General features: G+C 44.6%; 1 protein-coding gene across 2 annotated transcripts; it reads right to left on the minus strand.

Moving 5' to 3' along the window:
- Positions 1-13,704: 13,704 nt before the first annotated feature.
- On the minus strand, positions 13,705-210,649 carry LOC138301015 (uncharacterized). Of its 2 annotated transcripts, XM_069241017.1 has the most exons (9): positions 210,447-210,649; positions 145,393-145,489; positions 112,320-112,473; positions 109,770-109,915; positions 104,209-104,385; positions 103,576-103,695; positions 41,263-41,349; positions 40,418-40,565; positions 13,705-16,269 (listed from the first exon to the last, which is right to left on the minus strand). In XM_069241017.1, the coding sequence occupies exons 1-9, from the start codon at positions 210,464-210,466 to the stop codon at positions 16,238-16,240; spliced, it is 981 nt and encodes a 326-aa protein (XP_069097118.1). In that variant the 5' UTR covers positions 210,467-210,649; the 3' UTR covers positions 13,705-16,237. The 2 variants fall into 2 exon arrangements, with proteins under 2 accessions (XP_069097118.1, XP_069097120.1); XM_069241019.1 differs by lacking the exon at positions 104,209-104,385 and having other exon boundaries at positions 210,447-210,608.
- Positions 210,650-288,358: the final 77,709 nt, after the last annotated feature.

Below are 288,358 nucleotides of genomic sequence, written 5' to 3' on the forward strand. Positions count from 1 at the left end.
GTGTGTACACTTCAATTGGGAGTTAGCAGGGAAGGGTATTTGGACAAGTGACCACTGTTCTGGTGTTTGTAGTCACTGCCACAGTGCTTCCTGAGAGTTGCAGTCATGTCGCTCTCCATACTACACTCACTTGACAGATGATATCCTCCCAGGTGAGTGAACTTCAATTGAGATTTCATGAATTGATGAAATTGGGCAAGTAAACATTGCTTTTGTGTTTGGAGTTAGGGACACAGTGCCTATTGGTATTTGCATTCTGGTCACTCCCTCTACTTCCCCCACCATACATATGTTAAGCTCCCAGATGAGTAAACTTAATCAGAAAGTTAAGACACAGGGTTATTTTGGCATGAGAACAATGTGCTTTTGTTTGGAGTGCGAGAGACAGAGCCTCCTGGCCTTAGCAGTCATGTCCTCCCTCTACTTCATACACTTGTCATCCCCACAGGTGAGTACACTTCATTTGTGAGTTTATAAAGAAGGGTATTTGGAGAAATGAACACTGAGTTGGTGTTTTAGGTTAGTGAAACAGTGCCTCCTCGGAGTTGCAGTGAGATCACTTTCTGTACTACACACACTACACAAATGGTATCCTCCCAGATGGGTACACTTCAATTGAGATTTCACAAACAAGGATATTTGGACATGTCTACACTGGTCTGGTGGGTGGAGTTAGTGAAACAGGGCCTCCTGGGAGTTGCATTCATGTCACTCTCACTACTCTCCAATACTCGACAAATGATATCCCCCAGGTGAGTAAACGTTATTTGGAAGTTGACAGACAGTGGTCTTTGGAAAAGAGAACACTGGGCTGGTGTGTGGAGATACTGAACCAAGGCCTCCTGTGAGTTGCAGTCACGTCAATCCCTGTACAACACACTATACAAATGTTATCCTCCCAGGAGAGTACACTTCAATTGAGAGTTACCAAACAATGGTATTTGGGCAAGAGAACACAGGGCTGATCATTGGTTTTACAGACACACGGCCTTCCTGGCCTTAGAAGACATGCCACTCCCTCTACTTCCCAAATTTGACAACTGGTATCATCCCAGATGAGTCAACTTAAATTGTGAGTTGGCAGACAGTGGTCTTTGGACAAGTGATCACTGTTCTGGTGTTTGGATTTGCTGAAGCATTGACTGCTGTGAGTTGCAGCCATGTCACTCTCTCTAGTACACACACTTGACTAATGTTCTCTCCAGGTAAGTACTTTTCAATTGAGTGCTCACTAACAGATGTATTTGGGCAAGTCACTACTGTACTGGTGTTTGTAGTTACAGATACAGGGCCTGCTGGGAGTTGGAGTCATGTCACTCTCTCTAGTACACACACTGTACAAATGGTATCCTCCCAGATGGGTACACTTCAATTGAGACTTAACAAACAAGGGTATTTGGACAAGTGTACACCGGTCTGGTGGTTAGAGTTAGTGAAACAGTGCCTCCTGGGAGTTGCATTCATGTCACTCTCACTACTCCCCAGTACTTGACAAATGTTACCCCCTCAGGCGAGTAAACTTCATTTTGGAAATTGACAGATAGTGGTCTTTGGAAAAAAAGAGCACTGGGGTGGTGTGTGGAGATACTGAAACAGGGCCTCCTGTGAGTTGCAGTCATGCCAGCCTTTTTGGCACAAAATGCATCAGTTTCCATTGATGGGAGTTTCAGACTACAATGACAATATTACGTACATTGTACACTACTAATATCTACTAATATTTTCCAAAATTACTCTTCTGTTTTGACTGAATAACCTAGTTCAGTTGGCAGTCGTAAAATTATTTTGTATATTTTTAAAATGTCTCACTTCCTATCTGTCTTTGTCTTCTTTTTTCAACTCTTAGAGATATTCTAAGAACCGTCCAGTGAGTCACTGGTAATCCACAAATCCATAGCGATTTACACAAATCAAAACCCATGAAAAAACACAATCCAAATATGATGTACATATGTACATTGAAGCAGCATGATTTCAATGGTCTGCTGTCTACATTTATCTTGTGGTACATTTTGTATGGTTTCAAATAAGTGTGATTAACTTATATATTCATAAATATACACAAGCTACCTATTGTAGTTAATAGTAGCAGGCGTAGACCTCTCTCTATATGCACTTATATGCAAACAGATGCAATAATTTTGCTATGGTCTCATATACACGTCTAGGGGTATCCTATATAGTTTTCACTGTATATAAAATGTATCGATATAATAGGAGGCATAAGTCAAAGTACAATGGCATGTACTTGTATACCAACAGCTCTTTTCCTTTACTGTGAGAAGTACAGTTTGTCATGTCTAAGTATACTGTTGTGGTTTAATCTGGATCTGTCAGTATAGTCATCATATGGGGCCGCTATCTACTAATCTTCTGCAGTGGAGATGGTTCTTATTTTTGTGGGTAGGGATCTCCACAATTTGGCTGCTTGAACAGCGAAAGATATTCCACCAATTTGTTTTTTCTTGTATGTAGACATTATGAGGCGGGAAGCCATTCTTGAGTGTAAATTGCTTTGTTGTATGTATTTGTTGATTGTCTTCCTGATGAAGAGTGGTCCTTTGCCATGAATTTCTTTGTGTGTGATACAAAGCAGTTTGAAGGAGGATGTGTATACAACAGGTAACCAGTGTAGAGCCCTCAAAGCAGGAGAGATGTGTGCTTGTGACTTTACATGTAGGAGGAATCTAGCAGCAGGGTTCTGTATTATTTGTAGTCTTCTCAGAGCTGACAACGTTGAGTCAAGACACAGACTATTGGCATAGTCCAGTTTTGAAAGAACAAGAGAGATGGTAGCTTGAACCTTGTGTGAGAATCATATATTTGGAAAGATGCATCACAGTGTTTTCATTGTTAGAAAGCTTAATTTGGCTACCTTTTTTACTTGTGGATTCTTTGACAGTTTGACGTCCATGGTGATTCCAAGTTTTTTTTTTACCTCCTTAGATATTTTAGGAGGTGGTCCTAAATCACCAGGCCAGGCGCAAAGAGGGTCATAGATTTTCCAATCACTACAGGTGAGTATATCAGTTTTGGGGGCATTAAATGTGAGGTAGCTACATGTCATCCATTGGTCAACAGCCCAGAGGGAGTCACAGAGTTTTGATCCGTTAATGTCCTTTGAGCTTTCTAATTTGAGGAATATCTGTGTGTCCTCTTCGTAGTTCTAGGAGGTGATGTCAAATCATATAATCCGATCTGGGAAAGATTTTAAGTAGATAGTGATAAGCATGGACGCAATAATTGAACAGTGAGGAATTCCTGCTTTATTACTGTATGGTTTAAAAGAGAATGAGGAGTATGCATAATATTTGTTCTATTGGGTATGTAGATGTGCAATAATGAAAGCTGTGCCCTCTATTCTGGCTTCCTTAGGTGTTTGGATGAGTGTAAAATGTTCCACTGTGTCAAAGGGTGCTGAAATGTCAAAGAGAAGAAGGGCAGCAACTCCGTTCTGGTCCACTGTGTTTTTAAGGTCATATAAGGCACATATGTGACAAAAATGTATTTCTGCCAGAAGCACTACTGTTCGCTGCCAAGTCTGCAGTTTATATGTACTATAGTGATACCTGGGAGGCATAACTGCCTCTGCCACGTAGGAAACCCCTACTTTTATATGCTCATAAGTTGCCCCTAAAGTGTGCATTGTGCCTATAAGGCAGGGTGTTAATATGTAAAAATAGGCCAAGGTACATATTGGGTTTAGTGTGTCCTCACAGTGAAACAAAACGTAAAAAGCTATTTTCACTGGTAGGCCTGGCTAGATGTATGCATAATAAGCCCAGGTGGGATTAATTTTTTTTTATTTCCCACCTCCGTTTAGGAAAGGGCCAAAAAAATGTTTCAAAGTTATTTCCTTTATTAGTTTGTAAACTCTGACTTAATGATGGAATAGAGGTTTTGATAACTTTTAAAATGAATTTTAGGGCTGTCTAAGCCAGAGCTGGCTTAAAACCAGTTCTGTCATTCATCATACCTCCAGATCAGAAATACACATCCATGGTTTGGAGAGTTAACCACCCTGGATCAAAGAGCAATGACCTGCCTCTGAGCACAGGAAATGCCAATGGGTGTTAACTGATTACCACTTAAGAAGCAGACAGGAACAGTCTGCAAAATAAAGGGCAATTGTAGCAGCACTACCTCTTTTCACTTGGCGATGCCAGGAAGGGCTGCTCCTGTTCATCCCTAGGAGTCTGCAAGACACTCAGGCCCAAATTTACAAACACTTGGTATTGGGTTTTTGTCACTTTTTTTAAAAAACTCTTTTTTTTATTAAACAGTGCTTAGTATATAGTAGACACAGGCACTCATTACGAACTTGGCGGGAAATTCCATACAACGACCGCCAGCACGTTGAAGACTCCTCCGGCCAAATAAACAACAGTCTGTTGGGACGGTGGGCAGAAACAGTATTTCTGCCAACTGGCCCAGCAGAATGCAGGGCCTGTACATTGCCGACAGCTCCATGTCGCAGCAGTGCGGCGGGTGGAGCAACACCTGTCGCGCATATCACTGCGCGATGGGGCTGTGCGCGGGGGCCCCTGCACTGCCCTTGCCAGGGGGGGGGGGCCCGGGGCACCCATTCTGCCAGCCTTTCCCTGGTGGGCTAAACCGCCAGGGAAAGGCTGGGGGAAAACAGGTTTATTATCCGGCGCGCAGCGCTGCTTGCAGCGCTGCTTGCAGCGCTGCCCTGTCGGATAAGGAACTACGCCATTGCCAGGCTGCCAGGCTGCGGTAGCCTGGCGATGGCAGAGTTCCACCTGTGGCGGTCTCGCCATGTACATTATATGGCGGTCCGGCCTGCCATGCTGGTGGCGGTAATTTCCGCCACCGCCGGCATGGCGGTCCGGACCGCCATGTTCATAATGAGGTTCACAGTGTCTTATTTACAGCTGTCTGTTGGTATACATGTAGATAGGAGCAAATAAAATAAGAGATTTTTGCACATTTTGAATGTAGTCTTTATGACTTTCAACAGCTTGGGTCTACAACCTGGAATACATCGAAAAGCATTGTTTCTCCAGCCTTCCCCAGCACAAACACCCCCTCCCCCCGATTTCTCAGTGTCCTTGCAATGTGCACCAGTTGCCCCATACCTTTTTCCACTTCTTGGGGCATCCCCTGCTATGATAGACCGCCTGCTCCACCAGCTGGCACCAGTCCAAATTTGATTCCTAGTCCTCCACTCACGGAGGACTTGCTGGGCCCTACTTTGTTACTTTTTAACGCAGACCTGCCACAGAGTGTTAGGGTGGTATTTATTGTCCAATGCAAATCCGTATTTGTATTAGATTGTAACCAAAATTAACGCAAAGCTGTGCAGTGCAGGGCCTTGTGTTACTTAGAGTCAAGAGGGCATTCCATTGATAGTGCGTGGGCTTGCCCCTCCAACTATCCATGGGTTTTGTTGCACATCCCAATCTACAAAGAAATGTAGACAGTGATTTGTGCTAAAATCCTTCGCCTAGATAGGCGTAATGAGGAAAGAGGTTTTCATTTCTCCTTGTTTTTCCCACTGCATGTGTGCTGCATTATACAGCTCACACAACATGGGAAATGCCTTAGAGTTTTTGTACTACAAGAGACTCTTTCGAGTATAAAACCTATTATTTTCACACTGTAGACACCCTTGCACTAAGGTACAAGAGGATCTGCATTGGTGCATGACAGCCAAAAGTACGCCAGTGCAGGGTGAGAGCAGAACAGGACCAAATTTTAGTAGATTCAGTGCTGTTCTGCTCTCTCCCGATCATACAACGTAGTACAGCAACTTTACTTGCTGCCTGTGTTGTGTGGATTCTGTTATAAATCTGAGCCTCGGACTTTAGCCACAGTAGGAGGAAAAAACATTTTTGAATGTCAAGTGGGGTAGTGGCCAAGACGTTGAAGACATGCCTTCCTGCCATATTAAAACGAGGTCCCAGGTCATTTTAGATTAGAGCAAAGATGTATTGCTACAAAAGGAGTAGTAGGAACAGTTACTAGCTAGTGCCCAGTATAAATCTGGCACCCCAACCCCAGCCTCCTCAGAGCATTCCAGGACCTGTCTCAAGAAGTAGGCCCTGCTGAAGGAAGAATCCTGACTTCTGCTGGAAGTTGAGAACTCACACAATAATGCAAGCAATTCTGAATCCCTGCTGCCACTCAGGAACGGGATCTACTCTCCAAGGGCCAAGTGGCTGGGCTTCTGTTTATCTGCTTCAGGGACACAAAAAGCAGATGAACCTCTGAGACAGTGCTCAGCTGACTAAAGAAAAGTAGGCACTGTAGGAGACTTGGATGCGGAGAGACCTGGAGCCCATTGTTGTATTCTTGTTTCTGTTTAAACTGTAAGTATGATGATGCACTGACGGATTCTTTCATGGAGTTCTGGATTAGTGGAACTCTGTGGGAGAGTCAGTTGATGGATCGCACTGTGGGGTCTGGATGTACCTTGTGTCCTGTTATCTGAGCATGAATAAATACCTGAAAATATCCCCGTGAAATACTTCGCTTCTTTATTGGCGACGAGCGTGTCTGGACCCTGTTTTCAAGAGATGGATGGTGTGCAATTGCACTAATGAACCCGTGCTTCGTAACGGTTGCTGGCTCAGCGGACTTGGCACTGCAGCGGATTACTGGTTGAACTCTGGCGGTGGTTTTAGATGTGCTGTCGGAGGAGCTTCGACGTGTGCAGCAATTTCTTTCTCTTCTTTCTTTTCGTTTTGCTTTCCAAGGGATTAGTGCATTTGTGCTGTTTCCAGTGTGCTTGAGACGCTTCCTGTGCACGTTTGGAGCGTCTCCCGAGAAGACAACGCCTATGTCATCACATTGTTTTCAGCCAGTCTGCATGCTGCAGAAAGTGAATGTTGTGCGAACATGCTTATCGGTGATACGCCAAGAATGTTAAAGTATTTTCAGTATACATTGCACTGCCCACATGTTTACCGTTGATACGCACAACATTGTCTGAGCATATTTACAGATCCAGCAAAAAATAACTATAAGGTGTTATTTTAATATGTTGATATATGCAATTTCAGATTGAGACTCCCATCATCCTTTGCATTATAGTAAAGACGATGGTGACAACTTTATTTATATTAATTCGTTATTTTATGATACTGGCAAACACTATTTGTTATTTATTATTTAGGGGTTTTAACCTGAACCTCAACATGCAGTCTGTGATAGCTCCACCCATGTTTTTACAACATTTTGGTCAGCCCATAATGCCATGGGATGATTGGAAAGATGCTTTTGATGCATAATTGGAGGAGACATTTTTACTTCCAAGTGAAAGTTAGCTTTATTGAAACATAATTTAGGTATAGGAGGAAGGAGAATTGTACGCACCTTACTTGGCACTCAGGCTGTAGAAGACAATGAAGGCCAAGAACTGTTTGAAAGGGCTATGAATGCTCTTAATGAACATTATAGTAAAAAATGTAATGTTGTGGTAGAAAGACAATTGTTTTTCGAGATATCAATTACAAGGGGAGAACATGGAACAATATGTGGGATGATTACAGGTTCTGGCTACTACATGTAAATTTAGAGATTTGCATGATGTAATTATTAGAGACCAAATGATTTACAAGCTAACTAATTTAAAAATTCAAGAAAAATTGTTGAGTTTGCATGAACCTACATTATATAAAGTGATTGCTACTGCAAAAAAATGAAAGACGCATCTTCATATATGACTATTTTAAAGTCTGAAAACAAAATATCTTCTCATCAAGTGGTTTGTTGTGAAGGGAGTTCACAAGAGATTAATTTGGTTACAGCAAATAATAAATCTAAGTTTAGGCCGAGTAATAATTATTCAGCTAGGAGCAAAACTCAATGTTTTAGATGCTGGAGTTTTAGGTATGTAGCTACGTGTGTGAATTGCCCAACACTTAAAGCTAAGTGTTATTGTTGTGCTCCTATTGGTCATTTGTCTGGAGTTTGCAAAGGTAATTCCAATTAAAGAAAAATAGAAACAAAGTTGAAAAATAGTAATGTAATTCAGATGAGCAATGAGAATTCAGATGATGATGACGAAGTACTTGTGGTGTGTGAGTCTGTTGATCAAAAGGAGGGTGCTCATAATCTCACTACACAAGTTTTGAATGTTGATGATACATACTATCCTCCTAAGTGTTCAACAGCAATATCTGGTACAAAGCTGGACATGTGGGCAGATTCTTGTTCACCGTACACTATAATTGATAAGAACACATTTGACCAGTTATCTGGTGTACAACTTAAGCAAACCAAGGTATCTCCTGTAGGTTATTGTAGTAGTAAATTACCAATTGTAGGTTGTTTTGATTATATGGTGTTGTTCAAGAATAAGAATGTCATGAGCTGTGTGTATGTGGTGGAAAAAGGCAGACTTTTGTTAGGTTGGAAGGAAATTGGAAAACTAGGAATCACATTGGACCCAAATAGAAGTGACCAAGTTATGGTTGTAAAAAGCTCTCACATTGAAAAGTGGAACAAAACATTTCCACAAGTTTTTCAAGAAAAGTTAAGCAAATTGAAAGGTTTTTCTCATCGGATTATATTAAAAGAAGGAACTGTTCCCAAAGTGCATAAACCTAGAGGGATTCCCTTAGCAATGAAGGAAGTGTTATCTGGGGAGGTGAACAGGTTATGTTCTGAAGGGGTAATTGAATCCATAGAGGTGTCTGAATTGTTAAGCCCTACTGTTTTGGTGCAGAAATCTGTTGGAAAGATTTGCGTGTGTGTGGATTTACACAACTTTAATGAGTACTTATGAGTAGACCGTCACCCTCTACCTATAATATATATGTTATGTTGAGCACATTAAAAGAGGGCAAATGTTTTACCACATTGGATATGTCCAAAGTTTATCATCAGATTGTGTTGCATCCTGACAGTAGGCATTTAACATCAATTGTTACACCACAAGGAGCATTTAGGTACCTTAGAATGCCATTTGGCCTGGCTTCTGCCAGTGCGGTATTTCAAAGTATCATGCATAAAATGTTAAAAGACATAGAACGAGTAACTGTGTTTCAAGATGATATTCTAGTATATGGAAGGGATCAACAAGAGCATGATGACATATTGATGCGGGTTCTGAAGAGGTTGCAAAATGCGGGGCTCACCATTGGCACTGGAAAGTGCAAATTTGCTGTACCAGAAGTAGAATATCTTGGACACATCATTGGCCCTTATGGAATTAAACCTAAATTGAAATTACTTCAGGCCATTGAATGTGCCCCTACGCCAACGTATAGGGAACAATCAAAGTCATTTTTGGGATTGGCAGAATATTATGCCAAATTTGTGAATCATTTTGCAACTTTAACCAGGCCTATAAGATTACTGCTCAAGAAGGGCGAGAAGTATGTTTGGTCAAGGGAGTGTGAAGAATCATTTGTAGCTGTGAAAGAAGGTATTTCCAAAGCTCCTATTTTGAAACCATGTAATTTAGAATATATAACTATTCTAATCACTGATGCTAATGCTTATGGTTTGGGTGCTGTACTCATACAAGTGCATCAAGGAAAAGAAAAGTTAATTGTCCCAATTTCGCTTTGAGAAAGATTAATTGCATTATTACATGAGAGCCATGGAGGCATGTCAGCCATGAACTGAAAGGCACATATGGATTTTTGGTGGCCAGGAATGGACAAGGATATAGATAGGTTTGTGAGGAATTGCGAATGTTGTTAAAACAGTGGTAAATCTTTGGTGGTTAAAGAGTCACCTATAAGCCCAATTAAGTGTCCAGAGGGTGTGTGGAGAAAGGTTGGTATGAGCATTTGTGGTCCATTTAATGTTCCAGGGTTAAGAAACATGATGGACTATTTCTCAAAGTGGCCTGCGGTTCGGATGCTGGATGAGGTAAAATCAGATAACATTATTCATTTTTGTAAAGACATATTTACAAGAGAGGGTATTCCTGAAGAAGCTGTTACGGATAATGGTCTTGAAAGTTTTTTTGAGTTACTTGACATACGGCATCATAGAATGGCTCTCTATTATCCTTGAGAAAATTGATTGATTGAGAGATTTATCAGAATGCTAGGGGAGTGTTTGCAGTTGGTTGTTAAAAGTGGGTTGGATTGGGAAGGTGAATTTAGGAGTATGTTGTGGAGTTATAGGTGTACTCCACATTCTGTGACGCAAGAATCTCCTTTTAAATTGTTACGAGGGAGGAGACCAGCGACAATTTAGTCTCCAATTTGGATGAAAAGAGAGGAGAACGTAGATTCTGATTTGTCTGAAATCTCAAGGAAAATTAAAGAGAAGCAAATAAAATTCTGTGACAGACACAATGGAGAATTAACAGAGATCCTTATCAATTGAGGGTAGGTGAATATGTGAGAGTAAAATTAGGTTCTGCAGTTAAAAAAAGGAGAATCTAAGTTTTCAAAGATCAAGACAATTTAAAAGATTTTTGGCAATACTGTGGTGTTGGAGGGAAATGAAATATTAGAAGACTGGTTCCATGTAAAGCGAGATGTCAACATGAAACCCGGAATTCCATTAAGGATAGTTCAGAAGACAAAATGTTATTATGTGAAAGGCCACATAATCCACCGAAATGATTTAAAGACTATGGGCCTGATTACAACTTTGGAGGAGGTGTTAATCCGTCCCAAATGTGACGGATATACCACCAGCCGTATTACGAGTTCCATAGGATATAATGGACTTGTCATACGGCTGGTGGTAAATCCGTCACTTTACAGTCACTTTTGGGACGGATTAACACCTCCTCCAAAGTTGTAATCAGGCCCTATGTAATGTAATTAGTTTTAAAACTGCATTAAGATTTGCATATTTATAAGGAGGGAGATGTGTTGTATTCTTGTTTGTGTTTAAATTGTAAGTGCGATGATGCACTAACAGATACTTTCATGGTGTTCTGGTTCTCTGTGGGAGAGTCAGTTGGTGGATCGCACTGTGGGGTCTGGATGTACCTTGTATCCTGTTATCTGAGCATGAATAAATACCTGAAAATATCCTCATTGTGAAAGACTTCGCTTCTTCACCCATCAGTCTGCTTTGAGGAGCTGGACTGACCAGAAGAAGTTTTCCCGACAGGTGGAGACTAGGTCTGAAGGTAAAACCCTTGACTGTGACAATCCTCTTGGTGTAGTCAACCTCTGCTCCATTGTGGTTGGCCTAATTTTTTTGCATAGATCCAAGTCGACAACAAAATGTTGTTGTTCCATAATACTTTATTTTTTCTAGGCTATTTCTGACATAATATGTTATATATTCATTTCTCTGGTTTCCCTTAACCTTTTTTGATGATCTTGGTGTCTTTTTGTTCTTTAAAGTGTTCTCAATTTCTCTAAATTAGCTTGGGAATTGTATTGTGTTGTGTTCTTTACTTTTGAATTATTGGCACTGCTTAACCTTAACTCACACTTCTCTGGGGATTGTCTTCAACTTGTGCCGTAGATACCAAGGAATAAGCAGAGATTATTTCAGGATTTTTTTTTTTTTAACTTAACCAGAGTGCTATTATTGAGTTGGTAGGATACACACCATCTAAATTATTAGCCCCATTTCTGACAGTAGGGAAAAGAGACTACTGTCAGTAGTATGTACGAGTTGTTCTTCTCAACTATGTGATAGTGAGTAATTGTTCCACTGGAGCCATGCCTCCTTGTGTATGTCAGGACAAAGACAAGAAAGACGGACGAGGAGGTTATAATGTTATTTTCTGCTCACCCACCGTGAAACAGGCATAATTCAGTGGCAATGTACCTTTGTACTTTACAACCCAGAGTTGTGGGCGCATTAGATGGCCTTTGTTTCAAGGTAAATATTCTGAATCTAATGCAGAGTTAAGCAGTTAAAGCGAATAATACTTTGGCAATAGTGCAAAGCGTTTTTCACTTTGTTATAAACAGAAGTATTAATGAAGTCGAGTAAAATTTTACAGTGTGGTGAAACTTTAAAGATCCACGTTCTTTCATTATGAAGCAGCCTAAAAGCAATAAACATAAATATCAAGTGTGTTTTGGGGCTGCTGGCTCCGAATAAATAATATACACCGGTTTACAAAGTTGTTGATTAGGCTACAAAAAAATATAAAAACTATTTTTTGCTATATCCATGCAAATACTGTGTATATGTCCCAAGTCCACGAGAGCCTTTTACTCAGAAATTAAACATGACACCGAAAAAACAAAAAATAGTTCAGTGGCACAGTAAAGGGTGGCCTAGCTTGACATCCACACACTGCCACTGCACTTCCTCCACTCACGCTACCAACGCCTTTTAACTCGGGATTCATCGCACCTCAGAACTGGTTACATCCTTTGAAGATTAGATGACATCGGCACAAAAAAGAGATTCACTCTGGGCATAACTGGCTGGCAGGAGGAAGACGACCTCTTCAACTAGAACAGAATACCTTTTTTACGGACACTCCGTGAAAATTACGGTGACCCTATTCAATGCGTTATCCGGTTTATGCACAATATAAACTCACAAGCAAACTCTGGTGCTTATATCACATGATTATATATAGCTCTTCAGTACAATTCCTGGCTGCCAAGAATTGCACAGTGGGTATTATCCTAGATCCCAGATGATTCAGTTGGGGTGCACAGAAGTCAAAAAGTTAAGAACAGCCAGACTAGTGTATTGTTTAGTGACTGCCCAGCTGCTGGCTGGTTCCTGTAGACATTACGTGCCTTTGGGTGTGTGCCCCCAAGGACATAGTTGTTTGCTTTATTTTGACAGAGGGTACAGTTGATGATGGCTCATGATGGCTGCCATGTCATGAGGTATTACTGCTATTATTTGGTTGTGATTCAGTGTATGCGCACATGCATGTAGTAAATTTACATCAACTTCTCCAGGACAGTTGTTATGCCAATTTGTGAGAGGATATAGATGTGCTGTTGAGATATCAAACACTTACCCAACTATGGTCCCCATGACAGGCTACTTCTTAATTTATATTCTGCTAAAAACCAGCCAAATTGGAACTATGAGTGATGCAATATTATTTTCACCCTCAGACATTTAACCTTGAGGGAAACACTGTGAAAAAACACTGTGAGGGAATTGGTACAAGGTTCATCAATTTCCACATTTTATTCCTCATTTCTCATGAGCAATGTTTTATTATTGGGGAGATACTCCCACATCAGTCATAATCAGGCCTCATGTAGCTTGAAGTCATGTTGTGTGCACAGTGGTGAGATAGGGTAAGCTTTTGTATTAGTGTTTTTTTTTTGTATTCTCCTACCCACAATGAGGCTTAAAACATATGAAGAGTTGCATCTAACATACTGATGGTGTAGTGAGGAGTAAAGGTATAATTTGATATGTCTGTGCCGTTGTTGTGTAAAACACAATGACTAGGAACTGTATTGTGTGCATTGATCATGTTTTTCATGTAACAACCCATTCAATTTCATTTACCTATTAAGAAAAGTGAAATGTTTCAGTCTGAAACTTCCAGTATTATCTCTAACAGGAGAAAACATTTAGGTGGAATCTTGTTACAAGGTGGCAGAGAAGAAATTGTTTGTGTGATAAAAACTTTAAATGTAAGAAACCATGGGTACAGTGCTTTGTTCACGTTCCAGAATTTATTACGTTTATAAGGGAAATTATCTCTCTAAACTTTGCAGGGGTATACTGAATTCAAAATGCAGTCAGATAAATTAAATTACTTGCTTTAGTCGAAAACTTCCCCTTTTCCTATTCCAAGACGAATACTCTATAAAATGAATTCAGAAATGTTTATTTGACAAATTGAAATCCAACTGTTTCTCGCTAGCACTTTGTTATTTCTGCCTTCCAGAGCACACATTGTATTGATATAAATAAGATGAAAAAGAAATACTGCAACATACATGAGTGTTACTGGCCCTGTATAGTACTTGTGGAATTGCATTTAACAGTAAAAAGAAAATACATCTCAGCTGAGCAAATACTGGCTGTTATGGAGGACAGGTAGGAGTTTCTCTCTCAAGGAAGGTCTAATACAATTTTTATTGTTTTTAATAGTAGGGAAAGAATTAAAGTGGTTAACCACACATTGATTATCTTTAGTGCAGTATCCACCAGCTGTAAATGAAAAAAGTCTAACAGAGAAAATAATAAAAATAATACCTCAAAGAAGATAAACATAGAGTGAAATTTTGTACCTCATCAACAGCACACGAACATTGCAATTGTACTTGCAAACACTCTGTTCTTTGGCACATACATAAAGATTATTTAGTTAAACGTTTTTGATTTTTAATTGACATTACATTAAAATTAATACAATCTTGGTTGGAAAAAACACAAACGAAATGTACAAAACGCTTAGAAGTAATTGTCTATTACACCATCAAATACTTTTTAGAAACACTTCTTGACTGGAAAAATAAACATATTTTGAGATTTATACACTGACTGTTTAACGCTTAACGCACAACTCTCATCTTTTGATAAAATGCATGATAGTTATTTATATGTCCTGACATAAAACTGACAGGAAAAAGTAAAACTTGTGCCCCCTTAAGATTACGCCTCCATGAGGAAGTAATTTCTGACTTTAGCAATTTATTAAAAATGCCACAGATACTCATGAGAATCTACAACCCTTGAAGATTCTCAGGACTACTCACGTGTAAACATTCCTGCATAGGAAATGTAATAGGTGTATATTTCCACAGTCTGAAATGTGACTCAAGAATGAATTTTGTTTCGTCAAGAGGGAAAACATTATTCCCCAAAGGAATAAGCCGATTTGACAAGAAGTGCAGCTCCCTACTACTGCCCTAGAATCCACTTTGGCAGTTGTACTTTGTTATATATTCAGGATAGATAACAACCTGCCAAAAGTCTGCAGTACCTACGAACCTGTAAGGCTTGTGCTGCGAACTCTGTTTTGAATGACCACTTTCTGGAACCCCCACATTCCTTACCTCTAAGCAAAGCACCACAGCAACTACAGTGTTATTGCCACATCGGCATGTGCCACTTAGAAAAGCTAAATTCCTGCTTTCCTGTTCCTGTTAAAGGGTTGGAACTTATAACTCTAAAGACCTTGTCTTGCATACCTATATTGCACTTAAGTGGTCACACATATCTGAGAATTGGGCCCCATAGTATGAGTATTCTTTTCCCCTTCTTTTACAAAATGAGCGTGCATAGACCTCATTCTTCACAGCTGAATTAAAACATTTCTCATGCTGTAGCAGGTTCCCCATACCAGGACACTGCTCACAGTGGCCTATGTTGTGTAGAGACTGAATGTGTGCGGAAAGTGAACACTTAAGAGACACTGGTTAGACCTATTACCTCGCAAAAATGACATTTGTTTAGGGAGCGAGTGCATATTCCCAAAATAAAAATAACTCATACAATTTTCAAAGCAGAATAACAAAGAAGATGTAAAAAATAAAAAAGCTTAATAAGTATGCTTGTGCCCGTGATTGGATGTGAAGCTATATTAGTAATTTATCTTAATAAAAATAATTTATTTGAGGATTTTATGCATAATTGAACCTTGGGTATATGCTTCTTCTAGGCACGTCTCATTGTAGATGATAGGCTCTTTGTTAATCATGCCTGTAAGTCTGTTGTCAGGGAGTGGTAGGAAACGTCATGTGATGACAGGCTTTGCCTTCCGAGTAATGCTGTTTCAATAGTATTTTAGAAACTTAAGACAACATTCACACAGCGGTAGGAAAGTGCGAAGAAACAGGTCTGTCCGGCTGAAAATTGTGCTGTAAAAACGATCTTTCCTTCTTGATTACCATCAAGAAAAGGGTAGCAATATTGTTATTATCATTATGCAAGTACACAAGCAGGTTATTGTGCTAGCAAGATTGGCATGACCGGCCCTTGGAGGTTTGCAACACAGCGCATTGTGATCCCGCATACGAACACTCATGTTACTTGCAGTACATTCACAGCTGTCTTACACTGTTTCACAGTCACTACTTGGATCCGGCACCAGTCCTCTTTAAGGGCAGGCAATTCTCGATCATTAAACCACCACTGTAGGCCTGAGAACTACTGATGGTGCACAAACTTAAATGTAGGAAGGCTGAAAACAGTAACAATCTGGTAGCACTCATGAAAAGAACGATTAAAAAAATATATGATGTATTTTGTCCTTTAAAAACAGAACTGTGGGGTCTTCCATTAGGGTCCACCTCAAAGCCTTCCCGCTGGTTGCTTGTGTTCTGACAACACAGGTTTTCCAACATGTGGTTTGACTCTTTGAGAGTACTTCAAATATCACCTCCTTGGCAAATGCCTGTCACGAGTCGATCCTTCCATATGAAGAAAACACTGCAGTAGATTGAGAAACAAATACATTAATCAACCAGCACTACCCTTTCCACAGGTAACAATGAAAAAAGTCACCAGCATTTGCAACTTGGAGTACAAGATGGTAGTTTTTTTTGGTACTGTATTTATTTATTTTATACTTATTTTGTGACAACTGTCAGGAAAGTAAAAAGGTAACTCACCATTGTAAATACTTTCTGCATTCTTTCTCATTTAGACTCTTCAGAATTAACTTGGTCACACGGACGTGATCCGTACGAGCTCCACAGGATTCACCTACATTTTCAGAGTAACAAGCGTCATCCACCAGCTGACTCACCATTTCCAAGTTACTTCAGTCATGAAGAGCGAGGAGAAACAAGATGGAGAAGCCTACATGAAACGGTGCGGCCTACCCCGCATCACCATTGTCCGGGCGGTCTCCCGCCAAACCACCACCTCTAGAGGCAATCATGAATTCACAACGACCCAAGTAAGCAGTGCTCGTCCTGCTAGTGGTCAACCCCACATCCCAATGACTCTGGTGGTGCGCGGTGAGCTGACCGCACTGGAAGAGAATCCAACTGTGCACTGTGAAATAAAGAGAGTGAAGTTCCTGGCTGGGGCTAGCGGCATGGTCCTCGGGGAGCTGCAGAAACTGAGAAAGCCCGAAGTCACCGGATAGCCCATGGCAGCTCACGCTACCCCCTCTAATGATTACTGTTGTATCAACGGACCCGCACCGGAGAGCCGGCGGCTCACGATGCAAGAACGCCAAACGGCACCGACCACGCAACTGGCACGGATTGCAGGGCTCGGCTGAGTTTTGGAGCTAGGCTGATCTACTGCCATGATCTACAAAGTGCATCTAAACACTAGCGGCTTCTACAGTAAGTGCTGTGTTCCTTCCCTCCCCGAGGTGGCCTGGGCCTCTCCGTCCATTATGTCTGCTATTCATGCTCTACAACATGTTCCTACAGGTTAAACACATGGAAACTAAGCTCAGAAAAAAATCTGAGAGTAGAGCGTTACTACTGCCTGTCGATCAGTTATGTATCAAGTCTTTACTCACAAAAAAGTCTGAGTAAATTTACAAGACCGGAGGAGTGGATACTAACTTCCAGTGAGGTTATCACCCATAAACCTTCACGTTTTGGGTTTGATTAACTTGTCTCTGATCCTGTTCTAGTCTGGAAAAGGTCACAGATTTGCTATCAGCAAATGTAGGAGTAATTATGTTTCTATAGTAGGAAAGGGAGGGGAATAGCCCCCAAAATGGTTGCGAAGTAGGGCGAGAGACTTTTCCACGGGGGGAGTGTTTTCCGCATAGCAGGTGAGTGTAAGTATATAATGACTAGTAGCAAGAATGTGGTGACTGTGCAAATAGTGTATAAAAATATGGTGAATACTTAATGTTACAGAGATGACTCTGGGAAGGGGGGCGGACGGCATGTGTGAATCTACAGCACTAAAAGCTATGAACAAATGCTTACAGGGTGAGTAACATAATCCGTTCGCAGCGTGTGTAGATGCAGATGCACATGCTCTGCATGAACTATAAAGCAGCATTCCCCTAAACCAGTGGCTAGTCAATGGATGATGCAGATGTCTGAAACAGAGTTCTTAATGCTGTTTGAACCACTCTAGCCTGTTGACAGGCAATGAACTCCATGCAGTAATGCTTGGTAAACGTGTGTGGAGTTGATCTTGTAACTGCCCTATAAATGTTAGGGAACATTCCCTAGGTATGCGATGGTTGCTCCCTTCTTTGTAGTAATGTTTGGCTTATGGGGATGCTTTATGGTAACATGTTTGGACACTTTTAATGATCCATTTAGCTACGCTAGCTTTTGGTAGACTGTGGCCTTTATGAGGTTTATCAAAAGTGAAAAAAGCATTTGAGTTTTAAGAAAAGGCTTGGTTCTGTTTGTGTAGTACATCAAGGCTCTTTTAATGTCTGGGTATGAAGAGCTCTTCCAGCCACGGACTCTGGGTGAGGGGAAAAACTGGTAGAACAATTGCTTGATTAAGGTAGAAAGGAGAGACCACCCTGGGAAGGAGTTTAGGATCAGTTCTGAGGGCAACCCTATTCGCATAAACTTGTATAAATGGGTTTGTTATAAAGTGAGGGCTTGCAGCTCATTTATGCATCTTAGCAATAGAAAAGGCTGTAAGGAAAGCTATTTTTCAAGCAAGAAATTGTAGAGGACTGGAATGCAGTGGCTTCAATGGAGGACCCTCGAGCCTTGTGAGTACAACACTGAGGTGCCATAGAACAGCAGGTGTCACCCTAGGTGAAATCACTCTTTAAAATTCTTCCATAAAGGCTTTGAATACCGAAAGTCTGAAGAGAGAAGAATGCACTCTATTTTGCATTTATTTGGCAATGGGTGCATGATGTACGCAGTTGGAAATATATGCTTACTTTGACTTCTGTAGTGGAGCAAACAACAAACAATGTCTTGTAGCACAGTTTAAGAGGGTCCATATTCTTGGAGCTCCAGAAGTGGACAAATCTCTTCCAATCTGCTGCGTAAAAAGCACTAGCAGCAGGTCTGCGAGCTTCCTTTTGAATACCGATTCATTGTTGTGGAAGATGTAGATAACCACATTCTAAGACCTCAGGTGCCAAATTTCTAGTTTAAGTTGTTCTGGAAGTTTGATTTTGCCCTGTTCCTGAGTGAGAAGGTCCAGCCTGCTGGGGAGCCTTTCATGTGGGATAACCGACATCTCAAGTAGTGTTGAGAACCACGGTTGTCTGGCCTATGTGGGAGCTCCACGCTCGGGGCAAGGGATGTTTGCCATGGCTTTCTCACCACATTTGGAATGAGTGGGAGAGGAGGAAATGGGTAGGCAAATATCCCTGACCATATCTTCCACAAGGCACTGTCAATGTATTTTGGGTGTAGACATCTGAAGAAGAAGGCAATTTGCGTTTTCATTTTGTTGCCGAATAAGTCTATTTGCGGACAGCCCTATTGCTGGTAGTAATGGAGTAGGGTTCGTGGGTGAAGTTCCCACCAGTGAACTTGGTGATGCATACTGCTCAGCACGTCTGCAAAGTCGTCCACTCCCAGGAGGTACTCCACTTGAAGTGTATCAGATGGTGAAGTACCCAATTCTAAATCTTTTGTGCTAGTGCTGACAGCTGCATCAGGTGACTGCCTCCTGCAGATAATACATGGCGGTCATGTTGTCAATTTTGGTGAGTACCAATTTGCCATGACTGTTCTCAAAGAAGGCTTTGAGGTTTAGGTGGATGGCCAGAAGTTTGAGGTAGTTGATGTGAAACTTCTGCTGCTGGGGTGACCAAAGACCCTGCACTGTCATGGTGAGGAGATATGCACTTCCGTCCCCCCAGCCAGAGGGGGAGGCGTCTGTGGTAATGTTCACTTGCGGAATGGGGCCTGCAAGGGGGCCTGCTTTGCATCAAATTGTTGCTATTTCATTACTGCAGAAAGTGATGAGTACTGTCCCTTATCAACACTAGATCTTGTAGATGACCCTCCACTTGTGACCACCGTATGAAAGGACACTGTTGTAATGGGCACATGTGCATTCTGCCATGGGGAACTCTAGCTATGAAAGAAGAAGTCATCATTCCTAAGAGACGCATCACTGTTTTGACTGGATGAAGGTGATTTGGCTGAAAAACAGGCAGTAGCTGCTGGAAAGATAGCACTCTTTGTGGATTGGGGGTAAGCCTTAAAAGTGACTGTATTTACTTTGATCCTGGGAAGGGATGAACTTGGATAGGCGGGAGGTGGACCTTGGTGACATTTGTTGTAAATCCTAGCTTGTGCAATCGCCAAATAAACAGCTTGACTCACTCTTGACTAGCCAATCATCTAGATAGGGAAACACAAACATGCCTCCCCTTCTAAGGTGGACGGCTAGGCATTTTGTGAACTCCCTTGGAGCCATTGTGACTCTGAAGGATAGTACCTTGAACTGGTATTGTTGTCCATTTACGAGGAAGAGCAGGTAAGGCCAGTGAGCTTGATGGATGGGTAGCAGGCATGAAGCTGACTTGCTGCAACTGCAGGATAACATCTGGTGTATGTAAATGGAAATGTTCTGATAGGATGCATCTGTAAAGGGGCCTGAAATCTGAACTGGTCTTAGGGAGCCGTCCTTCTTGCGGACTAGAAAGTACATGGAGTACAACCCTTTGTCCTGCTCTATGGCCCCTTTGAGGAGGATGGCTTTCACCTTTTCTTGTCGAAGTAGGAGGGGTTCTAGGGTAGCACTCCTGTTCTATTATGCTTAGAACCCCGGGGTCTAATGTCATGGCGTCAGAGTGTGGAAGAAACCACTGTAGTTTCCCCTGACATGTGTAGTGCGACTGGTGGGAATTTGTTGAAAGTCAGTGCTTTGTAGCGGATGCTCACTTATTGGGAGTACCTATGCCTTTACCTCTATTGGTGCTGACCCAGTATAAGCCACATGAGTATCACCTCCCTGCCTTCTGGTGGTAGGATTGCTGCTGGTATTGGTAGGACCGGGCCTGTCAGGGAAGGAGGCCTTTACCTGGCCTCTGTAGTGTTTCCTCCGAAAGGAGCCCCTTGGAAATAATGTTTGCCCATAATATTGGCTATTCCTGTGGGTTTTTTTTCTTCCCAACATTTAGTCGTCCAAAAAGGTATTCCCATCCAAAGGTATATTAACAAGGTGCTGTTGCACGTCTGACATAAAATAGGAGAAAGGTAGCCAACAGTGCCTATGTAAAGTGACAATTGATCACCTCTATGGCTGCTGTATCCACAGCGTCTGGGGTGCACTGTATAGTTGCCTTGGAAATTACCTTCCCCTCTGATACAATTTCCTCCTGCCTCTTCCTGAATTGTTCCAGTAGATGCAGTAGAAGTCTCTACATCTCCCGCTATTAGGCCCTTTTGTATATGGATAGAAGGCCAACAAAAAATAGGGATCCTCCAGCGTGTAGTGGCTCCCACTACAACCATTTTGTCCACATCAATACTTTTGCTCTCCTTATCTGGTGGAGAAGTATCCCCGGTTGCTCTAGGCTAGTCTGGTGTGCGAGTAGGCCCGGAGACTCTACTTCTTCCTGCCCATCCTCCTCAACACCAAGGGGATTGGCCTCATGAAAAATGTCAGGTGTGATGTCGATGAATTGTCACTGCATCAATCTCTACACTGCTTAAGCATCTTCTTACAGTAGAACACCAAGTAAATCCGGGGAAAGCACAGATTGCAGACAGTGTGAGCATCGGCCATGTAATATTTCGAGTCACATTCGAGGCACTTTTTAAAGGACGTACATTCCATCACCCTTTGTAGTTCTCCTTTTCGGAAGCTGATGGAAAGCGTGAAGACAAAGCCCCAAAGGAATGTTAGTACCCTGACTGTGAGGAAAGCAGTGTTCAATGTTCCCCGGTGTTGTTTTGAAATTCTTGTTGGACGTTGCAGCTGAAGACACTTCTCTTGGTGATGGGGATCAAAGTTCTTACAGCAGAAGCCTGCAGTACGAATGTGAAAGCATCCAGTCTGGTGGCGTAAGCGATATGCATCTGAACCTGATGGTGGAGAAAAATAATCTAATAATGGAGTGGTGAACATGTGCATTCTTACTATGAGGGGGGAGTCTTAGGAGATCTTGTGACTTGAAGAGACACCTCAAACAATAACTACTTGCAACATCCAAGGCAAACACTTGATATCTGGAGTATACAGACAATGTGTATGTACAGCCATGTATGCTAGCAAGAGCATTTGCAATTGTACTACAATTTTCTGATCTTAAAATGAACATTTGTACGTGAAAAAAATGGTTGTGAATTCCAAAAACTCAGAAATCTGCACAGCCCTAAGAAATGGAAGATTCCTATGTATTACATGTACATGAAGATGGCTGCATGAGATTCAGTATGCAGTATTGACAAATAGGTTCTTACGCACAGCTTGAACAGAGTGACGCAGGTAAACCTCAATTAAATAACCAAAGCAAAGTGTTTGTAGACAGTGTCAGTAAATGTCATATGGAGTGAAGGTGTCTTGGAGTGTGTAACATTCCATAAGACATTAAGGCCCTCATTACAACCCCGGCGGTCGGTGTTAAAGCGGCGGTAAGACCGCCAACAGGCCAGCGGTAAAAAAAATGGAATTATGACCGTGGCGGAAACTGCTAACATAGACAGCCACTTTAACACTCCGACCGCCACGGCGGTAGAAACAAACAGCATGTACCGCCCACACCAATTTAAGAGGCCAATCCGCCACCTTTTCCGGGGCGGATTCAACACGAACAAAAACACGGCGGAAACAGGACATGGAAGGGAAAACGCTCACCTTTACACACCCCACAAGGAACCAGGACGCCATGGAGCAGAAACTCCAAATTCTACCTGCCATTCTCTTCCTGCTCCTCTACCAGGAACATGACAGAGGGCGGCGACCACCACAGTGAGTACTGCACCTACGACACAGGGGAGGGGGGAGGGAAAAGAGAGTGACACACACACGCAACACCCCCACCCCCACCATCACACACAACATACACAAAAATACATGTTGAAACATTACATTTACACCCCCCAACCCCACCTGGAAGAACGCAAGGACAAAAGGAAATGATTTGAACGATTGTAATGAGTAAAAATCCATTAGTCAAAAAAATATATATACACTATTAACAAATATGTACACCAAGATTTCAAGTCCATGTACTGCACCTACATTGTCCGTGGACCACTGGGCCCAAAATGCATGGGCGAGGCCCACACAAGATACTCGATCCAAACGGAGAGAACACTGCTGGGGCATCAGATTGAAATAAAACAGGCACCTCAGGGGGAAAGGAAGGGGGGCACCTCAGCCGGACGAGTGCATGACGCCAGCTCTACGAGGGGGCTCCATGCCCATTGAGGTATCCTGGGGAGTGCAAAGCCACAGTCTTACAAGTCTCTCAAGTGGGTGGTTTGCCCTCTGCTTTATCCTGGGGAGTGCAAAGTCACAGTCTCTCAAGTGTTTCAAGTGGGTGGTTTGCCCACTGCTTTATCCTGGGGAGTGCAAAGCCACAGTCTCTCAAGTCTCTCCAGTGGGTGGTTTGCCCACTGCTTCATCCTGGGGAGTGCAAAGCCACAGTCTCTCAAGTGGATGGCATTCTCCATTGGTTCTGGAGGGGGCTTTGTGCCCAGAGTGCTTCATCCTGCCAAGGACAGAGGTAGTGGATGTCATTCTCCACTGGTTCTGGAAGAGGCTTTGTGCCCAGAGTGCTTCATCCTGCCAAGGACAGAGGTAGTGGATGTCATTCTCCACGGACGGTGGGCCAACATGGAAGCTGTCCAGGCCCCTGGAACTGACCACCAGCCATGTCTGCGGTGGTGCCACTGGCACAGGATGTGGCGTGGCCGCTGGCTGCAGCCTCAGTGGCGGCGGTGCTTGCGGCGCTCATTGGGCAGGGGTGCTGGTGGCTGGCTCTGTGAGCGTGCTACTGGCGGCGGTGTGCTGGGCAGCGGTGCTGGTGGCTGGCTCTGTGAGCGTGCTGCTGGCGGCGGTGTCCTGGGCGGCGGTGCTGGTGGCTGGCTCTGTGAGCATGCTGCTGGCGGTGGTGTCCTGGGCGGCGGTGCCCGTGGTGGTGCCGGTGGTGGTCTTGTCCGCCGTGCAGGTTGGTGGCGACTTCCCTTTCTTCCTCTGGCCCTTGCCCATCTTGGATGGTGGCACAGCTGTCTTGCCACTAAACTGTAGTCCTGGGAGAGCCCTTGGTGGCAGGTGTTTTGGCCTTCTCCCTCCGGGCTGTGGCCAACTTCTTTACTTTTTGAGGTGGAGGAATGTCCTTGTGCTGGCTTCTTGGCACACTGGCTGCCCTGCTGCTTGGCGCACTCCAGAAGCCGGTTACTGCTGGCACCACTGATCCCGGTGATGTGGTGGCTGAGGTGCTGGGTTGGGACCTGGACAGGCAGGTCCTAGGGGACAGAACGGGTAGGGGAGGTGTAGGGAAGAGGTCAAGGTTTGACAGGAAAAGTTTTTTAGACACACTGGGATGGGTAGATGGAGGGGGTTTGGGAGTGGAGGAAGAGGTAGTGGTTGTAGGAGGTGTATGTTTGCTGACTTTGGGTGAAGATGCATGGGCTAGAGGCTGTCGTGAGGTGGATGGCTGTTGGGTGGGTGTGTGACTGCATTTGTGTACTTTGGGAGGAGGGCTCACAGACACACTGGGAGAGGACACAGGGGATGTGTGAATGGTAGTGGGGTGGTGAGTGCATGTGAGCGGTGTGTGGTGATGGGCATGCTGGTGATGGAGGTAGTGGCTGAAGATGTAGTGCATGCAGGTGTGAGTGGAGACGTGACAGGGAGGGAGACACAGTGGAGACAGTGGATGTTGGCATGTCTGCATGGGTATGATGCTTGTGTGAGTGCCTGTGGGATGAGTGGTGCTTATGTTTGCCAGAGCTACCCTTGTGTGTTGAGGTGTGTGCATGCTGGTCTGATGGTGTGCTTGGGATAGGCTGAGGTACTGGGGATTGGGTCTGGGTGGAGGAAGTTGGAGGGGGGAGGCTGGAAACAGGGACAATGGCTGCCATCAGTGCTGAGGCCAGAGTCTGAAAAGCTCGCTGTTGGGCTGCCTGACCAGAATGAATGCCCTCCAGGTATGCATTGGTGTGTTGCAAATGCCCCTCTACACCCTGGATGGCATTCAGAATGGTAGACTGCCCAACAGTGAGGGATCTAAGGAGGCCAATGGCCTCCTCGCTGAGGGCAGCAGGGGCTGAGGTGCCTGGGGCGAAGGAGATGCCCACCCTCCTGGGTGAGCGGCGCCGGATACACGCTGAGGGGCTGCTGGGAAGGCGGTGCTGGCAGTGGGGGTGGCGGCGCCTGTAGATGCGGTGGGCACAGAGGGGCCCGCCACCGCAAGGGAGCTCCCATCAGAGGAGGAGTCGGTGTCGCTGGTCTCAGCTCCTGTCCCCGCCGTGGAGCTCCCCTCGCCCTCCGTCCCACTGGTGAATTTGGAGTCCGTAGTCTCGCCCTCCAGGGCCATGTGGGATGCAGCTCCCTCCTGCTCCGGTGGCACTGCTCCTCCGCCTGATGATGCTAATGCACACAAGAACAGGGAGACCACAAAAAGGGGAGGGGGGAGAAAGTAGAAAGACATGTTCAGTGTATGCAATACCGCTACCGCTGGCGGACACTACAGACACAGCAGCCATCTGCACTACACCATGCACTAAGAGTTCCCTAATTAATCACAGGGCCATGAAGTACAAGGCCTATGCCCGATTGCTGCACACATGGAAGTCACAGGAGCCTGACTAGGGGTAGATGGCTCTTACCACTGGTGGGGATGGGGTGCCACTGAGCCTGCCTCACAAAGGGTCCTTGCCTGCAAAACTCGCCCTGGCCTAGGGTAACCCACTGCCCACCTCCCCCACCCAGACACCTCCCATGCGCGCTGAATCAGCTGAATGAGAGTGTACTCACCCCCTTGTGGCTGCTGTGATGCCCTCAAGGGCCCATCCAACTCCGGATACGCCACTGTCAGGATCCGGAACATCAGGGGGGTCATGGTGCGACGGGCACCCCTCCCACATTGGGAGGCCATCCCCATCTGGGCCTCCGCCGTCTTCTTGCTCCATCGGCGAATGTCCTCCCATCTTTTACGGCAGTGGGTGCTCCGTCTGTCGTGGACCCCCAGAGTCCGGACTTCCTTGGCGATGGCACGCCAAATATCCTTCTTCTGGTGGGCGCTGACCTAGAGGAATAGTACAGGGGAAAAGGAAAATATATAACCGTCCAGACCGTCACTGTCATAGACCCACGTTCCCACCCTTGCCCTGATGCACATACACTCACCGTCGTTTCATGAACGCCTCATTCCCGCCCCCATTCTCCCATCCACACCACTCCAAACAGGCATTGCCCATACAGCATGCTCACAGTGTACTCACCTGTTTGTCTGGAGGACCGTAGAGTAGCGTGTACTGGGGGAGGACCCCATCCACTGGTTTGTCCAACTCCTCCGAAGTGATGGCAGGGACCCTTTCCCCAGACACTGTAGCCATTGTCGCTTCCAGACTGAGGTCACAGCAGCACTTGCAGTGTAGGTACTCTCCTGTCGAAGATCAGGTATCAAGTGAGTGAACAGAGAGAAAATGGCGGTCACGTCCGCGGCGGTGCGTACCGTCACCACCAGCGTTCATCGGCATTGGCTCCTGGGACCCATAGAGTCCAATGTTAACCAATGCAGGATTGCGCCGCGGTCTTCGACCGCCTACTGGGATGGTGTACAACGCCAGCGCAGTTACCTCGTATCCCATTGTCCCACCTTACAGGTCAGGCAGCCGCCATTTCAGGGGGCCACATGGCATTAATTTCAAATGCGTCACACATATCTAGGCCTTGCATACACAATAAGACAGGCACATAGCGGATTGACAAATGTGTGGAATAAAGTTGTGTTTTCATACCTCAGTGTTGGCTGACCCTCTGCTCGCTGTTCTCATCCATAGAGGACGTCCGCTGGGGCAGGTGAGGAGATGGCGGCATCCTCCGGTGTAAAGACCGCTGGTGGACCTGTCTATAATGGAAGAGTGACATGTAACTGTCACCTACAGACTTGACCGTGCCACAATCCATGAACTGTGTGCCCAGTTGGAGCCAGACCTGATGTCATTTATCTGGCATCCCACAGGTATCCCCCTTCTAGTGCAGGTCCTGTCAGTACTCCATTTCCTGGTAAGTGGGTCTTTTCAAACGACAGTGGCCATAGCATCAGGGACGTCCCAGCCTATGTTCTCCAACGTGTTGTCCAGAGTGTTGTCTGCCCTGCTGAAACACATGCGCAGCTACATCGTTTTCCCTCAGGTGGAGGATTTGCCTACAGTGAAAGGTGACTTCTCTGCTTTGGGACATATCCCCAACATCATAGGTGCCACTGATGGGACACATGTGGCCTTGGTCCCCCCCCGAAGGAGTGAACAGGTGTACAGAAACCGTAAGAGTTACCATTCAATTAATGTGCAGATGGTGTGTTTGGCCGACCAGTACATCTCCCATGTGAACGCCAAGTTTCCTGGCTCAGTGCATGACGCTTACATTCTGAGGAATAGCAGCATCCCTTATGTGATGGGACAGCTCCAGAGGCACTGTGTGTGGCTAATAGGTGAGGACATGGACCCTATACAGTGTGAATATTTGTCTGGGTCTGGGGTTGTCACTAAGGGTTAGTGTGTGCCTAACAGTTGTCCCTCGACATTTGCAGGTGACTCTGACTACCCCAACCTGTCATGGCTACTGACCCCAGTGAGGAATCCCAGGTCAAGGGCAAAGGAACGGTACAATAAGGCACATGGGCGAACTAGGAGGGTTTTAGAGAGGACCTTCGGCCTCCTGAAGGCCAGGTTTAGGTGCCTCGATATGACAGGTGGTTCCCTATTCTACTCACCAAAGAAGGTGTGCCAGATCATCGTGGCCTGCTGTATGCTGCACAACTTGGCTTTGCGACGACAGGTGCCTTTTCTGCAGGAGGATGGTCCTGAAGGAAGTGTTGTGGCAGCTGTGGAGCCTGTGGACAGTGAAGAAGAGGAGGCAGAAGAAGAGGATATCGACAACAGAAACACCGTGATTCATCAATACTTCCAGTGAGACACAGGTAAGAAGACATCACTGCCTCCTACATCTGATACACTTGTTCTACCTCTCATCTGTCTGCCACTTTCACCCAGTGTATGGACCCTGATTTGTCACTTTCCCTTTCGATTTCACAGATGTGGGTCCCACTGTGTGACCTCTGCTATGTTTCCTCATGGACTAGAGCTGTGTGACATAGGTATGTTGACAATACAATGGACATTGCTATTTCCCTCAGTTATTGCAAATACACATTTGTGAATGCACAGACTGACTCCAGATTGTTTTGTGATTTAAGGGTGTTTATTTAAGCGCTAAATAGTGTAGGGGGTTGTAAAATGGTCAGGGGTGATGGTGGAGGAATGTCCATGGCAGAGTCCAGTCTATTAGTCTCACAGGTGCATTGTCCAAAGGGGCATAGGAAGTGGAGCTGGGGCAGTTTAAGGATGGACAGGGTGACAAAGTGGGACAGAAGGATGACAATCAGGGTGGTCTCATTTCTTGGCGGGGGTCTTGGCATTGTTCTCTGTCTTTGTCCTGGATCTCAGGGACCGCTTGCGGGGTGGTTCTCCATCTGCAGGAGGTGGGGTGCTGGTGTCGTGGTCCTGTGGCGGTGCCTCCTGTCCACTAGCGCCGGCGGAGGTGGCGGGCAGTTCATCGTCCAGGCTAGTGTCAGGGGCCCCTTGTTGAGCCACAGTAGCCCTCCTAGTGTTCACGAGTTCCGTTAGCACCCCTACAATGGTGCCCAGGGCTGTATTGATGGATTTGAGTTCCTCCCTGAACCCCAAATACTGTTCCTCCTGCAGCCGCTGGGTCTCCTGAAACCTGGCCAGTACCATTGCCATTGTCTGCTGGGAATGGTGGTAGGCTCCCATGATGTTGGAGAGGGCCTTGTAGAGAGGGGGTTCCCTGGGCCTGTCCTCCCCGTCGCACAGCATCCCTCCCAGTTCCCCTGTGTTCCTAGGCCTCTGTACCCTGAACCGTGTGCCCACTACCACTGCCCCCAGGTCCCTGCTGTTCTTGGGGTGGTGGGTTAGCCTGGGTTCCCTGTAGTGGTGGACACACTGCTGCTTGACGTGTCCTGGAGACAGAGGGATGGGCCCGCTGGGTGGGTGCTGTGCTGGTGTTTCCAGAGGGGGGAGGCTCTGTTGTGGCTTGTGCCAGTGTGAGGGGAACCGACTGTCTCGAGGTCCAGGATGGGCCGGGCTGGTCATCTAGATCCAGTTGGACAGAGCTGCTGTCAACACTGTGGGCCTCTTCTGTGGGTGGAGTGGACATGTCTGGAACCTCCTGTCCGGTGACGTTGGGTAGGGGTCCTGCAGGGGTGTAAAGGCATGATTATTGCATCTGTGTGTGCCATGGTGTGCAATGGGTGGGTGACCCTGTACCCCAGTGCTTGCATTCCTGTGTAGGACCTTGTGTGCAAATTGTTTAGGGGTCTGTGTGGATATGTGTAGTGGCCATGCATTGGTGATGGGTGTCCATGCTTTGTTGTTGCATGCAGGGCTTGGTGTTGGGATGGGTGGTTTGTGACAGTGAGACATATGTGAGGAGTTGGAGTGATGGGGGTGAGGGTGAGGGTGGGGTTATGTGATAGCATGCAGGTAGGGTGGAGGTTGTAATAGTTAAGGTTTGCCTTACCAGAGTCCATTCCTCCTGGTACTCCTGCGAGGCCCTCAGGATGCAGTATGGCCAAGACCTGCTCCTCCCATGTTGTTAGTTGTGAGGGAAGAGCTCGGGGTCCGCCGCCAGTCCTCTGAACCACGATGTGTTGTCTTGAGACCACGGAACGCACCTTCCCCCGTAGGTCGTTCCACCTCTTCCTGATGTCATCCCGTGTTCTTGGGTGCTGTCCCACTGCGTTGACCCTGTCCACGATTCTGCGCCTGAGCTCCATCTTCCTAGCTATGGTGGTGTGCTGCACCTGTGATCCGAATAGCTGTGGCTCTACCCGGATGATTTCCTCCACCATGACCCTGAGCTCCTCCTCAGAAAACTTGGGGTGTCTTTGCGGTACGATGGGGTTGTGTGGGTGATGTGTGAGATGGTGTGTGTTGTGATGTGTGGGGTGATGTTTGGGGGTGTGCGGTGTTTTGTGCGTGGATGTGTATGTGTGATGGTGTTGTGTGCCTCTGTATTCTGGTGTTGTCTTTGCTGTGCTGTCTCTCTGGCCTTTGTCTACATTTTTGGTAGTAAGGGTTTGTGGGTGATGTGGGTGGTTGTTTTGTATTGTATTGGGTGTGTGGGAGTGGTGTGTGTATGTGTATCAGGTGTGTGTATTTGGAATTGTCCAATGTGGTTGTGTTTTGTAAATGTGTGTGTATTTTGAGCGCAGCGGTGTGTACCGCCAATGGTTTACCGCGGTTGAAAGACCGCCGCGTGGATTCGTGGGTCATGATAGTGTGGGCGTATTCCTGTTGGCGTTACAGTGGAGGTTTTGTTATCGCCAGTTTATCACTGACCTTTGGTGTGGCGGACTTGTGTGGGTGTCTAGATTTTGGCAGATTCCGAGCTGTGGGTCGCAATAGATGTGGCGGAATTCCACGGCCGCACCGGTGTGTTGGCGGTCTTCTGCACGGCGGTAAGCAGCATTTACCACCAATGTAGTAATGAGGGCCTAAATGATCCACTGAGTACTCTAGGACTTTGTTGTTTCCTTGCCTGGTTCATTAATGTCAAAACTGAGAAATGCCTCTGAAAACTGACACAACAACTTTTGGAAAAAACATAGAGTTTAATACAACTTTTATCCTTTGTGTTGCTGACACAGCCTGAACTTCTCTACCCTTTGGGCTGACTTAATCACAATGTGAAAAACTGTAACGATGTGCATAAAAATGGCACAGCTTCAAAAGATTTAGGGAGCAGTTCACTGAAAAACAACATTCAGATCTCAGAGAGGGATGTTAAGAATAAAACAGGTTTGGGGTTCTTGTCCTGATAGTTGCCAGTTAATACTGCCCAAATGCACAGTTTGTTAAATGAAGAATTTAATAATAATGTATGTTCAAGAGAGGAAGAGAGTGCATGTATTTACTTGTCCTAACTGCATTAACGGAACCCAAACTGTTTTTTTCTGTATTTCTTTATAGTAGGTTTCTGCCAGCCGACACAAAATATTAGTTATCGTTAAAAAATTAAGATGTTTTTAGGACAGTATTTAAGAATCCTAAACACAGCGATTGTGAGGCAAGGACCAGAATCTAAATACTATCCTTCTCTCTGGAAATTAGGTGGGTACTAGTTACAAGATTGACAATTGGGCTTCTCTGCTCGTCTGACAAAATCTGAACACCAAACTTGACTGGGCCATGTGAAGAGCATACATGCAGCAGTAGTAGCTTAAAAGTATATCCAGGCGGAATCCAACAAGTTGAACAAGAATTCTTTTATTGGCCAAGTCGATACATTAGTAGCCCTATAGCAGCCAGCAAGTCCGTCTGATCTTTTACCTCCCTGTACATTCCAGATATGATCTCATACATTCTCAGAATCCATCGTCACATGGCTACACATTACCAGGCATACAGTACCTATTATAATCAAGGTACTGTTTAGTTACCACAAGCCACAGTGGAACTATGTGACTAAACATACAAGGAGTAATGTAACTCTAAATGTTCATGTAAATTGAAACTGAGATAATAATCATGAGAATACAATGAAAGGAGGTTTGGAATGTGACTTTTTCGATTATGTTGAAGATTTATGGGTGTGTGAACAAGCTATGAGAGATTGTATTTATGTTTTTTACTTACAGGCTTTGAATAGCAGCTAGCATGTAGTAGTGAATTCGGTAGGCTTAGGCAACATTTTATAGGTATAACAGCTGGGTATTAACCTTTGAAAAATTCTCTTAAGATGGCCACCAGAACGGATCAATGTATAAACCTTTTGGCTTAAAATTAGGAAAAATGTGTTAGAAACAGAGTTTGTAAGCTTTGGGCTATTCCAACAATGCAGGTTTCTTGATTGCGTTTCAGGGAAATAACGGACTAAAGAATAGGTCTGTTTATTGCGGAAGATGATTAAATTAAATATAAGAGGAGATACAAGGCATAGTCCTTCTAATATGGCGCTTACCGTTCGTCATTAATGAGAAACAAATGCGGGCTAGTGTACGCCCGGTAACAATCTAAAACGCTGCTGCGTGCAAGACGGCGTTTCCTGAGGCTATGTTAAATCAGTAGAGCAGCCTTGAGCTGTATCGATAGCAACGAATATGCCACGGGTTACACGGACCGTCGAGAAAAAAGTCCAAGTAAGTGAGATAAACTATGTTGAAAACCCAAGTTCGACAGTGGAACATTAACAAAAATAATTAGAATAAACCGATTTAAGGATCGTCGGTAACTTAATCTAAAATTTTGTTATGTTTAATGTACCCCTGCAGGGTTAATACCGAACGGATAGCAAAATCGAGTTTATGACATAGCGTCTGTGGTAAATAGGTGAGAGGAAAACACTTAGCTCGAGCGTACCCTTGAAAAGGACACTTGTGGCTTTATAATAACAATAAAGCAAGTTTCTCTTCTTTCTCTTCTGTTCTTTTCTTGTTTTCTCCTTTTCTTTGCTTAAGAGTAGAATTAATTGGAAACTAATTCTTCAGTTAAAGTATGGATTTCAGACAAAGGTAAGAAAGGCATTGCACACAATGGGACTCACTGAGTGTGCTGCATGTTTGAGTGGCATGGCTAATTAATATATTGAGACACACGGTGTTGCTTTGGTGTTGTGTTTACTTATGGAGGTATCGAGATTAAGTGATTGGGAAGAGAAGGACCTATTTAGGAATTTGAAGGAGTAATTTCACATTCCTAATAGAGGTATAACGGTGTATATATAAAAATAATTTTGGGATTGATGCTCTGCACATTTGTAGCTGCATAGAGAATGAATCTATGTAGACGTCATGATTTTAATTTGTGCGTTAATTGTTGTAGAGGTGCCAGTGCCCCCTGAAAGTCCTGAGGAGGCCAAGAATTGTGAGGCCGAAACGCGTCGACATCGGATAAGTGGGACCAAGGGTTTTGAAACAAAAAATTGATATACATAACTGATGGTGCACTACACAATACCTTGTAAAAAAATAGTTAGGTATTTTACAGCTGGGTGCTAGACCCTTGGTGACCTACAATGGATTGGATCACAGTGTAAATTGTGTTATTGTGACCATAATAGAAAGACATGTTGATGGGCATTACCCTTCTTGTGGGTATTTATGTTTTGTGTTTTTATGAGTTTTGTAATTAATATGTGAGATGTAAATTTGATGTATATATAATTTATTGTTTGTGTTCCAGTAATTTAATAAGCAATATGTGTTGGCATGACGATTTGAATTTTGCAGTTTATTATAAATAAATTTAGTAAGTTTTGGGGTAGTAATTCACCCCTGAAACCAATAGTGAATATTTGGTTGCTTCAAATAACAAGTAAATTTGTCCCTGCCTGCAAGTTTTTTGTGATTACGGTAAACGTACAAGGAGAGCATATCTGAAACTTGGATGATAAACTGGGAAGGGGAAAGAAGTGGGAAAAAATACACCAACTTTGCCTTAGTGGGAGTGCATTTCATATCTAGAATTGGCTCCACCTTCCCTCCCCATGAAGCACAGTTGGCACACAAAGCTCTTCTCTGATCCAAAGAGATCGATGTAAGGCAACCATCACACCTGATTTTCTGTATCCTCAATGAGAATGCCCAGTGGGTTGTAGAAAGACAAGCTTGCTCCTTGTAATACCATGTGCATTCTAATGTGGAGCATTGTTTGTGTGAAAAAGAATACTGCCAAATATTTTATAGTGTACAAGAGAACTAGGGGCTTGAGCACACTGACATGATTTGTTGCCGCTTGTACAATTCATACATTGTGAAATGAGAGGCCTCTAATTTTAGCTTATGCCATGGCTTCTGAAAACCAGATATTACAGACGCCTATGATAATGGAGTGGAGAATGGTGCACAATGGATCTTGGTACAGTTAGAGGACCACCATGGAATGTCTCTCTTGAAGTGTGACTGATTCTACATTGTGGGATCGTTGCTCTTTGACCAATGATTGGTTAGTTGCAACTAGGCTTCCCAAAAATTGAAATCAGAACACGTAGGACTAATAAAGTAACAAGCCTTACAGTCTCTGGACCCATCATTTGGTCGGCTTAATCTCTGAATAGTAGATAGTGAGTGGTTTTGCATGTAGATTTCTTGCTCTTGGCTAGTTGAAATGAGATGGAAAAGAGCTTTGCATAAACGGAAAAAGTACTGAGTTGAGGCCTGTATTGCAGTTATTAATGTAAGACTAAACATAAATCTGCAAGTTTTCGATTAGACTTTGCCTGCTGTTCTTATCTTAGTCAGTAGGCACTACATTCAAACTAAACATGACAACTTGGACTTACCTAATTACAATATCTGAGAAGCCTGCAACACAGTGGCCAATCCATTAAACAAAAATTTGCATCCGGGAGATGGGAGATCAGGATTGTGGGTCCTGCCTAGTTCCCAAACCAGACTATACAATTGAGATTAAATTGGCAACCTGGCTGTTGAAGACCTTTAGGGTAAGGGCTGTGTGTTAACACTTATTTCGCACTGTAGACTAAAGGCATAATAGAGCACCTTTTTTTGTTCTCCGTCCTCACCCTTTTCCAGTGCTTCTGTAGGGACCACTGGATTTCTGCCTCCTTCCCTGTATCTTCTGTACTTTTATGGTCCTAGCAGTTACGGGAACCCCACATAGTAGCATGTCCACTCCTGGCAAAGGCAGAACCTTTGAAACTTGAGGTGAATGGCAGTGACAATACTGGCCTATGCGGCACACTTGGGGCGCGGGCCAGGCTGCATCTGCCATGATGGCAGCTGTTTTTCAGGCTGTTCCAGACTACCAAAGCTGGGTGCTTAGATATTGTAGTAGCCTGGACCTGGAACACCCCCTGCAGACTGTGCCAAGTAGTTGATCAAAGGCCTAATCACAGCAGACAGTGGGGTGTCATTAATTGGATGCAGAGGAGCAGGTTGTCTGCTGGTGCTGAAGCTGGTCTGCTCATGCCCCTCGCTGTTATTTCCAGCTGCAGCGAGTGCTTGGCGGGTGTGGAGTGGCGGGACTCACTTTGCTTAGATATTAACTGTCACTGCAACCCTACTGTTATTTTCCTCCACCTGCCTAATCCCTGAACCTGACACAATATAGTGAAACGTGAATCCTGCAAGATGCAGCCCGAATCTGATCATCAGACTATACACCTGACTCCCACTCTGTGATTGTGTAGCACAGACCCAGCAAGAAGCAGATATTGGCATTGCTGATACACCACATACCCACCTCGCTCTTGCCTTTGCCTTCAGAACAAGTACAATCCATATTAACATGGGCAAACAAAAGCCTATGCAACCAGAATTAGCTTTTGAATACCAAAGTTCTGCTAGTCTTGTAGGTTAGGAGGTAACATCTAGGGGTGCTCATACTTCCTCTAGCCAATATGCACAGGCTGAACAGGATGTTTGCACATTACTCCTTGATAAGATATATAGGGCCTGATTTAGAACTTGGCGGACAGGTTACTCTGTTACAACGGTGACGGATGTCCCGCCGACCAATTCTAAATCCGATTATATCTGATGGGATTTAGATTTCGGTGCATGGGACATCCTTAACCGCTATGACAGAGTAACCTGTCCGCCAAATTCTAAATCAGGCCCATAGTTTGGTGATTACGGCCAGAAAACGGATATGTTTACTGCTAGTCTAGACCAGTGGTTCTCAACATGTGGTCGGGGGACACCTGGGGGTCCGCAAAGCCTCCTCAGGGGGTCCGCAACTGCTTAGGAAATTAAATAATATTAACAGATTTAGTCCACAGTTCTTAGTAATAACTCCGTGATGGGTCCCTGGATGCCAATAATGATTCCGTGGGGGTTCCAGGGTTACAGTTATGATAAAGTGGGGGTCCACAGAAGTCAAAAGGTTGAGAACCACTGGTCTAGACAGAATGAAAGTGCATGGGCAAACAAAAGCCTAATCAACCAATTTTGGCCTTTGAAAACCAAAGGTCCACTAGGCCTGCAGGGCAGGATGTTACATCTGAGTACGCTCATTCTTCGTCTAGCCAATATACACAGGCTGAACTGGAGGTCTGCACACTATTCCTTGGTAAGAAATTGTCTAGTGATGACAGACTCTAAAATTGATACACTTACAGATAGTCTAGATAGAATGAAAATGAGCCTTGATAATTATGACTGCATAGCTCACCAAGGGCAGCAGACTCTGAAGCAGAGGACATTGCTGGTAGCAGAGACAGTAAAATCTCTTGGATGGAGGGAACAATGACGGTATTCTAGAAGAAAAATGAAGACCTAGAAGCCTGGTCACACCAGACTAACCTGCGTATCCTGGGCATCTCGGAATCCACAACCATGAACACCATGGTAGATTATGGGAAGGACATGCTGAAAAGCATATGCCCAGGAAGGGCCTTCACTGCCATGTTCTCAGTGGAGTGTGCATGCCTCCTGGTATATACAGTTGTTTACAGATATACAAGGTACACTTGAGGAGTTTAAAGAGGTTACCACTAGGGAACTCAACCACTTGGGCAAGAAAGTATTAAATCCGGCTATACAGATAAGGTGGTAGGCTGAACAGAACATTTGTGCATGCTCCAAGGCACTCTTGGGCTAATTCAGACATTACCTGGATTATTCGAGCTAATGGTAAGTTCATACATTAGGTGGTCACTATTCTGCGAGAAAGTGGTGAATTCTACTCTCAGTTATATCTATCCAAAACGACTCCCACCAGCGCTGGTCTTAACTCCTTTATTGACACTATTGAACTAGCTTGCCATAACAATACTCGTCGACAGCATCTAGATGTGCCTTTCTCCACCGACAAAATAGCACAGGTTATTTGGAGCATGCCAAGTGGATGGGCCCTGGAGCAGATGGCGTGACAGACCAGTTGTACAAAGAATATACCCAGATACGAGCTCCCCATCTGCTGGCTTTGTATGAGGAGGCCAGATGGGCCCGTTCACTTCCTCATTCTCTTCGTTAAGCCCTGAACATTATGTTCCTTAAACCTGATAAACCACTCTAGTGATCGCCCCTATCAATGATCATCATTGACAATAAAATACTGGGTGACCTGCTTCCAAACAGATTCCTTACCTTGTTCCCTAGTCTGATCAGGCCTGATCGATCAGTGTTTATACCAGGATGGTCCACTTCCTACAAACTTTGCACTATTTTAAATCTGATCCACCAACTAGACTCTGAAATTAATATAGTAGGTGCACTCCTAGTTGCCCCTATGTTCTTAATATTTGAGTGAACTGACTTTAGAGGACACTGTATTAACAGGATCAGGCCATAGTATGCCCATAGCACAGTGTGCATTCAGCAACATGGCCTGCTTTCTGATCACATACAAATATCTAGGAAAACTAGGCAGAAGTGCCAGCTCTCCCATACCATGTATCTGATAATGATAGAGCCGACTTCTGCCAGGCAGAGACTGCACCACTCAACACGTGGCCGCAGCTTCTCTGCCAGCTGCTATACTGTGTTGCCTTATGCTGACAGTAAGTACCGTTTGAAATGGTGAGCTCATCTGCTGAATACCTGGGATCCAAATTAGTGGGGACATTGACACAATTTTTTGAGAAAATTATGGCATGGCTTTCTCTAGACAGAAGAATCAAATTGCCTGATTAATCCAGCTGCCTTTGCCTCCTGCAGGTAGACTGGCTATTGACAAGATGGTTGCTCTCCCGAAATTATCATTTAAAAAAAAAAAAATTAAACCATTCCTATTCTACTAACCAAAGCCATCTTTATATGGCTAGGCTCTTGTGTGATCAAGTTAATTTGGGTCAGCAAACTGCCTCGTAGGAAATGGGAGACTTTGACATTTACATTGACCAGGGCAGACTTTCAGCCTCAGACTTTCTATTACATTACATCCGCACAGATGATTGCTTCACACACTTCTTGTTTTATCCCATACACAACTTCTGCACACAGGATCACGTCACACATTTCTTGTTTTATTCCATACTCAATGTGATGGAAGTTGACAATGCTGATTCCTTTCTTCTCAACACACTCCTCAGATAATGTCTCTAGATCTATGACTAGATGAATACTGCCAGTTGTACTATATGGGCATGGGAGAGACTACAACGTACAGCTCATCTTGATCAGTTGTATGTTCCTGGAAAACCACTTGCAATAATCCTAGCTTATCCCTACGAGTGTACCTAAAGCTACCTGCTTTAACCTGGTAAATAACTTAAACATGTTTTATTGCAAAGCATTGTGGAAGTGTACCTTGCCAATAACTGCTGTCCAGACGGTGTGTGACTATATTCTATTACACATGCTTCGGCTTTGCGATACATGTGGACCACCTTTCCTTCTCTTCCCCACATCTTTACGAACTTGGCAAAGCTAATGCAACCCTCATTGCTTAGGCTTTGTGATACATGTGGACCATCCAACTATTCCTTGCCTTTGCTTCCCCACATCTTTAGGAACTTGGCAATGCAAATGGATCCCTTGTGTCTAAGGAAACTAGAATCCCTTTTACATACCATGATGTAGCAGGAGGCCCCTATATGCACCCATACTGCCTAAGAGACGTGGCTTGCTGTTCTCCACTCGCCATTAATTGACCATGAAAATTCATTTGTTTCCAGATTAGTGTACTCTTCCCTAATTATAGGCTATGATTAATACATATAACATTTTTACACAGAATATGTCAGACTCTGGCAACACTACAGTGACTAGGCTTCAGAGACAATTCAAACTGTGCTGAATATACAGCCCCAAATGCTAAATTCCATCATCTGGCATGATCGTGCCTGACAAATGCTTATTTCAGGGATAAGGTGAGGGTAGCAATGTCTGAAATGATTGGATGTCTTTTAGCCCCCTGCTATCCCTCTTCTGGGCCTTTTTCACAATGTTAAGGACATTTAATCTTTTATCTGGAAGTATTCAACCATTGCACTACTGTTGGCAAAAGGCAGAGTGGTGTTACAATGAGGTTGTGGCTCTCCTCCCACACAGGTTGAGAGATGGAGCATACTGCCGAGAGCAACTGAATCCCTACTGGGAAATAATGCTGGTCCAATCTAGGGATATCTGGGACCCTTCTGGGCATATCTTCTGTCACATTCACTGGTGAACTCTGTGAATACCTTTGGCACTAAGATGTACTAGATAAAACAAAGTACATGGTAGACCTACAACTCCGCTTGAACTCCTTTCAGCTGATGTCATTCTGCAAGAAGTATATGTGATATTTGTTACATATGATGATTATTTGGAGGTTGAATGTTTGATTTATTGGAGATTTTTGGGCTACTTGACTGTTAATTATGTATTTTGCTGGTGTTGTTGAACCAATTTTTATGGCTCTTTGTGTGGAAAGTGGGTTTTCTTTTCTGTTAATTTTGAAATCTTCAAAGATTAAATTATGAAAATCTAAACATTAAGGAGCCAGATACTACAGGGTCGTGATTGTGTGGTTAACAGGCCACTATGTTGCTAGTGCCTCGCCATCCATGACCGTACATTAACCTGAATGCCGACATCACATTGTAACACAGCAGATATCCTTTGAGGGAAAATGCTCAAAGCAATCCGGTCCACCATTTCAAGGCAGCATGTTGGGATGGCCAGCTCATTTCGTCTTTCAAAGACGATGTCTCTACAATGGAAACATGGTTGTTGTAGAAACTTTTTTAAATGAATGTCCCGCGTTGTCTTGGAGTTTTTCTACAGCATGACACTACACAGTCGTTTTTCCTTACCTGGATGTGGTCCTGATTTTGCCTTGACTTGGACCCACAGTATACCAAGATGGGATGCTCTGCACAGATTATCAGGTTACTCAATTTTTGCACTCCTCAAAAAAGAGAAGCTCTTGCCCCATCTCATTTGTCTAACTTAACTGCTGTGCCAAAGTCTGAAAAGAGCATGCTGTCTTTTACTGCTCCTTCTCTATGCCGTAACTATGCTCGCTAGGCCTTCAAGTTTGCCCTCCACAGCCTTTCCCAATGCATGAACCTTATTTTATCATCAGCGTCCTCTTGACACAGGGTCTTGTTTGTGGTCTCTGGGAGTGAGCTTTGAAATTACATAAGAACATTAATTTATATGAAATTGTCTCATTCTCCTCAACTTATTTTAAGATCTTTTTAAAACATTATCAACAGAAGCTTTCTGAAGAAGTAGAAGTTTGTTGGAGAATGCCATTGGCCAAGGGTGAAAATCAAAGAATCGAAGACCAGCACAGATCGTTAGGCTGAAACAGAAAGAGCTAGCAAGTAGGTGGATATGCTACAGAATTAAATGTAATTTCTTTAATGCAGCTATGTTCATGTGCTGAGGAGTCCCAGTATGATAACAGGGAATAATTGAAAGCACAGACACACATGAAATAGCTAATACTTTTGAACCTCTGGCAATGAAGATATACCCATTCTTACAAGTTGAGATCTCAGCCCAGTAAAAAGGCAACAAGAGAACATGTTGATGTGTTACAAAATGAATACAAAAGAAAATACTCACTCCTCTCTCGCAAGCCCTGGCCAAAGCTCCGGTAGACATGATATAGTGACCAAAAAAGCACAGACTTAATGGTGACGGAGATGCAAGAGCCAGTAACGGCAGCTGCTTCCAGTATGTGAGTTTTATCATGACCCCAGTTGCTTATCACCTACGAGAAACAAAACACAAAAATTGGTCAGTCTAAAACAAATCTAAATCTGTGGTTATCTTGACATACAAGTGGTAGTACCCAGGCCATGGCAACTGTTGATCTATTAAATTAAAACTGCATTTCCCAGTGTAAGACTTCTCTTGCACTTTAAAATGTGAGGTTTGGTTACGGTACCCTACATGGATGTAGATTTCATTTAAAAATCAGAACTACACTAACTCTTTCAGCAACAATACCATCCCTCAACTCCCCCAAACACTCCTGCCTTGGCAATGGAGGTGAAAACAGAAATGTTCTTGGACAAACTGTAAACCTGTAATGTGAAAGAAGCACTCGGTTTTAGAATGAGTCCCATAAAGGAAAAGAGCTCAAAGACACATCGTGAAATAATCTGTTTTCACATATATCTATTTCACAGTTGACCACAGTGTGCAGATTACATTTTTACTGTTTTACATTTAAGGTAATACCTGGGATTGTCAGACAGAGCTCAATTTAATTTCCGATGTTTGAGAAAGAGCATGTTTTTTTTACTGTGTACAAGTCAGACTACAAACTTAGCTGTGCCCAGACACAGTGTATATGCCTCTCAAGACCCATGAGTAATCCTCCATGATATTGCGTAAGGTACCTGCTGGAAAAAACAGTGACTTGCTTGTATCTGAGAAAACTGCAATACGACTAATTCACTCACAGTGTATAGAAGATAGACAAGATAGGCAACTTCAGGCAAATTCTGCAGCACAAATATCCAAACTAGGGGCTTCATCTCCTTCAGGATCTGTAAAAAGAAAGCACAGGCATTTGTATTGTGTCCTTAAACTCAGATAATCAAACCTCGTAGAGAAACTTCAAATAAAAAGATGGAAGCTAAATGTAAATTAGATTCTTTCTGGGATACAAGCATAAATCCTTATGAAAATTCTCTAAAGTGTTATCTGCCCTTAAAAGTCAATTAGATGTTTTACTACTACAATACTCAAACATTGACTCGTAAGATGGCTGCAAAATCCAAAGTGCTGCTCAGGTAACCCATATTTTAACTCCTTTCTTTTCAATTTTGTGCACTTCGCACAACTTATCATATGATGTTTGGCTTTTTCCCAATGTCTGATGTGGCAACCGTGTTCACTCTATCACAAACGAGACTGCTTCTTATTTGCCAGGAACATACAAATTACAATGCCTTCCTCATTCTTCTAAACCTAACATATTATCTTTCTTGGAATGCACAAATAATATGCTTTAAAAAATTAGAAGCCCTTTAATGCTTACATTTTATTAAAAATTGTAGTTCTCTTATACTCAAGCTCAGAAACATATTTTTTTTAATTTCACAACTTGACCAGCACTCTGCTTCAGAAAAATAGATATTTACTTTGGCTTTCTGCCACTCTGTTGACAACAAAAGGAAAAATCAACATGCTGTTGACTACATAAATTAATCGACTGGATAGATCAATGAGGTTGAGTGGCAAACACTTCCCCTATCAGAGTCTATCATCTCATGAAATTTCTGATTACACCTATCCTACCTTGACCTAAAACAACGAGATCTTGTTCTAGAAAGGGACCTTATATAAGGTATTTTGGAGGCTGAAGAGTTTTAATTGTTGCAAATGAGGTAATGCCAATGGTTTCATGCCATCAAGACCGAGGAAGAATCACATGAGGGTGTTGTTGTGGAACATCTGACAAAGACCCTTTCATTTTTTCTGAAATGTACCGGTTCTGTATCCAGCTCTTCTGATTGAGATTTATCAAGCCTTGATGATGGGAGTGTGTGTGGAGGAATAGTTTGCCCTCATTTTATTTCAGCCGTAAGCTGAGAGGGATCTTGATAGCAAACAAAGTCTCAATGTCAAACCGTTCACGAGCTAGGCTCTCAAAGTCAAATATCTCAACAACTAACTCCTTAACATTAAAATCCCTAACACTATGACTCAATGTCTGAAGGGGTAGGAGGCAGTGGAAACACACTAGCCCTTTTCCTTTGGTAATTTCTCCGGGTAGAAGGCCCCTTTTTTCCTCAAATGCAAAGCATACGCCTCAGGTGAGCTGCCTTCCTATGCTTAAATTTCCTATGTGATATCTCCTGACAGAGATCACAATTCTCAGCTATAAGTCATTCCGAAAGACGAGCCACCCAAATGATTTGTTCTTTCTTGTCAAAAAGAGGGACAAATAATAAAGAATATGTAACTAAGTATTGTCCTTAACAAAAATAGAAAATAAATACCATATCTCCAGAAAAAAAATTACTCTGTTGGCTTATGTGCCAAAACTAATACACACAGCCAAGGAAACACACTGTAGGGAAAAAAGATAAGCCTAAAAAGCAGAGAGTTGTGATCAAGGGTCCATGCTCCAGTGAGTGGAAAAAATAAATTGCGCTCCGACATGCATACTTCAAGCTTAATGCTTCTTTATTCTTTAGAGTAATTATGTCAATATCCTAATATATGAAATGTAAAGCTAGCAGGTAACATTCTGTGCTTCGTGGTTTTTGGAGAAATGTAAATTGGGTTCTCAATAACATGATTTATAGTGTGTGGTTTTAATTTTAATTGGCTATGAATATAAAATCTAGCAATTGATGCCTCATAGAGACCTTTTTATGAACCCATTTAAAAAAATGAAATGTTATATATTAGATAAAGTCTATGATGGCAATACCACCATGCCTTTAAAGCTGTTAGGAATGTGGGTACAGAAAATGGATTCCAAAAATGGAAAGTTCACAAAGGGCACTAGTAATATCGATAGTGCCCTTCATGTGCAGAGAGTTTTGTGCCATACTTCGGGTACATTTAAAAGGCTTAATCTGTAAAATCGCTAAGATTTACCCGGCTCTTTCGAAAATAAATAGTGCGGAAATGATGTTGGGCGGACCACCATAGATTGGATGACATGCCAAATGAGGCTAAGAAACACAGAGGTGGGTGTGGTGGTTTTGCAGGTAGATCCGTTAGCGTCAGTTTCTAAATCAGGCTTCAGATGTTTTCTGTATGTTGCTGTTTGTGGAGACAATGATCTCATTGCTCATGGTAGACGTGCTGCCACAAATTACTTCTTCTGTCAAGTTGCTGGGACCGTCGATAAAGATAGATTTTGAAAAATGATTTACTGAGTGGAAGAATTCACTAGACATGCCTTCATGTATTATTGTATAACAACTTGTTATCCTTGGATATGTTCTGTATGACAAATATATGAACCTCCTTCATAGGTTTTGACATAATAGATACCGGAACAGTAAAACAGTCATAGTGACCATTAAGACATTGCAGGCCACAAAATTAATGATCTCTGTACTTTTAATGATAGGTGTTGCTATTACCCAACTGAAGACTGGTCAGTTTATCACCATGTGAAAAATTAAAGCGCTGAGGCAGACCTGTGAGACTGAAACCTGTAGCCTACACGTAACAGAAACAGCTGTGATGTGTATTATGATATACAAGAAGTATCTATGTAAATGACATGGACGCAGAAGAAGGCCAATCTAAAAAAAATGTAATATGCGACAAAAGAAACAAGCATTTACAATGCAATAGGTCTCGCATTTGCCTGAGTTAGAGCTATTGGCGATGTAAATTGATAACTGGACTTTTCTTGACACATAAATTGGTCAATCCTGCCTCATAATTTAGTCCTTTTCTGCCACATAATTCCAGTGGCCCTGCATATAACTAAAGCACATCCATTTACCTTCATTCCTCGAGCTGCAGCACAAGAAGAATATGTTGCCATTTAGAATCCTAATTTAATTCTGCCATGCTAATTACAATAGAATATCACTTTCGCCACCTCACCATCAGAATTGCTGGCTGGCTAACACACTTCAAAAAAGAAAAAAAAAAGACACAAGACAGCCACGGAAAAGTTGGCCGGGATTATGGTCATAATTGCAATAAGGAGAGATTAATAAAACATATACAATAATCATGTAAATCCACTAAAAAAAACAACTATCAGAAATAAACGTTTGCCATTAGACTGTAATGCTCAAAAAAGCCCCTAGGGGGAATCACAACAAGAATATCAACTACTAACGAACATAATTATCTGTGCTTAGTGATGTCTTTTCTGACAGTGCTCCCAACATTGAATGTAAGGGTACTATCAATTGTGTTTAATAAATCTGTGCACTATAATTAATGTGTCAATAGCAAACAAAGAATTCCATGAAAACTAAACAAAATAAAACCAGAATGATTTGTTGTCACAACCTCTAAAATGGGCCTGTCAAAGAAAGATAAACCTAAAAGTGAGGCTGGTGGGCAGCCCCTTTAAGGGAAGGGGTCACGAGTACCATTTTCTTTTTCTGAAATTAAAGATAGGACTAAGATGCGGTGTAACAGGAGATTAAATGTTCATAACGAAATTACTAGAACGATAAAATAGACGAGACAAGGAGATAGTGCAGATATTATTTCAGCAATACTTGAGCTACCTAGTGCATTTTAATATGATTCTTTATCATCATCATTTAACTTTATTTCGGTAAGTAAGAAAACATACCATAAAAGTACAATGCAAACATCAAAATGATTCTTTATCATTTACCCTCATACAACAGTACCCTAAAGACATGAGTGCTGCATGAAACCTCTTACAAATAGAGCAGATGACATACATACAGCACCAACGAAAATTGTGGTGTTTCATCAGCCAGTCAGTCTTAATATACTTTCCCAGTGATTGTCTGGTGTTCATTTTTCCCAAATTGCTGAACACTTATACTGTGGTGCTTTATCTGGTCCAAGTCAGCTAGTACGCGTTGGACCAAACCCGCTTTATTCTACTGATACCACAATTATTCTTGTTTCTCCCTCACCCCACACATTTACAGAAGTGCAAGACAATTCCAGTAACAACGTGTGTGCTGTGAGAGGTCAGTACAGACCCAGAACTCCTCGCTGTCATGGCTAGTGAGAGGGAAACAATAGGGAGAAGGGGCCTTGCACAACACAGGACGCGCTTCTTCTAATCTGACGTCACAGTGCACGGTGGGGTTTCATAACAGGTTAACTCAGCACTTAAAGCTGGTAGTGAGCCTGTGAGGGCCGAGTGGAACATCTCTATCCTAAAGGCTAAAAATAACCCATATTCTAACTTCAGATGAAGCAATGCAATCGGTGCCTTGCTTGCGCTTGCACGATTATTGCTTCAATAGTGCCTTCTGTATTGTGCCCTTTCTAAGGATGACAGCGGGCTCTCGGCTGCTAGGACAGCGCAGCTCTCTTCTGAGGGAAGAGAAAGGAGAAGGAAACAAGTTAAGGCACCTGGATCCCTGCAAGCCTGCTACGTACCAGGAGCACAAAGCAGAAGGCAGAGGAAAGCACCCGATCCTGCAGCGCAGCGCATGGCACAGCCAAGCAGTTGAAGAGAATGAAAATAAACTTAAATGCACAGGCAGAACACCACAAGATGTGCTACAAAATAAGAGGGGTAAGGAGCATATTACTGGTCCAGTGTACAGTCTCCTAGTAAATATAAACACTACATAAAGGTACACAGTTCCAAGAACATGGTGTTCCAACTAGGAGCAGTAAGCAGGGCGCAGGTCAGTCTAGGCACTTCTATAAATAGAAGCAAGGGCCCTCACACACTCAGTAGTGAGGCTAGGCTTTCTGTTTTTGGTCCTGACGAAACGCCACTTGATCTGTAGAGACTTCTATAGACATAAACATGTTGACCTACACAGGAATAGAAGAAATCCTCTTTTCAAGTGAGTGCAAGAGCATTATCTCTGGTGGCACTACAACCTTTGCTTTTTAACCTTGACATAGACTCCACAGGTATCAAATAAACACATAGGGTTGGGAGTCCTGTATTCAGTTTTAATGTTCACCTTCAGTCCTTCACTTTTTTCACTCACGGGGCCAGTACATCCCTGCACTCAACCAGATGGCATTGATCAAAAGATCTCTAGCAAAGAGACCCCTTGTGGGGCCCGTCGGACATTGTAGTGCCGGTCCGTCAAGAAGCAGGCCCAAGGATGAATCATGACACCCAATTGGGTGCTTCTATTCAAAGAAGTGCCTAGACTGACCTGTGTCCTACTTAGAGGTCCTAGTTGGAACACCACAAGAAGTGAACAGTGCACCAGCAGAAAGGTACACGTGCACACACAGAAAAGCGCAGGTAATGCCCAATCTGAGAGACAAAAGCGAAATTTAAATGACTCTGATTCGGTAACAGTGTGAACAATGTGACGTAACTGGTAGTCACACAAAGAGCTCCAGTATCTCCGATCAAGTTAGCGCTGTATGAAACTTCAAAACGCCATGGTCTCCATGGAGTGCGAAGGGGAGAGACAAAAGAAAGAGGACTATGTACACAAAGTATATGGGCAATCGTGCAATAATCCATGTAACAAGGTCCGTCTGAAAGGCGTAACAAAACAGCCCCTAGGCGGGACAAACGTAAAGCATTTACCAACCACATCAAGGGATTTTTGAAAGTCAGGCCCAGTAACGAATTAAAGTGACGGGCGTGGACAAAGCCCATATAATAGATCACAACAGGCCAAAAAGCAGTGCTTGTGTGTTACTACACTTAACCTAAAAACAGAAGTGTCCCCGTAAAAGACATCATCATAAATGAAGGCCTACCGCCAAATGTTTTAATGTTGAAAAGGAAATAACAGAAGTATCCCTGCCCAAATGAGGTCTGTCTCGAAATATTTAATATGAAAAATTGGAAATAGCAGAAGTGTCCCTGTAAAGGATATGGCTCCAGAAAAAAAGGCTGCAGCCTAATATTTGAATATGCAGAATAGGACATTACAAAAGTATCCCGGTAAAAAGCGTAGCCCCAAAAGAAGGCCTACCTCCAAATATTTTAATATGTGAAATAGGCAAAAACAGAAACATCCCTTTAAAAGACATGGCTCCATATTAAGGCCAACCTTCAAATATTCTAATATGCCGAAATACGTTTTTCACTTAAGTAAACTTTTCCAAGTCAGATAAGTCCGAGCATGCTGGCACATGATGAGTCTGTCTGGGATTTGTTCTTAAACAGGTGTGCACACTTATCCTCATACCCGAGCATCCATTTGCTAGTATTGCGTAGCAGACGCAGTGTTCCAGACCAGTAGCATTTCTTTGTATTGCTCTAACAATTCAAAGAGTGTTTTTTCTTAAGAGTTATTCTTGGCTGTGAACACCAGAGCACACCCTGGATTCAATGTAGCACTGTTACCTTTAACAAACAACCTGACAAACCCCACATTGTTTATTAAAGGGATTGGTGAGATACAAAGACAAAGTAGAAACAGATGATACAATGCAAACACACCAAACCTGCTTCCGTACTTTGAGTGCATGCATGACTTAGTTGATCGCTGTACAATACGGCATCCTAATACTTGCCATGATCATTACTATTAATTGTCATCTACCCAAAAGTCCTTTTATTGCACATAGCATCAAGAGTCTTTGCGATGATGCAACATATCCAGAAACCTTCCTTCTAATTTGAGATAAGGAATCATAACCAACAGAGTTGTTCCAATTTACCTCTGGACATATTAAACCTGACCATGACCTGGTGCCAATGGCAGTGGGCCACTGCCATTTAAAACTTGCCCTTTATGAGTACTAGTGGTGTACAGCAGATCTGTGCAACAGATAATTGTCCGGTCCAGGATACAGTGGGAGAAGTGGTATGCTACAGCATAGCCCAGTGGGCCACAAGTGAGAGAACCTTGAATGAGAAATAATGCACAGTAGCCAGACAGTGCAAGGTCAAGGCATCAGCGCACCTCAAGCAATACGTTTAGTATCCCCAATTTCCATGCACAATAGTAACACCACTATAAATTAGCATCAGTCAGTCTATCAAAGACCGAAGGCTCCATGGAGCTGATGTCAGCCAGATATATAGTGACACTTCCCACCAACATGGAAAGATATGACTTAGTTGATCCCGCCACTCCCCTTCTTTTCCCGCTTAAGAGCGTGAGAACCATTCCCTAATCCCCTTATCCGGCCATTACACCACCTTATAACCCTGTACTGCTAAGTGCATACAGCTTTAAGCATGAACCATAGTGAACTAATAGGCAAGGCAGTTGTCCTTTAACCCTCATCGTAGCCCTGATTATCCAAGCTCAGCATATTGTATTGAACAAGTACAATAGGTTCTGTACAAATGGCTTTCTGGACACACAACTCAAAAGGGGAGCCGGCAAACCCTTACCCACGCATAAAAGAAGCGAGCTCCGCGCAGAGCTTGACTGTTGTTGCAGCTGAAGACTTAAGTGGAATCGGGTCCAGTGTTCCTGCACTCAGGAAAACCAGATGTGGGAACAATGGGCCTATCATGACCAGGCAGAAGGGCTATCCACAAGTGAATTCCGTTCCATGAGACTCAATCGGTGCCAGTAAATGCACACAACAATTAGATCAAGTACCGAGGGCTCAGTGCAAAGAGAGATCACATGTATGGTGTCCACACTAAAACGCGAGATTATACAGCATAACAGCAGGAACGCGGAGGAGGCTAGCTTTACACTATTCTGAACCAAAAAGGAGAGCAAAAAATTATTACAGGCCTGTTTTGAGGAAGCCTTGACCTGGAAAAAGCTTCCTGGTAAAGGGAAGCCTGTTGATTCCTTCCGAATCCCCCATACGCCATGACCTCTCTTGTCCCTTTGATGAAGCGACTAAAGAAACTGTCCCTTCAATCGTTTTGATGCATTTAAAGGTAAAACATCATATGTTACATGTTTTTTTTTTTTTTATCACTTGGTCCTTTATCGATGTTCTTACAATTTAAATGTGGGGCAGGACCTGAATACACCATGGCCAATATAGCGAGATTAGGGCACAACTTGCTGTACACAAGCAGTCAGCGAATAAGCAGCCATTTTGGAAGAGTGGACTTCGTGCTCAGACATGACATGGCCTACTTAAATCTAACGTGACATTCAGGTGACCTGTTTCTATGCAAGCCGCTACTGTCACATCAGCATTGAAAATAAGGGCTACTTCAGGGAGGAGGAATAAAAAAGTGTTGAGAAATAACATTTTGGGTTACAATCGGTGTGCGTAAAAAAAGTTCTTTCAAGTTTGTTTTCGTGATAGGCCTTAAATAATGGTAAAAAAGGCGATACCCTCAGAAAATATATTTTCGGTGTAGTTCTGCAAATTAAATTATTTCATGAAAACCCTTCAACCAACTGAACAGCTTATCTGTTTCACAGCTACTAGAATTCTTTGCTGAGGTCATTAGCTCCGACAAGAAGACATTTTACAGGTCTGACCCTTTAAAAAGAAAAGTACTGGCCTATGACCAAGTGGTTTCGAGGGTGTTTATAACACCAGATCAACAAATTACAGTCTGCAACCAGGTATAGTCATTGTGGTCTGACAGCTCACACAGAGGTAGTAGAACGTAGCTAAGGATGGCTTCAAGGGATCAGTTTCAAGTCCAGACCTGACAGCTTCTACTCTGCTGCTTCTGTTGAAATTGTGAGTCACTGCAGAGCACGTAGACTGTAGATTCTGAGACCTCATCTGTCAGAGGGGCCAACTGGTGAGTATTTGTCTCTGTGGGCAGGTAGTAGCAACCAGCACTTATTTTTGGAAACCAAGACTTATTTTCCATCTTCAAATTGTGACACAAAGCAATAGAGAAGGGCAGGAAAGGGAGAAAGGGGGAGGAGAAATGTAGAAAACCAAAGACAAAGAAAGTGTCAGAAAGCAGGGATGAAATAGACCCGCAAGAGTGAGATAAGGAGACAAGAAATGTAGGATGGTGGAAGATAGGGGCATGATGTGGATTTAGAATTAGGTAGCCTTGTTATTTGGAATTCCCAACATTCAGTGGCACCACCAACTCATGACATACCTGGAGCAGAACTAGCTACTGGACACCTCCTCATTTGGCTTCGCAGCACCAAACCTGCCCTGACTGCAGCCACCGACAACATCCAAACCCTTTGCGACAGAGGAGAAACAGCAGCTTTGATCCTCCCTGACCTCTTTGCAGCATTCAACACCATATCCCACCACATGCTAACCTAAAGACTCCACTACGTAGGCATCCAAGGGGATGCAATCAGATGGATCACCTACTTCCTTACTGGAAGACCCCAGAGGATCCACTCCCACCTTCCACTCCGAATCCAAGGTGATCACCTGGGGGTGTACCCCAGGGCATATCCCTCAGCCCCACGGTCTTCAACACATATATGACTCTGCTGGCCAACATCGTCTGATCCCAAGTTCTGTACATAATTTCTTACGCAGATGAAACCCAACTCATTCTCTCAATCACTGACGACCCCTCAACCACCAGAACCAGCTTCCACAGATGCATGACAAGTGTCACTGACTGGATGAAGAACAACTGCCTGCAGCTGAACACAGACAAGGCGGAAGTACTGATCTTTGGCAACAGCAACAACACATGGAACAACTCCTGGTGGCCATCAGACCTAGGACCTGCACCCACTCCTTATGACCATGCCAGAAACCTCTGAATCATCATTGACAAGAAGCTCACCATTAAATCACAGATCAACGCCGCCTGCTTCTTCACTTTGTGTATGTTACGTAAGATCTTCAAGTGGCTACCCCCACACATGAGATGCACCGTGACACACGACCTCATCAGCAGCCGACTGGGCTACCACAATGCCCTCTATTTAGGAATTACTGTACACCTTATACAGAGACGTCAAACCATACAGAACGTCAGAGTCAGGTTCATCCTCGGCCTTCCCCGACAAACCCACATCACAACGCACCTCAGGCAACTCCACTGGCTCCTCCTATAGAAGAGATGCCAATTCAAGCTGCTGACCCACGCATACAAGGCTCTACAAAACCAAGGACCTGTTTACATTAACCACTGCCTGAACTTCCACCAACCATCGAGAAGACTGTGCTCTGCCTCCCTTTCACTTGCCCATACTCCCCGCATCTACCAAAGCAGAATACTACTTCTCCCACATCGCAGCAAAAAACTGGAACAGCCTCCCCATGTACCTCCGGACTATCACCTCACTTTCAGAATTCCGAATGGCTTTGAATGGTCAGATAAGCCTCCAGTACCTGTGCGTGCATGGATACCCTATCGGACGATTGGTTGCGCTTTATAAAGCCTGACTGATTGACCAGCGGTGGGCTGCTAAGAAAAACTTTGAGCCACTACGTTTAATCTTTTTTTTTTTTTTTACTGAATAAACAATAGTTCTAGTGCTGTCTTTTGAAGTAGATGCAGATAATTCTCTTCTCTATTTGAAACCTGCAACAATACCATTTCTGTAAGATATATACATAACTGGCTCTCTTTTTCAGTATTCAAATTGCATGCACTTCAGTGTCTTTCACCCAATTCTGTATCTGACCCGGACATACTGATACATCTATCCATGAGGAATTCCCATCACTCCACCACTTCCCCAAATATTTAACCATTTCAATTGCTACAGATGCAGGACTGACTAGTGAATTACAAGTGATTTAACACTTTATCTGATTGGAGCTGCTATGTGAACCTGTCCTCCAAACCCTCTGCCAAAAAAAAGGATTCATCGTGGCTGAAATGCAACAGTCTGACACAGACTACTCCTGTTCTTTCAATAAACACCAGAACACAAACACCAAGTCAGGAGATCAGTGAATCCATGTTTCAACCTGTCTCCATTTTCATGTCCTCAGCTGCAGGTATTGCGCAAGACAAGGGAGTCCAGGGGAATCTTTTGGTTGATTGAGAGATTCTCTACTGCTGTCTTATCAGAACGCTGGCTTCCCAGGGACTCAGCACCCTGGTGAGGTCTTCTCAGGCTATGGACCATCACAAAGAATTTCACCTTGTTTATGTTTGCAGGCAGGGGCGTTGACTACAAGAAGGCGAACAGATCCCTACCCTCTCAGAAACACCAGAGGTTGAGGGGAAGAGCCCCCCTGCGAACAGCTAGCCAGGGGAAAAAAGGTACAGGCATGCAATACAGTGAATGGCACCAGTGCGATGTCTGGTTCCCCTCGAGTCAGAGTCCACTGGTTCATCTATGAGGAGTCTCCCAGAAATAGAAGTGGAGGAAGAGGGGCATGTGAGCACATAGTGACTGCAAGCTAGGCAGCTTGGTTAATAATCAATAATTCTGGGAGACACATTACAGAATTCTCCACAACAGTTTATAAAGGCCAGGAAAAGGTAAGTTATAACTAAAGATTCAAAGACTATATTTGTTTGTCGGAGTGCGTGTCTGCGAGAGACAGAGAGAGAGAGAGAGACAGTGTGTGTGTGACTGAGTGGGTGTATGTGTGTGACTTTTGCTGTTCCAGACATATATGCTGTACTTCTTGATTAATGCTATCCAAAACATTAAGTTGCACACCCTTTTGACAGAATACTGAGCCTTGAATACTGGTGGCATTTCTTGGCTTATCAGGGACATCCAGAGCTTTTTGGTTGCCACTCCTCAAAATTGCTGAGCCTGTATATTGGTGGTACTTCTTGCCCTACAGCAGACAGTGGAGCGGTGTGCTGGGGGACAGGGCCACGTGGTGAAGATTGCGACGGCCCTCGCAGACAACTCGGAGGTCTGGACGTACCCGGGGCTAATACCGGAACCTGCTGAGTGCTGGTAGTGGCACCCCCTGGGCAGAGGGGAGATGTCTGAAAGGGGCGGAGGTCCTCCCCTCATCGACCGTAGAGGCGCGCAGGCCAGCTGCTGAGGCCCGGCGGCCTGATCTTGGATGATAGGCCGTGAGGTGGAAGTGCGGCCTGCGCTCGGCCGATGCAGCAGAAGGTGACGCCTGCCCCGAACGTCAGCAATAAGAGAAGTGACACCTCGTTGGTGGGGGGTGATAGTGGAGGGCAACCTCCCAACCCCCCGCCTCCCTGGTAAACCCTTGCGCTGAAAACCGTGGATGTGCTGCAGTGCTGTGAGGTGCCCGCCGAGAGGGCGATTAGGTACCCGATCAAGTTCCTTTAAGTGGATGACAGGCCGGAGAGGAGAGGACGAAGGCGAGGAAGTAGGTCTGGGTGGGGTTGCGGTTGAAAAGGGGAGGGGTGAACTGGAGAGCCTCCACTCCCCCCAACCCCCTCTGGTAGTACCCCACATGGATGGGCCAGCCCGGACAAGTGGATGTTTAAACATAACTGTTGGAGAAGTCGCGCTCTTCGCATGCCCGCCTGAATCTTCTCCGGGCTGACCTACGTAAGGTGGCCAAGAGGTCAACAGAGACAGGAAATCAGGTGAAGGAACTGCTCGACAAGATGGCATGAAGCTACGGTGACAACTCTTGAAGCCCGCTCAAAGGCACTAGGGGCCTGCATTGAGGACTCCGAGGGTAGATCCTGCAGAAACAATCACATATTCATGGGATTCCCTGAGAGGTCGGAGTGGCAAAGGCCAGAGGCCTTTCTGGAAGACTGGATAACATTGGCCCTCCCAATGCCAAATCTCTAGAAATTTTTTGCAACTGAACGGGCCCACAGGTCCTTGGCTCTGGTGCATCCGCCAGGGGGCACCCCGGGCACTGTTACAGCACGATTGCTCAATCATAAGGACAGAGATGAGATTCTGTGTGTGTTTCGTACGCAAGACAACCTGCAGTATGAGAGCTGTGCTGTCTGGATCTTCCCAGACTATACCAGAGCAGTACAGATGCAGAGACAATCCTACAGTGGGGTGAACCAAAAACTGAAAGCCATGGGACTGAAATATATCCTTCTGTACCCTGCTAAACTAAAGGTACCTAATGAATGCCACACACCCTTCTTTTCGACACCAGAGGATGCCTGGAACTGGTTGGAGGTCCATGAGGGTGACCGCATCCCAGCGTGGAGCACCCGCCGCTCACGTGCCTCTGTCCAGCACTTCAATCCCATAGGAACCTAGACTCACAGGCACAGCCAGAGACGGAGGAAATCAGTCCCCCCTGCAGAGGGGATAGTGGTGTGCCTGGATGGCTACTCTGATCTGGAATTGCGGAGGCTGAGGAAGGAGGAAGCGAGGGCCCTGTTTGAGTCCATCACCCGCGATGGGTCGCTTGATGAGACGGCGGACTAGCAGGACAGTCCCTTGCGGTCGCAGGTGGAGGCGGAGGAGAGGAGTGACGACAAAACTGATAGCAGCGAAATGACTACATGAAGGACAACCACGCAGGGGTTTGCTCCTGGATGGGAAGGCACACTGAATTATGTAGCAGATTATTACTGATTACAATATTGACCCCATGGCCGCATACTGTTGCAACGGACCTTTGTGATGGTTAACGGTTTGGTTCCTTTCTTGATGGCACTGGGGAATAGAGGCATGACTGCCGGCATAGGCTGTGGCAGAGGCGGTTCCGGGGGGCGTCATTAGAGAGGGGGCTGCCAGAGGGAAACAAAATGGGGACCTTGCTCACCCTCTCTGTGAATTTGTTTTCTTACACTTACTGTTCACGCTCTGTTGTTTTCTATTTGCTACAGCTATTGTTATTCAGTCTAACTCTTCCCTATGTCCTTCGCTCTTCCCTAGGGTGTGGGATATGCAGTGGGGACTCTAGGCGTGCAATGGGTTCGAAGGGAGGAGGGATGGTATGCACTAGTGTTGCACCACCTCTTTCTCTTGTAGTTACACAATACAGGGAGCTTACTCCTTGTGGACCATGCTATAACTGGAGAAGTTTTAGTTTTCCTGTTTATTAGAGTTGGGCTCTACTGAAGGTTGGGCAAGCACCAGTTATGTTTCAAAATGTTTACCCTAGGGGGTGGGGCGTGGGTTTGTTATGCTGCTCTTGTTGAAAAAATATTTGCTCAGGAGGAACAAAATGATGCCACATGGATGGAAGTGGGGAGGCAGGCACAGGAGTCCCATGGATGGAGGAACGCATAGTATCACTTGAATTATGGCTAATACAGTTTGAATGCTCGCTTGGAATGTGAGAAGCCTGAATACTTTTATAAAAAGACATCAAACTCACACATACCTTAATAGAGCACATGCTAATATAGTGTTTCTTCAAGAAACACATCTGCTAGAGACTGAGACTTAAAAACTCCAAAAAAGATGGTGGGGACAACTTTACTCCTCTACCTTTTCCTCATATGCCCGGGGAGTGTCTATCTGGGTGGCTCTGGGTACCCCTTTTCAACTGCGGGGACACATGCTTGATATCGCCAGGAGATATGTCCTGCTGTATGGTTTGCTGGATGGTGTGGAAGTATGCCTGATAAATGTTTATGCTACCACTACAGATAATGGGAAATTTTACCCAGCACTTGCAACTGAATTAATACCATACATGTGGTTACCTACAACATGGGCGGGAGATTTCAATTGCATCTTAGATGGTCAGTGAGACAGACACCCACCACGAATGGGCATGAAACCCCGTATGACGGCACCCCATACTTCAGGAATACTCATGCTACTCTCCCATTCATGGAGCGCATGGCCGCTTAGATCGTTTCATACTTATTAATGAGGGAATCATAATTGTGATGACTGCAAACTATCAGGTGCACTTTCTATCTGGTCATGCCCCACTCTCGTTGGAATGCACACTACGGAGCTGTAGACCACGTACCCCATTATGGGAGCTACACCCAGGGGTGCTAGAAGACACTGACTATGATTTAGACATCAGGGAGGCTCTTGGTGGATACTATTCTAGAAACTGGAACACAGCAGGCTCGAGGGGCGCAGAGTGGGGGCATTTAAGGTGGTGGCACGAGGAGTCGGCCTCAGTAAAACATATGGTATCCGAAAGAAACTTGAAGAGGAGCTGAGAACAGCAGAGAGGCGACTCGCAGCAATGCAGGGTGTGCTTAGGGGTACTGAGAGTAGGAACGAAGCACTTGCAGGCCTCCGTAGAAAGGTGGCAGACATTTGGGATAGACTGGATTGCTACGTCCGGAAAGACTACAGACAGAAATTGCATAGAGAGGGATATAGGTTCGGTGGTAGGCTAGCCTGGCTACTTAAAAGGGAGTAACCGCCACCCCTTGTACTTGGCCTAAATGGCCCTAGCGAAGCCTAGGTACTAAGACAAAGGGCTACAGTGAAACTGTTACGTGACCATCTGGCTCAGGTATAAACACCTTCCCGGGAGGTGTCGACACAGCTGAAATGATGAGATTCTTAGCTCAGCAGCAGCTCCCATGCCTAACAGGGGAAAAGAAGGCAGTGCTGGGCGCGGATCCCCCGCTGGAAGAACTACGGGAATCCATCAAGGATATGGCCCCTGGCAAACATCTGGGGACGGACAGTCTCCCTGTAGTGGTATGACCCCCACCTACTCCCTTCCCTGCTCAAGACAATATTGGAGGCAAAAGAAGCGGGCATGCTGCCTCCACATGAGGGAAAATATTATAATCATTATCAATGCTTAATGTGGTGTTGGCTAAGGTGCTGACCCTCCGATTGAACAAGATCATCATGAGATTAGTCCCTACCAATCAATGCGGTTTTATCCCAGGGCAGGGCACACACATGAATTTGAGACGTCGGTCACATGTTTTACACGCAACACGACCCACAGCCCTGAGGGGTACCCTTGTGGCATTAGATACTGAAAAGGCATTTGACACCCTCTCCTGGTCTTATTTGTGGGAGGTCCTCTGGCAGATGGGACTCGGCGAGGGTTTTGTGGCTTGTGCAGCTGCTATATCACAAGCCAATGGCACGGGTGTGAGTGGGAATGGAGGTTTTGGAGATCCTCCATATCGAACGTGGCACACAACAGGGGTGCCCACTCTCTCCACTCCTATTTGTCCTGGCCATTGGTGACATACCTTAGCGACAGAGTGAGGGATATGAGTGGCGGACCAGACTCACATTGTAACTATGTATGCTGACGATACTTTAGTATATATGAGGGGCCCTGAACAATCAGTCCCACAACTGTTACCGGTAATGGAGGTCTGGGCTCATGGTTAACCTCCGCAAAGCAATATTGTTCCCACTGGCTGCATTGGCTAGGACCACTGCTGAGAACCTTCCAGAAGTGGGCCTCCCATGGCAGTAACAGAGCTTTCTCTAACTCGGTCTGCAGATAGCCACACACCACTAATGCAATACGACTTAAATACGGGTAGAGTGGTGGCAGGCTTACATGAATCAATCCGGTTCTGGACAGGGCTGCCATAGTCGGTTATGGTGCAGAGAAGCTCTGAATAAGATGGTCCTGCTACTGCGCTGTCTTTACATTATGCAAAATTTGTTTTGCACTCTGCCTGCATCGGTATTTAGGCAACAAGATGAAATATTGGTGAAATTGGTCTGGGAGGGCAAATGGAGCAGAGTTTGTCTTGAAATCCCAGAACTAGATATGGAAAAGGGCGGCCTCAGACTCCCTGATCTTCAGTTGTATTACTTCACGGGCAGACTGCAATATGCTGCACGTAGTGTGATGACAATCCCAACTGGGAGAAAGTCTTGCTATCTGAGTCCACTTAAGCACAACAGCTACCTCCACTCTTGATGAGTGGGAACAGCTGGGCTGAGCAGTTACCGTTGACAGCTAAACAGGAGACTTAAGTTTGGGAGAGGGTCCTTCACATTGCCCTTCGGCATGTCCCATATGCTAGACTCCTTCCACTCTGCTGGTTACTAACCTTTCGCCGCCTCCGGAAGGACATGGATTTTACCCTGTGGATGTTGGGCGGCTGCCATAATGCAGGTGACCTGCACCTTAATGGTGCCTTCATGTTGCCAGCAGAGGCTGAACTCCATTATCAAGTATGTTATAAACGGCAATTTCTACAGTACTGCAGTATGACCCACACTGTGTGAGAGATATGGAGCTCGTATACAGATGAGCCGAGACAATCCTCGGTACTGCAATTGCTTCTAGACCCCATTTCATCCAGGGGAATCCCCTCCCACCTCAATAAGGCCCAGAACAGCGATAGACAAACTAGTCTCACTCGATACCGTGCGGCCTGATATGACATATTAGTGACCACCCTCACAGATGGAAAATGGGACAGAACCCTTTTGCAGGTTCGAGAAGTGGCCAGTAATGCCCGTGTTAAGCTTGTGCAATTCTACTTTATACATAGGCCTTACCTTACCCTTCAGCGCTTACATAAAGCATACCCATCGTGCCTGGCCTGCTGTGCCAGATCAGCAAAACTCCAGCTGGGTTTGGACATGTGACATGGAAGTGTGCACCAGTCAGACAATTTTGGGAAGAAGTATGACTGGAAATTGGTGTGGCAACGGTATACAGGGTGGACTCATCAATTCGCCACTGCATCTTGAACCTACTACTACTTTTACCCAAAAAGGGGAAAAAACGAGATACAGGTTTGCGCAGCTGGGACTGGTGCTCACAAGGCAACACACAGCTATACATTGGGCCAGCTCTAAGAGGCTGGCATTAGATAGATGGAAGGCGGACTTGCTTGGAGTTGGTTGCAGCTGAGGAAAATACACTGCGTCGGGTGCACAACGGTGCTAATGTGAGAGTGATTTGGAGGAGTGGAAGGATATGCTGGAAAGGCTGGCAAGCAATGCATCAGATTGCACCCACTCCCTCTCCTGCTGTTGATGCAGTGAGCGCCCATAGGGCAACACCTCCCTTTTGATGTGCGACACATATGTCTAAATATAATGACAATCTCGGTGTCTGCATTGGGCATTCCACATGACTAGGCACTACACAGGAACCCCTTTGCTAGCTGATGTTCCAGTTTGATTGGACTCGAGATTTATGGCTGGTGTGTGCTGAAAGAATGGGAAGAGAATGTATGATGGGGCCCTGGCGGGATCTCACTCCCCTCCTCCTTCAGTACTTCATATGTTCTAGATAATCTAATGTGCACCATAATTTGAGATGCCTTCCATGCATAACTGTATTGTGTTTTTTCCTGTATGCTAAAATCTCAATAAAATATACTAAAAACAAATAAATACACGTGAACACTTGATGAAAATGATGAACTGATATTTGGGCACCAAACAGGTATGTACAGGTATGGGGTTTTTTAAGGCAAAAATGTGTTTTTGGGTTGAAAGTTATAAGATTTTGTTTGAGAAAATCACATTTACTTATTTAAAATAAAAAGCAAGCATTTGCCAGCTAGAAGCACACTTTTTCATAAACGTATGAACTATTGTTGTTAGTCAAAACTATTACATTTCCAAATAATTATTTAAAACACATATTTAAGTAATAATCAATACAGCGTCCTGAAAACCTAGCTTGTAAGATTACTGTAATCTGTCACTTGTCAAAGCCAATAAGGCCTCCATTAATTGAGCAATAGCACTGCTGCATAACCCTGTAAATTCGGTCTACCTGTGCTGTATTGCTTGAAATTGTGAGATTTGTATTTTTAATCCCCCCTCTGCTTCATTTAAGAGTACTCTAATTTTCTACAGATGACTGACAATATATTTGGAGAAGGAAGATGGAAAATTAAATGAAGCAAAACGTAGGTATAGATAAGTGATATTAAGAGTATGCAGAATTTAATTTTCTTAACTGCCTGCATCACGTAAAGATTTTTAGGCATTTTTTAAGAGACATTGTGCTCACAGATGAACATTTTGTCAAGTCAGCAGGTTAGGCTTAATAGGCATGCTATAAAAGTACTGGAATATGTCATGTGTGTTCTTTCAGAGTCTTTTTAGCAAAGGTATGTAAAATGTGTGCTGACAGATTCCTTATTTGACAACAGTTTTTCTATAATTTGTTCAGGAGAGAACTCCAGCTGAACCTTACATGAGACAGTGCCACGCACACGCTTCACTATCTGCATTTTAGGACTGATGTCACGCCAACCACTTTCAAAGATTGCTTAACATTTCTGAACTTGCCCTTCACTCCTTTCTTACAGTGCATTTGCCCCTTCAGAGTGTTAGCCTTTCTGACTTTGCCACTTCACCCCTTTCTTATAGTGAACTTCTCCAACCATTCCACTCTGTGCATTGCCTCCTTGAACATCCCTCTGTCTTGCCGCCCTTCTTTCCATGTGCAATCATTTCTGCTCTTATACTACCTGTCAGTCCTATAATGCCAGACAAAGAGATCAAGACCACACCTTAAGCTAAAACCCCCCCACCCCCTGGAGTCCATTCGGGCCCATTCGTGTATCTAAGGTCGATTTTAATTAGATTCAAAGGTGTGCTTTCATCCCTATATAGTAGTGATTGTCTGCATGTTTTCAGGGAGGATGGAAGTTAACCCCTGCACAAGAACAGGTACCATTACAGTGTTAAAGCACATATTTAGGGACTTTATTACATGTTTTGGAATCTAGAGTCACCACTCAAGCATAGAAGAAAACGCGTCATTTCATCCATAATGCTAAACGATTGCTAAACCCTAGGGATAGCTCAGTGTGTCTATTGCGCTTATCACCAAGAGTCAAAGTGGAGCAAAAGAATTGCACCAACAAAATAGGATAACCAAGATTTGTCCTGAGGCCCAATCGTGGTGCCCTGATGCTCAGCCTTTAGGCTTTGGGGTCCATTAGAGCTATACTGACACAGTAATCCAAGCTGATACCCTTCAATAGTGACGGGATGCCCCATGAAGTTGCCCTAAAACCTTCCCATCTCTGCTGCTAAGTTAAACTTACAACCGAATGATGCAGTTTTACAATACAATATTGCAGAAAGCTTATATGCTGACTGTACAGTTTCCATTCTCAAGTTTAAGCTGTGTTACTTGAGTGCTCAACCAAAGCCTTCCATTCCCTCCAGATGAGGGAGTGGTTCTTCATATGCGTTCATAAGAGGAAAATCTTGCTGTCATGGCCCCAGTCAGATCCTACTCATCACCAACACAGCTATTAAAGTGTTCTGGTCTGGCAGTGTTTATCCACTCGTCCCATGCATGCTGCCCCTCTCCGTGACAACTGCCCACTGCTGCCCGCTTTAGGACCTGCATCAAGCCGCATGCCAGGGCCCTCTACTGAATCTATTCTTGTTGCTCCCTTGCCACCTGCCAGTAGATCTGATCTCCAGTGCCCACCTTTTTTGTCTGCTGCTCCACACCAGAGAAATGCCGGTCCCATCACCCCCTCATCATTACCACCTCTGCCTCAGTTGACTAGCTGTCTCCAGGATACTGGCTGGATCCCTTTATGGGTCTGGCCTGCTATTGTAGCTACTGTTCTCAGCCTCCTTCTATTAGTGGGAAATGCTGTGGAATTTGGAGTTATCAAAAAAGTAAGTGTACTGACATTACAGACCAGAAATCACTCATCTTGCCACGTCAGAACATGAGGTGGTATGTGAGCGCCGCAAAGCAGAGAATCGGTGTCCTCGTGAGCCAGAGTGAGTGTAACATTGTTGAAAGGGTTTATGTGCTGTGATCCACCCATTAACGAGTATCGTCTCCCCACTGGTACGGTGTTTCATAAACCTCGACATCAAGAGGGGGATGCTGATTTAATCTGTGAAACAAAAGCCTCTCCCTGGACACCTGAAAAGTGGGCTGGGGTCTATTACTCCGTTTACTATTATCCCATTCTGGTCCCAACCATGGAGTAAGACAGGCCATCCAAGAGACTAGGTACAATGCTGAAATACTGGAAGAAGTAGCAAATGCCACAGCCATATCCCTAGGTTTATAGCCAGAAGACTATGCTTCTCCTACATAGAATGGCTTTAGATTACCCTCTGGCAGCCAAAGTGGGTGTCTGTGCAAAAGTAGGTTCTGAGGGCTATACTCAGCTCCCTAACACCTCTCTCAGAATACACAAAGAGAGGGACAATAAGACTAGAGGGACGAAATTACACAAGAAACAAAATGGCTTTGAGTTCAACATGAGAGGCGTCTGGTGTTGACTGTCTGGCATATTCGAGAACTGGGGATTTTAGAACATTAAAACTGTGATTGCAGTAATGCTGATCATAGAAACTCTATATGTGTTGATTGAATTATTCACCTACGTCATCCAAGGTGCTTGAAGTAATAAAAGCATTGTTCTTTCTCATCCGCTTAGTACTGAAGGAGGATGATGAAGGCAGTAATAATGAAGAAATTAAAACTGAAATCACATGCTTATTTGCTATTGAATATTGTAGAGGTTTTGCCACACAGCGAAAACGGAGACCTGAGAGCGTGCATATATTTAGACATGTGCCTTAATATTTTACACTGCATTAATATTGCCTTAAAATGTGTACGGCATACTTTAGATGCTATTCATAGCAACCATAGTCTCACAAGGAGAGGCCCCTCATTCCCATTAACATGGTCCGAATACACCGCTAGCTCTTAATTTTTAAATACTGCAGGTAGCCAGAATTGTCTTGAACATGGGGGAATGTGAAGTAAGGAAATCTGACTGTTGAATAATCAACCATTAATACTTGATAAGAATTTGGAATCTTGCATCGATGGGGTTTAATAAATGGGTTTCCTCTGCACTGGAATTGATTGCACAGCTTCACATGGTTAACGGAGAAGGACATATCCTAAGAACTCATGGTCCTGTAGCAGCCTTAAAGGCAGCAACAAAAATGCTGGCGAATAGAGGGGACTTGAAGAAAACACTATCTAGAATCTGATAAACGAGTGTGTAAAGCAGTTACACAAATACAAAGCCTCGATTTGTGAAACAAAATCAGAGTATTTCACACACAAAATTGAAAGTTCTAAGAACCTGGTAAAATACCATCTTGCACTGGTAAACAATCTCTGTACCCCTAAGTTCAAACTTCTATTCTGCTGTCCCAAAACAGGTGCAATAAGTTGCACAGCTTCTTTCACAATAAAATTGAAGATATTTATCAAGATTTGGCACACCATCGAGAAAAGGATCGGCTTCAAACTCTTTGTACATACAACAAGACAGCAGACCCAGCTACCTCAACCACAGACCTCTCTACTCGTCTTTGCAGTTGCTTGCAAATGTACCCCACATAAAGAAGTCCTCAGCTGAAGGAAGATCTTTCTCATACCTGGCAGCAAATGGTTGGGACACCTTACCTCCTCACCTCAGACAGTCATCATTGCTGCCTCAGTCAGGAAGGACCTCAAGACCTGGCTCTTCCATTGATCTTTGAGGACATACCCTTCAGCCTTGAGACCCTATGGGTGAGCAGTGCGCTCCAAAAATATATGATTGATTGACTTATATATTCTGATACCTTGAACAAGCTTTATCAGAATTTGTTCTGGATACCCAAACTATGGTTCTCAGCAAATTCTCTAATTTATCAGAGACACTGGTTAAAGAGCTACTCTTGTCTGCTAAATCAGGATCTCCTTCAGATTCCTGTCCTCTTCAGCCTCAAATTGGCCCCACACATTATTGCCAAAAATGTCATGCCCCTATGCAACTTAGTCAGTGAGTCATCCATCTTTTCTCAAGTATAGAAGGAAGCTATAATAATCCCACGAAAAAAAAACTAACGCCGATCTTACTTCCAGCATCGAAAAAACCAAAGACTCATTGCTCTTCTGCCATTGCCAGTGAAGATCTTAGAGAAAGCTGGAACGATCATTAATTATGGAAAACCACACTTTACAAGAGTTGGCAGGGAGTTGGTGTGGATGTCAGTCATTGAAGATTTGAGCAGCATTTTAGATTAGGTTCTGCAGACCTCAAATTACTGGAGGTCTCCACGGCATTTGACACCACCACCTACTAGTACTAATAATAGTAACAATAATAATAATGCAATTTCTAAAGCGCATGGCTACTTTGCACAAAGTGTCCCAGCGCTAGGAGGCTGAATACAGAAAAAAAGTTGCAAACAACAGGGAAAGCTTAGCTGAACCAAAAAGGTTTTCCATTTTCCCTGAAAATCAGCTCAGAAGGGGCTAGCCGAAGTTCCACAGGTAATGAGTTAAGGATTTTAGGAGTAGGGTGACTGAAGGAACAGCAACCAATTATGGCTTTCTTAAATCTAGGAATGGAAGCCCAAATGGCCGAGGCCAATCTCAGATTTCTGGCTGGAGCATAAAGTTTAACCATAGCCTGGAAAGAGATAAGATCTTGATAGGAAAGTGCTTTTTAACAATATAAGAGAGCCTTAAAAAGTGATTTTCTGTTTCATTAGTAACAAGTGCAGTTTCTTCAATGCAGTGATAATAGAGGCTCAACTCGAGAGCCCGAGCAGCATCCAAGCTGCTGCATTCTGCACATGTTAAAAGTCAATTCAAACGCGAGTAAGTAACACACAGAACGTTGCAGGGATCTGGATATAACTAGCGCCTGGACTACTGTTGTTTGGGCGGACTCAGGAAGGAGGTGAATCATTTTTTGGAGGAATCTCAAAATCCCGAAGCACTTTCGTGCAAGGCATTATTCAGGGCATCGAAAGAAAGCTCATCATCAAACCAGATGCCCAGATTCTTAATCTTGGACTTGGGAGAGGGTAATTGGCCAAGGTTCTCTGGCCACCAAGCACTGGACCAGATGTTGAGATGCTTTCCCATTACCAGAACCTCAGTCTTCTCAGCATTCAGTTTCAAACAATAAAGTTTCATCCAACTGGCAACATCCATCAGACACGCACGAAGAGAGGAGGCCATCTGCTTGCTATTGTGGGACAGCGATATGACGAGCTGTGTGTCGTCAGCGTATGGGACAACAGTAAAACAATACTGCTCAATGAACCCTATCAGAGGGCTGACATGAACATTAACGGGCTGGACGGACTCAAAGACGAGCCCTAAGGAACTCCTTGCTGCAGAGAGTGAATTGATTACTGAAATAGTTTTTGTAACAACTGGAAGGTACGTCCCTGCAAGAATGGGGTAAGCCAACGCAGTGCTGTGCCACTGATGCCATTGTTCTAGAGCCGCTTGACCAAAATATTGTGTCAAACGTGGCACTGAGCTCAAGCATAAGAATGGCCACAGTGTTGCCCTCATCCATAATCTGCCTTGCAGATTCGGAAGCCAGCAGCCAGGCTGACTCCGTGCTATAAGAGCAGTGAAAGCCTGATTGAGTTCTGTGTAAGAGTTTATTATCCTCCAAAAAATTGGATAGCTGTATATATACATGCTTTTCTGCAAACTTGCCAAAAAGGGGCAGCAATGGTATGGGCTGATAATTTTTAGGCCTCGACAGATCCAGTAGTGTGTGTTTTTAACAAAGGAACCACTATGGTGTGTTTTCATTGTTGGGGAACACAACCAGAGGACAGGGAAAGATTACCCACTTCACCAACCACAAGATGGATAATCTTGCAGCCCTGCTCAAAGATGGTGAGGGAAACTAGATCTGCCGGAGAACCAGATTTAATGAGGGAGAGGGAGGTCAATAAAAGTGGTGGAGACTGGGCTAGATTGCTGTAGCTTGACACTGGTGGTGGCCAAGTAACCACATCTCCTCAGCCGCAAGTGACCCCTGGCTTCTATAAGGGAGGGAGAATAGTTTTTCTCTACTTTTTCAGCAAAAAAGGATGCTAGTGCATGCAACTATGTTCAGAAGTCAAAGAAGAAGGTGAGACAGAAGCTAACGATGTGAGCGATTTTACAACCTGAAAATTTCACACAAAGAATTATTAGCAGGTGAGATCTTCTGTGAGTTACATGCACGCTTGGAATGAAAAATAAGATGATGGTATAATTTCAGTGCCATCTCATAATTCACCTTACAACAGAGGTCATAATCTTTTCACCAGAGGCACTCAAGCCTACTTCTTTTAAGGAACCAAAAAGTTCATTGTTAAACCATCCAGCTGAGGGTTTTTGTCTCCTTGCAACGTGCTTGACCAGGGGAGCAATTTAGGCAAGAGTGTCTCTTAGTCAGCACGACAGTTGAGTGATGGCTTTAACTAGATTGTCGTCCAGACTCAGATTATTGTTTTTCAGGGCATCATTGACCTGCACTGGAGGTACTGTAGAGCACGTCCGAGTCCAAGAGGGAGTTGAAGAAGCGATCAGTGGAGGCCTATCACAGATTAGATTTCAAGGATTCTTTAAATGATCTGTCCAAACCAGTGGAATAGGCTATAACAATTTTCACCATGTTAGTAAACACGGGGTCCAGAACATGACCCAATCTGTGTGTGGGGGTAGATACTAACTGGCACAGCTGTAAATTCTTTAAGTCACCATTTAAAGTGGTTGCTATCTGACAATCAGTTAGATGATGGTTGATCAACTCTCACAGACGGGCATTAAAAAAAGGGCCCTAGGCTTCTTTCAGGTTTCTCTGAGGAAGAACACAAACTGTGGCATGTAAGCCACTTAGATCGCCCCCTTTTTCTCTTCCCTATGTGTACAACAAGAATCTTCACTCTGTCCAACACTGTTCTATCTTTATATGGTTACCCTGACTGAGTTGGTATGACCTTATGGCTTTACATTACTGTCCTATGCTGATCATATGTAGATAGAAATTAACAATTGACAAGACTGTCAGATTGCACGACAAATTGTCTGTGATCTAATAAAGAGAAAACAGAGGTCCTGATACTTGGCACTTATCTGAACATTTGGTCACACCTATGATGGCCTTCTGAATTGGGAACAACGCCTCAACTGGACGATACCACCCGCAACCTGGGAATTATCTCTGATGAAGATCTGTCTTTTAGAGGAAATATTAACCACGTGACAGCTATATGTTGCTATATTATTAGGCTGTTGAAGAAAATGTTTCCCTTCATTATTCAGCTCTCGCTGCAAAATGGTCATTCAAGCATTGATAGCTTTGTGCCAGGATTTTTGTAACTCCCTACATTTAGAAATTACCCCAGCTTTGTACTCTAGACTGCAGGTAGCACAAACTGCGGCCGTAAGATTGACCCTAGGAATCCTAAGCATCAACCTATCTCAGAGGCACTGGAGGGTTTCCACTTATTGCCAGTCCATAATTTATCCATGTTTAAGGCCTTCTGCATGGTGCCGAGGGCACTCTACGGGAATGGACTGGCTTCAATTAAATCTACGTTCAGCTGGTATGCCCCTTGGAGGCATCTTAGATAAATGGAGAGTAAAGACATTGTGGTACTAGACTAAAGTCTAGAAAATGGCGAGGTAGATCTTTCTCCTTCCTGACAGTTATACTCTGGAACTCTCTCCCTAGAAAAATACGGGGAAAGGATAATTATACACGCTTAAGAAAGCTGAATAAAACTTGTCTTTTCCCCCGTGTGATATGAGAGGGCCTATGTTCTGGTTCGGAACACGTTTTGCTAGCACCAAGATGACTCAGGGTGAAAGAGTGCATTTGAAAAGCAGATCAAAATATATCATATCCCATAAATCAATGCTTATATGTTTACTATGAAAATGTTAATGTTTACGAATGTCCTAACATGTACGGTTACATTTTATTAATCAATAATGATTTAATCAGAAGTGACAGCCCACCACCCGGTAGTGTAATGCTGAAACTTGGCTCGCTTTCAATCAACCTACAGACACATCCCCAGGCACAATCTACCTGTGTACCAAAGCTTCCATAGCCTATGATGATATGTAAAGCAGGAACTTAAGGTAAACTTCAGTCCCTTAGGGTGATGTACTTTGTTGCGCAGAAAGAACCAGATTAAGCAGCAGGACGTGCATTCCTTTATATAACTAAATGATCAATTAAATAAAAAATAGAAAAACGGGTCCATGACTTTAGCAGTGAAAGAATACAACTCAGCCAATCAAAGGCAAGTGTAATGTTGTAACACTCCAGAGGTGGACCAAGCACAATAATAGAAAGCAAGGCCTTTCAATAAAGAGCAGGGAACGAACACAGACTAGAAAGGCATCCAATGATAAGCAAGGGACTGACCCAAAGCTCCTAGTGTAGTGCTGTATGTAATCCTTTCTGTGACAGATAGATGAAGCTGTGTGTTGCAAAACCAAAGTAATATGGCTTCCATGAAAGAAGGGCAGAACGCTTTATCGTGTTCATTTGAGTCCATTTGAGAATTTGGGGTGGGGGTGCACATAATCTGGATTGGGGTGGCCATATAAAAAACAACTTCAGTTTACCGTGGGCAGGCTAAATGGCTCAGTAGCCTAACAAACATTGGTCATTCTTTTGTACTCAGTCGGGGCTTGTGGCTGCATGTAGATTGCAGCCAGAAACTAGATGTGTGAAACTGCTACATGGTCACTTAAGCACCACCCTTATAAATGGTTCGGGAACAAAGAAGCCATAATGACCTGAGCCTGTGGAGAATAATGAAAATGTCACTTACCCAGTGTACATCTGTTCGTGGCATCAGTCGCAGTAGATTCGCATGTTCTGCAATAGCTCGCCATCTGGTGTTGGGCCGGAGTGTTACAAGTTGTTTTTCTTCGAAGAAGTCTTTCGAGTCACGGGACCGAGTGACTCCTCCTTTTGTCTCCATTGCGCATGGGCGTCGACTCCATCTTCGATTGTTTTTCCCCGCAGAGGGTGAGGTAGGAGTTGAATTGTAGTAATAGTGCCCATGCAATGGAGTGACTAAGTATGCACCTATTTAAGGTTGAGATGATACATATATAAATAATTGAAGGTAACTTCCAAACTGCTACAGGCTTCCGGGGAGGCGGGTGGGCACATGCGAATCTACTGCGACTGATGCCACGAACAGATGTACACTGGGTCAGTGACATTTTCAGTTCGATGGCATCTGTCGCTGTAGATACGCATGTTCTGCATAGACTAGTAAGCAGTTATTTCCCCAAAAGCGGTGGATCAGCCTGTAGGAGTGGAAGTAGTCTGAAATAATGTCCTTAATACGGCTTGACCTACTGTGGCTTGTTGTGCGGATAACACGTCTACACAGTAGTGCTTGGTGAATGTGTGAGGCGTAGACCATGTGGCTGCCTTACATATTTCTTGCATTGGGATGTTTCCTAGAAAGGCCATGGTAGCACCTTTCTTTCTGGTTGAGTGTGCCCTTGGTGTAATGGGCAGCTGTCGTTTAGCTTTAAGGTAGCAGATTTGGATGCATTTAACTATCCATCTGGCTATACCTTGTTTTGAAATTGGGTTTCCTGCATGAGGTTTTTGAAATGCAATAAAGAGTTGTTTAGTCTTTCTGATGTTTTTTGTTCTGTCAATGTAATACATCAATGCTCTTTTGACATCTAATGTATGTAGTGCCCTTTCAGCTACGGTATCTGGCTGTGGAAAGAACACTGGAAGTTCCACTGTTTGATTTAGATGGAACGGTGAAATAACCTTTGGCAAAAATGTAGGATTGGTCCTTAGGACGACTTTATTTTTGTGTAGTTGTATAAAAGGTTCCTGTATAGTAAACGCCTGAATCTCGCTTACTCTTCTCAGGGAAGTAATGGCGATGAGAAATGCCACCTTCCAGGTTAGGAACTGTATGTCGCAGGAGTGCATGGGTTCAAAAGGTGGACCCATAAGTCTAGTTAGGACAACATTTAGGTTCCATGAAGGAACAGGTAGTGTTCTTGGTGGTATAATTCTCCTAAGGCCCTCCATGAATGCTTTAATGACTGGTATCCTATATAGGGAAGTTGAATAGGTTGTCTGCAGGTATGCAGATATTGCTGCAAGGTGAATCTTAATGGAAGAGAAAGCTAGGTTAGATTTTTGTAAGTGAAGCAAGTAACCCACTACATGTTCTGGAGTTGTGTGTAATGGTTGTATTTGATTAATATGGCAGTAGCAAACAAACCTCTTCCATTTACTTGCATAGCAGTGCCTGGTGGATGGCCTTCTTGCTTGTTTTATGACTTCCATACATTCTTGGGTAAGTTGTAAGTGCCCGAATTCTAGGATTTCAGGAGCCAGATTGCTAGATTCAGCGATGCTGGATCTGGGTGTCTGATCTTTTGGTTGTGCTGTGTCAACAGATCTGGCCTGTTGGGCAATTTGATGCAGGGTACCACTGATAGGTCTAGTAGTGTTGTGTACCAGGGTTGCCTTGCCCAAGTTGGTGCTATCAATATGAGTTTGAGTTTGCTTTGACTGAGTTTGTTTACCAGGTAAGGAAGGAGAGGGAGAGGAGGAAAAGCGTAAGCAAATATCCCTGACCAGTTCATCCATAGGGCATTGCCTTGGGATTGTTTGTGTGGGTATCTGGATGCGAAGTTTTGGCATTTTGCGTTCTCCCTTGTCGCAAACAAGTCTATCTGAGGTGTTCCCCAGAGTTTGAAATAAGTGTTCAGAATTTGGGGGTGAATTTCCCATTCGTGGACCTGTTGGTGATCTCGAGAGAGATTGTCTGCGAGTTGATTTTGTATCCCTGGTATAAACTGTGCAATTAGGCGAATTTGGTTGTGAATTGCCCAATGCCAAATTTTTTGTGCTAGCAGGCTTAACTGCGTGGAGTGCGTCCCCCCCTGCTTGTTTAGATAATACATTGTTGTCATGTTGTCTGTTTTGACGAGAATGTATTTGTGAACTATTATTGGTTGGAAAGCCTTTAGTGCTTGAAAAACTGCTAGAAGTTCTAGGTGATTGATATGCAGTTTTGTTTGATGTACGTTCCATTGTCCTTGTATGCTGTGTTGATCGAGGTGTGCTCCCCACCCTGTCATGGAAGCATCTGTTGTTATTACGTATTGTGGCACTGGGTCTTGGAAAGGCCGCCCCTTGTTTAAATTTATGTTGTTCCACCACAGAAGCGAGAGGTAAGTTTGGCGGTCTATTAACACCAGATCTAAAAGGTGACCCTGTGCTTGAGACCACTGTGATGCTAGTCATTGTTGTAAGGGCCTCATGTGCAGTCTTGCGTTTGGGACAATGGCTATGCATGATGACATCATGCCTAGGAGTTGTAATACCATCTTTGCCTGTATCTTTTGTGTTGGATACATGCGTTGTATGATGGTGTTGAAATTTTGAATTCTTTGTGGACTTGGAGTGGCTACTCCTTTTGATGTGTTTATTATGGCTCCCAGGTATTGTTGTACCTTGCGTGGCAGAATTTTGGATTTTGTGAAATTGACGGTGAACCCTAGTTTGAAGAGGGTTTGTATGATCTGATTTGTGTGATTTGAGCACTGTTTGAACGAATGGGCCTTGATTAGCCAGTCGTCCAAATATGGGAACACATGTATTTGCTGCCTTCTTATGTGTGCAGCGACTACCGCTAGACATTTGGTAAAGACTCTTGGTGCGGTTGTTAATCCGAAAGGCAGTACCTTGAATTGGTAATGTATTCCTTTGAATACAAACCTTAGGTATTTCCTGTGCGATGGGTGTATTGGTATATGGAAATAAGCATCCTTGAGGTCTAAAGTTGCCATGTAGTCGTGTAGTTTTAGCAATGGCAATACTTCTTGTAGTGTGACCATGTGGAAGTGGTCTGATTTGATGAAAGTGTTCACTACTCTGAGGTCTAGGATTGGTCTCAGTGTTTTGTCCTTCTTTGGTATCAGAAAGTACAGTGAGTAAACTCCTGTGTTTATTTGTGTGTTTGGCACTAATTCGATTGCATTCTTTTGCAATAGTGCCTGCACTTCTATCTCCAGGAGATTGGAATGGTGTGTTGTTAAATTCTGTGCTTTTGGTGGTATGTTTGGAGGGAATTGTAGAAATTCTATGCAATAACCATGTTGGATAATTGCTAGAACCCAAGTGTCTGTAGTGATTTCCTCCCATGCTTTGTAATAATGGCCTATTCTTCCCCCCACTGGTGTTGTGTGGAGGGGGTGAGTGACCTGTGAGTCACTGTTTAGTAGTAGGGGCTTTGGGGCTTTGAAATCTTCCTCTATTTCTAGGGAATTGCCCTCCTCTATATTGTCCCCGAAAACCTCCTCTATACTGTCCCTGGTAACTGGACGGTGTGGCTTGTGAGGTGCTGGCTTGTGTGCTTTGACCTCGAAACCCCCCTCGAAAGGGCGTTTTACGGAATGTGCTGTAATTCCCTCTGCTCTGCGGGGAGTAGAGTGCGCCCATGGCTTTGGCAGTGTCCGTATCTTTTTTGAGTTTCTCAATCGCTGTGTCCACTTCTGGACCGAACAGTTCTTTTTCATTAAAAGGCATATTGAGAACTGCTTGTTGAATCTCTGGTTTAAATCCAGACGTTCGGAGCCATGCATGCCTTCTGATAGTTACAGATGTATTAATTGTCCGTGCAGCTGTATCTGCAGCGTCCATGGAGGAGCGGATCTGGTTGTTGGAAATGGTCTGTCCCTCCTGAACCACTTGTTTTGCCCTATTTTGTAAGTCCTTGGGCAGATGTTCAATGAGATGTTGCATCTCGTCCCAGTGGGCTCTGTCATAGCGCGCAAGTAGTGCCTGGGAGTTCGCGATGCGCCACTGGTTTGCAGCTTGTGCTGCGACTCTTTTACCAGCTGCATCGAACTTGCGGCTTTCTTTATCTGGGGGTGGTGCATCTCCAGATGTGTGAGAGTTGGCCCTTTTCCTAGCTGCTCCTACAACGACAGAGTCTGGTGGCAGCTGTGTAGTGATGAAAGCCGGGTCTGTAGGAGGCGCCTTATACTTTTTTTCCACCCTTGGTGTGATTGCCCTACTTTTGACCGGCTCCTTAAAGATGTCTTTTGCGTGCCGGAGCATACCAGGGAGCATAGGCAGGCTTTGGTAGGAGCTGTGGGTGGAGGAGAGGGTGTTGAATAAGAAATCATCCTCGACCTGTTCTGAGTGGAGGCTTACGTTGTGAAATTGTGCTGCTCTAGCCACCACTTGAGAATACGCGGTGCTGTCTTCTGGTGGAGATGGCTTTGTAGGGTATGCCTCCGGACTGTTATCTGACACTGGGGCGTCGTATAGGTCCCATGCGTCCTGATCTTGGTCACCCTGGCTCATGGTGGTGTGAGCTGGGGAGTGTGATGGAGTTTGTGCTGGTGAGACGTTAATCACAGGCGGAGGAGAGGGTGGTGGGGTAACTCTTTTCACCACTTTTGGTTGTGGTGTCTGTTCCGTCTGGAACTCCAACCTTCTCTTTCTCCTAATGGGGGGAAGGGTGCTTATTTTTCCTGTCCCCTGCTGTATGAAGATACGCTTTTGCGTATGGTCCACATCAGTTGCTTGCAGCTCTTCCTCAAACCTATGCTTCTGCATTTGGGAGGTTAGCGAGTGCTCTTCTGTATAAGAGCCTGAAGCTGGGTCGCTTGCAGTTTGTTTCGGCATCGAAACCCTGTCTGCGTGTTTTTTCGGCTCCGAGGTGACTCTTTTCTTTTTCGGGGCCGAAACCTCTCGGCGTCGATCTGTTTCGGTGCCGCTGTCTCGGCGTCGAGCCGTGTCGGCACCGGCATCTCGGTGTCGAGGCTTGTCTCCAGCACTTTCTCGGTCCCGAGATGGCTGCGTGCCGGTGTCTCGACCGGAGTCGGACGATCTCGGCACTGTTTGGGCCTTTTTCGGTGCCGACGGGCGGTCACCGAATTTATGGGTGGAGCCATGGCCTGGTGGCAGTGGCGTCCCCTGGGCCTTGTAAATGTTCTTCTGAGTGGATTTCGAGGTCTTACTCACGGTTTGTGTATCGTCGAATCCTTCGGAGTCTGAGTCTTGGATCGAGAAGGTACCTTCTTCTTCCTGTTCCTCGAACTCCTGTTGGGCTGTCGGTGCGGACGCCATCTGAAGTCTTCTGGCTCGACGGTCTCGGAGTGTTTTTCGGGACCGGAACGCACGACAGGCCTCGCAGGTGTCTTCGCTGTGCTCAGGTGACAGGCACAGGTTGCAGACCAAGTGTTGGTCTGTGTAAGGGTACTTATTGTGGCATTTGGGGCAGAAACGGAACGGGGTCCGTTCCATCGGCGTTCTTCAGCACGCGGTCGGGCCGACCAGGCCCCGACGGAGGATCGAAAAACTACCCCGAAGGGCACCGGAGCTCTTCGATCTTCGATGCGGTGTGGAATCAAAGTACGCCGATCCCGAACGCAACAATACCGACGAAAATCTTCCGAAATTAGCTAATTTTCCGTTCCGAAACTCGGAGCGACAGGAACACGTCCGAACCCGATGGCGGAAAAAAAACAATCGAAGATGGAGTCGACGCCCATGCGCAATGGAGACAAAAGGAGGAGTCACTCGGTCCCGTGACTCGAAAGACTTCTTCGAAGAAAAACAACTTGTAACACTCCGGCCCAACACCAGATGGCGAGCTATTGCAGAACATGCGTATCTACAGCGACAGATGCCATCGAACCTACCATTTTGGGCTCCCTACAATAGGTGCTCATGGAGGACACTGCCATACTGCCTCTGATCTTGATGCACACCACACGTGAGCCCATGCACACCACATGCAAGCTTGTTACACAGCCCACAGCCCACACATTTCACCCATAAGGCAGTGAAGTCACCCTGGGGTCTGTCAGGCATTTTTCTGGAACTGAGATGAAGTTGCAGGTTTACAATAATAACTATAACTCAATCCAAGTGCTGAAAAGGATGCAGGATAGACAACAAGCAGCTGTTATGATCTCCAAACAGCCCATATTTCACTCGCACACTTTATGGGCTGACTATAATTTATGCAACTGCTACCGCATGACCTCATTCAACAACGCTGAAAAAAACCCAGGCTCCACCGCCTGCCAGATAAAACATAGCTGCTGTGTCTAAGCCAGAGGTCTTTAAACTGTGAGAAGCACCCCAATGGGGGCTGTGGCTGTATTCCTGGGGGTAGGGTTCACAATTGCATCTGCAATTACTTGTAAATGAAGGTGGCCTAGAAAGATGTTTATTATTTAATGGAAAACGAAAACTGAGAAACCACATTGGAGGAGACCAAATCATGGAAAGACAGTTTTAAGCAAATACAAATAAATCAAAAATTAAAGGAAACATTTTAAAGGAAAGATAATATTTAGGAAAATTCACAATTACATTAAACTTGGGTGGAGTTTAGGCTAGTAAGGTTTTTGGGGGGGGGGGCAGAGATAGGTGGTGTTTAGGGGTGGCGAGGGTTTTTTATTCAGGTTCAGGGGTGGTAAGGTGTTTCATGGATTAGTTGGGTTTAGGCACAGGAAGGGCATTTAGGGCTCAGGGATGGGTTGTGTTTATGCTTAGGATGGACTTTTGGAGGTCAGTGATGGGTGGAGGTTAGGGATCAGAGATGGTGTAGTTTAAATGTAGAGAGGGTTTTAAGAGTGAAGGATGGGTATACTTTAGGGGCCAGAGATAGGTGTACTTTAAGCCTGGTGAGGGGCTTTTAGGGGTCAGGAATGGATGGGTGATGAGGGGTCAGCAAATTAAATCATCCAAACTATTTTTCTGACAATGTAAAAGAATATAAATACGAGAAAACATACCTTGAAGTACAGCACTGAAATAAATACCTCATACAAAAATGCTTCTGAAACTAAGACCTGCAACCATTGTATATACACCTTAAAAAAAATAATCAGAAAAGCCATTTTCGAAAAAAGACATTCTATGATTGGTTTCTATTAAATGGTATGAGCCATTTATCCTGTAAGCTTTGTTTAAATAGTTTAGGTTTCTCAGTAATTGTATTCCATGAAATGTTTCCTATAAAATCAAATACAACAGGCCTGGACGCGCAACTGGCAAGTTTCCAGGCTGTCTGTTCATTCACATACAGCAGCTAAAGTGCGTAGGAAAGGTGTGGACTCTACTACTGAGTGCCAAGGGGAAGAATAACTGGGTGTGGAGACAGAGTCAACGAACAAAATATTCAGCATTTTTGTTTTTATCACCTTCAGTTAAGTGCATATAAAATAACACACACACCATACACGAAAAATATATGCAAGTTGAACTAATCAGTGGGAAATTTACTCTGTTACATTACAAAACAACATCAGCTGGCTAATGTGATAATCGCAGATGTCTGCGTATGGGTAACCAGAGTCACAGAAGTAAATCCTGATTGGTGCAGTGAGGAATAGTGACTTGTTCATTTATAGCATGGGTACTCACAAATATTTTCCCAGGTGCCGCACTGTTTGGTCTATGATGTAACTGAGGGCCGCATTGCTGCCAGCATGGTGGGGGTTGGAGGGCTGGGGGTAGGGCGGGTTGGGGGTAGTGGTAAAGTGTGTATAGAGGAAGTGAAGCATATACATCTAGGGTCTGAATTGCCTGCTGTGAATCCAGAAACTTGGGTATAAATCCTGGCTTCTCTACTTAACCATATTGTGTGATCCTAGGCAAATATTTTATTTCACTTTACCTCTTTTTTTCCTTTTTCTTCATCACACATATAAGAACCTTGAAGTGTGTCTTCAGGATGTATGTTGTATAAAACCTTCTGTGTCTTATTTAATAAACTATAATGTTGTTCATGGTTTATAGAAACCTAGCTCTCCCAAAGAGTTCACATAACAACTGACTTGCCTTTTAGTTCACAGTTCACATTGTTGTCAGTGTGTGTAGGATGGAAGGGGATGAAAGTTTCTAAATTCATTTTTGAAAACTATCACTTTAAAAAATACTTCTTAATGCACTGATATAATATGTACTAAGGTGAACTGGTTCTGCAGGTTATTTAAATGCACTGTTTGAATTTAACACAGATCATACTTTTATATTTTTGCTGCAAGATATCTTTAATAATGAAGGTGTTTTTAAAGTTAAGAGTTCCAGAACACCCTAGTTACTCCTTTCTTTAACTTCAATTCGACTCCAAATAAATACTTGTCCATTTATTCAACAATTTTTAGTGCCAGTGCTGAGTCGAACAAACAGCAGCACAGTGCTGCTGTTGACCTGGGGGCCGCATGTAAATGTCAGGAGGGCCGCATGCGGCCCCCGGGCCGTACTTTGAGTATCACTGATTTATAGTGTTATGAGGACCCAGCCTGAGAGAGAAACCACTGTGAATATGGCATTATTTTTAAATTTGATTATGCAGTATAAAAAGGTTGTCACAAAATTATGTAATGTTTAATATACAATTCCTTTAAAAATATACTTTTTAATAATAAAAAAAAAATCAAACTTTATCAAGTGGAACCATTTTTGTAAATGTCCTTTAAAATGACTCACTCCCCAACCACTTTATATTACGTATCAAAAACAATAAATGTTTGTCACCATGAAGCTCCAAGTAACTCAATCAATTAAAGGTTATACTTACTTCAAAGCACCATTTATATTTGGTGATTAACCAATTGCATACATTTACATTTCTTTCAGGTAGCAGGTACCCTGATGACATGGCATGCTGTCTTTTTTAGCCCTCTATCCCTCTTCTCTGCTTCAAAGCACAGAAGCTGTTACTCCTGGAATCCCCCAATCCCCATCCACCCCATTATTGTTCACTTTCAGGCAGGGGCACCAAAAGATCAGCATTACCTGTTCAGAGCCAACACCGTTGCATTCAGATGCAGATCCCTAATCCTCACGAAACCTGGCGACTCACAGTAATGGCCCTGGAGTAAAGTGTAAGGACGGCGATCCATAATAATGGCCTAGAAGAGGGGGGACTATGTGTGGGCTCATTTTATGTTTACAAATGAACAGGAAATGCTTACTCAGAGAGATGCCTGAGGGAACGAGGGCAATATATACAGATTCTTTTTTAAATGGCTAGCATTTAAATTACTGTAGAAGGTGCTGTGCCACAGGTGCCATGGGTGTGAGTGACCACTGGACCAAAGATACTATGAAAAGAGGTGCAGGGGCCATTTTCCCTAAACATAGAGCTGCGGTTCACATTTTATAAATTACAATAAGGAAAACAGCCGATAAGGATCATGTTAATCGTTTTTCACTCAACGCATCAACCAGGTCTCGTAGTACCTCCAGGAATGGTGCACGTCCCCACCCTTTGAAAACAATGGTGGTTATTTACAAGGCCACTGCACTGCTTGTGCGTCACTTTTAATAGTAATAGTACTTGTAAATAAGCCCCAGTGTTGTTCAAAGAAAGAAGAGAAAATGAAAGTAGTGCTTCGCTGGCAAACTCTTTGAAGTGGTGCTAGTGTGTTTGGTTGTGAATAAAACCAATATGCCCACTTTGAGACCACTCTGTCTTGCTTTGTTTAGCTTTCTTTTTTCTGTATTTTGAACCTTTTTTTCTCTCCCTCCTGGAATAGAAAAATTACATAAAAGAAGAAATTTGTGGCCTAAGTGCTTCTTTGGATCCAATCCATTGAGGAACAAATAAAGGAAAGAGAAGGTAAGTGCCGTTTGTTGAAGTCATGGTTTTCTGTAAGTAAGGAGGAGTGAGACAGAAAAAGAAAGTGAGGCAATAAGAGGAAGAGGAAGAAAGGGGGGTAGCTTCCAGCGGCAGAGCAGAAGTGAGGGGACCAAAGATGAGCTGAGGAGCAAACTTAAAAGCCAAATGCTTTTCACTGTATGCATCAACCTTGTATTGCAGTACCTCCAGGAATGGTGCATTCCCCAACCCTGGGAAAACAATGTTGTTCAAAGAAAGACAAGAAAACAAAAGTAGCCCTTCGCCAGCAAACACTGTAAAGTGCCGCTAACATGTGTAGTTGTAAATAAAACCAATTTGCCCTCTTTGCAACCACTCTGTTTTGCTTTATTTATTTTCGTATTTTGAACCTTTTTTTTATCTCTGTCACAAGGGTGCGCTTTGGAGTAGAAAAATGTCAGAAAAAGAAGACATTTGCAAGCCAGTGTTTCTTTTTTTTTTGGATCCGTTTCACAGGGGAACAAATAAAGGAAAGGAGAAAAATACAACATTTGCAGCCAGTATTTCTTTCTTTTTAGGGTCCATTTACAAGGGAACAAATAAAGGAAAGGAGAGGAAAGAGAGGGTAAAAGTCATCTGTTGAAGTCATGGTTTTCAGCAAGTGAGGAAGAATAATGCCATCAGCTAAGCAGGAATTGCGTGCCGTGCTGATATACGAGCCGAGGAGCAAACCTAAAAGAGTGCACAGGAACGAACATACATAAAACAAGCAGTGTTGTGGGAGGGGTTAGGGGGAGACGGCACAGGGAATTTAAGTGACGCCACTGCAAATGAAGCAGTAATTTTATTAAATTAAAAGAAAAAAAGCAGAGTCCTCGGAGGGGTGCTGGGGGAAGGAAAGCAGTGTTGTGGGAGGGATGAAGGGGGTCGGGGGGAGACAGCACATAGAGACTAAGGGACGGCAGTGCAAATGAAGCAGTAATTTATATTAAATTGAAAAAAAAAAAAAAAAAAACCTCGGAGGGGTGCTGAGGGTGGGCAAGCAGTGTTGTGGGAGGGGTAAGGGTGTCGTGGGGATGGCACAGAGAGATAAAGTGACAGCAAATGGCTACACTAGTGATCTGGGAGAGGATGGCCATCAAAACACAAACACGGCTCCTAAAGTAAACAAGCTGCTGGGCATTGCACTGAGCACTGAAGAGCGAAGAGTGAAGCCTGGCCCCTGCACGGTTCCCACCCGCAAGGCACTGCCTCCTCCTGCAGGACGACCAAAAGGATTAATTAATGAAATTGCCATTAGAGGGAAAGAGATACACAAAGGAGCAATAATTACATGCAATATACCAATAAATTTAGAGAGGGCACAGGGGGAGCAGGCTGCCATGAGCAGAAAATGACCTGCAATGGTGAAAATGAAAGCGGGTGTGTCATTAAAAGGCACAAAATCCGCGATGCAAATGCCAACTGAAACATGAGACATGGCACAGGTAAAGTAGGCTGCCAAGAGTAGGAAACAACCCACAATGGTGAAAATTAAAGTGGGCGCGTCAGTAAAAAACGCAAACCCTCAATGCAAATGCTGATCGAAACATGAGACATGGAAAAGGGACAGCAGGCTGCCATGAGCAGGAAACAACCAGCGACGGTGAAAATGAAAGTGGCGCGTCATTTAAAAAAAGCACATGGCCTCCGCAGCAAAACAACAAGTAACCCCTTTGCTGCCAGGCCTTTTCCCCTCCTGTGCCGAGTTTTATTGGCTATTTGGGGCAGTTTGCGCTTAGGCCCTCATAACTTTTTGTCCACATAAGCTATTCACTCCAAATTTGCGTCCTTTTTTCCCCAACATCCTGGGAATTCTAGAGGTACCCAGAGTTTGTGCGTCCCCCTGAAGGAGATCAAGAAATTAGCCAAAATACAGTGAAAATTTCGTTTTTTCCAAAAAATGAGAAAAAAGGGCTGCAGAAGAAGGCTTGTGATATGTTTCTCTGAAAATTGCATCAACAAAGGGTTTGCGGTGCTAAAATCACTATCTTCCCAGCTTTCAGGAACTGGCAGACTTGAATCAGAAAACCACATTTTTCAACACATTTTTGGCATTTTACTGGGACATACCCCATTTTTACTATTTTTTGTACTTTGAGCCTCCTTCCAGTTAGTGACAGAAATGGGTGTGAAACAAATGCTGGAACCCAGAAAGCTATACATTCCTGAAAAGTATACAAACTTCTGAATTCAGCAAGGGGTAATTTGTGCAGATCCTACAAGGGTTTCCTACAGAACATAACAGCTGAAATAAAAATATTGAAATTGAGGTAAAAAACAAAAACTCAACTTTTTCTCCACGTTTTACTCTGTAACTTTTTCCTGCAATGCCATATTTTCAAAAGCAATATACCGTCACGTCTGCTAGACTCTTCTGGTTGCGGGGATATATAGGGCTTGCAGGTTCATCAAGAACTTTAGGTACCCATAGCCAATAAAGGAGCTGCACCTTGCAACGGGTTTTCATTGTATACCGGCCATAAAGCAATTCATTTGGTGAAATATATAGAGTGAAAAATAGGTATCAAGAAAACCTTTGTATTTCCAAAATGGGCACAAGATAAGGCGTTGAGAAGCAGAGGTTATTTGCACACATGCGTTTTTGGCCTTGGGCTCAGCAGCCCTCTAGGGAAACCTCCCAAACCCAGACATTTCTGAAAACTAGACACCTGAGGAAGTCCAAGGAGGTGTGACTTGAGTAGATCACCCGAAGTTTTTTTTATCCAGAATCCACAGCAAACCAAAAATGTAGCTACATTCCCCCCTCCCCCCATCCCCCCCCCCACATTTCTGTGTGGGATCACAGCACCGGGACCAATTTCCTACCACCCAACGTTCCCCTTAGTCTCCCGGTAAAAATGATACCTCACTTGCGTAGGTGGGCCAAGTGTTTGTGACAGGGAAGAGCCAAAAACACGTTTAAATTGAGGGGGAACCAAAGTGGGTCCAAAAGGGCAGTTTGAAACAAAACATTTTTAAGCTGACAAGTGCAGCAGAAATTTTATCGGTATAGAGGAGTGTAATGAAGAGGTAGTCCAAAGATTAGGTTGATGGTTCTTTATTTGAAGTACCTTATCCACAACACCGCAATGTAGCTTCTCATCAACAGCTCTCCTCCAACAGAATCCTCAATGCTTAACATTCCAACCTGACATCAAAGATGACATCAGAGCTACTACTTAGAATTCCTTCCCCAGCTCTATCCTCACAGCTCAACCTACCACACATCTTCCCTCTAAACAATTAAAACAATCAACAAAAGAACCAAAAAAAAAAAAAAATGGAATAAATAAACAAAAGAACAACGAGAAAAGATCAGAATGAAAATTACAATATCACTTTTTCTTAGAAATGGACAATACGATTAAGATTCCATACTCTCCCATCATCGACCTTAACAGCATTCCTAAAAAGCTTTCTTACTTTAAATGGACCAATGAATTTGCTTGCATTTTTACGCAGTAGGAGTTGTTTTACTAAAATTTCATCACCAACTTTCACATCAATCACACATGTGTTCTTTCTGTCGTCAAAATATTCTTTCCTTTTCTGAACACACTTCCTTTCATGTTCTTCCTTCTCCTTCTTGTCACACCACGATACTCCATCATTCTTACCCCAACACACCCATTTTGGTGCTAATAAAGTATTAGCTTTCCTTCCTCTAAACAATTCGAAAGGAACTTTACCTGTAGTGGTATGAGGGGTAACCCTGTATGCTTGCAGAAAACTTTTCAGACCATCCTTCCAATTTCTATTCGCTGCTATCTCTAACTGTATACACTCTTTCACACTCTTGTTAAACCTTTCAACTGTTCCATTCCCTTGAGGATGATATAGGGAACATCTCTTGTGTTTTATACCCCTCTCTTTAAGATACTTTTCCATCTCACATGACACAAATTGGGGACCATTATCCATCACCAAAACATTAGGAAGTCCTTCACGACTAAAGATCTCACTCAAAAAATCCAATATTAGCCGAGTCTCTAAACTACTACTGACACACAATTCAGCCCACCTGGAGAATTAATTTAACACAACGAGAACATAGTTACATCCACCTTTCATATGTATGGGTCCAACTATATCAACTGCATGGTCTCTGCGAAGTTTCACGAATTTCCATAGATGGTACTCTGACTTTATATATCTTATCACTGTTACAACAATCAATACACTCTCTGATTTTTCTCTCAATCATTATGTCCATGTCTGGCCACCAATAATTGAGACGAATTCTCGCTTTTGTTTTACTCATTCTCTGATGCCCTTCATGTCCCAACTCCATAATTTTTTCCGTCAAACTTGAAGGAACCACTTGTCGTGACCCTCGCAAAAGAACATTATCCTCCACCGAGAGTTCCTCTTTAATTTTCCAAAAACTTTCCAATTCCTTTTCACTTTTAGTATTCTTATTCCAACCCTCACTGAGACAAACACACACATTCTGCAGAGTAGGACCTTCTCCTACCGCCTTAATCCATTCATCACGTGCAATTATACCTTCAGTTACACTACAAACACTTACTACATCATTCCTTATCATACCCTCACAACCTTCTGTTTCTGTAGTGAGTCTTGACAAGCAGTCCGCTATCCTGTTAGTTGAACCCGGAACATAATGCACAACAAAAGCAAATTCCTGTAAACCAACTACCCACCTACTAATTCTGCTGGAAATGGTATTGAGACCTTTTTTCGAAAACACTTCTACGAGGGGTTTGTGATCAGTAAAAATCCGAAATGACCTTCCCCATAATTTGTTTTTAAGTTTGTTGATCGCCTAATAAACACACAAAGCTTCCTTCTCTATAGTAGAATAGTTGATCTCTGCACCTCTTAAAGTTCTAGAACAATAAACAATGGGGTCATGTACACCCGCTTTAGTTTCCTGCAACAGGACCGCCCCAAGACCTCTCATGCTGGCATCAGTCATAACCACTCTATCTTTACTGGGATCAAAAGATTTCAAACCCTCTGCATTAGATAACTCTCTCTTGACATTTTCAAATTCTGCTTTACAAGCATCACTCCACACAAAGTCACATCCCTTCTTAAGCAGGTTACGCATGTATACGGTTTTGGATGCTACATTAGGAAGAAATTTTGCATGAAATTCGATCATTCCAAGAAAGGACAGAAGTTCTTCTTTCTTCTCCGGATCTCTCAGTTTAAGAACGTTCTCCACTAGATCTTTCTTAGGATGACCAACACACAAAGAAATAGTGTGGCCTAAATAGTCAATTTCCGTTCTGCCAAAAGAGCATTTGTTAAGTTTTAAAGTTAGACCATGTTCTCTCAATATGGTTATAACTCTCCTGACTCTAATTTCATGTTCTTCCTCTGATTGACCATGTATCAGAATGTCATCCTGAAAGAACTTAACTCCTGGTTCAGACCCAAATAATTTGTGCATGACACGTTGAAATACTGCTGCTGCAGATACAAGACCGAAAGGCATCCTCTTAAATCTGTAAGTACCAAAAGGAGTGATGAAAGTTGTTAAGTCCTTAGAGTCCTCATGTAGTTCAACCTGATGGTATGCAGACGTCAAGTCAAACTTGCTGAAAAACTTCGATCCATGTAACAACGTGACCATTTCTGTTATATTTGGCAAAGGGAACTAGTCTGTGATCACACATTTATTCAAATTTCTCAAGACAACACATAAACGGATGTCCCCCGACTGTTTGCGAGCCATTACAATCGGTGACACCCATTCCGAAGCTTCTACATGCTCAATAATACCATCATTACACAATCTCTTTATTTCCTGCTCGACACCACTTTTCATAGAAATAGGAATTTGTCTCACTTTGGCCACAACGGGACCTGATCCCTTTTTTAGTTTGATACGATGAACATAATATTTTAAACAACCAAGTTTATCACTGAACACTTCACTGTATTCCTTTACAAATTCTGGAAAATTGGGATTATCAGAGGTAACAGTGCAGATGCTTTGAAGATTTTTTCCTAGTTCGTCTTTCAACATGACAGGGGTAGATGAATTAGGATCCAAAATGACTTTTAAGTCTTTTTGATGTGGACAACTCACAACACTATCCCCTTTTACAGGAACATACATTTTTCCAAATATGGTGTTAGTTTTAAATGTTATTTCTGTCTCAAAATACCCTCTTAAGTCAATAGTCATTCCACCATAGGCACCTGGAACTACATCTGGTTCTTTTAGTTGTATTAAATGACTGAATTGTTCGTCAAATATATCACTTGATAACAGAGTTAACCATGCTCCAGAATCAAATAAAATTTCTGTAGATATTCCAAGAATAGAAATTATGTCCTTCGGGTAACTCTTCTTTTGAGACAGAGTAGACACTGACAGAATGCAATCCTCCACCATTTTGATCGAAGTTTGACTTTTAGATGATCTACAACACTTTGCAAAATGGCCTTTCCTGTTACACAGTCTACAAGTCATATGGATGGCCGGACACTTTTTATAGGACGCACAATGACCTAAATTACCACACCGGTAGCATCTTGTGTCCTTGTATTTAGACCATTGTTCTTGTTGACTTTTTTCTTCATGTTTCTCACAATCACCATCTTTTTTAGAAAATTATTTTTTCATCGAAATTTCATTCACTGATAAGTTCCTTCCTTTTTCTAATTCTTCTACACAAGTTAAAGTGTGCTCCAGTCTTTTGGCCAAAGCCACAACCTCATGGAGAGGTGGATCATCCTTACTCCAAAGTTCTTCTCGAATTTTATCACTTGAGCACTTTAACATGAACTGATCTCTGATACGTTCCTCCAATGTTACCCCAAACTTACACGTCGAAGCAAGTTTCCTCAAAGCTGTAATATATTCCTCAATCGTCTCTCCAGATTTTTGCTCTCTCATACCAAAATGGTATTTTTCTAAAATTGTGCCTAATTTGGGAAGAAAATGTAAATCTAATTTCTTTAAGCATAGCTCGAATTCGTTTAAATCAGTATCTTCATCACCAGTATCAGGAAGGGTTTCAAAAATTTCTTGACCTTCACATCCCAAGCAGTGCATAAGAAGTGCTGTCTTCCTTTCGTTAGATAAATTTGATCCACATACCCTTGAATAATGAAGAAATGTTTTCTTCCATTTAGACCACTTGATAAGTAGTTCTCCTGGCACCGTAAAAAAAAAAAAGGTGGTGGTGAAATATTCTGCATTGTACAACTTGTTATTTAAACCAGTATACTTTCGGTGCAGTTGCAGTCTTTAAGCTTCTTCAAAGTATTAGGATAATTATGATAGTACAGTTCCTTGATTAGATAGCCTTCATAATATTACATGAAGCGTTGTTGAAGTATAACTTGGAATGCTGCTAAAATACGTGGAACAACTTGTATATATAGCCATGCATCAAAGATACAATTGTTTAAAAGCGAGGAGCAAAGAGATAAGATAGCTTAGTTACAATATTGTTCAACTTTTGCTAAAACGCGTGCAACAGAAGAAGCGATACGAGAAAAGAACAGCTTGTCCGTTTAAAATAACACAACGCGTTATCAGTCACACGCGCTGTTACACGCGCTCAAAAACACTTTCTTTGTAAGCGCGCTGTAAGAACCGTATTGGTTTCATTTACACGCACGCACTGAACGTTCAGCTAAGCTCGAGCGGCTGCGGTAGCGCGTGCTGGCAAATGAACTGCAGTACGATGTTTAAATATACACAATTGAAAAGTTTCAAGGAAATCTGAAAAATGTTCCCCGTTTTGAAACGATAACTTTGAAGAGGAAGATTAAATATCAGAAGATTTCAACATGTACTTGAATAATTCGGAAGCTTCTTTCCCCGTGATAACCACATTAAAAAAAACGCTTTGTACAAAGCAGAGCCACAAAATTTAACTTGAAAACAGTGCCAGAAAAAATCAAAGTCGGTTGAAATTAGAGAATCACCAAGGGTATAATTTCCAGTTTGGAGTCCAGTTTAAAAGGAAACGAGGAAGCCAAGAGATAGAAATTTCATAAATATAAGTCCTTACATATTGGTGTTAAGGTACTTCAATCCAGGTCACCTTCGTCGCCAAATGTAATGAATAGGTAGTCCAAAGATTAGGTTGATGGTTCTTTATTTGAAGTACCTTATCCACAACACAGCAATGTAGCTTCTCATCAACAGCTCTCCTCCAACAGAATCCTCAATGCTTAACATTCCAACCGGACATCAAAGATGACATCAGAGCTACTACTTAGAATTCCTTCCCCAGCTCTATCCTCACAGCTCAACCTACCACAATGAGACAATGCTGGGTGGTAGGAATTTTGTGGATTCCTGCAGGTTCCGGAAGGTTCCATCATAAAAGTGTGGGAAAAATGTGTGATTTACTGCAAAGTTGCAGGTTTGCAGGTCATTGTGGGTACGGAAATGGTGCGGGGTGCAAGTGAAACACACCACCCTGGAATCACCCAGATGTTTAGTTTTTAGATGTGTCTAGGTCTTGTGGATTTTTCTACATGGCAGCATCCCAAAGCCCATGAAGTGCAACCCTCACCATTCCAAGTGGGACGATTTTGAGATTTAGCCAAGCTCTCATGGCCCAAATTTAAAACCAAAACCCAAAATAATCAAATGTCCTCTTGCTTGCCATGGGATATGATATTTTAGTGTGCGGGGATATTTGATAGACTGTTACCCGCTTCAGCTGGGGTGGGGGCGTTTAGTAGACTTTCTGCCCCCCCCGGAGTGTGGATCGGGGGCAGAACAACTTTGGCCCCATTTATTTGGGGCGGGGTATGGCCATACCCCTACCCTCTTATTTGAAAAAAAATCTTCCCTGGTCTCTGATGGGCTTTCTGTCCCCCTTGGGGCCAGATGGGCCTTCCAAAAATAGGCCAATCTGCCCCAAAGGAGGCAGATATGGCCAACAGTAATGTGCCTCCATGGTGAGTGACCCTTGCCCAAGGGGCAGCCCTCCCAAACAAAACATACACACACACCAATACCTGGTGCCTAAGTGGTTTCTGCCCCCCTGGGGGCAGATTGGCCTAATAGAAATAGGCCGATCTGCCCCGTAGGGGGGCAGAAGTGGCCTAAAATAAATTTGCCCCCCCAGGGGAACGACCCTTGCCTAAGGGGTCACTCCCCTTACATGAAATTGAGGCAAAAAAAAAAGATCCCTGGTGTCTAGTGGTTTCTGCCATTGGCCAAACAAAAAGAGCAGAAGTGGTCTAAATACAATTTGCCCCCCCCCCACCCCCCCGGGGAGCACCCTTGCCTAAGAGGTTGATCCCCATATATAAAAAAACAAAAGTAAACATAAACAAAAATATATCCATTGTGTCTAGGGATCAGACTGATCATAATATGTCGATCTGCCCCACCATGGGGGGGGCAGAAAAGGCCTAAAAATATTTTGGCCCCCTGGGGAGCGGCCCTTGTCCAAGGGGCCGCTCCCCTTATGCGTACGTATATATAAAAAAAAAATCCTGATGTCTAGTGGTTTCTGCCCCCCTTGGGGGAAGATTGTCCTAATAAAAATAGGCCGATCTGCCTCCAAGTGGGGCAGAAATGGCCCAAAATACATTTCCCACCCCCAGGGAGTGACCCTTGCCTAAGGGGTTGCTCCCCTTGCGTGAAATTCACCTTAAAAAAAACTCCCTGGTGTCTAGTGGTTTTTGCCCCCCTTGGGGGCAGATTGGCCTAATAAAAATAGGCTGATCTGCCCCAAGGGAGACAGAAATGGCCTAAATATAATTTTCCCCTAGGGAAACAACCCTTGCCCAAGGGGTCGCTCCCCACCTCTAAAAAACGAAAAAAATAAAAATAAAAAAATGATCCTTGGTCCCTAGAGGTTTCTGCCCCCCCCCCCCCCCGGGGGCAGATCGGCCTAATAACAATAGAACGATCTGCTCCCAGGGGGGCAGAAAAGGCCTTGAAAAAAATTGCCCTCCTGGGGATCAACCCTTGCCCAAAGGGTCGCTCCCTTTATGCCAATTTCCTTTTACAAAATAATCCCTGGTGTCAAGTGGGCATTTCAGTAGCCAGATCGCTTTACGATCTGGCTGCTAAAATGCTCTGAGAGACTTCAAAGGGAAGGAAATTCATTTCCTTCCCTCTGAAGCCTCTCAGGCCCCAAGACACATGATCGGAAGAGAAATGAAAGGCATTTCTCTTCGAGCTTCCAGCGCGATGGGAGGTGGCCTCTGATGAGTTCAGCGGGCGATCATGCGCTGACGTCATCAGACGTCACTTGGGGGGTTGGGGAAGTCTGGGGTGGAAGGGGAAGAGCTTCCCCTTCCATCCCTGCCCTGAGGGGGGCAGGAGCGCTCCCTCCGAGCTCAGGTGCCAGGACGTAATGGTTACGTCCTAGACACAGGAGCACTGTGCCGGCCGCCGTAACCATTACGTCCCAGGCACAGAACTGGTTAAACCTGCAATGTAAACAAACGAGTAAGACAGCATGAAAGAGGGAGGAAAGTCTTGGAACGCACAGCAAATGTGACCAGATAAGATTTACAATCCTGTTTACAGCAGAGCTCTGAAAGTCAAGCACTCCTCTCCAACGCTCCAGATGAAAGATGAAAGTAGTCTGTGAACACATCTTAAAATGGTGAGCAGTGTATTTAGATAGTAGTTGGTCTGATCTCATGGGAGGAGTCAAAACAGAAAAAGCATATATTAAGCAGTAGGTCTCGCATTTGCTTGAGTTAGAGCTATTGGCGTTGTAAATGTATAACTGGACTTTTGTTGCCACATAAATTGGTCAACCCTCTTTATAATTTGGTCCTCTCTGCCACATAATTCCAGTGGCCCCGGATATAACTAAAGCACTTCCATTTACCTTAGTCCTCTATCTGCAGCAAAAAATGAAAATATTGCCATTATTTATTATTTTTTTTATATTATTATTTTGCGGTCACCCCCAACCTAGTGTGGAGACCCAGAGATGACCTAGACAGAAAGAGCAGGTTTTTGCAGTGAGTTATGGTCAAAATGCAGTGAGACAAAAAAGTATATGGCTGAACGTGCAATAATCCATGTAACAGGGTCAGTCTGCAAGGCGTAACATTTACCTATGAAATAAAGGGAATTTTGAAAGGCAGGCCCAGGAACCAATGAAAGTGATGGGCGAGAGATGGGCTTGGTGAAAGCCCACAGAGTAGATTACAACATATTGAAAAGCAGCGGTTCTGCGCTGCTAAGCTCAACCTAAAAAAGATGGGACAAATAGTAAGATTGCCCAGTAGCAAGCAAGGTTCCCGTGTGCCTGGGACGAGACCACCTCGTCCTGCACCGGGCCCATAGGGGAAGCGCTAGCGCTCCCCCGTGGGCCCCCCACCCACACCCCCCATCAGGGATGAAAGGGGAATCGCTTCCCCTTTCATCCCCGACCCCCCCGATCTCCCCCAGTGACGTCTGATGACATCAGCACGCAATTGCGTGCTGACCTCATCAGAGGTCACCTCCCGTTGCGCTGGAAGCTTGCTTCCAGCGCGATGTGGAAGATAAATGCTTAGCATTTGTCTTCCTCTCGGGAGGAGGGGGGCGGGAGAGACATCGGAAGAAAGGAAAGGCTTTTCCTTTCTTTCGATGTCATTCTGAGCATTTCTGCAGCCAGATCGCGATGAGATAGGGCAGCAGAAATGCCCACTAGACACCAGGGAATTTCATTTTTTTTTAAATGTACATGAGGGGAGCGGCCCCTTGGGCAAGGGTCGCTCCCTAAGGGGGCAAATAATGTTTAGGTCATTTCTGCCTAATATAATATAATATATAATATAACCTTTGTTTGGGGGGGGCAGCCCCTTGGGCAAGGGTCGCTCCCCATGGGGCCACATTACTATTGGCCATACCGACCCCGTTGGGGGCAGATTGGCCTATTTTTGGAAGGCCCATCTGCCCAAAGGGGGGCAGGAAGCCCCACCTCATTAGTATTAATGAGGTGGGTCGCAATTTGCGACCCCCTTGCGATTCGCAGCACTCACAGGGATGGTGACCTACTGGAGACAGCAGACCACTATGTCTGTGACTGTCTTTTAATAAAGCAGTTTTTTTTTTTGTATTGCAGCCCGTTTTCCTTAAAGGAAAACGAGTTGTAATACACACGAAAAAATGAAACGTTTTTGTTTCATTTTTTCAGAGCCATTCACATTTGAAATGGGTGCTAATTGCGAATTGCTTTGCGACTGCGTTCGCGGTCACAAAGCAATTCTACATCGCGATGCGAATCGCAAATAGGAAGGGGAACCAGGTTACCGACTCGCAAAATGGGAATGAGCATCGCGATGTGCGTTTTGCATGGCGCAAACAGTGAAATTCACTGTTTGAACCATTCAAAACTCTTGCCTCATCTGGCCCCTTATCCCATGGCAAGCAACAGGACATTTGATTTTTTTGTTTTTTGTTTTACATTTGGGCCATGAGAGCTTGGTAACTCTCAAAATCGTCCCACTTGGAATAGTGAGGGCTGCACTTGTTTTTAACTTTGGGACGCTGCCATGTAGACAAATTCACAAGACCTAGACACATCTGAAAACTAAACATCTAGTTGATCCCAGGGTGGTGTGATTCACATGCACCCGCACCATTTCCTTACCCACAATGCCCTGCAACTTTGCTAGAAAGCCCACATTTTTCCCACATTTTTGTGATGGAACCTTCCGGAATATGCAGGAATCCACAACATTCCTACCACCTAGCATTGTCTCATCTATACCGATAAATTTTCTGCTGCACTTGTCAGCCTAAAAATGTTTTGTTTCAAACTGCCCTTTTGGACCCACTTTGGTTCCCCCTCAATTTTGACATGTTTTTGACTCTTCCCTGTCACAAACACTTGGCCCACCTACACAAGTGAGGTATCATTTTTACCAGGAGACTAAGGGGAACGTTGGGTGGTAGGAAATGTGTCCCGGTGCAGTGATCCCACACAGAAATGTGGGAAAAGTTAGATTTTTTTAGCTAAATTTGAGGTTTGCTGAGGAATCTGGGTAAGAAAACATTGGGGGATCCACGCAAGTCACACCTCCCTTGAATCCCTCGGGTGTCTAGTTTTCAGAAATGTCTGGGTTTGGTAGGTTTCCCTAGATGGCTGCTGAGCCCTGGACCAAAAACGCAGGTGCCCCCGCAAAAACAGGTAGTTTTCTATTTGATCATTTTGATGTGTCCAGATAGTGTTTTGGGGCATTTCCTGTCGCGAGCAGAAGGCCTACCCACACAAATGAGGTACCATTTTTATCGGGAGACTTGGGGGAACACTGGGTGGGAGGATATTTGTGGCTCCTCCCAGATTCCAGAACTTTCTGTTACCGAAATGTGAGGAAAAAGTGTTTTAGCCACATTTTGAGGTTTGCAAAGGATTTTGGGTAACAGAACCTGGTGAGAGCCCTACAAGTCACCCCGTCTTGGATTCCCCTAGGTCTCTAGTTTTCAAAAATGCACAGGTTTGGTCGGTTTCCCTAGGTGCCGGCTGAGCTAGAGGCCAAAAATCAAAGGTAGGCACTTTGCAAAAAACACCTCAGTTTTCTTTGGGAAAATGTGATGTGTCCATGTTGTGTTTTGGGGCACTTCCTGTGGCGGGCGCTAGGCCTACCCACACAAGGGAGGTACCGTTTTATCGGGAGACTTGGGGGAACATAGAATAGCAAAACAAGTGTTATTGCCCCTTGTCTTTCTCTACATTTTTGCCTTCCAAATATAAGACAGTGTGTAAAAAAGACGTCTACTTGAGAAATGCCCTGTAATTCACATGCTAGTATGGGCACCCCAGAATTCAGAGATGTGCAAATAACCACTGCTCCTCAACACCTTATCCTGTGCCCATTTTGGAAATACAAAGGTTTTCTTGATACCTATTTTTCACTCTTTATATTTCAGCAAAAGAATTGCTGTATACCCGGTACAGAATGAAAACCCACTGCAAGGTGCAGCTCATTTATTTGCTCTGGGTACCTAGGGTTCTTGATGAACCTACAAGCCCTATATATCCCCGCAACCAGAAGAGTCCAGCAGACGTAACGGTATATTGCTTTAAAAAATCTGACATCGCAGGAAAATGGTACAGAGTAAAACGTAGAGAATAATGGCTGGTTTTTTTTCACCTCAATTTCAATATTTTTTTATTTCAGTTGTTATTTTCTGTAGGAAACCCTTGTATGATCTACACAAATTACCCATTGATGAATTCAGAATTTTGTCTACTTTTCAGAAATGTTTAGGTTTCTGGGATCCAGCATTGGTTTCACACCCATTTCTGTCACTGACTGGAAGGAGGCTGAAAGCACAAAAAAATCATTAAAATGGGGTATGTCCCAGTAAAATGCCAAAATTGTGTTGAAAAATTGGGTTTTCTGATTCAAGTCTGCCTGTTCCTGAAAGCTGGGAAGCTGGTGATTTTAGCACTGCAAACCCTTTGTTGATGCCAATTTCAGGGGAAAAAACACAAGCCTTCTTCTGCAGCCCTTTTTTCCAATTTAAAATTGTTGGGATCATTTCTTGGTCTCCATCAGGGGGACCCACAAAGTCTGGGTACCTCTAGAATCCCTAGGATGTTCAAAAAAAAGGATACAAATTTGGGGTGGGTAGCTTATGTGGACAAAAAGTTATGAGGGCCTAAGCGCGCCCTGCCCCAAAATAGCCGAAAAAAGGCCTGTCACTTGAGGGGGAAAAGGCCTGGCAGCGAAGGGGTTAAAGGACACTTGCATACACAAATCACAATGACTGGATGGAGCCGAACCTCACAAACCATCTACAAGAGGTCGCTAAGCAACAGCATAAGCGTTACCTAGGCTCGACCTAAAAAATGGTTTGCACTAAGTTCAGTCAACGTACTATTAAAAACATGACTTTTGAAAGCACTGTAAACACTTAACCACTTTCTTATACTGTGTGTAGTACATTTTTTAAAGTAATGTATTACATAATCACAAGGCTCTTTATCATAGCCTTGGACCTTCTAACACTATAAATGCACCTCATTATTTCACCAGTGCACGGACCAGGATTCAAATTAGTGACCATTCAGTTACACCCACAGACATCCAAAGTGATCGCACTAACCAACCTTTCCCACAGGTAAATTTAAGTTACATTTAGTTTCCATTTACATCTGACCCCGCCCCCATACTCACTGACCCCACCCCCATTGAGCTCAGGATTTCAGTTCCCGTATTTTTCCTTATGGCCTTTGACCACTGCTCTTAAGAGCATCTAATTGTCAAAGGACATAAGGAAGAGCCCTAAAGTCACAAGTGGAGCATTATTAACCAACTCCCACGTTTTATGATAATAGTAGCATCCCTAGGGACTGGAAACCACTGACGACTGTCTAGAGTACAAGTTCAATCTATATTAAAACTGAGAAGAGCGGAGGGTCAGTTAGGAACGGTCTATCGCGAAATGGGGTGTACACCGGTTGTGTGCGCTGGCACAGAAAGGCACCGCTTGTTACACAATTGTACTGTCTAAACATTTAGATCAGAATTTCTCAGTCAGTGCATGAGCTGAAGACGGCACTACTGGCAAACAGTGCAGCCCTGCCAAGTACCGTGCATCAGGGGTTAGACTAACGCATTTTAGGTTTGGTGTATAAGTCACGCATTCATGCCTTCTTGTGGGGATCAATGAGGTGCTCTGTTTCCATAAAAGCAGACAATGCGCAGTGCTTTACTGCACTACGCTGCCTTTCTAAGTCGGCTGTGACAACACTTAGATGGCATGCTGGCTGGGCCTGGGGGAGCTCACTCCTTGCTTCTGTGACCTGAATGCAGCTGACTGGTGCAGCCTTAGACTTCCAGTTGGATAAATTGTTTCGGCCTGTGCACGGCAAAAACAAGTTGTCTCTGAGAGTCGCATGATGCGACACGATCACTCGCCACCTTAGAGTTTAAGAAACAGCAAGTGTCTTGGTCCAGGCAGCAGCACTAGTGGTTGCTTTCTGTGTCCCTGCCACAAACGTGTAGACAAGTGGCACCGCAGCCTGAGTTGCCCTGTAAGAACCGGGGTAGTTAGTGCCAGCGTCTGCCAGCAGCAAGAGTGGGGATGAAAGGATGTGAAGGGCATGACAGCCCCGGATGACTGACGACAGCTAACCTAACAGAGGTAATAATGGTCACCTGAATAACATACACAAATGCACCCTCTCTGCTCAGGATAAAGTCTGTACTTGAAGAAAGCGGTGTGTGTAAAGTGCAGGATTGAAATGTGCATGCGTGCAATGAAAAGCAACCTAGGAGTTCTTTGTTAACTACAATGCAGCACAATTATTTCACTGGGCACCTCTCATACGGAGATGTGCTGATGCTACGCGTGGTTCAGATTGCCCTACAAAATCGCCCCTCCGCCTGGTGTAGGGGGCTAAGTTATCTTCCAGGTACGAGACTGAGAGCTCCGAGGCTGTTTCCTCTCATGTACACACACCCGTTGGTTCGCCCCTCCCCCTGGTGCAGGGGGCTAAGTTCGCTTCTAGGTACGAGACTGAGAGCTCCGAGGCTGTTTCCTCTCATGTACACACACCCCTTGGTTCGCCCCTCCCCCTGGTGCAGGGGGCTAAGTTATCTTCCAGGTACGAGACTGAGAGCTCCGAGGCTGTTTCCTCTCATGTACACACACCCCTTGGTTCGCCCCTCCCCCTGGTGCAGGGGGCTAAGTTATCTTCCAGGTACGAGACTGAGAGCTCCGAGGCTGTTTCCTCAGCTCATGTACACACACCCCTTGGTTCGCCCCTCCCCCTGGTGCAGGGGGCTAAGTTATCTTCCAGGTACGAGACTGAGAGCTCCGAGGCTGTTTCCTCAGCTCATGTACACACACCCCTTGGTTCGCCCCTCCCCCTGGTGTAGGGGGCTAAGTTATCTTCCAGGTACGAGACTGAGAGCTCCGAGGCTGTTTCCTCAGCTCATGTACACACACCCCTTGGTTCGCCCCTCCCCCTGGTGCAGGGGGCTAAGTTTTCTTCTAGGTACGAGACTGAGAGCTCCGAGGCTGTTTCCTCTCATGTACACACACTCCTTGGTTCGCCCCTCCCCCTGGTGCAGGGGGCTAAGTTCTCTTCTAGGTACGAGACTGAGAGCTCAGAGGCTGTTTCCTCAGCTCATGTACACACACCCCTTGGTGTCTACAGGGTAGACTGAAACACGCCTCTGCCGCTGATGTGCTTTTTCACACATCTCTGTTTGTTCAGAGCCATCAACCTGCACACAGAAGTACAGATAAGGCATGTTCACAGGGCCTAGCAGCCCTGGCAGGTTATGAACTGGTATGGGGGGAGCTAAGGTTGCTCAGTCATTTTTGCGTCTACACAAAACTGCAGCATACTTTTTATAAATAACCATTAATTACATGTTTAGTTCACCTGCAAGGTTGTGCAGTGTGCATCAGCATGTATGTGTCCGAACACTTTGGCTAATTATTCCTTTACAGTCACTTCCGTGTTGCCAGGGTTCTTACCATCTAAACCCACCTCTGACTTTTGACATTATAATGGGCAAAAGTACCAACATGCAACAGCAATGCTCATGTTATGTATCCTTGCACAAGCACTACACGATCATTGTCACTGCTTCAATGTCTTCTCTAGACCCTAATATTGCAGAAGAGATGGTAGATGTAAATGCATCATATTACGTGAACGTGACCGCTCTGGTCAGCTCTCAAAAAGTGTCCCACAAGAAGCATTAAAATGTGTCACATAACCATACTGAAAAGGTATACATTTCACACATCAGCAAACTGAAAACTTCGACGCTATGCCCTCAGCAGGCACTGAGACGCCCTTCCATTTCTGTGCTCTGCAACAGTTTTAAGATCTTCTTAGAGTTTATTGTTGCTCAAATGGGTGTACTCTCTGATATTTATGTTTTCCTTGTCTTCATTGCTCGATTTTCCTCGCGAGAAAGTGTCACTTATAATTGCACTGAAATTATGAAAATGTCACACATAAGCAATGTGAAACCTTGGCAGCTATGACAGTGGGTAGGGATTAGCTCTCGGCAGTGGCGTAACAAAACGAGAGTGTGGCTCCCCCCCCCCCCCCCCCCCCCCCCCCCCGCAAAAAACAGGGGGGATCTCCGGACTCACTCAGGCCAGGTCAGTACTAAGGGGGGCCCTTGGAGCTCGGGGCCTTTGTTACGCCATTGGCTCTCGGTTTTCAAGTTGTGCTGTCTGCGACTTGTGCACTAATTGGGTTAAATTGTGATTCGCATATGTGCGCTTTACAGAGGGAGAAATGACCGACATACAGCTCGCACCGATACTACCTTACGCCGCACGTACAGCTACCTCACTCTGCTCAATACTGCCCTCAAGTGGTATTTCTCTGCAAGCAAATCCGAGAAATTGAAACTACGTACTGTGTGCAGGCAGCTGCAGTAAAATATTGGTTTCTTTAAAAAAAAAAAATCAGTTTACGTAAGAGGTGCATTCTCCATAAATCTTACCAATGGACAATGTTGGGGCCCTTCTCTGGTAGTTTCCGCTACTGTAGTCAGACATATCAAAACAATCAACCCTAAAATAAGCCTATTGGCGTGGCCAGTGGTTGTTATCAGTGTCAAACGAATGAGTGATATCCATGATTGTGTTGTAAATAATTGGAGTTAAAGTTATGAAAGTGTGATTTGAACATTAACAAAGTCGGCAGAAGGGTAGTGGTCTCAGGTTGCCTCAATCACTGAAGTTTTCCCCCTTAACAACACTTTGCTATGCAGTTTCTCTTTTTGTTAGCCTCTAACGCCCCCTTTTCCCCCACATTGTTCTCAAATTCACCACCTGCATATCTCACACGCCATCTCATTCCCTCCCATTACTGTTTTTTAGTCTGAAAACATCATATTTCCCTCCCTTCCCACCTATAACACAGCATTTTTCCCTTTGGAGCTGTAACTATTTTAAGTGCTGTGCATAAATCCTTCACACACTTTCACATAATATGGTGATTATAATTAGCACATGGGTCATAACTGCACTGTGTGCACTGCAGAGAGGCCAAAGAGTGGATGATCATTTTGTCTGAACTGCATTAGGAAAAGCATAGGGCATCAATTAAAAAACTTCTAAAAAAAAAACACACATCAATGTATTTTTTGGGTACTGTGACAGGTACTGAAAGGGGCGTGTAAGTAGGGGCTCAAACGGAGGGTCCATAAGTTGTATAAAGACAATGTTAAGGTTCCATGAGGGTGCAGGTGGAACCTGTGGTGGAATAACTCTCTAGATCCCCTCCATGAAGGCCTTAATGACTGGTATTTTGAATAAGGAGATGTGTTGCCTATTCTGTAGCTAGGCAGCTATTGCAGCAAGATGTAATCGTATGGATGCGAGACCCAGCCCAGATTTTTGTAAATGAAGCAAGTAGCAGACAATGTCATGTACATTGCTTTGAAAGGGTGAATATGTTTTGAATGACAGTTACAAACAAACCTTCTCCATTTTGCCACGTAGCATGCGTGAGTGGTAGGCTTGCAGACTTCTTTAAGAATGGTCATACATACAAGTGGTAGATTGAGGTAACCAAACTCTATGACCTCAGGAGCCAGATCAGTAAATTGAGAGTTTTGGGATCTGGGTGCCTGATTTCCCCATGGTTCTGAGTGAGAAGGTCCGGCCTATTGGGGAGCTTCTCATGGAGAACTACAGAGAGGTCTAGGTATGCTGTGAACCGTGGCTGACAAGCCGAAGTGGGAACCACTAGTAACAGAGTGAGAGAAGTTTGTTTGAGCTTCCAAACTAGAAGTGGAAGGAGAAAGAGAAAGGGAAAAGCATGGGCAAATATCCCTGACCAAGTCACCCATAGTGCATTGCCCACGGATCGAGGGTGTGGGATTCTGGACATGAAATTTGGGCATTTTGCATTTTCTGTTGTTGCGAAGAGATCTATTTAAGGAAACCCACATCGGTGAAAGTATTAGATGAGGACTTGTGGTGGCCCACTCGCGGACTTGTTGCTGCCACCTGCTGAGGAGGTCTGCAAAATCGTTGTCTGTTCCCGGAAAGTAGTCCACTAATAGGTGAATGTTGTGAGGTAGAGCCCATTTACAGATGGTCTGGGACAGGCAAGATAATTGTGGAGACCATCTCCCCCCACTTTTGTAGATACTACATGGCTGTCATATTGTCTACCCGAACTAGGTCAATCTTGTGAGGTAGGAATGCATTCAGTGCTAGGTGAACAGCTTGTACCTCTAGGTAGTTGATGTGAAGACCTCAGTATTTGGTGTCCCAGAGACACTAGACAGTGAAATCCTTCAAATGTGCACCTCATCTTGTGAGTGATGTGTCCATCATGACAGTAATGTGGGGAACAGGATTGAGAAAAGGTCGTCCTTTTAATAGGTTGTTGGTATTCCACCACTCAAGAGTGATGAGTTTTGTGGTGTCAACCCTAGATCCTGTTCCTGACCCTGTGACTGAGACCACTGCGGAACTAAACATTCCTGTAACATAGGGATGTGTAGTCGGGCATGGGGAACTATGGCAATGCAGGTTAAAGATCATAATTATTTAGTTCAGTCTTATTGTTTGGAAAGCTTACATTTTCAAGGAATATATGTTACTAATTCTATGGTTTGTGTGGCAAAATCATATTGACAAAATGAGATACTAATGTTGTCCGTTAGGATATGTGAAATCGGGTTTGTTACCAGGCACCATAGAGTCTATAAAGGATCATAGTGTTACAACATCAAAAAGCATGTGGTGGCTTCCATTTTGAAGGCTTCGGCAAATATAAAGTAGGCATTTTCAAAGCTTTTTGGCTGGTAGTATACTCCATACTCCTTGTGTAATGCACTTTGCTGCTCACTATTTTGAAATTTATTGAGGAGTAGTTTCATAAGGGAAAATGTTAGAATGATTTTTAATCTTTTGTTTTATTAGTATAACCTCTAAAGGTAACCTTTTGTTTTTATAGGTGTCTACTATATTTTGCTAAAACAGACTTTTAGTTAAAAAAAAATAACAATTAGGATAATAAAATACAACTGGAGGTAAATTTATTATGATGAATTGATCCCCGAGTATTGAACTGTAGTTGAGGTTCTTAATTATGAGTAAGGCTCCCAGTTTTCTGTTTTGACTGATTTTTACAGATAAAAACAGACATAAAACAATTTGTTTTCTGTCTGTATTTATTTTTAAAAGCAGAAAAACACTGAAAATTGTGCTTCTTGTGAGAGACTCTCCACACTGTCTTTAATGAATTCCAGGAAAAAGCTGAGCAGATAAAACTGCATAGGGAGTTACAAACCAGGATGAGATTTCTTTAAATACAGGCGGTGTTAAATATATTTGTCGTTCAACACTAATATGTACCTTTGGGCGTAGAATTTTGTTATATGTATCTGTTTTGTTTGCTAAAATGCGACAGACATCCACACATGAGTGCAAGTCTAAGAGTTAAGCAAATGTGGAAATATACTATTTTACAACTCCATTTATTCTCAGAACACAAAATAAATATAGCTAAATACCAATAAAATGGCCAAAAAATAAAAATGGATAAGTACGGACGGAAATGTTAAAAAAATACCATAAAAATAGGAGCTCTATTTATGAGTTTAGAGAACGTTTTTACTATTAAATATATACGACATTTGATCTACATTATTACGATTTTAAGAGATGATATTGATATTTAGCAGCTTAGCTAATAGATGTGAATGTGACTACATACATTTTTCGAAATTTCTAGATATGATTCATAAGATGTTTAATCATGTTAATGTGTTACAACAGAGATAGATAGGTATGTGCTACTATTCTGACTGAAAATATGCATGGATAAGTTGAGTGTTTTGTTAGTGTCTCAAGAGAAGTCCTCATGGGCCTTGTTTGCATATATGATGAGGAGGTCCAAATAGTATTTACTGACAGTCTTGATTGTGTGGTTTCTGCAAACAGAAGTAGAAGCAAGAGTAGCTAAATTGTATTTAAAATGTACAATAATGAGAAATATTAACAAGAGAGTGTGTATATTCGTTTGGTAATTATTATTTTATTTCGTTTTTTAGTGACATATTGAACCTGTAAAATAGGCCCTGGTGAACCAAACTTTATTGTGAAACACGTTGATAGTGGGACAATAAATTAGACGTAAACATGGTAGTAGCAAACAGATGCATCTAGAGGGAGCAACACTGCCAGTAAATGGGGTGAACCTGCCCATGTTTTGAAGTTTACTGGCAACTGTGCCACTCATGCATAATCCTGGTAGACTGCAGGCTGTGTGTCTGCTTTCAGGACTGATTGGTCTGTTGTGAGCCATAGATATTTATATGAAATTAACCCTGGCCCTGTTGCAAACTACTCAGTAATTCAGGTGCTCTCATTCATTAATTACCACCGAGTTGACTGCAGCTGTCGTGGTTTGCAAATTCTTCCAGTCAGCCCCATAAAGCAGACCCAAGAAAGAAGTCACATGCTGATGGTCGTCTGCTCAGCTTCATAGTTGCTGCACAGTCTGGCAGATGAGCCAAGCCTAGCTGTACATGTGGAGCAACGATGTCCTTCCAATGCTGGAGAGATGAGTGCTGCGAGCAAGCTACATAGAATAAGGCACCCGAGCTCTGGCATGTGATCACAGGCAGCAACTCGGCATCAACACAGATTTCTTATTTATGTCTCTTTCTTGGGTCTCACTCCTTAATTTAGTTTAGCTGTAATTATCCAGTGCCAAATGAATTGGTGCACGACAGCATGTTGGGTAGGCTAAAGACTGCCCTTCACATTCACTGCATTTTGAGAAGATTGGCAACTCAACCCACCAGGTATACTGGCTGGCCACAGGAAAACCATTGATGGCTTGGAGATAAAACTCCATGTGACAGTACAATGAGAAAACAAGCATCGGGGAGATCATCCGCAACAGTTGGCGCCAAGAGTTGCTTCGGTAGATCAGTAATACATTACTTTCAAAACAACACAGAGCATGCTTTCGGCTGAGAAACCTAATATGCGTTTCTGATCAAATACATGATCTGATACCGGGAATCCTTCAGTTTGGGTCAAATCAATACGTGATGCATTGCACTTGGCAGTGCTGCATGTGTAAAAATAAAAAAGGTCACTTTTTGTACCCATGCGATACCTCTAGCTCAAAAGTATTAGATGCAAGCCTGTTATCATGCAACCAAACACCTCAATACTAAAGAAAGGTAGAGGTTAAGGGTAAGAGCATTACTTAGGTCCCCCAACCTGCAGGACATGGTAGAAGATGTTATACTCCTACAAGGACTTTGCACACCTGGGTGTGGTGACCAAACTTTGTGAAATTTTAGGGACCCATATTTTGTAGGGTGCATCATTTTTTTGTGTTAATCACCAAGGCCCTAATTTATAGTTTCTTGCTAAATCTGCAGTAATGCAATGAATCTGTAATTGTGCGATCCAACTTTTACACACCGTGTTACAGAAAATGTACCTTTAAATAGGAATTTACATATGGAGATAGTGTTTAATAGGTTTTCCTGCATTTATTCCGGTGTTGTTTGTGACACATTTTTTTCTGGTGATTGCACAAGGTTTACCAATCACTCATGCAGTAATGCTATATAATTTTGATTCAATAGTACTGCATCAGAGGCAAAAAAAAAAAAAAAAAAGCAATAATCCTTTTACTTTTCCCAATGTTCCAGGAACTTTTCATTTTCCTAAATTACTTTGCTGACTTATCCAAGGTCTCCACCAAGAAGAACAATCAATGTTTAAGCTAAAAGATCCGGTTTAAATGTGCTGTCTGTATTTTTTGTATACTTCAGTGCAGCGCAAAAGGTGCGATGAGTATGACCAGACATGGGTCTCATGCTCATTGTGCCACTCGGACCAAGCTGCACCCGAATGCCTAGCCCCAAACAGGGTGAAACTGGCTGTGGGTTACATGTGTTCTGGTTCTGAGAGGACCTGGTCTAACGCACGTCATTGCCTACCTCCTTTATCGGACACTGCTCAGATGACAACGTGTCTAGAGTGAAAGACACTCGATCTGAGACTGCCTGTTGATTCACTGAGGTTAGATGTTCAATTGGGTGCATTTTACAATTAATCTAGCGTTCCCTTTTGTATAACATCACAATTACCTTGAAATACATTGCTTGTACATCAAGTTTTAGTTGAAATGTGTTTGTAACATAATTTAGGAGTCGGGTGCTTTGTGCTGAACCCCTGCAGCATCATTTTAATCATATGAAGGGAGAGGGTGGGCAACAGGGACAACAGGAGGGATGGTGGAAGGGAACAGGCATGGTGGTGATAAAAAAAGCACTATGATGTAGCCAGCATTGGCCGCTTTATATCACTTATTTTTCTTATGGTGGGAGGCAATACAGACAAAGGAGCAGTGGGAGGGAGTAAGCAACACAGACAGTGGGAAGCTGGGGGTGGGAGGAGAAGAAGCAACACAGACAATGACGGTTGAGAGAGAAAGAAAACACCACAGACAAGGGAGCATAGGAGGGGAGGGAGAAGCAACACGGACAACGGAGGTGGGAGAAGAAGAAATTAATATAGTACATTGCTGAAGAACCCTAGTCAAGATGAAACAATCAGGACTTAGTCCATTTTCCACACGAAAGAAGAGGAAGTGAAGCCGGCACATGCTGGCCAATTAAGAGCCAGCAAATAAGAGTGGCAATGAAGTCAATGAATGCTAAGCAATTGGCAGGGTCCAAGTCTCTTGTCATATACAATATCTCTTGCAAGTGAATGTGCTAGCACAAATGCTGTCTCAGGCGAGACCTAACAACGCCACTGATCATGGGCATTAGACGGTGCAGTATGCTGTGAAAATTATATAAACATGGTTGGTTTACCACATCTGTATAGTTAATGCCAAGACGTTCGATTTGCTACAAAAGAAACCCTTAAGCACATGAGTTCATGCACACCTGGGGTTAAATGTTGAAAATAAATGAAAAGTTGTAAAATACGATTGACAATATTGATGAGATGATTCATCACGGCACAGTGCAGTAGACTAATTGGAAGGTACCACCGAGGTTGCATCACATTAAGGAACCACTTTTAGAAAGGTGGTATAGACGCCTGACCGGATAAATTAAAACACTGGTTGATTACTTTCTCTAGAGTTCCATATAATTGGCATGCAACCCCTTTATAAGTAAATGATCCTGATGGTCAGCACTTACCGCCACAATGCCAATTACTACTTTAAAGAAGGCCCAGACGACCCCGATCCCCAAGATGATGCTGTGAAGTTCAGAGATGTGCTGCAAACCCGATGTCAAAAGTAGTACACAGAGGCAGAGCTGAAGGGAAAGAATAGTGAAGGAGAAACTTTACTCAATTAGCTCAAACACACATTAACAAAGGAAAAGCTTAAAGGTTAGCTGATTACAAGTACTTCATAACTCACAACTACAGTCAATGCATTCAAAATATATCAAATAATAAAATATGTAAATAAATAAAAAAATATAGAAATATAAAAATCCACTAATACCCGCTAATATCAATAACAAATTCACTATCCACTGAGCTCTTATATACATTTTTCGTGAGCCGTTAGGGGTGTTGGAAGTACTTGTACGCTCCCAGCACGCCGCAGTAGGTTCTCTGATGATTCGTGAAAGAAGTGCAGCTTTGATTAATAATTGTTCTATAGGTTTCAGTGTAGATCTCAACTTTGGTCCCACAAGAACAAAGACCATGCGAACAATGAAACAACGTCAGTTGCTGTAGAAACGAAAGCTTTTAGAACTGAATCAGTTTCCTGCCGCTAAAATAGTACTGTGTATTGTATTTAGAAAATGACATACTACCTGTGCCTGAAGGTCGAAGGTCAGCATGGAGAAACAGAGATTCAGCATGAAGTACTGCTCCTGGAGGCTCTCCAATGCACCCCCTACTCTGAAGGCCATCATGTTTGGGCTCTGAATGAGGATCACGGAGCAGACGACATGGAAAAGCCCAACCAGGAGGAGCACAATGAACCCTGGCTGGCAACAGAAGGCAAAATGTCACAAAGCATGAAGGGCCATCAAACCACAACAACATTATTCACAAAACACCCATGCTTGTGCACTTTGTCTGCAAACTATACAACGCACTCCCTGCAGCTTTTCTTGAGGGACCTTTGTTAGTCTTATAGCTGTTCGGAATTACACAGAAATATAAAGAAAACAGAAATTCCATATATATGTCTTGAAGTGTTAGTTGTTTGGAGAAATTATATTTGTACAAAATAAGACGTCTAAACACACTTTGCAGTTGTACAAAATCAAAATACTGCATAGCTTTGATAATGTTTGTGCATCTTGCCTCTCTTTTACTCTGGCACTGCCTCTGAACACCTCCTATTTGTCCACCAAAAGCTACGAATTGCACCTGCTTCACGGTCACTTCAACACAACTCAAATTCCTTCAATTTTTCATGTTGTTGCATAGCTAGAATTTTGTTTGCGTTAACAATCAGGAACATTCCTCTTGGGAATTACCCGGGTTAGAGTAGTCATTCCATGGACCAGATCTTAAATCCCTCGAGACAGTATAACCTATGCACCCCAGACTTGGTTTCCAAACGCAAGGGAGAGTCCGGTCCTAGTCACCATGGTCTTCACCAGGCCTCTGACGCACTTTAATAGCAGCTTGTTATCTTCAGGTTTGGCAGAACTAAAGATATTTGATTTACTGTAAGCCTTCAGTTACCCTAAGAGCTTCACTGAAACACCTTCAGTCACACTGCAGGGTTGTCACCTTTTCCCGGCCAAAAAAATGTCACCATTCTGAGTTTTTCACCTCGGAACAGGAAAAAACCTGCAGTGCAATTTCCCCATTTTCTCCCATTCTGAAGCAGGTAACTTGATTGATGCTGTAACACTTCATCCAGTGAAAACCAAGCCTTAATCGTACTGGTAATTTTACAGGTGTTATCAATGCATGCATTTACTGCTGGATTTCTAAGCAGCCCATTAGGCCCCACCCCCAAACCTTTTTTTAGGTCGGTTGTTGAATGTAGGCAATACCAATAGTTACAGTAGGCTTTGGGCCAGTCCATTGCCTCCCATTGGTTGGCTTTCATGTCAATCTCATGTGCTTGCTTCTTATTCAATAACTTTCCTTCTTCTTTTGTTTTTCCTTCTGATGCAGAATATTTTCTTTGCCGTCTTTGACTGTATGACTTGTATACTTTTGCTGCTTACATTCAGGAACTACTTTGTTCATTTTATTTCAACAACACTGTACGCGAATGCTGGTCTCTTCTTCCCTGGTGTGCTGTGTCCTCTTTAAAATCCTCAAACCTGCCACTACACTTTCCATGTTGCTAACCCCTCATTCCAGCTCATATGTTGCTTTCTCCACCACATCTCCAAAACTTTAACACTACATTTTAAAGCTCCCCACAAAAATAAAAAATCACACACCACAGAAAACATTTTTTAATGTTTTCTTGGAATGGTAAATTTAATAAAAACAAAAACAAAATGGCCACTCCATAACTATGTATGCATGTGTGGTGGACATTGTCACATCAGGGCACATGCATGCACATTTGTGATGATGCAATCATATGTATGCATCATAATTTATTTTGTATTTTATACTGGACCTGTTCAGCATTTGCAAACAACAAGAACAACTTTTTTTTATTTTTACCAATGCTGAACTGTTTCGGCAAAATGCACTGCAAACGCCAAGAGCATAAAGAATTCCATTTTCCAAGCACTGAGCTCAAGTTCCATATTTTGCACCGAGTTATGTGCTGCGTAAACAGTTTATTAGAGTTTGGAAGTTTTGGGGCAATATATTTTCAGACAAATCTGGAGCAAATATTATCAAGTAACCGAAGCATAAAACAGCATCAACTGCCACTACATGTTGCAGTTGATGCCTGCTGGGCAAGATTAAATTCAAGTATCACAAGGCCAATTTTCTGCTTAGCCCTGGAAACTTCAAAACGTGTTAGATGCTTGGATTGAAGCCCAGAACAAATACTATTAGAAGGATGAGTCAGGGACTGATGAATGCATGGACCACCACAGCTCGATTTTTTTTTTACAATAGAAGCAGGATACTTTTTCTTAGCTTGCTGCATCGACAAACTATTTTAACAGCAGCCGATTCCGGAGGGTTGAAAACCCTATCTGACAGAGGACTTGGAGACACCTGAGGGACTCACATCACAACAGTAAGTTGTCTCATGTAACTCAATGAAAGTGTAGCCCAAGAACCTCATCAATCAATTCTTGCATTTGGAAAAGTCTCAAATGCCATGGACTAATTGAGAAAAAACAATATTGCTGCATGCCTCTCATCGACTCTCCACAATAAAGGATCTCACACACAGTGAAAAGCTATCTCAGTTCAAAGCCCTTGTCTAAAAACAAACCGGACTGAAGTCAGATGCAAGGTACCATCCATGGAAAGTGCACTGGAAATCACAAATGACCATTGTGTAACAACAAAGCCATTATCTTTTTGTAATGGTATTTTAGGTCCATCCAACATGTACCTAACCCTATCCCCACCCTAACATTTCAACTATGGTTGCCTCCCTAGACAGGGGTACACTCATCTGCAGGCTACAATTCACATCCACAGTCTGCATGTAAGTGTAAGCAATGAGACTTGGGTAGCAAATTTACAAACACGATAAGCTTGGATAGTCACTACCACCAAAGTCGGTTGCTGCCAATAATGCTTGCTGGGGCAGTGCACGGAGCGGTGGGGTGGAATAATAAAAAAAAAACAAAAAAACACTTACCTGCCGCTGCTGGACGTCGCCTTGGTGTTCCTCTGCTCCCACCTCCTCAGTGCTTCTCTGCTTGCTCCACTCCCCACACAATCCAGATGAATCTCTCATGCTGTTACACAGCATGAGAGATGCACCAGGAGTGGTCTGAGCGGGCTGAAATGCTACTCAGTTAGGGACTGGAAGCCTGCACTGGTTCTCCACCTGGCTGTGCAACACAGCTCGAGTGGGGAGTTCTAAATGCGCATGTCGGTTTGGCCGGCCAAACCCACATGCCCACTTAGAGTGCACCTACCACTCCTCTTTACTCATGCAGAGGATATCCTCGCCCCGCCCTAGACTGGCAGACTGGATTAGTGAAAAATAAAATAATGATAAAATACTTGTATCATAATTTTATTTTTCTGCTGCTGTTTAGCAGTGGGGCGATTATCCTCCGAAATAACAGAGGGACCGCCCATGATTACCATGTCTCCACCCACTCTCCTCTTTGCTGACTATCTGGTATGCTCAACCAATGAAAGGAAGAGGCAGGGACAGAGGGTGGGGGACATAGCAGAATTTTTCACTGAGCACCTACCTGGTGGATGCTACTTCCCCTCGCTCTCTTCCTTGAAGCCCTTAGAAGCTTTCTGGGGGTTCTGAAAACCCTTGGCATTGCTGGGTCTGTCAGAGGAAGCAGAATTTTGTTCTGGGCCAAAAGTTTTTACTTACAGAGTCTGACAAGCGGACACTGTCAAGATAACTCCTGTGATTAATGTTCCTGCTAGAGAAAGAGGGATCAGAGTTTTGTCTAGTGGTAGTTTTGACTTGCCATAAAATAGCGCAGAAGATTAATATGCCTGCTACAAAGAACGGATGTGCATTTTAGGTTGATAACTGGGTGGATTAGTAAAGCCAGCATTAACAAGTGGTTTGAAAAAATTATATGTGTATGAGAGAGGGGCTATGAAGCGATGAGGGGCAGTTTTAATGGCTGGTAGTGGGGCATTTGAGGAGGTGGTCACTGTGAAGGGTAGGCAGGGGCAGCAAAAAGGATTTTCGCACAGGGTGTCACCAGCGCTAAAGCCGGCCCTGCTTCTGTACTAGGTAAAAGATTTTAAGAACTATGTAGTATTTCCTGTTTCCATCCGAAATAGATTCTCAGTGATATTATGCCTAGTTCAGAACAAGTAGTGCAAGCAGTCCTTGGCTTTTTGTTTAACCTTTAAAAAATGACACAAAGCAGAATCAAATTACTAATGGTAAAGCCTGTGCCTTTATTTTCTTCAGGAGGAATCCCCCCTGACCCTCCCCAAACATCTCTGAGGAGGATCAAGCTCGCTCTGCTGATTATAAGGGGCTGTGATATTTCAGGACCACCCCAAGTGAACAGTCTGTAAAATCTATAATCACATGTTTTAATATATAGTGCTTTTTATTTCAGATTTTTACCCAATTTAATTTAACCTAATTTACTGACTTCAGAAGACTAAACTGGCTGTTTCGGGACTGAATTTCGTTTGCTGGACATGTCACCAAAGAACTGTATCAAGCTCCCTCTCTCACATTCTCCAGTGGCTGACTGAATTTAAACCAGTGAAACCAAAATGCAGTGATATACAACTAGGGATGACCAAGAAAGGCTGCAACGATGCAGAGGCAAGAAGAAATGAATTAACTTTGCCTTTGCATGAGGTTCTTTCCCCAACACAACCACATGTTTCCCTTCTTACACTTTTCCACTATAAGGGTCCCCGGGGCACAATTCCCCAAATACTCCCTCAACTTCCATTTTCCCCTTCTGCTGCAAATACAAATTGCTCCAACTAATATTTGTACCTTTTGTATGTAAAGGTGTAAATAATTGAATTCAAAATAAAGATAGCATCAAGCACCTGGATCAGGAAACCAGCACAATGATTTATGTATGAATGATTTTTTTAAGGATCCTTCACTGATCTTCATAGGCATTTTTTTAAGGAACACTGTGCTGTACAACGCAAAACTTTGCCCTAAGTATTTTAAACATTTATTATATGGGACTGGAGATATCAGCTTTTCTAAAATGCTCTGTGCAATTCAGACATAATTTAGGCCAGAAAACTTAACAGCCAGAGCTGCTTGTGGTTTTGTTACATAGTGTTGTGCAGCTATGCCACATATTCTGGCGTTAGCTGGATGTCAGGATCATTGTGAAGTACCTTTTCTCCTGGGACAGTGGCAGACATGACAATGATTCTGCATTAACGTGGGAATATGGTGGCTTCTGTTACCTAAGATGATGTCAGGGCCTACTCAAAATGGAGTCGGACCTTAGAGGCTTTACTTCAACATAACTTATCTCTCTCAATCTCTCCCCCCATTTTACTACTTCACAAACCAGAATGCAACCATGCAGTAGGTCACTAATATTAACCCCGCTGGAATTTAGAGGAAAAACAGTTGCAGTGGCTATTGTGTTAATATTTGACAACAGGACAGGACAATGTCAAAAGACAGAAAGAATGAAAAGCATAAAACATGCATTTGTGAACGCACAACACAGCACATATGGCAGACACTACTTTTTGGATAATCTTTCCCGTGCAATGTACAATAATCTCCACAGTCCAATCACATTGCTCAGCCACGGCCTCCCTCTTCACTAACCAGTAGTTGGGTCTTGTCCTTATCAGTGATCACAGTGAAATTCACAATGGACCGAACCATCAGCAGAAGCACGGACAGAACAAACACGATCAGCTCCTGACGGTTCTCCTGCAAGATCCCACGGGTCACGTAGTAAATGCAGAACACTGCGGAGTAAAAGAAACACTGCTTACCAAAACACAATATAGCAAGAGCTTGCAATCTTATCCCACAGCCCTCTTAAAAGTTAAGACTTTCAATGGCTGCCTGTACAGTCGTGGATAGAAAGTAAGCTGAAGGATGAGGAGATCCTGTCATTACCGTAAAATAATGGTTTCTTTCAGAAATTGTACATTATTAATACATTACTCAAGAGAAGATGCCATGCCTAATAGCATCCAATTAAATCTTACTTATTTTATTCACCCACACAAATAATTAAAAGCAAACCTACTATTCAATATCATTGTACTTTGAGTTTGGGTGATGCAAAACATTTCCAAATTCCCAACCAGTGCTGGAAGAAGTGGTGTAAAGAGTTTACCTACATTTCCTAATGAAAGTTTAAGAAGATGCGTCTGAATGGTACAAGGAAGGTATGATGATTTAATTAGCGAAGGAACAAACAGAGCCGAGACAAGGTAGAGAGGATAACCATGCTGAGTGGCTATGTGGTTTTAGAAAATAAAGATAAAGGAGGTAAGACTTGCCAGTTGGAGAGTTGATCAAATCTCCGGTATAATGGGAAGTGCATCATTCAAAAGTTCCGCTCCACAGAAAAAGTGAAGGAAGCATGAAATCTAGCAACTGCAGAAGCACTGTGGTGAAACGTAACGTGCAAGCTTCAATGAGTTACACTACAACGGCAGCAGCAGTGGAAGATCTCACACATAGAAGAGGTACATAAATAACGTCGGCCATACAACTTACACAGTGCAAAGAAACAACACATGAGTACTATCCAGAATGTGAAGCGGCAGTGCATGCCCCATTCATAAAAAGGGCTAAATAAGACAACTTATTAGGTTACTACTGCAGGAACTAGTTGGCTTCTGTTCCAACATGGCTGAAGTACCTACGTGTGCTGGCGCATGAAAGAACAGCGCTCAGCGACAAAGATGTGAAGGAGGAAAACATTTGGGTGGAAATCAAGGCTGGAAACCACATCAGCCCCACACTTCCGTGAATAGAATTGAGCCAGGAAGGTCCTCCCGGTTGGTTGGAGCCCACACATCTCTGAGAGCAGCCCCTAGCCTGCAGGCCACCAGGGAAATGGCAGAGTGGCAGAATGGCCAGTCTGGCAATGGTATCATTACCTCTGCAGCATGGGGGATAGAATTGATTTACTGGAATGTATTCATTTGGTCTTTGTTGTAATCTGTCCTTAAGACTGTTCAGGGAAAGGCCAGTGTGGCGACCACGCCCCGCATCAGTGCCTTATATACATTTATCAGCGATTATGTGTTATGGAGAAAAGATGGATTACTCGTGCTCAGTTTATACTTGCTATACAAACGCCCCTTTACAGAAGTATATGAAAGCTACCGAACCTAACTCGACTTTTCCTTATTTGTTGAACAACAGATTTCTGCAGGGCCATCGAACCTTTCAACAAATGTAATAACGCGCATCAGAGAACTGGGAAGGTTTTCTTATTTGTCCTGTTAGTTTTAATAGTAGCAGTAAACATGGATTTCTAAACAGAAACCATGGTTATCAAGAACACATATGTTAGCATTACCAGTCACAAAATTAGTCTACTTTTCTAGGCCATACGCCTATTACGCACATCCTCTAATTTGACTGCAGTCACGTTTACATATAATCAGGACAGACTTGTATGTAACATGCATCATTATCACACAACAGTCCGACCATACACAACATACCTTTACTGCTCGCCAGTTGGGACAACGCAGATCATAATTTTATTTTTGACATTTGTAGTAGGTCTCCCGTTCCATGATGACAAAGCACTGATTTGTATAAAAGAGGCTCTCTCCAATCTGCGTACACTGATGGCCTCTTATCATGAGAGCACAGCAAAAGAAGTACTATTTTGCAGAGAATGGATATGTGACACGTCCTCTGCCTTCTTGACTTTCAGTCCATTTTCTTTCTAACACCATTGCAATATGTTCCCTCAGTGGCGCATATTTCTAGTTCATTTCTAGCTCATGGCTCCTCAGTACTGTGTGCTGGTGTCCGAAAGCATCCCTAAGAAATATGTAACAATGACTGCTCTGTATCACAAATGCCTGGGAGAGACATAGAGGAGTAAGAAGACTGAGAGAAAGGGGAGATGTTCCCTCCCAGTGGAGCCAACACTGTTATAGCCGGCAGGGTAATGGACTGACTAGCTGAGCCTGATGAGTGTTCAGCTCTATTTATAATTGCTTATTCCCTAATCTGAAAGTCAAATGGTAGGAAAAATGCAATTGCCGTTTTTTCTTACATGTATGTATGACATAGAGCGAGAGTTTGGAGAAAGAAACACATCTAGAGGGTTCTAAAGCTTTCACTATAGCCATTTTGGAGGTCATGATCTTATAAAATGTGATCACTCCTTACCCACGCCAATGAGCTGTATCAGGGACACGGTGAATCCTTCCCTTTTCTGGAGGACGATGCTGTATATTGTTAGCGCCAGCACGCAGAACAAGGATAGGATGGCCAAACAGAAGTACACTTTGATGAACTTCGGTAGTTCTGACCAAGGCTTAATCTAGAACAAGAGAGATATTTGTTTAAATACCAACAAAGAAAACAGTTCTGGTTAGCACCTGATGAATAAACAGACATATGCTTGGAGTTTGCCAGGCTACCTTCAAATTACAGACCTACTCCTCACAAATCATGTTAATGTTTATGACAGACCACTAACAAGCAATGAATCTCACACAGTATCGGGTCTCCCTGCCCTAACGAGCACTGGAAGGGTACATTAAGGTTCATGTGCCCTACTGAGTGTGTGAGTGGAGTCTACAATGCTGCCTCTGCTTAACCTGTTCTTTCTGGAGGTGAAACTTGCGTTGTTGCGGTCTGTCCTGGGTGTTTGAAGGAGAACTTTGGCCTCTGCTGCCTGTCCTGTCCCCAGTGTCTGGGTGTCAGAGAAGTGAACTGCTTCTGCAGCACCTACTGTTACTGAACAGGGAAAGCATTCAGAGCTACTGGCTGGGCTGTGCTGGTACCCTGATGCTTTGTGTACTGTCCCTGTGGTGAGAGACTATTGTGCTGCCTTCAATGTATTTGTCCTTTGTGTGTTAGGGACCCTTAGAAGCGGCAGACTGTGCTACCTTTGTGTGCAGGTGTATGAGAGAGCTAGAGAAAGGAGAGAGTCTGCACTGTTTTAGTCTGTCCCATCCCTCTAAAGTGCAAGAATATTGCTCTTCTACTTTATGTGAATGTGCATGTTCATTTATATGCACCTGGCTATTGTTTGTAAATAAAGATGCACTGTTGCATTCCAAGGTTGTGTCAATGTTTTTATCTAATAAATGAAAAGAGTTCGTGCGCATGATCGGGGCTATGTGAGCCCATCGGATGGGGGCACGTGCAAATAAAGAAAATTGCAGGGCAGAATTCAAAGTCAAAACCATAAAGGCGTATTCAAAATGTAAGAATTTTACAGAAGCAAACAGTTGTTAGTCATATTCAAATTAGCATCAATAATAAATCAAAATGTAAACTGCAAGAGGGCATAACATAATGTCTACTGAAATGGTAAGTCGAAGAAAGACTAAATATAAATCACTAAGAGGGCAGACATGAAATCTGCCTTTGGGGGAAGAGCAACGAGGCCAAAGTATAAATCAGCAGACAGTGTAACGTTTAGACTCCCTTCGACAGTGAGAGCAAAAAAAATAAGTATAGCATCAGATAACAGTCTGACAGAGACTCATCAGTTCGTAAAGCAAGGACAAGTCTGCCACACATCACAGAAAGAGCACATTCTGTAGGTCTCAGACAGTGAAAAACAACACACTTGACATAGTATGATTATTCTAATACATTACAATAAAAACAACTACATTATCGATCATTATTTAGGACATGTTATCCTACAAACATGGGAAATGACATTGTACTATTGAAGCAAACAAAACAATAAGCTTTTAAAGTAATGATAAAGCACAGGTGTGGTCTGGGCAGCAGGCCTTGAAAACGTCACTTGTGTGGCACATCTCCTGGAACATGGCTTCCTTCTCGAGGAACAAATGGATATGTTTAATACATTGTATTTGCAACTTCTTCAGCACCATGAAAATAAAATCTATTTCATTTATTCTCTGAAAAGGGAAAACAGAAGCTAGAAGTGTGAACATGAAAGCTCGTTCGTGAAAAATAAGTGCAACATTTTTTTCTCTTCAGAAGCATTAAAATGGATGTCAGAGCAAGCAGGCTGAGGCCAGGTAATGTCACTTTGTGACCTAGTTATGATCACCTAAAAACTGCTAAATAAAAATTACTTCTGATTGATAATAACACTTTCTCACTGGTCATACACTAATGCGAGGGGAGAGAGAGGAGGGTAGGGGATAGAACATGTTGCTTTGCATTTCTTTTACCAGGGTTGTACCTGTTCAGCAGTAGTGACGAACGCTTTCACGACACTTTCTTTGCTGCCTGTTCGGTGTATGGGGGAAGCTTGTACAGTCAGTGCCTGCTAGGTGTGTTCTGTGTATAAGGGAGGTGGGCACTGGGGCTAGCTGTATAGTGGGTTTATAGCTCCTTGTTGCACAGCTTGTGTGGGGCTGTGACTTCCTCCCACCGGAAGACGGCTAGTTTGAGGGAGAGACAGTACGTATGTGTTTTCTGCAATGAGTTGGGGCTTTCCATACAAATAAGAAGAAGATGAAATATATCGGGATAGTTTCTGACGAGTGTGTATTACAGTGGGGATGCAGGTCTTCTGAAGCGGACCTTAAGGGAGCTGTGGAAGTCTGTCCTGTCACTATGTGTAACGGAAGCTGTCATTAACACTGAGGTGCTGGGACAGAAGTGTGTGTGAAGAGATAATGCACTGTTGTGCGTGGGTGAAGCTTGTGTCGGCTGCCTGCTTGTGCTGCTACCTGCGATGTCACGCTCTGTGAGAGAGATGCTGTCACTGCGGCTTCCATTCCTGGGCGAGTTCTGAGCTTGCTCTGCGGCTTCCTGTTGTGTGCGGGAGTGAATCACGCACTGTTACGGCTTGCAATATTATTCATGTTCTGTGTGTGATGCCTCAGCTGCGGCAGGAGAGAAGCAAGGCAACCACGGCTTCCGGTGTAGATAGTGCTAAAACCTCCATCGTCCACCCTCGCTGACCATCAGTGCTCTTTCCCCCTTGCTATTATTCTCCCACTCTTTCTCTCACTTTTTATCTTATTTAGCACTTTCCTGTTCTCCCAAGCACCCATTACAACTCTTTCTACTTCTTGCACCTTGTTAGTCTTACTTTTTCCATTTCTCTCACTTTATTTTTTTAAGTCTAGTCTGCTTCTTCCTGATATCCATACCTTCGATTATATTCATTTTCTATATATTCATCAGGTACTATTTATTGCTCATGTCTGTAGGTTTCAGATTAACCTCTAGAATTGGACCTATAAATAACATTGCACTGAACCCCTCACTGCAGAGCTTGGCAACACATGCCTCCCCTTGTGTTGCTGCGCGCAGTCTTACCAGCTGATCATTTTCCATTTAACTGCAATGTGACCAAATAGCTAGAGATGGATGGATTAGTGTGGTTTGCTCTACTAGAATGTGGCACCGACCTTACATTCAATAGAATGTAAACAGCACAAGGCAGGATAAAGAGGCAATTGAAAAGAAGAATTCACAAAGACAATAGGTCTGGCTTAGTTTAGATGAATGTGATGAAAATATGTATATTCTGATGAAATATGATGTTGTTTGATAGGTTTCACACACACACACACACAGTCACACAACAGACACGTGCACATGCAGGGACAAGTGGATGTTAGATGGATACATAAATAGATGGACGCCTGTGTGGGTGTACACAAGGATAACTGGTGTGTGATTGGGTAAATGGAAGGGTGTGGAAGCCCAGCTGAATGAGCTGAAGCTTGGGTATAGGTGGATGGATATATGCATGGGTCTATTTGTGTGGATGGTGTACAGGAGTGCCTGGGTGTGGGTAGGTGGTGGTTGAAAGGATAAGTAGATTACTATGTCTGGAAACGTGTGAGTAGAAGGGTGAAGAGACATTTGACTAAGTGGGTGAAGGGATGTGCTTTAGTGTGGGCAGATGGCTGCATGCATGAATTAATGAATGCACGATGGCGAATGCAGATAAATGCATTATGGTGGATGGAAAGACAGGTGCATGTGTCTGGTGGGTGCGTGAAAGGATAGAAGGCTAAATTAATTTGCATAGTTGGATAAGTGTTGGTAGATGAGCTAATAGACAGGTAACTGTGGGCCAGTAGGTGGGTAGACGCATGGGTTTGAATGTATGTCCAGATGGATGAACGCACAAGGGTGGGTGGATAAACACATTTTAAACTGAATGCCCAGATAGGTATAACTATATCCACTCCAATTCAGCCCATCATTCACCCTCACTCATGCATGCTTCATTCATCCTTATCCAGCATATACCCATCCACCCACACAACTTTCAATAGTGCAGCAGGTGCAGTGGCACAACAGCCCAGGGGTGTCAACAGCCACTGTGCCCGGGTTACAGCTATGTTTTACCACCAAACCATGGTACTGGGGACAGTTTTCATTTCTTGCATTATGGAGCAATGCAATCTTGCCCCTCCACTGTCTTCAAACGCATTGAAAAAGGAGTGCTTCAGATGTATTAAGTGTCATCAATAAAAATGTAGAGGGACTGGGATAAAGCACTGAAAGAAGAAGGAATTGGGATTTGCCCCACAGGAATATGTAAGCATACATGGAAAAATAAAAAGACTTTGTATTAATGTAATTACAAGAACTGATGCCAGAGTGTAGTCTTGTGAATGACTTTACTGGCGTGGACAACAGGAAAGAATGGGTCTCTAAATTTATTCTGAATATAAGATACGCAACCTTTATGGGAAAAAGCAGAATTCATGTATAGAAAAGTTCAAAATATGCTATATCTTCCTGCAAATTCAGTAGAATTCATGTATTAAGGTATGCTGGGCCCAAATCAGGATTTGACAAGCAAAAGCTAGATCCATGAATAGACCATGATAATGCCATATATATTTTAGACGTACTTTAATTCTCAATTTTTGTTTGTGACTTGTTGGAGGTGTTTGGATCAGCCAGAACCATTCTCCCCAATCTGGGTAGCATGAAATGACCCATCATTTTATATGCGTTCAATTTGGAAATAATATACTTTATTCCAGTATGTTTCAAAAGAGGTACCGGTACCAATAAAAATACTCGATTGAATGCTCTAACCATTAATTTAAAGAAAGCAGAGGTAATGTTCCCAAGAACGACTTCAGACAGTGATATTTCATGGCATAGCCAGAGAGTGTGTTCCCCATTTTGCCACTTAAAAGTCCTGCTGAACCAAAACCTGATGGGTTGTCTCATATCCCTACCATGGCGAATGAGGTCTTATCATGCGATACAGCATGAACTGACTATTTTTAAATGCTGGCAAAAGAGAAAATAATCCTTTGAAGTCTGTCTATGAGGCAACAATGATTTCTTTATGAATCTGTGGGACTGCGAGCTAGCAGTTGTGAAACGATACAATTCGATCAAAAAACATTTTAGTCAGTATATTAAGGATGTTTTATAACACAAACACAACAATTGTAGTAGTTCAGAACTTTCACAGGTGTATGTCTAACAAATTCTCAAAAGTACTCACTAATTTAATAGTGAATTTTAAAAAACAGGCCAAACTTAGCATCCAAAAGTCTGCGACCAGGTTTCACGAAAATACATTATTTACTTCTCAATGGTGTGTCTTCAGCACATTCGAATACTATTTTATATCCATTCTATAGTAAATAAATATGTGCTTTGGTAGTATCTAAAATGTGAAAAACATTAGGAAATCTTACAATGGATAGAATTATTTTTCTGTTTTTACTTTGAGTAAAAGGTTTCTCAGAAGCAGATGCAGACTTAAATTATATGCATTGACCACTTTATCAAACTTTGTCTTAGAAGGGAACATTTAGAATTACAGCATCAAATTGTCTAATATTATTCCCTTCAGTGTCCTACAGAAGAATTCATGAATGCGTACATATTTTGTTCCATTAAAATTTATGAAGCAGGTTACTTATGTTTTTTGGATTTGCAGACAATCCTGGCCAGTTCAGGCACTGCACCTACACAGTATGTGGGTTGCAGTAGGAAGCCTTCCACATTGCAGATTGTAGCGCCTCGGGGTGAGGGGATGAGAATTTGTTGAGGAAACTAGAGGATTCACCCTCTGCACCTCAGGCAGCATGTCTACCCTAGCAGAAACCTTTGCTGCTCCACACTTATGTTGTAGTAACTTTGCTAGAAACAGTGGGAGTCAAGGGTGTTTGTTGTCAATAGTTAGATGTATTGTAGGTTTGTCGATGGATACTGCAGATAGATGGATACGACCAGTAGTCCAAATAGATACAAATACGTGCTCTCCAATCTGCCGCCTCCATGTCTGCTCTCTTTTGCAACACTTTGAATTAGCCAAGTTGCACCTATCATAGCAGTTAAGAGGTCATTGTCCTTCAGCCCTTCAAAATTATTGGACCTTGTCCTGTAGCTGAGTGGAATGATCCAAACTGTAGATCAACCTCCCCCAACTTTGGTCAACTGATGTTCTAAGAGTCAGAGAGAGATCAGTGAAACATTTAACCTTTTCACTATCTCCACTGTCAAGATCCCATGTGACCCACTGCGATTTGTACAGGCCGTTCTTGCTTATAAATATGGACAATAAGATATTAGCGAAGTTAATAGCGACACGTCTGCAGCCCCTTCTCCCGTCTCTGGTGCTCCCAGATCAATCTGGCTTTGTGCCGGGTCGTACAACCTCCGCACCTTCTTTGCGGTGTCCCGAATGATGAACCCTGGACACGATTGTGCGTTTCGGTTAGATTTCTGGGTTTACAATTGACTGGACCATGTCTGAGGTCCTGCCTCTGACGGCTGCCGCGGTACAGTGCCACTCAGGGTTCCCCATGCGATGGGCCGAGGGCCCGTTGCACTATTTGGGCCTAAGGGTTTGCAGGGAGCCAGATGAATTATGGGCGGCCAACTACAGCAGGGCCATTGCTTGGCTAGAAGATAGGGTGACGGTTTGGCGCTCTCTACCGCTCTTGCTGACTGGCCGCATAGCAATTGCCAAGATGGTACTACCCAAATTTCTTTATCTGTTCATTAACATTCCTCTCACGCTCACATCTAGCTACCTGAAACGGCTTCGGTCTTTACTCATATCTCTGGTCTGGGCCGGCAAACAGCCCAGAATCACATGGGAAATGCTCACACAGCTGTTCGAACTGGGCAGCCTGGCTGGTCCGGATCTGGAACTTTATTATAATTCCGCACAAGCACACTTTGCACATTTTTGGACGCACCCTATAAAATATTTACCACATCTGGCTCTGGAGCATGATTCTGTTTGGCATGATCGACTCTGGGGGGTGCTGTACGGGCGGCACAGGTCTGGGACGCGGGGCGTTGATACAGTGGTGTGCACGGCACGAGCCTGGCGGGCACTCCTTACGCGTACTTGGACTGAGGAGCCCTTTGCGCCCTCAGCACCGGTGCTGGATATTGTGAACCCCCGAACATTGGTCGAGCATCTGTGTGATTTGAAGCTGACGACCTTGGGGTCTTGGTATCCTGAGAACTAATTTGTCTCTCCAGAGGCTGCACTCTGTGCGCCGTGCGATACCACGCTGTATCGGTTCACTTATTTACAATCAGAGAGCTTCTGCGGTCCAGATACCCTGGCTTCCCTGCGGCACCCCTGACGAGCAGCACCTTGGAGCTAATGTACAGGTCTCCATCTCCCCGCGGCCTCGTCCCAGGCCTGTATGTATGCATGCAGACGTTCGCACCTGCAGTCGCACCCAAGGCAAGAGCGCAGTGGGAGATGGATATAGGGGAGACCCTGTCGGATGATGTGTGGCATTACTGCCTTGCGCGCATGCATGAGCTTTCTCCCAACTATAGACTGTGGTTATTTTAAATTTTATGCACCGCTTGTACTATATGCTGAGACGCCTGAAGAGGATGGGTGCCCGGTCGGACGATCGATGCGATAGGTGCGCGGTGCCGGAGGCAGACTTCATGCATTTGGCATGGGACAGTGGGGCATTACAGGGATATTGGATGACTGTGGTGAGTGCCCTGGAAAAAAGGGTCGAGCTTTAACTGCCGTGGTCCCCTAAATTTTCTCTTCTGGGATATGTCAAGGAGATTCCCCCTGAAAACAGGACATTGGTAGCGTTGCTGTTGGTGCTGGCAAGGTGCAGACTAGCCATGTGCTGGGGTAGGAAACAGACAACCCATTGTCAGGATTGGTTGCGTGATGCAGTGTACTGCCAGGAACAACTAGTGGCCTATTGGGAATTAATGCCTCCTAACTCTTGGCCACGGGATGTATGGACTCACCTGCGGACCTTCCGTGAATCTAGGCCAAAGAGTTGTACGATGGCTGCAGGTGTATAAAAGTAAATGTTACTGCGTTGTCCCCCTCCCCCTTAGTGACCCGAGTCAACGCTTCACCCTGTCAGGCTGACTGCGACCCCTTATGACTCCTCTTGGTTCGTGGTGGATCCTTACCCTATATACTGCCCAATGCAGTTGAGAGCACCATAAAGAACATGAAGATCCTCAGGTCACATTCAGAACTTTGCCTTGCTCAGATGCATCATAGTTGTGCAAATCTTTACTCCATCCATTTTAATTAGGATCTCTCTTTGTGAACACCTTGCTTCCATGCACCTAAATTGTTTTGTTTGGGGTTCCTCCATTAAGGACAAAAACTTGGAAACTTCATATTGTGGCACATGACCACTTAACAGATGAGACTCTAGGTGTTTGCTTTTTTGTCACTAAGTTTAACTGAACTGTCCGGCTGCAGATAGATCTAGAGCTTGGTTTTATTTTGAGATCAAACAAAAGTAGGCAGGTAGCTGACTATGCATTTCCATTTATCTTCTGAATCGATGTGGCTCTGGCCACCTGGGGCTTCTGCACCTATAGGCTGCCTTTGGAACTATCCATATTTACATCCTTTGATCATTTGAAGCCAGTGGCAAATTATTTTATAAAGTGATGTCATGATTTATATTCAGACAGAAATTCTATGCCTACAAAACGTCATTCTGGTTCCCAGTTGGAATGGCATTTATGATCGAGTATCTCATAAGGTTACAGCAGTCCACGCTGTTATTTTATATTCATAAACATCCTCCTATCTCTGTAGGGCCTTGGTCTGGGTCACTACATAAAAGGGGATCTTTTGTCATGAACTAGAGTATGGGGTATATATTAATTGGGTAGATTTAATAAAAGAAATGCATTACACAGTATGTAAAAACACAGTGTCAGAACCTTCAATCACAGACAAAGCAGCTGGGCCATGACGCCAGGTGACTATGCCGACAATTCCATCAGGGCTGAAATTATATCTGATTGGTGGTAAATTCGCCTAACATTCAAGTGATTTTTCTGAGGATGTTTTGTAACTAAATGGTTACTTACCAGTAGGAGTAGTTTTTCAGACTAAAGAGTTTTCTGGATTCACAGGTTCTGCATTATTCCGCCATTTAGTGGTTGGGTCCGAATAGTCTGTTTTTCCATTTTCCTTTTTCTTTTCTTTTTCCTTTTTGGGTGTCGTCGACCACCATTTGGCGCTCGGTCTGTTCCCTGTATGACGTTAGACAGCGCCACTGAATTTCCACTGCGTAGTAACCATCTTCAAATTATTTTTTCCGTTCTTGTTTCTTAAACAGTTTAACTTTATATATGACCTCTTTCCCACCTGTTTGTCTTATCATTTTCGGGGAGTTGAGTGGTTCGCATGTGAATCCAGAAAACTCTTCAGACTACAAAACTACTCCTACTGGTAAGTAACCATTTCGTTTGGCAGCGTGCACCTTTTACTGGATTCATATGCGATGCATTAGAATATGTAGTGGTTTCCCCTTCCTTGGTTTAGTTGGCAAGAAATTATGAGCTCACAAACAGGTGCTGCAGTACCTTCTGTCCAACTTGAGCTTCCTTATGCATTCGTATGTCCACACAATAATGCTCTGTGAATGATGTGTTGGGATGCCCATGTCACTGTTGCACAGACAGTGTCTATTTGCAAATTTGCCATGAATGATAGTGTTGCACCCTTCTTTCAAGTTGAGTGTGCTTTAGGGCGATGAGGTAGACATTTGCCAGGTGAGATGTAGCATGTTTGTATTGTCTCCACGATTCATCATGCAATAGTTCACTTTGCGACGGGTGTCCCTTTGCTGGATTTGACATATGAAACATACAGTTGGTTTCCCTTGCAAAACTGTTTGGTTTCCTCTAGGTAGTATATCAGTGCTCTTCTTACATCAAGGAGTATGTAATGTATTTTTCAGGTGTGTTTGTGGGTTCTTAAAGAATACTGGCAACTGGATGCTTTGGTTAATGTGGAATTTGCTCACCACCTTCGGTAGGAGTTCTGGAGAACTACCTTGTGAATTTGCATGTGTAGTTTCTATACTGTTAGCGCTTGAAGCTTGCTTACTCTTCATAGCAATGTGACTGCTATCAGAAAAGCAGTTTTTAAAGTGGTAAACCCAAGCTCTGCCTTATGCATCGATTCAAATGGTTTTGTCATCAACTGTGTTAATACTGTGTTCAAGCTCCACATTGGGGCTGGTGCTTTCCTTCGGGGGGAGGGGAATCCGCTGGGATCCCTCCAGGAACCTTTTTATAATAGGTGCCATGAAAAAACTTTTACACAAAGCACCCCTGATGTAGGCCACAATTGCTGCTAAGTGTACTTTGAGAGATGAGTAGCTGATTCCGCTGTCCATCAGGTGTGTGAGACAAGTTATTAATGTTTCCTGTCTAGATGTTGTCTCCAACATATTGTTCTTTGTGCACCATAGGAAGAAACTCTTCCATTTTGCTGCATAGGATTGTCTTGTTGTTGACTTTCTAGCCTCTTTCAGAATTTCCATGGTCCTAGTTGGTAGGGTTTAGTGCCCAAATTCTATGTATTTAGGGACCATGCTGTTAGATTGAGTGCTCCTGGTTCCGGGCAAAACACTCACCCCTTTTGCATTGTCACCAGGTCTCACCCCACCTTGATCTTGATCATTTGTCCTTTGGACAGCTCGAGTAGATTTGAATACCACGATTCTCTGGCCCACTGAGGGGCTATCAAGATGAGATTTGTCACTGGTTGCCTGTCTTTCCCCTGTAATTTTGGTACTAGGAGAATAGGAGGAAAGGCGTAGGTACATCTCCCTGCCCAGTTTAGTGACAGGGCATTCCCTTCTGACTGGTGGTGTTAGAACCTGGAGGCAAAGAGTTGGCATTTTCAGTTTTTTGCTTTTGCAAACAGGTCGATTGTTGGTGTGCCCCAAATCGTGAAGATTTTTCCTAGGCTTTCTTGTTTTATCTCCCATTCCTGTGAGCTGCTTTCCTGTCTTCTCTCTCTGTCTGTCTGTTTGTTGTACTTCCCCGGTGGGTGGACTATTTGTAAGTTGATCCCTTGTGCTAACCCCATTTCCATATCTCTTGGGCTAGTTTGTTTAGGGTAAAAGACCTTGTGCCTCCTTGTTTGTTCATGTAGAATACTGTTGCTGTATTGTCTGTTTGAATTAGTACGTTTGTGCCTGCTACTTATGTTTGAAAGGCTTTCAGGTCTAGTCGCACTGTCTTCATCTCTAGGAAGTTGATGTGTCTTATTGCATCTGTGTTGTTCCACTCGCCTCGAATTCTCAAGTTTCCTGTATGCGCTCTCCATCCATTGTGAGACGCATTTGTTATAATGGTCACTGATGGAGTTGTTGTCTTAAAAGCTCTCCTCTTGGTTTTGTCTTTGGATGCCCACCATTGTATCCCCCTCTGTATTCTCTCTGTAACAATCACTAGAACCTCCCAGCTCCTGGTGGCTTGTGACCAACTGATGACTAGCCATTCCTGGATTGGGCGCATGTAGAGTCGCAAATGGATTATGAGGGGGATGCATGATGCTGTCATGTCCATTAGTCTCAAGACTGTCCTCACTGTCAGAAATTGCCCCTCCGGTAAAGGCGAGTTTGCTTTGTGATTGCCTGTACTCTCTTCTGAGTAGGGTTGCGTGTGCTTTTCTTCCATCCAGTCTTGCTCCTAGGAAAATCTTCTCAATTTGTGGCTCTGGGGATGATTTCTTGTGGTTTATGTAGAACCCCAGTTTTTGTAGGGTTGTGATCACTGTTTCAATATCCCTTTGACCTTCTCCTTTGTATTTGCTCTTATCAGCCAGTCATCCGGGTAGAGATATATGCGAATCCCCTTCCTTTTTAGGACTGCTGCCAGGCATTTTGCAAAAAACCCTTGGTGCTGACTTTATTCCGAAAGGTAAGACCTTGAATTGATAGTGAACCTTCTTGAGTATGAACCTGAGGAACTTTTTGTGTGCTTGAATCATGGGTATGCGCAGGTAGGCATCTTATAAATCTATAGTTACCATGGAGTCCCCCTTCTGTAGAAGTGGGATTACCTCTTGTAGTGTTGTCATTTTGAAATGTGTGCAGGTGAATTTGTTGATGATGCTGAGGTCCACGATTAGTCTTAGTGTGAGGTCTTGTTTTAGCACCAGAAAGTAAAAGAAGTAGTTTCTCTTGTTTAACCCCCTTTTTGGTGCTTTTTATTATTGAATTTTTGTGTAGGAGTTATTTTACCTACTCTCTTATTTGTACCAGTTATTTTTCCTGATACTTCTTCCCCTTTGGTGGTCTTGGTATTGAGGTCTTGTTAGTTCTATATAGTAATCACATTTAAATCCTACCTGTCTGTTGTTATCTTTGTCCATTCTTGTGTTTAATAAGCTTTTCTGCCTCCCACTGGAATTGTGTGTGGGTCTGAGGTTAAATCTGAGTGACTTTGAGGTTCCTTCATCTCCTCTGGCCCTCCCTTTGCTACAAAAGGGCTGCCTTACAGGGTGTTGCCACTGCTGGTATCCACATTGCTAGCCAGCCTGTTGTGTGGAGCCTTGGACTTGTTGGTGTTGTTGTTGTCCGGTTGGGAAAGGTCCTTTTCCTGAGGGTCTTCTCTCCTGAAAGTATCCCTGTATTGTAGAGCTCCTATTGTCTTTGCTCTCTCGTAGCCCTTCTTGATTTGTTGCAAGAACTCAGTTACTTCCTGTCTGAATAAGGCCTCTCTTGTGAAGCTCTTATAAAAAATGGAGGCCTGGATTTTGAGTTCAAAGCCTGAGATCCTGAGGCAGGCATGTCTTCTGAGGGTTGTGCCCATACACATTTGTCTGCTAGCAGTATCTGCTGCGTCCAGTGCTGATTTTATACAGATGTTGGCGATATGTTTTCCTTCCTGAATAATCGCTTTGAATCTTCCCCTGGTCCTCTTCTGGGAGTTTTTTTAATTAGCTCCTTTATCTCGTCCCATTGTTGGTGACCATATCTGCTGAGGAGGGCATTAGAATTGGCTATACGCCATTGTATTGCTGCTTCTCTTTCCATTTTCCTTCCTCCCTGCCCAGTCTTTTGCTTCCCATCATCGTGTGAAGGTATGGGCATTACTCCTCCTTCTGGCCGTAGTGACAATGGAGTCTGCCACAGTGTTTCCTTGCACATATCTGGGATCCTTTGAAGGAGGTTTGTACTTCTTCTCTATTCTTGGGGTTACATCTTTAATGGACGCTGGTTCCCTGGATGCTTCCTTGGTTTGCTCCACTATGCTAGGTAGCATAGGAAGATACAGGTTTCCCTTGCTTTTTGGCATAAGGGTTTCTAGGAGGAATCATGAGTCTCCTTTCTCCTCCTCCAGGGGTACTCCAAAGTTTCAGCAGCCTGTTTGATGAGGCCTTTGTAGAAGGTGATGTTGTCTGGGGGTGAAGGTCTCGATGGGTAGTTGTCGACATCCTCCTCAGGGCTTTCTCTGTCAAGGTCCTTTCATTCTTCTTCGAAAACTCCATTGCTCCCTCCCCTTTGGGGTCATGGAAGTCTTCCTCAGTCTCTTACCCATGTGGTTCTGATATTGCAGGGACTTCTAAGGCGGCCTCTTCCTCTTCAACGTCTGCGGTTGTAGAAGGCTTGCCTGGTTTCTGAATTCCTTCAGTGCATCGTTGAGTTCCTTTAAGAAGTGATGCCATTTTGGCTTCCAGCCTTCGCATTTATTTCTCCACCTCCAAGGCCATTTTGATGTCCTGCCTCGGGGATGTCCTCTTTTTCGAAGCAGTCTGTCCCGTCTCTCAAGATCTCGGGCCTTTCGAGGGTTCTCACTCCGTGGTGGGTTTCGCCTGTTTTGATGTTCTGCCTTTGTCTTTCTCCCTGTGCTGGGATCCGTGAGCCTCTTTGCTCAACTGCTGGCTCTCAATCACTATTTTCTTGGGCGTCGGGCTCCATTGTGCAACTTCTTTTCAGGTCTCCGAGGATTTCGGCAGTCTTCTTACCTTCTCGGGTCTTTTACACGTCGTCCTTCACAGATTGTTTCACTAGGTGTTTCTTCTTGGCACCCACCTCAAGGATTTCTATGTCTGGTCCCAGTGAGTTGATTCCGCGCCTCCGGCCTGTTCCTCATCATTGCTAGAGAGACCTAGGTCCTTCAGGGGCAGGTGTGGTCTTTGGTTGAACACTGCTGCCTAATGCTCTTCCTTCTGCTGTCAGTGAGCTTTAAGAGTCTTTTGTACAAACGTGGCGCAGACCTCACAGTCCTTGTTGCCGTGGTCTCTCCACAGGCAAAGGTTGCAGACTTTGTGCGGATCATGCTGTGCAAATTTGGGGTGGCAGTCCGGGAAAAACTTAAAAGGGTGTCCTCCATGACCTCTAACTAGCTTCATTCTCTGGTCACATGGCAAAAACCACTGGGGTCTCCTGCCAGGGAGTGGGGGGGGGGGTTATATTTCTCTCTCGCTCTCTCTCTCCTCCATCTGTCTTTCAATAATTTTCTTTGAAAACTCCTATTTTATTTTGGATTCTTCAGCGTAATCGGTAAAAACTTCAGAGCTTCTCCTTATGCTTTCAGACTCAACGGTACACAGGAACTTCCGGGGCGGCACCTGATGTCAAACAGGGAACGGACCAAGCACCAAATGGAGGACGATGACCCCCAAAAAGAAACAGACTATTCCTGACCCAAACACTACATGGTGTAATACTGCACAACATGTGTATCCAGATAAGGATTCATGCTGCAAAACCTTCTTTCAGTGATATACCTAACGACTGGAGTATGCAGTGATGGCAGGCCTCCTCAATGGCTCTCTTATTGCACTCAAGGCAGTGCGGCATGCCACACCAAGGTTGACTGTCAGGGCTTGTAATTTTGATAACATTACATACATAATTGGTTCCCAATAAAGGATACACTGAAGATCAAGATAGACTTTCTGGTCTTCAAAGAGGTTGTTTTGGGACACCATAACTGTATGAAAAGATGGAAGGAGGAACAATGTGCACCAGAAATCATAATGCTTTGAAGCATCAGGATACAAGATTTACCTCATGAAATGCTCCCTTGTTTTTTTTACTAGGACCGCTCTATAGCTCCATACAGCAACCAAAATGATGTGCAGCTCCCGTTGGTTCTTTGAGATTAGGTTGTTCTTCTCAAATATTTAGAAAACCATGAAAACACAGTTCTTATCTCAGCAAGATGCTTAGCAAAGTTAGTGCTGAGGTTACTACGTTTTGGAAAATACCTAGACTTCTGAAGCATTCCAGGTATAAGACCCCTCATATTTTAGGTTTTAGATTAGATAAAAAATGGCAGGAATACAAGGTATCATGGATCCATCAACCCTTACGTTTACAAAATGCTTCTCAGATAGGTCTACTGTTAGATAATTTCGTAATTTCTAGGTGGAAAGAGGATGGATGCCCTTTTGTTGGCTAATTTTGCCCATGCAAGATCCATCATACCTTGGGACCATCTTGTCTTGAATTATCCTAGTATCACTTCCAACCTATGGTTTACTTATGTTCAAATCAGGAGCTTTAATAGTGAGAGCCTTCAGGATTAATTTCAATTAGCACAAGATACAAGTAAGGCATTTTTCACATCCTATCTTAAGGGTATAGTTAATTGGTATCACTTGCTACACTCAAAATTGGCAGAGGAGGCTATACCACCCTTCCTAAGTTCTATCATTAGCATAACTAACCAGCAGATAGACCTAGATTGCTGGGGTTTCTATAATAACATCTGTGGTACTGAAATCCATGCTGCAAACTTTAGAAGAATGCCCTTTTTTTAGTAAGTGGATTCTCTACTATACGCCTGAGCATATTCATAAGATGTACCGGTGATCTCTGCTAGTTGCTTCGGATGTGCTTATTCTATAGGCGACTGGCTTCATACATGCTTCACTTTTCTGTATCGTCATCATTTCTGGGGTAGGTTTTGGGGTTTTTAAACCAACAGTTGAAGATTAACTTGCACCCTGATTCTCATGGTGCTATATTTGGAATCGTTCTGCAAGATTTTTATATTACTGTCAGGTCGCAACAGTTTGTATTTTTTTGCCCAGTTGATGACTAGGTCATTAGTAGTACAAAACTGGACATCCAGGGTTGTACTGTCTGTTGCTTAGTGGTTCGTCACGTTACAATGGGTGAAACTATTCAAGAGGTAATATGTGGCCAGAATTGACTCTTTACGAACGTTTGTTTTTAGAACTGGCATATATATTTCTGATGTTGTGGTAATTTGAAGGTTGTGGTTTGACGTGCTGTCTTCTCCTAATCATGTCTGTTTTGATATTAGAATGAATTTTTATCTATATGATTGATGGGGGAAAGATCTGTATATTCTGTCCAGCTTTTGGCATCTGTATTTTTATTACCTACTTTTGTATTTACAATGAATTTAAACCAAACTTTGGTATGTATAAATGGGTAATCAATTGTATTTAGTTGTAATGTCTCTTCTACTTAATTAAAAAAAAAACACAGTTTTTCTCTTAATATTTAGGATGAGGCTGATTTTTTAGTTTTTAGGTTGAGCCTCCTAGAGAGCATGTGCACTGTCTGCTGGGAGGCATAATGCAGCTTACCAAGAACACAGGGGAGTTGAAGGCTGCACACTGCTTAACACTGGTTGGCTTTCCTGTCACTCTCATTTGTCTGCTTCTTATCTGTGTCCCAGTTTGTCAATCTTGTGTTTGTCCCTCCTGTGAAATATTGCCTCTTTACCATTTCTTTGTTTGGCATATATCTCTGCTTCCATTGCTTATTTTTCCAGCATTACTTTAATTACTTTTCCTTTTGAGCTAAGCACTCCATAAGACTGCATGTGTTTTCGAGCTGTCTCCTTCATATAGTTCTCTCCCGCAGCACTGGCGTTGCTCACTGTCCCCGAGTGCTTCTCCCCACCTCCTCCCTATTGTGCTCGCCTGTGTGCTTCTCCATATACCTCCATGTTGCTTTCGCCAAACTTGTCCCCTTCCCTCCTCCTGTTGTTTCTACCCCTCACATGAGCTCTCCTTTGCTTTACCCCAACCCACATGTTGCTTCCCTGTTCCTCGCCTTAGCCATGTTCCTTTTGCCTTCCTCCACCCTCCCCTGTATTGCACACAACTACAAAATGCGGGGTGCCTGTGTCAGTGTTTTTTCTGCCACTCTGCACAGCCCCAGGGACGCTGTACACAGTGGCTAAAAACTATCGGCAAAGCCAATAGGTCCCAAAGGCAAGACCTATTTACCTTGCAACAGGCTGTTAACTATTGGCTCTTCTTACTGTCTTTTCTTTAGTGATGTTTTTTAGCTCATTTTTCAGCAATTACCAAGTGTTATTGCTAGGCCACACTGGTGGTTGTTTTTTCTTGTTTTCTCTTTTGCACAACATTGCAGTGATAGGGCCTGCAAGGCACTTTAAAAACTTTAACAGATAATGGAAATAGGCACATATGAAGCAATTAGTGGGACAGTGCTTTGTGGTTTGCAAGACAGACAAGACAGTGAATACAAAAGACGTACGTTATAGGTCACAAGGATTGTAAGGTGAGGACAAGAAGATTGTGGGTGAAGAGGAAAAGGGTGATTACGTTGAATGCAAGGCATATAAGCATCGCTGAGAAAACAAGCATTTTCAATGCAACAGGTTTCGCATTTGCTCGGGTTAGAGCTATTAGCTTTGTAAAGAAAAAAAACAGCGCGATCTAGCTATGTAAATTGCAGCGCAATCGCGCTGCGTGGAAAATAAACAGATAAAGTAGTCCGGACTCCAGGCTGAAAACTTCGAGCCTCGTATGTTTTCGGCACTTTACCCCTGCTGTGTAGGTGGGCTGAACACCGGGAAAGGCATGACGTATGCATGACTTTCACAAATGAAAGCAAGCGAATTTTAAAAGGCAAGCCCACAAACCAATATAAGTGACCGACGTGACCTGGGCGTGGTTTGAAGCCCAAAGAGAGATTACAGAATGGACAGAGCGCTTTGCGCTCGCCCATAAAAATGAGTTGAGAGACTGGACGGTAATTACAGCCAAAGGGTTCAGCACTTGGTTTTTACTATAACTGTTGAATGATTTGAACTTTTTGTGTAGGTGCCAGATAAAAGGGAGAGAACGAACAATGTGATGATAAAGGATGAAATAATGGAGGCCAGAGCAAGATACTTTCTATTTAGAGCAGTGCTTTAAATGGGCCGGTACTCTCCGGTACTGAGTACCGGCACTTTTTTATTTTGACAGGGAGAGTACCGGCGTATCTCAAGAAAATCGTAATACTTTTAATTGGAGAGTACCGGCACTTCTCAGAAACAAGCAGGTACTCTATTACAGAGTACCTGCACTTCTATTTTCCATTTAAAGCACTGATTTAGAGGTTTAAATTCGAAACAGAAAGGGTTTGTTGACTGTGATAAAGGCATGAATTCGGGGTTTAATGGTTGAAATAGAAACAGAAAGGGTTTGCTGACTGTACTAAAGGCATGGATTCTAGAGTAGTAGACAAACGGAGTTGTATGCATATGAATACAAGAGAAAATGATTATGAAGCGGAGCAAAAGTGAGGGAGGCAGGACGGTTCCAACATTAGCCTTTTTAGAGAAGAAAAAACACAATTTAAAGTCAGAGAATACTGGAATGGGTTGTGGCTGCCTTTGGGTGGAAGGAGAGCAGGCTAGTCATTTCCTAACCAGTGGTGGCTGGTGACATTTGAAACTGGTGAGGTATAAAAGTTTTGGATGAGCGGCCTGTCCTGAGCAAATGTCATAAGAGGGTTCAGGGTGTTCTCCACCCATGAACGTTTTGGGAAATAAAGTGGGCAAATGCCAGCACAAAGTGTTGAGTTCCCTCCCTCCATGGCAATTTGGCTCAACAGCTTCTAAATAGGCTAGCACACTGATCAAATCATGCCCCGACAAATCACAAATGGATTGCTTGCAGTTGGGAAGGGGCTGAAAAGTCTGCTTTCCCCAAACCAGCAGCAAGCCATTTGTCAGGCCATAAACCAAGAATCAGGGGAGGATGGACTGTAAGCTACTGTGAAGGAAGGAAATCCCACTCCCAGATGCCTTGACTACTAGTTCTTCTTAGGACGTGCCACAGCCAGAGGCAGCCTTCTTTTGCAAGGAACTTGTCAACTTTTCTTCATAACCAAACAAACCCTCTGATAATTACCAAGACCTTGTTTGGTCTGCAAAGCAGCTAGGGAGACGGATGCACGCCCCCCCCCCCCCCCCACACACACACACAAATGCGCTCATGCATAAAACATACACAGCACTCACAGCCACATTCACACGTGTTTTTCTTGTTTCAGTCATCTGAAAACCACCGGAAAGTAAGCGTCGTGATTCGGAGGAACAAGAAGAAATCAAATTCTTCCCACAGAGTGACATTCTCCAAGCAGATCTTGTTGTTCTTGAACAGGGAGGCTGCTCTGGACATGTGTTGTGCACCAAGGATTAAAGATCCCAGACGCTCAGCAGCAAACATTTCTGGGCGTCCTTACTTCATGTGCTAAGTACCACCCCTGTCTTACAATGAGCCCTTTAGGTCAATGTATTAGTGCAGCCAGTGCTTAATTTGTGCTTGTCGTTTCCGGTGCATAGCACCGGCACTTATTTTTGAGGGCCAGCACTTATTTTTCTGCCTCAAGCATTTACTGCGAGCAAAAGACACCTATGGGAAAGATAAAGGAAGAGAAAAACGAAACAGCGTTACAAAGGGAGAAAGCAGAAAGGTGCAAGAGTGAGCTGAAGGGGCAGGGAGTGGCTGCAATGGATCGAAGAGGCCCAAGATGGCTTCAGGATTACGCTGCCTCAGTATTCAGTGTTTGCACGTTTAATTGCAGCAGCCGCGTGTTTAAGAGGAGGACTTTGGGCACCGGCACATATTTTTTTTTTTTTTTTTTAACAAATTCAGCACTGTGTGTAGCCTAATGAAAGATTGCTACCGCAGGTTGTATGGCTAAATGTTAACACAGCTATATTTTAACAACCACACTTTCGTGCTTCACAAAACTCATAAATGCTTTATTATGCTTAAATATTCATCATATCACTAATTTCCTAGGCCCTCAAATTGCGCTCCTAATTTTACCTGAAAGCATAGATCGGTGGCGTCATCCTTTCAAGAACAGGGAATAGAGACCAAGAGAGCTGACAAGGCCTTTTTCCAGGTAACGTCAACAATCTTGCTAGGCATATAATTAAAAGGGGAGTCAAGCTATCAAAGGAACATTTTGAGTTGTTTTCACCACAGGGCGTCATTACATACAAGCTTAAACAAGTCCTCATGTACCACTGCTGCATGATCGGAGCTATGAGAGTGTCGAGTTCCCTCCATCCCTCCACGGCAATTTGGCTCGACGGCTTCTGAATAGGCTAGCACGCTGATTAAATCACCCGCAATCCGTGTGAGCCACTAACAAAGTTATTTTGCTGGTTCACACACTTGAACCAAACAGTGCTCAATAATAATTCAATGCAGTGAGTGAAAATAAGTCAGACTGCCAAACTGTGCCGAATAAGTGAGGCTCAGGCCGCAATTGCGAACCGTTACCCAAACCGAGGCAAACACACTACAGAACTATTCTTCAACCAGTCACCCTTAGTAGTACAAAAAGCGCTTAACTCATTGACTCACTGACTGAATCACCCCATTTTCACTTTTTTTAACCTCGTATGTATTATTTTTACATAGCGTCTCCACTCCGACCAAGTGCAGGAATTGTGTTCTTCTGCCTTTCTTTAGCAGGCCTGGCAGGAACATGCGAGAGTGTGAGAGAACCTAAATTGAGGACAAGGTCAGCAGACAGATCAATTGGAGCAAAATAGATATATCGTCCTCACTTCTCTTGTCTCCACCAGGCTGGTCTCCCCGCGCTTCCTAGTGTGCAATGCAGCCGTACCGGTAGCAAAGGTGTATGAAGAAGCAACGATGAGGCAGCAAGGGCACGAAAGGGCCAATCATTGCATGGCTTCATAATAAAGCCATAAAGGGACTGTTCATTCGCTTCGACCATCGACCTGAACCTCCCACCCCGCACTGAGAGCGGGATCGTCAGGCCAGGCCTAGCAACCGCATCTGTCGAGCCAATCCTGACACTGATCTCTTGCTGCTATGTTGCCAACATAGCATGACAGCAGTGCTAGGACTGACTTGGGCAGGCGAGGTTAGCGCTCAGAAGGCGATCAGGGGATAGCAGGGGCTACAGCTGTTATTCCACCTCGTCTCACTAACTAAGCAGGCTGTGAGCAGCAACAGGCCTCTAGTGCGCAAGTCGAGCTGGTCGCAGGAAAGCAGCCATCCAACCCGACATGCGCACTTTCAAGAGCGAGTTGGAGTGACTGGTGAACCTGAGCATGGACCATGGTTAGTGAAGAGCCCCACCCACCCTCCTCAGGTACTTGAACTGGTGTGCAGCTAAAACAGACTGTCTGCCTCAGCCAAGAAATAAAATTGAATAAATATTTTCATTTCACAAATAGGGCCTGGGCCGGTCACAAATATAGGGGGGCAATCTGTCAATGCTCTAATAGAGGAACCACCCCTGGTCCTGTGTCGGATCCACTGCATAGGAAAATTTGTGGGATCCTGACATATCTCTGGATATATTAATAGGATCCTCACCCACAAAAACCACCGTAGTGTAGAGTGGGTGGGTTCAACGCAATTTGTAAGCGGAGCTCTTACTCTAAGAAGGAGGGATTCAAGTGTGAATTAAAATCGCCTTCCGGATCTTAACTCTGTTTTATTATTAGATTCCTCTGGTAGGATTAAAAACAATAAAATGTATTCGGAAGTAATGGCACATGACATCAATGGGTGGACATGTTTCAGCTTTCTAATTGCCGCTCAGGGTCAGTAGGCTTTCTGCCGCTCAGGGTCAGTAGGCTTTCTGCCGCTCAGGGTCAGTAGGCTTTCTTCAGGACCAAGACTTGCTTTTCCTAATCCCTACACGTTGTGGTTGGAATTACTAACGTCATAACATTTATAGAGAACGTACAAACACGAAGCATGCATGTAACATACAGACCATAATGGACCTTTTCCACTTTTTATTCTATAAATGGGTAAAAAGACAAAGTAGTTTAATGTGCTATTAGGGGTACAGTTCTCACCACTTTCACATACAAGCTTGTTAGCACACAATGCCTTAGTGTGTGCTCAGGCATGCATTTCAGTGAGGTTGTCCCCTTCTCATGACAATGGGGCTTCCCCTATAATATATATTGTGAATAGTGTTTAAAATATATTAAAAAAATGTAGGAAGCTGGCTCTGTACACACTGTACCAAAATGAGGTATGGTGTGGACAGAGTCCAGGGGTTCCCCAGAGACTTAACAGAGGCTTAAAGTAAATAATACTAATGCTCTCTTTTGTGGTAGTGTGGTTGAGCAGTTAGGCTTATCAGTGGGCAGTGCAAGGCATTTGTTGTACACACACACACACAGTCAAGAAATGAGGTACACATTCAATGACTAACTCCAGGCCAATTGTTTTTATATAGCAAAAATATATTTTGTTACTTTATTACTAGAACCAGAAGAACTTTGTTGAAGGTAAGTACAGTTGTCAGTAGGCATCAAGCGTATGTATCAGATGTATATATTTTTTTTTTTTGTATATAATGCATTTTACAAGTAAGTCACACTTTTCTATTTCAAAAGTTGACTGAAATTTTTCATAGGAGTCAATAGACTCCTGGGAGGGGGGTGCTAAGTGTCAGCACAGAAAACAGGTAACTAAATGACTTACAATTACAGTCTTCAGGGGGTTAAGATGTCCACAGATCAAAATGTAGGCTTACCCCAAAGGTGCACCACCAGCAACACGGGGCCAAGCTGGGTGCAGAGGTCAAATTTGGCGTTGGGTTTACAATAGAATCCTTTGAGGGGTGCTCGGTAGAAAGCAGATTGCAGGTAATTACCTGTGTTTCCAGGACACAGGCCTGGTGGCGTTTAGGTCAGCATTGGGGGTCACAGGATCACACCAAACACACACCCTCGGTGGCACAGGGGTAGCCGAGTGCAGGGTGCAAACACAGAACTGGGGGGCTGGGAAACCATCGGGGTCACAAAAAATGCTGCTGGCTGGGTCCAGGTGGTCGGTTCTGGGAAAACAAAGCCCAGATAGACGGGGGTGGCGCCTGCTGGATGTTGCTGGACCATCGGTCAGATTACCCAAGGCCAGGGGGATTCGGGTGCAGGGGTCTCCTTGGGCATCCGTTATCTGTGTCGGATACGCTCGCGGTCAGGGGGGGTCCTCTGGATTCAGGCTGCAGGCGTTGTGTTGGCCAGGAGGGGTCAACCCAGGATGGAATCAAAGTCAGAATTGCCTGGGGACCTTCTCTGGACCGGTGGCACCCTTGGACTCAGGCTGTGTGCGCCAGGTGTAGAGTGAACAGGGCTCGCGGATTTGGGGTGGTTCTGGAGCCCTTTTGGAGATTTCTTCTGGACAGGGCCACTGTCTTTGGGGGTTTTTGGTCCTCTGCTGGGCAGGCAGTCCTCTGGGGATTTGCAGAGGTCACTGGTTCTGCAGGAAGCTTTGTCTTCTTGGAGCAGGTGTCTTTTAAGCTGCAGGCTGGCTGGCAGGGATGGGGCCAAGTCGTTGTCGTCTGGAGTCTTCATTGATGGGGTCAGCATAGCAATCCTTCTTTTTTCTTCTTCTTCTTTTTCTTGAGTTTGACAGGAATCTGGTGAGCTAGGTTCAGGGGAGCCTCTAGATACTAGACTTTAGGGCGTTACATGGGTCACAGGGCAGTAGCCTATGGCTACTATTTCTGAGGGTGGCTACACCCCTCCAGTGCCCACTCCCTTTGGGGAAAGGGGCACATTCCTAACCCTATCATTCCCTACCCTCCAAAACAAGATAGAGGATTCTGCAGGGAGAGGGCCACTTCACATCTGGACACCTTAGGGGTGGTCCTAGCTGCAGCAGTTCACTCCTACCTGTTTTTCTTAATTTTCCAGTTTGACCTGCCACCAAAAGTGGAGCTTGGTGCGGAGGTAAGAAGCAACTCCACCCAGAGCAGGCATTGTTTCTGACCCCAGAGAGTACAAAGGCTCTCACCCCATGGGTCAGAAACTTGTCTGTTAGTGGCAAGCTGACACAGACTGGTCAGTCCTGCACTAGAGGGTTGGGTAAACTAAAGGTGGGTATCTCTACGATGCCCCCTGGGTGCATTGTGGGGTAGATGGTGGAGTGAAAGGGATTCTGTGCATGGGACTGATGTCATATCTGATGTCAGATTAGAGGGTTGGTTGGGGAAAATTCGGGTATTCTTTTGGAGAGCTGTTGATGAGAGGCTGCTTTTCTGTGTTGTGGCTAAGGTACTTCAAATAAAGAACCTGCTTTTCTTATATCCGGATTCATCTCTTCTTTAAACATTGTACAATAAACCCAATACTGGCATCAGGGTGGGTTTATTGTGCTGAGACGTTTGATACCAAACTTCCTAGCCTTCAATGAAGCCATCATGGAGCTGTGAAGTTTGTAATTATAAACTCCCAGCGCATATACTTAATATGGCCACACTGCACTTACAATGTCTAAGAATGGACTTAAACACTGTAGGGCATATTGGTGATGCAACTATGCCCTCACCTGTGGTATAGTGCACCCTGCCTTGGGGCTGTAAGGCCTGCAGGAGGGGTGACTATGCCACAGGCAGTGCTTTGTGGGCATGACACCCTGGTAGGGGTGCCATGTCGACTTTACCTTTTTCACCCCACCAGCACACACAATCTGCAATGGCAGTGTACATGTGCTTTGTTGAGGGTGGCACAATACATCCTGCAGCCCTTAGGGACCCTCCCCGGTCACAGAGCCCTTGGTACCACTGGTTCCTTTTACAAGGGACTTAGCTGTGTGCCAGGGGTGTGCCAATTGTGGAAACAATAGTACAGTTTAAGGAAAGGTGCTGAGGCCTGGTTAGCAGGTCCCCAGCACACACTCAGGTAAGTCAGCATCAATACCAGGCAAAAAGTGGAGGGGGTAACTATTCCAAAAAAGGCACTTTCCTACAAAAAACATTTAAAAACACACTAAATCAGGTTAAAGTGAGTAAACATGCACACACAAGTGACAAAAGGAAGTAGTCTATCCTTTAACCTACATGTAACATACAGTCAGTAGGCTTCATAAGGCGGAAGGGGAGGGCGATCCCTGTAGTCACACACAGGGAAAGGATCAGAAAGGTAAGTAAGTAAAATGCCTAGTTCCTCCAGTTTCTGTAAATTCCAGAGAATAACAGCCCCATACTTACTTCATCAAGAGACGTCGCCTGTCATCCATACCTACTTTGTGCCAGACACGCCATGAATGTTAGCATCCTAGGGGCAGGCGGCTCTTAAATGGAGCACAAGCAGCCTGTTAGAGTGCCTACTGTCACATGACCCGCGACCTGGTTACATGTCATCATGTCAGGTTCGCTACACTTCTCACAAGCAGAATTATGGTATTTTCCAATTCCTACCTTAGAACCCCTCAAACCTCTCAATGTAACTAGAGGCACAAGTTCCAAGTGGGAAAAGGGATGGCGATGAAAAAGAAGAATCTGCCTCGTCCAAACCTTCTTCACTTGCTCCCGGTTTGACAATTGTACTGCGTGGTTGAGGAACTTTAACAACTATACATATTTACACACAGACACATATATATGGGTTTATTAACTTTTCTGACTATCAAATCCATATATGTCTAAACAGTGTGGTCACTTTAACAAATAACATATCCATTTGGACTAAGGCTTTAACTTCTCTTCTGTATTTTCTTGTTGTACAATAAACATTTCTTAACATTCCTTAATCTTGTTAAATATTTATATTCTTGTAATGTTCTATTTTTGTGGCAATAACAACATTTCTGTACTTCTGTACTTCTCTTTTAGGGATACTTGCGTTACTGGAAACACTGCTGGCAATGGACAGGCTTCTTGACTACTGGATGCTGAAAAAAATACATTAAGTGTTGCTGCATTTCGTTCTTTGCTATTGCCAGATGGATCTGTACGTGACTGCTGAATAAGTACAGTAAAATCTTTTCAAGCCGCTAAGTTATGGAGATAGGAACCTGAGGGGGAAATCCTTGCCTCAGGAATGAAGCATGCGAATGCTCTGTGACTCGGAATTAGAGTTAGTAATGGGTTGCGGCGTCACTAATCCATTCTGCTTGGAAACACGCGGAAATCTCCCTGTAAATGAAAAGCTGTGACCCTAGCATCTGCACATGGGCAAGAAAGGTGGAACACTGATCCTTTGATTCTTTTGCCTGAGCCCACCTGAGAATTCTTCAGCATTAAAAAACAACTAGACTGCTTACTAGAGATTATCAGTGGCCGCCATTTTGAACTTTCTTTTGCGGAGCACAGAGGCCCAATTGAAGATGTGCAGGCTACTTGAAATTATTTTTGGCCACCAGATCTGTGGATCCTGACACATCAGAGTAAAAGGCTGCTAGAAACTGTATTTTTTTCGGCCTAGTAGGCTTCGTAAGTCAGGTTATGGCCAGTCCAGTTTGCCCCCAGAACTCCTTAAGTCCTTTTGAAGAGTGGGAGCAAAATGGAAAGAGAGCAGGCCGAACAGTTCAGCTTTCCAACCTCCACCCGTAAGGGGCATGAGGTCTACTCATCATTACATGCAGCTAAGTGTGGGGAGGCTAGGAATTGTAGCCCCACTCCAGATCACTCATCTTTCCAGGTTAGAGGTGTGTTGTATTACACTCCAAACCCAAAGAGTGTCTCCCTGAGAATAATTTAACAATGAAAGGTGTTGTTAACAAAGGGGGAATAGAAAGCAGAAGAAAGAGAAGTCTTTAAAAAAAAAAAATAGGGCTTCTCTCCCACACCCCTTTTTTAGTGAAGGCACTACTAAAAAATGTGTGCCCGTCATATATCTATGATGATATTATTACCCACACATTCTATGGAAACTGAAATGAAGGGGAGAGTGTTCCTTGGTGAAGGCCCAGCGGAGTAGTAATAACAGTCAGCCAGAAACCCAGGGGCTAAATAGATGCCTGGTCATATCATAGGAGTGATCTTATTCCTAATTAATTGTGTTAGTGTGTAGGGTAGGCAAACATCCCATAATAGAAATAATTATTGCATGTAAATGGGTTCTGTATTACAAATAACTTCTATGGTGTGATCACTCGTCATTCCAGTGTACAAGCACTCAGAATCTGAGTCTAATAAGTCAGGGATAGGAGGTAACCTGAAAGAACTGCTCAGGGCTACACATGTAGGTGGTATTATTAGATGCTCCACCGTGGTATGCCATCACTCAGTCCTTGTATAGGAGTAGGAACTTTGTAAATCCAGAGTTGCTCTTTCTCAAACAGGATTTTTGGAAATATATTTTAGGTATGTTGTACATTTCCAATAGTATTTGTATTTTTTCACTGGCACCGTGATGGCACTACAACCACAATAAATGTTTCTAATTTATGTACACACAATGATTTCATAGCACTATATTGGTGTCTTCTATGACCTTTTCCTTCTTCCTGGCCTCCACCATACACCTAAGCCACTCATCGTCAACCACTCTCAATAGATATAATAATCAGTCCACTAGACGGCGTGATCACTGCAAAAGTTTTTCTTTCTTTCTACCACTCACACTATATGATAAGAATCCTCTGTTACCATCTACAATGTTCTTACTGTCAACCTTTTTTCTGCCTATTTGATCTGCAGCTTTGAGAAAGCCAATATGACGAAACACGTGTCGGCTGTTTTTGGATGCACCCTTGTCTAACAGGAATGGCTGTTTTTGGATGTACTATTCTCTAACAGAAATAAACATCTATCAACTACATTAATGTGTTTTTTGGACTTTGAATTCACCTCTCCACTTGGATGAATACTTCTGGACTACATTGGTGTGCCGTGGTATACATTGACAATTTGCAATTCTGATTGGCCTTCCAATCCGCATTTGGACACCCATGGTGGTTGGGTGTTACACCAGGCTGGCACCCTTGTTATTCGTTTCTGAAAAAAACAAGAATTTCTCTCGAACTGTATACATTATTTAAATTGGATGTGCGAACTTTATAGCATTAACCAGCCTGTCTATTGTATTGTATACTCGTCATTCCAGTGTACAAGCACTCAGAATCTGAGTTTAATACACCTGGATAGGAGTTAACCTGAAAGAACTGCTCAGGGCTACACATGTAGGTGGTATTTTAAGATATTCCACCATGGTATGTCATCACTCAGTCCTTATATAGGTGAAGGAACTTTGTAAACAGGATTTTTGGAAAAAATCTACTATCAGATGTCACAAGTTCCAGGATTACCCTTCTAAGGTCTTTTACTAAGTGTTTCATGTTTAGATGTTGCTCCTGTGCTTGCAGATTCTTGTACTGATTTTTCCGGTTGTCATTCCTATCTATTTTCAAGATTACACAGACAGGTTATCATGTAAATTACTTGTTTTGTGTTACAGTTTGTATGTTTCCTCTATTGCCATAGAGAATGCAACCCTAGATTTACTCCCTTTTATGGAGATGTCTGGTGGCAAACACTACAATGGCCACATGGGTAATGGCTTACTACCCCTGGAAGGCCCAAGCTATTGTACATAGTGTTGACCGTTCTCACGGTCTCTTTTGGTCTAGTGTGTCTCTGAGAGTCCTATTTGCGATTCGCATCGCGATGTAGGATTGCTTGGTGACCGCGAACGCGGACGCAAAGCAATTCACAGTTAGCACCCATTTCAAATGGATGCTAACCCATTCGCAAAAGGGAAAGGTTCCCCATGGGACCCCTTCCCCTTTGTGAATGGCTCCAAAAAAATGAAACAAAAACGTTTCATTTTTTTGTGTGTTTTGCAACTCGTTTTCCTTTAAGGAAAACGGGCTGCAATACAAAAAAAAAACTGCTTTATTAACAAGCAGTCACAGACATGGTGGTCTGCTGTCTCCAGCAGGCCACCATCCCTGTGAGTGCTGCGATTCGGAAGAGGGTCGCAAATTGCGACCCACCTCATTAATATTAATGTGGTGGGTCTTTGCGACCCCCTTCCGATTCGCAGATGGTGTCAGGGACACCATCCAACATCCGGGTTTGCGACTCGCAATTTACGAGTCACAAACCCTTTTTTTCGTACATCTAGCCCTTGGTTCTTTTGTGTGAAAACAAGGGGTAATCCCAATGTCTATTTCCTGTATTCAGGATTCGCTGGTTATGCCTGTTCATTTTATTTACATTTTCAGTGGCATTGTTGTATGTTGTTGCGCACACTAACACTGTATTCTCACTCACTGGTGTGTTGAGTAGTGTCTCACGACTTTGATTTCTGGCCCTTTTCTTCATTTTCTGTATGATTTTCTCAGAGTATTTCCAGTCTCTTACTTTACCTGCCAGGTTCTCAGCCTGTCTGTAGTGCTGGCTGATGTGGCTGCAATTTCGTCATAGATGGAGAAATTGCCCATACGGGAGATTCTCTTATAATGGGCATGGATGAAAACTGTCAAATCTGAGTAAACTATTCTTAGTAGTAGGTTTATAAATGGTGTCAGTGTGCAATACTCGCCCTTCAGAGAAAATTTCTATGTCCAGAAAAGTAAATGTTTTGTTGCTAATGTCTGAATCTCACATTTCTGTCCTGGCCGTTGAGACGTGATAAAATTCTGAACAGTGTGACTGTTTCCCCTCCGTATCACCAAGATGTTGCCAATATAATGTTTCCATGTGGAGATCTGTTGGTGGTACGGATTGTTTGTATGTAGAATGCACTTTTTCTGCTAATTATTAACATATAGTCCAGCCACACTCTGGGCAAAGGTAATGCCTATGGATGTGTCGTGAATCTGGAGCATGAGGGTTCCCTCAAAATCAAAGTAATTTTTAGTCAGGACTAGTCAAGCACATCCCGTAATGAAATGAATTGGGGTCGCATGCGTCCATTCTGTACTCTCTAGTGTTTCTTTTATGACGTCTAGGGTATGCTCTGGTGGCAGACTAGTATATAGACTTTCCACATCCAGACTTATCAGAAATTATTGTTGTTCATCAAATGCAATGTCTTAAGTTGACTAACAAGTCTTTGCTTTCCCTGATAAAAGTTTAGTGTTTTGTAAAATAGCTTTGAGCAAGAAATCCCACAATTGAGACAAAGATTCCAAAAGGGAGCCTGTGCCTGACACAGTAGGCCTTCCAGGGGAGTGGAGCCCGATTTTTATGGATTTTTGGGAGCATATAAAGGTATGGTATAGTCGGGTTTGGATTTCTCAAAAAAATCCCTTTCTTGTTTGCTGATCCACCCCTTGCATTCTGCTACTTCTACTAAGGAGTTGATCTGTAACCTGAGAGAGGGAGTGGGATCAGTGTCCAACACCCTGTAGTTTTGCTCATGTTCCAGTAATCTTAACATTCTGTTCTGCAGGCCTCAGTGGATTGTAGTACAAACCTCCTGCCTTTCACTGCCGGTTTGATAACAATGTTACACCCTGACTGTAGGTCCTTAAGGGCCTCCATTTCTAACTTACATACTTACTTGACACTTTCTCAAGCTGCTAATGTTGAGGATTTCTCATCTCCGTTTACACAGTTTGTTCAAATGTTTACAACTCCACAGGAGCAGTGTTTTTAAGTGGGCAGAATGGTGACTTCTGGTCTTGGTTACCAAAACATTTTTGACCGTAATTTACAGAAAAAAACAGCAAGCATTACAAGTAAGTTCACAGAGTAGTTGAAACTTGTCAAAGGTTGGAGTGGGTATGAACCCTATTCCTTTCTATGTACCTGCAATTGTGGTAAGTAATCCATTATCCATTAAGTTGGTCACAAGATTGTTGCTGAGCTGGGGCCTGGTTGTGTGTTGGACATACTCTTGGTGTGTACTTGTGTGACCCACTCTTCCCACTGTACTCATTTTTTTCTTTTCCTTCTGCCCCTGTGTCCTTGGCCTCTGGATAAAAAAGATGGACGTTGGTTCTTGGGGAAAACAGGAGGGATCATTGGGTTGAATGGCAGTCCCCACAAAATCAATTGTTGGTTTTATTGAGGGAAAGCTGGTTGAAAATATTGTGGTAGTAGTAAGAAGTTGTTAAGATCCTGCCAGGACTGGTCCCAAGGCATTCTTCTATTTCTCATCTTGATCCTCAATTTATTTCTGATCAGTGTCACTGCCGCATGTTTCTGAATCTGTGGACCCATCGTCCGATGAATTTATGTCTAATTGGTCTGGGTTAATGTCAATTGGTGCTTTGTACTTAGAAACGGAGTAATGATACACTTTGCTAAATGCAAAGTTAACATCTTTTTGCAGTTTCTAATTTTTTGACTGGGTCAGATACTTTCTGTACCCATTCATCTCTTTGTTAATTTCATCAAGTCCTTTCTTGAAAGGCTGTGACTGTGACTCTCAGTGGTTTGTATCTCTACTAAGATGGCCTCTGCTAATCTCTTTGTTGTTTTAATGATTAGGATCAGCCAGTCCCTGGTACAGTGCCAGACAACCTGGGCCCATTCTTTCCTAAAGGAGGAATCTTCTAAAAAGATTCTCAAGACATTAGAAGCCAGTAGCCCTCTGGTGGCTTCAGGAATCAACAGTTTCCTTGGCTGAATCAATGTTGGCTTCATTCAGTTTTTTTTTGTAAACTACATTTTATTATAATAAAAATAAAATAGATGCAATAGTGGCCACCTGGCTTCCCTAGTCCCAGACCCACCACCTTTAAAACAAGCTGTAGCAAAGCCAATAGGTCTTGCCTATACAAGAGCTATTGGCTTTGCCAGTGTGTTTTAGCCATTGTGGCCGCCATTCAGCATGACTAAAAGTTTGTGGCATAGAGAAGAGTGTCATGGAGTACCGTTGAGTAGCACAGAGTGGCATACAATGACATAGAGTGGAGTGTTGTAGAGTGCTGCTGTGTTGAGAAATGTAGTGGCAGAGATTAGAGTGGTGCAGAGCACACAAGTGGTCTTGAGTGCAGGGACGTAGAGTGTAGTGGCATATAGTGGCATACAGTGCAATGGAGTAGATTGCAGTGGTGCATAGTGGAGTGCAGTGGCATAGGGTGGTGCAGAATAGAGTTGTATAGAGTGCAGTGGGCATAGAGTGGTTCAGAGTAAAGTGCAGTGGAATAGAGCACAGTCATACAGAGTAGAGGGTCCAGTGGTAGAGAGTGAAGCATTGCAGATAGAATGTCATAGAGTGTAGTGGTGTAGAGTAGAGTTGCCTAGAGTGCAGTGACAGGGCGAACAGTACTGTAGAGTAGAGTGGCACAGAGTACAGTGGTGTAGAGTAAAATGCAGTGCCAGAGTGCAATGGTGTAGAGTAGAATGGCGTAAAATGCAGTGGAATAGAGTAGAGTGTTGTAGGTAAGAGTATAGTGGCATTGAGTGCAATGAGGCAGAGCAAATTGGCGCAGAGTGCAGTGGCAAAGAGTGCATTGGTTTTGAGTAGAGTTGTGCAGAGTGCTTTGGCATAGACTGCAGTGGTTCACATTAGAGTAGTGTAGAGTGCAGTGGTATAGAGTGGCACAGAGTGCAGTGGCATAGAGTGGACTGTTTCAAAATAGAGTGAAGTGACGTAGAGTGGAGTGGTGCAGGGTAGGGTGGAGTGGAGCAGGGTAGAGTGCAGTGGTGTAGAGTAGAGTGGCCTAGACTAGAGTGGAGTGCAGTGGTGCAGAGCAGTTTAGAGTGGCATAGAGTGCAGTGGTGTAAAGTGAAGTAAGTGATACAGAAAGTGTGCACTGGCGTAATTAAGCAACAGGCCAGACTCATGGCATATAACAGTATATGGCTGTTGGCCTTGTTAGCACCATAACACTGACACTCATTAGTAAATCACTAAATCAAATAGCACACAAAAAAAACCTACACAAAATGGGAACATACGCAAGAACATGAAAAGTTATCTAGTCCATGTTGGTTTTAGTTATCAAGAAGGAAAGACGAGATAACATGAAGGAACTGTTATAGTGAACTAGTAACTCTGGTACCACAATGAAAAGTATAATTGATACCAAACCAAGAGGCGTCCGTGTTTTTAACTACAAAAAAACTGAGCATTTAACTTTCAATGGTTTTTGAATCTTAGAAGTACTTACAGGCCCCAAAGGTGTGGGAATAAGATCACGATGCCTAGGAGTTAAATTTGGCACGGGGAGGTCTCCAGTTTCGTTTTGCTGTGGGTCGAAAAGCACCCTATGCAAAATTAATAAAACAATACATTACAATAGGGGACATATGAATGACTGACTCGTTTACATATTTGCCTAGCTATCACAAAGGAACTTTATAATATCATCAGACGGAGTGTTGAGTATTATTTATTGGTTTTCAACAAAATCAATTATGTACAGAGAGCATTCAGATCACTGTTACAGATATAGCATATGTTTAAAAACATATTGCATAACAGTGCACCCATTATTAAAGCGAGTCATTATTTCTCATTTTCCTTTGTTAGCAGCTATGAGTAAACCAGAAAAACTGAAGAGTAAAGCCGAGAAAAATGTGGCTTTCAAAATAGAACAAAGGAAGTGAGAATGCATAAAGAAACAAGCACATGAGATAGCAGAACAAACACCAACACGTTAACCTTTGCTCTTTTTTGTTGACTCCCGGTAAACCAATATTCTTCCTACTTGAATGAAAGTGTCAAAATAGTAAAATGTTTCAGAAAGCACTGGGTCATGAAGTCAACACTTAGACCTCGTGAAAGACCAAAGATTCAAGCAAAACAGACATAGAACTACTGTCACCAGAGAGGCGGTATTTGGAAGACGATACGTCTAGGGAAAAACGTTTCGCTTAAACAGTACTGCAAAACGTCCTTTGAAAGCTCTGTCATGAACCTGGACTTTCCACACACCCACCAGTTGGTGTGTTAAGCTCATTGCGCCATATTGTCCACACTGGGAAGGATGTAACAGTTCCTGTTATCTCTGGCTAAACCCTGAATTGCAAAACATCCTCCACAATCTTAGGCCACATTTGTTCCTTTCTTGCATCTTCTGCCAAAGGCCTGGCGTTTCAACAGCTGAATGTCCTGTCTGAGGCAGAGCCTCGAGTCTTTTTTTCAGTGCCTGCAATGAAGAAGCTCTGAGAAAATTCCTTGAATGGAAGCTGAAAACATAATGAAGCAAACATTGTATTTGTGAAGTAACATCTAAACGACTAGAAGCTAATTTGAAACACACAGGCCACTGCCACAATGAATCTTTGACAAATCATTACAAAACAAATGTTTTAACAAGTGAACTCCACATGATCTCTCTGTGCTGGCTTGGAACCTTACAAACCCGAAACCTTGTAAAAACTGACATCACCTTGAAGTGATGAACAGTCATGGAAACAAGTGATTAATTATTTGTACATCGTTTGTATTGTACTGGCGGCAACATTGTTTTACACCGGTGACCGTGAGTAAGACAAAATGCCAGGCTCTTAATTTCCATTGAAACATAAGCTAATTGCTGTGCCATGGGACAAAGTGACCATATAGGATAGCCGGCCTTCAAATCTAATAATTATGGAGAAACTTGTCATTAAGATGTAAACCCTAAAAACTGAGATGTCTTTACAGAACCCAGAGGTTAAGATGATTTAAGGTTGATTGTTAGCCATAACAACAAAGCCTTCTTTTCCACAAGAACAATGTCTCTGAGATGTCAGCTACCTTTAGAGGAGGTCGTTACATGGCACCTCCCTTCAAAAATACTTAAACCTACACATCTAAAACCTCTGCTCTTTGTGAAAAAACATTTATGTGACAGGTACGCATGAAACTAAAAGAATATAGACCTTGAAATTTTTACCTTCTACAGTCTAGAAAATCTACCAACCTGATAACTTCTTTTTTCCAAATTGTGTAACTGCCCAAACTGGTAATACAAGATAAGCCTGTCTTACTGTGCCATTGATATTTTGGTTTTGATAATCGAGGTGCACACTGTGTGATTCTATGTGAAGGAATATGCAAATGTTTTTAAAGTATATTGTGAAGCAAACTCATTCAACTTTTCAAAATCCAACTTCAAATCCTATCAATTAGATGAAATTTAATATAGTGAGATGTAAAGTTGTAATGTTGGCTGACTGGCAACTTTCTGTATTGAGAAATGCAAAGCTTATTACGTTTTTTTAAAGCCCCCACCCCCACACACCTCTTATCTGAGGTGGTGGATATCCAGCCTCCAGCACTGATATTTTTTTTGCTGGAGGATGACCTACCTGGGGCATTCTGCATTAGGAAAGTATCACACCTGGAAAGCCGGAAGGGATAAACCTTCCATCAAGTAAAGTTAAGAAACTTCATCTGCTTTGTGCGGGGTTTCCTAATTCTGCTCAGCTTTGAAAGTGGAGTTTTAATTTTACTTACAACTAGTACCATTATAGATATCTTGAAACATTTAACATTCTAGAGCTTCAACAATGCTGAAAATTGAACAGAAATTAAATGTAATTTCACAGGTGACATTGGGAAGGTCCATAAATGAAACTCACTATAAGGCTGAGACAAAAGATGGATAGTTCAAAGACATTTCATCAAAAGCACCAGTAAAAACTGCATTACCTTGAAGCAGGCTTCAACATTGACATACACCCCCTCATAGTTACTGGCTTGGTGTGCGAAAAGTGCCTTCCTCAGATACTGACCAGCCAGATGGGTAGGCATGGTAAGGGACAGGTGATTTTGTGAGCCTGGATTGGGTCCCTCTGAAGCCTGTGCCTGGCAGAGGACACTAGTTCCATCTCCAGTTAGAGGAGCCAAAGACGAGCAGGCAGCAGGACTGCATTTTAGGCTCTGAATGGTGGTTTCACGTTTTCTATCTACGATTCTGTTCTGTGATAACCTCTCTCTTTGATGCTGCTAAGATGGTACCTCCCATTTGCATGCTACTGAGCCCCTCACTTCCAGAAATACTGATATCCCCTCTCTTTCACATGGAGTGAAACAGTTATGAGGCTGTCTTACTTAAATTTACACTAGAAAGCCACGCCACCTCCGTAACAGAACTTGGACTTCTCAGCAGATTGGTTCTACTTTCCAGGGACTATACCAGCATATATGCATTAAAAGAGAATAGGTCAGCACTTTTACCAAAGAGCATGTAGTAACATAAAACAAGGGGTGCCATTGTTAAGCACTTTGTAAAAAGCAATGTAGATCAAGAAACAATGGTTATAACTTAATAGGACTTCCAGGACTCCCCTGCAGGGTGATTTTTGGATCTTACACGAAGATCCTTTTTTGAAAACGAGTGCAAAATTGTGCACTGAAATGACATTGGACTAAGTCTAATGGCCAAAACATGATATGCTATAAATTCCACTTCAAATCTTCAATCACCTTACCTCTGTGTTTACCTAGCTCTCAGTTTTCTCCCTGGGGCTCTATTTTTCATTCTCTCTTAATCTCCCTATCTCTGTCTGTCCCCATTGCCTCTCTCACCCTTTTCCCAACTACCACTTTCTGTTTGCCACTGTGAGTGAGTACATTTGTCTTCATGTCTTTCTCCTGCCCTTGCTTTATATATTCACTCTCATAACTTTCTATCCTTCTCCTCTCCTTTTCTGGAACCTCTTTCTCTGTACTTTTCAATATTTTTTTATTTTCATGTTTGCCCTCTTCTTCATTGACTATGTGGCAGCTAAACTTTCTCTTGACTGTTAATGACCATAAGCTGCCGCTGCCACCTTTCTTCAGCCACTGTACTTTTCGCTGTTCCTCAATTCTGGAAGCCTACCATCCTGGGGGTTTCTGGAACTTGAGAGGTCCACTATGATCATGGAACAAAGAAGTTAGTGCAACGTGGTCCCTGTATCCCTGCAGCTTGTTGTCTATTCTTGTTGAACAGGGTATCAGGCTGCTTAGAGTATGTGGGTTTTAACCACTTTAGGGCAGAGGACGACCTGCTGACATCCTTCATAGTGAGGTGGGCTTTAACTGTCTTTTCTCAAGACCGCCGAGGGACCGCCGTGCGGAAGAAAGCCAGTGGTGGCGGTTTGCCGCTCGGCGTATTATGACTGTTGGCAGCTCTCTGTCCTTTTTCGGACGGAGAGCCGCCAACAGCCATACTGGCAGGCAGCGGGGAAGTGGAGGTTGCTCCACCTCCACCGCCACGCCAACAGAACAACGCACACCGAATCACGTCCTGTGATTCGGCGTGGCGGTGTTCTGTTGACGGTGTGGTGTCGGCGGAGCAGCCCCCATGGCTCCCGTCCCCTCCCGGAGGATCGTCGGACCAGGTAAGTCGATCGTCCGTGAGGGCAGGGGTGGGGGGAGTGTTGTGTGTTGTATGCGTGCATGGGGGTGTGCGTGTGTGTATGTAGTGGGGATGTCTGAGTGCCTGTATGCTTGCTTGGGTGTCGTGAGTATGGGAATGAGTGCGTGTATGTCTGTAGATATGTCTGCATGGTTGTGTGCGTGTATGTTTGAATGTGGGTGTGCGTGTCTGACTGTGTGTGTGGATGTTTGCATGTATGTCGGTGTGTGTGTATGTGTGTTGGTGGTGCGTGCGTGCGTGCCGTGTGTGTATGAGTGCTGTGATGTTGGGGGTCGGGTGGGGAGGAGGGCCCTGCCACCTTTGAGGGGTGGCAGGGGTGGTGGGGGGTGTAGGGGAGGGAGTCGGGGTGGGGGTGGGGGAGACCCCTATCAGTGCCAGGGAAGGAATTCCCTGGCACTGATAGTGCTTACCGCCATGGATTTCATGGCGGTTTCAAACCGCATGAAATCCATGGTGGTCAGCCGGGTCCAAATACCGCCGGCGGTATAGTGACGGCCGCCGGGCTGGAAACCCAGGTCTCCAGCCCGGCGGGCGGAACGGAGAACCGGCGGATGACCATGGCGGTACCGCCATGGTCATAATTCCACAAAGTAAGACCACCAGCCTGTTGGCGGTCTTACCGCCGCTTCTCCGCCTTCCGCCAGGGTCATAATTACCCTCTATGTGTTTCGAATAAAACACTTGAAACATTTTATTTTCCAAAATCAATGTGGGTTGTGAGGGAAATGATTCCCTCGAGCCCAGAGTTTGATTTTTGTTTTGTTTTGCTGTACTGTGTAGCATGGTGTGTAAGCACACAACGTCACAGCAAAACAGAAGTGAAAGCAGACAGAGGTAATGGAATGTAAGGGGCTGCACAAATGTCCTATCACACAGCGTTCCTACTCTTCTCCAGATAATAATACTACCCCACTTGTATGGCTTGGCTGTCACCCGCAAAAGGAAAGTCCCCAAAATGCAACAGGGGAACATCAAGTTTTTGCCTTGCAAATTGACATTCTGGCAAAGTGACTAGCTGTGGTATTTAGGCCTGGGTTTAGTCCTCAGCCAGGAAGATCTGCCAGGCCCAGATATTTCTGAAAACAAAGACATCTACGGTAGTCTGGGGGTGATGTGGCTTGCATCAATCCCACTATCTTTTCGTACCCAGAATGCCATGCAAACACCAATCTGTGATTGGCTAAATCACAGATTTTCCTCATATTTCTGTGAAGGAAAATTCTAGAGTCTCTGAGGATCAAACAATTTCCTAACATCCAGCATTCCAACACTTCTCTCAATAAAAACGCTACCCCAGATGTTCAGCAGGAATTATGCACTTTATACATTCATTACATAGGACCTCTAAACAGCAGCCTATTTGCGATGGCCATAAATTAGATAAAGGAGAATTTCCCCATTGCCTCTCTTACCCAAAATGCAGAGACGTACTACACACATCTCAGATTACAAGACATAAAAAGCTAAACAAATGTTAGTCGCTGTTCTGTGGAAATGTCTAAAGAGGTCAATTACAATACAAATGCTTTCAGCCTCAGATGCCTTGATTATGGTTTCTACAATATTTGGTTCAAGGAGATGAATCCTCAGTGTGTTGGCCCTGGCAGGGTTATCTACATAGTAAACCATTTTTGAAGGACAGATAAGACATTATTGCAGCCCTTTGTAACATGGAAGGCTATATTGGGTCATTTCTGATTCACACTACAGCTAGTAAAGTTAATTGCGCCCTCCGCTGCAGGCACATTAACCCTACAAACTATTTGACTCTTTAAAACAAAATAAAGATCTCTAGAGCAATTTGTTTTTTTTTACCAAGCTACACTTCACAATAACAATAGGCCAGTACTCCTAGAAAGGCCGTAGACTGGAGCAATGTCAGTCAAATGTCAGTTGTACCTAACGTGTCATGGCTCTTCTCCAGGCCAATAGGCTAAACAGAGTACTATGTCATATTGGAATCTGGAGATTTACTGAATGGACATTGCTTATGAATGGCTTGTAGGTTTAGGTAGTGACAACCACTTATGTATCAGGAATAAAAAAGGTCATACAAGTTGATGGCTTAAGAACAACCTGCTCAATATCTTGCACAGTTGTGCAATCTTTTGACACAGCAAATTCTTGTTTGGTATACCATATGTGGAAGTTGAGAAGGAGTTCCTCTAATGTCCACTGAATTATTGGCCTCTCAGCTTTGACTGCAAACTAGTGTTTGTACCACCTTTCACATCAGCACCTCACACACAACACTATCACATACCGTAGGGGTCCATAATATCCCTTCAGTTATTCAACATCTACCAGACCTGCTGAAATCATTCAACCTTGCCTATTAGAAATGTGCAGATGACCCCCAAATCAATTTTGAAATGGAAGCCATTGAACTCCTCTACAATTTAAAAGTGGATGACTGTGTTGGGGCCGTTAGTACATGGATCATGAATAACCATCCTAAGCCAAGTGCCACGAAGACAGAGATTATGACTTGCGAACAATGGCAAAAATATCAGCCTACTGCTTAATGGCCTAAGAAAAATGAGACCCCTCCAACAATATTGAGAGAAGTCAGAAACCCAGGGTGATAATCGATTCAGACCTATACTTGATACCACATCTTAAGAAAATCACATTGACTGCCTTCTACACAATGAAGACACTATGGGCCTGATTAAGATCTTAGTGGATGGAATACTCTGTCACATATGTGATGGATACTCCATCCCCCATATTATGAGTTCCGTAGGATACAATGGAATTGTAATTAGGCGGATGTGATATCTGTCACGTTTGTGACAGAGTAACCCCGTTTGCGAAGAATGTAGACCGGCCCTATGTCTCACCATACTGTACGCTGGATACTAAAAGAAACTGTAAGCCATCCACACACTCATTATCTCCACACTTGACTGTGCTAGCAGCCTATCCCTTGGTGCACCCGCATTCATCATATGCAAAATACAACTTGTAAGGAAATGCCTCCTCGGCATGGTTACCCCCTGACTTTTTGCCTTTGCTGCCAAGTTATGATTTGAAAGTGTGCTGAGGACTGCTAATCAGGCCCCAGCACCAGTGTTCTTTCCCTAACCTGTACTTTTGTTTCCACAATTGGCACACCTTGGCATCCAGGTAAGTCCCTTGTAACTGGTACTCCTGGTACCAAGGGCCCTGATGCTAGGGAAGGTCTCTAAGGGCTGCAGCATGTCTTATGCCACCCTGGGGACCCCTCACTCAGCACAGACACACTGCTTGCCAGCTTGTGTGTGCTAGTGGGGATAAAACAACTAAGTCGACATGGCACTCCCCTCAGGGTGCCATGCCAACCTCACACTGCCTATAAGTATAGATAAGTCACCCCTCTAGCAGGCCTTACAGCCCTAAGGCAGGGTGCACTATACCATAGGTGAGGGCATAAGTGCATGAGCACTATGCCCCTACAGTGTCTAAGCAAAACCTTAGACATTGTAAGTGCAGGGTAGCCATAAGAGTATATGGTCTGGGAGTCTGTCATGCACGAACTCCACAGCACCATAATGGCTACACTGAAAACTGTGAAGTTTGGAATCAAACTTCTCAGCACAATAAATGCACACTGATGCCAGTGTACATTTTATTGTAACATACACCCCAGAGGGCACCTTAGAGGTGCCCCCTGAAACGTTAACCGACTATCCGTGTAGGCTGACTAGTTTTAGCAACCTGCCACACACCAGACATGTTGCTGGCCACATGGGGAGAGTGCCTTTGTCACTCTGTGGCTAGTAACAAAGCCTGTACTGGGTGGAGATGCTTCTCACCTCCCCCTGCAGGAACTGTAACACCTGGCGCCCCCTCCGCCCACGGCCCCACTTTTGGCGGCAAGGCCGGAGGAGATAATGAGAAAAACAAGGAGGAGTCACTGGCCAGTCAGGACAGCCCCTAAGGTGTCCTGAGCTGAGGTGACTCTGACTTTTAGAAATCCTCCATCTTGCAGATGGAGGATTCCCCCAATAGGGATAGGAATGTGCCCCCCTCCCCTCAGGGAGGAGGCACAAAGAGGGTGTAGCCACCCTCAGGGCTAGTAGCCATTGGCTACTAAACCCCCAGACCTAAACCAGGGATGTGGAATTCCTATCGCCCGACGCCCGGGACATCTTGTTTGGGGTCAAGGGCAACAAGTTTTTATGTTTACTTTGTCCTTGGGACAAGTAGGCCCAACCCCCTGCAGCACAAACCCTTTGGCTTCCTGTTTACAGAGAGTGGAACTCTCTGCAGTTGAGGTAATGTGTTTCCAAAAGATAATGCTGTTCGAACTTGTATTTATGGTTCATTATTTGAAAGCCTTCATTATTAGGGTGAGTGCTGTAAATAAATGTTTTAAGGTCACACTTCACTAATGACGTTGGTTCCAGTACAAAAAAATTAATAACTGTATACACATGTTTGAAAAGTTTAGGCTATGAGGCTAAATATAATGCTCCCAGAATGCTCTCTGATTAGATGCAAATGAAGTGTCATTTAGTAAAATGTGTTGATGCATGCTAGTATTTCCCAAAAATATTTCTAATGGAAAATCAGTGTAACCATTTTCAACACAATTATGGGAAGCATGAAAATAAACAAACAAAGACAAAGCCAACTAATCTGACATATTTTTATAAGTTTTTTAGTTTCATCAATGCGTGTCTTGTGGTAGCTTTTTGCATGTCGCAAACAGCGACTTTCGCTGTTTGCGACGTGCAAAAAGCACATTGCGATGCACAAACCCAGTTTTGCGATTCGGTAACCTGGTTACCGAATCGCAAAACGGGTTTGCGACTCGCAATTAATAAGGGGTGTTCCCTTCCTAATTGCGACTCGCATTGCAATGTAGGATTGTTTTGTGACCGCGAACGTGGGCGCAAACCAATCGCAGTTTGCACCCATTTCAAATGGGTGCTAACACTTTCGCAAAAGGGAAGGGATCCCCATGGGACCCCTTCCCCATTGTGAATGTCACTGTAAACATTTTTTCAGAGCAGGCAGTGGTCCTGCGGACCACTGCCTGCTCTGAAAAATAGAAACGAAAACGTTTCATTTTTCGTTTTTGTTATGCATCTCGTTTTCCTTTAAGGAAAACGTGCTGCATTTAAAAAAAAAAAAAAAAAAACCTGCTTTATTGAAAAGCAGTCACAGACATGGTGGTCTGCTGTGTCCAGCAGGCCGCCATTCGCGAGGGGGTCGCAAATTGCGACCCTCCTCATGATTATTCATGAGGTGGGCATTTGCGAAGCCCTTGCGAATCACAGATGGTGTCAGGGACACCATCCTACATTCGGATTTGCGACTCGCAATTTGCAGGTCGCAAATCTGAACCTACCTACATGTGGCCCCAAATTCTTAAAGAAAGTCACAAAAGTGCACCCATGGTATATGTCGTACCCCTATAAAATATTTGTGAACTGTATTTTAGCATGGGTAAATACGATGTGTAGATTTGCTCATGTAAAAATCTATTGAGCATTTGCAAGTTCATTTTCCCTCCAGCCACTTTCTTCCCAACCCTGGAAGAAGTTCTAATTCTGCCATTGTCAGGAGTAAATGTCCAACCTTTCTTATTATGGGAAAATATTAGAGAGAAGCTGGTAAAAATCTTTAAAACATGCAGGTTAGTAGGTTTGCAGACTCAAAGGCATTCCAGCCCTGGAACTATTGCTTACTGCTTCCTCCAGCCCCACTATGCAGATCTGCAGAAAGGTGGCAAAATAAGGAAATTGCTACAGTAGGGATTGAAACTGCAAGTATTCAAGCCATACTATGGTAGTAGCCCTGGCATAATCAGAGAGGCTATTATCAGAGCACTTACATAATGAGATTGCTGCCATAATTTGTCGCCACACTACATGGCACCAAAGGGACAAGTAGATCTTTTTACAGGACAAGTAGATTTGAGAAGCAACCTGTCCCCTGGACAAGTAGATATTTTAATAAATTCCACACCCCTGCTAAACACACCCCTAAATTCAGTATTTAGGGGCTCCCCAGAACCTAGGAACTCAGATTCCTGCAACCTAAGAAGAAGAGGACTGCTGAACTGAAAAACCTGCAGAGAAGACAGAGACACCAACTGCTTTGGCCCCAGCTCTACCGGCCTGTCTCCCCACTGCTAAAGACACTGCTCCAGCGACGCGTTCCCAGGGTCCAGCAACCTCTGAAGCCTCAGAGGACTACCCTGCATCTAGAAGGACCAAGAACTCCTGAGGACAGCGGCTCTGTTCCCCAAAGACTGCAACTTTGCAACAAAGAAGCAACTTTGAAACAACACATGTTTCCCGCCGGAAGCGTGAGACTTTGCACACTGCACCCGACGCCCCCGGCTCGACTTGTGGACAACAAACACCACAGGGAGGACTCCCCGGCGACTACGAGACCGTGAGTAGCCAGAGTTGACCCCACTGAGCCCCCGCAGCGACGCCTGCAGAGGGAATCCCGAGGCTCCCCCTGACCGCGACTGCCTGCTTCAAAGACCCGACGCCTGGTAAAGACTCTGCATCCGCAGCCCCCAGGACCTGAAGGATCTGACCTCCAGTGCAGGAGCGACCCCCAGGTGGCCCTCTCCCTTGCCCAGGTGTGGCTACCCCGAGGAGCCCCCCCCTTGCCTGCCTGCATCGCTGAAGAGACCCCTTGGTCTCCCATTGAATCCTATTGCGAACCCGACGCTGTTTGCACACTGCACCCGGCCGCCCCCGTGCCGCTGAGGGTGTACTTTTTGTGCTGACTTGTGTCCCCCCCGGTGCCCTGCAAAACCCCCCTGGTCTGCCCTCCGAAGACGCGGGTACTCACCTGCTGGCAGACTGGAACCGGGGCACCCCTTCTCCATTGAAGCCTATGCATTTTGGGCCCCTCTTTGACCTCTGCACCTGACCGGCCCTGAGCTGCTGGTGTGGTAACTTTGGGGTTGCTCTGAACCCCCAACGGTGGGCTACCTTGGACCCAAACCTGAACCCCGTAGGTGGTTTACTTACCTGCAAAAACTAACAAACACTTACCTCCCCCAGGAACTGTTGAAAATTGCACTGTCTAGTTTTAAAATAGCTATATGTCATTTATGTGAAAACTGTATATGCTATTTTGCTAATTCAAAGTTCCTACATGAAATACCTTTCATTTGAAGTATTACTTGTAAATCTTGAACCTGTGGTTCTTAAATAAAACTAAGAAAATATATTTTTCTATACAAAAACCTATTGGCCTGGAATTGTCTCTGAGTGTGTGTTCCTCATTTATTGCCTGTGTGTGTACAACAAATGCTTAACACTACCCTCTGATAAGCCTACTGCTCGACCACACTACCACAAAATAGAGCATTAGAATTATCTCTTTTTGCCACTATCTTACCTCTAAGGGGAACCCTTGGACTCTGTGCATGCTATTTCTTACTTTGAAGTAGTACATACAGAGCCAACTTCCTACATTGGTGGATCAGCGGTGGGGTACGAGACTTTGCATTTGCTGGACTACTCAGCCAATACCTGATCACACGACAAATTCCAAAAATTGTCATTAGAAACGGATTTTTGAAATTTGAGCTATTTTTCTAAATTTTTTAAAGTCCTGCTAGGGCCTTGTGTTAGTCCCTGTTAGCATTTCTTTTAGAGTTTAAAAGTTTTGTAAAAGTTTGAATTAAGTTCTAGAGATAGTTTTAGATTCTTAAAAAGTATTCCAACTTTTAGAAACATAGGGCCTCATTATGACCCTGGCGGGCGGCGGAGGCCGCCCGCCAGGATGCCGCCCTCCAAAATACCGCGCCGCGGTCAAAAGACCGCGGCGGGTATTACAAGTTTTCCCCTGGGCTGGCGGGCGGTTGCTGAAAAACCGCCCGCCAGCCCAGGGGAAAACGACCTTCCCACGAGGATGCCGGCTCGTAATCGAGCCGGCGGAGTGGGAAGGTGCGACGGGTGCAGTGGCACCCGTCGCGTATTTCAGTGTCTGCAAGGCAGACACTGAAATACTTTGCGGGGCCCTCTTACGGGGGCCCCTGCCGTGCCCATGCCATTGGCATGGGCACGGCAGGGGCCCCCAGGGGCCCCGCGACCCCCCCTACCGCCATCCTGTTCATGGCGGCTTTCCCGCCATGAACAGGATGGCGGTAGGGGGGGTCAGAATCCTCATGGCTGCGGAGCGTGCTCCGCAGCCATGGAGGATTCACACGAGCAGCGGAAAGTCAGCGGGAGACCGCTGACTTTCCGCTTCTGACTGCGGCTGAACCGCCGCGGTCAGAATGCTCGTTGGAGCACCGCCAGCCTGTTGGCGGTGCTCCCGTGGTCGGTGGCCCTGGCGGCCACCGGCCGCCAGGGTCAGAATGACCCTCATAATGTCTAATGCAGATGAGAATGTGATGGAACTCGACATCACCCCTTACCTGAATCTTAGGATGAAAGAGTTATGGTCTCTCTGCAAAATAAAAAAGATTAGAACTGGTTCAAACCCTACCAAATTACAGCTCCAGGAGCTTTTGGCAGAGTTTGCCAAGAACAACCCCTCTGAGGATGACCTCACAGAGGAGGAAACTAGTGATGTGGAGGAAGTCCCACCTCCAGTCCTAGTTAGGGAGACCAGGGCTCCTCAAGCCCTAGTTCCAAATGTGATAGTCAGAGATACTGGTTCTCTCACAGGAGAGTCCAGCAACTCTGGAATCACTGAGGACAGCCTCAGTGAAGATGACCTACTGTTAGCCAGGATGGTCAAAAGATTGGCTTTAGAGAGACAGCTCCTAGCCATAGAAAGGGAAAGACAAGAGATGGGTTTTGGTCCCATCCATGGTGGCAGCAACATAAATAGGGTCAGAGATTTTCCTGACATGTTGAAAATCCCTAAAGGGATTGTAACTAAATATGAAGATGGTGATGACATCACCAAATGGTTCACAGCTTTTGAGAGGGCTTGTGCAACCAGAAAAGTAAACAGATCTCACTGGGGTGCTCTCCTTTGGGAAATGTTCACTGGAAAGTGTAGGGATAGACTCCTCACACTCTCTAGAAAAGATGCAGAATCCTATGACCTCATGAAGGCTACCCTGATTGAGGGCTTTGGATTCTCCACTGAGGAGTATAGAATTAGGTTCAGGGGGGTTCACAAATCCTCGAGCCAGACCTGGGTTGATTTTGTTGACTACTCAGTGAAAACACTGGATGGTTGGATTCAAGGCAGTGGTGTAAATGATTATGATGGGCTGTACAATTTATTTGTGAAAGAACACCTGTTAAGTAATTGTTTCAATGATAAACTGCATCAGCATCTGGTAGACCTAGGACCAATTTCTCCCCAAGAATTGGGAAAGAAGGCGGACCATTGGGTCAAGACTAGGGTGACCAAGACTTCCACAGGGGGTGACCAAAAGAACGGGGTCACAAAGCCTCCCAGGGGAAGAGTGTTGAGACAACCATAGGAAAAAAAAGTAAAGAGTCTTCTACAGGGCCCCAAAAACCTGCTCAGGAGGGTGGGCCCAGAGCCTCTTCACAATCCAATTTTGGGTACAAGGGTAAAAACTTTGATCCCAAAAAGGCCTGGTGTCGTAGCTGTAATCAGCCTGGACACCAAACTGGAGACAAGGCCTGTCCCAAGAAAGGTTCCACTTCTAACTCTACTCCAGCTAACACTGGAATGGCCAGTCTCCAAGAGGGATCAACAGTGTGCCCAGAGCAAATCAGGGTTCACACTGAAGCTACATTAGTCTCTGAGGGTGGGGTGGATTTAGCCACACTGGCTGCCTGGGCCCCTAATATGCAAAAATACAGGCAGCAACTCTTAATTAATGGGCAAAGTGTAGAAGGCCTGAGGGATACAGGTGCCAGTGTCACCATGGTGACAGAGAAACTGGTTTCCCCTGGTCAATACCTGGCTGAACAAACTTATCCAGTCACCAACGCTGACAATCCGACTAAAGTACATCCCATGGCTATGGTAACTTTAGAGTGGGTAGGGGTCAATGGCCTGAAACAGGTGGTGGTCTCCTCAAATATCCCTGTAGACTGTTTGCTTGGAAATGACCTGGAGTCCTCAGCATGGGCTGAGGTAGAACTCAAAACCCATGCAGCCATGCTGGGTATCCCTGAACTGGTGTGTGTCAAGACAAGGGCACAGTGCAAGGCTCAGGTTGAAAAAGTGGTGTTGGAGCCTGAAAAAAGGGCCCAACCCTCCAAGAGAAAAGGAAAGAAGACTGGGGAACCAGCTTCAACACAACAAGAGAAAGAGAACCTCTCTTCCCAGGAAGAAGTTCTGCCCTCTGAGGGAACTGAGCCTCTGGAGTTAGAACCTTATCAGGTAAAGCTCCTAGGCCCAGGGGGACCCTCAAGGGAACAGTTGTGTAAGGGGCAAGAAACCTGTCCCTCTCTTGAAGGCCTTAGCCAGCAAGCTGCTGAAGAGTCCAAAGGAAAAATAACAGGAACCCATAGAGTCTATTGGGAAGATGGACTCCTTTACACTGAGGCAAGAGAACCCAAACCTGGTGCCACTAGGAGAGTGGTAGTGCCTCAGGAGTTTAGGGAGTTCATTCTAACCTTAGCTCATGACATTCCTCTTGCTGGGCATTTGGGACAGGCCAAGACGTGGGAAAGATTAGTCAACCACTTCTATTGGCCCAACATGTCCCAGAAGGTCAAGGAGTTTTGTGTCTCCTGTGCCACCTGTCAAGCCAGTGGTAAGACAGGTGGACACCCAAATACCCCCCTCATTCCACTTCCAATGGTGGGGGACCCCTTTGAAAGAGTGGGTGTGGACATAGTGGGTCCACTTGAACCTCCCACAGCCTCAGGGAACCAATACATACTAGTAGTAGTGGATCATGCTACTAGATACCCTGAAGCAATTCCCCTTAGGTCGACTACTGCCCCTGCAGTAGCCAAAGCACTCATTGGTATTTTTACCAGAGTGGGATTTCCTAAGGAGGTGGTGTCTGACAGAGGTACCAACTTTATGTCAGCATACCTGAAACATATGTGGAATGAGTGTGGGGTGACTTACAAATTCACCACACCATACCATCCACAAACCAATGGTCTTGTTGAAAGATTTAACAAGACATTGAAAGGCATGATCATGGGGCTCCCTGAAAAACTCAAAAGGAGATGGGATGTCCTCTTGCCATGTCTGCTTTTCGCCTACAGAGAGGTGCCTCAGAAGGGAGTAGGGTTTTCCCCCTTTGAACTTCTGTTTGGCCATCCTGTAAGGGGACCACTAGCTCTTGTGAAAGACTGGGAGAGACCTCTTCATGAGCATAAGCAAGATATAGTGGACTATGTACTAGGCCTACGTTCAAGGATGGCAGAGTATATGGAAAAGGCAAGTAAAAACCTTGAGGCCAGCCAACAGCTCCAGATGTTTTAGTATGACCAAAAGGCTGCCATGGTTGAATTTCAGCCAGGGCAGAAAGTCTGGGTTCTGGAGCCTGTGGCTCCCAGGGCACTTCAGGACAGATGGAGTGGCCCTTACCCAGTGCTAGAAAAGAAGAGTCAGGTCACCTACCTGGTAGACCTAGGCACTAGCAGGACCCCCAAAAGGGTGATCCATGTGAACCGCCTCAAGCTCTTCCATGACAGGGCAGATGTGAATCTGTTGATGGTAACAGATGAGGACCAGGAAACTGAGAGTGAACCTCTCCCTGATCTCCTCTCCACAGACCCTAAAGATGGCTCAGTTGATGGAGTGATCTACTCAGACACCCTCTCTGGCCAACAGCAATCTGACTGTAGGAAGGTCCTGCAACAGTTTGCTGAGCTCTTTTCCCTAACCCCTGGTCAGACACACCTGTGTACCCATAATGTGGACACAGGAGACAGCATGCCTGTCAAAAACAAAATATTCAGACAGTCGGACCAAGTTAAGGAAAGCATCAAGGTGGAAGTCCACAAGATGCTGGAATTGGGAGTCATTGAGCACTCTGACAGCCCCTGGGCTAGCCCAGTGGTCTTAGTCCCCAAACCTCACACCAAAGATGGAAAGAGAGAGATGAGGTTTTATGTGGAATACAGAGGACTTAATTCTGTCACCAAGACGGATGCCCATCCCATTCCAAGAGCAGATGAATTGATTGATAAATTAGGTGCTGCCAAATACTTAAGTACCTGTGACTTGACAGCAGGGTACTGGCAAATCAAAATGGCACCAGGAGCAAAAGAAAAGACAGCATTCTCCACACCTGAGGGGCATTATCAGTTTACTGTTATGCCCTTTGGTTTAAAGAATGCCCCTGCCACCTTCCAAAGGTTGGTGAATCAAGTCCTTGCTGGCTTGGAGTCCTTTAGTGCAGCCTAGCTTGGCAATATTGCTGTCTTTAGATCCAACTGGCAGGATCACCTGGTCCACCTGAAGAAGGTTTTGAAGGCTCTGCAAGCAGCAGGCCTCTCTATCAAGTCATCCAAATGCCAGATAGGGCAGGGAACTGTGGTTTACTTGGGTCACCTTGTAGGTGGAGGCCAAGTTCAGCCACTCCAGCCCAAGATCCAGACTATTCTGGACTGGGCAGCTCCAAAAATCCAGACTCAAGTCAGGGCATTCCTTGGCTTGACTGGGTACTACAGGAGGTTTGTGAAGGGATATGGATCCATAGTGACAGCCCTCACAGGACTTAGCTCCAAGAAAATGCCCAAGAAGGTAAACTGGACTGTAGAATGCCAACAGGCCTTTGAAACCCTGAAACAAGCAATGTGCACAGCACCAGTTCTCAAAGCTCCAGATTACTCCAAGCAGTTCATTGTGCAGACTGATGCCTCTGAACATGGGATAGGGGCAGTTTTGTCCCAAACAAATGATGATGGCCTTGACCAGCCTGTTGCTTTCATTAGCAGGAGGTTACTCCCCAGGGAGCAGCGTTGGAGTGCCATTGAGAGGGAGGCCTTTGCTGTGGTTTGGTCCCTGAAGAAGCTGAGACCATACCTCTTTGGTACTCACTTTGTAGTTCAGACTGACCACAGACCTCTCAGATGACTAATGCAAATGAAAGGTGAAAATCCAAAACTGTTGAGGTGGTCCATCTCCCTACAGGGAATGGACTTTATAATGGAACACAGACCTGGGACTGCCCATGCCAATGCAGATGGCCTTTCCAGGTTCTTCCACTTAGAAAATGAAGACTCTCTTGGGAAAGGTTAGTCTCATCCTCTTTCATTTGGGGTTGTGGTTGTGTAAGGAAATGCCTCCTCGGCATGGTTACCCCCTGACACTTTGCCTTTGCTGATGCCAAGTTATGATTTGAAAGTGTGCTGAGGCCTGCTAATCAGGCCCCAGCACCAGTGTTCTTTCCCTAACCTGTACTTTTGTTTCCACAATTGGCACACCCTGGCATCCAGGTAAGTCCCTTGTAACTGGTGCCCCTGGTACCAAGGGCCCTGATGCTAGGGAAGGTCTCTAAGGGCTGCAGCATGTCTTATGCCACCCTGGGGACCCCTCACTCAGCACAGACACACTGCTTGCCAGCTTGTGTGTGCTAGTGGGGATAAAACAACTAAGTCGACATGGCACTCCCCTCAGGGTGCCATGCCAACCTCACACTGCCTATAAGTATAGATAAGTCACCCCTCTAGCAGGCCTTACAGCCCTAAGGCAGGGTGCACTATACCATAGGTGAGGGCATAAGTGCATGAGCACTATGCCCCTACAGTGTCTAAGCAAAACCTTAGACATTGTAAGTGCAGGGTAGCCATAAGAGTATATGGTCTGGGAGTCTGTCATGCACGAACTCCACAGCACCATAATGGCTACACTGAAAACTGTGAAGTTTGGTATCAAACTTCTCAGCACAATAAATGCACACTGATGCCAGTGTACATTTTATTGTAACCTACACCACAGAGGGCACCTTAGAGGTGCCCCCTGAAACCTTAACCGACTATCCGTGTAGGCTGGGTTTTAGCTGGCTAGTTTTAGCAGCCTGCCACACACCAGACATGTTGCTGGCCACATGGGGAGAGTGCCTTTGTCACTCTGTGACTAGTAACAAAGCCTGTACTGGGTGGAGATGCTTCTCACCTCCCCCTGCAGGAACTGTAACACCTGGCGGTGAGCCTCAAAGGCTCACCCCCTTTGTTACAGCACCCCAGGGCACTCCAGCTAGTGGAGTTGCCCGCCCCCTCCGGCCACGGCCCCACTTTTGGCAGCAAGGCCGGAGGAGATAATGAGAAAAACAAGGAGGAGTCACTGGCCAGTCAGGACAGCCCCTAAGGTGTCCTGAGCTGAGGTGACTCTGACTTTTAGAAATCCTCCATCTTGCAGATGGAGGATTCCCCCAATAGGGATAGGAATGTGCCCCCTCCCCTCAGGGAGGAGGCACAAAGAGGGTGTAGCCACCCTCAGGGCTAGTAGCCATTGGCTACTAACCCCCCAGACCTAAACACACCCCTAAATTCAGTATTTAGGGGCTCCCCAGAACCTAGGAACTCAGATTCCTGCAACCTAAGAAGAAGAGGACTGCTGAACTGAAAAACCTGCAGAGAAGACAGAGACACCAACTGCTTTGGCCCCAGCTCTGCCGGCCTGTCTCCCCACTGCTAAAGACACTGCTCCAGCGACGCGTTCCCAGGGTCCAGCAACCTCTGAAGCCTCAGAGGACTACCCTGCATCTAGAACTCCAGAGGACAGCGGCTCTGTTCCCCAAAGACTGCAACTTTGCAACAAAAAAGCAACTTTGAAACAACACACGTTTCCCGCCAGAAGCGTGAGCCTTTGCACTCTGCATCCGACGCCCCCGGCTCGACTTGTGGAGAACAAACACCACAGGGAGGACTCCCCGGCGACTACGAGACCGTGAGTAGCCAAAGTTGACCCCCCTGAGCCCCCACAGCGACACCTGCAGAGGGAATCCCGAGGCACCCCCTGACCGCGACTGCCTACTTTAAAGACCCGACGCCTGGTAAAGACTCTGTATCCGCAGCCCCCAGGACCTGAAGGATCCGACCTCCAGTGAAGGAGCGACCCCCAGGTGGCCGTCTCCCTTGCCCAGGTGGTGGCTACCCCGAGGAGCCTTGCCTGCATCGCTGAAGAGACCCCTTGGTCTCCCATTGAATCCTATTGCGAACCCGACGCTGTGTGCACACTGCACCCGGCCGCCCCCGTGCCGCTGAGGGTGTACTTTTTGTGCTGACTTGTGTCCCCCTTGGTGCCCTACAAAACCCCCCTGGTCTGTCCTCCGAAGACGCGGGTACTCACCTGCTGGCAGACTGGAACCGGGGCACCCCCTTCTACATTGAAGCCTATGCGTTTTGGGCACCTCTTTGACCTCTGAACCTGACCGGCCCTGAGCTGCTGGTGTGGTAACTTTGGGGTTGCCCTGAACCCCCAACGGTGGGCTAACTTGGACCCAAACTTGAACCCCGTAGGTGGTTTACTTACCTGCAAAAACTAACAAACACTTACCTCCCCCAGGAACTGTTGAAAATTGCACTGTCTAGTTTTAAAATAGCTATATGTCATTTATGTGAAAACTGTATATGCTATTTTGCTAATTCAAAGTTCCTAAAGTTCCTACATGAAATACCTTTCATTTGAAGTATTACTTGTAAATCATGAACCTGTGGTTCTTAAAATAAACTAAGAAAATATATTTTTCTATACAAAAACCTATTGGCCTGGAATTGTCTCTGAGTGTGTGTTCCTCATTTATTGCCTGTGTGTGTACAACAAATGCTTAACACTACCCTCTGATAAGCCTACTGCTCGACCACACTACCACAAAATAGAGCATTAGAATTATCTCTTTTTGCCACTATCTTACCTCTAAAGGGGACCCTTGGACTCTGTGCATGCTATTTCTTACTTTGAAATAATACATACAGAGCCAACTTCCTACACAACTCCTCTAAAATGCTACTGCAAGACTTCTTCTCCTTCGCCCAAAGGAACACAACTGAAGCCTTCACTGCACTGGCTACATATAGCTAGAAGGGCAATATTCAAGGCACTTGGCATTTTCCACACAGCCTTCCAAGGAAAAGGAGCTATACCTGCATGTTAAACTGAAGAAATACACACAAAATAGGACACTGTGCTCCGGGCTTGAACCACTTATTGTACCACCTTACCCTAAGAAATCCAAAGGAGGCACTGCTTTCCCACTACAAGCTGCCAAGCTCTGGAATTCACCACCAACCAGCATTTGAAGCATTCAGTAGCATATATACTTCAGAAGACCGTTGAATACATGACTATTTCCAAGTCAATTACACCATTCCATATCCCGACAAAAGAACCTGGAAAGACAGTTGCACCCTCAAGTTCAAGCTACAGCTTACAATCCACAGATTTTGAAACTACCAAACCAGCAAATTACTTTTGATATGCAGGTAAGTTAAGGAGGTTTGAGCTATAGTTCAGTGGGTTATTATATAGTTATATCATTTCATATATAATGTTTCTGGCTCACACTAATACCATAATACTCAGCGGTCGGCAGCCAACTGTAACTTACACCTCTTGTATTCCATATGATATATCTGCTATGAGAGTTGACAATCAACAGTAGGGTGCAGCTAATACACCAGCCATCACCAAATGAACAGGCATGGAATAAATAAAGAAATCTGTTGCACACTACTGGTCAATCAGAGGACTTTAATCAAGTCCACCATTGCAGGTCCCAAATATCTATAAAACCATGGCTGCTTCTTCACATCTAACAATGAAATTCAGATATGGGATAACCATTCCAGCTGACTTCTCCCATTCTCTCTCCCCCTTTAACCATCCCAGCTGAGGCTCAAATATACACACATTTTCTGACTGGACAACCCAGTGCAGTAACCAGCTAGGCAGACTATATTTATAAGAAAAAACAAAAGGGGACCCTGCAGTGCTGTTCAGAGCTGCCAGAATACTTACAAACCATGAATTGTGCCTCTGTGTCTCTCACACTTCATCATCCACCACACTGCTAAGCTTTGCACCCTTAACCCGATAACTGCACCTCGTGGTCATCACACATGACATCAAAACATTTGCCTCATAGGACCACATAACAAAAACAACATCCTTCCAATTACTGCACCCTATCTGGTGTAGCTTGTTGCCCATGTAAGTAAACTCCAAAGTGCCCCACATAGATGTAGCAGGCAATCTACAAATGCAGAAATACAACACAATATTTCTGATTTGTGCATAACCAATATTTGTTTTGATCTTATTAAGATCTTTATTTCCATCACACTTCATAATTACAAAACAAAATGTGCTTCATTTGTGCATTCATACATGCTGATTTATATTGAAATGTTTGTAAAGTTAATTTAATGGTATTTACATTTTGTGTATTAGAAAAGGACTACACCCTACAGTCCTTCTTTTCACTCTCCTTGTACTCCAGTGAGACTGTCACATAGTTCACTTTAAAAAAATCGCTGACTTTGCACTCATGGAAAGAAAAGTAAACACATATCCGTGTTAAAAAAATAACCAGTAATGTGTCAGAAGGTATAGCTTGACACTTGACCTCTATCTTTGAATGCATAGCTAATTTGACAAGATAAAAACAAGATTTAAAAGCATTGTAGTGCTCATTAACCTTCTGACCCACCCCCGCACCTCTAAACCAAGTTGGAGATAAATACTGTGCCAGCTGCCGGAGTCAATTGGAGGAGGGAGGGGAGCGGGCAGTTTCTAAAATAGCCAGGCCTCTCAACGTCAAATACATCCCTATTAGATCGGCTCTACTCGTTGCCAAATTTAGGCTACATAGGAGCCATACACTATAATAAACAATGGTAAAAAAACAGAACAATACATAAGGCTGAATGGTCAAATATAGTACTTTATTCTGACAAAACTGTAAAGATGAAAAGTCCCTGTAGTGTGACTAAACTCTTTAGCTTCCTTCGACCTATCTATCCCAGAAATATCCAGCTATGGTCATCAGTTTGGGAATATGCTAACTCCAGGACGTCGTGTCAAAAACATTTTCCCTTCATGTATTTGGTGCCAATGCTCCAGAAAAATCTTTGGCTTCTATTAATCGTGATGGAGGGGTCCATTCAGCTACATACTTCAGCTGTGCTTCTATATTATAATTAAGGCTCCTAGTTTACAATTTTTACTGATTTTTACAGATAAATACAGACTGAAAACAACATGTGTCCTGTCTGTATTTATTTTTAAAAGAGGAAATATACTGAAAATTGTGCTTTTTGTGAAAGACTCTCCATTCTGGCATTCATGCATTCAAAGCAAAACCGGAGCAGATAGGGAGATTTCTTTAAATGTATGCATAAGTTAACATATATGTGTAGTATAAAGTTAATATGCACCTATGGGTGTAGCGTTTTATAATGTGTGGATGCTTAATTTGCTAAAACGCGACAGGCTTTATGCATGAGTGTACTTCTAAGAGTTAAATAAATGCGGAGACATACCATTTTACAACATTTATTCTCAAAACACAAAATAACTATGGATAAATACCAATAAGATGGGCAAAAAATAACTATGGAAAAATATAGAGGGAAATGTTAAAAAATATAAATACAATAAAACCGAAAGCCGTAAGTATAATATTCATAATTCGGGGGCCTCAGGCCTCCTTTAAAGAATAGGAGTCACAGTTTATCCAGTGCTATGCTGTGCCTTCCAAACTGGTATCAACAGTACCAAATCTAATTCTTTGAATAGGGACTGGGGAAACCATGGGCAAGTTGTCCATAAAGTATAAAAATCTAAGTAATAAATTAATCTTAGACAATGCCACGCCACCTATTAACGATAGTAGAACTGTCATCCAAAAATGAACCAAGCTCCTAACAGGTCTTATCGATTTATGTATATTCCGCTCTATCAAGTCTATGTCTGAGTGATGGGTATGGGCTCCACAGTATTTGAAACAGGTGTGGTGGGGAAGTGGGGAATGGCTGCATAAAGTTTGGGTTCATGCAGTGGAGATGAAAGGATTTTTATGGCATGACTTCTCCCAATTCACTCACAAGTGTGACAGCGTACCAAAGGATTCAGTATTTGCTTTATCTTCTGTAGGTTTGTGTCTGGTCATTCGTACCAAAAGGCTGCCTTAATATTTTCAAGAGTTGAAAACCTCAACGATATAAGATACAATGTTAATAGATGTGGGGTGACTGGTGTCGGACAGCTTTGCTCTGCTGCGTGCCATTACTGCATAGGATTCAAAGACAATAGATCTCCTTGTGTACTATCATTAAGACCCACAAGAAGTATTCTATCAACACAGACACTTTCTCCTTGTTTGTTAGTATTCACTGCTAGACTGTGTGTACTTTCAGCACCACCTTATATGATAATCATAGAATCAGAGATAATGAGATTGACCATCCGCCCCTTCTGTGTCCTCTGAATGTAAGCCACCAGAATATCCCCCTGCTAGGGGTCATGGCCTTTAGAGGTGCTTTATTTCACTTAGCATTCAGAGTCACGTAATGCCTCTGCACCTGTCACTGCTGCCGCCCACTTCGCCAAAATCCTGTTCGCTGAGATGTATCCCTTCCTCATCTTCCTCCTGAAGAGAAACCAAAATTTGTTGATCCCTAGTTCTTTCCTGTTCCCATCAAGTCTTGCATGGTTGCCCTGATGTTCCAGACATTCCCAGGCAGCAAAAACCTCTGTGAGCAAGGCCATCGTGGATCACTCTGAATTTGGCTAGAAATAAAGGCATGTGAGAAATTTGTAATTTTACTTCCAAAAAAGTTCCCCACTGATATTGCACTGCTGAATACAGTCTGGGAACAGCAAGACACTGGCATGGTCTACTTCGATGGAGTCATCCGTGTGGGCTTTCTGCAGTACAATGTCTCGTACTGCAGTAGTTTTGCAATCACTTGGCAGGAGTGCCCAGCCAGGAGAACTGGCACTGGGGTCTCTCTTAATTGCAAAAAATGTGGGGAGAAGTTGAGGGGCAACACTCATGGCCAAGCAGTTCTCCAGGTATGACACACCTCCTGTCCTTCAGTGAGCTCATGTAGACCTACAATGTGTATATGGCTCCTACACACCTTGCCTTCCACATCTTCTGCTTTAAATTCCAGGCAGCCCACTCTTCCAAGTAACCGTCATGCCCTTAGGGTTCCGTCACTTCAGTTTTTTTGTATTACAAGATCCCCTTCCATCACTCCGATTATATGCAATAGCTTACGTTGGTCTGCCAGAAACAACTGAACATCAAGTGTTAGTGCATCAATCTTGGACTCTAGAGCTACTCTCAACTCTTGCACAGCATTAAGAATATGATCTGCTGCATGATCTGCTGTATCCAGGCCAATCTCAGCCTTTTTTTCAAGTCAGTTTGGTCGGCTTTGCAGCCATGCCTGCTTCTGGTACTGCTGCCACAGTTGTCGGTTTATATGCTTTCAGCTTCACCAATGTCTCCAGAGTTCAGTGTACTGGATGGGAGAGGATTTCAGGAGTACACAAAGCTCAGTCTCACCTGCATGGTCCATCAATATTGAGGGGTTCATCATACTTCGGGTTCTCTTGACTCCTGTTATATGTTACTTCTTTATTGGTGCTTCCGTTTGCTATTTTTTTTCCGCTACTTTCAGGACATCCACATGTGGCTGCTGAGGGTACTGGGCTTACCATCCTTCGCTGCTGTTCAGGATGACATCTGAACATCCTTTGCATCACAATTGAGCTCCTACGTCTTGGGTGGGCCATTATGTTCAAAGTAGGTAACAGTATGTCAAAGAATATCACAAGTTACCACTAGTAGAAGACAACATAGCGCAGTGAATCCCCCCCCCCCCACTCAAAACCTCCCCAACAGCTTCCAATCACTTTATGAGGCAGAAACAAGAAAAAGTAGAATTCCTTTTGCAGATGGTTACCGGCTCATATTCTGATGGCTGACGTCAGCCTAGGGATTTGATGGATTTTGGAGTGGAGCAAATTTAAGCTTACCTCTTACCATCCAAGCAGCAGGCTATGTCACCCTACATCTAACCAATAGTTATGTACAATTAACAAGACATAGCCCTGGCCTCATGCTCATTAACATGTTCTGCACAGCACTTTATGTTCCCTACATCATGGTTCTCATTACATAACCTTGGTGTACTCTTCAACACAGGAATATGGCTCACCCCTATCAACACGTTTTCCAAAATTAGCCCAAACCTACTTCAACAACATGAAGCTCCAATTATCAACCAAAGGCAGGTTACCTGAAGTCACACCCAAAAAAGCACTGTCCTTCATGAAACACTCTCCCTCTTGAAAAAAATGAACCTATTCTTTCCTTAATGCAAGTTCAGAACTGCCCTCCAAAACCCTGTAACTCTTGCACTACATCCTCCAATATATCAAACTGTCCTCGCTGATAGGGTTTTCAACTACATCATCCCTAACCAAATGGAATTCCACTAGCTTTTCTAGCATGCCCTATTATTTTCAAGATCAGTTGTATCATCTCCAGGGCCACCATAAATGGCTCTCCTGCCTATTTGGCTGTCAAAATATGCATCTCCTGCAGATAAAGGCACAACCACAGTTAGACACCGCCAAATTAGAGATAAAGAAATGTAAGAAAGAGAAGGCTAAGAAACAGGTCTTCTTTATCTACGTATCTGGAATAACAACATCAACATAACTATCAGAACTGACACACCATATTTCAGTTCAGAAAGAACTTAAAGGTCACCTCTTGAAAGACCATCATATCTTGACAGTGCCGAACTCTTTACTTACCTCAGACGGGTCCCTCTGCTAAACTCTGTGAATGTGACCGAGATAGTTGTCTTCAGGAGGAATGTCTTGCCGTAAGTGTCCACGTGGTGGCCTACAGATCTTGGACCCAAACCCTGCTGGCAAGCGGGAAACCTCAGAATCTTAGTGAACAACAAACTGGATATGAATGCCCACGACTACACAGTGGTCTCATCCTGTTTCAACACACTAAGGATTCTGAAGAAAATCTTCAAGTGGCTATCAGACAACACCAGGAACGATCACACAAGCTCTCATCAACAGCAGACTAGAATATGAAAAAACCCTGTGTGCAGGAATTAACAACCAGCTAATAAGACTTCAGACCGTCCAAAACACAGCATCCAGACTAGCCCTCAACCTCCCACGCCAAGCCCACATCACAGCACACCACACATTAGAGAACTCCACGGACTCTTTATACGTAAGTGTGTACACTTTAAAGCTTCTCAACCACACCTAAAAAGCTCTCCACAACACTGGGCCTGCCTACCTAAACAGCAGCATTCACTACCAACAACCTTCTAGACATCTCAAATCTGATGGTCTACCATTAGCACACACCCCAAGCATATACAAGAACAGAGCAAGGGCCTTTTAGTACCTTGTTTAAAAAATCTGAGATGACCTCCCACACACATTAGAGCCTTTTCCTCTCGATTTTAGCAAGAAGCTGAAGCCATGGCTGTTCGAGTAAGGCCCCAGGCCTGGCTTCACACAACCACTTCACAGCACCTGGATAACCTCACATGTGATCAGAAAAATATTTAAAAAACTGATAATATAACATACTGGATCGTAATCTTGGCCACTGGCCCTGTGGAGAAGTCTGCTGCTCCTTGCTTGTTTCATGCATTTTAATATCCATAAGCATACACACACATAAACCTAGGTCGATTGACACCATTGGTAAACAACAGTAGCCACCACACATACTTTTCAGCAACTAGTAACAGCAGTAGAACATGGACAAAAGGCTTCACATTACCCTAGAGATGTATCACCTAAGAACTACCAATCCCTCCATCTTCTTTGGAACACCCAATGAACCTCTTCTTTAAAAAGTGCTAAGACCCCTCTACATTTATTGGCAACATGACTTTCCAGCAGTCATAATTGAAAGTCAGGATGCCCTCCTCCACCCAGAATGCTGTAAGGTGTACTCTCATGACATCCAAAGGCAAAAGTGGAAGATCATGGTAAAGTGGTCCTCTGTAGCGTTGGCCTTTTCTTAATAGATGCACGTAACTGTAACTCATCTGCTGCCATCCTATCTCATAAATGACACTAAGAAGCATGGAAAGAGGTATACTGGCCTCATGTCTTGTGGGGGAGGGCAAACATTTTCGTGATCCTGTGACCAACTGAAAATAATGGTGCACATTTTGGCCTTCCAACTAATTTCCTATATGATGCTTTTTTTCTGTGCTCCACTTTGGTTGTCAACTGCCGGTTATAGGCCACCTCTGCCATTCTGCAGGAAAAGTGAGCTTATTATCAATTCGTTTTCATTGTCTTCCAAACAAGCATCTTTGGTGTGTCCTTTATTTAACCACAATATATTCTAAGGAAACAATGCTAACTTATTTCTCCCTCAATCAGGAGACAGTGGAACCTCTGTTCTAGGAATTGCAATGCTTCCTTTGGCACGCAATGAAAGCTTATGAATATAGGAAGCTGCAAAGATTACAAAGAGTAAACAGTAAAGACGACGGATAATACACACCTTTGTGCGTTTAATAAACTCAAAATGTTTCTCTGCACTAGTAAAGAAAAATCTGCATTATGCATTCAAAAATAAATTAGAGGTGAAGTCAATTTTTGGAAATAACATTTTTGTAAATCGCCCATGATTAGAAAAGCTACACAGAGCATGGTTGTCTTTAGAGAAAGGATCCAAACAGAATAAATTCTGCCTACTCTATGACCCACCTCATCAATGGGCCAGCCTAGCAGACGTCACTGGAGTTATGCTTTCTAACTGAAATCATAATTTGGAGCTTTGAGGAAGTTCTCAAAATGGTATGATCCTGCAATTGCTCAACATTTAATTCTATGTAGCACTTAGTTACATGGGAAATACTAGCTATAGGACTTTTTTAAGTATAAGGTACTCACTTTGCTGCCTAAGTAATTAACTGAGTGCGTATCTTAACTTGTGAGGAAGGGCTAGATCTTCATTAGATTTCTGAATTTTTACATAACTGGGGACCAGCAGGATGGGAAAGTAATGTTGTGGAGGTGGACCTTGTGCAAAGCAATGTTTCTTTTTCACTGCACCAGTAAGCCTACAGAGACAGCCACAAACTGATGAAGTGATTCAATACATATTTTTTTTGTTGTGAAATAATAAGGTATTAGCGTTAACTGAAATACTGCTTTATAGAGACTAAGGGCCAGATGTACGAAAGGATTTTACCCATTCTGTGTCTATGGGAAAAAGCTTTCGTACATATGGCCTTAAGACCCTCATTACCTGTGGGTCAGTAACCCGACAGAGGAGGTGGAGCATACGTGAAATAACGGACAAAAACATAGGGGGTAATAAAATCAGTGCTGAAACAGGTTTCTGTGTGTTATTCCGCAAACAATTTGTATTGGAGAGTAATTCTGTCCCCATCGGAGTCAACTGATACTTGTTTATTGGTAACTGCAGGTGAAAGGGGATTACCGGCCGATTTTGTTGGCCCAGTCATAGCACCCTATACTCTACAACTGGCCTGTAACTAAGGTAACAAGTAAATGCCGGGAAACAAAAAGACCACTGAGTTTCCCCCGAGGCCTCCAACTTTTGGTGAGAATGTGAGAGTCGCAATTCTGAATGTTGGATGGTGTCCCTGACAGCATCTGCGATTCGCAAGGGGGTCGCAAATGCCCACCTCATGAACAATCATGAGGTAGGTTGCAATTTGCATAGAGTGGGTTAGAGTGTCATAGAGCGGAGTGGAGTTGGACAGAGTAAAGTCTCATAGACTGGAGTGGTGTAGAGTGGAATGGCATAGGGTGGAGTGGAATAGAGTGAACTGAAGTGGAGTAGACTGGCGTAGCATGGAGTAAAGTGGCCTAGAGAGGAGTAGGGTGGCATAGAGTGTCAGGGCAGTGCAGAGTGGAGAGGCATAGAGTGTCGTAGAGTGGAGGGGGGTAGAGTGGCAGAAAGTGAAGTAGAGTGCCATAGAGTGGAGTGGCCTAGTGTGGAGTATGCATGGTATGACAGCACACTGCCATTACAGACAACACATTTTCAATTGAAATGACCATTACTTTTGCGGAGACATACAATTTTATAGATAAAAGTAGATAGCACACAAACAATGATTCGTGGAAATGTCATCACCTAGTGTATTTGTTTTGATCGTATTAAAATATTTGTTACCACCACATTTCAGAATTACAAAGAAATGTGCTTCATTTGTGCTTTCCTATTTCTGATATATTCTGAGATATCTGCACAGTTCATTTACAGACATTTACATTTTGTTGTGTGTTTTTAAATAAAAAGTCTTTCCTTGCACAGCAAGATTGTCACGTAAATCATTTCACTGTGGAGTCACAGTAAACATCAAGCTCCCACTGAAAACACAGCCTGACATTTGACCTCTGTCTTTGAATGCTAAGCAAATGTGACACAATAAGAACAAGATTTAAAGGCTTGTTTACAGAAAGTGAGCACTTGTAGAAAAATACAGTAAATAGGCTATGCATAACAAGGAGCATAAACTCAAGCTGGACAGCCTAGAACAAATAAAGCCAGCAAATAGAAAACAAGCAAGTATGAATTACAAAAAAACAGAGCCAATGGTAAGCAATGGGTGAAATGCATTCCAAGGAGAGCTTTCAGAATGTCTCCAAGATATTGTTAGCAAACCAGAAAGCTGGGATGTCCATTAGGCTTTTACCTAAAAATCACTCTTTAATTCCAGGCATTGATCTGCCCTAGACACCACTGTAGGTTCTTCTACTAAAAACGTAATCATTTCTGAGTAGGATAAAGTCTCTTCCATGCTCCGTAATGGATGCATCAAGAAAATTCCAGTAAACACATTTTTGTCACCTCAGAGCCTTGCACTCCACCTCGCAAATCAGTTAATGTTTCTGCTGTGTTTCTTTTAAAGCTGCTTTGAAGTTGGCAACACGTAACACATTGTCTTGTTGTGTCTAGTTGTGCTTATCTATGAAAGTAATAATATCAGTCAGTCAAATATAATACATGTCCAATTAACCAGCAGATCTACTGGGATGTTGTGCTACCCAAGTACACAGAGGAAAAACTGAATGTTGGGTAGGTATATTTCCCGGACCTTCTCATCCAAAGAAATGGAACAGCTAAACTGCTGCCAATATGTGCACATCTTTTAAAACTCCATGGTAGCCAGTTTTGCACCTGCAAAATATCTCTTCCCCAAGAGGAGGAGGATTACCTTAATCTCTTAACACTTTTTTAGTAAACAATACTGTATATCACACTACCATAGATGTATTTCTGGTTACTCTCCTTTGTTTTTTCTCCTGACGCATCAGGCGAATTCTCAAAATATCCAGGAATATGACATATTATTAAGGATTACAAAAAGGTTATGACAAAAGTAGGCTCAAAAGCGAGGAAGAGAAACAAAGGTGTAGCATGCTAATCAGGAAAGACTGATAGCATGTTGTTTCTAGTTCCAATTGATCTTTTTACAGTTATCTCAATTAAAATAGTTCCAATGTGCTCATTCCAAAGAATCTTCATTTGGGAAAGCAGCTCTAGAGAAGTGCAGTGTGTAAATGTATTTTCAATGTCGCCCTGTCCCTAGACTAATACATTAGCCTTCCTTGGCAGATCACAGGGCCTCTCTTCTGCTCAAATCATTATTGACTCTCCCTTCCCTAGTATAGGCCTAAAACAAATTCTTCCCAATACGGCTCTACTTTTTGTCTAACAAGCAGGCGGCATTAGCTTCAGACACAGAATTCCAAAAATCAGATTAGAACCCAGAACCCTCAGCATGGATCCTCTCGCCTCCTCTTGTTACTCCTTTTACAATTCCCATGAAGTGTTGCTCTCGATTTGCATCACAGCTCTTTTGCACCCCATATCACCAGTAAACTTTGTCCCAACTACACGTACACTGCAAAAACAAAATTAATGGTTACCACAAATTGTCCTCCGACAAAGGGCATTGAGAAGTGAAAGTTCCATAGCAACATCAGATGAGCTTTCCAGTCTCTAAGATAACATGTAAATTCTATGTCAGGACCGGAGGCTTGCTTCGTATTATGCTTTCTCTTTCTTTACTGAGGAAATACAGCAGCCAATCAACACAGGTAACACAAAAAACTACATATCACAGCAACCCTGGTAATCCATATTATCCAATCCCAGACCTGTACACCATATAAATGTCTCTGGCTCTATAGTCCTTCCTCTTTCTTTGCTGCTTGCAGCCATGAGCTAAGTACCAGTAACATGTGTATGACGTTATATAACTGTTTATGGGGCCGTGGAGCAGGAGCAGGGGCTGAATGTCGCTCGTGACTGGTGCTTCCAGTCTTTGAAGTACAGCGCTCTGCGCTCGCTCGCCACTTGGTTGGTTCCCTCGGTAATGGGTCCGAGCGGCAGGTGCGGAATACTCCTTCGAGCATCGGAGACTTCCTGAGGGATTTCCCCGTTGTTTGGGCGGGCCATTTACAGCTTATTAAAGCCGTGCGAGAGCTGGAATAGAGAGGTTAGTCCTCTCTCGATTTCCTCACTACGCGCATGTCCTAGATGGCCTAATCGGTCCTTAGGGACCACGAATATGACCAAGATATTACTGAAACCTCTAAAGGGTTGTCTTCACAGGGACTACTGCGTCCTGAGGATTCTCAATCTTCCACTTCTCAGTCTTCTGACTCAAAGAAAACGTGTGACAAACACAAAAGTTTGGGTAAACGGAAACGCAAAACCCATCATTCAACAGAAGAGTCAACAGTTCAGAGCAACCTTCTTTTTGATCCAGAGAGTACTGTCCACCTGAGATCCACCAAATGGGTTCCCTCAGTTGAGGTTGCTCACTATGTTCAGGACAGGTTGCGCAAGAGCTTTTATAAAGACGTGGGCAGCACTTTGCGCTCAGAGTGCCCTCGCCCTTCCCTAGTTGGCAAGGTGGCAGGTACCCTGGAGTTAGATACTAGTATGGTCACTTTTCTAAAAAAAAAAAATCAAAGGATCCTAAAAAGGTACTGGACCGAGCCTGGAGAGGCTGCCGGGATAAACTTTTGGATATTTCAGGTCCAATTACAAAATTCCTTGAGTTGGCGCTGCAGGCCAAAGAAGATAATTCCCCCTCGGACCCGGAGGCAGTCTTGGAATGGGCACAAAGAGCCAATTTCCTCCTTGGAAATGCCAATTGCGCCATGTCTACGGAGTGGCGCAAGTCATTTTTGATGAGAACTGATTCTAAGTTAGTTGACTTGGCCTCTTCTGATCCCGGTTTGATGGCTAATGGCCTCTTATTTGGTGAGAAATTCGTGAAGGATCTGAGTAAATATGTCTCCACTTTCTCCACCCTTGATAAAGCTCAGCTCTCCATGAAAAAGATGTTTAATAGCGGCCTTTTTCTCAGGGCCGGACGCTATAGAGGCCAAGCGCCCAGCCGTGGATCCTATCAGGCTTCCTCCAATTACTCACATTAGGGACTCTGACTAATTGGCTACTTGGCTACTTGCCGATCCTAGTTTATTTGGAAGTAGGATTAAATGCAGGCTGAAATCTTTGACAGGATATACAATGTAATGCTGCAATTGTGGTCATCTATATTTTGGATTAGAACATTGAAATGTTAAGAGCTCCACCAAAGACAATGGAGTAGCTCCAGGCTTATGATGGCTGTTATAAGCCCAGATCTCCAACATTCCAATGTTTCTCTTCATGTTTCTCCCTATTAAAATTAGAAAGTTCCACCCTTAGTGGGTGGACTGCTCTACTAGGCTTATAGCAGTTCTGCCAAGGGCTTTACCAGTTGTTAAAGGCCCTCTTTTTTTGCAGTTTATGTTTTAACGTGCAATCACAGCTACAATAGAGCATGTGTGTGGGAGTCCTGGATAGTAAGAACATACACTTGCACAGCTGAAAGTGATTCCTGAAGAGAGGCAGAAGGCTAGATATGTTGTATCCTCTGCTAGGTTAACAAATAGTGGACCATTTTGGAAAAAAGAGCAGACACTGCTGGTTCCCACAATTCTTAAGAAACCTGAAGTTCTCAGACCTTGAAAAAGCATGTTGAAGGACTGTCTTTTTACATACCACATAGTTTGCCATTAGCACAACATTGCGTAGCTTTCAACGGCCCTGGGGAAACATTCAAAATGTTTTTGGGAAATCCATTGCAGTTAGAGGGCCTGATTACGAGTTTGGCAGTCCGTGCACTGCCATGGCGGCGGTGGTGGTGGTCCGTCTGACATCGGATTGGCGGTTGGACCACTGCATTACTATCCTGGCGGGCTTAGGGAGCAAAGACCGCTACGGTCCCGCCCGCAACACCAGGCTGCGCAGACCACTGCTGACAAGGCAGGACAAACAGACAGACAGAGCCAATTTTTCCACTGGACTAATTAGATGTTGCACACTGCCAATGTGACTGTGGTGGACCAACCATCATGTATCAGCAGGCGGAATGAAGAGTATACAGGAAGCAACTCAGCTGCAGCCAGCATTACATGTCCTGTGCCACCATGGAGCCCATGTTCTGCTGCTGCTCATCAATGAGAGTCAAAAATCCACGCCACCATGGACTCAACCAAAGTAAACATGCCTACCTTTGCCATTAACCTTAACAACAGATCACTGCGCCGTCGTCCACATGATAGGGGTCACACTACGTGCACTTGTCACTGTGTTCCAGGTCGGAGTCATTCACATAGAAGGGCACATTAACAGTCATTAAACGCCCCCTTTGGGCAGGTCACTCACACTGCACTGCCACACTACACAAAAGCATACGTCTGCACATCTTAGGCACAGGGACAGTGAAGTGTACACAACATTGTGTCACACAACACCAACAGTGCGGCAACATCACATCTACCAATACAATTGACACCCTCAGATTGCACACATAACTTGGACTGTTGTAAGATTAAACACACACATATGTATGGATGTATCATGGAACACAAACACCCCTCCCATGAAACATCCTTGCAATAGAGCCATACATCACCCATATAGCAAACAAATGGAAGGACACTGGATGCACAATAGTTTGAGAGACAAATATCCAAAGCTCACTAAGCAAACATTACCGGGACAATAGGGATGGGGCATCAGGGACACTCATTGAAAGATGCAGCACTGGGAAACATTATACTTTGCATATGCCCCTAAAACAACATTTGCAAAGGAGCTGGCCCTTCAGGTATCTCAGGGGCAAATGATGCTAGAGCCAAGTGACATGTCCATCTGCATAAAGTGGAAGTGCAAGTCAAGAAAGCACATACAACTGCAGCAGCATGGGCCATGCATCTAGATGAAGTAGTTGCAAGGTACACACAGCAACATGGACAAATGCACAGTCAAATGCAAAGGAAGCTAGCACATCTGAACACCCTCAATGTCTGGACAAACAAAACTCAAGCTGCCAAACAAGTCGAATCTACAATCCATATCTGGGGGACACGTCCCATACATGCTGACATTGGACCACACAAAATGAAATACTTACCATACCAAACATAACACAATGACACCCCATTTGGAGTAACACCCACATATCAATACGGTCAACATCTGCCTTTGTCTTGGGTGACAACAGCACTGCCCACAAAGTCAGATTTTGCAAACAATAGCAAATGGATCAGCAGTCAGGATGAAACACACACAACTATAGGCATGCAACACAAGTTACTCAGGAACAACATAAAGGTAAAAGGAATTGCAGGACAAATGTGTACCAAAAAAAAACCCAACTAGTTGGGTTTATTGAATTGAAATGAAGAAGATCAAAGGCCATTGGCCAGTCCAATTAATGTCAATGCACAAGGATGTGCCCACGCGTAACTCCAATCACCGCCAGGGAACTTCCACATGAAGGGGCATCACGTGGGCAGGCAGGCACCTCAGAGGTCATCCTGGGGTGGGGTCAGATTTGGGATGGCTGGTTTTGGGAGGGGTGGGCTGTATTTTTGACTAGATTGGCTTCTTCTTGGGGGGGATGGATATGGGTGCTTGCAGGGGTGGCAGGTGTGACAGGGGAGGACTTGGATGTGGAGGAGTTGGGTTGGGATGTGGGTGGGGGCCTCTTGGGGTTGGGAGAGGGTTTGGAAGGAACAGGAGAAAGGCAAGGGCGAAAAGGAAAATTTTCTTCGGGGACGGTCATCAGAATTATTTGTCTGGTGTGTCAGTGTAGATGTCTTGGGTGTGCATGTGTGTGAGATATGCTTTTGTTTTGGGTGGTGACTGTTGCACATGTGAGTATGGGCATGTGTGTGTGTTGGGGTTCTGGAAAGTGGAAGTGCTGGGTGATGTGGGAGTGGTGTATGTTGGGGTAGTGTCTGTGGGTATGCTGGATGTTGTGGATATTTGTGTGTCTGGTGGGGTGGTGTCTGCTGGTATAGTGAGTGTGATGGATGTGTCTGTGTGTGTTGTGCTGGTGTCTGCAGGTTTGCCGAGTGTGGTGGATGTGTCACTGGCTGTTGTTGTGGTGCCTGTGGTATGCTGGATGTGGTGTGTGTGTCCATGGAGGTGTCTGGTGAAATGGTGGTTGATGTTGTGGCTGTATGTTGAGCGCCTCCATGCTGGTGTGTCTTGTGGTGTTTGTGTCGATGTGTGCTGCTTGTGTGTGTTGAGATATGTGCATGTGGATGTGTCTTTGTGCTCTGGATAGGTAGGGGAATGAGGAGTTTGGATTGGGAAGAGGGAGGTGGGGGGGCAATTTCGGGGGTTACTGACTGCCGTCAGTGAGGAGGCCAGAGCCTGAAAAGATCTCAGTAGGCCAGACATGACACTATGAATGCCTTCCAGGAAAACACTGGTCAGCTGAAGCTGGCTGGCCAATGCTTGGATGGCATTCACAATCACAGTCTTATAGTGTAGCCATTTTTAATATAGCTTCATGCACGTTAGGTTAACATATTAGGCCTTTGTGCACTTTGACCTAGATACATTTTATTCAGCCTCGCACTGTTATTTTACAATAACCAGTTTTACGGTCTTGTTTTATTTATTTCTATCACACTGTTTAGCTTAGTTCAGCACTGTGTTCTCAAACAATGCATTCTTGCTCACCCTGTGCTTCAGTCAAGGCTACAGTCTGGTACATTGCCGGTAAACGTGGTAGAAGTTTAGTCTCTAGTGTTCGTAGAAAATACGCATCCTTACGTAGGGACATTTTCTTAGAACATCTGCATGTTAGTTATAAAACCACTTTCGAGTCCTAGTATAGGTCAGAGGGAGATTCCGACCAGGAACCTACAACTAGATGCTGACTGCCCGTTGCAGATGCTGATGCAGATTACAGGGCTTTGCTCAGGTATGAGGGATGATGTCCTCCCGGGGGAACCTGAAAGGCAGGCTTAGAGCTTTACATGCTGTGCTCAGAATATAACTTAGAGAGAACCTAATCTAGTTGCACTATGATAGCCTTATTCTTGTGCTTCACTCTCATTGTTACTATTTTAATCCTACTGTGTTGTGTAGTTCTGGTTATTGCAGCTCACGCTTTACTATCTAAAATGCAGTCTTTTATTAAACCAATCTTTAAAACTCGAACTGCCTTTGTCATTTATATATAAGACCGCACTGTGTATGAGAGAACCGGTTGGGACCTGAGTGACCACGACTTCCCTGGGAAGTACTACGATGTCATGTGCTCGGCTGCCCAATTGTCTTTTCCCTTTGGGAGAGATGAGGCACTGCTAGTTAGCCGAAGCAAAAAACAGATTTAGAGTGACAAGGGTCCTTCACCGTGGGTCAGACTTAGTCCCCCACACTGTGAACGATCTTGCCGCTCAAAATCCAGTAGTCTCATTAGGATAATGAGAGCCTACGCGACAGTCTGACCCACAGAAATGCTCCTCAGGAGGTCATTAGCCTCCTCACTCAGGGTAGCAGAGGTAACAGGTTCTGAGTTGGAGGTGCCTGCAGAAAAGGAGACATCTACCCTCTTGGATGGGCGGGCACGGCCAACTGGGTGGGGAGCAACAGGGAGGGTGGTTATAGAACTAGGGATGGTCGACAAAGTTGACACAAGAGTAGGTCCCCATGGGTCTGCCACCACTAAGGAGTGGCCACTGGAGGTAGAAACCAATGATGAAGATGTAGATCTGGTCTGATCAGTGGCACACCCCTCACCCTCCAGGCCAATGGGCCCCTCCGTGTCTGTGGTGTCTTGACCGGAGGTACCATGGCCAGATGCTTCCCCACTTGGTTGTGCCCTGTCTCCTTCATTTGCCTGGGATGATGCTGCAAATACATAGAGGAAGAGGGTCACACATGTTCCTGAGCACAACTGAACAACAGTTGTGATTAGCAAACAATTACCACAACATCAAGTAGGCCCCAGCAACAAACTACATCGAAAGTAGCTCCTACTTGTACCACACCATATGCATGCAATCAGAATCTCAGACAAATGCAATTGCAATGGTGAAGTTGTACAAACACAGTAAATATTGTACAAATAGGAGACCACATCACTTTCATTGCTTTGCCTCTTGGAGCCATACCTCAGTTAACTGCTGTCATACAATTGTAGCCCTATGCCAAGTTCCTTCCCACAGATCTCACACAAGGTCACATACACATTAACACAACAAGAAGAAATCAGCTGCTATCGTAGGTCCCTGAGAATTTGCTGGGGGGCCGATCCCGTTTGCGCCAGCGCTGGCATTGTTGGGCACTCCCCGTGGCTCTATAGTCACGTTGGGGTCCGAGCTGCGAGCGTGGCATGCAGCGGAGTTGTATACGCTAGGTGCCCTGTATGACTATGGTAAACCAATATCGTTTCCTGTGCTGGTACACGAGTCAGGCCTTCCTGCGGGGCAGTTTCTGCTGTATAATTCATTGCTGAGGTTTCTTACGTCTAAGTGGGGTGACTTGTCCTCCCACACATTTATTGTTACAGTATATACAGGTGATGGGGCAGGGACGGCACATAATTTGATGGTTCACTGAGGCGTTGCGCCTACACACAGCTCTTGAATGCGATTCACTGCGTGCGGCCTGGGATGGGGATACGACTACTCCATTCATGGACACAGAATGGAAATCAGTTCTCTCCGGCCATGTTAACATACCGCGTAGCTCCAGATTCCGCCTGATTCAATTCTACATCATACATAGGCCATACCTCACTCAAGCCCGAATAAATAGATACTTTGCTCACTGCGACGAGGCTTGTCCCCGTTGCTCCCAGAATGACACGGACATGATGCATATGCTCTGGTCCTGTCCATCTTTGGGCCGCTTTTGGGGGGCGGTGGTAGGTTGCTTATCGGAGTGCGCGTCGCGACCAGTACCATTCACTTGGGAGTCTTGTATATAGGGCCTTTTTCCCCAGAGACGCGTGGAATAGAGCTGCAGCACGATTTATGGACCTAGGCCTGATAACGACCAAGAGATTGATAACGCACTGGTGGAAGTCGTCTGACCCACCAGTTGAGCGGGCCTGGCAAATCTTCATTTGAAGTGTGGGTTGGCGTGGAGGGAGTGGCGTTGGCGAGGGAAGATGCGCTGGGGCTGCGCAAGTATCCATTATCAGTCAGCTGGGAGGCGATGTTGGCATGCTTGCGAGGTTTGGGGCAGACCTCGGACGTGGAAGTGGCGGTCTGACTGCCGCAGTGTGCATGTATCTACTCCTGGTGCGGGAGCGTGATGGGTTGGGTGCTGAAGATTGAGCAGTAGACCTGTCCTCGGCCTTGAGTTGAGAGTGTGGTTTATGAGGGAGGCAGGGGTCTGTGATGTGCGCACGTATCTGCCCTCTGCTGATGCGAATGGATAAAACTGGGGGTGTATCTGTGCCCCTCACAATGTGCTCTGGCTCATGCCTGCTGCTCGTAGAGACAGTCCTCCAAAGTTTGTTTATGTTCTTATCGTTAATTGTGATTTATCTGAAGATCTGCGCTTGAACGCATACTGTTGTATACACACAATGATCTTCCCAAATGGTTTAAAGTGACACTGTGGTACCTGCAGCATCCCCAATTATCTATGTGACTCATGACTCTGGTAGCGCTAATGCATTAATTAATCCTGTTATATGCGAGCTCTATGGTGTGTGGTGGAACCATCTGCATTAAGTCTTCACAGCTAATCATACCGCTGTCTGCCTTGGGCAGTTGTGCTAATTTAGTTTACCAATAATTGCACATAATTATTATCCTGCGCTTGATGTACAAATGAATGTTATAATATGTTGAAAACATTAATAAACAGATTTTCCAAAAAAAACACAATAAGAAATTAAGTTCCAAAATCCTGCCAAGTTGCCAGTAAACTAAAGACGATGACAAGGAAATAATCATGTTACACTGGAAACAAATCAACAATGCACACTTCACCATGTAAAATTAGTCCCAATGGAGTCATGGAGATAGTACTAATGTTACTCAGATATGCTAGACATTTTGCATGGGAATGGACAATGTAGACAAAATGTGCTAAATGTCAGAGGGATAAGCTCCTAAAATCGACAACACAATGAATCAGTAAGCTCCTGGGAAATCTCCACTAATGTGTGGCACCCCATACAATGGCATACTCTGATTGCATCAGTATACAGCATTATTCCTTTGTATATTGGAGAGGCACTGACATTTGTAAGTACAAGTAGAAGGCCCTCAACATGTTGCCCCATAGTAAGCTACATCACTATACCTATTTTGGTCCTACAAACCCAGGTGTCTGTTGATGATTGGGTGTACTCAAAAACATATGATACCGACATAACTGCAAGTCACTCCATGATGCATGCCAACAGTCAAGTAACATGCCTTCCCCATTACACATGTGCAGTGCACTTTACCCATATGAGGCCTGATCAATGGCATGGAAATGCACATTGTAGCTAAATATTCTCGTCATACACGTCATGTCCCTCATTGTTACTGCAGCTGCACATCCCTAATGACATGCAGTAACGGGTGAGGGTATGTGTCAGCCAATAATCAATGATGACACACTCCTGTCTGTGGAATCACATGAAATATAGCTCCATTGCAAATGTCCTATTCCAAACACAATTTGGCATGCACATATATATGAGGGAATACAGAAATCATTCCATAAACATACGTAGACCATGCATGAAACAGCAGTGTACACATTTTGTCAAAGGTGAATGAAAGACATGCTAGCATGTAGGCACAAGGAATGCTGGCAACAGTCATGGCACACATATTTCAATGGACAGTCCCCACTTACCAAAGGAATGTATTAATCTGTTGCTGCATTAAAAAAACAATGTATGCTCTGGCACATGTATGATTGCCATCTTCACATTACAGACAGTAGTGAGACACCAGCACTCATGTCACAATGACAGACACTGGGTGGCAGATGCCAATATACCCATTTGACCAGACACATGGCTGAGGACGGTGATCCATCACTTTCTTACTTGTGGCCTGTAACACTGAGGAGTAGTGGTCTGTAGCGTACAATTAACACCCATTCCAACAAACATTACTTGATTGATCAATGTACACAGCCACGTGTTGTCCATAGAGAGCAACCTGTTTGTGGATTGTACCCAGTTGTGCCGTAAGTCCCTGGGCCAACAGGCAAGGCACATCAGTATGCACATGACCTATCTACAGAGTCATTCATCTACTGTATCACACATAGCTCATCCCTAATCGTCAGGGGGAGATGTCAGAACCTAACACATTAACTTGGCAAAGGGACAGACAGGAATATTCCCCGTACTCACCCCCTTGTGGCTACTGTGGTCCCCTCAAACGCCTATCAAGTTCTAGGTATGCCACCGCCAGGATGCAGGACATTAGTGAGATCATGTCGGAAAATACAGTCACATTTCAAGGGGCAAGTAGCAGATAGTTGATTTTCATCCAAATCTATACATGGACACATGTTGACAACCATGGTGGCCACATGTGGCCCTGGTGTCGTTTCCAGCTGGGATGTATACTGTGTGCCATGTCTATCAAGTCAGAAATGCTTTGTCACACTATATTGCCATACATCATGTATGTTGCTGTGAACACACTGAATAATGTTACCGATCATGTCTTGTCACAAGTAGGTACCCTGGGACAGGACTTTCATGCCATGGAGAAATGGCACATTATTCAAATATACCGCCTGAATAGGCCAAAAGTAGTGGACTTACTCCATCAGTTGGAGCCAGATATGATGCTATCTCGTAATAATTAACCTGCATACCACCCATTGTACAAGTGATGTCAATATTGCACTTCCAGGCCTCAGGACCCTTTCAACATACCATGGCCCTATCTGCTGGTATGTCTCAACCTATGTTCAGTGTGGTGTTGAATGATTTCCTTTCAACAATGATGAAACATATTGACAGCTATATCAAGTTACCCTGACATAAGGATTTACCCAATGTGAAGGCTGACTTTTATGGTTTTGCCCATCTCCCACATGTGAGCGCCACTGATGGCACACATGATGGCTTTGGGCCACTGCAGGTCACTGAACAAGTCTATCACAACTGAAAGAATTTCCATTCCATCAATGTACAAGTTGTCTGTTTGATGGATCTCTACATCTCAGATGTGTGCGCCCGTTATCCAGGATCAGCCCATGATTCCTTCTCAATGCAGAAGACTACCATACCCCAGTTGATGTCACAACTGCACCCAGAGAGAGCCTGGCTGGTTGGTAAGTTACATCTGTCCTGACTATGTGTTAACAAACAATGTCAGGTGCTACAATCATGAAGTGAGGGACTCATTGGTTAACTTATGTATAATTCCTCAACAGGAGACTCAGCTTATCCAAACTGCCCTTGGTTGTTGGCGCTGCTAAGGAATCCAGCTACGCCAGCTCACTACAGTTAGGCCCATGGAAGAACAAGGCTGGCAGTGAAGTGGGCTTTTTGGCTCTTGAGGGTGTCTGTACAGGTGAGAAACCATCTCTACTCACCTGGGAAACTGTCATATCGCTGTGGCATGCTGCATGCTCCACAACATCGCCCTGTGGAGGAATATCCCATACATCCCAGAGGAGGGGGAGCCTGCAGTGCCACCGGGTGAGAATCCTGAAATGCCAACTGAAGACGACAGAAGTGAAGAGGAAAGAGCTGACTTGCGAGAAGATCTCATCCACAGCTACTTCTCATGAGTTTAATTATGTCTTGTGATGTCATGACTGTGATTGTGCAATGAACTGTAGTTGTGAGAATGTTTTAAGTTGAGTGTTTTGGATACACCTAGGGAGCTAATGCTCTGAAAATAATGGGCCGAAGGCTGCTTGATGAGACAGGTTTTTAAACATCCCTACCTTGATGGTATTGCTTTGTTTGTGTCGGTTTCCTTGCAATGTACTTTGTTTTCCAGATGCTTGCTATGTGGCTTGTGTCATACATATGGTTTCGAGCCTATACTCCTTGTTTTGTTCACTGTACAGGTACCTTACCCGTGCCATCTTTATGTGGGTATTTCAGAGTTGTACCATTGGCAGGTATGTGATTCTGGTCTGACATACAAAGTGGACATAGATTGATACAGGTAATGTAGGTCAGAGTTTGTGTGTAGGAGACCTGTGCCAAGACAGCTTTCACAGGGTTTGGGTGGAAGGTCAGAAGTGCTCACTGAACTTGTTTTGTGTGCTATAGTGGGCCTGGTAATCATGTGGGCCTGAAATATGTAGTGCTAGCTTACAACCAAGTCATTGTTCCTTCATATTAGCTAAACTCTCTTTTTGTATGCCTTGTATGTAGCTGTAGATGTGTTTCATCATTGTAGGCCACAGTGCCTGCGTCACAACACTGGCATATGTTTGTCTCATACCACCAGATGCATGGGCATTGAATTATGATGGCCCTGTGATCAGGGACTGTTGTACTGTCATCTGTGTGTATCTTAGATTATGTGATGTTGACTTACTTTGGTGTGGTATGTGATAAGGCACAAGCTGCTGACATATACCACATCAATGTCTTCCTATTCTAGAGGATAATGTCTGACATATTCCTTCCTTCCGTTGTCTCGAGGTCTGTGTGTCAACATGTTCATTTACTCAGTATGAGTCAATCATTTTTGCTTTCCAGTAGTCCTGACAGATTGACAGCATATGTGCTGAATACTGTAATAAATGTTTTTGTTTGAGCAGACACTTGTATGTATGTGAAAGAAAATTGAGAGCACATAGGAAGCAAGTCATAGGATTTGGGCGCTCACAGTGAGTCAACATAATAGCATTAACATTCCAATCTTAACATGGTGCTCCTGGCAAGAGGATCTTCCCAACTCCTCTAATGTTTCCAGGGAAACTCACAATGACAAAACAACAGCTGTCAGGGCACCCATGAATATGTAATTCAAAGTGAGTAATGTATCCATATGTAATGTATAATGGCATTAACACCATGGAGAGTTTCAAGCTCAATTTATTCTTCAACAGAAAAGTTCATCATGGTAACCACAGAATTGTCCTTTGACATCAGTGTTCATGTAGTAAACACAGTATTGAAGTCAGTATCCATGTAGCACATACAGCCAACACGTGTTTCGTCCTATGAGAACAGTACTCTCACGGACTTCATCAGGGCTTAACTCAAATTACATCTACGTGTATAACCAGTATCATTAAGAATCGTCCAGAGTCTGAGTAAAATATATATAATATCCAACATTAGGATGCAAATGAAGTATTCAAGAACCGTTTCCTATCGTGTACGTAAGTATCAATCATCAAGAAAGGCAACGACCGCGGTTGAAATCCCCCCGCAGCGTCCTCTGTATCGGTAATTAATCTCGAACGTCGAACCAACGGAGGAGGATTGAAAAATCTTGATGATTGATACTTACGTACACGATAGGAAACGGTTCTTGAATACTTCATTTGCATCCTAATGTTGGATATTATATATATTTTACTCAGACTCTGGACGATTCTTAATGATACTGGTTATACACGTAGATGTAATTTGAGTTAAGCCCTGATGAAGTCCGTGAGAGTACTGTTCTCATAGGACGAAACACGTGTTGGCTGTATGTGCTACATGGATACTGACTTCAATACTGTGTTTACTACATGAACACTGATGTCAAAGGACAATTCTGTGGTTACCATGATGAACTTTTCTGTTGAAGAATAAATTGAGCTTGAAACTCTCCATGGTGTTAATGCCATTATACATTACATATGGATACATTACTCACTTTGAATTACATATTCATGGGTGCCCTGACAGCTGTTTTTTTTACTTGTATGTATGTGTTTGTGTGGGAGGGTTTTAAACCTGAGCTGGACAGTGTACGTACAACATATCCCATCTTGAGCAAGTAGCTTGGCTCATCATTGTATGGTTCACATGGTCTGACATATCTACATGGCTAAATAGGAAATCAAAATCAGCAGCCAAAGAGTCAGTTAATGGTTATTTTATTGTGCAGCTATGACTAACAGAAAATATATGTGACAATATGCAACAACAAATCATATGTGAAGGGATCAGTCATGGTAAATGAAATCATTGTAGTAAATGCCACACCACTGGGAGTCCAAAGTCCAGAGTACGCCTCCAATTGCAAATCATAGGTGGTTCAAGATCAATCCAGAGTGAATGTGCAACACACAATCACACAACATAGGTCCGTAAAGAAGAGGGTTATTAGTAGCAGTGGTGGGTGTCTTGCCATCCGCAACTCCTGGGTTCTTTACTGAACGTTCTCAATTGCGTGGGTGGGGAGTATCTGGACTACAGAGGCAGGGGTGTCTTAGTGTACCTCTGGCAGGGCCTCCCTTCCAGTGGTTGGCACCGATGTTGGTGGGCCTGCTGTTGATTGGCTAAAGGAAGGGGTAGACTGGTGGGAGGCCATGTTGCTATTGTAGGCCTCCATCTGTTCCCGCATGTCCCGATGTATGTCCCTCTGTAGCTTCTTGATTTACCAGAGTTTGGTCAGCACTTGGCCTATCACGCCTTGGGACTCCTGACAGACTCTCAAGACGTGGCTGATGTCCTGGCAAAGAGCAGCTCCAGTACCCTCTCCCCACTGGCCAACAGCATCAGTCCTTAGCACCCTACTCCCATGGGTCTGTGCCTTTGCCCTCCAACTTGTTCCTGGACCCTCAGTGTCTGCAGTGTGGAACTGCACCTCAGGGTCCAGGACTGGGGGCGCGAGATGGTAGGCACTATGCTCGGGACAGAGGTTGGTGGGGCGAAAGGTTTCCTGTGAGGTGAAGCAAAAGGGCTGGGAGGTGAAGTTGTGGGCACAGTGAGACTCACTGTTGCCGTCTGACCAGGATGCCCAGATGGGCCAGACCTGTCCAGGAGAGTAGTCTTCACTGAGGGCTTCATCCAGGAGGATAGTGGCAGTGTGTTCCGTGGCCTCTTTGTGTGCCCAGTGGCAGATCAACCTGTTGATGGAATACATACAATGTTACTGGTTGTATTGTGACATCTATCTCCAATGGTTTAGTGTTACACTAAGCAGAGACCCAAGTAACCATGGTATAGGGTGATTTGACATGACATGTACAAAGCATGCCAACTCTATTTGATTTAAGCGGCTGCTGAGATGTGCAGGTCAGTTGCACTTGGGAGGATGGCCTCAAACTTACATCTTGCCGACAGTGCAGCCAACGGAGTGGCTAGGAAAGATATGGTTTTGACAATTCTGCAGACTAGTTGGCTGTGATGCAACCAGACCCAGGACTTTGTTGTATATGTGACTGGAGTCATCATATGCACAGTGCTGGGTCAATGTGTCTGCTTTCAATACCAATCTGTTGATGCAACTTGAGGTCTTGTTGCACACACTCGGTAGGGTGTCATTCCTGTCCTCAATAATTTCATCTTAATTTAGCAAGTCAAGATTGAGCTACGTAGACAGATAAATCTCTGATATGTCAAGATTTATGCTTGATCACTCCTAGGTGAGTATACTTCATTTGGGATTTAACAAACGGGTCTTTGGACAAGTGGACACTGTGCTGGTGTTTGGAGTTACAGACACAAGGCCTGCTGGGGGCTGCAGTCAGGTCAATCCCTATACTGCACACACTAAACAACTATTAGCACCCCAGGTGAGCATACTTCATTTGGAAGTTGACAAACAGAGGTATCTGGACAAGAAAGTACTGTGCTGTTAGAGAAATAGTACCTCCTAGGAGTTGCAGTCAGGTCAATCCCTGCACTACAAACACTATAAAAATATTATCTGCGCCGGTGAGTAAACTCAATTTCGGAGTTGATAAACAGGATTACTGGGGCAAGTGAACACTATGCTGGTGTTTGGAGTTACTGAAACGGCATTCTATGAGTTGCAGTCAGGTCACTCTCTACTACAAACAACTGACACATGTTATCCCCCTCAGGAGAGTAAACTTTGTTTCTGCGTTGACAACCAGGAGTATTTGGACAAGTGACACCTGCGCTGGTGTTTGGAGTTAGAGAAACAGTGCCGCCAGGGAGCTGCAGTCAAGTAAATCCGCAAACTACACACACTATACAAATGTTATCCCCCCCAGGTGAGCAAACTTAATTTGCAAGTTGAAAAACATGGGTCTTTGGACAAGTGGACACTGGGCTGGTGTTTGCAGTTGTAGAAACAGTGCCTCCTGGGAGTTGCATTCAGGTCACTCCTTGTACTATACACATTTTATACATATATTGGGTATCACATATCTGTATGCAGACTGCATTTAGGTTTGGGCATATATTTACAAGTTGAGACATGCCATGAGTCCTGGGTTGATCTTTTGATATTGAAAGACCCCATTTGGACATATAGAATGATGGGCCTTGGTTACCGTGCTGTCTGTTGGGTCCAACAATACACATTGACAGTGTTAACACTCAGAAACTCTGGGTACTGAATGTTGGTGGGGTACCTGAACAAGACATTGGGTAAAGGTGAGCTGTGAGCATGCACGAAAATACATTTTGGTGACATTTCTTGTGTTGCGACTAACCAGACTCCACTGCCCCAGGTACTCCTGTCAAGCCCTCGGGATGCAGAATGACCAACACCTTCTCCTTGCAGGGAAAGGGTCTTAACGAGGTACTGAGAGGGCCACTGTCAGTCTTCTTGGCCTCCTGATGGTGCCTGGAGACTAGGGAACAAACCTTGCCCCTGAGGTCATTCCACCTCTTCTTTATGTCCTCCTTTGTGTGCAGGGTGGTGCCTATAGCATTCATTCTGTCGGCAATCCTGTCCCACATTTTCATGATCCTGCGGAGAGGAGTATGCTAGACTTGTTCTCCAAACAATTGTGGCTCTACTCTTATGATTTCATCCACCATGACTTTGAACTCATCTTCGAAAACAGGATTTATTTATGTGACGTTGTAGGAGTAAACTACGGGAGACATGGACTTACAACACAGGGGAAGTGCAGTAGGGTATGAATGGACAAAAGTGTGTGCAGGGTGTTTAATGGGAGGATAAAAAAAGGGGTGCCTATTCTATGAAGTCTACGGAAAATAAGGTGCTCAGGATTCTGTGCTTTGCAGTGGAAATGCAAAGGATTGTGGTCTGTGAAGAGGTGTGTTTTATAGTGTCCCTTGCAGGTGTGTCTACTGTCCCAATATGTGTCAGCTGTGTTGTTTTTAAATTCATGCAATGTGCAGCTGTTATTTTGGTGACCGTGAACTGCCGTGGTCCGGACCTCCATTGGCTGCCCGCTTGAGAGGACCACCACGGCATTTGTGTGATTGTAATATGCTTGGTGGCCATGCTATTGGCCCTGGAGGTCGGACTGCCTGTTTCCAGGGCACCGCTGGCAGTCTGCCTTTTTGTTTGGCAGACAGCGGACCTGTCTGTGTAACTCGTAACAGGGCAGTCTCGAAGACCGCCAGCGTGGCGGTCTTTTCAGTACCACCAACATGCTGGTCCAACCGCCAAAGTCGTAATCAGGCCCAGAGTCTAATTTGGCTAGTAAAGATGTACAACTGGCATTACTAATGGTTATGTTCCTCTTTTGGGTGAATGTGTCAATTATAATGAGTTGCTGGTGAATATTATTGGTGATCGAGTGGGAAACGATAGGGCTGCACTGAATCGGTGATGTACCTCCTGGTATGAAGGCAGTGCTTAATTTGAACCAGTAGTTGCAGGTAAGGACCACTGGCAGTCATTTTGGGAGACCGGCTCTCATTCCTGCTCATCAGACTTTGATCCAGAGCAAGGAGAGAGAAAACCAAAAAAGAAGGAACGAAGAAAGTAGAGTAAAACAGTGACACAGACTGAAGGCAAGGATGTAAAAGAACTTTAAAAAGTGAAATAAAGGGGCAAGGGACCAATGATGGTGGATGAAACAATCATGAGATGAAATCAAGACTACATAGCCTTGGTATTCAGCACCCTGACATTCGACAGTGCTCGGAGCAAGCTTCTTGGCAATACTATGGGATCATCAACCTCCCTGTGAAACTGGATATCATGACTTAGGCAACAAGTTCAACTCCCATTTAATGCCAAAGCCTACTGTGCAGCACTGCTGTCTGGTAGCTAGAGATTTCTTGAGGGCTTTCCACGAGAATGCATTTTGCCCATTGCTTACTATTGGTTTCGCACTTTGAAACTCACATTTGTTTGTTTTCTATTTGCTGACTTATTTGTTTTAAGCTGTCCAGTTTGTGTTTGTCCCTCCTGTGGAGCATGGCCTGTTTACTGTATTCTACCAGGAGTGCTCGTTTTCTGTAAACAGGTCTTTAAATTGTGTTCTTATCTTGTCACATTTGTGCATTCAAAGACAGCTGTCAAATGTCAGGTTCTCTCTTTCTCAGAAGGTTGGTGTTTACTTCTCTTTCTCTGACTTCAAAGTGAAAGGATTTATGTAGGTTTCTTCCCAACACACAACAAAATTTACATACCTGTAAACACACTATGCAAATATTCCAAAATATGTCAGAATTAGGAAAGTAAAAATGAAACACACTTTTTTGTAATTCTGAAGTGTGGCAGGAACAAATATTTTAATACGATCAAAACAAATCAGTACACGAGGTAATGCTGATGTCCACACATCATTTGTGTGCTGTATAGTCTTATCAGTAAAACTGTATGTCTATACAAATATAATGATCATTTCTATTGAAACTGTGTTGGCTGTAATAGCAGTGCACTGCACCATGTATACTCCACTCTGTTCCACTCCACTCTACATCACTCTATGTTGCTCTGATACTTTATTTCACTTTATGCCACGCTTATTTCACTACGATACTTCAAACAATGGCACTTGACTCCACACTATGGGCCTCAGCCGGGGACGGAGGAAGCACCGCCAACAGGCTGGCGGTGCTTCTGGGGCAATTCTGACCGTGGCGGTAAAGCCACGGTCAGAAAAGGGAAACCGGCGGTTTCCCGCCGGTTTTCCCCTGCCCCAGGGAATCCTCCACGGCGGCGCTGCAAGCAGCGCCGCCATGGGGATTCCGACCCCCTTCCCGCCAGCCTGTTGCTCGCGGTTTACACCGCCAGGAAGAGGCTGGCGGGAACGGGTGTCGTGGGGCCCCCTAACAGGGCCCCATTAAGATTTTCAGTGTCTGCAAAGCAGACACTGAAAATTGCGACGGGTGCCACTGCACCCGTCGCACACCAGCAACTCCGCCGGCTCCATTCGGAGCCGGCTTAATCGTTGCTGGGGCTTTCCCGCTGGGCGGGCGGGCGGCCTTTTGGCGGTCGCCCGCCTGCCCAGCGGGAAAGTCAAAATGACCGCGGTACGGTCTTTTGGCGGGCGGTGCCCGCCGGGGTCGGAATGACCCCCTCTGCGCCACTCCACCGTATGACTGTCGACTCTGCCCCACTCTATGCCACTCCACTCTATGACACTTTACTCCACTCAACGCTACACCAGTCCACTCTATGACCCTCTGCTCTACATCACTTTATTCCACTCTACACTTAACTCCACTCTCCAACATTCTACTCTAATCTACTCCCCTCGACAACACTTTACTCAACTCTATGCCCCTCCCCTCTACTCCATGCCACTCTACGCCACCCCACTCTATGTCACTACACAACACTTCACCACTCTATGCACCTCCCTCTACGCCACTATACTCCAGTCTATGCCACTCCACAACACACTATTCCACTCTTTGCCACCCATCTCTATGACTCTCTATGCCACTCCAGTCTACGACACTCTACAACACTATGAATCACTTTCCTCTACACCACTAACTTTTAGCCCTGCTGAACAGCAGCGGTGTACAACTTGGCTAAAACACATTGGCAAAGCCAATAGCTCTTGCATAGCCAATACCTACTGGTTTTGCCAATGCTTGTTTACCTTGGGTAGTATATCAATGTCCATTCCAGGTAGTTTTAATGGATCACTTTTAGGACTATTTTTTCAGAGTCTTGGCAACCCAGACTTAAAACCATATTATTGCCTCTCCTAGCACCCAAAGCTGCAGAGAAAATATAGAAAGCACAATACATTTTTGCATTTTCGATAGCAGTCTTATCTCGTTACCTAAAATGTATCAGTCACTAACAGTAAAAAACTTGAGTTCTGAGTCTTCCTCAAAATCCAAGGACACTCAAACTGGATAGCAAAGAATAATATCTGGCTATAGGGCAACAGTCCATTCTTAGGCTGCCCCACCATCCCCCCACGTCAGGGTTAGAAGGGGAATCGCTTCCCCTTCCACCCCACCCCACCCCACCCCAACCCTGTGACATCAGTGCGCAATCGCGCGCTGACATCATCAAAGGGTGCCAGACGCTCTGGAAGCCATTTGCTTCCAGCGCGTCTTCAGAGAAGGAGGTGAATTTCTCCTCTGGCCAGGGGGGATTGCTGCAAAAGAGGCATCGGGGGAAAGGAAAGGGTTTTCCCTTTCCTTGATGTCTCTTTCAGCATTCCTGCAGGAATGACCACTAGACACCAGGGATTTGTTTATGTGTGTGTATGTGTTTACGGTGTAGGGGAGCGACCCCTTGGGCAAGTGTTGCTCCCTTAGGGGGGCAATGTATTTATCGCCATTTCTGCCCCCCCTTGGGGGCAGATCGGCCGCAGAAGCCACTAGAAACCAGGGATTGTTTTTGTGTTTTTTTTGTGGGGGGGGGGAAGAATCCACTTAGCGCCAGGTATCATGTGTGTGTGTTGGGTGGGTGGCCCCTTAGGCAAGGGTCGCCCCCCAAAGGGGGCAATATATTCTATGCCATTTCTGCCCACCTTGGGGGCAAGATTGGCCTATTTTTTTAGACCCTGGGCAGAAGCCACCAAAATGCCAGGGACTATTTTTTTCTTTCCTTTGTTTTTTTGTGTTGGGGGGTGCCCCCTTTTGCAAGGGTCCCCCCACCAAAGGGGGTAAAGCACTGTTGGGTAGTTCTGCCCCCCCTTGGGGGCAGATCAGCCTATTTTTTTAGGCCCATCTGTCCCCAAGGGGGGACAGAATCCACTTTGCGCCAGGAATCATGTGTGTGTGCGTTATGTGGGGGGTGGCCACTTGGGCAAGGGTCACCCCCCAAAGGGGGCAATATATTCTATCCCATCTGCCCCCCAGGAGGGACAGAAGCCATAAAGATGCCAGGGATCACTTTTTTCTATTCTATGTTTTTTTTGTGCTGGGGGGCGCCCCCTTTGGCAAAGGTCACCCCCCAAAGGGGGCAAAGCACTGTTGCGTAGTTCAACCTATTTTTTTTAGGGCCCATCTGCCCACATAGGGGGCAGAATCCACTTAGCGCCAGGGATCATATGTGTGTGTGTGTGTTTGTGCGCATTGTGTGGGAGGGTCGCCCCTTGGGCAAGGGTCACCACTCCAATGGGGGCAATATATTCTATGCCATTTCAGCCCCCTTGTGGGCAGATGGGCCTAAAAAAAAATAGGCCTATCTGCCCAGGGGGGACAGAAGCCACCAAGATTTTTTTTTTTTTTCCTTTTTTGTGTTGGGTGGGTGACCCCTTTGGCAAGGGTCACCCTCCGCAGGGGGCAATGCACTGTTGGGTAGTTCTGCCCCCCTTGGGGGCAGATCGGCCTATTTTGTTATGCCCATTTGCACCCAATGGGGACAGAGAACACTAGACACCAGAGAAAATGTATAAATGTTTGGTGGTGGGGTGTTTGTCAGCTGGCGAAGAATTTGCATTTGTGATTATAACAGTTTATTTCTCCTTTTTGTTCTATTTCAATGCTTTTGCTTCCTTTGCTGTGGCTTGATGCGGTTTTGGCAGTGGTTGCCTGCAGTTTGAGTAGTTACATGTTTTAGGTAAGTAAATAAATTTACTCCAAAGGTGTTTTGTTGCCATGCATGAATGACATGTTTGTAGGTGGTGTACTAAATGTAGGTGGTGTACTAAATGCAGGATTGTGTGTGAAATTGTCCTTAGATTTTATGTACAATGATATTTGTGTTGTCTTATGTCTAATTTACTTTTCTTTTTTCTTTTTAGGGGGATATCATTGGTGATTGCTGTGGCTGTGCAGAGTAGTTGCTAGTGAGTCTAGCTTTTTCAGGCGAGTGGTATAGTTTTTGAGTTTATAACTTTTAGTGATAAAGCCACACTTTGTTTTTGTTACTTATCTTACACAGTGCTGGTTGTTGGTGGTGCATTTGTCCATTTACTTTTTATAGGAAGGATCATGGCTAGCCGTAGGATGACCGCTCAGCAGATTGTTGGTGTGCTTTTTGAGTCGTCATCTGACCATGATTATGAGACTGACTCTGCATCTGAGGCAGGGGAGGAAGTTCATTTTCTGTCGGAGAGGAATCATCTGATGATGAAGCAACTCTCAGTGCGGATGAAGTGCCTGTTTTAGAGGAGCACACTGATGTGCCAATGGTGCAGCAGCCAACAGCTGAAAGGCTTCCCATTGGAAGACCTGACACCTGGGTTGCACCAAACATGGAGCAGCCACAGTTGCCTGCCTTTACTGGTCGCCCGAGGTGTATAGTATATACGGAAAACTTTTTGCCTGTCAATTTCTTTGAGTTGTATATGGACGATGTATTTTCGGAAGAGATTGTTGAGCAGACTAATTTGTATGAAGAGCAGTATTTGAGGGACAACGCTGCCAGACTTAGGCCACACTCTAGAGCTAGCTGGTGGAGTTCCACAAATCTGGAAGAGTTGAAAAATTCTTGCGTTTAACTTTTTTGATGGGGCTTCATATTGGTCTACTAGTCCCTTGATGGCAACTGCTATATTTCATGCAATCATGAGTTGTAACCGGCATGAGCTTCTTCTTTGGATGTTGCATTTTGTTGATAATGCTTTAGCCTTTCCACGAGATCGCCCTGATTCTGACCGTCTTTTTAAGATCAGACCTGTCCTTGATCATTTTGTAGATTGGTTTTTAGACATCTATGTTCCTGGCAAAGAAATATCTGTAGATGGGTCATTGGTCCTGTTCAAGGGTCGTTTGGTTTTTAGGCAGTACATTCCTGGCAAGAGGGCACAATATGGAATTAAATTGTATATGCTGTCTGAAAGTAGTATAGGATATGTTTATAATTTCTGGTTCTACACTGGTAGGGATTCCAGTATTGACCCCCCTGATTGTCTGCCCACTTTTGGAGTTAGTGAAAAGATTCTGTGGGAACTTGGGAGACGACTGTTTAACAAAGGTCACCATTTGAATGTAGATAACTTCTACACTGCAGCTCACTTATTCAAGGAATTGTTCAGAGTGGACACTGTTGCTTGTGGCACAATCCGCTCTAATCGGAAAGGCTGTCCAAGTAAGCTTGTCTGTAAAAAAACTTGAGAGGGGACAGTGCAGTGCCTTGCGGAATGATGAGCTGCTAGCTCTGCAATTTGTAGACAGGAGGGATTTGTACATGCTAACTACCATCCATGATGAGAGTACTTCACCTTTGGCTGTTTGGGGTCAAGTTGCTGAAGTGCACAAACCTGTGTGCATTTTAGACTACAATAGGAACATGGGTGGTGTTGATGGAGTAGATCAGAGGTTGGGACCTTACACTGCTGCTAGTAAGTCTTACATTCTGTATAGGAAATTAGCGGTTCACCTGTTCCACTTGGCAACAATTAATGCTTTTGTTGTATTCAAGAATAGTTCTCCAGAGTCAAGGATGACATTTGTGAAATTTCAGGAGTCTGTCAGAGCGAGCCTTGTTGTGCTGGAACAGGCAGAGTTCCTAGAGAAGTAGTGGTGGAGGATGTGGCTAGACTGAAAGATCGTCACTTTGCTGAGCACATTCCTCCCACGGCCAAACATGACTTTTCTGCTAAAAGATGTAGAGTCTATGCTCGAAGAGGTATCAGGAAGGAGACTAGGATGTACTGCCCTGATTGTCCTTCAAAGCATGGGCTGTGTGTGGCTGGCTGTTTCAGGAGGTACCACCAACAGAAGAATTATTGGGAAATACCGTGAGCGTAAACTGCTGTTTTATATTTTCATATGATCAGTTTCACGGTTGGCATTACTGTCATGTATTCAGTTAGAGCCCTTGTGTTTGTAGTTTTGTACTTCTTTATAATTAGTGGTTTGTTGTTTAAAAACAAAAAAAAGTGATGGTGGTGTGCATGGACTGGTGCTTGGCTGGCAGTGTGTGTGGAGTGGCACTTGGCTGCCGGTATGTGTGTGTGGAGTGGCGCTTGGCTGGCGGTATGTGTGTGTGGAGTGGCGCTTGGCTGATGATCTGTGTGTGTGTGTGGAGCGGCGCTTGGCTGGTGGTGTGTGTGGGGTGGCCCTGGGCTTGCGGTGCCACCCAAATGCCAGTCCACACATTCACATCAGCTGGTGTGATTGCCGTATCAGGCATGTGGGCGTATGAAAGTGATGGGCCTTTGAATGGCACTGTCTGTTGATGCAAGTTTTGTAATGTGCGGGGCTCACGGCTGGCGGCGTGAATGGTCGTGTGCATGTCATGTATGAAAGGTGTGTGAATAGACTGTAAAGCGGTTGGTGCCTTGACTCAGCTTTACAGCTCACGAGCTGTGAGTCATTATTTCAGTTTTTGGGCCTTTCAGTTATTAACAGTGCATTCCACTTTTGTGAAATCTCTTGTTAATAAAATTTGATCTACTGAACCATAACTCACCCTTGTGCCAAATCCAACCAGGATGTGTGGTAAAAATGACAAAACCTGCTCCGCTGTAATCAGGCGTTGCAGCACACCTGTGACACGTTAGGTGTCTCGAGTGGGACCCCGATGATGAAGCATGTGTTTTTGGTCCTGGGTGCGGCCTTCATATAGGGAAACCTACCAAACCCAGACATTTTTTTAAACTAGACACCCCAAGGAGTCCAGGGAGGTGTAGCTTGCGTGGATCCCCCAACATTTTCTTACCCATTCTCCTCTGCAAACCTCAAGATGTGCTTAAACAAACATATTTTCCTCACTTTTCTTTGTAGGATCACCGCTCCGGCACAAATTTCCTACCACCCAGCATTCCCCTCAGTCTCCCAAGTAAAATGATACCTCATTTGTGTGGGTCCCCAAATCAGTGTCAGCCTAAAGATGTATAAAAGAAAAATATGTGCTTATCAACTCGCTGTGCTATTCCCTCAATCTCTACATGTTTTTGGCCGTTGTCTGTGGCAGGCACCTGGGCCACCCACACAAGTGAGGTACAATTTTTAGCAGAGACTTGGGTGAACACTGGGTGGAAGGAAATTTGTGGCTCCTCTCAGATTCCAGAACTTACCGTCACCGAAATGTAAGGAAAAAGTGTTTTTTTTTGCCACATTTTGAGGTTTACACAGAATTCTGGGTAACAGCACAAAAAAAAATTAGTAAAAATGGGGTCTGTCCGAGTAAAACGCCAAAATTGTGTTGAAAAATTGGGTTTTCTGATTCAAGTCTGCCTGTTACTGAAAGCTGGTAGTTTTAGCACCTCAAACCCTTTGTTGATGCCATTTTCAGTGAAAAAAACACAAGTCTTCTTCTGCAGCCCTATTTTCCCTTTTTTTTAAACCAACTTTTCGCTGTATTTTGGCTAATTTCTTGGTCTCCTTCAGGGGAATCCACAAAGTCTGGGTACCTCTAGAATCCATAGGATGTTGGAAAAAAAGGACGCAAATTTGTCGTGGGTAGCTTATGTGGACAAAACGTTATGAGGGCCTAAGCGCGATCTGCCTCAAATAGCCAAAAAAAGGCTTGGCACCTGTGGGGGAAAAGGCCTGGCTGTGAAGGGGTTAAAGCCATTTCATTTGTTTGTTTCAATGTCATTTACAAACCCTTGCTTTCTAGTAGTTGGTCATGCCTCTTTGTCCCTCTTTTTTCTTTTTGGGAGCAGGGACTAACTAGTGCATAATTACGCTTTGTCATAATAATCTGTTCTTTGAGGACTTTTCTTCTTGGCTTCCTGCTCCTGTGAGTCAATTGTAATTTTAATAGTATTTATATAGCGCTTACTACCCCTGACAAGGCATTGAAGCGCTTGCGGCGAGTAGCACGCTACTCCTGAACCCAAGAGGAGTTAGTGGTTGATTAGTATAGGGAAGTAGGAGTTCAGTTTTAGTATTTTTATGAGTTAATTTGAGCAGAGGATATGTGAGTTTATTTGTTGGATGGACTAGAATAATGGAGGGATAGAGGAGGTAAGAATCCAGAAGCGTTAATTGGGAGCTTATAGTAATAGGACGAGGCTTGGGATGAGTAAAGGAGAGATGGAGGAGGGAAGAGTCTATGGAAAGGGTAAGGGAGATCATAGTAGCAGAAGGGGTTTTGGATGAGTCACAGTGAGATAAATAAGGGAGAATTAATTAGGGTTTCTTGGGAGATCGTAGTAGTTATTTATATATATTTACTTTTTTAATCATGATTTTATTTTTCTTTAATTTATTTTCTCATTATTATTATTATTTTATTACTTATCTATAATTTGAGTTTTATTTATAGATTTTATTTATTTTTATTTATATACACACATATATATATGTATATATATATATATATACACACACACATTCGCATACATGTACATATTTAATCGTGAGTAAATATACATTTGTTAAACAGGTTTAAAGAGTATGTGTGTAAATTATTGTTATGACATAGTAGCAATACATACTTCCTAAAGAACTATACATATCTAGAACTATAATATACACATATTCAGATGAAAAATATTTATCAACACAGACATACGCAATCCATTGCTGTTTGAATATGATGGTTATGAAGGAAAGAGCCAACTCTTGAGTAGTCTTCTGAAGACAAGATAGTTATCCGTGGATCTTATATTTGGTGGTAATAAATTCCATAGTTTGGCTGCTTGAACGGAGAAGGATATACCACCTATAGTCTTTTTCTTGTATGATGGTGTTCTAAGGCGGGGTGCCAATTTTGAGTGGAGGTTTTGTTGTTGAATGTATTTCGTTACTTTGTTTCGGATAAAAAGCGGTCCTGTTTCATGTATAACTTTGTGGGTGATACAAAGCAGCTTGAAGGTGGATCTTCTGGCAACATGTAACCAGTGTAGTGCTCTCAAGGCAGGGGAGATGTGGGCTTTTGGCTTTACATGTAATAATAGCCTGGCAGCGGAGTTTTGAATGTGTTTTAATTTTTTTTTCATGATAGCTAGAGATGATCCATGGTAGAGGCCATTGGCATAATCCAGTTTGGATAGTACAAGAGACAATAGCCTGCACCTTGTGTGGAAATCTGAGGTGGGGGAAGATGTGCTGCAGAGTCTTCAAGGTGATGAAGCTTGTTTGTGCTAATTTGTCCACTTGGGCATTCATAGTTAACTTGGAGTCCATGGTATTGGTTTTAACTTCCTTGGATAATTGTGGAGGTGGTCCGAGATCGTCAGGCCAGGCACACAGTGGGTCACAATTTTTCCTGTCACTACATATGAGTATTTCTGTTTTGGAGGCATTTAGTTTGAGATGGCTCCAAGTCATACACTGATCAACAGCTCTGAGGCAACTAAAGATTTGTGAGTTTTCAATGTCTTTGGGGTATTCCAATTTAATTAGTATTTTTGTGTCATCTGCATAGTTGTAGCATGTGAGCTGAAAATCAATGATCAGTTCTGGTAATGATATCATGTAGATGTAGAAAACCAAGGGTGAGATGATTGATCCTTGGGGGACCCCTACTTTTATGAGATAGGGTTTGGATGAGAAGTGGGGAGAATAGATAATATTAGTTGTGTTTTGAAGGTAGGATATAATCCAGTCGAGAGCAGTCCTTCTATGCCGGCTTCATGGAGTCCTTGAAATAGGGTGTCATGGTCTACCGTATCAACGGCAGCCGAGAGGTCCAAGAGATGTAGTGCAGAAACTCTATTGCAGTCGTATGTGTTTTTAAGATCATCCCAGACCGCTATAGTGCCGATTCAGTGGCTCTCCCTGGGCAGAATCCAGTTTGGTAGTCTGAAAGTATGGAATTGTCTTCAATGAATTGTGACATCTGGGGGACTGCTGCTCTTTCTATCAGTTTGCCCAGGAAAGGTCCTTTTGTGATTGGTCTGTAGTTGTTGGGGTCCAGTAGGTCTAGGTTTGTTTTCTTTAATAGCGGACGTATGTATGCCTTTTTCAGCTCTTCAGGAAACGTTCCTGTAGTTAAAGAGTTGTTGATGATTATTGTTACAGGTGTGGCAGCAGAAGTAGATAAAATAATGTTCTTGAAGATGTGTGGTAGGCAAGGGTCAGAAGGCAAACCGGATGCCCTGCTTGCTTTGACCAAATCCATAAATTCACCTTGTGATATTTGTTTGATGGACTGTAGAGGCTGGGTTGGTTTATTCTTAGAGTGGATTTTAGGAAAGGGGTTGGCACTGATGGTTTTCTTCTGCTTTAAATAGGAGTCCAATGTGCCTGCCTTCATTGTGTAATGAATTGCCAGTTTGTTTGTGAAATCTTGAGTAGTGGGATGACTTCCTTCCAAGAGTTAAGGTTTTTGCAATTCATTGAGAATTTTATAAAGTTCTTTGGTTGCAGATTTAGCACTTTGTATTCTGTCTGAGTATGACCTTTTTTTTAGCTTTTTTGATTGATGAGTTGTATATTCTGTTACGTTTGTGTAGCTGCAGTTTGTCTCGAATGTTGTTTATTTTGACCCAGGTCCGCTGCAACCTTCTGTCTCATACAGCCACTAGATCATCCCCCCAGAAGCCTTCACCTCCTAGCAAATGTCACCACAAAAGATTACTAGCCTGGCTCTGTGCATATATTCTTTATCCATGCCCATACATGAAGTTCAGCAGCTGCCCACACAGAGGCCAGACCATGTGCATGCCTGCCAAACTATGGTAGCCCTTCTAATAAGTCTGTGGACATTGCACCCAAAAGGACTCTTAGTCTGCAAATAATTTGTAGCTCTCACACCTGCAAAGAGCCCCTCAAAATCTTCAAAAAATTTCCATCCAAAGTGGTCACACACAAAGCTCTCACCTCTTGTGCACTTCATCTAGTCCCAGCAGGCAGACCATGCTTTACGTACAAGTACTAGCTTTCACTTGCACAGAGAAGCTGAACAACATGCAGTGAGAAGAGACTTTCCATCCCTGGCACAACCCTAAAGTGAAGAGTTACCTTCTTGTAGCCATTTAAACAGGTAAAATTGCAGAAGCGTTTTTGCTGTCCTTCGTGGAAGAGGTACTCCAGCGGCAGGCCTCTGTTGTAAATGTAGATGTCACAATTGTCACGCAGTTGGTTTTCAGGCCTTTGGTCGCTTGGAATTTGATGAAACAGGAGTCACTGCAGAACTGATGCACCCCATTTCCATTGCTGACCTCGTGCTGTGTCTCCCTTGGTTTGTGTGCTTACAATGTTGAGCTCGGGGCACTGTACACTAATCCTACTTGTAAGGAAATGCCTTCCTTGACATGGTTACCCCCTGACTTTTTTCCTTTTGTTGATGCCAGTAATGATTGAAACTGTGCTGGGACCCTGCTAACCAGGCCCCAGCACCAGTGTCCTTTCCCTAAACTGTACCTTTGTTCACACAATTCGCACAACCCTGGAACACAGATAAGTCCCTTGTAAATGGTGCCCCTGGTACCAAGGGCCCTGTTGCCAGGGAAGATCTCTAAGGGCTGCAGCATGTCTTATTACACCCTGGGGACCCCTCAATCAGTACATGCACACTGCCTCACAGCTTGTGTATGCTGTTGGGGAGAAAATGACTAAGTCAACATGGCACTCCCCTCAGAGTGCCATGTCCACCTCTCACTGCCTGTGGCATAGGTAAGTCACCCCTCTATCAGGCCTTACAGCCCTGAGGCAGGGTGCACTATACCACAGGTGAGGGCATATGTGCATGAGCACTATGCCCCTACAGTGTCTAAGCAAAATCTTAGACATTGTAAGTGCAGGGTAGCCATAAAGAGTATATGGTCTGGGAGTTTGTCAAACAAGAACTCCACAGTTGCATAATGGCTACACTGAAATCTGGGAAGTTTGGTATCAAACTTCTCAGTACAATAATGCACACTGATGCCAGTGTGGAATTTATTGTAAAATACACCCAGGGGGATCTTAGAGATGCCCTCTCAATACCAGTCCGACTCCTAATGCTAGGCTGACCAGTTTCTGCCAGCCTGCTAAAACCAGACGAGTTTCTCGCCACATGGGGTGAGTGACTTTGTCACTCTGTGGCCAGGAACAAAGCCTAAACTGGGTGGAGGTGATTCTCACCTCCCCCTGCAGGAACTGTAACACCTGGTGGTGAGCCTCAAAGGCTCATGCCTTTTGTTACAGCACCCCAGGGCATCCCAGCTAGTGGAGATGCCCGCCCCTCTGGCCACTGCCCCTACTTTTGGTGGCAAGGCTGGAGGAGATAATGAGGAAAACAAGGAGGAGCCATCCACCAGTCAGGACAGCCCCTAAGGTGCCCTGAGCTGAGGTGACTCTTGCCTTTAGAAATCCTCCATCTTGAGATTGGAGGATTCCCCCAATAGGAATAGGGATGTGCCCCACTGCCCTCAGGGAGGAGGCACAAAGAGGGTGTAGCCACCCTACAGGACAGTAGCCATTGGCTACTGCCCCCAGACCTAAACACACTCCCTACATTTAGTATTTAGGGGTGACCCTGAACCCAGGAAATCAGATTCCTGCTACCTGAAGAAAGAAGGAGGACTGCTGACCTGAAAGCCCTGCAGAGACGACAGAGACACCTGCTCAGTGACGCATCCGACAGGGACCAGCGACCTCTGATGACTCAGAGGACTGCCCTGAGCCCGAAGGACCAAGAAACTCCCGAGAACAGTGGCACTGTTCAAAAACAGCAAAAACTTTGCAACTTTCTAACAACTTCCAAAGAACTCTCTCTTCCCGACGGAAGCGTGAGACTTCACACTCTGCACCAAACGCCCTCGGCTCGAGCTCCAGAGAACTAACACCTCAAAGAGGACTCCCAGGTGACTATGACGACGTTTGTAACCTGAGTCGACCCCCCTGCATTCCCACAGCGACGCCTGCAGAGTGGATCCAGAGGCTCCCCTGACCGCTACTGCCTGGTAACAAGGAACCCAATGCCTGGACAAAGCACTGCACCCGCAACCCCCAGAACCGAGGGGAACCACCTTCCAGTGCAGGAGTGACCAGGAGGCGGCCCTCTTCCTAGCCCAGTCGGAGGCTGGCCCGAGATGCCCCCTGAGTCCTGCCTGCATTGCCTAAGTGACCCCCGGGTCCCTCCATTGCAAACCCGATGCCTACTTAGCACACTGCACACGGCCGCCCCTGTGCCGCTGAGGGTGTGTTTTGTGTGCCTGTTTGTTTCCCCCCCAATGCTCTACAAAACCCCCCTGATCTGCTCTCTGAGGACGCAGGTGCTTACCTGCCAGTAGACCGGAGTTTTATATAGCCCAAACTCAATACAAAGGTTTTACAGCACATTACATGTGCACCGGTTACATAACACAAGAACACATTCATTTTTTAAAGCAAGGGGAGATTAAGTGATTTGCCCAGAATCACAGGATGTTGGGATGCTGCTGACACTCGAATCATGTAAAGTCGGCAGCTCTGGCTCTTACGCCACATCCTCCCCCCCTAGGGTCTTTGTCTAGTGCATGTTGAGCAGTCTGGGAAAAACTTGTTTTATACATATATGTACATACACACACCAAAAAGAGTTGTCCTCAAACGAAAGCACACTCACAACAGGTCATTACGGAATGTAACAAAGTCAGCAACTTACAGAAAATTTGTTGGCATTTTCATTATTTCAGGCCTTATATTTTCAAGCATCTATGGACACGTGTTTCTGGGTTCATCCCTTTATCAGCAGGAATAAACATGTCCTTCCTTTTTCGAAGGCCAAATGCCTGGCTTCTCAGCAGATTTCATTGCAGGCACCTGATCATTCAGTTGAATACCAGTTCTGTCCCAGTGGACCTCAAGTGAGCTGCTGCAAAGTGCATCCTGGTAAAGGTAGTCCTACACATTTTAAAATTATATCTCAAGTGGGTTGCGAAAGCCAAACAAAATATTAAAACACAGTTCATTACCCCAGTGGGCAAATTCAACGTAAGAAAATCGGTTTTGCTGCCAATGTTCCAACCTGCTGCTCTGAAAGTGACCATCCATTAAGTCACACACAGACCTGCTCCTCCATGCAGTAGTGCCGCCTTCACGGCTGGACAGACATTTAAATTTGTACCAAAAAAAAGTTGTCCTGAACGGAAGAGCACTCACAACAGGTCATTATGAAATGGAGCAAAGTCAGCAACTAACAGAGAATTCTTTGGCATTTTCATTATTTCAAGCCCTATATTTTCAAGCATCTCTGAACACGTGTTTCTGGGTTCATCCCTTCATCAGTAGGGAACAAACAATTCTTTCCTTTTTCAACGGTCAACTGCCTGGCTGCTCAGCCGATTTAATTGCAGGCACCTGACATTCAGTTGAATACCAATTCTGTCGCAGTGGACCTCAAGTGAGCTGCAAAGTGCATATATAGAGCGCTTGGTAACACAGGTTCTGCCATTTCATAGTGCTGCAAAGCAGGTGGCATTCTTAACAAAATCGCTATAACTCATTTGCATCAACCTTGCAGAGATGAAGAGGTGAAAAAGATATGTCAGGATTGTAATCTGTGACATTATCATTCTGTCAAGACCTCTGCAGTGGGTGCATTAACCAACTGACTTGAGTAGAGCGTAACAGCATGTGCTCTTGTTAAACCCCAGAGTCACCAGCCCAAGCACATAGATTAATACAAGACAAGAAGATGACAAAAGCAAAGAAGCTAACACAAGGCTGCCACAGTGAGATGAGCAGCATATCATAGGGCACAAAAGTGGAGCAAACTCCATCACCTCCACCTCTCAGAATTCACTGGTGTCATGGCTCTGACAGTCCCCTCACAAATACTGCAACCTTGCAGATGCCACTTCCTGAACGCTGACTAAAACAGGGCTTGAATAGCACTGCTTCGCTTGGAGAGGCACCACATTGAATATCCACCACAGTTGCTGTCACTGGCACAGTGTGCTTCCCCTTCACCCTCAGGTGGGATGATGGAAGAGAAGTAGGGATGAGAAGCAGGGATGAGGAGTAGGGGTGATGGAAGAGAAGCAGGGATGATGGATGAGAAGTAGGGATGATGGATGAAAAGTAGGGATGATGGATAATGGATGAGAAGTAGGGATGATGGATGAGAAGTGAGAAGTAGGGATGATGGATGAGAAGCAGGGATGAGGAGTAGGGATGAGGAGTAGGGATGATGGAAGAGAAGCAGGGATGATGGATGAGAAGTAGTGAGGATGTATGATGGATGAGAAGCAGGGATGATGGATGAAAAGTAGGGATGATGGATGATGGATGAGAAGCAGGGATGATGGATGAAAAGTAGGGATGATGTATGAAAAGTAGGGATGATGGATGAGAAGTGAGAAGTAGGGATGATGTATGATGGATGAGAAGCAGGGATGAGGGATGAGGAGTAGGGATGATGGATGAGAAGCAGGGATGATGGATGAGAAGCAGGGATGATGGATGAGAAGCAGGGATGATGGATGAGAAGCAGGGATGATGGATGAGAAGTAGGGATGATGGATGAGAAGCAGGGATGAGACACAGGGATGAGAAGTAGGGATGATGGAAGAGAAGTAGGGATGATGGATAAGAAGCAGGGATGAGACACAGGGATGAGAGGTAGGGATGATGGAAGAGAAGTAGGGATGATGGATGAGAAGTAGGGATAATATATGATGGATGAGAAGTAGGGATGATGGATGAGAAGTAGGGATGATGGATGAGAAGCAGGGATGATGGATGAGAAGCAGGGATGAGGAGTGAGGAATGAGGATGTCCTAAAATGGATGCTGTAAAGGGGTCTCACTTCAGCAGTATCACCGAATTTCACAAGTACTCCGTTTTTGCTTAACAACACTTGACAGACTTGGAGTGCTGATAAACTTGTAAATTCCTAATTTTGAGGGTATCCCCCTTTTTTAATCACATACGCACTCTGAAAAACAATAGGCATCCATTGACTTCAACATGGTCATCTTCTTTGCAAACCTGAATTACTTTTCTACATCTTTAATGGGACCACCTTCTAAAATCTCAGACCTCATCCAAATTTAAGAGCCAGCAATGTGACGGGGACGCGTTAAACCCCTGCCTAAAAAGAGTAAGGAACGCGAAACTGCAAGCCCCATAATGCAATTTGATGTTGGTGAAAAAGCCTGGGCATGCGGATGTCTCACGTGACATGAAAGCCGGGGCTGTCGTAAACAGAAGCAGTGTAGCTGTAGGGAGAAAACTGGGAAGAAAAGCAAAGGCGTGGTTGAAGAGAACGGGAGTTGATCGGAGAAGCCGAACAAGGAGCGAAGATGAGCGCAGGGCGGCAGGTGGACTCGCTGTTGGACCCCGGAGCAGAGCCTGGTCTAACCAGACGCCGCAGAAGGCTGAGCAGAGACGGCGCAGTGTCTTTTGGCTTCAGAGTGTGGCGCAGCTGAGGGATTTATGATAATAATGCATGAGACGGAAGCTAGTGCGAGAGAGAGCCAGTAAAAAAGAATGATGCCAGCAAATGCCCGCTTCGGAACAGCTCGGGGCTGGAAGCTTCTCTTAGAAGCCGGGGCGGAGCCAGAGACGTCTCCAAGCCTCGGAAAAGTGAAGGACCTTTGGGGCAGGGATTGAAGGACAGGCGGGCTGAGTTTTCGAGGATGGGTTCGGATTAGGGGATTAGGGGAGAGGCCCTCATTAAGGTAAACAAACCTGCTGCCGCTGTCCGACATGTCTGCGGGAGTCCAGGAATCTCCGAGCCACGTCCAGTCGCACAGGCCTCAGCTACGGAACAGCGCCAACGCGGTCACGCACGGGAAAAACGGCTGCCAGTGTTAGAGGCCGCCGGGAGGCCCACTCTCCGGGCGTGGTCTGGCTTCCTCGTAACTCCGTCGGCACGGAAAATACCCTCGGGTGAATACAGGAAGGAAGGAGAACTTCGCGTTTTCTCCTTTGCCCCCCACAATTGCATAATAACTTGTTCATGGCTGTCAATGCTGTTTTGAGAACAGTATCTATTGCGACGAAATAAAGTATTTATTTTTTAACGAAACAGACTTTTCTAATCTTGTAGAAATGACAGTCAGAAATGCAGTTTTGATAAATGCATTAAGTATTTTGGGGCTGGGCGTTTCTAAAACCTATTTTCACTTTTCCATGTTCTGTGATTCCTATGTCCATGGTTTTTCGTTTTGTAGGATCTGACTACTGAAGTTATCTCACATTTTCATTTGGAAATAAACTTTGCTGCTTTTAGAGAATGGTTAGTGTTAGAAATGGGGTCTCTAGTTGGCAGGCGATTTGCACCCTGTCCATGTAGGGACCCTCGCTCTAGTCAGGATAAGGGAGATACACGCTCAGATGACCCCTGCTTGCCCCCTTGGTAGCTTGGCACGAGGAGTAAAGCTTATCTCAGAAGCAATGTTTAAAGCATTTGCGCATACCACACAGTAGTAAATGAAGACACTGCAAAAGGACACCATACCAGTTTTAGAAAACTGGCCAATATTTATCTTTGTAAAAAAAGACCACAATTATATAAATCCAACATACAGTGCTAAAAATATGAATTTTGTACCATTTATCTTAAAAATACAGTTCCTTGAAGTCAATAGCTCCACCTGTGGCTATCACGGCGTTGTGAGCAACAAAAAACCAACAGTTCAGGCCGGCCGGGGGCCAGCTACTGTGTCAGGAAGATCTGCAAACAGTACCTTGGATTTGCAGGGTGTCGTGATCCTCGCGGTGAGCTTCGGAGAGCAGTGTCACTGGCGTCGCGGTGTCGGTTCCTGAGTCAGTGCGGCAGTCATCGGGCCCTTGAAATCACACACCTCGGGGATCGAACTCCAGGCTCATGAAATCAGGTGCACTGGCATAGATGGCGTCAGGGCTGCGGTGCGAAGCAGGACGATTCGACATGCAGTGCCCACAGATCAAAGTGCAGGCAGCGGCTCAGTGATGGCATCCAGTGGCGTTGGTGAGACCAGGGCTGCAGTGTGAAGCGGGGCGGTGCGACTTGCGGTGTCACCAGGTCACTGTGCAGGCAGCGACGTCAGTGCTGAAGCGTTGTCGTCAGTAGGCCCAAACCAGCAGTGCGTGATGGGACGGTACTTCGTGACCCTCACGAGCGGTGTCCACAGGCCACGGTGCAGGCAGGATGCCTGGTGACGACAAGGGAGTCAATCATGCTGGCATCGGTGGCCCGGGCTGTTGTGCGTGACAGGACGGTGCTTTGTGCACGTCCCGAGCAGTGTCCACAGGCCATGGTGCAGGCAGTGGCGCCAGTGTCAGCAGGAGCGTCGGGGATGCCCAGGCTGCGGTGTGAGCAGGCAAAGCTGGAGTGCGAGGCCCGCAGATTGCGGTGCAAGCAACGGCTCAGTGAAGTCGTCCGATGACAGGATCGGTGAGACCAGGGTCTCGGAGCAATGCAGGGCAATGCAACTCCGTGCGGCGTCGGCAGGTCACGGTGCAAGCCAGCGGCGTCGCGTTGGTTTCTCTTCTTGAACAGCACAAAACACACAGTTTCCAGTGCTGCAGGTCGCGGAAACTGAAGTCTTTAATGTCCCTGAGACTTCCAAAAAGAGGCAACTTCTACTCCAAGTCTTTGGAGAACTTTCTCAAGCAGGACACACAGCAAAGTTTGCCCTTTGCACTCCTTTCAGGCAGAAGCAGCAACTGCAGGCCAGTCCAGTAAAGCAAAGGGACAGTAGTCCTCCTCCAGCTCTTCTCCTTGGCAGAGGTCCCTTTTGATTCCAGAAAGATTCTAAAAGTTTGGGGTTTTGGGTCTTCCTCTTATACCCCTTTCTGCCTTTGAAGTTGGCAAACTTTAAAGCAAAGTCTCATGTGTTTACCAGGTCCTTCCTTGGCCAGGCCAGGCCCTAGACACACACCAGTGGGTTGGAGACTGCATTGTGTGAGGGCAGGCACAGTCCTTTCAGGTGTGAATGACCACTCCTCCCTCCCCTCTAGCTCAGATGGCTCATATGGCTATGCAGGCTACACCCCACCCCCTTTGTGTCACTGTTTAGAAACAGGTGCAAAACAGCCCAACTATCGAACTGACCCAGACAGACAATCCACAAACAGGCAGTCACAGAATGGTTTAAGCAAGAAAATGCCTACTTTCTAAAAGTGGCATTTTCAAACGGACCATTTAAAAAATCAACTTCGCCAAAAGATGTATTTTTAAATTGTGAGTTCAGAGACCGTAAACTCAATATTTATATCTGCTCTCAAAGGGAATCTGCACTTTAAAGATATTTAAAGGCAGCCCCTATGTTAACCTATGAGAGAGATGGGCCTTGCACAGTGAAAACCAAATTTGGCAGTATTTCTCTGCTAGGACATATACAGCACCCTAGTATATGTCCTACCTTAAATATACACTGCACCCTGCCCATGGGGTTACCTAGAGCCTACCTTGGGGGTGTCTGATACAGTAAAAGGGACGGTTTAGGCCTGGCAAGTGGGTACACTTGCCAAGTTGAATTGGCAGTTTAAAACTGCACACACAGACACTGCAAGTTTTGAGTCATGTTTACAGGGCTACTAATGTAGGTGGCACAACCACTGCTGCAGGCCCACTAGTAGCGTTTGATGTACAGGCCCTGGGCACCTCTAGTGCACTTTACTAGGGACTTACCAGTAAATGAAATATGCCAAATGTGGATAAACCAATCAACAGTACAATTTACACAGAGAGCATATGCACTTTAGCACTGCTTTAGCAGTGGTAAAGTGCCCAGAGTCCTAAAGCCAACAAAAACTGGTCAGAAAAATTAGGAGGAAGGAGGCAAAAAGACTGGGGATGATCCTGCAAAAAGAGCCAGGTGCAACAGTTAGGTATACTCTTTAGTAATAAATGTATGTTAACCCCCCTTTGTGCTTCATTGTCCTTAAGAGTACTGGACACACTTGTAAACCAATGTCTAATTTGCAGAGTTCTACAGTTTCCCAACTCCATGCCTTAGTAGCTCAATAAGTCTTTTTTATTTTTATTTTACTTTGTGAGATTTTTAGCACCTTTGCACCCAAAAATCAGGACTCGTTAAGTCTGGGGATGCACATTTAAAGTTTGAATTTGTAAATTAATCATGCATGGACCTGGTAAACAGGATTGCTGATTTTGGATCAGCTAGATTGCCGAATGAATGGGTGAGAACCAACGCTCAATAATTTCTTGAACCCCCAATATTGCGTAACCTTAATATTTACCTTGGGCAGTTCAGTTTGAAGACCATTGGTTAGATCACATTGGCCAATCAATAACAATTTTGTAAATTTGAAAAGGTCCTTAACGCTTACCCTTTTCTTAAGGTAAGAGAAATCTTCTGCTTGCTTCATAGGCAACTGCACTCTGGAGATGTACAATCAAATATAAAACTTTTATTAAACAATAGCCCATAGAACCCTATTCTTGTGCTCACTTACATCTGAACTTCCAACTAAAATCCGTCAAAATGGTACCTAGGTACACAATGAAAGGTTTCATTTGCTGTACATACTTCTATTACAACAGTCTATTTGTCATTGCCATGTCCCATTGAACCTGAGAAGAGAGAAGCAGCGGTGCGGGCCACTGATTGGGAGTGGGGAAGGAGCAGGAGCAAGATGGACAAAACTCCAGAAACTACATCCGATTTAATTAAACAGTGTCTCTCATTAAAATTGTAGCATATCTATATTCACAATTTTTTCACACTCAAAAAATAATCATTTCAAATACCAAATCATGAATTTATCAGTTTACCAACATATGCATCATTAAAAATTACTAATTTGCACAACTACCATGTCACCCAAAATTTGCACATCTGAAAAATCTTTAACCTGTGTCAATAATTTTTTAATAGTCAATACAAACCCTATTATATGGTATAAGAAATGCCTCTTTTTTTTTTTTTTTTTGCATGATCCCGTTATTTTTTTAATAATCAATAACACCATATTATAAGATATAAGAAATGCTTCTTTTTGCATGATCACAAAGATTTGGACGGATATTCCTGTTTTTTGATTCCTGAGAGTGCAACGAGGCGTGCTTACCAGACCTCAGTGCTAGTGTTCTAACCCCTTATAAAATGTATGTTAGATTGGCTACCCCACTTGGCATAAACTGTCTTGCTTACAAGTCCCTAATATACGGTAACAAGGGTACCCAGGGCATGTAAGATAGTTTAAACTGATAGTTTGACTTTGCCATTTAAATCAATGGCAAAGCCACCACTTACCTTAATAATATGTCTCCCCTAAGGAAGGCCTATCAAGGCCTAAGGCAGCAAGCAATATACTGTTAAGAGGGGCGTACTTTAATATATCACAACGGTAAAACTTCCAAATTGTCACTTTTACTGTGGAAAAGCTCGTAGCCCCATAGAATTAAGGCTACTAGTGGCTGAAACGGACTATTGAAAATGGTACTTCAAGGTATCCAATTGATCGTGGCTATAAACCTGACTTGATGCCTAGGTCAAATTTATTGTCACTTAAGGAAAGGTAGCTTTTAGAAAGTTGCCATTCTGTTGCACAGCCAAGCCAGAGGATTTTCATGGCTGCTGGCCTCCAGACAGCCTTCTGCTCTCCTGGGGAGTAGTGTGAATGACTCGCAGGCTCCGGAACAATGGTCCCTGCGACACAGGGATGAGTTTTCTCCCCCTTGCAGGAAGCCACACAAAGCATTCACTCGCAAGGTGAACTTCGAAGGAGAAGCTGTCTTTGATGGGCAAATGGTGATCATGTTCCAGGTGTGCTGCCCCTTGGCTCTGGTAGAAGGGCTGGCTGTGTCAACAGAGAGGGGAAACCAGTAGCCAAACCGTTTTTTCTGTGGGCATGTTACCCCCAGGTAGCCACATCTCTAGGGTGGGCTGTCAAGATCCTCACAACTGAGAAAGGGTTCAGATGTCTTGAGAGTGGGCAGAATAGTGCACTCTGGGATTGCTATATGGCTAGTGACCCCTTCATTCTGTTAGGTAACTTTCTGGGCATAAATATGGCACCTCTCGCCCCCTTTTACCCACCTACTGAATACAGCAGTGGTTCCCAACCTTTTGACTCTTGAGGAGCCCCTCTGAATCACTACTGAAAGCTGGGGATCCCCAAGCAATTTGTACAATATAAATTTCAAATATTAAAATAGTAATTCACAAAAAATACACAGACAAGTATACACAAAACAAATACTCAAATTACTAAAGATGTAATTATTTTATATTGAAAAACACTTTGATGGGAGGTTGGCGCTGCATCTCGGTGACTAACTTTCAATGTTTGGTTTTATTTAGGAAAGCTGAATCCTCGGGTTAGATTCTACATTTCCCAAGCAATATCTGTTTTCATTTTTTAGGTACATAAGTTGAGAAAGCGTTTGCACATAAATATGTGGTGGGGAAAGGAAGTAAAACCATAAGGTCCTCTCATCTCTCCATAGTCCTTGTCACATGTAATTCATTTGGTTTATAGCCCCTCTCATACCAGTGTAGGGTGTTGGAGCACTTTATGGGGCACTACAAGATGTAGGCTTCAAATGTCATCCATACTGGTAGGCATTTTCTAAGAGTGCTTGGTCAGAAGAAGCACAAACTCAGGATTCAGAACATAACACAGTGGTTGACGTTGACTTTAATAATAAGAATGTATTTCTATGCAAGCAAACCTTTTTTAGCAGCATAAGGATAATGAAAGACTGGGAAGAAAAACAGAACTTTCTAATTTGTCCAATGCAGTTTGCTTGCAGCTCTTTGATGATAGTTCATAGTTTACTGTGCTAGATTACGATTGTAATTTATGAACTGCACAGCAACAAAAGAATCTGCAAGAAAAGCAGTAACCTACTGTATTATACACTTAAAATACTGTTCTTTGCATGATACACATTCTTTGCAACAGGCATATTAACCATCTGCGCTACTTTAAATGAGTCAAAACTGCCACTAGACTAAACTCCTCTCCTCCAGCAGGTAAATAAATCATCAGAGTTATCGTCCCCGAAAGCTGCTGAATGCACATGGAACTTTGCAGTGCATTTCAAATTGCTGCACAAATGAAGTAATAAATATAAAAATACACAGCGAGAGGCCCCAGCTGAAGAAGTGCCTTCCTGCCAGCCCAGGCCTGCGGACCCCTGGGAATGTGTCGTCCGTGGATTACAGGTTGGGAGCCGCTGGAATGCAGGATTACCCTGGACATTGGATAAGGTGAAATCTTTTGGTATCTATATTATACACAATCAAACGCAGTTCTATAATTACAACATGGATTGAGTTATGGGTATTCTGCGACGATCCGATTTTAATACACGGCGGGCAGTGTTCGGGGAGCTCGACAAATTATTAATGGAACTCCTGTGGCAGGACAGGCGTTGCAAAGTTGGTCTGTCCACCCTTAAACGGGAATGGGGCAAAGAGGGCATGGAACTCCCAGACCTTGAGTTATAATACTATGCTAATAGAAAACAAGATCGACCCAAATGTTCACGTGAACTTGGGTATATACATCTCAGCAAGAACAAACATTCATGTGCAACTCACTTATGAGTAATATATAATCAAGCAGGACTTCCTGCTACTGAATTAATCAGAACACTCCATCAATGATATACAATACAACCAGTATGTACACCTAAATATATCTGATTTTATTATTGTTAATTAATCTCATAAAGTTAAAAGACTAATCATGACAAGAAAGGTAACAGAGAAGGTGATTATTAAGAAAGTGCACCCCAAGTGAGAAAACACCACAGACAGCACAATTAGAAAATCGTTGTTTCTTTAATGATCAGTGTTTGAATGAAATGACACAAAACAGCCTCTCTCATATTCCAAACAAATGCAACGCACCTTATGCATAATAAAGTAATAGGGCCTCTCTCTTGTTTACTGCTGGCGACGTTTCAACCCTTCAAGGGAATACCAGGGTCTCATCAGGACAAAGAATAACCTGAGGAACTAATATGAAAAATAATATTAGGAGAGTGAGAGAAATATACATTAACCGTAAAGCACATGGAAAAGTGGAAACTACATACTAGCAACCTCCCACTCAGGCTGCATTTAAAGGCAAATCCTGGGGCAGAGGCCGCTTTTAGGCATGGTAAAGGATATATAGAATAAAAATAAAGTATACCTAGGTACCGAAAACTGGTTATTGTAAAACCATGCGTAGTATCCCCCAAGGCAATGCTTACCAAATGTGTGGTTAATCATGAGCCTCAGGAATGATGGGGTACTTTTAGCAGCTGCGGTTTCTTCTTAAGGGCAGGGGAGTGTCACCCCGCCTGCTGCGAGCAATGCAGGAAAAAATAGAATGGCAATGAAAAGATGCATCAGCCTAGAGACATGCTGGGCCTGTCCTTCGCTGCCAACAGCAGAGGACTAGAGCAGCCTGGACTGAATGCTGACAGCTGGGTGGAGACCAGGCACAGGCCTCGAGGGCCTGAATGAGCGTCCAGCGAGGACGGTCCAGCCAATCCAGGCGCTTCTCATGCTGTTTAACAGTATGAGAGCAGCGTCTAGATTGGTGGGGAGAACTCTTTCTGTATTGCTGAGCAGAACACAGAGGAGGACCCATAGCCCGTAGATAGGTGCCTTTTTTGTTGTTTTAAATGTGTGTACTGCCATTTGATGGAGTTTGTTTGACCAATGACTTTGTGTTTCACCACTGCGCATATTAGTTGCTCAATGTTCACCAGTAGCACATTGTATGTTTTGTTCAGTTTAGCCGCCTATGGGCTTTGACATTGCATTAGCCATTACTTTCTGTATTCAGTTGAGCCGCCTATGGGCTTTGACATTGCATTAGTCATTACATTCTGTATTCTGCCTATTGGCTTTGACATGCTGTATCCAGTCTAGCCGCCTATTGGCTTTGACATTGCATTCCTATTGGCTTTGACATGATGTATTCAATTTAGCTGCCTATTGACTTTGACATGCTATTAGATATTCTGCCTATTGGCTTTGACATGATATCATATATTATTCAGCTCCGCTGCCTATTGGCTTTGACATGATATCATATGTTACACTTTGTATTCAGCTCCGCTGCCTATTGGCTTTGACATGATATTATATATTGCATTTTGTATTCAGCTCAGCTGCCTATTGGCTTTGACATGATATTATACATTGCATTTTGTATTCAGCTCAGCTGCCTATGGGCTTTGACATGATATAAGACATTGCATTTTGTATTCAGCTTAGATGCTTATTGGCTTTGATATGACACTAGACATTGCATTTGATATTTAGGTTAGCTGCCTATTGCCTTTAACATGACATTGCATTTGATACTTAGGTTAGCTGCCTATTGCCTTTAACGTGGAGTTAGACATTGCAGTTGAGAATCCAAGCTGTATTTTTCCAAGCTGTGTTTTTGCACCAGAGAACCAAGATGTTTTTCTCACAGTAGACTAGACATGATAAGAGAGAGTACATGGGTGTTGTTTTTTCTTCGCTTGAGCTTGGGAACAGGAGTAGTCTTGGAGACCTGGCCAGTCTCCAAAAGGCTTGCTCAGTTTCCCAGGTCTGAGAGGAGGGGGCACACCTTTGTAACAAATGACACAGGCTGCAGAGAGTCAGATTCGAATCTGCCGGACCTCGTGCTGGAGCTTGGCGCCAGCTGCCAGCAATCCCGTGTGGGTAGATGAATCTCTTTCTCGCGGCTGACAGGGGTCATCAGCTTGAAGACCTTAGAAAGATGAAGCTGTAGATAGTTCCCACACGGTGAAGTATTTGTTTTGCTTTGCATTCAATATCTTATAAATATAACCTGCTGTGTATATTGCAAACTGATATATTTTGTTTGATTAACGCGGACTTGAAAGCTACTAATTCGTCATACATAAATATTGTGGTTGGGGAAGAATTAACAACAATAAAAGTCTTCTTTGACCTCAGAAGTGCATTTCTGTTGTGTTATGTTAGTGCTTAGAAACTAGATAAGAGGAAAGCACTACAATGTGTAATGTATGTGTGTGCAATGCATGTGTGTAATGTATGTAAGTGTGTATTGCATGTATGTAGGAGGCTGGACTGGCTTGTAGTGAGTACCAAGGGGTACTTACACCTTGCACCAGGCCCAGTTATCCCTTATTAGTGTATAGGGTGTCTAGCAGCATAGGCTGATAGATAATGGTAGCTTAGCAGAGCAGCTTAGGCTGAACTAGGAGACGAGTGAAGCTCCTACAGTACCACTAGTGTCATATGCGCAATATCATAAGAAAACACAATACACAGATATACTAAAAATAAAGGTACTTTATTTTTATGACAATATGCCAAAAGTATCTCAGTGAGTACCCTCAGTATGAGGATAGCAAATATACACAAGATATATGTACACAATACCAAAATATGCAGTAATAGTATTAGAAAATAGTGCAAACAATGTATAGTTTCAATAGGATGCAATGGGGACACATAGGGATAGGGGCAACACAAACCATATACTCCAAAAGTAGAATGCGAACCACGAATGGACCCCAAACCTATGTGACCTTGTAGAGGGTCGCTGGGACTATTAGAAAATAGTAAGGGTTAGAAAAATAGCCCACCCCAAGACCCTGAAAAGTGAGTGCAAAGTGCACTAAAGTTCCCCAAAGGACATAGAAGTCGTGATAGGGGAATTCTGCAGGAAAGACACAAATCAGCAATGCAACAACAATGGATTTCCAGTCGAGGGTACCTGTGGAACAAGGGGACCAAGTCCAAAAGTCACAAGCAAGTCGGAGATGGGCAGATGCCCAGGAAATGCCAGCTGTGGGTGCAAAGAAGCTGCTACTGGACAGTAGAAGCTGGAGATTCTGCAGGAACGACAAGGGCTAGGAACTTCCCCTTTGGAGGACGGATCCCCCACGCCGTGGAGAGTCGTGCAGAAGTTTTCCTGAAGAAAGACCGCCAACAAGCCTTGCTAGCTGCAAATAGTGCGGTTAGGGTTTTTGGATGCTGCTGTGGCCCAGGAGGGACCAGGATGTCGCCAATTGCGTCTGGGGACAGAGGGGGCGTCGAGCAAGGCAAGGAGCCCTCTCAGAAGCAGGCTGCTCCCGCAGAAGTGCTGGAACAGGCACTACGAAGTGGAGAGAAACGGTGCTCACCCGAAGTCGCACAAAGGAGTCCCACGTCGCCGGAGGACAACTTAGGAGGTCGTGCAATGCAGGTTAGAGTGCAGTGGACCCAGGCTGGACTGTGCACAAAGGATTTCCGCCGGAAGTGCACGGAGGCCGGAGTAGCTGCAAAAGTCGTGGTTCCCAGCAATGCAGTCTGGCGTGGGGAGGCAAGGACTTACCTCCACCAAACTCCACCAAACTTGGACTGAAGAGTCACTGGACTGTGGGAGTCACTTGGACAGAGTTGCTGGATTCAAGGGACCTCGCTCGTCGTGCTGAGAAGAGACCCAGGGTACCGGTGATGCAGTTCTTTGGTGCCTGCGGTTGAAGGGGGACGATTCCGTCGACCCACAGGAGATTTCTTCGGAGCTTCTAGTGCAGAGAGGAGGCAGACTACCCCCACAGCATGCACCACCAGGAAAACAGTCGAGAAGGCGGCAGGATCAGCGTTACAGAGTTGCAGTAGTCGTCTTCGCTACTTTGTTGCAGTTTTGCAGGCTTCCAGCGCGGTCAGCAGTCGATTCCTTGGCTGAAGGTGAAGAGAGAGATGCAGAGGAACTCGGATGAGCTCTTGCATTCGTTATCTAAGGAATCCCCAGAGACAGAGACCCTAAATAGCCAGAAAAGAGGGTTTGGCTACCTAGGAGAGAGGATAGGCTAGCAACACCTGAAGGAGCCTATCAGAAGGAGTCTCTGATGTCACCTGCTGGCACTGGCCACTCAGAGCAGTCCAGTGTGCCAGCAGCACCTCTGTTTCCAAGATGGCAGAGGTCTGGAGCACACTGGAGGAGCTCTGGGCACCTCCCGGGGGAGGTACAGGTCAGGGAGTGGTCACTCCCCTTTTCTTTGTCCAGTTTCGCGCCAGAGCAGGGCTGAGGGGTCCCTGAACCGGTGTAGACTGGCTTATCCTGGAGCGTGCAGAAGGCCCCAATCCGGAACTGTTCTTAGAGCAATGGCTTGCCGGGACAGTCCTGCAGGACAAAGTACCGAAATCCTTCTCGGTGGAACAGGCACACCGGGTGCCGGGCAGACCCCCGCCGTGGGGGGCTCACCCCGTCCACTGATCGCTCCCCTGCTCAATTACCGTGACAGGGATCTGGTGCTCCAACTCTTTCGTAAAGATGGGCCGTGGAAATTTGAAGAAGCACTCATCACTGCCTACCCAGACTTCACTGCTGAAGTACAAAAGAAACGTAGTTCCTTCTATCTTGTGAAGCAACGCCTTCGGGAACACAACATCAAGTATGCCCTGTTGTTTCCTGCAAAGCTGCGTGTATAGGATGGCTCCAAAACTCACATATTCGTGTCGCCTGAGGACGCCTGGACCTGGCTCCATGCCAAAGGCCTGGCCCAGCCTATACATCCAGAAGAAGCGGAAGGGCAGTAGTAGACTCCAAAGGGGAAGTGTAAACGTCGCACAGGAATGAGGGCCAAGCCCATAACGGCCCAGGTTGTTGAGGAGCAGTCCCGTGCACTGCTCGAGGCTACGTAGTTCGCGAACAATCCGTTCTCTGCCCTGCGGGAGTCCCAAGACTCTGACTTTGAGCGGGGAGACCGCTCCGACTCGGAGGACTCTCCTCATGGCCCGCTGCTCACTCCCCCGTCGGCAGATGATATCTGAGCTCAGCTCCCTTCGTTGAAGGGGCCCATGCTTCCTTGGATCCCTTTGTTAAATCCTTGGGGAGAAACAGACCCACCACATGGTCCCTAAGAGGAGCAACGTCAAGACATTGCACAGGACTCCTGGTTTCCCAGTGGTCGTGTGAGGTTGTGGGACCCAGGTCACCATCCGGATGGCCGGGCTATCAGGTCCTCTTGCCTGGCTTTCATCCCGTGCATTATCCCGTATGGACCAGTTGTTCCCCATGCCTGATCTCAGGCTCTTTTTTTTTGGCTTCGTGTTGTTTGTGAAGCACAGTTTTGGTCTCCTGTTAGACCCACATTTGTTTCTCCCTCAGTATTTTCTTTGGATTGTTTTATTATTGCCACTACTCAGTATCAGAGAGAAGGGAACTGGGTGCGATTGCAGACTCAAGCGCAGTACTATATCATCAGGGAGGGCACAGGCGGGACCCACTAGTATGAACGTGGGGTGGGCTCCTGGGGTCTAGTGCAGACACGGACTCTTACACAGACATGGCTACACAGACACAAGCTCATACACCACGCTATAATGTGATCACATGGAACGTAAGGGGCATGGCCACACCACACAAGAGACATTGTATCCACACATACTTGAAGCGCCACCTAGTGCATATATCCATGCTCCAGGAAACACATTTGTCGGAGACCACTCTCGGGAGGCTGCGCTCTAGCTGGAAGGGTGAAATCTTTAGAACCATTTCCTCATCATTCGACAGTGGTGTGGCGATATGGATTGCACCTGGAGTGCCCTATGAAGCTGACCATACACAAGTGAACCCTAACCAGCGGTATGTAGTGACCGAGGACTATCTTGATGGTGCGCCATTGTCCCTGGTAGCACTATACGCACCCAATACTAACCAAGGATACTTCTTGAATACAACGACTACCAGTCTGCTCCGAGACCCTGCTAGGGAGAGTCTATGGGGGGATGACTTTAATTGCTCTCCTGATGTTAATTTGGATCGCTCCTTCCCACCACTACCGAATGCACCAAGTAGGCACATCTCCCTTGAGTTTGAGGCTTGGAGAGCGGGAAATGGATTGTGCGATTTGTGGTGACAGGTACATCCAGCAGAGCGTGAATACTCCTTCTACTCCCCCGTTCATGACCTGCACACTAGAAAAGCTCTGATTCTGGCACTGTCAGCAATGGTTCAGCGGGTGCATAGTTCTGGATACCTGGCACGCACTGCGTCAGACCATTGCCCATTAAGGGTGGTCTTGGGATGGGGCCGTCCAAACACAAGGATACCTATGTGGCGCCTGCGAGTTGAGGCAATATTTGACCCCCCCTTCCACGAAGAGCTCTCCACGTGCCTATCCACCTCCATCTTGCAAAATAATAACACAACAGCACACCGTGCAACTGAAAGGGATGCACATAAAGTAGTGGTGTGTGGCCATTGCATTGCTGCCTCTTTGGGGGTCCTTCGGGTACTGCTCCAGGAGTTGGCTACATTGTCCAAAATGCGTATAGCGGAGGTCGCTGTGGCCAGAGGTGAGCTACGCTCTGAGGAGCTTCGCTCCTTGCGGGTCAACCATAATGAGACTGACACCAGACTGGGCAAACACGATTACAGACACTACATGACGAGACAATACGTGGAGGGCGACAGGTTGGGACATTTACTGGCTTGGCTGGTCCGGGACACTCCGCTGCACTCGCCCATTGGGGCAATTAGACTGGAATCAAGCGTAACAGTTAACATTCAGGTGGCTATCAATGAGGCTTTCTACTCATACTACCAAATGCTGTACGTGGCACCCCCCACCCCCGCTCCTTCCACCTGGGCGTGTGTCCACTTTCATGGATACTCTTCCCCTTCAGCGACTGCAGCCGGAGCAATCGGCTGCACTGGACGGTCCCATCTGTGTGGAGGAGATACGTCTTGCAATCTACCAAATGGCCCGCAATAAGGCGCCGGGCACGGGCGGTCTACCAATAGAAAACTACGCGACACAGACGAGCCACCTCTTGCAGCCCATGCTCACCATGTTCAATGAGGCGCCCAACAGAGGGCAGCTGCCGGGATCTCTATGTGCGGCCCTCATAGCTGTGCTTCCGAAGGCCGGACGGAATCCCTTAGATGTCAGATCATACCGTCCGCTCTCTCTGCTAAACACAACCTGTAAGGTCCTAGGGAAAGTACTGGCGAACAGACTCTTCCCATTCATTCCACAGTTGATCCATGAGGATCAGTCTGGATTTATCCCGGGCAGGAACACCTTCTTGAATATCAGGTGACTACTTCGCGTTCTGCACAGTAACACAAGGATGTACCACTGTGGAGTGGCCATATCTTTAGACAACGAGAAGGTGTTTGATACTCTTAACTAGGGCCTCCTCATTAAAACATTAGATGCAATGGGCTTTGGAAATGGATATATAACATGGATCACTACACTATATTCTAACCCGTCGGCTCGAGTTAGGTCTGGGCAAATCATTTCAGACACATTCACCATACATAGGGACACTAGACGGGGATGCCCGCTCTCTCCACTGTTGTTTGCCATGGCTATAGAGTCCCTAGCCACCAAATTGCGCACACATGCACATCAATGGGGCAATCCGGATCTCCACACGCATCACATTATGGAGGTCATTTCAACCGGGACCGCTGTGCTGAAGACCACTAGTGCTGGCGGTTTTCCACTTGGCGAATTATGACTGCTGGCAGCCATCGGTCCTTTTCCAGACGGAGAGCCGCCAGCAGCCATACTGGCGGTCGGCGGGGAAGTGGAGGTTGCTCCACCTCCACCACCCCGTCAACAGAACACCGCCCACCGAATCACGTTACATGATTCGGCGTGGCGGTGTTCTGTTGACGGGGTGCTGTCGGCGGAGCAGCCCCCATGGATCCCGTCCCCTCCCAGAAGATCAACAGACAAGGTAAGTTGATCGTCCGTTAGGGGAGGGGGGTTGGGGGGGGTGTTGTGTGTTGTGTGCTTGCATGGGGGTGTGCGTGTGAGTATGTAGAGGGGGTGTTTGAGTGCATGTATGCATGCAGAGGGTGTCGCGTGATTGGAAATGTGTGCATGTCTGCCTGTATGGATGTGTGCGTGTATGTCTGAATGTGGGTGTACGTGTATGACTGTGTGTGTGTCTGTTGGCATGTTCGTGTTTGTGCGGGTATGTGTGTTGGTGGTGTCTGCATGCGTGTCGGGTGTGTGTCTGTGTTGTGATGTCGGGGGTAGGGGTGGGTAGGGGGTTCTGCCTCCTTTGGGGGTGGGGGGTGTCGGGACGGACTCGGGGTGGGGGTGAGGGGTGGGGGAGACCCCTATCAGTGCCAGGGAAGGAATTCCCTGGCACTGATGGTGCTTACCGCCATGGATTTCATGGCGGTTCCCAACCCCATGAAATCCATGGCGGTGAGCCGGGTCATGATACCGCCAGCAGTCGTCTCCGCCCTGGCAGTCGGTTCAGAGAAGTGGCGGATTACCATAATTCCACATTTTTTACCGCCAGCCTGTTGGCAGTAAGACCACCACTTCTCCACCAACCGCCAGGTTCGTAATGAGGGCCTATATCTTTATACGCAGACGACGCCTTGATCTGCTTATGAGATCACGTTGTCTCAATGCCTGGGGTAATGGCCATACTGGATTCCTTCGCCGAAATATCAGGGCTGCGAGGTAACTGGTCTAACTCCTACATATTCCCCTTAACACCAGTTCCCGTGGATCCCCATCCGGACCTACCGTTATATTACTTCCCATGGTGCCATAGCACCTTTAAGTATTTGGGAATACAAGGGTATCACTTGGTTGAGGACCTTAGAGAGGGCTACATCGATAGGACCATTCGCTCCATACAGGGATCGCTCCCCTTCTAGGGCTCTCTCCCACTGTCGCCCATGGGCAGACTAGCCATAGCTAAAATGCTCATTCTTCCTCGACTATTATACTACTTTGCAGCGCTGACAGTCGCTCTCCCCGCTCATTCTTTAAGTCCCTACAGAGTCTGCTAACTGATCAACTATGGGGGAAGGACAGATGTCACGTGGCATTGAAACGACACAATGCCCGCAGGACAGTGGGGGCCTAGGTATGCCCAATTTCGAATTGTATTATGCTGCCGCCCAGCTGCAGTGGCCCATCAGCTGGATAGGGGAACACTGCACCAAAGAGCAAAATGTAATGATAGACACACTTGCTCCGACATCACCATATACCTGGTTATCGGTCAGAACATGCCCCACACAACGTGGTATTGTCATACTGGATACTGCTAAAACATGTTGGCTAAGATATGTCTACAGCAAGGGTCCTAACATACCATACTCACCACTGATTCCACTTTTGCACTTGCCCAGGGCCCGCAACATGCTTGCACATCACAATATGACTCTGTGGTGGGAAGCGGTCTTGAGAGGGTGGGTGATTTCTATTTGGAAGCTATGTTGTTAACGTTTAACAAACTGGTGGACAATGCGGGGGTACACATGGGTGCCTTCCTGACATACTGCACAATACGACATCTACTACGAACCACATGGGACACAGGAGATGACGAACCCCAGACATCGCAGATACTTATGCAGACGCTATCCACAAATTACACCAAAAAAGTGATATCACAGCTTTACACTACATTGCTGACGGAGGCCTGCCCGAGTCCGGAGGCTGCACGATCTCGATGGGATACAGCACTCCCCACCCCCTTGTCACATAAGGCCTGGACAGCAGCGCTTTCCTCCGTTAAAAGTGTCTCACGTAACCCTAGGGTTCGCTACACCCAATTTAATTACCTACACTACTCCTACCTATCCCCGTCCCGCATAAAATGCATGTTCCCTAAGTCGGACCCTGTGTACCCCGCTGTGCGACACCAGAAGCCCACTTCTACCATATGGTTTTGGACTGGACACCGTTAGCGGCAGCCTGGCGGCACATTATTGAAGCAACTTCAGAAATAACCAACCACGCCCTGACATTGAGCCCAGAGTCCTGTTTATTGGGTCTGCGCCAGCGGGCTAAAGGAGCTAAACAGCTCCTTAGATTTATCGATTTGGCCTTCATAACTTTAAAACGCTTAATAGCCACACACTGGAAGGCCTCTCACGCCCCTAATTATACTAAGTGGCTACAAGGCCTGCTTCAGTGGTCCCGCACACAGGCCCAAACCCTACACCTCCTGCAATCTAAGGGGTTGAGGGGTGGTGGCTACGAGATGTGGGATGCTTTTATTGTGAACGTTGAAGCCAAAAATGACACACGCCCACCCTGAACACTCAGGAACTCCCATTCCACCTCCCGGGCAGTTATGCTGCTTTTAAGGTCTAAGGGTTGGCCCACACTGTTCTGGTGTCTCCACTTGCTCTTCGGTTGGGTGACCTACCGTTGCTGATACCCACACATACATGATGTCACTTGATACCCTCATTTGGTATTTTTACATATGCGGTGTTCCCCCCTGCTATACCTGCTCTGCTGTGCGGCACCACTGAGGACACCTAGATGCGGTTGAAATATACTCTAAACTACTGTGGTGCATTTGACTCTATAACCAAATGATGGTTCCCCACCTCTGTAAATTCTACTGGAGTAACACCTCTCGCTAAGTGGCATTGTTAGATGTTTTATTTTTTTTTCGTTATGAATATTTCTTATTTCTCTTTCTTTTCTTTCTTTCCATTGTTGTATATTGCTGCCTCACAATGTTTGGTTGTGTTAAACCCAATAAAGAGATATATGAAAGTACTAAGATGGAGTCTGAATGCAGCGTGGAGGTGAATGTTGTCTTTTTTCTCAAGTCTGAGCAGACCTCCTGTCGTAGTTTGGACTCTTGCTCTAAGCAAGACTGCTGGTTTAAGGATGGCAGTACTTTTGTTTGTAGGCGACTGCGTCTTTCCTTCAACAAGTCGCAACTGTCATCCCAACCTTACCGGCTCACTAGCAGCACCTCACCAAAAACACAATAGTAAAAGGTGATTTATGGCAGCCGTTTACGCATGGACTCACAAATAAGATATCTCAGGGATTGTCGTGGTTAAACGGAAATGACCCTTTTCTCACAGATATATTATGTCTCATACAAACACAGGCAATGACACAGATGCAGTATAGTTATAATAGCTTTTTATTTAACATAACTGCAATTTGCGGTAAGTTGCATGGACTGCAATGATTAGGATAATGAATATAGCAAGTAACAGTATTGTGAAGAAGAGAGTCATTGTTATGAAGATCCCCACCATTTTGCAATACATGAAAGAGATATATAAGATGGAATATGCCCTATTACCCTAATGTGAATAGGCCTAACCTCCTACCTAAAGGAGAGCTGGGTTTGCTAAACCTAATCTGCCAAAGTCGTGTCCATGAGAGGAGCCCCCAACCCTCGTTACCTTGGAATGAGGTCTCTATCTCAGACTCCGTAGGGACACGAAGACTGGGTCAGCGTCAAGACGACTGCAGCATCGGTATCAGCGATGGTGGCGATGCCCTCTGGTCGGAATCCCTCTGATTATCTGCCTAAAGTGTGATGTATTTATACAGATCTACAAGGTCCCCTGACATAGGTGTATTCCAAAACAATAGATAACAGGCATGCTTGGGACGGCAATTAATATCAACAATCCCTCGAAAGTATAGAGAGGGAAAATCCCTAAGTGTGAACACCTACTGTTTGTTTGTCTTTCGTGTTTAAACTTGACGCCTTGGCGCAGTGACACTGATAATAAAACTCATAACAAGTGGCCTAACTATAAACAAGGCAGCCATCTTAGAGGAAATAAATAATTAAATGGGCTAAGATAGAGCAAGCTAAGTAGGTTAAAAGTCACTAGGTGACGGGGGCACGAGTTTACAAGCCTACGACTAAGCTAACTCCTGCTATCCTGTTAAAACAAACTAGGATTCACTACACCCTCCCCATTGCCGTAACAGGTATGATGAAGGTACAGGAACCCAAACGCTAAAAAACCTGCTTCTGAACTAAAAGGCCAAAGGCAAAAAACAAGCTAATAAAAAAGCTAATAATAAAAATCGCTGTGTGTGAAAAACACGTTAAAAAACTGTCTAAAAATACATATAGAGATGTTAATATCAACCATGACAAGTTCAGCAAATTATAATTGCATAATTTGGAATCGGGAATGGTAAGCAAATTCATCAAATTATGTGTTATACGCAGGATCTTGAAGAATGTCATCGAAGTCACCAGTCAAGGACCTAAAAAATGAGTCAACATCGTCCGAAGTGAAGTCTAGTGCTGGGCGGACAAACGGATTCACAGAACAGAAGTGAGCCACATACACCGGTGCATCAATACTTGCTGCAGTGTCCTCATCCATGTTAGATCTTATAACTGAAGGCTCATAGGTGGCCTCGCGGAGCAACCTCAGTCTCAAGGGGCATGACCGTGTATGAACCCTCATCGGGGGCATCAGCAGTTCGTGGTCCACAGGAGATGTTGGTGCAACAGCAAGACAGACCATAGGCAGATGTTCAAAGAAACACCATATGCAGCGGAAGACCGGTTGTACACACCAGAGAAGTGACCGGAATGACAACGACCAGTCAAGCTCCAGTTCCACCAGCAAAGGTGTACCGAAGATCCGAACCATGCGCTCACGGCACAGTGGAGTTGACAGGAGCGTCTCCATTGCTCTGTGTTGCTGGAAAGAAACAACCACCGTGAATCAGAAGAAATAGCAGTAGTAGTCCGCCAATTAAAGCCAAAATAATCGGAAAGCCACCAAACACACTGAAAAAAAAGAGAGAATGGATGGCTGATGGGATGACTCCGAAGACAGTCTGGAAGGTGGACACGAAACCAGACCCGACAGCCTTAAAGAAATGCACAATCCCAGTGGTGCTTGAAGCATTGAATATTCTGGACACCAGCTCTCCAAAGTGTTTGGGGAAATCGGTATTTAAAAGGGATTGTATCTCGGCTGATGATCTCGCAATCTGGAGAGCATACGTCTCTTTTGCGGAAGTCAAGGCGACCTGTTTCTGAAACAATAGCGCCTTTAGTCTACTCAACTTGTCATAGTTCATATTAATAGTATCTATGTGGGGCCACATGTCAGATACTTTTATCTCTCGTGTGGGGGGAAACAAAATATGTCCACAACACGGAACGACCTTCGTGACTGAGATTGCGTAGGCAATTTCAGGTCGCAAGCCGCAACAGCTTTGATCGTTCAGTAGAACATAACTTCCATTGGAAAGTACATGAAACACTGGACGAATCAAGGGGACGGGAGTACCCTTCAGAAAACAGGCCAAATTTGCGACCCCCGCATTGCAAAGACCGTGAAGAGACACCTGTTTGCATATCATGGAATGACGAACAGCAGTCTCACATTCACTTCCGCTAAGAAAGACCTCCTGTTCACCGTTCAGACATTTATAGTCAAAGGGCAACTCCCACTCTTCCTTAATAAAGCTATCACCTAGCCGCTCATATCGTCCCACGGCAAGATGTTTCAGGCAGCTCGAGAAACAAAACGTTGAAATTGGTAAATTAATAATGCCATGCAAGAGCCAGATAGTTGAAGGACTCTCTGCTACTGTGAAGGGCAATTTATCTAACTTTTCTACTTGAAGCAGGGTGAAACTAGCCTCCCTTTTAGCCATTGTCTCTTGTTCCCTGGAAAAATTAAAAGCAGTGAATAGTTCACTCCCATTAATGTACTTCCATGGAATGTGGCCACTTTTCAGTGTCTGTAATGTCCAACCCAGCTGCATGATGGAACGTAGCTGCGTTTGCCCATGATATAATCGGGACAAGTCTGTCTGAGTGATATCAATAGCAGACAACACTATATTTGATAGTGTATAAATCCTGTTGGACAGCGTGTTCATGCCATTGTCGACAACAGCTAATGTTTTTTCCAAATTTTCTTTATCGAGTTGCCTTAAACGTGCAGCAGCCTCAATCTGGGAAAGTTTCCAAATTTCATTGTACATAGCATATAAAAAACGTTTTGAGCGTTGTTTTCTAGGACCTAACAGGAAATCCTGCAAGTCTATACTGTCAGAAAGAGTGTTCAGGTGTTTCTTAACCGCTGTTAACGTGTTTGTCTGCACCCATTGCTGGCACAGCTTACCCACACTGTATGGCGTAATTATACCTGTATGTTGTCCTGATAGAAAGCGGGGGTCAGGCCTGTGAATGGAAAAACCCCTTGAAGAGTTCAAGAAACGCTTTTGACACTCATCAGTGTCGGTGGGCCATACCAACCACCCGCCGGGACGAGAAAGTGAAGAATTATAGGTACCAGCCTTAACCATTGCATCTAGCCTGTCTTCTGAGACATTAAGAAAGTGTTGCCAATCTCAAAATTTTGTCGGAGCAGGGATACTGGGTGTGTTCATGTCTTTAATTTTTGCTAACCCTAGACAGGATGTCTGCTCTATAGTGTCATTTAAGAAAATCATTTGCACAGGAATCAGGCATGCCCGAAACAAAGCCTTTGTACCCTGTATCTGCCAATCTTGTGTTCCCCATACACTTTTCAAATCAATAGTGTTTTTCCAATATTCGTAACCCTCTAGCTAGAGCCGGGAAACGAAGGGATCTGAATAAATCAGTTTTGTATCTGTTAGCAAAAGTTTACCAATATGTGCCGGAGGTATTTTAAAATAATACGACTCTGCTTTCCTTGTATCATGCCCAGAAAAGTATGTAAATTTATCGCTGTAATACTTTGGACTCCCCACCCCTGGTGTGGAACAGTGTTCCCACTGTGTGTAGTTCAAGAGAGGTCTATATCTAGTTGCACGGTGTAGGTAGTGATGTCCCCAATTGTTATAGCAGAACATTTCCCATAATTCATTGTATAATCATATACATCATCACTTCCAAAAGCGGAATAGTCCTTCATTTCAGCTAGCATGGAATTAACTGTTTGGACATCCCAATCATCAGAGACAACATTAGGTGTAATAACATCAGACATTGAAATTTTGAACACGTATGGTATTTGAATTATCTCCGTAGGCCCGTATATATCGAATGGAACTTTGTCCCACACAATCCCATCAGTAATTGGTATAGCTGTAATATTTACAGGGGACAAACCTCGTCGGACCTTATGTGAAGAATGATGTGGTGTTAAAATTTCATCAACAGGCTCCACAGAGAAGCGATCAGGAATATAGTGACCATTAATCAGCAAAAAGAAAACAGTCACAAAACCAACCCATAAAAATAATGCAATAAATGTCAAACAGAACCATAGATACTTCCATGGGTATATCAAATAGTTCTTTTTAAGCCATCGATACAGCTTACTACTTTTTGAAAGTTTGTCAGACACAGTTGAGGAGGAATCCGAAGAAAAATCATCAATGTCAATGAAATAGCCAGAGGAAGTCTCTGCAAACACAGGACCTGCTGAATTCTGATCCGCCGCTCGTGGAGGATCTTGATAGACAACGTCATCAGTCGTGGAAGTGTTCGTATAAAATACAGCCAAATCTTGAAGCGGGGTAGCCACCGAAGATGTGACTGGAACCAACAAAAGTTCATTTTCCGCCCTCCCCATGGTCGAGGAAGTGTCTGGAACAGCAGTTGACATAGTTGCAAAGTCAGTAGTAGCGATGTTCATCCTACTATGTAGATGGATGTCCTGTTGGGTAGTACGAGGGGATAGGGAACCAACCAAGGGACCTCCTGGTCTACTGTGAAGAATCGGCCACATGGTGTAATTTGATGTCATCAATGGAGATGAATCTGTTCGATTTAGAACCAGACAGTGGTGGCAAAATGACAGTCCTGGTGCCTTTTATTCCCAAGACTGGCACAGGTGCTCTGTATGATGGACCGAACTCCTTTTTCACAGCGATCTTCTCACGAACCAGATCCCCAATGTTAGGAATCCAGCCAGTCGAAGTTTTCGCCAATTCCCTTATTCCTAAGGTGGCAGCACTTGCAGATGATTTATCATCACAAAATTGCTGAAGCTCCTGTAAAACAGTGAGACGTTTTTTTATGTCAAATGGTGTGTCTGCTGCCACCATACCAGGGGCATCAAGATCTGGGACATACATAGGTATCCCAAAGAGAACCTCATATGGAGACTTCCCTCCCAAGAACCGTCTTGGCAGACTATTCAGTGCTCTCTGGACCCCATATAGGTGGTGTAACCAACTGCGGCCTGAACCTAATACTCGAGCTGTTAAGGACTGCTTTAGATCACGATTCCGCCTCTCCACGACCGAATTTCCCTCGGGATGGTATGGTGAGGAGTAATGGAGTTCAACACCCATCGTCCCCATGGTGTCCCTAAATGCCTTAGAGGCAAATGCAGGGCCCCGGTCCGAATGGAATGCTGCAACCGCATATGTACCGATAAAGATCAGCAAATCTTTTATAACAGTCCGAGCGTCAGCCGACCGCTGTGGCCATACCCACAGGAATCTAGAACAGGAATCCACAGCCACTAAAATGTATTTGTATGCACCATCAGGGTGTAAGGGACCACAATGGTCTAGGTACACACACTGGAGTGGCTTGTCGGACACTAAGAGGGATGTCTGCGGAGGGCGTTTGATATTAGAACCCTTAATCTGCTGACAAATGTCACAACAAAGGACATACTGTTTAGTCCGTCTGCATAGACCAGGCCACCAGTATCGCTGCTGTAAAATTGTTATTGTGGCCTGTATACCAGCATGTGCAGAAGCGAAACCCTCATGTGCGGCCGTAATCAGCTCTAGTCTCTGGTCTTCATTGGGGATCACTCGATCTCCAACCCCAGGAATTGTTGTATAAGCAACATTCTGTGCACTGATATGGAAAGTATAGTTTGTAGGGTATCCTTTCGGAAGGGTCTTGCCTGCAGCCGAAGCTTTAACGGCAATCAGTATTTCATTATCCAATCTCGTCCGAGAATGAGTCACTGCAGCCACAGAAGCCGTAGCTACTGATGCTTTGGCTGCTTCATCAGCCAAATTATTGCCGGCAACGTGTACCCCTACACGTTGGTGTCCTAATGTATGAACTACATGGACACATGGCAGCTTATCCTTAAGATCAGCCACCCTTCCCCACAACATTTTGTGTTTAATGGTGTTCCCTTTAGAATCTCTAAACCTGTTCAGTCTCCAATGATTGAGATATTCATTGTATGACTGGATGCAGTAATATGAATCACAGACTATCAAAGTCTGGCTTCCTGCCTCAGTATGTTCGAGTGCTAGAATAAGAGCCTTAAGCTCAGCCAACTGGGCTGTGCAGTCCCCTAAGGTCTGCGTGTAGGTATTGTGAGGGTGGAAAACTCTGTCCTCCAGTACCCCACACACGGCTGCGCAAGCTGCCGAGTATTGATGTTTAGTACCTACAGCCGGTTGTGCTGATCCGTCAGTATAAATGATAGTATCATAACTGTCTAGTGGCAAAATATTTAGAGGAGCGGGGTACTCCTGTTCATACTGGAGAAACTCTTGTGTCTGAAGTCTGGGATCGAATACATAATCGACATCAGTGGCGGACAGAGACATTGCCCATTGAATCCAGCGTGGATGTAATGCCTTAGCGTTTGGAACGCTCGCTTTAGTGACCGCCTCTAAGGCCAGCACCGGGGAGACAACAATAATGCGTTTCCCCTGGGCAAGTGGCCTCTCCTTTATGACGGCCATCTGAACCGCTGTCAGAATCTTTTCTGTAGGTGCAAAACGCTTTTCAGCATTGGAATATAAATGTGATTTATATGCTATCGGCACTGTGTCATCCTCATTAAAGGTGACATAAGTAAATCCAAGTGCTCCAGCAATTATTCTGATGACCAAATTTGTTTTATTGTCACTTGTGTGTAAGTGTTTAGCATCGAGCATATCCCGTTGCATATCCCTAAGGATATGTGTGTGTTCAATCGTCCATCGCCTGCTAGAAAAATTGGGCTGTATTAAGTCATAAAGTGGCTTGATGCGTTCTGCATAATCTAGAATGTATGTTCTGCCAGAATTGAAGAAACCCAGTAATGACTGTAATTTCTTAAGTGTGTTGGGAGGCTGTAGTTGAGCACACTTTCTAGAAAGTGCGGGGTCAGGTTCTTCCCTTCGTTTGATAGCTCATATCCCAGGAACAACACACTAAGAAAGGCTATCTTGCTTTTCTTAAAGTTGAATTTATACCCCAGGTCTGCAAACCCCAAAATGAGCCGATCGACCCTCGCAAGAGGAATGTCGAGGGCGTCGTCAGTGAGATAGATATCATCCACATAGGACAATGCATCAGAATCAATTTCGTTCAAAATTGATGTTACACGGGCTGAAAACAGGCCTGGGCTATTTTTATAGCCTTGAGGTAAACGACAAAAGCGTTTCTGGGAGCCAAATGAAAATGCACTTAGGTCCCTACTCTCATGCGCTAAATTCTGGCAGAAAAATCCATTAGATATATCCAATGTTGTTTTATATTTTTTACGCACTATATTATTTATCAGTGCTGTGCTGTGGGAGTTTTGTATAGCATATGTGCGTGTATGACTATTCAAATGTCTATAATCAACCACTATTCTATATGAATGATCTGGCTTCGCAACAGGGAATAGTGGATTATTCATAGCTGATGTACAGGGCTCAATCACTCCCTGGTACTCCAGTTGTGACAGTATCTCCGTCACCGGAGCTTTCGCCTCATGTTTAACAGGGTATTGTGGCTGTGATTGGGGTGTAGACCTAACGGGAATAACATGACAAGGAGAATCCTTGTCCCAACCTACATGATTACGGTATAGTGCAGGTGCCTGCGCTAAAGCCCATTCAGCAGCATAGGCTTCTTTTGCTGCTTCCGGAACAAGTTCGGAGAAAGAAGGCAAAATTACATCTTCCCCATGCGGGAGCTTGCGGACGTGTTGAGGTGGCCAATCTCTCTCGCCCAACAGGATATCACTAGTTAGTTCATCCCAAAATATTACACTAATAACCCGTTCAACGTCTCCCTCTATCTGAATTGTTAAATCATAAACCCGATCGGGTGGGAGAACGCGGCCATCCGCTGTCTCACCGCGATGTAATCGCTAGTTGCTGTCGCATCCAGATGATCTTTCAGACTCTGGCGACATATCGTGACCTCTGCCGCGCTGTCCAACAGAGTTACGGCCCACTTCTTGTTCCTCAACAGTGTTCTCAATACTACTGCCATTTTTAACTGTCAGTGCTGCCACTTTCTTATTTTTAAACTGCGGCTTTTGCTGAGGAGTTTTTTCTTCTTTTTTAATGGCAGACTGTGGTGAGTCTTTCTTTTCTTTCACGTATTCCGGACGTCGATCTTGACGGCCCCCTCTCTCGCTACGTTTATCCGGTGCGTCCTGAAAGGAACGAGAGGGACGTGAATCAGTATATCTGTCTGGAGTCCTAATGTTCTCCCTATTTCTAAGATTATACCTCCTTTCGGAGTACTCCGGATGAGGAGAATCAGCTCTCCTATTTCTTTTGTCTTTGAAATCTTTTTGTTTGTCCCAGCGCTTTTTAGTGCCCTCTTGTGCCTGCTTCGTACCTTCCTCATGGGTGGTACTCGGTAATTCCATTTTTATAGGTTTGGCTCCCAAACTATCCCGTCCTATACTAGTATAGGTATCGGAAATTATTTTCGGTAGCTGTCTCTCTTGTTCCAGATTTGGAGTTTCCCGGAGACGCTGGCGTATTGCCAGTGCCACCGCTTCCCCTTTAATATTACTCAGTATTATCGAGGAGACGGCGTCAAAGTTACACATCAATTTCATCCCCAGATCCAGGGCCGGTGCAGCCCCATGTTCATTTTGTATTTGTTTTAACACTTCCGGTAAATTGGCAAGTGTCGGGGTACCATGTGTGGTAGTATAAACGGCAGCGAAGACTGTGCCCCATGTGGCGCAGTCATCCACCGAGGGAACCATCCCAAACGGCAAGCACATAGTGAGCAGCCTATGTTTTTCCTGTGGTCCCGTATGGGGAAACACAGCTTCCAGCTGATTAGTTTTCTGGGCAATCCAGAACGGTATTTTTTCCCGTTCCGTGGGCACTTTACCCATAATAGTATGCACTGTTTGTGGATTAATCCCAGTAGCCAATTGATAACCACCAGCTACTAGCGGTGCTGGACGCGCTGGTGTTGTGTTCAATGTTCGCATTACGAACTGAACCAATCGTCTATATAATGCCACTAATTCATTATATAATACTCGTAAATCTGCGATCGGCATATTCTGTATGCCTGGGTGAGGTGTATATGTGGCAAACATAGGCCACGTAGGGACCTCATTACTTAAAGGACCTAGCCTCACTCTTCGTAGTACATGTGGTAGGGCGCCTTCAAACCAGTTTTGATGCTCTTGATATGTGAGCGATATTTCATGATACTGGTATGCTTCGTACCGTACAGGCACGTTCGCAATTTCATATGTGTGAAATGTGTGCGTTCTTTGGTCAGCCTCAGGAAAGGTGACCCAACAGTAAAACGTTTCTGTTTGGTATGCTTCAGTTGCTTCTATTATCAGAGTAACATCCCCGCCCTCGTCTGTAAGGCCATGCGCTAATAAATGTTGTGTAAGTGCATGTCTAGCATTTGCAGGAATATCTATGGCATTAGCCATAGTTCTTTAGAGAAACGGAACACCAAATAGGGGAAGTTTTTTTTCCTTTTTATGAGTTCGAGCTCGAACAACCTACAGCTTAATTAGCTATTACCTGTTCAGCTGAGAAGGATTCTCCCAAAGACCACGGACGTCTCCGTATAATGGTACTTAGGGTACCTGTTGACTGTGAGACAGTGATAGTCAGGGTATCCGTAAATTAGTGCCTAAACACCATCGTTGGTGGCGCCATGTCGTAGTTTGGACTCTGATTCTGAGCAAGACTGCTGGTTTAAGGATGGCAGTACTTTTGTTTGCAGGCGACTGCGTCTTTCCTACAACAAGTCGCAACTGTCATCCCAACCTTACCGGCTCACTAGCAGCACCTCACCAAAAACACAATAGTAAAAGGTGATTTATGGCAGCCGTTTACGCATGGCTCACAAAAAAGATATCTCAGGGATTGTCGTGGTTAAACGGAAATTATCCTTTTCTCACAGATATATTATGTCTCATACAAACACAGGCAATGACACAGATGCAGTATAGTTATAATAGCTTTTTATTTAACATAACTGCAATTTGCAGTAAGTTGCATGGACTGCAATGATTAGGATAATGAATATAGCAAGTAACAGTATTGTGAAGAAGAGAGTCATTGTTATGAAGACCCCCACCATTTTGCAATACATGAAAGAGATATATAAGATGGAATATGCCCTATTACCCTAATGTGAATAGGCCTAACCTCCTACCTAAAGGAGAGCTGGGTTTGCTAAACCTAATTTGCCAAAGTCGTGTCCATGAGAGGAGCCCCCAACCCTCGTTACCTTGGAATGAGGTCTCTATCTCAGACTCCGTAGGGACACGAAGACTGGGTCAGCGTCAAGACGACTGCAGCATCGGTATCAGCGATGGTGGCGATGCCCTCTGGTCGGAATCCCTCTGATTATCTGCCTAAAGTGTGATGTATTTATACAGATCTACAAGGTCCCCTGACGTAGGTGTATTCCAAAACAATAGATAACAGGCATGCTTGGGACGGCAAATAATATCAACAATCCCTCGAAATTATAGAGAGGGAAAATCCCTAAGTGTGAACACCTACTGTTTGTTTGTCTTTCGTGTTTAAACTTGACGCCTTGGCGCAGTGACACTGATAATAAAACTCATAACAAGTGGCCTAACTATAAACAAGGCAGCCATCTTAGAGGAAATAAATAATTAAATGGGCTAAGATAGAGCAAGCTAAGTAGGTTAAAAGTCACTAGGTGATGGGGGCACGAGTTTACAAGCCTACGGCTAAGCTAACTCCTGCTATCCTGTTAAAACAAACTAGGATTCACTACACTCCCTATTATATTAACTCTAAAATGGTGCAAAAACAGAGCAAACCCATTTTGTATCATTTGTGGTGGTTGTGCAGCATGAAATAGCACTCTGTGGCAGCCGGAAGCTTTAGGAGAGAGGTGGGCGGGCGGGAAGCACACACACACTCATTCTTTCACACACACACATACGCACTCACGCATGCATTAACAACACTCATAACATTCAAACATGCACGCAAGCACCAAACATTCATTTTAAAAGATCACACACACACACTCATTCTTTCACACACACACGCACGCACATCCATTAACAACACTCATAACATTCAAACATGCACGCATGCACCAAACATTCATTTTAAAAGATCACACACACACTTAACTTCAGCCTCTGAGGCCCCAGAAGTGTTGGGACTGCTGCCTTCCCTCACTGGCTGAATTTAGGTCAGCCAATGAGGGAAGGCAGCAGTCCCAGCCTCGTCACAGAGTGGGATGGGGTCAGTGAGACTGGTGACCCCACCCGCTCTGTGACGAATTGTCACTGATTGACACTCGCCCTGGGTGCTTCAGGGCTTAAACCTGAAGCACCCAGGTCAAAGTCAATGGGTGACGCTTCCATCATCACCCGGGGGAGGGCCTCGAGGCACCTTCGCTGAGCCGAGGAGGTCACGCCCACAGGAGCTATGACCTCCTCAGCCCAGCAAAGTTCAGCTCATGCAGCCAGGAGTCTGCGCAAATCGCGCACGTCTGCTCCTGGTTGCCTGACCTGAACATGAAGAGTGTCTGTCAGGCTGACCTTTGTTCAGCCTGACAGACACTCTTCATGAGGGGCAAAAGGTGGGGGGGCGTGGCCCCTCCGCCCTTAAGGATGAGCCGTGCCTGGTAGCACTAATGTTACATAAAGATCCAAAGGACAGAAAACAAGGTGAAAGCATTGCAATAAACATGACACATGTATTGATTATTTTACTTGTGTATTTTTGGAATCAGAGCCAATTAAATTCAGCATAGAGCGACTACAGACAGGGTGTATAATATTTTTTTTACTTAATTAGATATAAACTTGGGAAGGGGGATTTTAGGGGTCTAGCAACCATAAACTGGAATCGCCATAATGTTTGAGGTTGAAAAATCTTGCATAGCTTCAAAATTCACTTAACTGTGTTCAGTTAGTTTTGTTTAAAAAAAAACACTGCTTCATTAATAAATGGATAAAACATTTAAAAAAATGACATTGCACTTGATTTCCTGTTTGTAATAAGAAATTGAACAGACTCATTTACTTCAACGTTAGTTCTCTCTTTTTTCCATTTGAAAGGTGGGGAAATGGTTTATGCTCAATTTCTTAGCATATTAAAAACTAATTTTATGCAGTTCGTATTCCGCATTTTAGATTTCATCAATTCCGAATTGCTCTTCTCTTATTAAGCAAGCAGTAGTGCAAAAACTATTTTGCAATGATACAAAACTTTAAAACGGTGTATATTTACTAACATTTGCACTGGCACTAGTGTGGTGCAATATAAATTTATGCTGCACTTGTGGAGGTTTTAAGCTATATAGTAGACAGCACGTGTGCACAAGACGTTAGTAAATATGTCCCATAATGTTCTGTCACTTGTCACAATTTCAAATCCTGAGAGGGCCCTCTCAGATATTCATCATTCAGAAGTCGGTTAAATTAGCTCTATTGAGTGATTAAATTGGTGCATTTGAGTTGGATTAGGAAGAACAATGTTTTGATTGAGATATCAATTAGAAATTAGAGTTATATTTTTTGGCTCAATCAATATACCCATACGATGCGCAAAAGAATATCTTCATATAAAATTCATAGTTATGAAGGATAAAGTGCTTATCGCCAACAAAGTGAACACACTGTATTTAAATTGGAGGCGATCTGAAAAACGTGCACGAGACAAATGCACGGCTAAAGATAATTACACAATTTTGCAGGAGCATGTACAATTACACATCAGAAAAAATGCAAACCCACAATTTGAACAGATATGTCTTTTGCTGTAAATTTCAATGGCATTTCGACCCGAAGTCATTCATGGGTCATCATCAGGACAAGACAATGAATATGGCGAGAACTTCAATTCTTCAGTGGTAATACTGCAGAAGGAAGGGAACCCAAAAGTGGGCAAGACAAGAGTAGTTAGACCTTCAGGAAAACTCCAGGGTTCGTTTGAGGTAGATCGATTTGGAGCGACAAGCTCGAAACTGGTCAAACACTTAAATCACATGGTGTCAGGAGTTAGCTGAAATTGTAGGATGCTGAATCAGACCCTTGAGTCATTTAGTGAAGATAGAAAGGCCATTACCAATTGGGTTTGTAGGCTCAGAGTGAATTTGACATTGTTTTTTTTTTCCGATAAATATGTTTTTATTATATTTACGTGTCATTTAAGCAGTTAACCTAGCTGACAACCAATACACCGAAAACCAGGGTTCATGATTCAACCAATCAGTCGAGCATTATATTGTACAGCAGTGCCTGAAATGGAAAAATAGAAGTGCAGGTACTCTGTATCAGAGTACCTTCTTGTTTCTGAGAAGTGCTGGTACTCTCCAATGAAAAGTATTATGTTTTTCTTGAAAAGTGCAGGTACTCTCCTTCTCAAAATAAAAATGTGCTGGTACTCAGTACCGGACAGTACCGGCCCATTTAAAGCACTATTGTTCCGACAAGTTCCGCACTATTGTCTAACAGCAGTCACTGAGAACATCTAAAGGTATATATTAGGCTGGGCACTTAGGGCCATATGTACGAACACTTTTTCCCATAGACACAGAATGGGTAAAAACCTTTGCTACATCTGGCCCTTAGTCACTGAGAAAGCACTTTGGACCTCACAAGCAGTAAGGAAGGCCTTGCATGGGGCAGATACCAGTACAATATCAATCAATCAATTAATCAGGAATTTGTAAAGTGCACTACTCCCCCGTGAGGGTCTCAAGTCGCTGAGGAGAGGGTGGAGAGGTGCTGCTACTGCTCGAACTGGCAGGTCTTGAGAAGTTTCCTGAAGGTAAGGAGGTCTTTGGTCTGGCACAGGTGGGTAGGAAGAGTGTTCCACGTTTTGGCGGCGAGGTGCGAGAATGATATACCGCCGGTTGTAGTTCTGAGGACCCATGGGACGGTTGCAAGGGCGAAGTTTGCGGAGCGGAGATGCCGGGTCGGGTTGTAGAAGGAGAGCCGTCTGTTGAGGTATTCTGGTCCGGTGTTGTGCAGTGCTTTGTGAGCAAGAGTGAGGAGTTTGAAGGTGATTTTGTAGTTGACTGGGAGCCAGTGCATATATATGTATGTTTATTTACTAACGGTTGTGCGGGCAGTCGTGTGGAGCTTCACAGTTTTGTGCAGACTTTTTCACAGTTAGTCAATCCGCAATGCTTTGCAGCTCTTTGTGCCTTACAAACACCTGCCCAATAGCCGCCTTAGGCCCTCAATCTGAGAGGCCTGTTCTTTCCAATCCCTGCTCAAACTACTTGTTGCACAGGAATCAGAATTACAAGTTTTGTGGTAGGTACCACACGCCTTGCATTTTTCCTCAGGTAAATTTCGGCAGGTTTCACCTGCCAGATTTTACTGTGGGTGAAATGCCCGTCAAATATCGGTACATGTGCACCAAAATCTGCCTGTTATGCCCCATTTTAAAAGGCACAACTTGTAATAAGCTATAATTAAAACACCTTTTACATTCCAAAAAGCTGCAATAATAATTGCCTTCCCAACTCTGGCCACTCGTAAAAGGTCCCAAGGGTCGTGTCCCCTGGTGAGTCGGGATTTGAATGTTAGAGGCTGCTTCAACCACAAGGCTTTATGGATTACATATTAGCAAAATGGTGCAGGCAATAAATATTTCCAAAAAGTTCCTAACAATAAATACAGTGATATATATAACGCACACTACAAACGAAACATTAGTTTGGCGCTTGAATAATATATTCTCCAATTCAACAGTACTCATTTTCTCTCAAATGGGAAAGACTTGTACCTGTAGGTTACTCGCAGATTCGCACAGCCCTGTCCTCTGAGCGATCACACTGACTTGTAAACAATATTTGAAACACGGGATCCGAGCATTTCTAGAGAGGCAGAAACATAGGCCTTGTCCAAACATTCCCTCAAGGGCCTAGGGGGTTTGCCACCAGCCCTCTCCTGAAAGAGAACGTGTTTTGCTGCAGCGGGAAGAAAGCTGTTACCCGCAGAAAAATTAGATTCCATTTAATTGCTTAAATTTACAAATTGAAGGTCTGCCCTTTAAAGGTGAGTACAAGACAGTGAAGAAGGAAAGGGGGGGGGGGCGAGTAATCTAACCTTTAATCGAAATTCTTGGCAGGACTCCACTTTTTTTCTTTGGCTTTTGCTTGAAATTGTATTACTCACAAAGGCTGTTTGTCACTTAGTCGTGGCCGGGGGCAGGTGTAGCATTTTTAGTTGGCGCTTTCCCTTGGGGCCTGTCATCGCTCTTAGGTCTGTTACTCGACAGGAAAAATATGTGCACTGCCTCACTCCAGCTGGCGTGGAACTAAATATGGTGGCTGAGAGAGACTGAATGCAAAAGAGTTTTTTGAATGGACCTAGTCAAAAAAGCTGTCCTTGTCCCGGGATACCCAACCTTTCCTTGTATACTGGTACGATTCACTTATAATTTTATGAAGAGTGAAAAACAGGTATTGAAAATGCCACTATGTCTGGCTTTGTTGTACCAACACATGTAAATACAGGCATTAAAAATGCTGCTTACGTGTGCTGCATGCACACATGCTCCTCATTACATTAAAGCCTGTCATGATTTCTTTGTAGTGCTTTGGGGAAAAGTAACAAAAAGATTAGCTTTCTGTATAGCTTGGATATAGAAGATAGTGTGATGACTGAGTAGCTTTCAGGTATGAAATAATCCCTCATTAATTGCAATGGAAGCCCTTTTTGAGGTCTGAATGGTGCATCAAACAGCCCATACCATGAGTTGAGAGAGTAATACTCCTCTGGGTGGACCAAAGGCCACTCTATATATTTTCGAACATCAGTAACAATATTTATTGCAGACACATGTGTTGTCAAGCCAGACCTAAATAGGGAGAGGACATATCTACTGTAAGTTATAGTAAAAGTGACCACACACCACCATATACCCTACTGCATAAGTTGAAGTGTTTTGTGTAAGAATAAAATCTTAAGAAGACTATTTGGTTATGCAGATTCTCAGAGTGGAATATTTGCCTTTATGACTGAATGATTAGAGGCAAACCTGACCATAAGGAACTCTGCTTTGTTCAGTAATAGGCGGTTGAAGGCCCCCGTTTCTGATCATCTGATCATGGCAGGAATCTATGAGCGTTGAGGCTTCTTCCAGAAAAGGGCTGTCTAATGCTAGTGCATGAAGGCAGAATCATGCCAGACAGTCAATAAAGTTGCAAAGGATACATTTCCAAATTCTAAATGTGAATCATTTACATAGTCATTGGTGTCCTGGAAAGCTGGCATTCATCCAGTTATCATAAACCAAGATTGAACACCCCTATTGTAAGAAATACCACTTTGGTTGATTATGTTTGAGAACTTCACCCCAGTTTGTCCCTGATTACCAATGGGTCATTAAGATTACAGGATTTAGGGCATCCAGTTTCGGGAGAATCCTGGGGGCCATACCTCTTCCCAAGTATAGGTGGAGCATGATTGGAATAATATTGTGTTAATTAATGTGTCTGCCAAGTTGTGTCTTTAAAGGCATGACTCAGCATGGTCAATTGTGGTTGTGATGATGTGTTGGTTCTTATGGGTTTGATGTTCCACCTATGATCGACAGATTACTATTTCCGAGTATTTTCAATGTCAGGTTACCAAATCTCCTTGTCTTGAAAAATGTTGGTGTGTTGCAACACTGGCCTGTGTAGTTCTGGATTGTGATAATCAGAAAAGTTCCTGGAGTAGGGATCCGCCCACAATAGATTGATGTTGAGTAAAAGTTGAGGTCTGGATACAATATCCTGGGCTGCCATGGATGACTTTTCTGTGACTTGAAGGGTCTTGTATGTTGTGTGTATAGTTGAAATCTGGTTTCTACAACTCCAGCGTACCATGAAGAACTTGAGTTCACTGAGGTAATTTGACATTGAAGCTCAACTGTGGCCACATGAGTCTATGTGCTGTCAGGCTCCTTCCAGTAACTGACGCTTGGTGAGTACATGCAAGGTGTCATTAAAACACCAAGGGATTAAAAAGATTGTTTTGTGAGATAACTGGAACACGGTAACCCTGTTGTGATAATGGGATTGGTCCTTCCCTCCTGACCTGAAGTACTGTTAAGGTATGGTCACTGGATCTCAATTGTAGCATTATTGAAGACACATGTTTTGTGGTTATTGTAACATAAACGTCTCCTTTGTGATCATTTAGCAAGTCTGTAGTAGCAGAGAATCCTAATATGATAGACCCCTGTCGAGGTTGTGTGGATTTGAGATCTGGTTATCACACCGCTATCATGTCAGGAAGACTGCTAGTTCATTGGTGTTTCTGGTGTGTGCTGTTCAATGCCATGTGTGATCATATGGACCTTGTGATACAAGGCGTCTACTAAGATATGCCACTTGTTGAATGTGTGTACATTTGAAGCCTTCTTACTACATTTATTTCGCTCCATGAACAATACTGCTTTGTTGAGGTTACTAAAGCATTGGTAGGAACCATGTAGCAAACCCATGGTAGCTTTATATTTGATGACAAGAAAAATCAAACGTGGGCTAAGACTCTGCCTAGGACCCTGCAATTGTTGACAGTGATCATTTCACAGGGCTTCACTCATCTCTCGCTCATCCTCCTCTTTCTTTCTCAACTAGTGCCCATCCCCTTGAAGCACAACAGCAGCTCCATCTCAACTATGCACCTGAACAAAGACAGTCTGATCGGAGGAGTGACCAATCCCAACGAGGTCTTCTGCTCTGTGCCCGGACGCCCCTCACTGCTCAGCTCTACCTCTAAGTACAAGTTCCTGCTTGGAAGAGTGCTTCGACGGTGAGAGTCCTTTCATAAATATACCTGAATATCGGTGAACAAAAGTAGAGCTTGGTGAAGTGCATCAAACCCTTATCCGTTCCCTGATAGAAAGCAGGGCAAAATGTACAGTTTCCTGACAGTAAGGGCTGTTAACATACAAAGCTATTTATAATAACAAAATAATTAGCAATATATATAAAGATATTCTTCGGCCAGCTTTGGCAACTCAAATGTGGGTAAACGATGAGCCAAGAGTGCCAACGTGGTACTACTGACCACATGGGTAGTAGGTAAGGCTTTTCTTTCCCACTCTCCCACTGCCAACCCTTCATTGAACACCAAAAAGCACCAGGAACAGGTGCATAAATGGGGAAGTCAAAAGGCGAGCCTGCCCACATGACTGTTTGGTCTCATTGGCAGTAGGAAGAGTCTTCTCCCACACCAACCCTGAGCATAATCCAGAAAAAACCCAGAAACCAGTGGGTGAATCGGTAATGCAGAATGCCAACCTAAACCTAAAACCTCACTCATGATAGCTAACGGTCTTTCGTCATTCCTCTTCCCACCCAACCATGGCAATAGGCCTAGAGCTCAAAAGCTGTCTAGGTACCATGGTACCCAACTTTTCCTGCTCAAAATTCACAGTTGAAGAGAGGTCTTCAGTCTTAATACAGCGGTGGCTACATGAAGTCAGACGTTCCGTTGTGTGGCTACCATAACGTAGTATGAAGAATAACTACAAGCTTCTGGTGGGAAGCTCTGTTCATTGGCTGATCCTCGACACAAGGCCGCTGGAACCAGGTCATGTTCGCTGACCTGAGTGCTATTGTAGAGCTGCCTTACTTTTCCTCTTGTGAGTGTGCAGGGGCTGTAGTCTGTGGAAGCAGTGCTCCATGAAATCAGATTAGGATTTTGGATTAGGAGTTTTGTGTCAACTGTAAATGTTGAGAGCAAGATTAAGTGCTGGCGTAAATAGTGGAGGTTGTTTCTTTCCCAGATAGTGGTCCGCCTCTTGCAGTAGGTTTCAGGATATGTTTAAAGGCTTCGGAGAGTAAGATTTGTCACTGGTTGGTATTAACAGTGGTATGAGGAAATCTATACTGCGGTTTTGCAGAATTAAACTCCTGTAAACACAGTAGTAAGCTTTTGGCTTAGATCTTTCTCAAAGTCAGGCTGAGTGCTTTACAATGTCAGGCATAGCAGTTAGAGTAGGCGCGCTTCCAGCTTCCAGGAGTGTCCACTGTGTGTCTTCAGGTCATTACCTCCACTTGGACTCTAGTTAGACCATTCAGGCTTCTTGGCACTTGTGGTTCATTAGATGTCCACCATGTCTGGCTCATTGGTATTTATATGTGCAGTACTGCTCATCACAATATCATTGTGATAAGGCACATACATCAGGCGTGCTGCAGCTCTCCAAATGAATGCATAAACGAAAGAGCGCTGTTTAAGCCATCTAGATGGCCCACTAAGTTAGGCACCTGCTGCTGACATCCGTGTGCAGCCAGCTGGTGAGGAGCTAGAAAACAGTCATGTCTAGCTCAGCCTTTCACCCTGCAATGGCCACCAGTGGGTCAACTGATCAGTTTGCACAACGCCTGCTATTGACAGGGCTTCAAAATTTCCACACTGAAGTGTTAGCCAATATGGAACAAATTAATATTGTATACTGTACTACCAAAACATTCAGTGGTGCTTTTGGTCTGCCTTCAAGAATTATAGTAGAAAGTGCTGCAGATATAAGTATAATACGGTAGTGACATTTGCCAAAGCCTTAGGGTATATTTGAATATCTATTTTGATGGAGATGTATGGATTCTCATCCAAAGAATCTATTAGCTAATTAGTGGTAAATAGTGCATTTTATGCACATTCAGCCATTAGCATTACTCGAAATCTTAGGCTATTCAGCACTGCTTTACAAGGGACTCTGGTTTTTCTTTTTCATTGAAGTTTCTGTATTGCAGCATTCTTTGATTATCCCTTGCATTTGTCACGCTACTGTGCAGTAGTAACCTAAATAGGTTTCCAGAAGAAACTGTACTTGAGTGTGATGAATGCACTTGCGACACAGAAGTACTCTACCGCATTGTACCAAACTCTGAATGATTCTGTTAGTTTACCACTACCATTTTTAATTGTTATTCCTGTCATTCGAATTTTTAAACACTATCATTTAGTGATGCTGAATTGTCAATAATTTTGCATAATATATATTTTTTTGAATGATACACTTTTTCCTTTAGCCATAGTGGTTTCACCTCCGGTAGGCCCAGGCCTGCTCCCCACGTGCACCATTCTGCTCGTGCCTTTCCACAGCTCTTCCCAATGGAGCACCATGCCCTGAGGCATACGCGGTTACACAGGTGGCGCCTGCTAAGTTTATTTAAAGAGCAACAGTGCTCTTCTTCCATTATCTTCCCGACCTGGGGGACGCGCTGATCCAGGTGCCCGAGCCTTCCTCATTGCAGAAAGGGCTAATTGAGCACATTAGCGCCCTGTGCTGCAGCCTTTTGAACAGGGTGAACTACTTACATCTATATCGATGTTCTTTTCAATTAAGGACAAGTTAAACTTTGTTAGTGAGTGTATGGATCGCTTTCTCCCTTTCTATGATATTTTCTGAACCTGCAGATATACTGAGAGTACCCCATCATTCCCGAGGCTCATGATTAACCACGCACTTAGTAAGCTGTGCCTTGGGGGACACTACGCATGGTATTACAATACCCAGTTTTCGGTACTAATTACACTTAATTTTAACTAAAGATATCTTTTACCATGCCTAAAAGCGGCCTCTGCCCAGGACTTGTCTTTAAATGCAGCCCCACTGTGAGTTACCAGAATGTACTTTCTACTTTTCTATGTGCTTTACGGTTAATATAGATTCCTCTAACCCTTCTAACATTATTTTTTACATTAGTCCCTCAGGTTATTCTTTGTCCTGGTGAGACCCTGGTATCACCTTGAAGGGTCAAAACGTTGTTGACAATAAACAAGACAGACCCTTCAACTTTATTATCCCATACAGGTAATCGCATATGTTTGGAATATGAGACAGCTGTTTTGTGTAATTTCATTCAAACATCAATCATGATAGAGACAACAGTGATTTTCTAAATGTGTGTTTCTGTGGTGTTTTCTCACTCGGGTGCACTTTCTTTGCTACCACTTTCTTTATTACCTTTCTTGTCATGATTACAGTCTTTTCACTTTATGAGAGTAATATACAATACTAAAAGCAGATATATTTAAGTGTACGTACTGCTTGCATTATATTACTAAGTGGCCCAGTTGCAGCATGCCATTCATTGTCTCGACGGGCAACCCAACTGGGAGAGATCCCTCTTGCTGGGCACACACGGTGACCATCAGCACTGCTCTCTCAAGATGAGGGGGAAGGAATATGCCGGGGGACTCCTCACACTTGATTTGCCTGATGGGTGGGATCTGGGGAAGGACGGTGATAGAGGTTATAAAGAGAGCACTGTATGCCCCTGGCCTAGACCTCTGGCTGATCTACCCATTTGAGCACATAGCCAGAGTGATGTCCGTTTCCAGATGTCAGGAGGAGGATAGATTATGTTGTCAGCTATATACCCCGAAGGCCTCTTTATTACCTTCAGGATGCTATGAACATGTTTAATTTAGGCCAAGGGCAGTTCCTCCAGTACGCTAAGATAGCAGCAATAGCTCGGCAATTGTGGACCACATTTCTAGACGCTCCTGAGCCTACATGGACCCTGGTAACGCTCTTGTCCATGGCGAGAGGTCACACGTTTAGTAAAAACAAATCATTTCGCTCTGACAGGTAACTTCAGCCACTGAGGACAGAAGTAACTTGGCAGCAGTTCACTGAGGGACCTCCTTACCCTGAATGAGTGGACTAAAGTATATGGGGGGGTTTGTAAGGTAGCGTTTAGCACAAAGTTTAAACTAATAAAATATGACATAGTCCATATGACATATTTATCCCCAAAGAGGCTTCATTCTATTTACCCCTCCAGAGGACAGGGAGTCCCTAAGTGTGTGGCGGAAGAGGCAGATTTCTTACACATGTTGTAGTACTGTCCCCACCTGGCTTCCTTCTGGGTCCACGTTGTAGCTCAGCTAAAAAGAGTGAGGGGTTGGGAAATTTCCTGTAAAGTTGATAAATATGTACTTGGGCTCCTCCCAGAGAATCCTAAATGAAGTCTTAGTAGGCGCTATGCTATGCTGGTTCTCCTAGCTGAAAAATGGCGTATTGCCATACATTGGATGGGCCTGCTTTCTCCAACACCTGGGAGTTGGATATTGTGAAATTGTGGGAGGAAGCCCACCTGAAAAATATGCGGCGTGTTGAGAAAGCACAAGATGGTCTGATGGCCTGGGCTGCAATGACACATACCCTGCTAGAGTCAACAGACTCCAGCCCCCATATGGATGCTGTGGTGCAGGAGAGGGAAAGGGGCCTGGATCACGCCCAGCGCCAGAGCCCCTGGCCCGCACACTCCATTCGCCACCCGACGCCGCTACAGTGCCAACGAACTCCATGCCCTCAACCCAGGCCGCTCCACCGCCTGCGTCCAAGCCACCCAGAGGCACACCCACGGACCCTTCTCCTGTCGGATCTGCAACTTCCCCTGCCCCCAAGCCAACAAGCACCACGCCAGAACCACACACAACCACCGCAGCTGCATCCTCCTCAACACCTGCTCCGTCCACAAGCACGCCGTCAAACTCTGGGACCTACTCACCTCATCGTCCCCAGACGTCGCCTCCCTCACCGAAACCTGGATAAACCCCTCCACGGATCCAGACATCGCCATAGCCATCCCCGAAGGTTATAAGATCACCCGCAGAGACCGCACCAACAGGCCAGGAGGAGGGATCACAAGAACACCATCAGAATCTCAACTAACACCAATAACACCCTCAATACCGCCGAACACCTACACTTCCAGATTCACGTCAATGCCAACACCACCCTCAGAGGAACCCTCGTCTACAGGTCCCCTGGCCCCCGTCCACAGTTCAGTGACTCCATCTCCGACATAATCAGCACCCAGGCCCTTACCTCCACAGGCTACATACTCCTCGGCTACTTGAAGTTTCACCTTGAGGATGCCAACAACAGCAACTCCACCTCCCTGATCGACAACCTCGCCAATCTTGGTCTCAAACAACTGGTCTCGACGCCCACCCTCTCTGCTGGCCACACGCTCGACCCCGTCTTCTCCGCCAGCAGCCACGTCACCTTCAGCCATACCACGAACTCCACTGGACCGACCACTGCTGCGTCCATTTCACCTTTCAGAAACCCACCTCTCACCACTGCCCACAACAGATCCCCTGCCGCAGCTGGAACAAGATCTCGGAGGACCAACTGATCTCCACCCTCGGCCCGCCACCTAGCACCACCGAGCCCAACATAGCCACCCTCAACCTCAGACATTGGCTAGATGACTGCGCCAACACCTTGGCTCCACTCAGGATATCCCCAAATAACCGCACCAGCACCAAGGCCACCTGGTTCACCGCCGACCTTCAGGCCTCCAAGCGAGAGTGCTGGAAAATCGAGAAGAAGCGGTGCCACGAACCAACAGAGAGCAACCACGCCGCCCTCAAGACAGCCATTCGCTAGCACCACCAGCTCATCCGGACCACCACAAGATCCTTCTACAAAGACCGCATCGACAACAACACCCACGACAGCAAAGAGCTCTACAGCATTGTCAAAGAACTCACCTACCCCAGGTCATGCTCCATCAACCCCCCTCCATCGCAAGACCTTTGTGACTCCCTCGCCACCTTTTTCCATTGCAAGATCACGGAAATCCACAACAGCGTCATCTCCTCACCCCCCCATTACCACCACAGCCACTACCAACCCCGACGCACCCAGCCACACCAACCTCTTGCTCTCCTGGACCCACATCAACACAAGAACACCATCAAAACCATGAGCACCATCCACTCCGGATCTCCCTCCGACCCCTGCCCCCACCATGTCTTCAACAAAGTGAACCACATCATCGACCCCCAACTCCGTATGATCATCAATAGCTCCTTCGAGACCGCCACCTTCCTGGAGAGCTGGAAGCACGCCAAAGTCATCGCCCTGCTGAAGAAACCCAAGGCTGACCCCAAAGACCTCAAGAATGACCAACCCATCTCCCTCCTCCCCTTCCTGGCGAAGGTAATCGAGAAGATCGTCAACGGCCAACTGACACGCTTCCTAGAGGACAACAACACACTGGACATTTCCCAATCAGGATTCCGTAGGAACCACAGCACCGAGACCGCCCTCATCGCCGCAAACCAACGACATCAGGACCATGCTTGACAAAGGCAAAACCGCGGCCCTCATCTTCCTGGACCTCTCGGCTGCTTTTGACACTGTCTGCCACCACATACCTCTGCACTCTCCTCTATTACGCCGGGATCCGCCACAAAGCTCTGGACTGGATCACTTCCTTCCTCTCCGGCAGAACTCAGAGTCCGCCTCCCTTCCTTCCTGTCGGGAGCCACCAAAACCATCTGCGGTGTTCCCCAAGGATCTTCTCTCAGCCCAACTCTTTTTAACATCTACATAGCACCGCTCACCAACATCGTCCGATCCCACAACCTCAACATTCTCTCCTACGCCGATGATACCCAGCTGATCCTCTCACTCACCAAGGACCCCGCCACCACCAAAACCAACCTCCACGAAGGACTGCATGCCATTGCCGACTGGATGGAGAAGAGCCGCCTCAAACTTAACTCGGACAAGACAGAGATCCTCATCCTCGGCTCCTACTGCTCTGCATTGGACGTCTCCTGGTGGCCAGCCACCGTAGGAACCACATCAACACCCACCACCCACGCACGCAACCTAAGCTTCATCCTAGACTCATCACTCACTATGATCCAGCAAGTCAACGCCGTCTCATCTTCCTGCTTCAACACACTTCGCATGCTTCGCAAGATCTTCAGATGGATCCCCACCGAAACAAGAAGGATTTCTAAATGGGGGATCTGCGAGGGAAATAACAGTGGTCATATTCTTCTTTAGACTAATAAAGAAAATTGTAGAAGAAACAACGGAAGAGTTAGCCTTGAAAGGTATAAAACGTATATCCCACCAAAAGAAAATGTCAAACAAGTAGAGTCTACTAAATTATCAAACAGGTCTAGGTTTCAGACAGGTAAACCTGATTCTTGAAGGTCGTAAGATCAATGGATCAAATAGAACAACAGAATATAATAGAGATAATCTTTGCATGATTACATTGACAAATAGCTATAATAGATTTGACCCAATCAATCTGGATGATGTAACTCGGCTGGAATTTTCTATGTTAAGTGATAAAGATTAGGATAAAATGTCTTTCAACAGCCTTTTGCTATTAGTATGGAATGTGTATGGGCTAAGGTGTACCATAGGATTTGACCAAATGAAAATAATGTTTTCAGAATATAAGATTCTGTGTTTCCAGGAGATTTGGCTATCAGGGAGGACAATTGCCTTTCCTGGGTGTCACTCAGGTCTACTCTGACGCTTCACTGAGTGGCTCTGGATGCAACTCAGGAGGATTAATTATCTTAATCTCAACATGTATTTCTAAGGTGGGATAACAGGTGCCACTGAAAAGTGAGTGACTCCATGCTGCTAAAATCTGCTCAATCCTGGTGAAGTGGTAGGTAGTGTGGTTATAGTAAATGTCTACATCAATCAGAGGGAACACAAGTATCATGTATTCCAATTTAGATTACTGGAGAAAGATATAGGTCAAATTGTAGAGTTATATCCTTCAAGTCTGATACTAGTTCTGGAAGATTTTGACTTGAGCTTGCAACCAGATCAGGTTGAGGCTAGTTCTGAGGAGTCATTGTAGGTCTTTAAGATACCTTTGGCTACCTTGCCACAGGAAACCAATACAGAAGTTTTTTTCCATGGACTGATTAAAATGCAGTCCTTTGCTATGTGGATGCTTAATTTTCGATCTAAGAACAACAGATATAACTTTTATATCCACCAAGGCCGTAATCAGGCCCTATATTTCTTCACTATTTTCACTCCTCTTTCATTATATTCCCTAATGTATTCTTGCTCCTCGTTACTCAATTAAAATAAATAATATTTTTTTCAAAATAGTATTATGTCTGTTTTGTGCAATCACCCTTAAATACTCAAATAGCAAATTTATTTCTTTTGTCATTCTCACCAATAAACTCTCAATACATTTTCAACAAATTCCCTAAAGACACATTAAAGTCACTCAAATAAGGAGAAAGGAACTTCTCATGATTACAAATAGCCACAACAATGTCACATGACAGTTTATTGACAATTGTAATTGTTCATACATCGATTCTTTCCCAGCTGAAGCGGGACGGTAGGTGAACAGATTTCCATGATATCCACATACTCCCTAATCATGTAGTATACACCTTATCCTTAAAACTACCAGCTAAATGCTTTTCATGTATTAGCAGGAGTGGCTCGGGGGTTGCGGAAGGGGCGTGGGGGTGGGCTAGGGAGGGCAAAAAACATTACATTTATTAAATAAAAAAAAACACTTACCTTCTCTGCTCTCACACCGCTTCTCTGCTCCTCTGCTCCAGGCAGGCACAGGCTCCCAGCCTGCCCTGTGGCCAATTCTGATGCTGCTCAGAGCAGCGCCAGGATTGGCTGGGAGTGCCCAGCCAGAGAGAGCCCACTGCACATGTATGTTTGGTCGGCCCGAGACGGACGGCCAAACATACATGTGAACTGAGGGGGAGTGCTGTGCACTCCTCTCACTGCTCGTCACTCCCCTGGCCCTGCCCCTTTAAAAAAATATATATTAATAAACAACGTTTATTACCGTTTTTTTTAAAAAGCTTTTGCCACTGCCGCTGTTAGCAGGGGGGCGACGCTCCTCCGCACTAATGGAGGAGCTGCCCCTGTGTGTTAGTATCATTTCTCTGACCTGTTCATAATTATGTTTAATTTCAGCATTATTATTCATAAGCCTTGAATCATTTCCAATAGGAATCAATAAGCTCACCAACAGGCCAACTAATACAAATAAAGTTATGATTAGCAGTGCCATCCCTACATTTCTGCATCAAATGCTGTTCCCCATCTTTTCAACTGAGATCAAAAACAAAATCCTTCCATGAAAAAAAATCATGGAAAAAAACTGTGTTTAAAACAACATTCTCCTTCTTAATTATTTATAATAATAATAAAACAAAGGAAAATAATAATCAGCTTTATTCTGCTGTTACTTCTTTTTTTGTCTTTTCCAAAAGTTCATATTCTCAGTTTTTATAAAAGTTTGGAAGCAGTCTGACATAAGTTTCTAAACCAGTTTTTGCAAAAATCACATTCAATTTATGTAGAGGTATTTTTCATACTCTGTGTCTGAATCACTCTCAAAACAATATTGACCTGCTCATTAGAAAGTAATCCCCCTCAATCTAATCTGCTTCACCTGATACTGTAACAAAATACACCCACTCAAGGTGGGGTGTATTTCAGATTTGGAACTCTCCTTATTGGTCTATTGGCAACTGGTAATTTGCTCTCACTAATTTCTGGATTCAGTGTCTCTCAAAGGCTCTCAAACCTCTTTCTGTGCTTCTGTTTACAGGTTTTCTTTCTTGAAGCGCCTTTAGCTTTTTCTTTTACTACTTTAGTTTTGTGGTTTTCATCTTTTTTAACTTTAGCGTGTTCTTTGATCAAAGTTGTTTTTGTCTGCTTTCTCCACAGTGAATCTCTTTCTTCGGAAATAGGTCTTTTTCACTTTAATTTTCAACTGCAACGCATCACTGCTTTGTTCGGAGACTGCTTCTTGCTGCCACTCATGGTTTGCTTTTTTGCATGGTAGTAGCTCTTCACTCCAATCTCTTTGCAACTCGACTTCAAGAATTTCAGGTTCTTCACCGGAACATTTGCTCACCTGAAATTTTTGTTTATTTTTGCTTTTCACTTTGTTTTCACCAATTTCAGAGAAATCTCCACCCCCATTGGAATCATGCTGTGAACCAGAACTTGGCTCTGAACTGTTGAGAAGACTGCATACTTTGATTATTCACTTCATCCACTACTTCAGCTACTCTCACTCTCCTCCTGTGAACTGTGTGGATCCACAAAAGTACACCTGCACACTTGATAGTGCTATTTATCGGTAGGATAATCTGGAAAGGACCTTACCATCTTTCGTCCAGAAAGCCTTTAAGAATGTGCTTCCAGGTAATCACACAGTCTCCTACATTCAGATTTTAGAAGGATGTATCCTTGTAGTCTTCAGTTGACACATTCACCAGATGAGAAACAGAGTTCAGGATATCACATAGATCTTTGTAATAATAAAAAAAAAAATCATCAGTTATTAAAACTAATCCTGCTGAAGGTACAAAGCAAGTCACATTGCCCTGCCCATCAGCTTCTCATGAGCAGCCAACCTGTCTTTCTGTCTGGAGGACTTTGTGTATTTATCAAAACAAGAGGAAAAGCATCAGGCCATTTCAAGCCAATTGAGCTACCAACTTTTGCCAGTTTATCCTTCAAAGTGCCATTAGTATGTTCCACCAAACCTGAAGATTGTGGTCAATAACTGCAATGAAATTTCAGTTTGATCTCAAAAGCTACACAACTTATTTGCAACACTTCATTTTTAAAATGTGTGCCACAGTTGGTCTCAATTGAAGTTGGGAGGCCAAAGGTCAGAATCAATTCCCTCAAATACAATTTGGGAACTGTAAGGCTATTAGCTTCTCTTCTGGGAAACGCTTCCACCCGTTTGGAGAACAGGGACCCTGTTACCAACACATGCTTCAAGACATTACAATGTGGCATCTCAATAAAGTATGCCTGCAATCTTGTAAATTGGACTTCTGGTTTGCCAATGTGATTCATAACTGTAACAGTTTTCAAACCCTGATTGTTTACATGACATGTTAGACAGCGACTACACACATTCTCAGCAATATGTCGAAATAGTTTATTTTCCCAGGATTTTCGGAATGTTCTAAACATACTATCTCTTCATACATAATTCTGATTATTCAAATACTTGCACATGAGTTGTAACACTGAGTCTGGCCAAACATATTTCTGGTCTGAATTTACATACACATCCTGATGATGCTTTTTATAACTTAACCTTTCCCAGTTCCCTTTCTCTTTCCCAGGAGCATCTTCCTACAGATCTCTCAGTTCACTTTGTTCACTTTGAGATGTCTTCACTGAATCAATAAAGACGCAGCTCACATTGTTTGACCTCTGTATACTATTTGCAAAATCCCCAAATATCATTTTGTTGAAAAATTATATCTTCTTGAGGGCACAATATTTGGCTATCTGATCTACATAGTTATTTCCCAAAATTACCATGTCTTTGCCAGCCTAATGGGCTATTCACTTAACAACAGCTACTTCTTTTGGTTTCTGTATGTCATTTAACAAATTGAAAATATACATTGCATTTTTGATTGGAGCTCCCGAAGAGGTCATGAATGCCCTTCATGACAATAGCTGTCCATAATCATGAACAACACCAAAACCATACTGGCTATCTGTATAGACTGCCACACTCACATTTTTTGACAAACAGCAAGCTTTTGTTAAAGCAATTAGTTCTGTCAGTTGCACTGATGTCACATTTGTTGAGGAGGATGCCTCAGGTGTCTCTGTGATAGAGCATACTGCACGCACAGCTCTTAATCCTCCATATTGGTTTCATAATCAAAAAAACATGAACAAATAAAGTCATATTTGCCAGTTCCTTCTTTTGTGCCTGTCCTTGGTTATGTGCATAATTCAGTCACCTCTATACAGTCATCTTCCAACTCACAGCCATTTTCAACTTTCCTATCTTCCAAAAAATTATCTGAAATTGAAAGCAATGTTGCTGGATTAGAACATTACATCTCCAAATTGAAATGTTCTCTGCTGCAAGATTAGTTTGCTCACTACTTGTCAATTTACTGTTCGTTATGTGCAGTGTTCTGGTTCTTGTCAAAAGAATTTCAACTGAATGTGGGACATAGACAATTAACGTATAACCCATCATGATTCATTCATTCTGCTCAATTGCACAAACAAACTGCTGCACCCTATTTCAAACAACCTTGAAGATTTAAAGCTGTTGAATCCAATATACTTGAAAGATATGCCACTGGGTGGCCATTTTTCTTTGAGAGAATTGACATGCACATCTATCGTTCACATGACAAAATAGAAAAAACATAATATTATAATTAGGCATCCGAAGTGGGGGCACAGGATATAACCTCTCTTTCATTTACCTAAATACAACAAGGCATTCATCATCAAATGTCTCTGGGTCTTGTACATCGTTACATGTTAACCCTATTAAAGTTTTCCAATCAATGACAATTTTGACTCCACTGACGACAGCAGCCAAAATTCACAGAAACATCCAAACTTCCCTCTAAGTGGTGAGCAGGCTCAATTTCAGATTTGCAAAAACACGTTCTTTAGAACCTGTCCTCACACCCATCTTAATAGGGTGTCTGAGATAAATGACTTCCTTTTCCACAGTACTGCATCCTAATTAGGAAGACTTTATGCCTGTTTTCAGCTACATGATTTAACAAGGCAATGGTATCCAACATGCAGTCCTCCTTTGTTTTAGATACATTAACAAGTCATTTCTGACTGCTTGGCATAAGTCACTGACTCTTTACCAATCCACTTCTGATGGAATCTGAAACAATGTTACTGCTGGATTCGGTACCACTGGACAGCAAGGAACAACAATTATATTTATCTTTGGAGGTTTTGCACTATCCTTCATTTACAATTCAGCTTTTTGATTCCTATCACTGGAGATTTGCAAGTACTACCAAGCACTTCTCCAAGAGTTTTCTATGCAATCATTTTTTTGATTGCTGGCTTTATTCCTTCTTCAGCCTCTTCCATAAGTTTGTACTGCCTATTTCTGGGAAATATTCACCTGATGTAATCTTTATTTCCACTGGTTCTGCTCTCTTAATCAGTCCAATTTATTTGTCAGTGTAATCCCATACCTTTTCCTTGACAGAGTGTCTTAAATTCTGGTGTCTTCGGAATTAATTTTGAAAACTGAATCTTCATCTTGCATATCGATTGCAACACCATCTAGCATGCAATATATTACGCAATTCATCTTGCAAAGAAGATCCGTTCGAAGCAAGTTCACAGAACTTGAATCGCATAATATAAACAAATGTTTATTCCCTAGTGGTCCTGTTTTAAGTGGAACATCTTCTGTAACCTGATTCACAATTATTTATTGCTGATACCTACAACTTATCCTTCTCTTCCAGAGAGGGTAGGTTTGGGACTTTGACAGAGTTAACTGTAGAACTGGTAGCTCCAGTATCAGTCAGAAATTAAACAGGGTGGCTATTGACTTCTCTATCAATATATGTACCACTCAGATTTTCTTCTAGGACTGCACCAAGCGTGCAATCATCCTCCCCCTTCAGGCACCATAATTGTGAACTCCTTGTTATCTCATCTTTCAAAATCATAGTATTTTCTGATACTTTGGATTACATGGCATTTTTTCATAATCTGCTGCATTACCAGGGCTGTTGGGGTAGAAATTTTAAATTATTTTTGATTCTGCAAATTCTGCTCTGTATTTTATTTGACATAATATTATACTTTCCGATTTAGCTGAAAGTGTTCTGAATTTACCTGAATCCTACTAAGATTCTGTCTAGAGTGTCTTTTCCAGTGTCCAATCCTACCCCAACAATGACATGCACTATTCTTCTTTTACATTTCAGCATTTGCAATCATTCCATCGCCTCTACTTTGCATTCCTTGATTCAACCCATTTGTAGTGTCTTTGATTTCATGCACGCTAGGGACCTTGCAGTCCTGGGCAGACTCCAGACACGAATTACATAATTTGGATGGGAGGTGTTAAGTTGTGGTTATAAAAGTTACGACGTAATGCGAGCAGAGTGCGATAGTATGTTAAATAATAAAAACATATGTTACAGAGCTCCGTGTGTGGAGTATTCATTTACATGTTCCTGGGTTGGGGAGGACGCTACAACTTGCGATGAGTAGGGGATATGTGCCCCGAAGAAACAAAGCTGCTCTCCCTGAGAGTTTGCAAAAGTGCAGCAAACTGCTCATGCTTGCCCTGTGTGCCCCAAATTAATGCAGAGCGGCCTGAGATTGGTGTATGTGGAGTCAAAGCCCTACACCAGCCCATACACAGCCATCAAAGCAGCTGAAGGCCCTCCAGAGGAACACATTTGAAATGCCCACCAAAACCCAATGCTGAGGCTTAAAGAAGAGAAACTGCACTACGCCATAATACAGAGCCATTATCAATACGAAGCAAATACCAAAGGCAGTGATAGCCAGGTACAAAAAGAGAAACTTACTTTTTTGGCACAAGCGAGTAAAGCGCCACACGACCTCAAATCGGACGTGATGACCCAGGCTCAGGCAAAAGGTCGATGTGTGCAGCAGTTGTGGGTCCTGTGCGATGAACGCCATCCAAACAGCTTACACTCTCAATGGGAGTAGAAGGGAGGACGAAATATACTGCGGTTACATTCCTGAAACCACCACCTTCATTTGATACTGCAAAGAAAGAGAACATTGGTGCCAGGTGGACTGCATGGATCGAGACGTTTGATGACTTCATAAATGCACTTGGAGAAGAAAATTATAAGAAAATCATTAAATATTTGAAAAACCTTGCCAATCATGAAGTGAAAAAAGTGCTACAGAAAGTCACATAGGCTAATGCAAGATCATACCAAAAGATAGCAGAAGCATTGGATGACAAGTTCAATCTGATGCTGAATGTAGTCTAAAAGAGATACATCTTCAACCAAGCTTGATAACAAGCTGGTGAAATGATGGATAACTTTGTTGAGCGACTTGATGCACTTCTCAAACACTGAAAATGCTGTGACTTAAATGACAAAGAAGGCATGTGCTCCAGATTCATTTATGGCTGCCTTTCAGATTCCTTCAGATTTCGCATGTTGAGAGAGTCACTCAGTGTAGAGAAAATGCTAATGGCTGCAAGAATAGAGGAGATCAACAAGCTGCCTATTTGTAAGCAGGGACAGCACATAATGAAACAGCAATGATTATGAAAAGCAAGCAAAAGCACAAAATAGATGCATACAAGTCGACGTCTCTGAAGAAGAAAAAGTTATGCTTCCAATGTGAGTTTTCATTTCCCCATAAAGGTAAATGTCCAGCCGTTGAACAGAGATGCAAAGGCTGCATGAAGGAAAACCACTTCATAATGGTCTGCAAAGTGAAAGAGAAACCAAATGTGTCACAGCAAGAAGAGAAAATGCACGTGAGAGAGTCACACCCACAAGTCCAAAAGGCAACATCAGTTACGACAAGTAGAAACCAGGCACAGCCAATAATCATCAAATTCATCATATAACATCATTATCAAGCACTAGCGAAGAAGATAGATGTGCGTTGATGATACTGACTAAGGAAAAGCATGCAAATGTGTGTTTAGCTGCTTGCAAAGTAGATCGCAAGTCAAAAGAGAATCACCAAATGAAGCAACAAAATTAATTTGGACATTGTCCTAAAATCACATTAAAGGTGAACAATTGCCCAATAACTTTCATTGTAGACAGTGATGCATTGATTAACATCATGCCAGCAGAAAGGTTTAGCAGCCTTTCTCTTGTGCCATGGCCTTCTCCGTCAAACTCGAAGGTATACATGTGGGCTGCTTCTCAAACGTTATAGAGTCAAGGGTCACTTAAGGCAACTTTGCGACACAAAAGGATGTCAGTGGAAGAGCCAATGCATGTCCTTCAAGGAACATCATGTAGTGCGTGCTTACTTAGCTTTTGCACTGCTTCTGATTTGGGACTGATATCTTTCAACTACCAAATCCATGCTCAGACATAATTTGTGAGTTAGTTCCCATTGTTGTTTCATGGCTTAGGAAGAACATCGCCTGCCACAGCCACATCTCTGGTCACCTGAGAGACCTTCACTGGCTCCCAGTCAACAAAAGAATCACTTTCAAGCTTCTCATGCATGCCTACAAGGCCCTCCACAACATCGGACATGCATACCTCAACCACTGCTTCTCCTTCTACACACCCACCAGACATCTCTGCTCCGCCCACTTGTCCCTGGCCACTATCCCAAGGATACGCAAGACCTTGGCTGGAGGAAGATCCTTCTCCTACCTCGCTGCGCTGACCTGGAACACTCTACTGCTACCTCTCAGGCAATCACCTTCACTGCCTCAATTCAGGAAGGACTTCAAGACCTGGCGCTTCAACTGAACTGCACCCCCACCGCCTTGAGACCCTAACGGGTGGTTAGCCACGCTCTACAAGAAGCATTGATTGATTGATTTGAAGACTTAAATAGATGAAAGTGCAACTTCATATTAATGAGGACATTCACACTGCTGCCCAATGGCACTGCAGAGATGCTTTTCACTTACAAGCAGCCATTGAGAAAGAAGTAGAAACAGTTTTGAAAAATGACATAATTGAACGCTCCACCGGTCCTACACTGTGGGTTTCGCCCATAGTGGTGGTGATTTTTTTTTTACAGTGGAGGTAAAGTTTGCAATTGTGTTGATATGCACCAGGACAACAAAGCGATCGAGAGAGAAAGACATCCTCGTACCCATATAGCGGAGATGATCATGCAGTTGAACAGAACTAAAATCTTCTCCTGTGTTGACCTGAGCAAACGGTGTCATCAACTCGAGCTGGAGGAGAACTATACGTACATTTTTTCTACTCATGTTGGTTGGTTCAGATACAAAAGATTAGTTTTATAGTATCTTCGGCTACGTAGTTAAATCAGGATGTTATTTGCTTATTTATTCAACCTGCTACACAAGCTTTCAATTACAGTGATGGCATACCAGTATTTGGGGCAACACAATTGGAGCATGACAAGGCTCTTACACAAATGTGTCAATTACTTGCTGATTCAGGTCTCAGTGTGAATGCAGCAAAGTGTGAGTTTCACAAATCCAAACTTACATTCTTTAAACACATATTTTCAGATGGGGGAATGACTCCTGAACCATATAAGGTGCAAGCACTATCATCTACCTGCCTCCCCCCCAAGATATAAACATGCTACGAACCTTCTAAGGCATGGTCAGTTATTGATGAAGGTATGTTTGTGACTTTGCTACAGTGAGTGCTCCAGTGAGAGACTTAACAAAACAGAATGTCCCATTCCAGTGGTCTCCTGAATGAGATCACAGTTTCAAAGAAATAAAACGTGATTCAGAATGCAACGGAAATGTCCTATTTTGAGCCCCAAGTTATATACTGAGATCACAGTAGATGCGAGCCCGGTGGGGCTGGGGGCAATCCAGCTAAACACAATGGCCATCCAAATGTCCAGAGACACATGCCAGTAGAAGCCTGTCTGAAATAGAACAACCTACTCTCAGCAGGAGAAGAATAGTCTGGCTGTAGTGTGGGCCTGCTAAGATTTTCATGTATATATGTGAAGGGCTTCACTATCACCACAGATCACATGCACTGCTCACTATCTTTGGAAACCCCAAAGCTAAGATGCTCTCTCGCATCGAGAGGTGGAGGTTGCGCCTGCAAGAGTATGACTACGTTTTTTTACACAAGCCGGAGAAATAACAAAAACCCCACAGATTACTTCTCACAAGTGCCACTATATCAGCACAGTTTGATGTCCGAAGCGGCTCAAGACCATCTCCAGTTCATTGTGAGGTCCAACATGCCAGCAGTTCTACCCATTCAACAGATTATTGCTGTTATCGAAGACAATAAAGACATGCCCACCCTCATAACAACACAACCTTGGAAGACACTTGTTTAATCTTTTGCTGATAATGTTGAATTCCAAAAATTCAAAATGTACAGGATGAGCTATCTGTCACCCAAGAGGATATAATATTGAGAGGCTTGTGAATTGTTGTATCTGAGAGCCTGAGACCACAAGTCTTTGAGCTAGCCCATGAAGGACATTGTGGCATTGTAGCCCCTTAAAGAGCCCTAAGAGGCAGAGTGTGGGTCCCTCACCTAGATGAACGAGTTGAGAGAGAGCTAAATGCATGCCATCTTTGTAACTGTTTATTCCCCCTGGTGATGCAGCATCCATTAATAATGTCTGACATTCCTGCACATGCCTGGGAGAGAGTTGTTGTTCATTTCTTTGGGCCTCTAGAAAATGGACATCATCTTGTGGTAGTCATTGAGGAATCCTTGCGTTCTCCGGTGGTGGAAGACATCATCAACAACCCATGATAAAGTCATCAAGGGGCTTGATGATATCTTTGCAGAGTGAGGCATCCCCACTGTTCTCAAATCTGATAATGGCCGGCCTTTAAATAGCAAAGAATTCAAGGAGTTTCTTGGACGACTCAATGTTAAGCACCAAAAAAAATATACCACTCTGGCCCCAAGCCAATGCTGTCATTCAGTGATTTATCTGAATCAAGTCCTGTGCCCAGCCCTTTCTGCCTATGGATCAACTCCTCACTCCACAACTGGTGAGAGCCCTGCCACCTTGCTATTTGGGAGAGCCAGCAGAACCAAGCTATCACAGTGGACATTGGACCGATCGATGGATGCTGATAAGGTTTGTGTCACAAATACTTCTCAAAAGCCCAAAGTGAAAGCATATGCCCATCAACGCTGACATGCCCAGGAAACAGCCTTTGAAAAAGGGGACGTTGTACAGTGAAACAGAAACAAAAGCGGGAAAAAGACACTCTGTTTGATGTCGACCCCTTGGGGGTCATGATGTGGAAAGGACATATGGTGACTAAGCATCGTCCTGGAAAATTCATCACAGGGGACTCGTAACACTTGAAACATTTAGGTCTGTTAGCTCCTGAGACAACATGCGAGGCGACCCCGGCTGAGCAGCCAGATTGCACTTCTGAGCCTATGTTAGCGATGCATGATGATGGTGTATCTCAACTATCCATACCACTCAATCTGGCAGACCAGTGCAAATTCCCCAGCGGCTCATTGAGTTAATATGATGCTGATGTTGTTTGTACTTTTTATTTAGCAAAGGGGGAGATGTAGTGTCTTTGATATCATGCGGGCTAGGGCCCTTGCGTTCCTGGACAGACTCCAGACATGAACTATATATTTGGGTGTGAGGTGTTAAGGTGCGGTTATAAAAGTTATGATGCAGTGTGAACAGAGAGTGATAGTATGTTGAAGAATAAATATGTCTCAAAATAGCCACTACTATTTTTCATCTCTTTAATGCTCTTGATCTGCCGATGCAAATTTGTCCTTGTATTTTTCTGCTACCTCAGTTGCTGGTGCATTATTAGGACCAGGCTTGGCAGGTTTCTGTATCGGCCATCCAGTAACAACCTTGCATTCTAACCACAGATCTTCAGCGACTACAATCTCAAACAACATGTTTAAATTAGCCCATAACATGGAAGAAATGTGTGTCAGCTGGTGTATCCCTTCATACCACTTTGCTGGGACTTTTCTCAATTTTGGAAAATGAGTCATAAAAGCATACAAATCAGCCCTTGTTCATGGAACAAGATTGTACAGGTTTCCTCCATGTACGTCCCTTAAAGGGAACTCCATCACTGACGTTGTTCCTACTTCTGAATCACTTGCAATAGCCTTTGTCTTTCCCGCAGTCCCTTTCATTTTCTGTTTCTTCGCTGTTCCTTTCTTCAATTTATTGTGATATTTCTTCAAATCATTCCAATCCCTTGTCTTCTCAATTCAATCTTTAATGTGATCTCATAAAGTAATCAAACCGATCGCCTTCATTTCATCATGGGTGAAATCCATTTTATAATTTCATTTTACAATTTTTATTTTGCTAATGTCAACTTCCAGTTCATCTGATAATTCTTCCAATTTGACATGAGCCTTACTGGCACATTGGCTGCTTATTGTATTGAATATCTCCTTTCATTAGCATTGTAATTCAGTAATCTACTTAAATCCACATTCCCAAGCAACATTTCACCAAGTAAAATTTTCAGAATTGCTATACAAATTTCTTTAGGCAGTGGCTCTACCACCAATGCTCACACAGGAGAAACTTGTGTTTGATTCTCTGGTAACTCTACCTATGTTTGATTCTCTGGTACCAGGCACTCCCATTATGGCTGTCACGTCTGTTGGAGCATTCAGTACAATGTCAGTAGGGGCTTGTGCCATCCCAGTATCTCCCGCAGCAAATTTTAGACATGAAAAATCAGAAATACAGAATCATTAATCCTAGCAGAACCCTAGTCAGTTGATAAAAGTCCCTCTAAAATTCTAAGAGTCAAACTCATGAACAGTACTGATAATATCTTAGTGGGAAAGCAAATCTTAGAATTTTGAGACAGTCTCAGAAGGAAAATGAAAAGTCACACAAATCTTTGAAGACTAGGGGTTTTATACACCTTTTAGCCATATTAATTAATACAACTGCAAATTAATCATAATATAATCATGGTTAGAGCACAATACTGCATATTCAGCATAATTTAGTAATGGTTAGATCACATTGACAAATCAAAAACAATTTTGAAATTTCAAGAGGTCTTTAACCCATTTCTTCAACTAATAAAAATATTCTGCTTGCTTCCTCAGTGTCGAGAGGGGGCCACTTACCTGAAAAGCAGGATGTCTGCAGGGGCGATGGTATGCCCCCGACCTCCTGGAACACCTCTTGGCACTTCCTGGTGGACACAGAAACCCCGGCAGGTGTTCCCAAAGGAAAGGGGGAGTGGAAGAGAAAGGGACAAAACACTGCCACGTCTTGCTGGTCCAGCCAGGCACCCTGTATCTTCAGGGGGCAGGTCGTTGTTGACAGAGTGATAGTAGAGTTAGTGCACTCAACTTCCTTGAAACTGAATCTCTCTTTCTGATATTGGCACGGGAGCGGTAGAAGAACACCGGGATGCTCCAGCACTTTTTGGGATAATAATAACTGTTGGCACAATTACTAGCACTGCATTACCAAAAACCCAAACTGAGTACCATAACAATAAGTACTGCGACACAAGGGCTATAGGTGATTACGAAGTCAAACTCGTTAAAGAATAGATGCCAGCATAATTGACAAGGTGTCAGGGCCTTGGTTGCTTGAAAAAACTGTGAATTACGGTGATCTGTGTAAATAGTTACGGTGTGTCTAGCTCCTAGTAGGTGGTGACGCCATTCCTGGAAGGCAAGTTTGATGGCCAGAAGTTCCCGCTCCGCCACCGTGTAATTTTGCTCTGCGGGTAGCAATTTCTTTGAGAAATAAGCTACTGGATGGAAATGCCCAGACTCAGGATCTCGTTGGGACAAGACACCACCCACTGTCATTTGGGAGGCGTCTGCTTCCACGAAAAATGGCTTCGCTGGGTCGGGATGATGGAGAATGGGTGCTTCAGTGAATGTGTTTTGAAGATGTTGAAAGGCTTTCTCAGCTTCTCCATCCCAGAGGAACCTAACCCCCTATCGTAGGAGACGACTTATGGGAGATACCACGGTAGAAAAGTGGGGTATAAATCTCCGATAAAAATTTGCAAAGCCCAAAAACTGTTGCACTTCGTTGATGGATCCTGGGGCTACCTAATCCAGGATGGCCTGTACCTTGGACCTATCCATGGAAATTCCATCAGGAGTGATCACATATCCCAGGAATTCTACAGTTGTAGCGTGAAAAACACATTTTTCCAGCTTGGCGAAGAGATGATGCTCACGAAGCTGTTGTAAAACCACTCTTACATGCCCTATATGTTCCTCGGTGAAAGACGAATAGATCAAAATGTCATCTTTGTATACCACTACACAGATATCCAGAAACTCCTGCAGCAATTCATTGATGAAAAATTGAAACGCTGCAGGAGCGTTACACAACCCAAAAGGCATTAATGTGTAATTGAAGAATCCGAATTTAGCTCGGAACGCCGTCTTCCACTCATCCCCCTTCATCACTCGGGTCAAGTGGTAGGCGCCCCGGAGGTCGAGTTTAGTGTAAATGGTCGACTGACGTACCTGATCTCAAAGTATCGGGATCAACGGAAGTGGATACCAATTTTTTATGGTCACTTTGTTCACTGCGCGATAATCTATACAGGTGTGCAACTCGCGATTCTTCTTGGGCACGAAGAACAAAGACGATGATACTAGTGACGTTGAATGACGAATGAAACCCTTAGCCAATAGATCATCCAGGTAGTCTCACAGCTATCGATTCTGAGGCTCAGAAAGAGCATATACCCTACTACATGGTAACGTTGATCCTGAAATCAAGTCTATACGACAATCGTATGACCTATGTGGTGGCGGCTGAGTGGCCTTCTGTTCATTAAAGACATCATGGAAGTCTTTATACGGTGCAGGAATGGCCAGTGTGTTGTCCGGCTTGATAGCCGTACTATATGTGGACTCCTAATGCAAGGGTGTCACCAGTAGTGGTTTGTCTTGGTAACAGGAGTGCCAGCAATGTTTAGAGACTAATGTCACTGACTTTGCTGCCCAGTCAATTTTGGGATTGTGTAACTGAAGCCAGGGAATCCCTAAAATGGCTCCAAATACTGGGATATCTATGAGGTCAAACTGAATTTGTTCTGTATGGTTGTTTGCACAAAGCATGGACAAGGGTGTTGTTTGATAAATGATGAGACCGGAGGACAATTTTGAGCCATCCACGGCTCTGGCTGGTTCAGGGACGTCTTTTCTGACAGTTGTAATATTTAGGGTTTTAGCCAAACCCAAGTCTAAAAAGTTTCCGGTAGCCCTAGAGTCAAGCAATATGGGAATGACCTTAAGAACCTGAGGGGACAACACTAACGTCACAATAACAGTTAGATGTCGAGGTACTCGACTGGTGGTAATAGCCAGAAGATGTGAGACCATATTGAAAGAAGCGCTCAATAAAATGGTCTCAGAAGTTATCGAACCAGGTAGTTTTCCGCCTGGTCAGGAAGAGATAATTCAGGCCCTGTTACCACTCCGATGGCTTTCTTTGGAGCAGTAGGCTTGTTAGGACATTCCTGAGCAAAATGCCCTGCCTTACCGCAGTATAAACACAGTTTCAATTTTTTCCTACGTTCTTTCTCTTTCTTAGATAGTGGGCCCGCACACTGCCAATTTGCATGGGCTCAGGTGTATCATGAGTGGGAATGGTGGACTCCTTTTTCTCAGTTTTGAGCACCACTAAGCGTGTGTCACCCAATTTTTTTTATCCCTTAAGTTCACTCAAGTGGTGATCCAATCGTACCACCAGGTCAATGAACTCGAAGCTCTCCATAGGAGGTTCCACAATTTGGGCTAGAACATCCTTGAGATCGTCCAGAAGGCCACGATAGAAGAGGGAGGTCCTCTTCTCTTCGGGCCACTCAGTCTCAGTCACCAACTGATTGAAAGAGGAGATATCGGACAGTAGATCCTTGTTTCCCTGGCGCAAATTCAGCAAGGCTTCCTTGAACTGGTTGAAATCATACAGTATGGGGTCATTGGGCTCCACCAGCGGAATAGACCAATTAGCTGTATTGCCTCCCAAATAAGAGATAATTAAAGCTACCTTTGCAGCATCGTTGGGGAATGCAGCTGCCCAACACAAAAACTGTAGCTGGCACTGGTTAAGAAAAATGTTGAACTTGGCACTATCTCCAAAAAACCTTTCTGGAGGAGCTAAGGGCACAGGGGTTGGTTTTGTGACCATTACCTGCATGGGTTGTGTGGTGGAAGTCGTTGGGCCTGAATCGGGTCTAGGAACATGATTAGACTGGTCTAATCGAGGGGCCTGTAGTACTGGAGATCTTTGTTTTAGTTTGACTCCTCCCCAGGGGGTGTCTTGTGGTTTATACCACTGTAGTTCAGTGTGCAACTCCAGGTTCTCTTGCTCCAAGGAAGAAAACTTCCTTCTGTAATCCCACCAGGGCCCTAGTTAAATCTAATAAAGATGGAGCATCCTGATCAGCTGGTAAAGCCTGTGCTAAACCTTTGAAAGTACCCATTGAGGAATCCATCGCCCAGGCAGCCCTGTATGTTGTAGTTTGGCTTTATGTCGAGACTGGGCCACTCACCTGAAAAGCAGGATGTCTGCAAGGGCGATGGTATGCCCCAACCTCCTGGAACACCTCTTGGCACTTCCTGGTGGACACAGAAACCCCGGCAGGTGTCCCAAAAGGAAAGGGGGAGTGGAAGAGAAAGAGACAAAACACAGCCACGTCTTTCCGGTCCAGCCAGGCACCCTGTATCTTCGGGGGCAGGTCGTTGTTGACAGAGTGATAGTAGGGTTAGTGCACTCAACTTACTTGAAACTAAATCTCTCTTTCTGATATGGGCACGGGAGCGGTAGAAGAACACCGGGATGCTCCAGCACTTTTTTGGATAATAATAACTGTTGGCACAATTACTAACACTGCATTACCAAAAACCCAAACTGAGTACCATAACAATAAGTACTGCAACAATAGGGCTGGCTTCACAGAGATTCACTGTTGCACACTACAATTAGAACTGTGGTTGCACTTATCATGCACAAGAAAGACAAACAAGGGCAGTAATTGTATCACTTATAACTTTCTGCATGCATAGGGTTAAACTAAAAGGAACACAAACAATCCAAGAAATACAAATGTCCACTCTGGGTTTAAACAGGGTGGCACAGTTTGGTTTGGTTTCACTGTGTGTGTGAAAAACCCTTCAAAAGCAAATTCCTCAAACCTGAAACACAGGCATGAATGACACAATTTAAATCCAAGACTTATGCTATTAGAGAAAGAAAAGTAATGTAAATGCTCTTTTAAAATTGCACTGTCACTTTTTGTAGTACTTGAGCTCAAGCAGATTTCATGAAGCACATTTAGGCATTTAGGCAAGTAACTACAAAAATAATGTAGAAAGTTCAGAAATGCATTTGTCTCTTCAAGAGAAGCACTCTGCCAAAATACGAGGTCTGAAATACACCAGCTGTTCTAGGAAAGCGCAGCGCTCAAAGAACCAACTCCCTGGAGAATACTAGTCACTTAGCTGCAGTCTTTTCCAGAGTGCTGGAGGAATGCCTGGTGTCAGCTGGTACAGGAACGAAGAAAAGAATTGCCTCAAAAGTCCTGAATACAAGGATGACAGCAGGGGCTGGACTGCCAAAACAGATGCTGAGATCAGGAAGCAAAACAAAGCCTAGCAGGGAGGCATGCTTCACTCTGCTATTTATAGCCAATCAGGAAAGCAGTTGAGTTTCCACATGTGGATGAGTCACCACACCCAATTGGAAGCACATGTCTACACCACACCCAATTAGAAGCACATGTCTACACCTGCTCACGTTAGCAAACAAGCATTGGTAAAACAAGCATTGATAAAACCAACTGTGTAACACAGCACAATATGGTTACTTAGAAACATGAAGGTTCGACCAAGAATAGAGATATGATTTAACCCTAATCCCTGGGGATGCTGACAGATACCGCAGGAGGCACCTTGGGCATTCCTGACACCCAGCAACTGCACTCTGGAAATGTACAATCCTATATGAAACATTTATTAAGCAAAAGTCCATAGAATCCTGTTCATTTGCACACTTACTTCAGAACTTCTAGTTGAACTCCTTCAAAATACTTTAGATACACAATAAACAGTTTCATTCACAATACATGCTTTCTATTCTTTCTATTACTGCAATCTATTTACGTCTTTGCCATGTTCTGCGGAAATTGTGAGGAGAAAAACTGTGCAGTGGGACACTAATTGGGAGGCGGAATAAACAGGAGTAAGATGAACAGAACCATAGAAACTGCATCCAATTTAAATAAACGGTTTCTTGCATTGAAAATGTGGCATAAATATATGACATTATTTTTCACACTACTAATAAAATAATAATCTCATTTCAAATGTAAAATCATTAATTTGTTTCGTAAAATCATATGCATCATTAAAATGACTAATTGTCACACAAAATTTGTGCATCTGAAAAATCTTTAACAAATGTGTTGCTGCTTTAAGACCAAAGACCATTTAGTTCAGGAATGCAATACAAACAAATTACAATATGTTATGCCACTGCCCTCCAATATATATATGGTAGGTGACGATGTTATGTTATCAAACTCTGTGTAATGACTTGACACAGTCTGTGACCAGGAAGAAGCTAGAATTTTTCAGTGTTCATATCTACTAAATTGCTTAGTTAGATCGCTGGAAGTGACTTTTGACCTGATAATAATGTCATAGGGCAATATATGATGTTACCCAGAGCTCTTTCATTGTTCCATATAAAGACGGTGTTACTTACTCATTCCTTATTTTATTTTTTTGCATTGTGGGACTACTTGCTTTGCCTTTAACAATATGAATGCAAAGAAAACATTACCGGATAGCATACTTGCACTGAAGTAATATAATAAGATCTATGCTTGGTGGAAACAATGAGAGAAAATGATGCATAGCTTCATTATATTTTAGGCACTGAGTAAGTTTGTTCCATGACATTTACAACTGCCATAATTGTAATTGAGCTTATTCTAGCAAAGACAACATTTTAAATATATAGGCCCTCATTACAACCCTGGCGGTAAATGCCACCTACCGCCGTGCTGTCGGCCGCCAACATACCGTGGCCGCGGCGGTAATCCGCCACGGGTCTGATGACCCATACATAGAATACCGCCACAATGCAGACACCCACACAAGTCCGCCACCCAAAGGTCGGTGATAAACTGGCGATAGCAAAACCCACACCGTTACACCAACAGGAATACACCCACAGTATCACGACCCACGAATCAACGCGGCGGGCTTTCAACCGCGGTAAACCATTGGCGGTACACACCGCCGCGCTCAAAATACACACACTCAAACAAAACTACACCACATTGGACTATTCAAAATACACACACCTGACACACATACACACACCACACCCACACACTCACACCACTATAAAACGCCCACCCACATTACCCACAACCCCTTACAATGAAAAAAAAAAGATAGCCAACTGAGAGAGACAAGCCAGGAGCACCCACTCAATCAGAGGCACAGAACACCATTACCAATACACCATTCACACACATCACAGCATACACCACAACACATCACCCCACACATCACCCCACACATCCTCACACATATCACTCACACCACACCCATGGCACCCCAAAGACACCCCAGGTTTTCAGAGGAGGAGCTAAGGGTCATGGTGGAGGAAATCATCTGGGTAGAGCCACAGCTATTCGGATCACATGTGCAGCAGACGTCCATTACAAGGAAGATGGAGCTATGGTGGAGAATTGTGGACAGGGTCAATGCCATGGGAGAGCACCCAAGGACAAGGGATGACTTCAGGAAGAGGTGGAACGACCTACGGGGGAAGGTGCGTTCCGTGGTTTCAAGACACCAGGTTGCTGTACTTAGGACTGGCGGTGGACCCCCACCTCCTACCCCACAACTAACAACATGGGAGGAGCAAGTCTTGGCGATCATGAATCCTGAGGGGCTCGCAGGAGTAGCAGGAGGATTAGACTCTGGTAAGTCAAATCTTAGCTACTTTATCCCCCCACCCTACCTGCATGCCATCACAAACTCCTACCCTCACCCCCATCACTCAACCACCTCACATATACCCCACTATCACAACCCACCCATCCCAATACCAAGCCCTGCATGCAACAACAATGCATGGACACCCATCACAGACCTGCATGGGCACCTATCGCCCCAGCGTGCCCAATAGAGAGAATCACCCAGCCCACAAAATCACCACTCACACAAGGCCAAGCCAACAGGGAAAGCACAATCGTAGAGGGAAACACACCCATGCACAAGATGGCACATGCAGATACATTAACAATGCATTTGCATCCCAACAGCTACATCCAGCCCCCCCGAAGAGGCCCACAGTGATGACAGCAGCTCTGCACGCCTGGATCTGGATGACCAACCTGGCCCATCAGGGACCTCTGGACAGTCGGTTCCCTTGCCACAATTCCAACCCACCACAGACCCTCCCCCCTCAGGAAACACCAGCATAGCACCCACCCAGCGGGCCCATACCTCTGTCCCCAGGACACGTCAATCAGCAGTGTGTCCACCACTACAGAGACCCCAGGCAATCCTGCAAACACAGGACGATCAGGGACCTGGGGGCAGTGGCAGTGGGCACACAGTTCAGGGGACAGAGGAACAGGACTACAGGGAAGCTGGAAGGACTGCTGTGTGACAGGGGGAGGACAGGCCAAGGGAAGCGACCCTCCACGAGGCACTCACAGACATCATGACATCATGGGAGCATTCCACCATTCCCAGGAGACCATGGGCCAGGTACTGGCCAAGTTACAGGAGACCCAGCAGCGGCAGGAGGGACAGTACCTGGGGATCAGGGAGGACCTAACAAAAATTTACACCATCCTGGTCACAATTTCAGGGGTGCTGGCTGACATGGGCAAGACCATGAGGGAGACAGTGGCACAACAAAGGGCGCCTGACACTAGCCAAACGGAGGAACAGCCTTCCACCTCCGCCGGAACTAGTGGACAGGAGGCACCGCCACAGGACCAACAGGCCACCAGCACCACACCCCCTGCAAAGGAGAACCACCCCGCAAATGGTCCCTGCGATCCTGGCAGAAGACAGAGAACATTGCCAAGACCCCCGCCAGGAAATAAGACGCTCCTGATTGTCACCCTTCTGTCCCACTCTGCCATCCTGTCCAACTTGAACTGCCATTATTCCCCTTCCTATGCACCATTGAACAATGCACCTGTGATACCAAGAGACTGGACTCTAACTGGACATTCCTCCACCATCACCCCAGCCCTTTGCACATACCCCCATACTTACTGGCACAAAAATAAACACCCTTGAAACAAATACCATACTGGAGTCAGTGTAATGATTTGAAAAATGTATTAGTACAACATTATCAAAGCATTGCAACGTATATGTTCAGTGAAATATACTAGAGGATGACCTTTGGTGGGCAGCAGTACATTTAGCAGGAGCCAGAATGGGGAATCCAAAGGGTACAGTCAGTGTCCATAGACAGAGGGTAAGAGACTGCCATGTACAATGTCCAAAAGATTACTGAAAAGTAAAGTTGAGTTACAGTCTCTTATCTGAGTGTCACTGGAAGTACTGCTGTATAATGTTTGTTCTGTTGTCCACATCTTCTTTATCTGCCTCGTCTTCCTCACTGTCCACAGGCTCCACCGCTGCCACAAGACCATCTCCAGGCTCATCCTCCTGCAGAAAAGGCACCTGACGTCTCAAGGCCAGGTTGTGCAAAATACAGTATGCCACGATGATCTGGCACACCTTCTTGGGTGAGTAGTACAGGGATCCACCTGTCAGATGGAGGCACCAGAACCTGGCCTTCAGGAGACCGAAGGTCCTTTCAATAATCCTCCTTGTACGCCCATGTGCCTCATTGTAACGTTCCTCTGCCCTTTTCCTGGGATTCCTCACTGGGGTCAGTAGCCATAAGAGGTTGGGGCAACCAGAGTCACCTGTAAATATCGAGGGACAACTGTTAGACACACACTAACCCTTAGAAACAACCCCATACCCAGACACCTACTTATACTGGGTGGGGACCTTGGGCTCACCTATTAGCCACACCGGTGCCTCTGGAGTTGACCCATCACATAAGGGATGCTGCTATTCCTCAAGATATATGCGTCATGCACAGAGCCAGGATATTTGGCATTCACATGGGAGATGTACTGGTCCGCCAAACACACCATCTGCACATTCATCGAGTGATAGCTTTTTCTATTCCTGTAAACCTGTTCATTTCTCCGGGGGGGGTACAAATGCTACATGTGTACCATCAATGGCACCAATGATGTTGGGGATATGTACCAAGGCATAAAAGTCAGCTTTCCCTGTAGCCAAATCATCCACCTAGGGGAACACGATGTAGCTGCGCATGTGCTTAGCAGGGCAGAGAACACTCTGGACAACACATTGGAGAACATTGGCTGAGACATTCCTGATGCCATGGCCACTGTAGTTAGAAAGGAACCACTTGCCAGGAAATGCAGCACTGACTGTGGGCTAGCAGATATCTGACATCAGGTCTGGCTCCAATTGGGCACACAGTTCTTGGATTGTGGCACTATCAACTCTGTATGTGATGATAATGTGTCTGTCCTCCATTTTCGACAGGTCCACCAGGGGTCTGTACACCGGAGGATGCCGCCATCTCATCATCTGCCTCAGCGGTTGTAGCCTAGGGAGGAGAACGGTGAGCAGAAGGTCATATTTCCACATAGAATGCACAGCTGATGCTGAAATTAGGTCACAGAAGCAGTATGTAAAGTCGAGAGTCAGTTGATGGGCCAATGTCTGCTGTGACACAGTTAGGTGCCATGCCATGTGCCCCCCTGAAATGGCGGCTGCCTGACCTGTGAGGAGGGACAAGTGGAAATGAGGTAAGTGCGCTGGTGTTGCGCTCTGTTGTGGTAGGTGGTCGATGACCGCCGCGCAACTTTGCATTGGTTATCATTGGGCTCTATGGGCTCCAGGAGCCAATGGCGATGTACGCCAGCGGTGACGGTAAGCACCGCCGCGGACGCCACCACCATTTTCTAACTATTCACTCACTTGCTACCTGACCGTCAACAGGAGAGGAGCTACACTGCAAGTGCTGCTGTGACCTGAGTCTGAAAGCGACAATGGCTAGAGTGTCTGGGGAAAGGGCTCCTGCCTTCACTGCAGAAGGAGAAACTGGTGGATGGGGTCCTACGCCAGTACACATTACTTTAAGGGCCTCCAGACAGACAAACAGGTGAGTACACTGTGAGCATGATGTGTGGGCAATGCATGTTTGGAGTGGTGTGGATGTAAGTCACATGTTGGGGGGTGCTGAGGCGTCCTGGCCTGAGTGCTGCATGAGAGGTGGTCAGTGTATGTGCGTCAGGGCATGGGTGGGAACTGGGGGGCAATGAGTATGCCGGTCCGGACGGGTGAGTAATTTCCTTTTCTGCTGTCTTTTCCCTCTTGGTCAGTGCCCACCAGAAAAAGGGTCTTTGGCGTGCCATCGCCAAGGAGGTGCGGACCCTGGGGGTCCCTCACAGGAGGAGCACCCACTGCCGCAAGAGATTGGAGGACCTGCGCCTCTGGACCAAGGAAACGGTGGAGGCCCAGCTGGGGCTGGCCTCCCAATGTGGAAGGGGTGCCCGACGCACCATGACCCCCCGTATGTTCCGCATCCTGGCAGTGGCCTATCCAGAGTTGGATAGGCGCTTGAGGGCATCACAGCAGCCACAAGGGGGTGAGTACAGATTCTGAGTCCTGACTTTGCGCGCTGTAGGAGCTAGCTGGGTGGGGCATGTGGGCTGTGGGTGCCCCTAGGCCAGGGCGATCATGGCAGGGTAGGTCCCTTGTCTGCAGGCTCTGAAGCACTCCAAACCCAATGGTGTTAGTGGGCATCCACTACTGTGCAAGGTACTGTGGGTGTCAGGTGTGCAGATGCTGGCATTAGGCATTGTACCCCATGGGCTGGTGACTTCCTTAGTGCAGGTTTGGGCATGGCCTAGTGTATAGGGCAGTTCCCTGTGTGTTGTGTACGCCAACAGTAGTGTTGCTGGCATTGACCAAGTGTATCCTCTGTCTCTCCCCCCCTTTTTGTTTTGTCACCCTGTCCTTGTGTGCATTAGCGTCATCTGGCGGAGGAGCAGAGGCACTGGCGACGGAGGGAGCTGCATCCCATATGGGCCTGGAGGCCAAATCCATCGAGGCTGAAGGCACCAGTGGGACGGAGGGCGAGGGGAGTTCCACGACGGGGACAGGAGGGGAGACCAGTGACAGGGACTTCTCCTCCGATGGAAGCTCCCTGGCGGTGGCGGACACCTCTGTGCACCCCCCCCAACAACAGGTACAGCTACCACCCCCCTACCAGCACCGCCCCCCCAGCAGCCCCTCAGCGTGTTTCCTGTGCCCGCTCACCCAAGAGGGTGGGCATCTCCTTCGCCCCAGGTAACTCAGGCCCTGCCCCAGTCAGCCCTGCTGCCCTCAGTGAGGAGGCTATTGACCTCCTGAGATCCCTCACTGTTGGGCAGTCAACCATTCTGAATGCCATCCAGGGTGTCGAGAGGCATTTGCAACAAACAAATGCATATCTGAAGGGCATTTACTCTGGTTTGGCGGTCCAACAGAGAGCATTTCAGGCTCTGGTTTCAGCACTGATGGCAGCCATTGTCCCTGTGTCCAGCCTCCCCCCTCCAACATCATCTACCCAGTCCCAATCTCCTCAACCCCAGCCTATCCCAAGCACGCCTTCAGACCAGCAATCATACAAATCAACACACAGAAGTGGCTCAGGCAAACACAAGCACCACACTCCATCTCACGGCGACTCGCACAAGGACCATCCCCATGCAGACACACCAACATCCATTGCCTCCACTGTGTCCCCCTCCTCCTCCTCGTCCACCCCCCTCCCAGTACCGTCTCCACTCACACCTGCATGCACTTCATCTTCATCCACTACCACCATCACTAGCACGCCCATCACAACACAGCCCTCACGTGCAGTCACCACCCCCACAACCATGCACACGTCCCCTGTGTCCTCTCCCAGTGTGTCTGTGACCCCTCCTCCCAAAGTACACAAACGCAAGCACCCACCCACCCAACAGCCATCCACCTCACAATAGCATCCAGCCCATGCACCTTCACCGAAACTCAGCAGACATACACCTCCTAGAACCACTCCCTCTTTCTCCACTCTCACACCCTCTCCATCGTCCTGTCCCAGTGTGTCTAAAACCTTTTCCTTGCAAACTTTGACCTCATCCCTATGCCTCTCCCATCCTTCCCCTCGGGCTAGGGTGTCAAGATCCCAGGCCAGCACCTCAGCCACCAAGTCGGCGTCTGCTGTGGTACCAGCAAGTCCCAGGGGATCAAAGGGGGCACCCGTCAGGGCAGCCAGTCTGCCACCGACCCTTGCAAAGGACAAACCCATTCCACCACCTGCCAAGTTGAAGAAGGGGCCAGCATGCAGCACGGCCAAGAAGCACGACCCACCCAGCAAGGCCTCCTCCAAAACAGCATCTGCCAGTGCCAAGTTCCCAGCAGCGTCTGCCAAGGTGGGGAACGGGAAGAAAACCCAAGGCAAGGCACTTCAGGCCTCGGAGCCTCCAGGTGAGGGACTGGTGCCCACCATCAGTACCGACAGCCCCGCAACCTGTACTGCGGAAAGCACCGCCGCCTGCACCGCCATCTGCCCTGCCACCTGCACCGCCCCTTGCACCACTACCTGCACCGCCGCTACCACAACAACTGTCAGCAGCATCATCCCCAGTGGGCAGCCATCCGAGGCTGCAGGAGACGGCCTGGTGTCTCCCTCCACCACTACCAGCACCTGCACCACGGCCAGCACTGGCAGCATTTCCGCCGCAGACACCGCCGCAAGCACTGCCACCTGCACCGCCATCTGCACCGCTACATGCCCAGCCGGTGCCACCACATCTGTCTTCAACAGCATTTCCAGTGGGCAACCATGCAGGGATGCAGGAGGCGGCCTGGACCCTACTGCCACCACTTGAAGCACCACCACCAGCACCGGCGCTACCAACAGTTTGCAACCTTAGTCACCGCAGGATGGAGTGTGGCTCTGCCTCCAAGGAGTATCATGCTACCTGTTCCCTGCACATCTCGTGCCTCAGACACCCAGGTAAGGGAATGGGAACTGGCACACCACAGGTGCAGCATCATTGGGCACAAGGCCCCCTCCAGAACCAGTGGGGACATGCATCCACTATCACTTTCCTTGGCAGGATGAAGCAGACTGGGCACAAAGCCCCCTCCAGAACCAGTGGAGAAAGGCATCCACTCACCCCCTCCTTGGCAGAATGAAGCACACTGGCACAAAGCCCCCTCCAGAACCAGTGGAGTAGACATCCAGTAGAGAGATTGTGGCTTTGCATTCCCCAGGAGCAAGCAGTGGGCAAACCACCCACTTGAGAGACTGTGGCTTTGCACTCCCCAGGAGCAAGCAGTGGGCTAACCCCCACTTGAGAGACTGTGGCTTTACACTCCCCAGGACCAAGCAGTGGGCAAACCATCCACTTGAGAGACTGTGGCTTTGCACTCCCCAGGAACAAGCAGTGGGCAAACCCCCCACTTGAGAGACTGTGGCTTTGCACTTCCCAGGACATCGCTGTGGCCATGTTGCCACCTCCAGGAGCAGTGGCGTTGTACCATCTTTCGCCTGAGGTGCCCCCCCACCTCTTCCCCCTCAGGTGCCTGTGTGTTTTCGACCTGATGCCCTTGCAGTGTTCTCTCCGTTTTGAGGCAGGAGTCAAGTGTGGGCTTCGCCCATGTTTTTTTGCCCACTGGACCATAAACATTTGCAAAGGACAGTGTATGGCCTTCTGTACATATTGTGAATATTTGTATATACTGTTCTTTCCAATCATTAACTTTATCTGCATATTTCAAAATATCACTGTTTGCACTCAATTCCTTTTGTCCTTGCATTCTTCCAGGGGTGGTACGGGGTGTGAATGTACTGTTGCTGCATGTGTATAGTGTTGTGGGTGAGGGTGGCGGTGTTGCATGTTGCATGTGTGTGTCACTCTCTTTTTCCTCCCCCTCTCCCCTGTGTGCTAGGTGCAGTACTCACCGTGGTCATCGTCACCGCTATCTTTGGTGTTCCTGGTGTATTAGCAGATACACCAGCATCGGCAGGACCTGTAGTTCGGGCTCCATGGCATCCTGGTTCTTCGTTGAGTGTCGAAAGGTGAGTGGTTTCCCTTCAGAACACTGTTTCCGCCGTGCTTTTGATGGCGTTGGTACCGCGCTGGAAAAGCTGGCGGATTGGCAGGTTGTGATATGGTGGGCGGTACGTTGACTTTCGCCTGTCTGTTGGCGGTGCGTCCTGCGGTGTTTGTTGCTACCGCCGTGGCAGTCGGAGTGTTAAAGTGGCTGTCTATGATGGCGGTTTCCGCTGTGGTCGTGATTCCATTTTATTACCGCCGCTTTAACACTGACCGCTAGGGTTGTAATGAGGGCCATAATCTTTGCTATCTGAAATGTGGCTTTTCAAGAGCTATTCCAGTAAACTCCTATTTTTTTAAATGCCTGTAGTTGAGTATTAGCAATCTTGCCTGAGGTTTATTTCTATACCAACCAGTTACGGACAGTAACATATACAAGAGAAAAATTAACTTCAGTGGCCAGTAGGCCCTGGTACTAGACGTCAAACATAGGGCACATAGGTGCATTATTATGAATATAGCCATGTCTTTAGTCCACCACTTCTTTCTTGATGCTGAGGAATTAGTTCAGTTTATGCAAAAGTGGTAATAAGATGCAGACAACAAACAGACGATAAAACACCATCCACTCTTCCATATTCTTTGTATTGTTGTGTGGATTGAGGACCTGTTCATCGTGGAACTAGAAAAAAAAGAAACAATAAATATATTCTAAAGAAGTAAAACTGGGGGTACATTTTGCTATAATATAACAATAAATATTTAATTATGAGGTGAGATAATACTCACCGCTGTGTCTTTAATAAATGTAGGACTTTCCAGCAATAGCTAATTTTGCACATTTTATGACCAGATCAGATGGAACTATCTCATTTTTCAAAGCCAACAAAATACTGTATGAGAAACATGGAGAACCAGTTTGCAATAGAATTACATAGTTGACTGGTCATCTGTTTTTAGAATGTCTTGTGCTTGGACGCTGTCACAACACTTTTAAAAGACTAACCACCAAACCAATGAGGAACAGACCTGGAAATTTTGAGGGGTGCTTAATATCTTAAGATGTAACCCATTTAGCACTACTTGCTCGGGATGCGGATGCCATTCATGAATGGAGACATTATTAAGGAAATGAATATGTAAGCAATACTGTGAAGAACTGTAGAATATTTGTATACTTCCAAACATCTTACATTGCAAATATTTGGATAATCTTGTAAAGCAGGATACCCAAGTACTTGTTCTTTAAATATTAAACAGAGCTCCTGGTGCAGTGCATTGCTCACCCAAAACATCAAAAGTCTTGACATCAGGAACTCTTTAACAGAGGTTAGACACAACAACGTTAACTTTGCTGACACTACCTTCAGTGAAGAATTGTCAGACAAACACTAAGCAAATAAGGTTAGCATTTCACAAACAACTGTTATTGTGAGAAGAAGGTATAGTTATCCTAAATCCTTGAAATAATTTGCAGTTCAATGAATGTTCACCAATAGCTTTCCCATGCATCTATTGATGATGTAATGAAAGTAATGACTGTTTTGTTGGACTTATCTGAAAATGCCAAGTGACCTACATCATTTGCTATGGTAGCAACATTTGACAAACCGGGATTCATATTTGATTCCAGCAAGACCATTAAGACCAGGCTGAACAGTTCCTATAGCCAAAGGATTATCAGTATAGCTGAGAGTTTCCGAAAGAAGTCCTGGGACAGACTAGGAAGTTCCAACAGCTTCCAGACTAATAGTTATAGGTTGTTTGAAATATTACAATTGTTATTATTCCCTGATGGATTCTGTATGTGACCTGGGAGATTGGGCAGAATAATTGGTTTGTTTATCAACATCTGTAACCGTAGTGGGAACCAAAATTGGTGAGGCCAAAATGGAGTTATGAGCAAATAAGTTGATTCTCTTCTGATTTTGGATAGATAGTATGATATTGTTAGGAAAAGAGGGAACACTGATTGCACAGGTGCAGAAATGCATCCATAGCAACTGCTAGTGGATCCAGTGTCTAGCTAAAAAATTGGGGGTAGGTGATTGCTTACACTGAACGGAAGTAGGTATATTGATATAGGACCCCATATTGTTTGGTGATACTGAAAAACTGGAACATAGAGTTTTCAGTAACTGTAATCCTGGAGGTGAGAAGAGTAACCATCTGTTACTGAGTTTAAATGATGTGGCATGAATTTTGATGTCAGGGAAATATGATGTTGGAGATAATATCCCCAAAATTGTTTACTTTGATTGGCTAAAACATTTGACTCAGCACTGTCCACATGACTGATATGAGATTGTGTATCCTGAGAAGGAATGAACACCAAGCACGGTTTCTTGTAATGTCTGAGTAGCAGTGGAACATGGAAGGAGCTCTAAATTGTGTGCATAGCTAACTTCCTCTAAGATAATGCACTACCAACCAGAAATGCCCATAACATGCTCTCATCCATTACTAACATGCCTTAGACTCTGATAGTAGATCTGGTGTAGTATTGAACATTTTAAAAATTGAAATTCTATTCCAAGTGTGAAGGTCCTCCAGCCACCAATTTACCTCCTTCTTTGTTTCCTGGTCTAAAGGAATTAAGTCTGAATAATGTAAGCGCTTTTGAAGATGCTGAATCTTGAGTATTTGTCATGCTTGGTAATGAAGGGGACATGGGAAGTTAGGTTGAATTGATAAAGCTAAAATGACTGCTGTCTGTACAAGGTGAGTGATTACATTGACAGAGCTCTTCCCTGATAGTAATTTGTTTCAATTTTGGATGTTGAAAGGTACAGAATTTGAATTCAATATAAAATTACAGAAAGTGTTCAGTCTGAACTGTAGTGAGTGACAATTTTGAATGGTTTATTACAAGACCCAAACTATACAGAAGTGAAACTATAGTCTCTAGATGAGTCATAACTACATTAATATGTTGAGAAAGAATCAGAATGTCATAAAGTGGACAATTAAGCGAAAAACCTTTAGACCTTAGATTTGTTATCATTGATTTTAGAAGCTTGACGAAATGCCAAGGATCTGAACAAAGACCAAAAGCAAGTTGTGTGAACTAATGGTATTTTTTCCATGGAAATCAAAGCAACCTGCAATGTGGAGGATGGATTAGACCAGGTAAATTTGAGTATTTTAGGTCCAGATATACCATGCATTTGGAGTTTGGAGATACTGAAATGTCACTAGATGATGAATTGGTAGATTTTACACTTATGATTGACAACAGTTGTGGTTTCTGCTGCCCTTTGTGTCTGTGGACGAAAATTGGGTTTGTTGTACTAGTATCCAAACTGGCCTCTTGTTTTTAAATTTGGGCAAACGTCAAATTAGGTCTGACTGATAGAACAACCTCCTTTATCCTGATCTATGGAAAAACATGCTGGTCAAATACTTTTTGGTGTGTTAATTGAGCTTTTTCTATGGAGCTTAGAATATTAACATCTGTGATATCTCTGTGATAAAGGTATTGCCAAACAATTGACCTTTGACAGATGGACCCTCCTCCAGAGGTGCCAACTCAGTAAGTTTTAGGATCAAACTTTAATAATTGTAATTGTATTTATATAGTGCTCACTACCCCTGATGAGGTGTCAAAGCGTTTTTTGGAGAGTAGCACACTACTCCAGAACGCAAAAGGATTAGGGTGGATTAGCATAGGGAAATATAAGTATAGTATTAGTTTTAGGAAATATGAGTTAATTTGAGCGGTGAACATGTGAGTCTGTTAGTTGGATTGGAATAACGGAATGGAATAATGGAGGGATAGAAGAGGGAAGAATGCGATAGGGTGTGATCTGGATCCAGGCAAGATGGCCGGGCAGCTCCATCGCGGCGCCTTACCGGCCTGTTAAAATCCATTACGTTCATTCGGACCAGAGGCAGGGGAAAGGTTTGACAGAAATCAAGAGCCTCCCAAGACCCAAAACAAAGTGAAATGGGAAGCATCAGAGGGTGATCTGCGGCTGGGAGGACGAAGCATCTGGCAGCCGGGAGGTAACAAAATGGTGGCCGGGAGAAAATAAACAAGGCCAGGAGCGGAGCCTTTGAGGTGCGTGCCCCCCCCCCCCCAGATTTAAAGCAGCAACAGGAAAGCCAAGTGAGCTCCTGAGGGGGCGCCCTGGACCTAGGAAGGGTCCGAAGGGGTGGGATCACTCCCTGGAGCCCCCAGGCGGCCTCCGTCATGGGAAGGAAACAACATAGAAGCGCTGCAGGGCATGGAGGCAACCAAGTATGCGAGACGAGTGGGTGAACCTGGGCTGCGCCACTGGTGGGCTTAGGCACCCACAGGGCTGGGTGGAAGCAGCAGTGGAGGCGAGACCGGCGCTAACAAAGAGGCTTCTGAGAGGGACACCACAGAACTAAGAACAACATAGAGGCATGGCAGCCCCCAATGGAAACAGGAGGGGCCCAGGGAGGTGAGATCTGCGACACCAGTGGCAGTACGGACTGAAAGACACCACCATGAAAGGAAGGAGCAGCGCTCCCAACAGTAAACACCCCACTAGCGACAACCAGAAACCCTGGGGTAGACTATAGATCACTGTGGGTGATCGCATTGGGCCGAGGACCCCGAGTGTTGCCTAGACTGGGCCGTGAGCCGGACAGAAAGAGGGGAGGCACTTTCAGGTCTCTTGGGGGGTTAGGGGGTGCAGAGAACTTGACCCACGTTGCATAACGTAACGACCCACAGCAAAGAGACCTGAAGAGCGCCCCCACAAGGGGCCTGATAGAATGAGGCGCAACCGAGGCCCACAAGCAACGCAAACAAATAGTTTTGATAAGTGCACGGTGCAGCTTGCGACAACGGGATCAGTGAGGACTGCACCAGATCCTACAGGGGGGAAACCCAGAGACTGGAGACCCTTCGCTGTGGGAAATCATGGATGCCATACAAGCACTAAGGAACAAGTTTGAGGCGAAAATTGATGGGGTGACGCTGGATGTTAATTTATTGCGCGCGGACCTTCGCAAGGTCCACGGATAAGGTTTCCGCAGCAGAGGGTAAGATCAAAAGGCTCCTGGCTGTAAACAAACGACTATAAAAGCAAGTACAAGACCTGACAAAGAAACAGACTGAGATGGAGGTGAAGTTGGAGGACCAAGAGGGCAGGGCTGTCGCAACGACATCAGGACCACTGGAGTCCTGGAAGGGGCAGAAGGACACTGCATAGAACTGTTCGTAGAGGACCTTATCCTGAACAAACTGGGGCCCAAACGCCTGTCGAACTACTTCACCATTGAAAGAGCACATAGAATGCCAGCACGGCCACCTCTGGTGGGCGCCCCCCTAACAATAATCGCTAGAGTGTTCAATTTCAGAGACCGCAACACAGTTCTCCAAAAAGCCAGAGCAAGGGGTGATCTGAAATGGGAAAATGCATTGATCTGTTTCTTTCAGGACTTTACCCTTCAGGTCCAGAGGCAGAGATGCCAGTTTGAGGAGGTGAAACGGGCCCTTCGGGCCAAGGACATCAAATATCTGATGATCTTTCCGGCCAAACTAAACTGCAAGATGTCAAGTTCTGGTCCTTACAGTCTCCAGAGGAAACATGGGACTGGCTGGAGTGCTGGCGCAAGACGGAACGGCGTGGCCCTGGGCCGGTGAGTGGTGAGAGAGAGAGAGGGAATTCGAGACGCACCCAGACAAGTCCCGTCCCGTCCAGAGCAGAACCCCAGGGCAGTCCAAATGCACAGAGAGGACTGCGGGACTAATATACGCCTAGCCCGAAGGGTGCATCTGACCACGGGGGTCTGGAATTGAGCCAAGCAACATGAGGAAAGATGGGTTGCGTCTGAGGCGGAGGTCGGGACATCGGCCCGGACCTCAGGCGAAACTAAGTGTTGACCCCTGCCATCAGTCTGGTTATTCAGCAATTAATGAACAGGGTCAGATAGGAGCCGGGGAGTTATGACTGGCCATCTGCAGTGGTTCACAGACCGCACCCATGAATTGGTTTGAAGGGTTTGGGGCGACAGGCACTCTGCCAAGTTGTGAAGTGGGGTGTTGAGGTCCCATGGTGCAGAAGGGAGGGAGGGGGGGTTTGTTGGGGGAGGCATGTTCAACAGAGGCAGCATACAAGTTTAAGTGTTCGGAGTGTGCATACAAAATTTGAAGCGAGATAGTGTACGAATCAGGTGGGACCGAAAGATTGAGCCCAGAAATAGCTGAGGTTTTCACCTGCTACTATGAGAAGCTATACTCCACAAAGACTCGTATGACAGATGACGACTGTGATGACCTGCTCAAAGACGTGGCCCTGGTGTCCTTCATAGAGGTAGAAAGCGAGTCACTGGAGGGAGAGCTGATGGCTGAGGAGATAGGAAAGGCAACTGATGCCCTCTAGACGGGAAAGGCAGTAGGCCTGGCTGGAAAGGGATGTAGAACATTGGCAACAATTACCATTGACACTAATGGGTAGGGCAGCCTTGTACAAGATGATGACACTGCCCCGACTGCTATACGTGTTTCAGAACACCCCAGTGGCGAGCCCCAAGGTGGTCTTTTGAAAAATCGATCAGGCCTTTAGATCGCTGTTGTTGGGGGGGGGGGGATCCCCCATATAGCGCGAAGGTAGCTTCAGAGGGGGGGGGGGTCTATGATGGAGGACTGGCTACTCCCGATGCCCAGATGTACTACTGGGTGACACAGCTGGCGGTGATCAATGAATGGGCCTTCACAGGACCTGAGGAGCCAGCCTACAGAGTTGATAGGGCAGCGATGGGTGCCTTGGGCTATGAGAGGGTCCTATACTGCTGCTTGGGGAGGAGAGGGTGGTGTCATCTCGTGCCCCACTCCGGACTGGTGACTTCCTGAAGGAAGTGTGTGCGCTACAGGGGTTCTCTAGATGGGCCTCAATTGGGATAGAATACCTGGGAGACATGGAGGAACAATGCTATGATATCTTTTGAGGACCTGCAGGCGGAATTTGCCTTACAGGAGGCGGAATGATATAAATGCTTGCAACTGCGTCACACGCTGTGTAGCCACATACACATTGGAGAACAAATCCAAGACACTACACTACTTGAAGACAGGATCCTTGCTGAGCCGCTGCCGCAACTGGCAATTTCAATAATTTATAGGAAACTATCCAACAACTCCCCCAATCCAGATGAACGACTGTGGGTGGTATGGGAGGGGGACGTAGGCCCCATGGATGAGGATGAATGGGCCGACGTGCTGAAAAGGGCTAGAGAAACTGCAATTCGGAGCCGCTTTAGATTGGTGCAGCTTCGGATACTGCACAGATCCTATCTTTCCAGGGTGCGACTGCTGTGGATGGGGCTCACCCAATCAGATCTCTGTGTGAAAGGGTGTTAGATGCTGGGGACATTCTATCACATCCTTTGGTCCTGCCCTCAGATACAGTTGTTTTGGAG

Source organism: Pleurodeles waltl, chromosome 6 (assembly GCF_031143425.1).
Source record: "Pleurodeles waltl isolate 20211129_DDA chromosome 6, aPleWal1.hap1.20221129, whole genome shotgun sequence".
In the NCBI taxonomy this organism is placed as follows: Eukaryota; Metazoa; Chordata; class Amphibia; order Caudata; family Salamandridae; genus Pleurodeles; species Pleurodeles waltl.

Bases quoted from the DNA above. Each gene is read 5' to 3' on its own strand.
- LOC138301015 (XM_069241017.1), bottom strand. From the start codon at position 210,466: ATGTCGGACAGCGGCAGCAG. The intron at 103,696-104,208 runs GTAGTATGTCAT...CTTTCCCTTCAG, and splicing joins CCTTCGACCTTCAGGCACAG to CTCTGCCTCTGTGTACTACT. The intron at 16,270-40,417 runs GTGAGTATTTTC...AATCTACTGCAG, and splicing joins CCAGGGCTTGCGAGAGAGGA to TGTTTTCTTCATATGGAAGG.